The sequence below is a fragment of the Mustela erminea genome, chromosome 4 (genome assembly GCF_009829155.1).
Source record: "Mustela erminea isolate mMusErm1 chromosome 4, mMusErm1.Pri, whole genome shotgun sequence".
Classification (NCBI taxonomy): Eukaryota; Metazoa; Chordata; class Mammalia; order Carnivora; family Mustelidae; genus Mustela; species Mustela erminea.
In genome coordinates, this window is record NC_045617.1 from 53623217 (window position 1) to 53911574 (window position 288358).

At 40.6% G+C, this 288358-nt stretch overlaps 5 protein-coding genes, 1 long non-coding RNA gene and 2 pseudogenes across 13 annotated transcripts; 4 read left to right on the top strand and 4 right to left on the bottom strand.

The window, feature by feature from the left end:
• The first annotated feature begins 5121 nt into the window (after window positions 1-5121).
• Window positions 5122-42530, top strand: KATNA1 (katanin catalytic subunit A1). 2 transcript variants are annotated; one of them, XM_032339266.1, is made up of 11 exons: window positions 5122-5444; window positions 13413-13587; window positions 17235-17392; window positions 22918-23098; window positions 33558-33679; window positions 35087-35192; window positions 36289-36447; window positions 39428-39554; window positions 40052-40186; window positions 40723-40849; window positions 42168-42530. In XM_032339266.1, exons 2-11 carry the CDS (start codon window positions 13426-13428, stop codon window positions 42364-42366), a joined length of 1476 nt encoding a protein of 491 aa, XP_032195157.1. In that variant the 5' UTR covers window positions 5122-5444; window positions 13413-13425; the 3' UTR covers window positions 42367-42530. The 2 variants fall into 2 exon arrangements, with proteins under 2 accessions (XP_032195157.1, XP_032195158.1); XM_032339267.1 differs by lacking the exon at window positions 5122-5444 and adding an exon at window positions 11817-11840.
• Window positions 42531-43991: 1461 nt separating this feature from the next.
• GINM1 (glycoprotein integral membrane 1) lies at window positions 43992-66205 on the bottom strand. 2 transcript variants are annotated; one of them, XM_032339273.1, is made up of 8 exons: window positions 66005-66205; window positions 61011-61070; window positions 60747-60843; window positions 52439-52590; window positions 51744-51900; window positions 51047-51177; window positions 49512-49675; window positions 43992-44696 (listed from the first exon to the last, which is right to left on the bottom strand). In XM_032339273.1, the coding sequence occupies exons 1-8, from the start codon at window positions 66122-66124 to the stop codon at window positions 44582-44584; spliced, it is 996 nt and encodes a 331-aa protein (XP_032195164.1). In that variant the 5' UTR covers window positions 66125-66205; the 3' UTR covers window positions 43992-44581. The 2 variants fall into 2 exon arrangements, with proteins under 2 accessions (XP_032195164.1, XP_032195163.1); XM_032339272.1 differs by having other exon boundaries at window positions 51047-51180.
• A 6586-nt stretch (window positions 66206-72791) lies between these two features.
• On the top strand, window positions 72792-110332 carry PPIL4 (peptidylprolyl isomerase like 4). The gene is made up of 13 exons (XM_032339277.1): window positions 72792-72926; window positions 79526-79593; window positions 79681-79745; window positions 80003-80120; window positions 81938-82080; window positions 82496-82592; window positions 83344-83460; window positions 88223-88347; window positions 89802-89868; window positions 93374-93485; window positions 94790-94886; window positions 98930-99077; window positions 106630-110332. The coding sequence occupies exons 1-13, from the start codon at window positions 72857-72859 to the stop codon at window positions 106879-106881; spliced, it is 1479 nt and encodes a 492-aa protein (XP_032195168.1). The 5' UTR covers window positions 72792-72856; the 3' UTR covers window positions 106882-110332.
• Window positions 110333-111627: 1295 nt separating this feature from the next.
• On the bottom strand, window positions 111628-111726 carry LOC116589604 (annotated as a pseudogene).
• A 10052-nt stretch (window positions 111727-121778) lies between these two features.
• LOC116588349 lies at window positions 121779-125280 on the top strand. Its single transcript, XR_004284899.1, has 3 exons — window positions 121779-122031; window positions 122213-122416; window positions 124546-125280. It is a non-coding gene; the product is annotated as an uncharacterized LOC116588349 (long non-coding RNA).
• A 3526-nt stretch (window positions 125281-128806) lies between these two features.
• ZC3H12D (zinc finger CCCH-type containing 12D) lies at window positions 128807-149745 on the top strand. Its single transcript, XM_032339278.1, is given in 7 exon segments — window positions 128807-129774; window positions 138835-138869; window positions 138872-138916; window positions 138919-138972; window positions 143125-143359; window positions 145841-145947; window positions 146969-149745. Coding segments are annotated over 7 exon segments (1587 nt in total). The 5' UTR covers window positions 128807-129469; the 3' UTR covers window positions 147775-149745.
• A 15098-nt stretch (window positions 149746-164843) lies between these two features.
• LOC116588350 lies at window positions 164844-165784 on the bottom strand (annotated as a pseudogene).
• A 14848-nt stretch (window positions 165785-180632) lies between these two features.
• Window positions 180633-271660, bottom strand: TAB2 (TGF-beta activated kinase 1 (MAP3K7) binding protein 2). 6 transcript variants are annotated; one of them, XM_032339280.1, is made up of 9 exons: window positions 253938-254659; window positions 252944-253048; window positions 246493-246641; window positions 227785-227975; window positions 215674-217189; window positions 194380-194540; window positions 194082-194175; window positions 192638-192718; window positions 180633-182584 (listed from the first exon to the last, which is right to left on the bottom strand). In XM_032339280.1, exons 4-9 carry the CDS (start codon window positions 227884-227886, stop codon window positions 182442-182444), a joined length of 2097 nt encoding a protein of 698 aa, XP_032195171.1. In that variant the 5' UTR covers window positions 227887-227975; window positions 246493-246641; window positions 252944-253048; window positions 253938-254659; the 3' UTR covers window positions 180633-182441. The 6 variants fall into 6 exon arrangements, with proteins under 6 accessions (XP_032195171.1, XP_032195170.1, XP_032195175.1 ...); XM_032339279.1 differs by lacking the exons at window positions 252944-253048; window positions 253938-254659 and adding an exon at window positions 271558-271640; XM_032339284.1 differs by having other exon boundaries at window positions 215689-217189; window positions 252944-254658.
• Window positions 271661-288358: the final 16698 nt, after the last annotated feature.

Sequence of the window (288358 nt, forward strand, 5' to 3'; positions counted from 1 at the left end):
AAGGAAAACAAGCAAAACTGTGTGTGTGTACAAATCCCCATTTCTTACTGTTGTTGAACTTGTACCCTAATTAGTATAGAATTTATATTACTGTTTAATCTGATTTGCAAAACAGAGGAGGTCATTTTGTATTTTGATCATCTCCCAGGTAACCAATCATGAAACTCAGTTACTTTACCTTGTACATTTTTCTTCAGTTCATCATCTTCAGCCCTACTGTTACTACTATGGTTGAGGCCCTCATCAGCTCTTGCCTGAATTACTGCAGTAACTTTCGTTTTAAATTTTATTTATTTATTTGAGAGAAAAAGAGAGAGCATGAGAGGAGAGAGGTCAGCGGGAGAAGCAGACTTCCTGCTGAGCAGGGAGTCCAATGTGGAACTCATCCCAGGACTCCAGGATCAGGACCTGAGCTGAAGGCAGTCACTCAACCAACTGAGCCACCCAAGCGCCCACTGCAATAACTTTCTATTTGATTTAATTCTGGTCCTTCAAGTTCATTAGCTAAACTAGCATCCAAATGACCTACTTGAAAGATAACTGGATTCTGTTTCTACTATGACCAAGTAAGCTCCTAAACGACTGACTTTACCCCCATAGAACTATTATAAATTCTGGGGAAAATACAAAAACAGCCACTTCTAAAGATAACTGAGTAGAACCAAGAACAGGCAGATCTGGATGGAAGTCAACACATGAAAGAGAGGAATGGCACTGGATGAGTATCTAATTTTCATGGTATCTTGCCTGAGAAAGCCCCAAATCTCTAGCTGAATCATTTGCCACATATCTGTGGGGAAGAATCCAAGCATCATAAGAACAAAAGAATTAAACTGGCATTTGAGGTGCTGCTCAACAGAAAGCAAATCAAATCAAGTTAATTGTCTTTTTTTTTTAAGATTTTATTTATTTACTTGACAGAGAGAGATTACAGGCAGGCAGAGAGAGAGAGAGAGGAGGAAGCAGGCTCCCTGCCGAGCAGAGAGCCCGATGCCAGACTCGATCCCAGGACCCTGAGATAATGACCTGAGCCAAAGGCAGCGGCTTAACCCACTGAGCCACCCAGGCGACCAAGTTAATTGTCTGTTTAACAACAAAACCAGCACCTCCAGAGATACATCACAGATTTAAACCAAAGTATCTATAACATAACATATCCAATATCAAGGATACACTTCAAAATTACCTGTCACACAGAAATACAAAAATATGACCTAGTGTCAAAAGAATATAACAGTGGGGGAAAAAAAAGTGGAGACCAACTGCAAGAGCCTATTCCAACATAAGGAATTGCCAAAGATAGTACAATGGCTCTTAAACTGCAAAGTGATGGGACACATGGGTGGCTCCTGTTAAGTGTCTGCCTTCAGCTCAGGTCATGATCTCAGGATCCTGGAATCAAGCCCCACACTGGCTCTCAGCTCAGCGGGGAGTCTGCTTATCCTCTGACTCTCCTCCTGCATCTACCCCTAAATAAATAAATAAATAAATAAATATCTTTTTAAAAAAATTAACAAAGGTGGAGGGAGAGGATGGAGATTGAGACTGGAGTAAAGAAAAATATTCTCATAGCAAATGTTAAGATAGGAAGTCCCAGTAAGAAAATAGAAGCTGTAAGAACCAAAAAGGAATGTCCTTTGATTGAAGACAAACTGGCAGAATATGAGAAAACCCATGAAAGAACCAATTGGATTATTTAATTGCATGTATAATATCTCTGGAAGGTAATTAATGAATTTGATGTCATTGATTATCTCTGATGATGGGAACTGGATTTCTAGGGTGGCAAGAAAGTAGATTTTCACTATATAACTTTTTGTATCATTTGAATTTTGAACCATATGAATACATAAAGTGGAAATAAAAGCAAAAATCTTTAGGTTCGAGTGGAAGACTTGGGTGTAAACAAAGGAAGCTATGCTTTCGTTGAAGTGGGAGGCAAAAACCAAAGGGGTGGGCCACCTGGGTGGCTCAGTCATTGGGCATCAGCCTTTGACTTGGGTCATGATCCCAGTCTCCGGGGATCGAGCCCCATACGGCTCCCTGCTCAGCGAGGAGCCTGCTTCTCCCTCTCCAGCTCCCCGTGCTGTGTTCCCTATCTTCCTGTCTCTCTCTGTCATAAATAAAATCTTTAAAAAAAAATAATAAAGGACAAGTGTGAAGTAGAGATATGTAAGTTGGAGGGTAAAAGTATTGTGATTAGATTTAGCTGCATATAAAACCCAAAACAGTCACTGCTTAGACATACAATATCTGGAGTTGGCAGTCCACAGCAGGTATGAACGGCAGCTGCTCATAGTCAGCCAGCACCTCGTCTGTTCAATTCTGCTACTTTGATCATACGGCTTATATCCTAAGGGTTACTTATATCAGTTGTCGGCTGCTTATACTCCACCCATCTTTTCCCTGTTCTCACCTGGTAGAAAGAGGGGATGGTGAGAAGGGGTAAGGGAGAGTTTCAGGACCTCTCCTTTAAAGTATCTTCCTGAAAGTTCTATGTAACACTTCCACTGGCCAGAAGTTAGATCCATGGCCACACCTAGGTGCCTGAGAGTCTGGAAATGTAGTCCTTATTCCAGATGGCCCAATTTCATCAAGCTTGGTTCTGTTACTAAGAAAATGAGTATTTGGTGGCCAGATGGCAGTCTCTGCCACAAGGAGCAAGTTGAGGGAATTTCAATCTGATAGCTTCCATTTTCTCTTAGGGTGGAGACGTCATGATTTGCTGAAAGGGCAGAAATGGGTAGCGGCTTGAGGAAAGTGGTTAAAGTCTGAAATAACTAATGTGAAGAGAGTGGGAGAGAGAACTGAGGTGGAACATGTAGAAAAATATATTTCAGGTGGGTTGGAAGTTACACAATTGTCCTGCATTAATCTTCATGGTGGTGTGATTTTTGCCCTCCTCCCCCTAGCATTCAGCAGTCTGGGAGTAGCAGGACAGTGATGGAAGCTATTATTTAGGAAGAATGTATACAATAAGCTTAATGAATAACACTGGGGATCTGCCCCAGTTTGTTACTGTAAATATTGTGACATAATCTAAAAACTCAGCAATTCTTACTCATGGTTAAAATTTTCTTGTTTTATATATGCTCTGTACTCAAGAGATGGCTCAAATTTGTGAAGTATATAGACAAGGACTGCCTGATACAATCGACCAGGTGAGTAAAATTAATAAATTGGTCTTGAAAGTCCTTTTAGATTTCTCTGATGAGACGTAAATTCTTAAAATTTAAATTTAATAGATAAAACAGTAAACTTGGGAGTTCTTTTTTGGTATAAGGGGGTTTATATTCCCATTAAAAAAAAATCTTGTTTGAAACCTAGAGGTAGGAGCTACTACAGGTTAGTGTAGTTTCCCTAACTGGTACTACTAAGGAAGAAACGAACTAGTGAATGTAAACCATTCTTTGGAGAGGTTTTTTGTTTTGTTTTGTTTTGTTGTTTTAAGAAGCTCTAGTTCCTTTTTTTTTTTAAGATTTTATTTATTTATTTGACAGAGATCACAAGTACGCAGAGAGGCAGGCAGAGAGAGAGAAGGAAGCAGGCTCCCTGCTGAGCAGAGAGCCTGATGCGGGGCTCCATTCCAGGACCCCTGGATCATGACCTGAGCCGAAGGCAGAGGCTTTAACCCACTGAGCCACCCAGGCGCCCCTGGAGGTTTTTTTACTTTAAAATTCAACTTGATCATCGAGGTATGACTTATGCACAATAAAATGCATCCATTTTATGTTTTCTATTTGAAGAGTTTTAATAAATATATACATTTGTATAACCACTACCATAATTGAGGTATGTAACATTTCCATCACCTCAAAACCTTTCCTCATGCCTCTGAGAAGTCTAATCATTTTCCTCCCTCCTCCCGCCCTTAATTCAGCCTCAAGCAAACACTGATCTGCTTTTTGTTGCTATAAATTATTTTTGCCTGTTCTAGAATTTCATATACATGGAATTATATAATATGCATTCATTTTGTTTTGAGAAGTTTTTGGTTTTTTTAGGATATATTTTAGAGAGTGAGTGTGAGGAGTGAGGAGGGGCAAAGGGAGAGAGAGAATCCTATTCCACTCGGGGACCCTGAAGTCATGACCTGAGCTGAAACCAAGAGAGTCTGCTGCTTAGCCACCGGGCCACTCAGGCACCTCTGTTTTGAGAAGTTTTAAAAGTACAAATGGGCTTTATAATTCATCATACCTTTGTACACATACAAAAGGTGAAGTTTGATTCAGCCTAAGTAGGATAATTAATCTGTACGTCCCAGAATTTTTTATATTTCTCATTTATTTATTTAGCTGTACTAATTACAATTTTATATGCTCCATTACAATGGAGCTCCTGTCCACCATAGCAAAACTATTATTTTCTACTTAGGCGAGGATTTTACAAGACTTTAAGCAACATGAGACTTTTTTTTTTTTTTTGATCGCTATATACTCAATGTCTACAACAGTGTCGACAGCATAGTACTTGCTCAATAAATATTTGTGGACTAAATGGATTTATTTCCCTGGACTTGCCTTTATGTAAGTCTGTGTTAAATTGCTGCGATGATTTAAGATTAGAATTTTAATAACCATGCACTCATAAAGGAAAACGTGTCTAGTGCCTCATTCCACTTTAGGTGGAGGGAGAGGATGGAGATTGAGACTGGAGGAAGCATGGCCAGTTGTACTGAAGAGTACGTATCTAAATCCTGAAACAGCATAGTATTGTGTATTTTCTGGTTGTGCTAAGAGAAAGATCAAAAAAGTAAATCAAGAAAATATAGCTCCACTAGAAGCACGTCCGATTATCTTTGTTTACCCATTCCCTATTTTATTCATCCTATGTCGTGACAAGAGCCTCAGTCGAATTCTGCGTATATGGATTTGTCATAAACAAATTATTTGACCCTTGACACTCACCTGTAAAATAGACACTCTGACTTCCTATCCTTTGAGGAGTGTGGTGAAAATCAAATAGGAGGAAATGTGAGGGAGATCTTTGAAAAAGATACTAAAATATGATCCTGGATACTAATTTAAAACCTCACCAGCCTCACTGCCCAGACCGCAGCCAGGAGGCGGTGCGGACTGCGCAGGCGCGCTCCGCTAGCCCCGCCCAGCTGCGTTCACTCCCCCACGCCCAGTGCGTGGCGCCCGGCGCGCGCACGCCGCCCGGCGTCCTCGCTCCCGGGGCGTCGCCCCGCGTGCGGTGGAGTCACCGAGTCCGCCCCCAGCACCGGAAGTGACCCTGGCGGGTTTGCCTTCAAATTCTCGGCGAGCTGAAGAAGCACTGGGGGCTGGTGACGGTTGGACACCGTCGTGCTGGGGTCGTGAGCACGGAGCAGAGTGTTTGGGGCTGGGTAGGGCCGGCCCTGCATTCTAGCAGCCCTGAGCCACGCACGGCCCTTCCCCTCCGCTTGGCGGTGGGTGGTTTCCCAGGGAGCCTGGCAGCCACAGGTGAGTGTCTACTCTCCCCGTGCTCCGGGGATCCCCGACCCCAGTGGCCAGCTGGGCGAGGGACTCGCGGCCAGCAGTGAGAGCTCTCTGCCCATCCTGCCGTGAGACTACCCTTACTTGCGCCGAGGCCTCAGGTCCTCAGATTGTCGCTGACACCTGTGGCTCTGGTGACGGGTCCTCTTCCTGAGGATCCTCTCCAGCCTGGGACTTTTGGGGGTTCCTGGCGATCCTTTTCTAGACTTGTGTCATTAGAGAAGTCTCTGGTCGGAAAAACATGTATATCTTTATTTCTTCCCTTTTTTGAGAGGTTTTCTCCCGAATTCGTCCACGACCCCGCCCCATACCCTCACCCCTGAAAAACCTCGAAAGCCTTGAAATGGGATCTCTTCTTACATTTTGTTAGGTAGGTGTGATATTGTTGAGGATGTTCTGGCGCCGGGCATCCTCTGGGAGGCTTTTGGCCCTTTTGCTTTAGAGTTCGTACCTTTTAAAAATATGTATTCCCTCCAGACCTTTGTTTCATATCGTGTAGTATACGGAGACGAAGCTAGAGATAAACGTGGATCCCTAAGTGCCTTACAGTGGATAGTCTCAGCCCTTATTTAATCAAAAATAAATTTCTCTTTTAATTGCGAAGTGCCATTTTATATGTTACTAAATTCTAACAGCACAATTTTGCATCATTCTCTCTTGAAAGCATCGATTTATGTAATCCTCTTTGAAATCAGACCTTTATTCCTGCTGAAAACATTCCTAGTGTTTTAGAATCTTTGCCACAATGATAGAACACCACGGTATCAATAAAGATTCTTGTAAAGTTCACAGGACTAAGTGTCTCAATGTGCAGCCCTATTGTCTTTTCCAAATGAGATAATTTTTTGTAATCAGTGAGTTCTCACACAGGAATAGCAGCAGAACTCTTGTATTTTGTATTATTGTTAATATTACTGTATCATGCCTTTAAAAAAAAAAAAAAGGCAGTGCTAATTTCCAACATTCCTAGATTGTGGAAAGCTATGTAAATCTTCTCTGTGGCATTGGTTATTCAAGAAGCTTTTTCGTTTTACATGTTCTGTACTTGGTATATTATACAACGATTCTGCATCTTATTGAAACTGGAGTGATTCTTCTGACAAGTACAAGAATTAGGAAATCTTGTGAAATGTACTGTACTAACAACATTGTTGAACTTCTGTTTACAACAAGGTTTAGGTTTTTCTTTTTAGCTACATGATTGGTTAAAAAGATAGTGTTTCAAATCAATGTGGTCAGTGTTGACAATATGCTAAATAGATTTTGCTTGTAGTGTTTATTGATATGGCTTGAAAATGGCTTTTAAATTACATTTTATTGTTACATTCACTGATTTATTTTGTTTATATAAATATAAACAGAGAAAGTTTACTAAATACATATATATATATATCCTTTTTTTCCTGAGCAGGCACTCTTTTGATAACTTTCTCATGCTTCTTGAATATTTATTATACAGTGATTATAAAAGTAAGAAGAATGTATGCCATGCTGTAATTGATCATTGGTCACTCATTTACTGTATGTATTTATAATCATTAGCTACTGACTGTAACTTAGTATTATGATTGTTTTCATATTCCAGAGATGAACATTCTGAACATTGCTTAATACTGTATTGTCACATTTAAAGTTACACTCGATTTACAGAAATGCCTTCAAGAAAATGTATGATTGAGGTTCATGTGTTTCTGTTTTAGGACATCAGCTTTACAGATAAATTTTTTTTTTTTAAGATTTTATTTATTTATGTGATAGAGATAGTCAGCGAGAGAGGGAACACAAGCATGGGGAGTGGGAGAGGGAGAAGCTTCCCACTGTGCAGGGAGCCTGGATGCCAAGGCTTGATCCCAGCATGACTTGAGCTGAAGGCAGAGGCTGAATGACCGAGCCACTCAGGTGCCTCACAGATAAATATTTTTAACATAGATGTTGATTTTTTAGCCTGTGCTTAATACTATGCTGTGCTTGTTTCCTCCTCCTAAATAAAGAAAAGACACATAGGATAGATCAAATGATGTCCCCTCTACTAAACTTCAAGGATTTAAAGGTTTAATTCTTATTTTTGTCTTCAGTACAATTCCTTGCAACTGATTAGGTGCTCTGTAAATACTTCTTGAATGAGTGACCTATGCACATTACAGTAAAACTGCAGTATTAGTGGAACCCAGTCTAAAGCCTTAAAAAATTAAGTGGATATGGTATCCTTTTTAGGTGTGAAATAAGGAAGGCCCCATATTTATTATTTCGGAAGAGAGTAGGAATCCTAGAACCTCAGATGTTTGGATCTATTGCCTGTTCTTTTTGTGTCTCTTTAATCACTTATTTTCCCTAATCCTGAAGGAGAAAAAGACACCCTAAGTCTCTTTGTGGAGATTCCACACACACCACAGCAACTATTAAGTTTGCTAGAAATTTCATTACAATATTTTTTATTGTCTAAAAATTTTTACTCTTTTACTTGAATTAAAATTTCATGTTGTACCCTACTTAATTTAAATTGATTTAATCATTAGCAAAAGTGAATACATAAGCCATGTAAGCAAAAGGTTGGTTCTGATAGGATAATGTAAAGGAAAAGCTTGCTGCGAGATAAAATAGGCATTACCTAAGGTTATTGGTCTCTTTAATAATCTCTCTAATCAAGAATCTGAGTTTTTGAACAATCTCATTTTTATAAGTGTTTTATTAATTGAACCAGTAGTTACTCTTCACTGTTCATGGTGGTTAAAATTTGACTGTAGGCTTTTTTCCAAATATACTCATTTCTTCAGAAATTGCCAGGTATTGTACCAGGTAGACTTCATTTCTGTACTACAGTGTAATTTTAACAATGATAAGAATATATTCTTCAGGGGCGCCTGGGTGGCTCAGTGGGTTAAAGCCTCTGCCTTCGGCTCGGGTCGTGATCCCAGGGTGGTGGGATCGAGCCCCGCATCGGGCTCTCTGCTCGGTGGGGAGCCTGCTTCCTCCTCTCTCTCTGCCTGCCTCGCTGCCTACTTGAGATCTCTGTCTGTCAAATAAATAAATAAAATATTTAAAAAAAAAAAAAAGAATATATTCTTCAAAATTGGAGTCTCATAAATTTGCAGTGTTGCTGTTTATTTGAAAAGAAAGCTGTCTTAGAGACTTCTAGAAGAATAGGAAAATTTATTTTTGTCTCACATTTAATCAGCTAAGGGTATTTTGATACTATTTTCAGTAAACACATTGTTTCTTTGATAATCAAAACTTTTTCAGGTGACCTTGGATTGACTTTGTATTTCTTTTTGTTAGAAAATGTCAGTTCATTGGATGCTAAAGAATTTTTTTCTGACTAGAAAGAAGTATTCATAACACAGAACCTTCAAGGAAGGACTGGAGTGAACTCTATGAGTTGTGGGACATTGAATCATGATATTAAAAAAAAAAAAGTAGATGAAATCTGTGTATCAGTAACAACTTGATTTAGTTTTGGTTTTGTTTTTTATTTTTATTTTTATTTTTTTTTTTAAGTAGGGGGGATAGAAAGAAAGATCTGGATCCATCCAGATCTTTCAATTAAGGGAAAGAGAGAGAAGAAGACATCAGAGTCTTATCCAGGTTCATCAGGATACACTGTATACTGCCAGCACCTGGCCCCAGCTATACTCTTCTAACATTGTTTCCCAGATGAGGTGTCAGTATAGGGCATCTAGAGCCTTAGGGCAGAAGCAGTCACAGTTCTGGTAAGGATGAGTTGAGGGTGAAGGAATGCGAGAGTGCTGAGGTTCAGGAACTGGACAAAGATAAGAAGTCTTGGTAGTTCAAACAAAAGCCTGTCATCATTCATTCATTCAGAGATTGACTGAATATTGACTGTGTGCCAAACAAGGTTCTAGGTGCTAGAGGTATATCTAAGTAACAGAGAGCCATATACCCTGGCCATGGAGCTTTTATTAAGATGGAATATTATGAGTGGTCATGACTCCATGGAATCACTATGTAGGTCATGAGTCTTTTTTCTTTTGGCCCTCCAGTGCTCAATCTTGAGTTACTTACAAACGTCAGTTCATAGCTGTATTGCTTCATAACCAATTATTCCAAAGCGTAGTGGCTCGAAACCATGAACTTTTATCTCACAGTTTCTTTGGTTGGGCTGTGGGCATATGGTAGCTGGGTGCTCCTGATTCAGGGTCTTTCACAGGCTGTAATCAAGGTATCAGGGCTGCATCATCTGAGAACTCAACTGAGGAAGGATCAGCTTCCAGGCTCCCTCACCTGGTTATGGCAGGATTCGGCTCCTCTAGACTATTGAACGGAAGGCCTCAGTTCCTCACTGGCTGTTGGCCTGGAGCCTCCCTCAGTTCTTTGTCATGTGAGCCTCTGCACAGGGCAGCTTAGAGTGGGCCAACAAGAGGCAGTGAAAGAGATGGAAGTCACAGTCTAATCTCAGAAATGACATTTCGTTATTTTGATTATTCTGTTTGTTTCAAGCTCACATTCAAATGAAGGTGATTTCACAAGGCTATGGAAACAAGGGGGCAGAGGGTACGGAGACCCATTCTGGAAGCCGTCTCTCATTGTATATTGATAGAAGACCATTATTTTGTAATATTTATTTTTTCTTCCTTACCCTTCATCTTCTTTCTTCACTCATATTTCTGTATCTTTATCCTCCAAAGGCACTCTAAGATACTTAATATGTGTTTTTGGATTTGTATTTATCTCTGGCAAAAGAGTGTTTTGTATAGCATATGTATTTTGAGTTTATAAAATGGTATTGTGGTCTAGATCTTGTTCTGTATCTAAGGTTTTTTCGTTTTGTTTTTTGTTTTTTATTTTCACCCAACCCCGTATTTCAGTGATCTGGGCATGTTGCTATTTGTAAATTTTGTTAATTGCTTCCATCTTCTACATAGTATTCCAGAGAATGCATCCAGTACATTTTCTTTTCTTTGTTTCTTTCTTTTTTTTTTTTTTTTAAGATTTTATTTATTTATTTGATGGGGGAGAGAGAGCATGCACAAGCAGGGGGCAACAGCAGAGGGAGAGGGAGAAGCAGACTCCCCGTTGAGCAAGAAGCCCTATGCAGGGCTTGATCCCAGGACCCTAGGATCATGACTTGAGCTGAAGGCAAAAGCTCAATCAACTAAGCCACCTGAGCGCCCCTCCAGCACATTTCCTTACCCATTTCTCTAGCAGGGAAGAGGTTGATTGTCTTTAGCTCCTTGATTTCTCCAACAGTTCTTTCATTAACATCCCAAAACAAGTCTCTGTGAATCTGTGTGAGACTTTCTCTGGAATATTTACAGAAGAGTGGGATTGCTGGATCATAGGATATATGTATATGCAGCTTCTCTAAGGACTGCCAGGTTGCTCTTCAAAATGACTATACCAGTTTTTTTTGTTTTTGTTTTGTTTTGTTTTGTTTTTTTAAAGATTTTATTTATTTATTTGACAGAGAGAGATCACAAGTAGGCAGAGAGGCAGGCAGAGAGAGAAGAAGGGAAACAGGCTCCTCACTGCGCAGAGAGCCCGACGTGGGGCTAGATCTCAGGACCCTGGGATCATGACCTGAGCCGAAGGCAGGGGCTTTAACCCACTGAGCCACCCAGGTGCCTCGACTATACCAGTTTTTAATCAACAAGTTATATGTGAGGGTTTCCTTTTTCCCAAATCCTTACCAATACTTAGTGTTATTGGAGTTACTAACTTGCTTTTAATCTAGTGAATGTATAAGAGGGACTTTGATTGCTTTCCACTTGCATTCATCTGTTAATAGTATCTGTACTTGGGGCGCCTGGGTGGCTCAGTGGGTTAAAGCCTCTGCCTTCGGCTCAGGTCATGATCCCAGGGTCCTGGGATCTAGCCCCACATCGGGCTCTCTGCTCAGCAGGGAGCCTGCTTCCTCCTCTCTCTGCCTGCTTCTCTGCCTACTTGTGATCTCTGTCTGTCAAATAAATAAATAAAATCTTTTAAAAAAATAATAAAAAATTAAAAAAAAATAGTATCTGTACTTTTAGCCATTTGGGTTTTCTCTTATTTGAATTGTCCTTTGTGCTGTTTACTTGTTTCTTTTTGTCCATTTTGTCCATTGAAGTCTTTTGTCCGTCAGTATGAGGAATTATAAGGATGGATTTTCTAATCTTAAATTATCCTTGCATTCCTGTGTAATTTTTTTTTTTTTTTAAAAGAGCTATTCATTTATCCTAGAGAGGACAGGGGAGGGGCACATGGAGAGAGAGGACCCCAAGCAGACTCCCTGCTGAGCGTGGAGCCCTACACTGGGCTTGACCCTATGACCCTCAGATCACGACCTGAGCTGAAACCAAGAGGTGGACGCTCAATCTGCTGAGCCACGCAGGCGCCCCTCTGTGGAGAATCTTCATGATCAGAGAGAGAGTGAGTGTGCTTTGAAACATTGTTAGCTCTTAATGGATTTCCACATCTATAGTCCTAAGCAGAACGGGTTCATACTCAGTTTTGAAATTGAGGTGAGCCCAGCCTCCTAAAAAGAGTTGGTCAGTTTTTCCCTTGTTTTCTCAATCAACTTTTATGTGATTAGAATTACTTTCTGCTTAGAGGGTAGGTAAAACCCACCTAGAAAAAGATCCTCTGGACCTGAAGCCTTTTAAAGGTAGAGTTCTTCCATTAAAATTCCATTTTCTAGGAAATAAGGGAAGAACAACTTTTTAAAGGAGAAGAAATTTTGGGTGCCTGGGTGGCTCATTTGGTTAAGCGTCTGCCTTCAGCTCAGGTCATGATCTCAGAGTTTCAGGATCGAGCCCCACCTCAGGCTCCCTGCTCATCAGGGAGTCTTCTTGTCCCTCTGAGCCTCTCCCATCTTGTGCTCTCTCTCTCTCTCATATAAATAAATAAAATCTTAAAAAAAAAAAACAGTGATTCTTGGAACACTGAAAAAATAAAACAAAAATTTTTTTAAATTTCTTTTATTTATTTATTTTTAATTAAAAAAAAAAATATATATATATATATATTTTTTTTTGCCAGAAACAGAGAGAGACCAAGTGAGTACACACAAGCAGGCAGAGAGGCAGGCAGAGGCAGAGAGAGAAGCAGGCTCCCCGCTGAGCAAGGAGCCCGATGCGGGACTTGATCCCAGGACCTTTTGGATCATGACCTAAGCCGAAGGCAGCGGCCCAACCCACCGAGCCACCCAGGGGTCCCTAAAATTTCTTAAAATATCTTATTTATTTGACAGAGAGCATAAGCAGGGGGAACAATAGGCAGAAGGAAAAGGAGCAGGGCTTGATCCTGGGACCCTAGAGTCAAGACCTAAGCCGAAGGCAGTCACTTAACTAACTGAGCCACCCCATTGCCTCCAAAATTTCATTTACTTTTAACTCAGATCCATCTAGTTATTTTCTCTTTTTCATTTTGTGTTTCATTTATTTGAATGTTCTTTTTTCTTTTCCTTTATCAGTTTCACCAAGATTTGTTTCTTAATTTTTAAATGACCCATAGTTTGATTTTTTAAAGTATTTTCCAATGTTTTGGGGTTTTCTTTTCTTTTTTCTTTTTGTAAGATTTTGTTTGTGAATAATCTCCACACCCAACATGGGACTTGAACTCACATCCCTGAGATCAAGAGTCGAATGCTACACCAACTGAGCCAGCCAGGTGCCCCTTCGATTTTATTTAAATTTGGCCTGGTCTGGGTAAAGCATCAGCGGGCTTTAGAAGGGGAAGAGTTTATTTTAGACTGAGAAGTTTAGAGGGTAGCTGGACTTTGAAGCTTTGGTGGGGTTTGTGTGTGGGAATCAAGAACTTTCTTTGAAGAAGGAGAAATGGCTTGAGCAAATAACAGATGGAAAGTGCAGTGTGTGTGATTGTGAGCTTCTTGAAGGAGCCCCAACTTGTATATAGTCAGAGAAACTAGAGTGTATACTTTAGAGAAACTTTGTATACTTATTTTTAGGAGACATTTAATGTGAAAATCTTTCTTTTTTTTAGCTTACAAGTGAGCATGAGTCTTCTTATGATTAGCGAGAATGTAAAATTGGCCCGTGAGTATGCGCTGCTGGGCAACTATGACTCTGCGATGGTGTATTATCAGGGAGTTCTTGACCAGATGAACAAGTATCTGTATTCAGTCAAAGATACCTATCTCCAGCAGAAGTGGCAACAGGTGAGTATCATGGCTGCTGTGTGTCTTCATGGTTTAAGCACTCAGAAGAGAAGACTTGAAGAGATTGTCAGTGCCTTTTGCAGTTATACGTGAAGAGTGTATGGTTTGTTACATGGATTTATATATGCTGTTACTTGAAATTTGATTTATTATATTAATAAATCCATATTCACTGTCATCAGTATTGTGAGTTCTACTCAGTTATAGTTTTTGGAATGTAATAGATTTTAAAAAATAATGGTTTTGATGGTTTTTTTCTACATCACATTTTTTTACCTGGTAAAATTAGAATTTATTAAGCCGTTGTTGAAACTGCAGATAACAGCTGAATGTCATGGCTACGGATTCTCTGTAGAATATTCTTTTTTTTTTTTTTTTTTTAAGATTTTATTTATTTGTCAGAGAAAGAGAGGGAGAGCGAGCGAGCAAGCACAGGCAGGCAGAGTGGCAGGCAGAGGCAGAGGGAGAAGCAGGCTCCCTGCCAAGCAAGGAGCCCGATGTGGGACTCGATCCCAGGTCGCTGGGATCATGACCTGAGCTGAAGGCAGCCGCTTAACCAACTGAGCAACCTAGGTGTCCCTCTGTAGAATATTCTAAAGCAGACCCTATTTGAATCCCGTATGAGGAAAGTGTGGAAGTTATAAGTCCACCTGAAGATGGCATTTCTAGCAAGGTTAGGTACATCACAGAGGAAAGAAATGTTAACAGAATTTAATAGTCCTTTTGAGCTGGTCTTCTTGGTACAGTGTTATCCCTCAGATTCCACTAAACTGCTTTTATGGATAGTATTCCATTTTTGTACTTAATTTTGGTTCCTTTTTTTTTTTTTGTAAGATTTTTAAAATTATTTATTTGAGAGAAGGAGAGTGAGCATATGCAGGCGGAACAGCAGGCAGAGGGAGAGGGTGAAGCAGGCTTCCTGCCAAGCAAGGAGCCCAATGTGGGACTTGATCCCAGGACTCTGGGATCATGACCCAAACTAAAGGCAGAGCATTTACCCAACTGAGACACCCAGGCACCCTATACTTAATTTCTTTAAAAGAGGGAAATATCCTACCTCTTTGAACTTAAACCTTTTCCCCTATATCTGCCTCTGCATATCCCTTACATTACCAGAAGAGGGAAAGTTTTTTATTTCATAAAGAGTTTTAAATTTGTCACTGAAAGACTTATGTTTGTTGGCTGGAGACTTTTTTTTTTTTTTTTTTAAGAATTTATTTATTTGATAGAGATAACAAGCAGGCAGAGAGAGAGGAGGAAGCAGGCTCCCTGCTGAGCAGAGAGCCCGATGGGCACGATCCCAGGACCCTGGAATCATGACCTGAGTTGAAGGGAGAGGCTTTAACCCACTGAGCCACCCAGGCGCCCCGTCTGGAGACTTTTTTTTTGTTTTTTTTTTTTTTTAAAGATTTTATTTATTTTATTTGACAGAGATCACAAGTAGGCAGAGAGGCAGACAGAGAGAGAGGGAGGAGGAAGCAGGCTCCCTTCTGAGCAGAGAGCCCGATGCAGGGCTCAATCCCAGGACCCTGGGATCATGACCTGAGCCGAAGGCAGAGGCTTTCACCCACTGAGCCACCCAGGCACCCCTGGAGACTTTTTTAAAGTAGACTCCACACCCAGTGTGGAGCCCAAGGTGGGACTGGAACTTACAACCTGAGATCAAAACTGAACTGAGATCAAGAGTTAGACACTTAACTGGGCCAATCAGGTGCCCCTTTAGCCCGGAGACTTTTATTTTAAAAGTTTTAAGCTTTTTTTTTTTTTTTTCTATGAGATTTATGTATTTATTTGGGGTGGGAGTGAGGCAGGAGGGAGAAGGGCAGAAGGAGAGAGAGAATCACAGGCAGACTCCCTGCTGACCGCCTGGGTGGCTAATTGGAGCCAGGCGTGAGGCTAGCTATCATAGGCCTGAGATCATGGTCTGAGGCAAAATCAAGAACCTGACTCTCAACTAACTAAGCCACTCAAGCACCCCTATATTTATTTTTTAGAGAATAGAGTGTGCAGGCGAGTGGAGGGGGAAGCAGACTCCCTGCTGAGCACAGAGCTTAACACAGGGCTCAATCCCACAACCACGAGATCATGACCTGAGCCAAAACCAAGAGTGAGACACTTAACTGACTGAGCCACCCAGGTGCCCCAAAAGTCTACGCTTTTTTGGTAAAGACACTTGAATCATTTAGTTTTAAAATCAAACATTATCAAAAAAAAAAAAAAAAACCAAACCCAGAAAACAAAAAAAAACAAACATTACCAACTTTATTTCAGTATTTTGTATATATTGTTTATAAGTTAAGTCAAGAATGCTTAAAAGAAATCTTGGTTTTATGTGAATTGTGCTATTTGTCATCTGAAGCCATTTTTTTCAAACTATAGGTTTCAGTCCATTAATGGGCTATGAAATTAGTGCATTCTCATCACCATTTTAAAAGTCCAATATCATGGGGCACTTGGGTGGCTCAGTGGGTTAAAGCCTCTGCCTTCGGCTCGGGTCATAATCCCAGCATCCTGGGATAGAGCCCTGCATTGGGCTCTCTGCTCACTGGGGAGCCTGCTTCCTGCTCTCTCTCTGCCTGCCTCTCTGCCTACTTGTGATCTCTCTATGTCAAATAAATAAATAAAATCTTTTTTTTTTTTTTTTTTTATTAAAAGATTTTATTTATTTATTTGACAGAGAGAGAGGCAGGCAGAGAGAGAGAGAGAGAGGGAAGCAGGCTCCCTGCTGAGCAGAGAGCCCGATATGGGACTCGATCCCAGGACCCTGAGATCATGACCTGAGCCGAAGGCAGCGGCTTAACCCGCTGAGCCACCCAGGCGCCCCTAAATAAATAAAATCTTAAAAAAAAAAAAAAAAGGTCCAGTAACAGAATAAAAACCATCAAAGAAGCAATTTACAAAAGGATTATTTTTACTAGAATTTCCAAAAAGAAAGTTATAGCTAACTTCAGTATGTTATGCAGTTTGAGTACAAACCATATGTTAGTAATATGATTTAATTGGTCAGAATATTTAGTTCATTTTTTTCTTACAGTTGCAAATAAAAACGTAATGAACCATTCTTTTTGGGGGTGTTAAAATTTTATTTGTTTATTTATTTATTTGACAAAGAGACAGAGCACAAGTAGGCAGAGTGGCAGGCAGAGGGAGAAGCAGGCTCTCCACTGAGCAAGGAGCCCAATGTAGGGCTCGATCCCAGGACTCTGGGTTCATGACCCGAGCCAAGGGCAGATGCTTAAAACAACTGAGGCACCCAGGCACTCCTTAATGAACCATCCTTAAAAAATTTTTTTTTTTTTTTTTAAAGATTTTATTTATTTATTTGACAGAGAGAGATCACAGGTAGGCAGAGAAGCAGGCAGAGAGAGAGAGGAGGAAGCAGGCTCCCCGCTGAGCAGAGAGCCCGATATGGGACTCGATCCCAGGACCCTGAGATCATGACCTGAGCCGAAGGCAGCGGCTTAACCCACTGAGCCACCCAGGCGCCCCATCCTTAAAATTTTGACAGAATATTTTGGCATGGTTTATGGGATTGCTGATGTCAAAATGGAGGTTTCCAACATCTCTAATAAATGGCCCTGATTTAGTCTTGGCAGTGATTTATTGGTTATAGATATTTAAAGAGCCATATTCTCCTTTGACACCAGGTTTGGCAAGAAATAAATGTGGAAGCTAAACATGTTAAGGATATTATGAAAACCCTGGAGAGTTTTAAGCTAGACAACACTCCACTGAAAGCTGCACAGCATGAGCTCCCAGCCTCTGAGGGGGAAGTCTGGTCCTTACCTGTGCCTGTTGAACGAAGGTGAGTGGAGACCTTTCAAGAAACATATTGGCTCAGAAAACGAATAGCGTTGGCTATATCTAGGAGAGCTGGGTGGTCAGGACACAGAACAGGAGAAGGTTTTTTACTGAATGCCTTTTGGAACTCTTACATTGTGTATCATGTAACTATGACCCGTGTGGATAAATTAAACTTAGGTGGAAATAATCCAAAATGCGCTTTTGTGAGTAGGGTTGTAGAAGTAGTGGAAACAACATTATCTTCTGGAAGGAGCTGGGAATTGAAATATCTGGGCTCTCATTCTCTCTTTGCCACTATCCGTAGCTTTGGAAAAAATATGTAATCTTTCTAGCCTTCAGATTTTTCTTAGGTAAAGTGAGGGAGTTAGATTAAAACAGTAGTTCTCAAACATGCTATCGTAGAATAATGCTGTTCATCAAAATTGTTAAAATGAAAAATGTGCTCTTTTTTTTTTTTTAAATATTTTATTTATTTATTTGACAGAGAGAGATCACAAGTAGGCAGAGAGGCAGGCAGAGAGAGAGGAGGAAGGAGGGTCCCCAGTGAGCAGAGAGCCCGATGCAGGTCTCGATCCCAGGACCCCAGGAACATGACCTGAGCCAAAGGCAGACACTTAACCAATTGAGCCACCCAGGTGCCCTGAAAAATGGGCTTTTTAATTCACAGAAAGAAAAGGATAAAATGTTCTCTATTTTAGGGGTTTTTCTGGCCATTTTCCCCTTGGCTTCCTATTATCTGGAGCTGGCAAATGAACAGTGAAAGTGATACTTACTGAAATGTTCTACACAGCCAGTCATGCTTGGTTTCCCTCCATATTTTTTCCTGACAAGTGTCAGATGGTTGTCACTTGTCTATTCCACTCACATAATAGATTTCCTAGTTTATATTGTGGACCTAAACGTGGGAGTGTGTAAGAGCATTTTAAAAAAAAACACTGATTTGCAGGTCCTTTGTCCCCTAAGCAGTTTGAGAACCTTGCACTAATAAGGAAGACGTTGCTCAGTGTTTTTCAGCTTCACATTGTCATTTGTAACTCTCTGCTTGATTGTAATTTATGATAAGTACTAGATGTTGAGTGCTCATGTGTCCTAAGCACTGTTAGAACTATACATGTTATTTCATTTATTCACAGTTAGCTTTTCAAATAAGTCCTGTTTTCCTTATATTGCAGATAAGATAGTTTGGTGTACAGTGACTTTTCCCCATTATCACAAAGCTAATAATTGGTGGAGCTAGAATTTGAACACAGATATATTTGATTATAAAGCTGACATTATCTGCCGTACCAGTTATTCTCAAACTCTAGAATACCTAAAGATCTCTTGGGGCACTTATTAAAATGTGGATTCTGGGTTTTTACTCTCTAAGAGTCTGAAATAATACAGGTTTACCTAGGAGATATTTCAGGTTTGGGTGCTTTTAAAGGGTTATATATAACCTACATAGTTAATCGTGTTCTTACTAGTTGTTTTCCACTTTTTGTTATTATAAAGTGAATATTTGTAAGTGAATCTTTTTCTACATTTATGATTTCTTTTTTCTTCATTTCAGGAGAACTAATAATGAGTCAAGTTGTGTTTTCATTTTTTCTTGCCTATAAATATGTTTTATTCCTATTTATTTTCTTTTTCTTTCCTCTTTCTGGAGAATCATCATTTGGCCCCTGTGCTAATAATCTGTTCCTGCTGCTATAACAAAATACACCACACTGGTGGCTCACACAACAGAAATTTGTCTTTATTTCTCACAGTTCTGGAGACCAGAAGTCCAAGATCAAGGTGCTCGCTAGTTTGGTTCCTGAGGACTCTTCTGGGCAGACAGCTGCCTTGTCTCTGTCTTTGGGAACAATCAGGCTCTCCGGTGTCTCTCACAAGGACAGGGTCCTCAGATCAACGCCTTATTTAACTTTATTTAATTAATTAATTAATTTTTTTTTTTTAAAGATTTTATTTATTTATTTGACAGAGAGAAATCACAAGTACACTGAGAGGCAGGCAGAGAGAGAGAGAGAAGGAAGCAGGCTCCCTGCTGAGCAGAGAGCCTGATGCGGGACTCGATCCCAGGACCCTGAGATCATGACCTGAGCCGAAGGCAGCGGCTTAACCCACTGAGCCACCCAGGCGCCCCTAATTAATTTATTTTTAAGTAGCTCCATGCCCAACATGGAGCTTGAACTCACAACCTGAGATCAAGAGTCACATGCTTTACTGACTGAGCCAGCCCGGTTCCCTTAACTTTAATTAGTCCCTTACTCTAACTGGTCTCATTGGGGATGAGAGATTTAATGATGCTGAATTTTGGGGGGACACATTCAGTCCATAACAGCCCTGTAACTTCTTTCCGACTTTATTGGTAAAAACTTTCTGATGAATACATGTGCCCAGTGAAAATTTAGTTCCTTTCAAATTTAATGAATTATTTGGTCACCTCAATCTAACAAGCATAGGCAGGAGGAGTCTCCTTGGGAGTAATAGAACGTTGAATTAGAGGAGTCTCTTCATCTAAGAAATTCTATGATGATAAGTTCTAGTTTCCTTTCTGATTGCTTTTTGCTTTCTTCAGTACCTTTTTCTGTCCCTCATCTTAAGTGCCTTGGATGGATCACTCTTAACTATAAAGTTCTCCTCTTTGACTTGATTTGCTGTTTCTTTGCTCCTTCCTGTAGTTTATTTTACTCCATCAACTAGATAGCCCTCGAAGCTTTATATTTTTTGTTAGTCTTCATTTGTACTCATGCTTACGAGAGCTTACTCATTCTTGAACTCTGTTGGTGATTCTGACCTTGTCATCAGCTGGATTTTAGTCCCATTTAAAGAAAAGATTGAGCTGATCCAGTATTCTCTTTTATTTATTTATTTATTTATTTTTTAAAAAGATTTTACTTATTTATTTGATAGATCACAAGTAAGCAGAAAGGCAGGCAGAGAGAACGGGGAAGTAGGCTCCCCACTCGATCCCAGGACCCCGAGATCATGACTTGAGCCGAAGGCAGAGGCTTAAACCACTGAGCCACCCAGGGGCCCCCACTGTTCTCTTCTATGATCATGCACAGAAACATTTGTACGAGGTGGTTCACTGAGCCTTTTAGAGCAAAGATTAGAAATAGCTTCAAAGCTATTAAATGTGAATCTTTTAAAATGTCTTTTAAAAGCCAGCATCCCTCGGGTGTCTCCTTATCTCGCAATAAAACCCAAAGTTTCACCATCTTCTTCCAGCAGCACATGTGGTCCCATTCCGTACTAACTCTAGAACCTGAGTTCTTACAACTCTTCATCCTCGAGCAGGTCAAACACACAGATGCCTCACTTCTTTGCACATGCCTTTCCTTCAGCTCAGACATTTCATGACTTGTTCTCTCATTTCCTTTAGGTCTCACCTTGTTGAGATGTTACCTGAGAAAGTCCTTCTCCAACCACCCTACCTGAAATGCCCCCCGCTCCCAGTGAGAGCCCCTACCCTCCTTTATTTTTCTAGACTGCATGTAGCATCATCTGATGTCTTCATTGACGCGCCCTCTCCATGCACATACATACATACACAGATATAAGTCTGTAAGAGTAAAGGTTTTATTAAACTTCATTTGAAATTTTTTTGTTCCAAGTGCATAATCAACAGTGATAGTTCAATAAATTAGTTTTTGGAGGACTGAATAGCTAGCAGTAAGAAGTGGATAGAAAGTGGCATATTTTACATGTAACTGCCATCTAGTTATTAAAAGCCATTTATGAGGTGATGATACAGGAAATGCCTTATATGATTAGAGAAAAATATGAGTGGTTGTATATATGACAGTTCCAGTTCTGTTTAAATGAAAGGTAGTTATAAGAAAATAGACTAATATGTTAGTGGTTAACTCTGGGTAATGGGGTTACAGGTGACTTTTATTCTTTACACTTGATTATATTTCTGTGTCTGTTGTTTTTTTTTTTTTAAAGATTTTATTTATTTATTTGTCAGAGAGAGAGAGAGCAAGAGCGAGCACAGGCAGAGTGGCAGGCAGAGTCAGAGGGAGAAGCAGGCTCCTTGCGGAACAAGGAGCCCGATGTGGGACTCGATCCCAGGACGCTGGGATCATGACCTGAGCCGAAGGCAGCTGCTTAACCAACTGAGCCACCCAGGCGTCTCTCTGTGTCTGTTTTATATTATTTTTCTAGTAGAAGGAAAATAAATACATCTTTTAAAGAAATAGCTCCACTTGGCTATCCAGGTGCCTAAATCCAAAAATTAAACCCCCATTGTTCCTTTTTGTCTTTATCATCCCGCCAAATCCTCATTCTCAACTTTCCATGGCTAGGAGTATCTTTTTTAATAGTGTATCTCTCAGACTTATATTGCTTACTGGCTTAAGCCGGGCCCTCATCTCATGCCTCCGTAACATTTGTAACCTGCCGATAACCCTGCTTTCTGTTCCCTTTATCGGTGTATCTTTCTCAGCCCTGGACTCATCTTTCTTAAACCTTTGAGCAGCAGTTAGCTAAAACCTAAGCCTCTTAAGCTTGTATTCAGATTTTCTATTCACTGAACCACCTTCTCTCCAGTATCCTTCCTGAAGGCTCACCATTGTCTATAGTTAGTGTCTTTATAATTCTTTACATAGGTGAAGATCACTTTGATTTCTCTGCTTTTCTACACTGATTTTCTTTTCTTTTCTTTACTTATTTATTTGAGAGATCACAAGTAGGCAGAGAGGCAGGCAGAGAGAGAGGGGGAAGCAGGCTCCCCACTGAGCAGGGAGCCCAATGGGGGGCTCGATCCTGGGACCCTGAGATCATGACCTGAGCCGAAGGCAGAGGCTTAACCCACTGAGCCACCCAGGTGCCCCTGAAAATGACTTAATTTTATTAATTAAAATATAAGCACTGTGATATACTCTAAATAAAATAATGTCAGCTTATACATGTACCAGTGGATACATGTGAATCCTGTACCTGTGCTGTGTTCTGGTTCTTTTTTTTTTTTTTTTTAATATTTTATTTATGTATTTGAGAGAGAGACAGTGAGAGAGAGCATGAGCGAGGAGAAGGTCAGAGAGCTAAGCAGACTCCCCATGGAGCTGGGAGCCCGATGTGGGACTCGATCCCGGGACTCCGGGATCATGACCTGAGCCGAAGGCAGTCGTCCAACCGAACCACCCAGGCGTCCCTGTGTTCTGGTTCTTTTGATAAAACTCTCTCTGATAATTGCTGTGTTTTTAGTTTTTAAGAATCAGATGAAGTTTTCATTCATCGTTGATGGACACCAGTGACTGCCTCTCAAAGGAGAGGTGATGATCACTTGCCTTCTATTATTTCTACCATATAACCATACTGCAGTCCATTCTTCTTGTTAGTTAAATCACCACAGACCACTGTGTGTCATAGAAATATCAGATCTTAGATTTGTGACTTCATTCATTCAGTCCTATCTTGGTTCCATTATTGCCTTGGCTTCTTTAGGTCATAGACTCTAACTTGCACGAGATTTGTGTTCATCTGTATTTGGACCACCTCCAGTTCATTATGATTTTCATGATCTTGTCTAATTAGACCCTCGCCAGGACCTAGAAAACGCCAGTCTCCTCAGTACAGTGACCCTAAGCCACATGGTAACCGTCCAGGCACAACTGTCAGAGTTCACCGTTCATCTGCCCACAATCTTCACAATGACAGAGGGAAAGCTGTTCGTTGTCGGGAAAAGAAAGAACAGAGTAAAGGAAGAGAGGAAAAGGTAAATGTTACTGGTTTTCACAAATGAAATATTTATTAACCTTAAAAATGAAGACTGTATAAATGTTAATAATTTTTAGTCATTGAAACCACCAGACCATAATAAAACCTTAGTCATATTCCACTTACACTGGAATTTTTCCCATTCACAATATTAAGCAAACGTTTTGGAGTATTTTTTTTATCTTTATATTTTGAAATAATTTCAGACTTGCAAACAAGTTGGTATAAATGGTATAAATTTATCCAGTTTTACCAATTATTAATATTTTACCCGTTTTGCTTTATCATCTCTCTATATACAATTTTTTTTCTGTAACATTGAGAGTAAATTGTAGGTATCCTGCATGCCCTTTTACCCTTAAATACTTTAGAGTGTATTTCCTAGGTACTTGGACATTGTTCCTCATAAACACAGTACAGTTGTCAAAACCCATACATTTTACATTGATATAGTACTGTATCAGTCCACAGACCCTCCTAAAATTTAGCCCCGTTATCCCAGTAATGACATTTGTAGTTCATTTTATCCCCATGCAAGGACATAGTAGGGAAGTGTACACTACATTTTGTTGTCATGTTTCTGTAGTCTCTTTGATAAAGTCTTTCTCAGCTTTTCTCTTTTTTTTTTTTTGGCTGGTGTTTTTGAAGAGGACAGCCCAGAAGTTTTGTAGAATGTGTCTCAGTTTGGACTGTTTCCAATGTTTCTTCGTGATTAGATGAGGGGTGTGCATTTTTGACAGGAATACCATTGAAGAAAAGTTTTGTTCTTTACAGTGTATAATAAGGAGACATAGGATGTTTATTTGTTCTGTTACTTGTGATAAATTAGAGTGCTTCGTTAGGGCGGGGTCTGCCTAGGCTCTCCACTATAAAGTTACTCTTTTTTCCCTTTACAGTAATTTGGGGGGAGATACCTTGAGACTATGTAAATATCGTATTTCTCATCAAAATTTCATCTACTTGTTTTAGCATCCAGTGATGCCTGCCTAAATATTATTCCTGTAATTATTGAAAAATCATGATTTTCTAATGCTGTTATTTCTTCTACATTTATTGGTATCCTGGGGCGCCTAGGTGGTGAAGTAGGTGAAGCCTCTGCCTTTGGCTTGGGTCGTGGTCCCGGGGTCCTTTGATTGAGCCCCGTGTCCTCCTGCCCCCCCCTCTCTGCCTGCCTCTCTGCCTACTTGTGATCTCTCTCTGTCAAATAAATTAAAAAAAAAAAAAAGAAAGAAAGAAACATTAATTGGTATCCTACCGTAAGGAAAAATTTCATCTCTTTCTCTTTATTCAATTTTATCAGTATGCAGTCATGGATTATTTGGTTCAGTGAATTATCATCTGTTGCTATCTTTTTGATGCTTAAATTGTCCAGGATATGAGGAGTGTGACCTTGGAAGCTAGATCCTGTCTCTTTTTTACATGTACTCATCGTTCTCTGAGTACCTCCTCATTTTCTGGCACAATAATTTTCAACAAATCAGTTATCCAAGAGAGATTAAATTAATATGATCTTGCTGGGAAGGCACGAAAACATAAAGCTTTTCAAAAATACAGCATGGTGATTAAGAGCATGGGCTTTAGATACAGGTAGACCTGTGTTGAAGCACCAACTCTGCTCTTTCTAGCTGTGTTACTATAAGCTATTTAGTCTTTCTAAGTTTTATTTCCTCTTACATAGAATTATTTTAACACCTGTCTCCTAGAGTTTTCGTAGGGTAAGTGTGTAGCTTTTTCTGGCTCCCAGCACATACTTCTTGAGTGTCAGCTTTTACTATTTCCCACACATTCCAGGTAACTGAGATTTTCCTGTATTTGCTGTTGGTTTAGACAGTTTTGCCATTGCATTTTTTCAAAAATTAAATGAGATGTTTCAGATGTTGGTGACTATATTTAAAATGGTCCTTAATGGATATAAAAGCAAAGGTAGAAATTGTGGGTTAAAAGCAAGACAAAAATAAATCCCCTAAAAGGAAACTCACTTAAGAAAAAAGTTCTTGTTTATCAGTGAAAGTAGTCTAACCGTCAGTTTTTAAACGTATAGTGTTTCCACCACTCTTTGGTTCTCTGCTATTTCAACCAAGAGTAGGAAAAGAAAGTATACTAAATAAACGTAAGATTAGCTGCAGTAAGAGGCGGTCTTATCTGTATTTCTGCTGAGTGTAGGCTTCACTTAACTGCTAAAATCCTCAGGACTTTGAGCACGGGGTATGGGACAGCAGAGAACAAATGTATAAAATAGGTTTTCTCCCTGGGGTGCCTGGGTGTCTCAGTGGGGTAAGCAAGCGTCTGCCTTCGGCTCAGGTCATGATCCCAAGGTCCTGGGATCGAGCCCCTCATCGGGCTCCCTGCCAAGGAGAGAATCTGCTTCTCCCTCTTCCTTTGCCTGGTGTTTTCTCTCTGACAAATAAATAAAATCTTTTAAAAAACAAAATGGGTTTTCCCTCCAAGTCTGCTGGTGTGTCTTGAGTATATGTACCCATTGTTGAGCAACTATACTTGGGGAGACCAGATTAATATATTTCAAGTAATTATAGCATAATTAGTTGCTTAACAGTGGTAGTAACTAATGACTAAAAAGAACAGAATTCTCAGAAGTTGGTAGTAGTCAGAAAACTTTATGGAATAAAATAAAACCATTGAGCCATAGAAGGTGAATAGATTTTTATCCTATTTAAAATCTTTTATAACATATTCATTTTAGAAAATCAAAAATAGAATTGAGTAAAAAAACCCTCAAACTCACATTCCTGTCCCTCCTGAGATCTGTTTATCCCATGGTATATCCTTTTCCATATGCATGATTTTTGGGGGGGGGCACAAGTGGAATCATAATCTGTTCTTTTCAGTAATAAGTACATTCTAACAATCTTTCTGTATGGAGTTGGTCTGCTCTTCTAAATAGTAGCCATCCAGGGGACAGAGGAAAGGAAAACAGCACAGAGTGCTGCTCTTCAGTGCCCTCCCTTAAAGTCTGTTGTCCATTGTCAGAATGAGTTGTCCATTCTTTTATTGGGGTTTGAGAGTTCTTTATATATTCTAGGTACTAGCCCTTTGTTTATATGTGTTTTGAAAACATTTTCTTTCAGTGTGCAACTTGTCTTTTTTAAATCCTTTTTACTGGATCTTTTATAAGGCAAAAGGTTTTAATTTTGATGAAGTCCAGTGTTCCATTTATAAATAATTGTACCATATGATGTCAAGTTTTTAACACTTTGCCTAGCCCTAGATCCTGAAAATTTTCTATTTTTTTCTAAAAGTTTTATAATTTTATGTTTTACATTAAAGCCCATGGTCTGTTGTGAGTTGATTTTTGTGTAAGTTGTGGACTTAGGTTGAGGATCACTTTTTGCCTGTTGTACCTGTGCAATTTCTCCAGCATCATTTGTTGAAAAGGCTGTATTTTATTGAATTGCTTTCATACCTTTTTCAAAAAGGATGAATTGAGAATTGTTCCTTCTGTTTTCTGAAAGAGACTGTATCAGATTAGTCATTCTTGTTTAGATGTTTGAGAAAATTATCCAGTGAAACATCTAGGTTTGGATGTTTCTTTTTTGGTTTTAAAATTATGAATTCAATTTCCTCAGTAGTTGTAAGGCTGTTCAAATAATCTTTTCATATTTGAGTTGCGAGTTGTGGTAGTTGGTTTTTCAAGATATAATCCCTCTGTCTAAATTAACAGATTTATGTATGTACAGTTTTTTGTAAGATTCCATTTTATTATTTTGGTATCTGCAAGTCTAGGTCATTTTTGACATTGATAATTGGTGTTTTCTGTTTTTTTCATTTTCAGTGCTGCTAGAAATTTGTCAGTTTCATTCACCTTTTCAAAGAACTAGTTTTTGTTTGTTTGTTTGTTTGTTTGTTTTTAAGATTTTATTTATTTGACTGAGACACAGTGAGAGAGGGAACACAGGCAGGGGGAGTGGGTGAGGGAGAAGAAGGCTTCTCCTTGAGCAGGGAGCCTGATGTGGGGCTCAATCCTAGGACCCTGAGATCATGACCTGAGCCAAAGGCAAATGCTTAATGACTGAGCCACCCAGGTGCCCCAGTTCTTTGTTTTATTGATTTTTCCCTGTGTTTCTTTGTTTTTCATTTCATTGACCTTTGCTCTTAGTACTGCTACTTCCTTTTTTCTCCTTGCTTTTGAGTTTATTTTTGTAATTTGGTTTTCTGATGTTCTACTGTACATTTTTAGATGGGAGTTTAGATTATTAAGACTTATTCCCTAATCTATGCACTTAGTGCTGTAAGTTTCCCTCTCAGTACTCAGCTTTTAATTCAATGTACTTAAAAATTTTTTTGAGACTTTATCTTTGACCCCGCAATTTAAAAGTGTGTTACGTAGTTTCTGATAGTCCAGAGATTGTGTTACTTCTCTGTTATCAATAACAGTTTCTAGTTTGAATCCTTTGTGCTTAGAGAATATATTCTGTATTATGTCAATTATTTTAAAGTTGTTGAAGTTTGTTGTATGGCCCTGAATATGGTCTGTCTTGGTATATGTTCTGTGAATACTTGAAATATGTTCTATGACTACTTGAAAATAATGTGTATTTTGCCCTTGTTGGGTGGAACTTTCTGTTAATATCAGTTAGATTCTGCTGGATGATGGTGCAGTTCAGTTTTTCTGTATCCTTGCTGATCTTCTTTCTGGTTGTTCTGTCAGTTGTTGAGAGATGAGTTGTTGACATCTCCAGCTATATGTAAAGGTTTGCCAATTTGTTCACTTCTCTGGGCTTTTGCTTCATATATTGTGGCTTTGTTATTCGGTGCGTTTACATTTAGGATTGCTTTGTTTTCTAGGTGGAGTCACTTGTTGATCATTATGTAATATACCTCTCTGTCTCTGGAAGGGGTTGTGTTTTGGTTTTTGGCTTTGGTTTTTTCTTTGAAATTGACTTTGTCTGATATTAATATAGCCGTGCCTATTTTTCTTTGATTAATGTTTGCACGTTAAACCTTTTTCCATTCTTTTACATTCACCCTACCTGTATCTTTGTATTTGGACAAGTTTCTTGATGATTGCAGATACTTGAGTCATGTTTTTAATTTATTCCACTTATTTCTTTTAGTTGGCGTGTATAGGCCATTTATGATTAATGTATTTTGTTATGTTGGATTTCAAGTCTGCTGTTTTATTTTTGGTTTTCTGATGTGGTTTTTGTTTTGTTTTTTATTCTGTGTTCTTTTTCTGGCCTTTTCATGGGGGTTACTTGAATATTTTTTAGAATTACATTTTGATATTCCATAATGGTTTTGAGTATATCCCTTTGTGTTAGCTTTGTCAGTGGTTAATCTAGATATCACGTGTACAAAACTTGTACTGGCTGATTGATACTGTCATTTTACCACTTTGAATAAAGTATAGAAATCTTATTTCTCTTTATATCCCTTAAACTCTCCCAATTATAATTGTTTTTAAATATTTCCTCTCCCTCATTTAGATCTAGCCTCGTCACACAGTGTTAAAGTTTTGCTTCAACTGTTAAATAAATTAGAAAACTCAAAAGGAGAAAGAAGGCCTGTTGTACTTACCCCTATATTTACTTACTGTGTCCTTTCATCCTTCCAAGGGTCTTTTTTACATTGTTTCTTTTCTGTTTAGAGAACAACTTTTAACTGTTTGTTTGTTTGTTTTTTAGGGTTGGTCTTTTGGCAACAAATTCTCTTATTTTTCCTTCATCTAAGAATGTTTTGATTACCCTTCCATTCCCTGAAGGCTGGGTAGAGGATTCTGTATTAACAGTTCTTTCTCTTGAACAGTTTTGTGCCAACTCCTTCTGGCCTCCTTTTCTGAGGAGAAATTTCTCTCATTTGAATAATTTTTCCCTATAGGCAAGGTGTTGTTTTGCTTATTACTCTCAGTGGATTAATTTGGGGTCTTCTATTTCTTTCTGAAGTTTTCTGTTTTGTTGGTTTGTTTCAGATTTGCTCATAATTGCTCATTTGAAGCATTTTAAATTCATGGTGGTTTTCAAATCTGTCAGGAAATTCTATCTTGGCATGTGTTAATTGTCTTTTCGTTAAGTTTGAGATCTTTTGCAGTTCTTGGTATAACAAGTGATTTTAGATTGCAACCTGGACATTTTCATATTATGTTATGAGATTGTAGGTGTTATTTACACCTACTGTTTTACCTGACTTTTTCTGACACTGCTGTATCAGGGAAATGGGGGGAGGGGTCACAATCAGATGAAAGTAGAAGTCCCACCCAGTCTCTGTTAACACCTGAATGGGAGAAAGGGTCTTCCATTACCACTGAGCCGTGACGGAAGTTGTCCCTGTGAACTCCAGTAACATTGTGGTGGGAGTGACCTTGTCTTAAGTCTGCAGGTCTTCCTCTGACATCACCCCAGTGCCCCGTTACTTCCGGGTGGGTCACACACTTCCTCTGTAATCTCTGCTTACTGAGTGGGAGTCCTGTCATTGATTGGCAGGGATGAAAATTCCAGCTCCCTAATTGGCCTCTGTTATACCCTAATGGAGGTGTAGAGTACCTCATTCCAGCTTCCCAAGGGTGGAAGCCTAGGCTCTCTACCTGGCTTTTGCTTGCCTGGCTAGGTCTGGGATCCGGCCTTTTTTGAGGTGCTTTTGACTAGAGTGTTGTCTGGAAGTTCCGTCTTGCTAGCCTCCTTCTTTCTTGGTCCTCTGGCTAGAGAGAGCAAGCTTTTGTTGGGTTTTTGTGTGCCCATGGCGTTTCTGGGTTTTTGGCTTCTTTGACCTTGAGTCCGGATTTATGAAAGAGAAAGAAAACCTAGAAGGTGCACCACCTTGTATAGGTTCCCTGGTTGGCCTTCCTTTCTCTATACTTTTCAAAGTCCTGTCTTTGTTAAATATCTAACGCCAGGATTTTTAGTTCTCCATAGCACTCTGTTTTCCTGTGAGTGAAAGTCTAGCTGTCACTTTAAATTATTTTAATTGAGATAGTGGATTTGGATTTTGTGTGTATAATGTTGCCAGCTTTTATAATAACTGGTTTTTGGGGCGCCTGGGTGGCTCAGTGGGTTAAGCCGCTGCCTTCGGCTCAGGTCATGATCTCGGGGTCCTGGGATCGAGTCCTGCATCGGGCTCTCTGCTCAGCGGGGAGCCTGCTTCTCTCTCTCTCTCTTTCTCTCTCTGCCTGCCTCTCCATCTACTTGTGATCTCTCTCTGTCAAATAAATAAAAATCTTAAAAAAAAAAAAATAACTGGTTTTTTTTTTTTTTTAAAGATTTTTTATTTATTTGTCAGAGAGAGAGTACACACAAGCAGACAGAGTGGCAGGCAGAGGCAGCTAGAGAAGCAGGCTCCCTGCCTAGCAAGGAGCCCAATGTGGGACTCGATCCCAGGACCCTGGGAACATGACCTGAGCTGAAGGCAGCAGCTTAACCAAATAAAACTGAGCCACCCAGGCGTCCCATAATAACTGGTTTTAAACCTGGGTATTTAAATCCTGGGTAACTGGTTCATCTTCCGTTTTATTTTAAGCATCAGAAAGGACACTGTGTTCTTTTTAGCCCCTCTCCTGCTCCCTTTCACCTGCTAGTAATTTGTAGCATTTTTACTCAGAGCAAGTTATTAAATCAATAATGTGCTTAAAGGAAACTGTACTATTTCAGCTAATTAAATAAAATCCTATCAAAAACATCAGCACTTCAAATTCCATATCTCCCTTTGGTGACCTATTATTTGTTTCTCCTTTCTGCCTAGCTTAAATTCATTTTTGCTTTGTCTGCAGACATCCCACCAGCACTGTGTTCTGTGGGAGGAAAGAAAACAACTAGAAAGTGCTTTTCTATCTGTGTCTTCCTAGGCTCACAGTGTGAGTTCCCAGTAATCAACGACAGTGTCTTCTTTCTGTCCCCCACAGCCGCTAGCACAGAATGAGTTCTTGGTAAATATTTGTGAATGAACAGCAACTGCATAAATCCTAAAAGATCACCATTTTCTCTTTTCTTTATTTTGTAATTTTTTATTTTATTTTATGTTTTTTAAAAATTTATTTATTTGAGAGAGAGAGAACAAGTAGGCAAAAGTGGCAGGCAGAGGGGAAGGGGGAAGCAGGCTCCTCGCCGAGCAGTGAGCCCCTGGGATCATGACCTGAGCCGAAGGCAGATGCTTAACCAACTGAGCCACCCAGGTGCCCCTTATTTATTTGTTTTTTAAAGTTTATTTTATTTTATTGTTTTAGTGATGTCTGCACCCAACGTGGGGCTTGAACTCACAACCGTGAGATCAAGAGTCTCATGCTTTTCTGTCTGAGCCAGCCAGGAGCCCCAGCCTTCTAAAGACTGCACAATACCTTCCTTGAATTTTGTATGTTTGTATTGGATAGTGAATATGTGTATTGTAAGACACTTTTTTGACCATCTAGTGTTAAGACCTTTGAATATATAAATATTGGTTAAGCTTAGATGTTAATACTGACTTTAAATAGCCCTGCTGACAGAGAAAGCACATATGGGCAAAACAGTGTTAATGAGACAGGGTAAGAATTCTTGTACAAGACCAAGTAAATGTTCACAGTAAGGCAGCGTGTCATAAATTTTCTTGTCTTAAAAAATTCATGAGTATCTCTGATGTTTTCACAGCCCCTCAAGGACAAAAAGAATACCCATACACCGGTGCAGAAGTTCAGTTCAGATAACTTTGGGCGCTGCTCAGTTTCTCAGACTTCAGAGGCAGAGTGGATATTTCACTCTAATTCCTCTTTCACCTTGATTTTCTCCCGCTATTTCTCTTATCACAGAAACTGCCAGAAACCCAGCCTGACAAAAATATGGCATCACTGAAAGGACTGTAGCAGTTTTAATCTAGAGACAGAGAGGGAGCTGGTATTTCACGCAGAGTTCAACAGAAAATGCTGGGTTTCACTAAAAAATGTAAAATATCTTGCAGCACTCTGTGAGCTTGCCATTGTGCCCTGGAGTACTTCAGTACATGGCCTAGGAGCTGGGGCCCTGTGGGCTGCAGTCGTGGAGGGTGGGCAGGAATCGCTCCTGGGGATGGTGTCTGTCTTGGAGCAGGGTGGGAACAGAGGAAAGCAAAGTTGTAGGAGCATTGATGAGGCCCAAGCAGGTGGTTAAGAGTGAGCCATCGATGGGGCACCTGTGTGGCTCAGTCTGTCTAGCATCCAACTTTTGGTTTTGGCTCTAGTCATGACCTCAGGATTGTGAGATGGAGACTTGCATGGGGCTTCGCACTCAGCATGGAGTTTGCTTGAGATTTTTTGCCTTTCCCTCTGCTTCCAGCCCAGCTCACATGCACAAGCTCACTCTCGCTCTCAAATAAATAACTTACATCTTAAAAAAAAAAAAAAAGCTATGGGCGCCTGGGTGGCTCGGTGGGTTAAAGCCTCTGCCTTCGACTCAGGTCATGATCTCAGGGTCCTGGAATTGATCCCCGCATTGGGCTCTCTGCTCGGTAGGGAGCCTGCTTCCCCCTCTCTCTCTGCCTGCCTCTCTGCCTACTTGTGATCTGTCTCTGCCAAAGAAATAAATAAAATCTTTAAAAAAAAAAAAAAAAGCGAGCTGTAATCTTAACTACATAAGCCATCTGTCTTTAACAGTTCATCTTAGTGTTGACTTTTTTGATTTTCACCAATTCATATGCATATTATTTTTGTTTTTCTTGAACACTTTCATCATACTTTTTTTTTTTTTAAAGATTTTATTTATTTGACAGAGAGAGATCACAAGTAGGCAGAGAGGCAAGCAGAGAGAGAGAGAGAAGGAGGGAGGAGGAAGCAGGCTCCCTGCCTAGCAGAGAGCCCGATGCAGGACTCGATCCCAGGACCCTGAGATCATGACCTTAGGTGAAAGCAGAGACTTAACCCACTGAGCCACCCAGGCAGCCCCATACTTTTTTTTTTTTTTTAAGATTTTATTTATTTAGGGGCGCCTGGGTGGCTCGGTGTGTTGAGTCGCTGCCTTCGGCTCAGGTCATGATCGCAGGGTCCTGGGATCGAGCCCCGCGTCGGGCTCTCTGCTCGGCCGGGAGCCTGCTTCCTTCTCTCTCTCTCTGCCTGCCTCTCTGCCTGCTTGTGATCTCTCTCTGTCAAATAAATAAATAAAATCTTTAAAAAAAAAAAAGATTTTATTTATTTATTTGCCAGAGAGAGAGAGAGAGAGAGAGCACAGGCAGGCAGAGTGGCGGCAGAGGGAGAAGCAGGCTCCCCGCCGAGCAAGGAGCCCGATGTAGGACTTGATCCCAGGATGCTGGGATCATGACCTGAGCCAAAGGCAGCCGCTTAACCAACTGAGCCATCCAGGCATCCCCTTTCATCATACTTTTAATGTAAAAGTAAAAATTGAGTATGAAACTGATGTTGGTGTAGAGGATGACTTAATAGTCTTGGATTCTCTTGTTACTTGTACTATTATATTAGCTCTTTTAAAAATATCACTGGAGTCCTGTCTTTGTTTCTGAGTATCATTTTTGAGTCAATCAGAAGTTCTTATGTTCTTCTCCCAATGTAGAACAAATCACCTGCTGCAGTTACTGAACCAGAGACAAGTAAATTTGATAGTACCGGATATGATAAGGACTTAGTGGAAGCTTTGGAAAGAGATATAATTTCTCAGAATCCCAATGTTCGATGGTAAGTTATAGCACAACAAGATAACTGGTGCTGATAATGCTTTTCGGAAAAGTAAAGAGAACCATTACTTTCATTACATGCACTGAAGATCATCAGCCCTTGAGGCTGGAGTGAGAGTGCCTGCAATGTAAGCCCAGTGGTTCCGGCTATACCAGATTTTTGTCTGAGATCTTTAATAAAATAACAAATGATAAATAAGTTTCTATTAAATAAAAAAATCTCATAATTTATATCACAGACATCTCTTCTTTTTGGGACATCCTCTGATGCTGAAATGGCATGGATTCTTAGGCATGTGTGTTGTTTCCTTTTGTTTTTTTGTTCCTATGTAAGCTCTGTGCCCAAGTGGGACTTAAACTCAGCCCCTACGCAGATCAGGAGTTGCAGTGTTCTAGCGACTGAGCCAACCAGATGCCCCACTGTTGCAGCGTTATCTGTAGGTTTATCCCATGCATGTTGCTTTTATTTTCTGTGACTTTGAGCAGTGGTTCTCAGATAAATGTAATTATCACACAGTTCTAAAAGCTCCCTTTCAAAAAAAAATTAAATTAAAAAAAATAAAAAGCCCTCTTTCCCACAAAATTAGGTACATTCTGCTATGTATTTTTCATTAAAATCTTAATGATTTTTAGGTTTGACTTTGGGGACATTTAAAAAATATTTTTTGATATTTGGTATTTATATAGTAAACATGTATTTTCATGAAAATGCCACATGTACCAGTAATAGTAGTAGCAGTAAGAGTTTTCTGGTGGTTGGTGGTAACTTCATAGTAGTCTCTGTGATACTCTTTATCCTTGGTGTCTACATTTTAATAGGGTTGGGGGCAAAGCAGCAATATTGGAGCCTTGTCTCTGCTTTACACCCTTTTTATTCTTACTTTTTAAAAAAGATTTTACTTATTTATTTGACAGAGACACAGCGAGAGAGGGATCACAAGCAGGGGGAGTGGGAGAGGGAGAAGCAGGCTTCCCGCTGAGCTGAGAGCCCGATGTGGGGCTCGATCCCAGGACCCTGAGCTAAAGGCAGACGGTTAACTGTCTGAGCACCCCCCCCCTTTTTTTAATGGGCTCATTGTTTCTAAATCATGGAGTTTATGAAAATGAGCATCACAGGGCAGGAATTTAAAATGAGATGGCATAATAAATATTTAAGAGTGGGCCTGTAGACCAGTGGTGTCATTCACCAAGTTGGAAATCATTACTGCCAGGAATTGAAGATTCAGGTTGTGCTGCACGTGTCCTGGCTGGTGTGGCAGGCCTCCTCCCTGTGTGTGAGTTCACTTGTGCCAGGCGCGGGGCTTCGCAGTCTAGCAGCTGTGGAAAACGGTGCTTCTGTGTTTTTCAAGAGTACCTACAGCTAAATATGTGATCTAAGAGGGTGTTGATAAAATATATCCTCTTTCAGGGATGATATCGCTGATTTAGTAGAAGCTAAAAAGTTGCTGAAGGAAGCTGTGGTGTTACCAATGTGGATGCCAGAATTCTTTAAGGGCATTAGGAGACCATGGAAAGTAAGTTTATTACTGTTAATAGTGTTGTCAAAGTGAACGGCAAGTACTTTGCTGTAGAAAACCAGTATTTATCTTATTCAGGGAAGTGAGGGGAAAGAATAAGTAAGGCAAATTTTATTTTATTTATTTATTTTTTAAGGAAAATTTTGAAGTAAATGATATGTAACTCCATATTTTGTTTAGATCAAAAGCTATTGCAAGGTTCCTAGAGTAAGAAATAGGTACAGTGTGACCTTTGGAAAGTTGATTTAGAATGAGCTCATATTTGCAAATATGGACAAGTTGCCTAATGCAGAACTACTCCATTGGGTGTATCTGCTACAGAACTTGTATCCTCTACTTCTTGCTGTTGTCCTTAAGAAATTGAGACCTATCTGTCTGTATTGAATGGATACTTTTTAAAAAAGTCATGAGTTGACCTGAAAAGAGACTGAAAAAAACTTTATTGGACATAGAAAATGTGGTCATGGCTAACTCTGTACTTATTAAAAATTCTTGAAATATTAAATGATAAGCGAGCTACAAAATTCTGGACATTCTTTGAGTACAACTATGTAACAACAACAACAAAAAAAACCCAGTTTGTTTGATCTAAAGACTAGCAGGAAATGTATCCAAATACTATTGGTACCTGTGTTAGGGTGTAATTATTACAATGTCAGTATTATAACATTGTATTTTTCTCATTTGAGTTCCACATTTTTAATAATGTAGTTACCTTTTTTTTTTTTTTTTTAAAGATTTTATTCATTTATTTGACAGAGAGAGATCACAAGTAGGCAGAGAGGCAGGCAGAGAGAGAGGAAGGGAAGCAGGCTCCCTGCTGAGCAGAGAGCCCAATGCGGGACTCGATCCCAGGACCCTGAGATCATGACCTGAGCCGAAGGCAGTGGCTTAACACACTGAGCCACCCAGGCGCCCCTGTAGTTACCTTTTGTAATGAGAAAAATAACTTGGTGATAAAGTATCCTTTTGCTTATTTTTATTTTTCTTAATATTTTATGTTAGTTGAAAATTAATTCTTAGTGATGGAATTCTTGTGAATTAGAACAGTGGCAGGTAAATCTTTCAGTTACTTTATTATTTTCCCTGACAGGGAGTGTTGATGGTTGGCCCACCTGGCACAGGAAAGACCCTCCTTGCTAAGGCAGTAGCTACGGAATGCAAGACAACGTTCTTCAATGTGTCTTCGTCAACTCTGACTTCCAAATACAGAGGGGAGTCTGAGAAGCTTGTTCGTCTTCTCTTCGAAATGGTGAATATTTGAGACTGCTCTAATGATTCTTTACCTCTAAAAGGGATGGACGTGAGTCGTAACTATCTCCAGTGTGTAGAATAGCTGGGCTGGATGATACTGTGCCCAGAGTGTGATTTCCCCTGCCCTCAAAGCTAGAACCCACAAATCACATGGGTAACTGGAGTTTTTCTGTGTCTCCTTTACTCCAGAGGAAGAGCCATCTCTGTTGGCTTATGGACATGCTCACATTATGGGATCTGCCTTCCTAATCTATTCTAGGCGTTTGAAATTATTGTTTTTTAAATCAGTAGGCTTATTTATAATATGATAAGTGCAGTGTTGTAACAGTAACATGAGATGGTGAAAATCAAGTCGTTATGGAAGTTAGATCTCTGCAGTCTATTAACTATGCTAAATACCTTAAGTTTAATGATCCAGACTTTGGATTGTTCCTCCTTTTCTTATTACTTTGAGTTTCTTTTTTTCCCTTCTTCAGCTCCCACTAATCTGAGTATCAGTAGAAGGAATTATAATTTAACAAGTTCATAGTAGAGTGGATTAAATTCAACAGCTTTTTAGACTTCTGACTCTGTTAAGCTTCACTGATTATTTCAGTCTTGCCTCATGTTAATATGACACTAGATCTTACTTCCTAGACTCAGAATAAAACAAAACAAGTAAATGAAAACGCTTAAGATTTAAGGTTATCCATTTTCTTTTTTTTTTTTTTTTTTTTTAAGATTTTATTAATTTATTTGACAGAGAGAAATCACAAGTAGTCGGAGAGTCAGGCAGAGAGAGAGAGAGGGAAGCAGGCTCCCTGCTGAGCAGAGAGCCCGATGCGGGACTCGATCCCAGGACCCTGAGATCATGACCTGAGCCGAAGGCAGCGGCTTAACCCACTGAGCCACCCAGGCGCCCCAGGTTATCCATTTTCTGTAAAGGTTTCTCCCTGTTTGAATTCCCATATTCTCCTTCAAGTTTGATAATTCATATGGCAGGATGCAAATTCCAACAGGTTCTTAATAGTTTATCAGAAATTTATACTGTAGTAGGGGAATCTGTAGCTTATACTGTAGTAGTGGAGAGCCTCTTAGATGAGTTTGAAAAATTAGTTTGTCCTTTGCTTCAGGGGAAGGAGAATTACATCGCCAGGATTCCAGAATACTCAGCCTTTAAAAAAAATTCTAAAACGTAAATAGAATGAACAGCTAAGTTTGGAGTCTGTAGGGTACAGTGGCCCGGCTTCAGATCCCACCTGTGTCATCTCTTTCCTAGCTGGCTAACTGGGCAAATTCCTTTGCTGCTCCTCAGTTTATCTGTAAGAGGATGACTGTAACACAGGAGCTGCCTCTGTAATGTTCGGATGGCGCAATGAGCTAATGCCTGTGAATTGCTTACTGTAGAGCCTGAATCATAGGGGCTAATCAGTAGTAGCTGTTCTGTTTCAGGATTATTTGATATATTTTCTAATGGAGAGTTTATATTAAAAAAAAAAAGCCATTTTTTTTCTGTGCCGGGAAGCCTCTTAAAAAATCCCAATTTACATTATTTTTTATAGTGAGGGTTATGAAGGCTTATCAAACAGCTTGTTTTTTACTGGCTTCCCTGATGTTAACCATTTTTAAGTAAGTGCCTGCTTCTCTGGAATCTGCTACTTTGAGTTGCCTGCTGCTGAGTAGTGGGGCTGAGTCACTGGCCAGTTTGGAGCTTCTGCCTTTGGGACTTCTGATTAGGGCTCATATTTAAAACTCAAATTAAAACTGGTTTAATTTTTTCCCCCCTGTTCATCATATGGACTCTTTCCTGGAGTGAAGAGTACTGCCTCTCATATCTTGTTTTGTCTGCTCTGTAGATGACTTGCCTCTCCCACAGGACCCAGCCCCACTGCCCTGAATCTCTCAAAGCAAACATATTTCAAGTGTTTTTTTTTTGTTCTTTTCTTTTTTCTTTTTCAAGGCCTGTATTTTTAAAAATGCCACTTAAATACAAATCTTTCCAGGATTTTTCTCATGACATGGTAGCAAACACATAACCAAAATTTAATGGTGTAATTTTTGTTGATTGTCAAGAACTTTCATTTTCAAGTACCAGAAACCTAATCAAATGAGTTTAAACCAAAAGAATAATATATTGGATCATGCAGTTAGGAATTTTCAGAATCTATTTTAGCTTTTTAGGCCTAGCAGGATCTAACAATTTAGATGTTTTGGGGGATGTCTCTTTGACCTTTGCCTGTTTACCTCTGGGTTGGCTTTGATTTTGTGTGGTGGCTCCGATAGCCATCAGTGCCTTAAGCCTTGTTTTTATTATCTTTATGGTAATCTCTGAGAAATTAGCCCTCATTGGATATTTCATTTAAAAATAATAACTATGGAGGCACTTGGGTGGTTCATTCAGTTAGGCATCAACTCTCGATTTTGGCTCAGGTCATGAACTCAAGAGTTGTGAGATGGAGCCCCACGCTGGGCTCCAGGCTCAGAGGAAGTCTGTTCTCTCCCTCGCTGTCCTCCTTTCGCCCTCTGTCCCTCCCCTCACTTGTGCTCTCTCACTGTAAAATAAATCTTTAAAAATGATTATGAACTTTAGTTACTATAATAAATGTATTGTCAAAAGAAAAATGGCAATTTAATTAGGATTTCTTAGAAGGAATCTATGATTTTATTTAAGGTACTGATTCTTGGTAACCAACTTTTTTCTAGAACTGTAGAACACTTACCACTATCTGTAAATGTTTTCCCACCACTGTTGACTTGTAGCAAATAAGGTAATTCTGTATTTATATCACTTATGAATATTAAAGTACTGCCATATCATATTGAAGTCTAGGATGAGTTTCCATTCGAAGCTGTCTTTTAGCTGCTCCAGTTTATCTTCTCCCAGTGCTGGGACGAGAGAGAGATGTGTGGTGTGGTAGGCTCCTGGGCTCTTTTCTAATTGTTGCTGATTATTTTTTAAATGATTTAAAGACCTGATGTTACATGGTTTCTTTATTTAGGCTCGATTTTACTCTCCAGCCACCATATTTATCGATGAGATTGATTCTATTTGTAGTCGCAGAGGGACTTCTGAAGAGCACGAAGCAAGCAGACGGGTGAAAGCCGAGCTGCTGGTTCAGATGGATGGTATGTGTATGTCTGTGCGTTGACCAAGCTCTACTCCTAGGGCTAAGCCACACAGCTCCTGCCGACCAGAGAGGGCTGGCAAGGAGGTCCTGGAGATCGACTGTACTGTGGGGACATGCCAGAAATAATGGCTGTTCACAGAGCACTCATGGGCATATGCTCGGATTTCTTATTTTCAGCATGAAATTGAAATAAATGTAAGTAAATTTGCCTGAGGGATATGTATGTTTTTGAAAACTTTCAAGAAATTGGTATGTAGTTAAACTGGGCAGGTCTTTTGATTAAATATTTTGCGTCCTACTTTTTGCATATTAAAACATTTTTCTTGGGCCACAAATTCATATATGTACCATTTAGCTTTAGAAGTCTTAGGGAGGCTTAACAGTTACACTACCTTGCAATTTAGTGCTAAATATGTGATGATCTTTAAATAGTTGAGCTTTATTTTCTATACTCTGACTTCCTGTCTTTTTACATTATCTTCTCCCTTTTTTTAGGTGTTGGAGGTGCTTCTGAAAATGATGACCCTTCCAAAATGGTTATGGTTCTGGCAGCTACTAATTTTCCCTGGGATATTGATGAGGCATTAAGACGACGTCTTGAAAAAAGAATCTATATTCCATTACCATCAGGTTATCTGTATTTGAATCTTGTCTGAACGCTCATGTTAACTCTTAGGTTGTTTTGCTTAGAGATTTTAAAATTTGGTAGTAATTAATTTAATTTAATTTCCTTTAAAGAGACAAATGTAGATTGTCTTTCCTTATATTAACTGGTACCAGAAAATTTTTTTTCTGAAAGCCTTGGTACCAGAAAATTTAAAAAAAAAAAAAAAAAAATTTGAGACAAAGAGAGCAAGCGAGTGCACAAGCCAGGGGAGAGGCAGAGGGAGAAGCAGATTCCCTGCCAAGCAGGGAGTCCAGTGTGGGGCTCAGTCCCAGGACCCCAAGACTGTGATCTGAGCTGAAGGCAGACACTCAGCTGACTGAGCCACCTGCTACCAGAAAATTTTAAATTTTAAATTTAAATTTTAAATTTAAATCTTAAATTTTTAAGCAAATGAGCTCTAAGAATTGGAAAACAACTTCTCATACAAAGTAGATTTGAGAAAAAATAACAATATGTTTATGTTGAAGGCTTACATTTTTAAATTTGTTTCCATCATTAGCAAAAGGCAGGGAGGAGCTGTTACGAATAAGTCTACGTGAACTGGAATTGGCCGATGATGTTGACCTTGCAAGCATAGCAGAAAATATGGAAGGTTATTCAGGTGCAGACATTACCAATGTGTGCAGGTATGAATTATTTTGAAAGCATAGGGTATGTGGGTATCCCATAACTTTTGTTATGAAGTTTTTATGCTGAATTAATAAAATGGGTGAAGAATAAAAACCCACATTAGAATTTCTAGGGAGAGACAAGAGTTTGCGATTAAGTTTGTGGTAAGGTGCTGGTAAGAATTTGGGTATCTTGCATGTCATTGAATAGTCTGCAGTGCTTTTGAAAGCTACAAGTTCAGGAAGCTAATGTTAGAACAATTGGTATAATACAGAAAATGAGTAATTTTCTTGGATTAAAAAAATGTTGGTGTACTTCTTCAGTATTTTTCCTAAGAAGTGTGAAATGGATTGGGCATACCCCAGCGGAGTAAAATCCCATTTTTTCAGTGCAGGTGTCTTAAATATGACAGGAACAGGAGTAAAAAAGAAAAAAGACAGTCTCTAATCCAGTTGATTGAAGTAGGTTTTGTCTTATTAGTTCATATGTTTATCAGCAAGGTACTCACTGTAAAGTATACCACACGGGCTTGTTGTTGAGCATCGGTGAGAACGTGTGGATGGAAGGCAGCTGTAGGGTGCTGTCCCTTTGCATAAATGGTGGCTGTTATTAAAGCTGAAACTTGATGAAAGGAGAGGTCCTTGAGTCTAAAGGTTCTTCTTTAAAAACAAAAAAACGCCAAAAAACAAGACAAAACTAATAAAGAAGGGAAAACTGAAACACGCTAACTTGACCATTTAGTTTTTTCAACCCGTATAGAAAATAGTTTTTCAGCCATCTGGTTCTCTCCTGTCTCTCTGATGTTTATTCTTTCTTTTATTGGATACATATAATGAAATTCAATTGCTAGCTTTTTTTTTTTTAAAGACTTTATTTATTTATTTGACAGATCACATGTAGGCAGAGAGAGAGGGGGAAAGCTAGCTCCCTGCTGAGCAGAGAGCCCAATGCGGGGCTCAGTCCCAGGATCCTGAGATCATGACCTGAGCTGAAGGCAGAGGCTTAACCCACTGAGCCACCCAGGCGCCCCAATTGCTAGCTTCTTTATTACACCCTTTTACTTTTTCTTGGCTTCCTACTCAGTTTCAGTTATTTAAATTTATTAATATCCTTAATTCATCATGGAATATTTAACAGCTAAAAAATATCTCAGAACAGGTCTTATATTCTGATAAGTCTATGCAGTACTAAGTGTGTATAGTGGGTAATTACAAAATACCACTTACTGAAAAGATTTTCTGTTCAAAAGAAAAAAAGATTTTCTTTTCACAGAAAAAAGATTTTGTTTGATTTTATTCAATCAAAATAACACTTCGTTTTAAATTTAAAACCTAGGGATGCATCTTTGATGGCAATGAGAAGGCGCATTGAAGGTTTGACGCCAGAAGAGATCAGAAATCTTTCAAGAGAGGAAATGCACATGCCTACAACTATGGAGGACTTTGAAATGGCTTTAAAAAAGGTCTCTAAGTCCGTTTCTGCTGCAGACATTGAAAGATATGAGAAGTGGATATTTGAGTTTGGATCATGCTAAATTCTCACATGTAAACTGTGAGAAACCTGCCTTAAGTGTTTGATTAATAATTAAATGTAGTATTTCATTGCACTGAGTGCTATATTTTTTTAAACTTTGATAATGGTAAGACTTAAAAAAAAAAAAGTATGATTGTGAATAAAGGCAATTTTTTAAAGCTGCAAGCACATGTGTTTTACTTTAGCATTACCCGATTTTCTCTTTCACGGACCACGTTGTGTTGCAGCACAGGGGCGATTACTTAGCTTGGAAAAGTGTCTTTACGTGCACTTCCAAATACAGCATCTTCTCTTCCATTGTCCAGCTGCTATTCCTTCTAGGGAGTAAGACTGGCTCTAGCACCTTGGATGCCAGTAGATAACTGAAAATTCCTGAACGTTTTTACAGAAGCAGCCAGTTGATGCACAAACCACGGCTCTGGTGTGCCTGCCTGCTTGGGGTTACAGTAGCTTCCCTCCCCTTCCTGGGAGAGCTTTAAAGACCTTTCATTTTATAATGCACTTAGAAAAATAAATATATATATATGCACATACACGCGCGCACACTCTTGCTTGACTTTATTCTGCTCACATTCGAGGATGCACTGTAGGCAAGCGGATGCTTGTCAGCCCGTGCTGCTCACTGTGTTCTAATGAATGAAACTCATGAACCCATTCACTCATGGATACAAAGCATAATTAAAATAGTTAATGGTGCAGTTGTAGGTTAATAAATGGAATTAATGGTATAAAATCTTATAGGTAAGATACCCATTTAGGATTACTTTTTAAAAAATAACTATCATCCCAAACATAGAAAAGAGCATCATGCCATGATCCTGGGTCTTACCGGTAGGGAGGGAAGGCAGACAGGACTCTGCTTGCTGCAAATCCCACATCACACTCTCCAGTGGGCCACAGAGACTCCTGCATGGTTCTCCTCACTTGAGTCCCTATATGCTTAATGGATACAGTAGGACCCTGTCATTATTTGCAGTTAGAACTAGAATCTCTAGCATCTCAAGGTGAGGAAGGACATAAAGCAGGTGTTAACTAGCTGGGTGACTTTAGGATCAAACCAAATCGCATGCTATTATTTATTCTTCTATAATATGAGAAAGCATATTTCACAGGGCTGTTATTCCTTATTAAAAAAAGCTAGGCAAAATGAAATCTCACTCCTTCATTTCCCTACCGGTTATCCTTCCCCATACATACATATCTATTTAGCCTAACTCTAAAGGGGTTTTATTCCCCCCCACCCATTTAAGGTGGTTTTAAAAACCAGTCACTACACTCTTGAATGGTATGTTTAAAATGATGGGTTGCAATAAATAATTAATTAAACAATAGGAAATACCATTTGGAGTTTAATTAAACAATAGGAAATACCATTTGGAGTAAAGTATTATATGTATGAGATTGCATAAAATAGATGTCAGTGTGAATGATGGTTAAAAAAAAGACCAAAACACCGCTGAAGGGTAAATAGCACTAAGAACCACAAGAGCAAGGGCATGGTTTAATTCCAGGATGTTGACGGACTCCTTAACTGATTTGAGCCCTGGTTTCAGCCAGTGTATTGTGAAAGGAGCTCTTCCTTAGAAGCAGTTCTTGCCTAGGAAATGTTTTTATACCAAAACTCTATACTGTTTTCCTCAAAAAAAGTTTATTTTAGAGTGAGAACATGTCACTACTATTTTTAAATCCTGGTGCATTCAGGTAAGTAGTCTTGGTACAGGATATAATCAAATCATGATACACTTAAGTGATTTTATATTGAGTCACATACTTAATATAAAGGCACATTAAACTGAATAAAAAAATAAGTGTTAAATTCTTGAGCTTTTAAATTAGAATTTCATAAAGTGCTTTTCATAAAGTCTCATATATTATAGTAATTAAGTGGATAGAATTTCCTTTACAAAGGCACCTTGAAAAGTATTGGCACATGGCATTTTGTCCTGCTTTTTTTTTTTGGTAAGTTTGAAGTTTCTTCATGTCTTCTCTTCCACTTCATTTAAATTTCTTTAATTCATCATCTGAATAGCCAGACCTGTTACAGAATAAGGTGACTTTTAACTTGTCACTTTAAAGGTCAAGTTTTAGGCAGTTTTAGGAGTTTAGCAACTTCCCTAGTATATAAACAGATTCTTAGCGATTTAAAGAAAATTCTATTCAAGTGGCAAATTTAGAGCCAAAAGACTAATTCAGAGTCCATGATTTGCGATGGTGCTTTAAACACATGCTTTATCTTCAAGGTTTTCTGCTCTTTTTTTCTCAGGAATATTTGGAAATAAGTTGATAGCTGTGACAGGTATAACATTTGCTTTATCCAACTGAAGAGTTCCTCTGAAATAAAAAAACAGAAATTAAATATTTCCTGTCTACAGTTTCATAGTAAGACAAGGCTACCTCAAGGATCTTTACACAGTATTCTCCCTTTTGTTACTTAAGTATCTGTCCAAGGAAGAGTTCTCTGGATTGGATCCAAGACCTGTTTTGCAAGTTCAGTATCATCCCAATCAAGATGTCAACAGAGAAGGTAGTTGTTTATGGAACTGATCAAGCTGATTCTGAAAGTTCACAAGGGAGTACAGCAAAAATAGCTGTAACATTTTTAAAAAAGAACAATGGAGAGCAGAGACAGTTGCCTGGTTTTATTAAAGCAATACAGTAATTAAAACCATGCTAGTGGCACAGCACGAGACAAAGCAGCGAAGAAGAGAGTCCAGAAATAAGATGAATGTATGTGGGAACTGCATTCATAATAAGGTAGCATTCTGATTCACTGGGCAAATTACAACTGGAACAATGGCCTCTGTTTTGAAAGCAAAAACTAAATCATAACTAGCTTAACCTATACACAAGTGATGGTAAAAACCCAAGTTTTAAGAACAGTAATTTTAGGACAGGAAAGGCATACTTAAGAAAAATTTAAAATCCTAAAAGACACAAAGGAAACCCATGAATTGCTCTGAGCCTAAATTTAAAACTTTTGTATGATACCAGAAACAAGAGCAAAAGACAAATCGTAATCTGGGATTAAAAAAAAACTGTAATAAGACAAACCACAGGAGACTCTCAATCTCACAAAACAAACTGAGGGTTGCTGGAGGGAGAGAGTGGTTGGGTTATGGACATTGGGGAAGATATGTGCTATGGTGAATGCTGGGAAGTGTAAACCTGGCGATTCACAGACCTGTACCCCTGGGGCTAATAATACATTATATGTTAATTAAAAATTTTTTAAAAATTGTAATAGATATTATGTGTGTAAAACAGATAAAGGAGCTCCCACATACCAATGATGATAGAAAACAAAAGAAAAACAGGTAAAAGTTATAAACAGGCATGTCACAGGAGAAATACACAGCCAATTATCACAAAGATGCTAGACTCCACTAGACCTGGGCTAGTGAGGACACAAGGAAAAAGAAAAGGCAAGTTAAAATGAGACTATATTTTTGTCCACAGTAGCAAAAACAAAAAGACTGCTGTCAGCTGTTGATAAGATACACATACTCTTTGACCCAGTAATTTCACTTTTAGGAATCTATCTCTGTAAATACACATGTGCCAAGAGATATGTGTACATTTAACAGGTACACGAGAGCATTATTGAAAAGAACATGAAACTGGAAGATACCTGAATGTCTAGTGGAGGAGGGGTTACATGATGGCTTAGCTATGCTGGAAAACACTATGCAGCCAGGAGGACCAATAAGCAAATACGCATGCTGAGAGGAAAAGGTCTTAAGGGCGAGGTTCCCATATGCACCAAGACCCCTGGGGTGGCGCTGCAGACTCATGGGCCCTACAGACTGTTTTAGATTTTCAAGATTTCATTTGGAGGGTAGCTCACAGTTTCAACATCAGGTTGTACTACACATTCCTTTCAATGAGGTCAGTTCTTTGCAAAGCTGGACTTTGGCCGCTGTGATCAACAGCAACACTGTATAAAAGCTAGTGGTGGACAGGAAGTGAGGGTGGCAGTGTCCCATCTGATTCCAAGATAAGAGTTTTCTATAGGGCCGTAGAGGGGCGCACACAGCCCATTTGCAAATATACGTAAGAATGATATACATCTAGGGGCGCCTGGGTGGCTCAGTGGGTTAAAGCCTCTGCCTTCGGCTCAGGTCATGATCCCAGGGTCCTGGGATCGAGCCCCACATCGGGCTCTCTGCTCTGCAGGAAGCCTGCTTCCTCCTCTCTCTCTCTGCCTGCCTCTCTGCCTACTTGTGATCTCTGTCTGTCAAATAAATAAATAAAATCTTAAAAAAAAAAAAAAAGAATGATATACATCTCTATGTAAATTAAGAAATAAAGGGGCGCCTGGCTGGCTCAGTTGGTGAAGCATGTGACTCTCAATCCCAGGGTCATGAGTTCAAGCCCCACATTGAGTGTAGAGACTATTTAAAATAAAAATAAAGCATTAAAAAGAAATAAAAATTTTTCTTTTAATTTTCATCTGGCCTTGATAAGGGGACCAAGGAAAAAATTACTGGCACACTGAGATAGCTATGTACCTGTCGTTAAGTGAATAGGGCAATGTGAGGGACAGTTAAGAATCTAGCTGATAAACAACCTTATTATTATAAACATAATACTTTTGTTTTACCCAAGTGGGATCATACTGTTTACTCTATCATACATTTTTATCAATACACAGAATTTGGATAAAAGATGCACACCCTAAAAGTTAACCACGATCACCTCTAGTTACAACAATTAAAAAACAGAGAAATGAAGAGGGATTTTAATTTATGCTCTCTGTATTTCTATATTGATGAAATATTTTACTACCAGAAAGTAACCTTAGTACAACTGCCATTGATGCAAGTATACTGCAAATCTGGTTTTTAATTTTACACTGTATCTCTTCCCACAGAAATGTCCATAACAAAACATTTGGTAAAAGAACAATTAAAAAAAAAAAGTGCAACATAGTTTTCTAGGCAGGTTTGCCTAAAAAGTTCAAAAAAGGTCCCAAGCTTCCTGGCAGTCAAAGGAAAAAGGAAGAAACTATTAAGTTCCAGAATTTTCATTTTCAGAAAGAAATGGGAAATATGAATTCTTCAGGGGAAACCAAACTAAAAGTTGGGAGAGATACTAGTATTTCTTTATTCCACAGGCTCTTTGCTTGCATCATGGCCTTCTAACAAAGCCTCTAAGGTTTTAGTTCAATATTACACATAAAGCAATGGGAGTTTCAAAGACCTTACGACAAGCAAGTAGAAAAGCAAATGTCTGAATTGAATCTTTTTTTCTTTCCTATAAATCCTAGGATTTTTCTAACATGGTACAATATAACTTAAGCCAAAAACTGTGGTCATTTCTATCTACTGAAAATTATTTCTATTAAGACAACTAAAATGACTATTTAACTTATTAAATTTCTTTTCTTTTTTTCCTAAGTAAACTCCACTTCCAACATGGTGCTCCAACTTGCGACCCCAGGGATCAAGAGTTGCATGTTCCTGCAACTGAGCCAGCCAGCTGCCCACTGCCTGTTCAAACTGTAAAAATGCTAACAATAAATTCACTTTTACATGTATAAAATAATTTCTTATGGTTAAAAAAAAGCCATACAGGGGCATCTGGGTGGTTCAGTTGTTAAACGTCTGCCTTTGGCACAGGTCATGATCCCAGGGATACTGGGATCGAGCCTGGTGTTGGGCTCCCTGCTCAGTGGGAAGCCTGCTTCTCCCTCTCCCACTCCCCCTGCTTGTGTTCCCTCTCTTGGTGTCTCTCTCTCTGTCAAATAAATAAATAAAAAATCTTAAAAAAAAAAAAAAAGAAAAAAAGAAAGCCATCCAGAAAGGGAAACAAAGTATCTCTACCTCTACCTCTGTTCTCATTCCCACTCATTAGAAGTAACTTATTTTGTCATTTCAGAAATTTTTTGTGCATTTATATACACATATACATAATACTTTTGTTTTTACCCAAATGGGATCATATGCTACGCAGTGTTTTCCCCCACCTAATAGATTTTGGATTCTTTGCTTCTCGGCTGCACAGAATCCCACTGCACATGTGAACTGCTTGCTAGTCAGTTAAACCACCATTGATAAACAGTTCAGAGGTTTCCTCTTTTGCTTTTGCTTTGTTACAAGCAATGCTGCACTAGTCTTCTAAAATCCACTTCATTTAAAATTGATACTTTGAGGTAGAAGGGCGCCTGGATGGCTCAGTGGGTTAAGCCTCTGCCTTCAGCTCAGGTCATGATCTCAGGGTCCTGGGATTGAGCCCCACATGGGGCTCTCTGCTCAGCAGGAAGCCTGCTTCCCACCCCCCCCCCCCGCCCCCCGCCAGCCTCTCTGCCTACTTGTGATCTCTCTCTTGTCAAAAAAACAAATAAAATCTTTGAAAAAACAGATAGATGGAGGTAGAAAATTATACATGGTGAAGCCCTTGTTTCACTTGTTAGTCTAACATTGCATTTTTCACTAAAATGCAATGTTTCCTTTCTCTCTCTCTAATAGGCTAAGATGTTAGAGGGTAGAGTTTGTCTTATTCACATCTGAATCCCCAAGACAAGTGTCTTGTTCATGACAGATATCCAATAAATGTTTTAGTTTTGTTAAAGTTGGAAGACAAGCTAGGAAAAAAGCAGACATCATTTTCCTTCCATCTCGTCTTATAGCCTTCCTAATATTTATATTTTGTACTCTAAAATACAGTAAATACAACTCGCTTTTTAATCATTAAAAATACTAATGCTGGGGCGCCTGGGTGGCTCAGTGGGTTAAGCCGCTGCCTTCAGCTCAGGTCATGATCTCAGGGTCCTGGGATCGAGTCCCGCATCGGGCTCTCTGCTCAGCAGGGAGCCTGCTTCCCTCCCTCTCTCTCTCTATCTGCCTCTCCATCTACTTGTGATTCCTCTCTGTCAAATAAATAAATAAAACCTTTAAAAAAAAAAAAATACTAATGCTGTTTAAAAATAATAACTACTGGGGTACCTGGGTGGCTCAGTCAGCTAAGCAGCTGCCTTCCACTCAGGTCATCATCCCCGGGCTCTGGGATCGAGCCCCATGTCAGGCTCTCTGCTCAGTGGGAGCCTGCTTCTCTACCTCCCTCTGCCTGCTATTCTGCCTGCTTGTGCTCTTTCTCTCTCTCAAAAAAATAAGTAAATAAATAAAATCTTAAAAAAAAAATACTTACTTGTATTCACAAACTGGGAAGAGCACCTTTAAGATGGTTATTACCACAAGTGCTCCTATAATTCCAACCACCATGACGTTCAGAAACATAAAGAATACTGGAAAAACACTGCTCCAGAACCTACATAGATCTTTTCTGAATTTTTCCATCCATTGACACATCACCTAAAAGAAGAGTTTTGATTAGACAAGCCAAGTACCATCTGATCTCTAAGAGACTTTAAAAATTATGTTATAGTTTTAAGCGATGATAAAATTCTGCATCTTGACTATGATGCTGGTTACAAAGGTGCCTACATTTATCAAAACTTACCTAACTGTACATTTTAAATGGGCGCTAGTTTATTTTAAAATATACCTTGATAAAATTATTTACAATTTTAAAAATTATGTTCTAGTAATACAGGCATAGGAATGTTATTTTGTTATCCTTTACAATTATTTATACTATTGTGTATAAATTAAGTGAAAGTTGTTGCTAAATGGTAAGAGGTTTGGCTAGTCTACGCCAAACAGACCAAAGGCAACCATGGGTTTCTAATAGTTGAACAATGGCAGGAGAGAAAGACAAACATGTTAGTGGCTCTTGGCCCAGATGGGAGGTTCACTGAGCACAGAACACGTCAGAACAGACACTAAGGTGCACAGACAGGGAGGGAGGCATGTAGGCAGACTAAGGTGCTGGCGTTCAGGCAGCAAAAAGTGACCAGAGTTTCTACAACAACCCCAAGTAGGCAATCCCAACTGTCGGTGGGAACCTAAAAAAAAGTCTTTGGAATCCTTTGGACCACAGTTCTTGCTCACTTAAGCAGAAATTATTTCAAGTAAGAGGCTGAGCTAATACATACAGAAGTATCAAGATACTCAGTGTGAACCCCGTATATATTTCCAGGCAGCCGTACCATGCCCTTAGTAATACAGGAGTACTTAATAGGTGGAAATACATCCTTACATTTGTATCCGGTGTATTTAATCCTGGTAACAACTGCATGATTTTACAGATTAAAGTGGGTGCCCCATTGCACAGATAAAGAAAATGAGGTTAGAGAGCCTAAGAACTTGTTCAAGATCACATAACTAGTATGTGGCAGGACCAGGATTCAAACCCATGTGGTCCAACTCCAGAAAGTACACCCTTCACCATGTGCGCTCGGTCACTGTGAAGATCCTGAGGGCCCCAGGCCTCTGTGTCTGTGTGTGTGTGTCTGTGTGTGTGTGTCTGTGTGTGTGCGCGAGCACATGCACATATGCTCGAGATGGCAGTCACAGAATCAATAAAGAGAAATATGGGAATGACTCTGGAGCTGAAATTCCCCCCAGAATGATATCCAGGGACTTGATAATTATTATCTAACTGTATTATTAAATGGAACTTGAAAAGAAAATGGGAAAACCTGAAAGCCTCCCACTGCAACAGTGAGGAGCCCACTATTAACATTTCACACTCCTAGTCCTCGTGGTTTCCACCTCATCTGAGATGCTGTTTTGTTCTACAGATGTCTGTAATAGAAAGATAATCCCGAATACCGGATGTACCTTGTAAGAAGATGGAGGCTCTGCTCTGAGAGGAGTCTCAGGTAGCTTGCCAGGGAAAGCGTCTTCATCTACGGTGGTTTCCACATTCCTGAGGAGATACTGGCTGGTGGTCTGCAGTGAGCTGACACCTTCTACTGAGAAGGAAGAGCCACGTCACCAAAACGCTAGGTACACGCTAGTGTCTCTCTTCCTAGTTCTACTGTTACTATGCCAAACACATATAGGATACTAAGAATATACTTTCCCATCCATAGGAGGAAAAAAATAACATTTCACTGTTCATGTTTAAATGCCAGAAAGGAGCCATAGACTCAGACACTAAGAGGGAGCTACACCAGTTATGATTCTACCACACAGAACACAGAAGTCCAAATTTCAGAAAGTTGCGTGTTTCGGTGGAAAAAATGAATTCTTCTTTCTCTCAATATACCTAAATGATATTCTGATGGTGTATTTTGTGACGACTGCCCAGAGTAAGGGTACCTATTTACCACAAAATGTCACCAAACAGTCACCACTGATCACTTTTTGTTTTGATCACTTTCTATTAAGACTCAAGATAGGTTCCTGGAAGTTCTTAAATGTTATAAAGCATTTCTGAAAGAAGGCTACTTCCAAACATATTAACTATGATTAGAAAGCTATCCACTAAAGAAATAATTTCCTTAATACTTTAAGTAACAGCCTTTCAAAGTACCTTTTTTGGAGAGGTTGGGAAGGGTAAATAAAATGTCGCTGTCTCGGGAAATAGAATACAGCATGCTTTCCTCCAAAGGTAGGGTGTAGTTTGAATGTCTGAGTATCGCCTGGTTCTTAACTAAAATATCAATTTCAGTAACGTCCTTTTGTTGAGCCTAAGAAAGAAAAAAGAAACAATTACCCTTTATTTTAAATAATGGCACAACCCCATAAGAATCTAAAACTAACTTTTCCTCCTTTGTTGTATTTAACTAAAAAACTTACCCAGTTCACAATTACTCTGCATTCCCTGCACTTTGAGGCATTTAATTACCAACTTTAATCTGAGTGTTTTAGCATTCAGTATTGGAAGCTTGCTCTCTGTCCCATTTCATCTACTAAGCCAGGGGAAAATGTGGCAGAGCTATAAACCAAATTCAATTCCTTCAATCGCTTTATTTACTAATGTTTTTAATATTTTAAAGTGATATAAACATGTATGAATATAGTCATTTTTTAAAACAATTAAAGACTTCAAATGCTAAACAAATGTTAAAACAAGTAAAAAATTCTAAATGCTTGCAGACAGGCAACATTGGGGTAACATTCTTCCTTATCAAGTCAGAAATAAATAATACAATAATGTAACACATGCATAATACCCAGCATAAATCTTTAGGGTTTAATTCTCAATTAATAATCATATTATCGTACCTGTTTTCCATCGATCTCTACTACCTCTTCTTGAATGACAATTAGTTGCAAACTGGAACCAGATGTCATAGGCCACTCATGAACTAAAATCCTTACACTGACAATTCCAAGATATTCTTTTTCCTCCACATTTTCCAGATTTCCATTCTTCACTATAAGAAAAAAAAGTAGTGACAGCTTTGAACAAAACAAATGCCACCAAATCTATTGCTGTGTTTGATTATTTTGATGACATCTACATGGAACAAGACAGTTGCAGAACAATTTCTTTGGCTTTCTCAATCTCTGACTTCACTGATGTTACAGAATTTATGAAAATAAAGACAACTCGACAAATCCTCACCATGCCTACAGTTGTTGAAAAGGGATAAATGCTCGATGGTCTTTAGACTACCACACTAGCAACATCATTCCTATTCCTTTACATAGTTTGTCAAGGAGGAACGAACAAGGCATAACTACTTACAAAGCAATCAGAAGACAGAGCTAATCCCATGTAATAGTAAAGTAAGTACATTCATCCATCCATTCACTCATTCACAAACTCCAGGGATCTAGGGGCCCCAAAGCAGTGAGGACACTAAGTTGTTTTCTCAATTCTTTCTCCAATAAGTGACCTGTTGCTGTTGGAGGGCAGGGATGAGGGAGAGGCTGGGACCGCCCTGTAATTCCTCCCCACTAAGGGACAACGGGGCAGGATCAGCTCCTCTCTGGTGGAGAGCCTCCGAAACCACAGCAGTGGAGGTGGGGCGTGACAGCTGCAGCTGGTCTACAGAGCCAGCGGTGACCTTCCGGAGGCAGAAAACACTACAGAAAAAGATAAATCAATATACATCAGTGAAACCAGTGGAAAAGGAGCATTTAGCTTCTCAAACGTTAGTCTCTCAAATGTTATCGTCTGAGGACGGTCAGCCAAAACCAAACCCAGATGGATAGTCTGCATACAGATCCAGCTGTTTAAATTGATTCTATGCGGGGCGCCTGGGTGGCTCAGTGGGTTAAGCTGCTGCCTTCGGCTCGGGTCATGATCGCAGGGTCCTGGGATCAAACCCCACATAGGGCTCTCTGCTCAGCAGGGAGCCTGCTTCCTTCTCTCTCTCTCTCTGCCTGCCTCTCTGCCTGCTTGTGATCTCTCTCTGTCAAATAAATAAATAAAATCTTTAAATAAATAAATAAATAAATAAATGAATAAATAGATTCTATGCTCTTCCCTAAGATCCTTAGGGCTCTTCCCTCTATCTGGAATGTTCTCTACTACTCCCTCGCTTCTCATCCATTTTTAATAAACTCCTACTTAAGTAGTTCTAGCTATTATATCCCTGTATCTCTGAGTTCGTGCCTTTTTTTAAGCACTAACTTTCTTGCAGTGTAGCTCTTGGTTTATAAGCCTGTCTCCTTACTAGGTGGCCTTACCCTGACAGTACGTGTCAGGTTCGATGTTCTGTGGCTTTTATTCAGCAGTGATTCCATTTAGAATCAGACATACATAATTTAAAATAAATATGCCATCATCAGTTACCAATACTATTCAAAACCAGTCTAGTGGTTCTAAATCCCAGTCTAGGGGCTCTAAATCCTGTCTATGCATCAGAATCCACTGAGGAATAGTACAGATGCCCAAGCCTCATCCCAATCAATAAATCAAAATCTCTGGGGGATACAGACTACCATTTCTAACTTTTGAAACAGGTACAGATATTTCCATTAAGATCCAAGTGACCTAAACTTTTAGTTCAACCTAAATCTTCACAAAACTGTTCCTCCTTGACTTCCCTGTTTCTGTAAATAAATCCACCCTCCTCCACACTCGCAAGGACAGAAGTTAGGAGGTTACATTTGACTTCTGCACCCTCATTCTCTGTATCCAGTTAGTTGCTTCCTTCAGGCCACCCCAGGTCTAGTCTCTCTTATATTTCTCCCTTCCACCGGGGGTGGGGTTGGGGTAGGGAGTGGAATATGTGGTTCAGTAACTCTCAACCAACATAATGGTTACCTAACTATTCCTTTCTTCAATCCCCCTCCCTTCAAAGCATTCACACAGAGGAGCCCGATTAATCTTCTGTAACGAGTTCTGACTACACAGCTGCCTTGCTCAGACACCTCCAGCAGCATCCCTCTGACTTGTTTGGTAGTTCTCTGAATGGTCCTTCTTCAGGCTCCTTCTGGGGGCACTTGCTGCTCTCTCATTCTGGTCTGCCTAACCTCCCTCCCTCCCCTCCTCTAAGGCTTCTAGCTGTAAAACTTCCCTTCTCTTCCCCTGTGGTCCATCTCTGTGTTTTCCCTAGTTGCCCATTGGTCCTGCTCATAGAACAGCATGCTTCTTGTCAGTGTATCTGTCTGCCCAAAGGCTGTGCACAAGGGCACAAGAGATTCAATAGAGGGGAAAATGCAGTCATATAAAGACATCAAGGTGGTGACTCTTCAGCCCCCAGATGTGGCACCCCTGCTGGAGAATAAAATAAAATTAAAAAGCACAAAAGCCCTTGATATTCTGATTTTCCTGACTATGGTAGGCAGCTTTCAAAAATGGCTCTCTACAACCCTTGAGTCTGACAATTCATGTCCTTGCATTATTCCCTTCCACCAAGTATGGTCTGGACCCAGTCACTTGTTTCTAACAAATAGAATAAAGTATATGTGACGGGAAGTCACTTCTGTGATTAGATTGTAAAGGTTGCAGGTTCTGTCTTGTGAGGGTTCACTCTTGCTGGCGGCCTCCCTCGTCCTCCAGCCAGTATAGCGAGCCGCCATCTCGTGAGATGCCCAACAGAGAGGTCCATGCGGCAAGGGAGGGAGGGAGGCCTCTGGCCAACCTCCTGCAAGGAGGAATGGAGGCCTCAGTCCCACAGTTCTAAATCCTGTCAACAGCCGTGAGCGAGCTACGAAGCAGATCCTCCCCAGCAAAGCCTTGAGAGGACTGCAACCTTACAGGACAGCCAGATGTCCCAGGTAGGCCAAGCTCAGATTCTTGACCTACAGGAACCAAGAGACTGTTGTCACCTACTAAGTTGAGAACTAAACTGTTACAGAGGGCAGCTGGGTCACACCCAGTGGCAAATTCCTAATGAATATGCCATCAATGGAATTATTACTTAAACCAACAACAACACTTCTTTTCCTAGCTAGGAAGAATTAGCTTGTTGTATACTAACCTGCTCACTGAGAGCCACCAGAAAAGATGTAAAAAAAGAAACACTCATATACACTCAAAACCCACATCTGTCTAGAGGCAGCAGAGAGCTAAAAAGTCAGCCAGCGCCCCCACAAGGCATTTACTGATTCTCAAGCTTGACAGCTAGAGAAGCTGCAAAGCTCAATAGAAAGTAAGGACTCAGAGGCAGAGAAGCTAAACAGAGCTGAATGGGCAGATTTGGGCAGTCCCACGCAGAGGGGTATAAAATAAAGATTATGGCTACAAGATCCTAGAGAGAAGGAAAGAACAGAAGTAAGTGAACATTCTATGCAGTCTTCTCCTGCAGAAACATGTGCTGATTAGTAAGTCGGGTGAGCCGAGAAACGAAGCCTCTATCTAAGACACTAAGAAGCTAAGCAGAACCCCGGCAGGCTTATGACAGTGAAGTGTGAGGCCCACACAACAGAGGCCCTCATAATCACCTCCGGTTTTCACTCAGGACCTACGATGAGCTTCATCTGGGGAAAAGCAGTTAATAAGAAATAGACTAAGCCTCACAGAGATAAGAACCCAGCCTTCAGTCAGCCCAATCCTCGACTTAAAAATTACGGTATTCTGCCCCTTATTATCATGACTGCCAGGGGTTAAAGTCAATCCTCTCTGGAGTAAGATAATAATATCTGGAGACTTTATAACTTTTTGAACACAATATCAAAAATACATATTTTGAAGGAGAAGGATCAAAAGAAAACACAGATCCCGAGGGGCTCAAAAAATTAGACTGGGCAGATTTTAATTTTAAAGTTAGGGCGCCTGGGTGGCTCAGTGGGTTAAGCCGCTGCCTTCGGCTCGGGTCATGATCTCAGGGTCCTGGGATCGAGTCCCGCATCGGGCTCTCTGCTCAGCAGGGAGCCTGCTTCCTTCTCTCTCTCTCTCTGCCTGCCTCTCAGTGTACTTGTAATTTCTCTCTGTCAAATAAATAAATAAAAAATCTTTAAAGTTAGGGATGGCTGGGTGCCTCAGTTGGTTAAGCGTCTGCCTTCAGCTCAGGTCATGATGATCCCAGGGTCCTAGGATCAAGTCCTGGATCAGGACTCAGCAGGGAGCCTACCTCTCCCTCTGCCTGTGGCTCTCTCTCTCTCTGACAAATAAAAAAATAAAATCTTTAAAAAAAAGAAAGTAAATCTTACTTTAAAAAATAAATAAAGTTACTGAAAGTAATAGGTTCAATAAAATAGATGATAGGGGTGCCTGGGTGGCTGACTCAATGAAGCATCTGCCTTAGACTCAGGTCATGATCTCAGGATCTCCCTCCCTGCTAAGTAGGGAGTCTGCTTCTCCTTCTGCCCCTCCCCCTGCTCGTGCTCTCTCTCAAATAAATCAAATCTAAAAAAAAAAAAAAGAAAGGAAAGAAGGAAAAGAAATTATGGGTGCCTGGGTGGTGCAGTCTGTTGGGCACCCAACTCTTGGTTTCAGCTCAGGTGGTGATCTCGTGGTCGTGGGATCCAGCCCCCAGTGTTGGGCTCCCGTACAGTGCAGTCTGCTTGAGACTCTCTCCCTCATCCCTCTGCCCCTCAGACCAGGAACGCCCCCCACCCCGCCTGCTGTCCCACTGCTCATGCACACTCTAAAATAAAGAAATAATCTTTAAATAAAAGACAATAGGTGGTAAAATGAATAATTTCACCAGGTAAGTGCAAGCTACTAAAATCAAAATTAAAAATATAAAATTAGGGTGCCTGGGTGGCTCAGTGGGTTAAGCCGCTGCCTTTGGCTCAGGTCATGATATCAGGGTCCTGGGATCGAGTCCCGCATCGGGCTCTCTGCTCAGCGGGGAGCCTACTCCCCACCCCCTGCCTGCCTCTCTGCCTACTTGTGATTTCTGACAAGTGAATAAATTAAAAAATCTAGAAAAAAAAATATATATATATAAAATTTTTTTAAAAATCGGGGTGAGAGGGGGGAAGAGTTGGGCCAGTATCCAGGGCCTGAGCAGGAGATGGAAAAGAAAAGAAAAATGAAAAAAAAATTTTTGAAAGAATAAAATGGACATAGATGTAAAGTCCAGTAAATGAAGATAACTCAATTAGGCAGAGCTAATGAATTAGTGTGTGGGGAGAATGAAAAGAAAAGAAGGATAGAAAAAAACAGAAAATAGTATAAAATTTATATGGAACTTTATGAAAGAGTCAAACATACATGTATGAAAAGCAAGAAGGGAATAAGGAGGAGGACTTATAGTACTTTTTGAAAAGATAATGCTCAAAAATTTTCCCAAAAAGACAGGAAGTCACAGATTAAAGAACCCTACACCTGGGCACATCACAGTAAAACTACTGAAAACCAAAGACTAAGAAAAAAATATTAAAGGCAACCAGGAAAACAAAACAAAACCTTATTATCCATCCTGGAGCAATGAGCCTGACATTCTCAACAGAAACTCCAGAAGTGAGAAGACCATGAAACTGTTCTTTAAAATGCTAACCTATGAAGTACTATCCTCTGTTTCCCCATCCAGTAAAAAGATCCTCCTAAAATGCAGGCAAAGTAAAGATGTTTTCAAATAAAAGCTCACATAGTTCATGGCTAACAAATCTGCACTAAGGGGATTTCTTGATCCCCTACTAAGGGGAATTTTTTAGGCAGGGAAAAAATGAGCCCTGAGGGGAACATGAAACATATATACACTAAGTGAGTGTGGGGTTTTTTGGTGTTTTTTTTTTTTTAAGATTTTATTTATTTATTTGACAGACAGAGATCACAAGTAGGCAGAGAGGCTGGCTGGAGGCGGGGGGAGAAGCAGGCTCCCCGCTGAGCAGGGAGCCCGATGTGGGACTCGATCCCAGGACCCTGAGATCATGACCCGAGCTGAAGGCAGCAGCCTAACCCACTGAGACACCCAGGCACCCTGAGTGTGGGTTTTGAGTGTATATGTGTGTGTTTCTTGTTCCCCTTCATCATTTCTTCATTCAGGAAGGAATGAAGAGAGATGGAAAGGGCAACCACTGAGGTAAAATAAGTCATTACTGGACTACACAAAATAGTAAGAACAATTATGTTGCATAATCATGGGCATGATGCATAATATTAAGATTTAAGAACACAAAGAGGTAAAATGTATGACAGTAACAGCAAAAATGCAGAAAGGGAATAAATGGAGTTTCCATGTTCTGAGGTTCTTGCTTTGTTTGAGAAGTGATAAAAATACTAGTTTATTGATCTCAGAGGTAACCATTAAAAAACAGGAAAATAATATAAAACCAACAAGATAGAGGGAAATGATGAAAGAAAAAATAAAAAACCCAGAAAAGGGCCAAAAGGAGAAGAAAAAGGGACATGGAATAGGTGGGACACAAACAGGAAACAAATGATTCAGATTAAAGATTTAAATTAAAAAAAGATTTAAATCCAAATATATTAGTTATAACATTAATAAAAATAAATCAAAATCCCAAATAAAAGATGGATTGACAGACTGATTTAAAATAAGATCAGTATATGCTGCTTACTAGAGATTCACTTGAATTGTAAGGACCCAGAAAGACTGAAAAAAAAAAATAGAAAGCACACAATCCATCTTCCTCCCACCTGCCAGGCCAAAAAGCAATTGCTGTTAAAATAATATAGATAGGGAGGTGAACCATGAGACTATGGACTCTGAAAAACAATCTGAGGGTTCTGAAGGGGGGGGTGGGAGGTTGGGGTACCAGGTGGTGGGTATTATGGAGGGCACGGATTGCATGGAGCCCTGGGTGTGGTGCAAAAATAATGAATACTGTTATGCTGAAAATAAATAAAAAATAAAAAATATATATATAGATAAAGTTGACTTAAAGGCAAAAGTATCACTAGAGATAAAGACATTTTATAATGATAAAAAAGTCAACCTACAAGGAAGACATACCACTTCAAATCTGTATGCATTTGGTAATATTGTGTCAAAAGACAGAAAGGAAAAATTGACACAGCTGGGAGAACAGACAAATCTACATAGTGGAGATTTAACATACATTCTCAGTAACTGACAGAGCAAACAAATGAACAAAAATCAGTACTTCCCTAACAGACTGAACAATACAATTAACAAAAAATTTCACCCAACATATGTAGAACACCATATCCAAGTAATCATATGATGTACTTTCTTTTCAAGAACACCTGGACATCACCATTTCCTAAAACTGACTATCTGCCAAGCCACAAAGCAAGTCTCTGATTTCAGAGGTTAAAATTATACACCGTGCACCTCTGATGACAGAGGTGGAAACAGTAAAAAGTTCCAAAATGTTTAGGAATTAAGCACTGTAACTTCTAAATGACCCACAGGACAAGGGACTCTCACTACAAAAAACTGGAAAACACTGTAAGCCAAATGACTATGAAAGTACATAACAAATTAAGTACAAAATACAATTATTTAGAGAAAAATTTACTGCCTTAAATGCATATATTAAAACAGGTAGTAAGACTACTGTAGATATTTCTCATATTCCTTATTTCCTTCAAATACTGTGGTACAACATATCTGCTTGTCTTTAAACAACCCAAGATTTTAAAAGATTAAAAAAATATTATCTGAGGGGCACCTGGGTGGCTCAGTGGGTTAAGCCACTGCCTTCGGCTCAGGTCATGATCTCAGGGTCCTGGGATTGAGTCCCGCATCAGGCTCTCTGCTCAGCAGGGAGCCTGCTTCTCTCTCTGTCTCTCTCTGCCTGCCTCTCCATCTACTTGTGATCTCTCTCTGTCAAATAAATAAATAAAATCTTAAAAAAAAAAAAATTGTCTGGACATAAGGGTAGAAGCTACCAGAGAATTAGAGCAACAATTCATTTTTCTCTTTATTTTCTCCACACTGTGATAAGCACTCCTTCAAGATTTTGCCTCTTACTTGTAAATCTCCACTTATTACCCCTCTTTATATTCTTACATTAGTATCAACCAACCAGAAATGCAGCTCTGGACAACAACAATCTCATGAGAAAGAAATGTGAATATACCAGGAATAACCAAAATAAAGTAGGATTTGAATTTTAAACACATTAGTGTTATTATACGCTCCAGTAATGATGTATATTATTAATTTAAAATGAAAATACATCACAAAAAAAACCGTGTTTCACAAATTTAGTATTACTAAAAACAGAACAATTATGGAAATAATTTAGTAGTACTCACCTATCAAAGTCTGACAGCTTATTCGGGTTACACCACTATTTACAGGGAAGTCATTTACATATACCTGTCCACTCTCATAGGTTATGTTAAGAACAACCTTAAAATAAAGCAGCATATACATTAATTCCAATGGTTTATAAATGATGACAAATTCTTCATGTAAAAAATACATTATCTAACTAAATTAGACGTGCAGGGAAAAATAACAGAGGCTGCCTACGACTTAGCTCAGTGATACTAAAACATAATCGAAAGGAGACAAACCTGTTCTTTGGATACCTCCCCATCATCTTTCAGGGTAGTTACGTTAATTCTGATGTTGTCCTGCAAAACATACATGAAGTGAATAGATATGCATTTCACCAAGTAAGAATAGCTCAATTCTTTTTTCTTTTTTTTTAAAGATTTTATTTATTTATTTGACAGACAGATTACAAGTAGGCAGAGAGAGGAAGGGAAGCAGGCTCCCTGCTGAGCAGAGAGCTCGATGCAGGGCTCCATCCCAGGACTCTGGGATCATGACCGAGCCGAAGGCAGACGCTTTAACCCACTGAGCCGCCCAGTCGCCCCTCAATTCTTTCTTTTCCCTTCAACTATATTTAGTATAATCACTCAAAACATCAAAAGAACATTTTTTAAAGCCCAGCATTTTTATTTTTACAGCCTTTATTATGCCCTTATTCACAATTCCACCTTCTCCTAATCTGTATTTTTTCCACTTCATTATGAAATGTCACATTTATGAGCATACAATATGCAAATGGAGAGTTCAAGAGAAAAACTTAACACTCATGTACCTACTACTGAGGTTAAAAACCAGAGTATCGTCTACACCTTTTAAGTCTCCTGCGTGCCCTTCTCTGTCCTGTTCCCCCATTTTCATCATTTCTTGCGTTTCTTTATGGTTTTATTGTGCTTGTCTCTCTCCAAACAATATGTTGTTTAGTTCTATCTGTTTCTAGGCTTTATGTAAGTGGAACAATTTTGTACGGATTCTTCTGGAACTTCTTTTATTTAAAATTTCGATGCATGCAGCTGAAGACATTTATTTCCAGTGCTGTGTAAAAGCCCATCATATGATTACCAATTTACTTATTTGTTCCACTATCCATGGACATTTGAGTCATTTCCAACGTTCTCATTTTCATAAACCAAACTGCTCTAAACCTTCTTCTTCTTTTTAAGATTTCATTTTAATTTATTTATTCGACAGAGAAAGAGAGACAGCAAGAGAGGGAACACAAGCAGGGGCGTGGGAGAGGGAGAAGCAGGTTCCCACTGAGCAGGGAGCCGGATGCGATGTGGGGTTCAATCCCAGCACTTGCGATCAAGACCTGAGCTGAAGACAGACACTTGCCATCGAAGCCACTCAGACGCCCCCTTCTTTTTTTTTTTTCCTTTATTTTTTTCCTAGTAATCTCTACACTCAACGTGAGGCTCAAACTTAAAGGCCACGTGTTTCTACTACAGCCAGCCAGGCACCCCTGTTTTAACCCCTCTGAAATAGGACCCCTTGTGCCCGTGGACAAGTATGTACTGTTCACAATCCTTGAGAGGCACTAAATGCTCAAAAGCAGTTACTCAAATATTTAAGTTTATTAATGACATGCTTTCTAAAGAGAAGAAAGCACTATTTTAATAAGTATTCACTAATACTCACAGGGTTCACAATTTGTCATTTGAAAAACAAATCCTTCCCTAAGTTGACTCACAGTTAGGTACTGTTATCTAGAATAAAAAATATATTTTTCCAGGGGGTATTCTTTGAAAATAGGAAAATTATTCATAATCAAAATAATATACAAGAGTATCTCTTGGCATCATGACTATCTCTAATACTTTATACACTTCCAACAAATGAGAGAATGAGACTGAAGCACCTGTGTGAGGTTGATGTGATTATACTCAAGGAACAGAACTCTAGCATGGAAAGTCCATACCATACATTTGGTACACTTGCCAACCTACATGGGGGCCTACGAAGCTTCAGAACCAGCCTGGCTTTCTCCGGGTCCATCCTAATCTAGAACTAAGCATGGGCCAGAACCAATACACCCATCTCTAGAACAAACCAACACTCAGTAAGTCATCAAACTGGTGGTTATAGTTTTTGTGTTCTAATTCCAGCCAAAAATTCCTCTTTTCAAACTAGAGGATCCGTCAACTATACACTCTATTGTTCTTCTAATAGCCCTGGGAGAACCCTCCAATGATAGCATTCTAAGAAACCTTTTCATAGCTTCTGCCTTTCAGTAGTGAACATACACTATTTTGTTAGTAATTTACTGCACTTACATAGATCACTTGCCTAGTAAAATCTGGGGTTTGTAAAAGACAATTAACAGACACTATCCTGCTGTATTTTGCAAGAACCAAATTCAATTAAATTTTTTAGTCTTCTGAATGATTTCATTTCAGAGGTGACCCGGGTCCCTTACTGCCTTCTGAGCCCAAGTTCAGAGATAGGTCCTATTTCTTGCTCTGAGAACCTCTGACTGAACTGGAAGTTCAAGCTTGTGAGCCAGGATGGCAGAGACTTAAAGAGTGGGTGGCAGAACTGAAGTTTCTACCCACCCATTTTCAATTCTTCTTCTAATTCCTTCACTCACAAGATGCCCAGCTGGTACATATAGCTTCCTAAGGACAAAGGTAATAGATACCTCATTTAAAATAAATGAATTAAGTCTCAGGGAAATATATGAAATAAATATTTACACATATAAGAAAGTATGTGTCTTCTGGATGCCTCTCCTTGGTGACAAAATTATTTTAATATTAGAAGCATGTACTATAAAAATTTGCATTATTTTACAATCTGTGTAACCTCAACTTCTAACAATTGCACATGTAAACAAAACAGAAAAATGCTTATAATCCAGTAGCTCTGCATACTAAGGGGATATAGAGAGAATATTCCTAACTTTCAGTTTTCTTATATTCACATCAGGTTAGACACAAAAATGAACAGATGAGCAGATACATGATAAAGCATAAAGTATAATAAAATGTTAACATTGGCCTAAGTTTGTGCTATTCAATATAGTATGTACCCAATAATCACATGTGGCTATTTACATTTAATTAAAATTAAAATTTAGGGCGCCTGGGTGGCTCAGTGGGTTAAGCCGCTGCCTTCGGCTCAGGTCATGATCCCAGGGTCCTGGGATCGAGTCCCGCATCAGGCTCTCTGCTCAGCGGGGAGCCTGCTTCCTCCTCTCTCTCTCTCTGCCTGCCTCTCTGCCTATATTTATTATAAATAAATAAAATCTTTAAAAAAAATTAAAATTTAAAAACTTAGTTACTCAATTGCCCTGGTCAGCCACATTTCAAGCACTCACTAACCACAGTAGTCTAGTGGCAACTATAATGGACAGAGCAAACACCGTCATTATACCGAAGTCTACTGGACAGACCTCATCTAATCTGGTGGCCACCACAACATTCTTTCAAATGTTCTGTATATTTGAAATAGGGTTGCTTGGGTGGCTCAGTCGGTTAAGGGTCAAACTCTTGGGTCTCAGCTAAGGTCTTGATCTCAGGGTCTTGAGTTCAAGTCCTCCTGCACTAGGGCTTAAACATTAAAAAAGGAAAAAGAAAGTAAAAGAAAGGAAGGAAAATTAAAAAAATAAAACATTGAACAATTTAGAACCAGAGGCTTCAGTTTCCCATATAAACGTTTCCAAGGAATGTGATTCTCCCTCTCCCTGCTCAGCATTCTTTCATCTATGAAATTCTGAGTTTAGATCTGGACTTTTCAAAAGTGGAAGGATGGCATAAAAAGGGAGAACTAAAATGATGAGCTCACTAAGCTCACAGTGCAATGAACTTTCAGCTTGCAGTCAAAATGCATTTTTCTCAGACTATATGGGGACAGACTTAAGTATCCTTGGATTCACAAGGGACTATGATGAAGCTTTAAAATTTGGAAAACAGGGGGGCCTGGGTGGCTCAGTGGGTTAAAGCCTCTGCCTTTGGCTCGGGTCAGGGTCTCAGGGTCCTGGGATCCAGTCCCCCACCGGGCTCTCCGCTCAGCCAAGAGCTTACTTCCCCCTCACTCTCTGCCTACTTGTGATCTCTGTCAAATGAGTAAATAAAATCTTTTTTAAAAATGGGGGGAAAAATTTGGAAAACAGTGGAATTCCAGGACTTTAAGAATCATTTCATTTTTATTTGGTGTCTTGGTGCTCAGCGATCACATTCATATTTTTGACCAGTTGCACTGTGATCCATATACAATTTCATATACAAGTGGTTCTTAGGGCTTGCATTGTTGTGCCTTCCCGAAATGCCCCAACAGAACTGAAACTGAGATATGCTTCTTATTTTTCTTCTCAGAGAGAAAATAATGTCATTCAAAGTAAAAAAAAAAAATTTTTTTTGAAGTGATATTTATGCTGTAAGTCACCCCTGAATTTAGAGTATTCAAGTCTTGAGCTGTAAGAAAAAGTATACCTATATTGTTTCTTCTCATTCTGAGAAAACTCCCATTTTAAAATCTTCAAACTTTTCCCAACCATACATTCAATCGATGAACGGCAAATACTGGTTTATTTCAACATGACTGCCCCGCGAAAGCGAGGAAAACCAACCACCCTCCAGTACCAGGGCGCAGTGGTTATCCAATTTCAGCTGCTTCACAATCAGCCTGGGGGGCTTACCGACAATGATTCCTGGGCCCTACCCGAAATACATGGGATCAGTGAGTCTCCAGCCTGCTCCGAGTGGACGCTGGTGCGGCTGGGACCCGGAGTAGGCGCATCCCGGAGCCCTGCACGCCGCGGAGGAAGGCAGTGCTTCCCGCCGCCGTGGGAGCAGACAGGTGGCCTGGAATCGCTCTAGTCCTCTCTCCCAGCCACTTCGACGTTTCCCGAACACTGCGCGGCCCCAGTGCCGGCTCTACCCCGGGAAGGCGCCATTACAAAAGGCTGGGAGCCCTTGTGATCGCGTACTTTCGACGGCAAAATCCCCTCCGGCGGGCAACGGCTGGGACTGCCCTAACAATCCCCAAGTTTCGCGGCACTGGGCTTAACCACACATTAAGTAACCCTTCTGGCTCTCTCGCTGCCGTTTCCCAGGCTGCCCCCATTTCCTTGGATGCTTCTCCCCACTCCTCTCTTGGACGCCCGGACCCCTTCCCCTGGCCCGCCGGCCGGTGGCAAGAAGAGTCGATGCAGACACCGACGTCCTACGGCTCCGGCCCGGGCCTCCCCGGAGGGTCCGTGCGAAGGAGCGGCCGAGCCGCGCCCGCCCTGCCCTACCTGCGGGGCTTGGGGCGGCAGTGGCAGCTCCTGGGTAGCTGTCCTCAGCCACCCGGCGGCCGGCAACACCGAGAGCAGGAGCAGCCGGAGAGCAAACGACGCCGGCGGAGAGCCCTCCATTTTGGACAGGCCAGCGGCGGCGGACGCCCGGGACCTGAGGGCCCAGCCAGCCCGAGGAGCGGGGCGGGGGCGGGGCGAGAGCGGGGCGGGGGCGGGGCGAGGCTACCGCGGGGCGGGACCCTGGGAGGCGGGACCCTGGGAGGCGGGACGGAGCGGGGGCGAGAAGAGCCCGGGAACTTGCCGGTGGCGGCGGACCGCCCGGGCTCCGGGGAAAGCAGACTGCGCATGCGCACCTCCGCGAAAAGTCGGGAGGGTGGGTGGAGTCAACCGGGGGGAGGTCCTAGTGGGTCTTCCGACTGGCGGGCGGAATTAGAAGGAACTGCTGATCCGAAGGAGTGAAAATGTTTTCATTGACATGATTTTAAAATTAGTATATACTAACGAGACTAGTATATATACGTATGGAAATAGCTATAGCTCTGCGTGTGCATATTTCACATATGTATAAACTGAAGTAATGATAATGTCGCAGAATTGTCATGAGGGGGAATATGTCACGAGGGGGAATTTTATTAAATCGGTAGTTCTCACCCATGACTGCACATGGGAATTGCCTAGGCAGTTTTTAAAAATTACTGATTGTGGGGTCTTACGGGGCACTGGAGTTTCTGATTTAGTTAGTCTGGGCTGCTGTTCCGGCATCCGTAGTCCCCCAAGTGATTTATTGTTATGTGTTATTGTTATGTGTTAGGGTGGAGGATCAACCACGCATCAAAGGGTCAACATTCAGCGGATCCCTGCAGACGCCGTGGTAACAGCACTCTCCACCTGAGCTCTCGGGGCTTTTCTATTCAGTTCTTTAATCTCCTTTATCTACAAAATGAAGATGATAGACTCCCCCCCACTTTCATATTGTTAAAAAATATTTTATGAAACTCTCTAAAGCAGAAAATGCCAAGGAAGATATTTCAGATTAATAGGATTGAATATTGATTGAGAACTTGGAGACATTGCCATTCAAGGCAGAATAAGAAACATTCAGCCTTTTTTTAACTTTTGACATGGAAACAACACAAATCTATGTATCCCTCTTAGCCCTTCTTCTTTATCAACCCTTCTCCCCATGTCTGCTCTAGCTAGGGTAATTATAAAATCTTTGTAGGGTATACTGCAAAAATCAACTAGCTCCTTGCCTACTGTGAGATTCGCAATAACGTTATTAACCTGCAAGTGGTTTCTGCAGTGAAGTTCCACCCACTCTTGGGTTCCAACTACAACCACCTGGTTTTCACTCTATTTCAGACTTCTGGAATTAAAAACAAATCTGGAGATCAGAACACATGACATGTGGATCTGCATAATTTGAATCAGTAATATGTATAAGATTCTAAAGTACATTTATATGAAAAAGTAGACAGGGAAAGTGAAGTAGCTTGTTTCTCAATAGATTCTGCCCCATGGTCTAATGATCCATTATCTTTCCATTTGTCTCCATGGCTAGCTCTGAGCCCCAGGAAGGCTGTGGACAAAAAACAGTAAAAAAGCCTGCTAGAGTTGGAGTTTGTTGGAGGTTTTGGCACATACCAGTGGCAGTTCTTGTCCACACCAACTAAGTGTCCTACAATTTAATTCAATTCTGATATTATCTACCTAGAGATTGCATCAGATCCCACAGGATCGGGGCTCCCCTGAGACAGCCCCAACCTACTCTCACCCACACACACTTCAGATGCCAGTTGCAAGCCCAGGTTATTACCTGTACTTCTGACCAATCAGCTACAGAGCAGAGGTTCCAATGACCCCCTCCAAGGACTGGATTAATTTGCTAGAGCAACTCACAGATCTCAGGGAAACACTTAGGTTTCCCCATTTGTTAAAGGATATAATAGAAGATACAGATGAACGGTTGGAAAGACACGCATAGGTAAGGTATGTGGGAGAGGGCAGAGCTTCCATGCCCTCTCCGGGCATACCATACTCCTAGCACCTCCCCCTATTCACCAGCCTTGAAGCTCTCTGTACCCTGTACTTAGGAGATTTTAATGGAGGCATCATCAATCATTAACTCCATTTTCAGCTCTTGTGTCATGTCAAGAGAATGAGGGACAGGTCTGAAAATTCTAAGCCACATCCTGGTCTTTCTGGTGACCAGTCCTCATCCAGGAGCCAGCCAGAAACCCACCCAGAATTAGCTCAGTAGAACAAAAGACACTCTTATTACCCATAAGATCACAAGAGCTTCTGAAACAAAATTGAAGACCAATATTAGGGGTGCCTGACTGTTGAGTTGGTAGAGAATATGACTCTCAATCTTGGGGTTATGAGTTGAAGCCCCACATTGGGACTAGGACTTACTTTAAAAAAAGAGAGTCCAATCTTTTTCTCATATATTTTTAAAAGATTTTATTTATTTATTTCACAGACAGAGAACACAAGTAGGCAGAGAGGCAGGCTCCCTGCTGAACAGAGAGCCCAATGCGGGGCTCCATCCCAGGACCTGGGGACTATGACCTGAACCGAAGACAGAGGCTTTAACCCACTGAGCCACCCAGGTGCCCCAGAGAGAAAACAATCAATTTTTTTTCTCTCCAGAGAGAAAGCAATCTCAAAACAAGAGATGCTCCTAGTGTTTGTATCATTAAGGAAATTAACAGGGTTTCAGGATCTCCATGGTAGGAACTGGGGGCAAAGACCAATATATATTTTCTATTAATTCACAGCATGCCTTTTATATGCAAAACAATCAATCCAGAGCCTACATTTTGAATCTCTTCTTCTTCTATCAGGCTTTTACAGTCAAGGAGGCAATATTCCTCTGTCCTAATCATCCCAGGACCAGGTACAAGACAACTACAGATAGCCTATATACCCCAGAGCCCACCGAAATTGTTCACACTAGCCAATTCTAAACCTGTTTATCCTACTTTGTCTCACTTTCCCCATAGAAACCAGAAAAAGGACTCCTGCCTATAGTTTTCTCTTGGCTCCTTCAACATCCTGACCAACCCTTGTACTTTTTCTATTTGGTCCTGCATGGCATGGTGTGTGCCCCCAAACCCATTGTGAATAACAAACTATCTTTTCAATGGCAGTCATCTCCTGACCTGTTGGCTTTACTGTACATGCATAATAATAAAGCCCACATTTTAAAACACCATACTAATACCTATGGAAAACGTCAATGCTAAAATAATCACAACAAAGAAAAAGTGGTTGAAGTCCTTGACAAGGACAGGCAGATGAAGAAGCAGCTAAAGATTGCTTCCAACAAGGGCAAAATGTCCTGCTTTCCAGCCAGCCAGAAATGGTCTCTAGCCCTTGGACTGCCACTGTCCCAGACATCTTACTGTAAATGTAATGACAACAGTGACTAGGATGAATCTTAGTTCACCAATCTGAGATTCCTCAGGGTGTGAGGTGTGAGGGGAAACGGCATGAAAAGAAACAGAAGTTGAGTAAAGAAAACCATGCTGGACTTGTCAAACACATGAATGCTTCTGCACAAAATAATATTATATATGATCATAAATACGTGTTTTTGTTGTTCATACATTTAGTCATTTAAAATCAGGATTTTACCTTTGGCAATTTTAGTAAAGCTACAGACATTTGAATGTGGTTGTTCAGATTAATATATGAAATGATGTTAACAGAGAAATTGGTTGTAATGGTTGATGATGGTGATATTCGGAAGGCAATACACATTTACTAATCTTTTCTCTAGACTGAATCTACTTTAGTAGTTACATTTGGTAGAATTGTGAAGGATGTATCTCATTTCTTTTCACCTATGTATCTATTGTATAAACCACGTAAGTATTTATACCATTAGAATTTAAAATGTAATAAGATGCTGATAAGCATGAACTATATAACATCATGAAATATTTTCCCCATGAAGGTAGAATATTTGATATTTAGTGATATATTGTTGTGTCTATGTATGTATATATATTCAGTATAACATAATTTGAAGATATAGCAAATTGCACATTGAAAAATAAATAAGGTATTCTATCTTAGGCTTAAGATATCACACCTAGGCCTGGAGTTTGCAAAAGAGTCTGGTCATATCATTTATAGTGATTAGTGAATCACTTTATATGTGAAATCATTCCTCATATTTATTATGTCAATTTCTCATTCTCTTTGAATAGTCCAAATTTGACTTTAAAAAATATTTAATTTTTCCAAATCTTCTCTTTCTCTTGATCTATGTCTTATGACCATACACAGAATTTTTAAAAATTTAGATTCAATTAATTGTGCGTGGGTGGCTCAGTTGGTTAAGCTTCTGTCTTGGGCTCAGGTCATGATCCCAGGGTTCTGGGATCAAACCCTGCATCATCGGGCTCCCAGCTCAGCTGGAGCAGCCAGAGAGGCTGCTTCTCTCTCTTCCTCTGCCTCCCCCTCTGCTTGTGCTCCCTTCCTCTCTCTCTTTCAAATAAATAAATAAATTATTATAAATAAATAAATTCAATTACATATAGTGTATTGTTAGTTTCAGAGGTAGAGTTCAGTGATTCATCAGTCGTATATAATTCCCAGTGCTCATTACATCACATGCCCTCCTGAATGTGAATCACCCAGTTCCCCCATCCCCTCACCTTCTCCTCTCCAGCAACTCTCAGTCTGTTTTCTATGATTTAGAGCCTCTTATGATTTGCCTCCCTCTCTGATTTCATCTTGTTTTATTTTTCTTTTCTTTCCCCTATGATCCTGTTTTGTTTCTTAAATTCCCCAAATCAGTGAGATCGTATGATAACTGTCTTTCTCTGTTGACTTATTTCGCTTAGCACAATATCCTCCAGTTCTACCCACGTCATTGCAAATGGCAAGATTTCAATTTTTTGGGCGCCTGGGTGGCTCAGTGGGTTAAGCCGCTGCCTTCGGCTCAGGTCATGATCTCAGGGTCCTGGGATCGAGTCCCGCATCGGGCTCTCTGCTCAGCAGGGAGCCTGCTTCCTTCTCTCTCTCTCTCTGCCTGCCTCTCAGTATACTTGTAATTTCTCTCTGTCAAATAAATAAATAAAATCTTTAAAAAAAAAAAAGATTTCAATTTTTTGATGGCTGCATATTCCCCCTATACCACATCTTCTCTATCCATACATCTGTCAATGGACATTTAGGCTCTTTCCATAGTTTGGCTATTGTGGACATTGCTGCTATAAACGATGGGGTACCTGTGCCCCTTCGGATCACTATATTTGTGTCTTTGGGGTAAATCCCCAGTAGTGCAATTGCTGGGTCCTAGGGTAGCTCTATTTTAAACTTTTTGAGAAGCCTTCATACTTTTTTCCAGAGTGGCTGCACCAGCTTGCATTTCCACCAACAGTGTAGGAGGGTCCTCCGTTCTCCACATCCTCACCAACATCTGTCCTTTCCTAACTTGTTAATTTCAGCCATTCTGACTGGAGTTCTATGCACTGTCCAAAATAGCTCTACCATTTTATATTCCCATAAACAATCTCATTGTTATTTTAATATGCATTTCTTTAATTAATTGCTAATATTTATTAATTCACTCAACTAAAATTTACTCAACCATTATGTGGCAGGCTGTCATAGACACTAGGGATACAGCAATAAATAAAACTTGCAAAATTGGCTCTAGCCTTCTAGTGCTTACATTTCAGTAATATAAAAATATATTCATATTTACCATAAACAAATTCATAAATAGCATGTTAGCTAATAAAGAGCCATGTGGAAAAGGCTTTATGCAGAAAAACAAATGTGGATGTATGTGGGCTTAATTTTAATTATGGTAGTCAGGCAAGGCTTCACTGAGAGGTGACAAGTGAGCAAAAGACCAAAAGGAGCTGAAGGAGAGCCATGAAAATATCTAGAGGAAGAGGGTTGTAACCAGAGTGGGCAGCCAGCCCAAAGGCCCAGAGGTGGAAGTGAGGCCAACAGTGCTCAAAGAACAGCAAAAATGTAGTGTGGCTTCAAAGTAAGAGAGAAGACATGTAGATAGGCAGCGAGAGTATCATGTAAGGCCTTGCAGACCATTATAAAAACGTTGGGTTTTAGTCAGATGTTAAGTAATTGGAAGCTGTAATTGCACAAAATGGTACAAAAGTGATGTTTTGTCAGAAATGGTGGTGGTGGGGGGGGATAAACTTCGCGTGGAAATCCTCAACAGAGGCCAAAAATCGTTTTATTAAGTCTTCAAAGTTAAAGATTACTGATAAAACCAGTAATGATTTGGGGCTGAAGCCTACTGTTTTTTAGCTTGTCGCTCTAAGGACCAGTCGCTGTTACTGTGAGCAGAGCTTCTATCCTGGGCACGACCAGCCACGGAATTCCCTGTTAGTCACCTTTCTGGGTAACAAACTGTACATTCAAGGCCTAAAGGTTTTGATTCAGGACGACGAAAATCCCTGATTACGAAATCCAGAGTAGTCGTCCCAATAATAACGTGGGAGAAGCAGGCGCCGCGGTCGCTCTCAATGCTCCCCAAGGAGCAGAGAGAAAAAAGGGCCGCTCGAAGGTGCCCCCGTTCTTGAAGTGGACACAAAACCCTTTACAAAAGTCCTTTTGAGCTACAGGCTTCTGCGCCAGTTGCCCTGGAAGAATCAGGATTTTCAAACGGGCCGCGTCGGAGGCGGGACACACGGTCACCACTCAAGCCCAGTGAGGGCCAGGCGCTGACCAGGCCGACCGCCACCGGAGGGTCGTCGCCGGAGGGATGACGTAAAAGGCGTCGCGCCGTGAGTGACGTGAGGCGTAGATCCACGACGGGCTGCGCCTGTCACACCCGCGGGTCGTTGCGGAGGAAGAGCGGGCGCCATGGCGGTTTTGCTGGAGACAACTTTGGGCGACGTCGTCATCGATCTGTACACTGAGGAGCGGCCGCGCGGTGAGACCCGGGCCCTGGTCCCGTCTGGCCCTGGCCCCGATCTCCTTTCCTCACTGTTTCTTCGCTGCCGGGTCCCCTTGACTGGGTTCGAGCTTCTGGGCTACTGGTGCCCACGACAGGGCTATTTTATTAGCGGGCCGTGGTTCGAAGAAAAGTTTTTTTGAGGAGCAGCCTCTCTCCTGTATCTGGGGCGAGCCGATCGGGTGGCGGGTGCTTGTGGCATTAAATGCCTGTGATGTGTGCTTGTGTGTGCGGGGAGGGGGGTGGAAATGCCGGCTGCATATACTATGCGCATAGCTTTTGTGGCTATTTATTGAACTTTACTCGTGAGAGAACACAACCTGTATTCCTTGGTGTGTAATCAGTAAGTCCTGATGGAAGCGGGAAGGATGGTGTTTGGAGCAGTGAGTGTGAGCATCCCTCCTGGGTGGAGGAAGGGCTGTCCGGAGATGTGCACCGAGCCCTAGCAAACACTCCTCGTCTGCTGTGCGAGACTGTGCCAAGCTCTGGGATAGGCATCTTGTCCTTGACGGTCTAATTTTCTACTGGGAGAAAGAGACCTGGGAGCCCCTTTAAGTGTTGTATGTCCATTGTAAGTGTTGTAGTTGAAGAATGTAAGTTGCTATGGAAACCAGTGGAGGGAGTAATTCTTCCCCGCTGGAGGCGGGGAGAAGCAAAGCAAGCCAAGAAAGTAGAACACTTGAACTAGCTCTTTCAAAGATGAGTGGGAATGAGGGTGTTTTTTTTTTGTTTGTTTGTTTGTTCGGGTTTTTTTGTTTGTTTTTTTGTTTTTTTAATTTTCTTGGAATTTTCTGGAAACAGCAAGTATTTTGGTATGGCTTGAAAGAATGATACATGAGGTGGAATGGCAAAGTATGAGTCTGGTTGTCTAAGTTATGTTGGTTAGGTCGGATGTGAATAGTCTTGTGTGCCCTACTGATGGCTAGCATCTTTGAAGGTTTTAAAAGCAGGATTGAGGCATGGCACATATGTTCTAGAAAGATGACAGGCAACAGTGTGGAGATAGTGTCAGAGCTGGGAGAAACTAGAGGCCACAGAGATTAGTTACAATCAGGATCCTGTCCCCCTGGCATATAGTCTGTCAAAGAGGATGAAACAGAACATACAGTGTTCTTCTGCCATATTACACTCTGTCCTACACTGAGTTGTACCCCCCACCCCCAGCACTACATGCTTAATTATACTTCCATGCCTTTCTCTTACTGTTGCTTCTACTTCCACGTTTCTTTCTACTGTTGTCCTTTTGGCAAACTTCCTGCTTATCAAGCATGATTTCTTCTGTGAAGCTCTCCTTTGTCCCTGGGCAGAATTAGGTCGGTTTCTTCTGCTCTGAGATCTTTTAAAACAGCATGTAACACATTTTGTTGTATAATTTACCTGTTATCCTGGAATCGTTTGCAAATCTTGTCTCCCCTCAAGAATGTAAACTCCAAGAGGGCAGGGACTATGCCTTCCTTCCTTGTCTTTCTATGCTAAGCGCCTGGTACAGTGCCTGCCACTTTGCACACACTAAAGGCTCATTACTTGATTGACTAATGTATATAAATGTGTTCATTAGTTAGGATTCTCAGTGCAGATGATAGAAACTCAAACTGGCTTAAACAAAGAAAATAATTGAGTGCCTCCTGTTACTGAGGTAAGCTTGGCTTTAAGAATGGTGGGATCCAGGAATTCAAAGGATATTATAGGCAATTGTATTTTTCATCTCTTGGTTTTCCTTTCCTTTGAATTTGTTTGATATTCTTTATGTGGGACAGCATCTGATAAATGAATGGGCCTCTTTCCCCAGGGTTGTGAGGAACTGAAGGGGAGGTAGGGTTATCCTACCTAGTTAACACAGACAGAATAGACAAATAGCGATTCTTCAAAGGTAGTTTGGAAGACTAAAAACATAAGCCCACCCCATTTGTATGTATTTGTAAGCCTGTGACTGGATATTTACTTACATGTATAACTACTTACACTTTATAGTAAATATATCCAGATTTAATTTTCTTCCTCTCTCCCTTCCATTTCTTTCCTTTTTTTTTTTTTTTTTACTTTTTATTATAGAAAACTTATATAAAGAAGGAGAAAGAGTAATGAAAATGAGCCCTCCTGTGCCAATGACCAGTTAATGAACTTGTCAGCACATAACCAATATTGTTTCATTTATACTGGATTCCTTGGTAATAAATCCATTACATGGGACTTATTTAATCTGTGGTTACTTCAGTTTGTATTTCTAAAAAGTGATCAAAAAAATAACCACAAGTGGCTCAGTTAGTTAAGCGACTGCCTTCGGCTCTTGGAATCAAGTCCTGCATCAGGCTCCCTGCCCAGCAGGGAGTCTGCTTCTCCCTCTGACCCTCCACCTTCTCATGCTCTCTCTCTCTCTTATTCTCTCTTTCTCTCAAATAAATAAATAAAATCTTTAAAAAAAATAACCACAAATCATTATCACATCTGAAAAAATTGGCAATAATTTTTTGGTATCATTCATATTTCCCTTTTGTCTCATAAGTGTTTAAAAAATACTTGGTAATTTAAGGACCCAAACAAGGTTCATTTATTATATTGGCTGATACAGCTCTTAAATATCTTTTGATCTATAGAACTCCCCCTTGCCTTTTTTTTTTTTTTTTTAAACCTGTTTGAGTTTAGTTGGCACATAATGTTACATTAGTTTCGTGTGTAAGACAGTAATTCAGTTTCTCTAATCGTTATGCTCCGGTTACCACCCCTTTTGCCTATTTTAAAAAACTTTATTTTTTAGAGCAATTTAAGGTTCATAGCAAAACCGAGGGGAAGATACGTAGAGAGATTTTCCGTATACCCCCTATTGCCACGTATGTGAAGCCTCCCCCATTTTCAATATCCCCCACCAGAGTGTACCTTTGTTGTACATTTGTATTATTTGTACTATGTAACACTGTACACACATTATGTAGTACATTTGATGAACCTATGCTGACATGTCATAACCCATAGTTTACACTGAGGTACAATCCAAGTGTTGTACATTCTATGGGTTTGGACAAATATATATACATATATCCACCATTACAGTATCACACAGAAAAATCATGCTCTCCCTATTTATTTGCACATCTCTCTGCATCTCCTGGCAACCAGTGATCTTTTACCATATCCATAGATTTGGTTTTTTCCAGAATGTTACATGAATGGAATCATACGGTATGTAGTCTTTACAGATTGGTTTCTTTCAATTTGTAGTGTACATTTAAGGTTCTTTCATGTCTTTCCATGGCTTGATAGCTCATTTCTCTTTTGTAGCAAATAATAATATTCCATTGTCTGGTTGTACCACATATTATTTATTCAGTCACCTGCTGAAGGACATCTTGGTTGTTTCCATATTTTGGCAATTGTGAACAAATCCGCTATAAACATGTGTGCAGGTTTTTGTGTGAAAATACATTTTCATCTTCTTTGAGTAAATACCAAGAGGTATATTTGCTAGATTGCTAAATTGTATGGTAAGAATGTGTTCAGTTTTGTAAGAAACTGCCAGTATCTACGAATGGATAAGGAAGATGTGGTGCATATACACTATGGAGTATTATGCCTCCATCAGAAAGGATGAATACCCAACTTTTGTAGCAACATGGACGGGACTGGAAGAGATTATGCTGAGTGAAATAAGTCAAGCAGAGAGAGTCAAGTATCATGTGGTTTCACTTATTTGTGGAGCATAACGAATAACACGGAGGCCATGGGGAGATGGAGAGGAGAAGGGAGTTGAGGGAAATTGGAAGGGGAGGTGAACCATGAGAGACTATGGACTCTGAAAAACAACCTGAGGGTTTTGAAGGGGCAGGGAGTGGGAGGTTGGGGAGCCTGGTGGTGGGTATTATGGAGGGCAGGTATTGCATGGAGCACTGGGTGTGGTGTAAAAACAATGAATTCTGTTACGCTGAAAAGAAAAAAAAAAAAAGAAGAAGAAGAAACTGCCAAGATCTAGATCTATATGTTATATTGCTTGATATCTTTTAATCTGTAGATTCTTCTTCACCCCACCCCCATTTTTCCCTTAACAACTTCACTTTTTTAAAAGTTTATTTATTTATTTGAGAGAGAAAGAAAGAGAGAATGAGCAGGAGAGGAGCAGAGGGAGAAGGACAAGCAGACTCTGAGTGGAGCCATCACAGGGCTCGATCCCAGGACCCTGAGATCATGACCTGAGCTGAAATAGAGTCAGAGGCTTAACTGACTGAGCCACCCAAGCACCTCTACCTTATTAATTTTTTGAGAAGGAATCCGAGTGATTTGTTTTATAGAATTTCCCTCATTTTGGATTTGACTGATTTTATTCTTGTTGTATATTTAAATGTATTTTTATCTATTCTGTTTCTCATAATTGCCACTTAAGTCTAGTCTTGATAAAGTACAGGTTTAATGTTTTTGGCAAGAATATTTTCATATAAGTCTTTTGCACTTAAGCTGCATCACATTCAGGAAGCACATTATGTCTGGTTGGTTCTTCCTGTGAAGTTAAAATTGGTTGGTGAGTTCAGGCTTGTCTACCTATTGTGTCTGTTGCAGTGTCCCCATTAGCTTTTCATCTAAAAATTTAGGCAGCCATTGATGATCACTGCCTAGATCCATTATTTTTGTTTTTTAGTTAAAGAACTACTTTTTTGTATTTTTTTTTAAAGATTTTATTTATTTATTTGACAGACAGAGATCACAAGCAGGCAGAGAGGCAGGCAGAGAGAGAGAGAGAGAGAGAGGGAAGCAGGCTCCCTGCGGAGCAGAGAGCCCGATGCGGGGCTCGATCCCAGGACCCTGAGATCACGACCCGAGCCGAAGGCAGCAGCCCAACCCACTGAGCCACCCAGGCGCCCCACTACTTTTTTGTATTAAACAGTAATCCCAGAAATGTATTTTTCTAGGCAAACAATAAAAATCCTGATACTCAAGCACTTTCAATACCATGGGCCCGTCTTGCCCTGCTGGTCTATTTACCCTCTATCACTTTGTATTATCAGAGTGTTACAGAGCTTAGACTGGTATTTTGGACCCTTCAAAATGCATTTATATTTGCATATCCAGACTTATTCCTACTGTCTTCCCAACTTGAAATGCTCACTCTCACTCTTGGCTTGTGTAGTTCTTTTAATGCCCACCTTAAGCCTCTTTTTTAAGATTTTATATATTTATTTGACAGACAGAGATCACAAGTAGGCAGAGAAGTAGGCAAGGGGAGGGTGAACAGACTCCCCACTGAGCAGAGAGCCCCATATGGGGCTCGATCCCAGGACCCTGAGATCATGACCTGAGCTGAAGGCAGAGGCTTAACCCACTGAGCCATCCAGGCGCCCCTTAAGCCTCTTCTTATTAATTGTGGGGTGTTTTTTTTTTTAAGTTTTAATTAATTAATTAATTAATTAATTTGACAGAGATAGATCACAAGTAAGCAGGCCGGGGGGTGGAGGGCGGATCTGCTGAGCAGGGAGCCGGATACGGGGCTTGATCCCAGGACCGTGAGATCATGACCTGAGCCCAAGGCAGAGGCTCAACCCACTGAGCCTCTCAGGTGGCGCTTCTTATTAATTGTTATTAATTAAGGTCTTCTAATTTCCCTGGCCAGAAACAATCTCTTTTGAACTCTTGTGGCTTTTTAAAAACCATTTTTTACCATTTTATTATATAAATGGCACAGATGGTATTAGATATATCTGGTATTGTAACTATTTTTTCTTGGATGTAAGGACTCTGGATAGCCTCATAGGTCTTTCTGTCTGATTTCCAGCTTAGTGTTTGGAGAATTTGTTAGTGTACAACTAGACTATGAATTTCTTGAGGGGAGGGACTATGGTTTAATGGCATTTGTGATAGCAGTGCCAAGCACATAGAAGAGACTCTGTAAATATTTATTGAGTAATGAGTACATTTATATGAGAAAGCTGCTACATGATAAGTATATGGATTTTTGTGAGGAACTATTTAGTCATTTAAGAAATTGGTCTCAGATACTTGATTTTCTCTAGTTTATATAATTTGTACCCCTTTTCAGATACTCAGATTCTTTTCCATCATAGTATCCTCTTTGGGTTTTTTTTTCTCTTGCAGAACTAATCCATTAATAAATGGTTGCCTATCCCAAATACTTGTCAGTTTCCTGTATTAGTTCAGATGCCCAAGAAGTCCTAAGAAAAAGAGAATACAAAGATAAATATATTGAAATATAAAATTTATTGCCTTTTTTTTTTTTTTTTAAAGATTTTATTTATTTATTTGACAGAGAGAAATCCCAAGTAGATGGAGAGGCAGGCAGAGAGAGAGAGAGGGAAGCAGGCTCCCTGCTGAGCAGAGAGCCCGATGCGGGCCTCGATCCCAGGACCCTGAGATCATGACCTGAGCCGAAGGCAGCGGCTTAACCCACTGAGCCACCCAGGCGCCCAAAATTTATTGCCTTTTTGTACACTTACACCTTTTTTATGATTTAGGATATTTGACCATTGGGGGTATTTGTTTGATAATTTAGAAATTAAATTATGCCAGCTGTGCATTTACTTGGTTTAAAATGTTTTTGTGAACAACTATGATAAATTTACTATTTACTTCTCTTTCAGCCTGCTTGAATTTCCTGAAGTTGTGCAAAATAAAGTATTATAATTATTGTCTTATTCATAATGTACAGGTGAGTTGGTGGATATTAGTCATGTCCTATATTATTGGAACCATTTAGCAAACTCTGTGAATTAACTAAATATCCTATTTATTATAGAGGGATTTTATCATACAAACTGGTGATCCTACAGGGACTGGTCGTGGAGGAGAATCTGTTTTTGGGTGAGTTCTTTTATTTTTTAAATGAGAAAAAATAGAATTGTCTCAACAGTGTTACCTAACATATTTCAATCTGCATTTTAAAATACAGTTCAAATATAGATTATTTTTTCAATCTCCCTAAATGTCTATAGCAAAAAAAAAGTATTTTAATCATAGTGGCGTTTCTAAAAAGAAATGATAATCCTACTTGTTACTAGTACTTTGCATTTCATGTTGAGAGTACTTATATTTTATAACTTTATTATATGTATTTTCAGTCAGCTGTATGGTGATCAAGCAAGCTTTTTTGAGGCTGAAAAAGTGCCAAGAATTAAGCACAAGAAGAAAGGCACTGTGTCCATGGTGAACAATGGCAGTGATCAACATGGATCTCAGGTTAGGAAATGAATAAGAAGATGAATTTTTAATATTCTTCTTATTATTTTTTTATGTAGAGAATATTTTTTTAAAGATTTTATTTATTTGAGCGAGAGAGAGCATGAGCAAGGGGAGGGGCAAGGGACAGCAGACTCCCTGCTGAGCAGGGAGCCCAATGCAGGGCTCAGTCCCAGGACCCTGGGACCATGACCTGAGCTGAAGGCAGAGACTTAATTGACCAAGCCACCCAGGCACCCCAAGATGAGTTTTGTTTTAAAATGAAGGACTGGGGGCGCCTGGGTGGCTCAGTGGGTTAAAGCCTCTGCCTTCAGCTCAGGTTATGATCTCAGGGTCCTGGGATCGAGTCCCTCATCGGGCTCTCTGCTCGGCAGGGAGCCTGCTTCCTCCTCTCTCTGCCTTCCTCTCTGCCTACTTCTGATCTGTCTCTGTCAAAGGAATAAATAAAATTAAAAAAAAAAATGAAGGACTGGAAAGAGCCACAAGGTATCTTTTTAAACTATCCAATAAGAAGAGAATTTTAGGGGCGCCTGGGTGGCTCAGTTGGTTAAAGCCTCCGCGTTCGGCTTAGGTCATGATCTCAGGGACTTGGGATCGAGCCCCACATCAGGCTCTCTGCTCAGCGGGAAGACTGCTTCCCCCTCTCTCTCTCTGCCTGCCTCTCTGCCTGCTTGTGATCTCTGTCTGTCAAATAAATAAAATCTTTAAAAAAAAAAAAAGAGAGAGAATTTCAAAGATAGTATATTTTTCTATATAAAGAAGTTATTTTGCTGGGTGCCTAGCTGGCTCAGTCCGTAAAATGTGTGACTCCTCGGGGGTGAGTTTGAGCCCCATGCTGGGTGTAAAGATTACTTACAAATAAAATCTTTTAAAGAAATTACTTTGTTCTTTTTAAAAAATTTATTTAGTTAGTTATATTTTTTTTATTAGAGAAGGAGGGTAAGAGGGAGAGAGAGAATCCATGCAGGCTCCATGCCCAGCACAGAGCCTGACTCAGGGCTCGATCTCACAACATTGAGATCATGGCCTGAGCTGAAATCAAGGGTCAGATGCTTAACCAATTGAGCCACCCAGTCACCCAAACTTTGTTCTTTTAAATGTAAGTCATGTCCAGTGTCAGGAGTTCAGAAAATAGAGAAAAGTACATGGGAGAAAAATAACATTATCCACAATCCTACTATCCATGGATCATCAATGTCCACATTGTGGTCTGTTTTCTTTTGGTATTTATTACTTCAAAACAGATCATATTGAGAATCTTCCATTCATTGTCTAATCCTGACAACAACCCATTTTTTTCCCCTCACAGTTCACATGTGAAGAAACTGAGCTTTGGTTTGCCCAAGTACTGTATTTTATTTTATTTTATTGTAGAGAAGGAAACTTTTTTTTTTTTAAAGATTTTATTTATTTACTTATTTATTTGAGAGACAGAGATCACAAGTACGCAGAGAGGCAGGGAGAGAGAGAGGGAAGCAGGCTCCCCGCTGAGCAGAGAGCCAGACGCAAGGCTCAATCCCAGGACCCTGGGATCATGACCTGAGCTGAAGGCAGAGGCTTAACCCACTGAGCCATCCAGGTGCCCCTTGCCCAAGTATTTTTAAGAATCAGGGAAGCATCTATGTGTGTATTGATATTTTACATATAAGCTTGTACTTTTTAATTAGTACTAGTAACAAGTGGGTAAGAATCCATGCAGTGAAAGTAGAGTATTGCTTTTGTGTATTTTTGTCAGTCTGTAACTGATTTCAGTTTGAATTACAGATTATATATATATATATATATATGTGTATATTTTTCTATGTTTTTCTATTCAGTTTCTTATTACCACAGGAGATAATCTAGATTACCTTGATGGTGTTCATACAGTGTTTGGTGAGGTGACAGAAGGCATGGACATAATTAAGAAAATTAATGAGACCTTTGTTGACAAGGACTTTGTACCATATCAAGATATCAGGTGTGGTTGCTATCCTGGTGTACTATTCATAAAGTAAAAAAGACCTTTTGTATTTTTATACTTTTACTAATTATTTATAATTGCTTATGTTGGGAGTATTATTAATCCTTAATTTAGTTTTTAAAAATGTGTATTATTGAAAAATATGGCAGAAATACCTAGAGTTAGATATATTGATATTAGAATCATTTTTAGAGTAATGCAGAGTAGTAAATCTAATATCGAACAATGAGAAACAGTAACACTAATTGTGAAAGTATACTCTAGTAACACATACTTGTGCATTAAAATTTAAATGCCTATGATTTTTGGGCATTAGAAATACTTAAGACATTTGTTATAATCTTTATAAAAAATAAAACATGGATTCTGAAATAATGCAAATGTAACCTTTGACCTGGTTTTATTTTGTAAGGATAAATCATACAGTGATTTTAGACGATCCATTTGATGACCCTCCTGATTTATTAATTCCTGATCGATCACCAGAACCTACAAGGGAGCAGCTAGATGTAAGTAGAGTCCTCTTGTGATTGAATGTACATGCATATTAATGCTTTGCATAGATTTTGCTTTTAGTCTGTTAAAACTTCTTCAGAATGACTGTCTTTCTTGATCAGTTCTACTAGGACAAGTTTAGCATTCTTTTTCCCTTCCATAGAGATACTCATTTTTCTAGCTATCTTTTCATATCCCTAATTTCCTTTTTTCAATTTCTGTTCCACTAGAAGAGCCTTAGCTCTGAAAGCTTATGTAAATACCTTGCAAAAATGTTTTTTCTTGTCTTTTAACTCTAGGAGTGTAGCTTTAAGGCTAAGGTAGACTATTATCTTGTAAGGGAGCTTTTCAGCTGGGAATACTCTGGAGCCATGCTAGAACCCAGAAATTTTTGTGGAATAATGCAGACTTTCCCTTCAGATTTTTTAAGGTATAAGTTTCTGTTTATGAAGCTTTCTCAAAGCTGAATTGATCTTCATAGTTGGGATGTGGTGCTTAATTTTTAAGATTATTTATTTTCTGCATTCAGCACTGAGTTGGATACCAGATAGTTTCTTTATAATGCTTATCTTGATTTAACAATAAATTAGAAGCTTCGTCTGGCTCATATTATCAAATTAATTTCAATCAATTTTCGGAGGCTTGTAAGTTTCAGTTTCTGTTCTAACACATTAGATGGAACTAAGGATAAAGCATCACATCTCCCATGTTTGTCAGATTTTTCCATTTTTTCACTATATGTTTAAGTAACTTCTGCCTTTACAGAGTGGTCGAATAGGAGCAGATGAAGAAATTGATGATTTCAAAGGAAGATCAGCTGAAGAAGTGGAAGAAATAAAGGCAGAAAAAGAGGCCAAAACTCAAGCTATTCTATTAGAAATGGTAAGATGATTATCTTTGTTCAGATAGTTGTTCTGCAGTTTATTTCATATATAACTCATTATGAGTTTACTTTTGGCTCTTTTTTTTTTCTTTTTTTTTTTTTAAGATAGGGAGAGGGCAGGACTTTGGGGGAAAAGAATCTCAAGCAGGTTTCACACACAGCATAGAGCCCAATGTGGGGCTTGATCCCCAACCCTGACATAATGACTCAAGCTGAAATTAAGAGTTGGATGCTCATTCAGCTGAGCCACCCAGGCATCCCTATTTTTGGCTCTTTGATAGAGTAATAAAAATTTAAGATTTTTTTTCTGGATTAAATTTTATATGACATAATACGTGATAGTAAACAAATTTGGTTCCAAAATCAATATAGTGCCAAGTGCCTTTTTAAAAGGTGAGTAGTGGATGTACAATTTACAAATATTCATTAAATTTCAGTTGTTTATATTCATCTCATTTTTGAAGAGTGTTTATTAGACCAAATATTATTTAAAGAATAATTCTTTTGGGGCACCCAAAAGAATTGGGTAGCTCAGTGGGTTAAAGCTCTGCCTTTGGCTCGGGTCATGGTCCCAGGTTCCTCAGATGGAGCCCCACATGGGGCTCTCTGCTCCATAGGGAGCCTGCTTCCTCCTTTTTCTCTCTGCCTGCCTCTCTGCCTACTTGTGATCTCTGTTAAATAAATAAATAAAACTTTATTTTTTTTTAGAGCTATTTTAGGTTTATTTATTTATGTATTTAAAATATTTTATTTATTTATTTGAGAGAGAGAGAACAGGAGCAGGGGGAGGGACAGAGGGAGAGGAAAAAGCAGACTCCATGCTGAGCAGGGAGCCAGATATGGGGCTCAATTGTGGGACTCTGGGATCATGACCTGAGCTGAAAACAGATGCTTAACCTACTAAGCTACCTAGGTGCCCCACTGTTTTAGGTTTATAAAAAAAAATTGAACAGAAAGTACAGAGAATTCCTGGGTACCTCTCTACCCCTCCCCAACAGTTTTCTTATTAACATCTTGCATTAGTGTGGTACAGTTGGTAAGCCAATATCGATATATTATTAAGTAAAGTCCATAATTTACATTAAGTTTTATTCTTTGTATATATTCTGTGGGTTTTGAGAAATGTATAATGATATATATCTACCATTATAGTATCATAGAGCATAGTTTCACTGCCCTACAAATCCCTGTATATTCATCTCTCCCTGCCCCGAACCCCTGGCAACCACTGATCTTTTGTTTTGTATTGTTTTATTTTTGTTTATTTAAAGATTTTACGTATTCATTTGGGGTGGGGTGGAGTGGGGACAGGATTATCAGGGAGAGACAGAGGCAGAGGACAGAAGCAGGCTCCCTGCTGAGCAAGGAGCCTGATGCAGTACTTGATCCCAGGACTCGGGATTGTGACCTGAGCTGAAGGCAGATGCTTAACTGACTGAGCCCCCTGGAACCTCCACTGATCTTTTTATTGTCTGCATACTTGTGTGTTTTCCAGAATGTCATACTGTTGGAATCATACAGTATATAGCCTTTTAAGATTGACTTCTTCCACTTAGCCATATGCACTTAACTTTCCTCCATGTCTTTTGTGGCTTGATAGCTAATTTCTTTTGATCACAAAATTGTATTCCATTGTTTGGATGTACCACAGTTTGTTTATCCATTTACCTATTAAAAAATGTCTTGATTGCTTCCAAGTTTTGGCAAGTATGACTAAAGCTGCAATAAACTTTTGTATGCAGGCTTTTGTATAGATAGATGTTTTAACTCATTTGGATAAATATCTAAAGGTGCAATTACTGGAATTTATGGTAAGATTGTTTAACTTTTTAAGAAACTGCCAAGCTTGTCTTCCAAACTGGCTGTCCATTTTGTATTCCCACTAGTAATGATTGAGAGTTCCAGGGATGCCTAGGTGGCTCAGTTCGCTAAGCATCTGTCTTAGGTTCAGGTCATGATCCCAAGGTCCTGGGATTAAGTCCCCCATCTGGCTTCTTGTACAGCAGGGAGCCTGCTTCTCTTCCTGCCTCCCACTCCCATTGCTTGTGTGCATGTGCTCTCTCGCTCTCTGAAAAATAATTAAAATCTTTAAAAAAAAATTGAGAGTTCCTGTTGATCAACATCCTTGTCAGCATTTGGTGTTGTCAGTGTTTTGGATTTTTAGCCATTCTAATAGGTGATCCTGTGTTGTTTTGATTCTCAGTATTAATAGGTTTCATCTTTTTTTTTTCTTTTAAGTTTTGTTTATATAAGTAATCTTGGGGCTTGAACTCATTACTGTAAGATCAAGAGTCATATATTCCTCCGACTAAACCAGCTGGGTACTGCCATTTTCTTTTTTGAAGTAAGTTCTGTGCCCAGCCATGAGACTTGAACTCACGACCGTGAGATTGAGAGTCATATGTCTACCACCTGAGTCAGACAGGTGCCCCTCTAATCTTCTGTTTTTATTTTTAAATTTTTATTATCATTATTATATTTTTAATGTGGAGCTTGAACTCATGACCCTGAGATCAAGACCTGAGCTTAGATCAAAAGTCGGACGCTTAACTGACTGAGCCATGCAGGCATCCCTAAGGTTTTATTTTTAAGTAATCTCTATACCCAGTGTGTGGCTCAAACTTAGAACTCCAATATCAGGAGTTACATGTCCCACTGACTGAGCCAGCCAGGTGCCCCCCTTATTTTAAAGTTACTTTTGACTAAGTAGTGTAGCTAGTTCTTTTTTAACTCAATAACCTTTTTTGTTTTTCCTTTTGTGCTTCCTTTAGATGTAGTATTATAGGTGCTTTTCAGAATTTTTACTGATTTGCTCTTTCCCTTACATACTGGGGTATTGCTTATTGGACATAGATTATTATCTTTTTTAAAAAAAGGTTTTTTTAAAGTAAGCTTTACGCCCAACATGGGACTTGAACTCATGACCCCGAGACCAAGGGTTGTATGCTCTACTGATTGAGTCAGCCAGATTATCGTCTTGGCTTCAGAAACACTGAGCAGATCATACTGGCTCTGTTGCTTATTACTGTTTCTGATTAAAAAAAATTTTTTTTTAGGGCGCCTGGGTGGATCAGGCAGTTAAGCGGCTGCCTCAGGCTCAGGTCATTATGCTATGGTCCTGAGATTGAGTCCCACATCCGGCTCCCTGCTCAGTGGAGAGGCTGCTTCTTCTCCCTCTGCCTGCTGCTCTATATACTTGTGCTCTCTTATCTCTCTGTCAAATAAATAAATAAAATCTTAAAAAAAATTTTTTCTAAAGTGTGTTTTAAAGAGGAGACATTTTACATGATAATGTTATCAGAAATTATCTCTGAGAGTTTTTGAATATATGTATAAAACAATATTGTTTTCTTATCTAAAGATCCATGGGAAATACAGTTTTCCCACGATGAAACCAATTCCATCATCATGGTTTTCTCCCACAGTCACCCTCAGTGGTTCTTCCGTAGGCAGTGGAATTCCCTGTGCAGTGCAGTAGTTGTCTGTGAAGTTGACTTCAGTTTGGCTGAAGTAGAAGATGATAATGAGGATAAGAGTAAAAAGCTAGAAACACTGTCCAGGAATTGTTACTGTTTCATATCGAACAACAGTATGAAAGAATGGGACATTACTACTGCAGAAGTCTAGAGTCACGATAATAATATTTTTCGAAAGTTTAAAAACAAAACTAAAACTGTATTGCTGGGGATACATACTTATGTGGGAAAACTGAAGATCCAGGGGAATGTCCAAAAAAGAAAACCAAAAAGTAGGACATTCGGTATTCTGGGGAGAAAGGCAGAGTCAGTGGGATCAGGGGTCATTTTGGTTCTTAAGCTAGTTGTTGGCATCATGGGTGTTTTTTATTTTCATGCTTCTTAACTTAGATATACTTTATATAAATTCTTTTTTTAATAGAAGAAATATTTCAAAAAAGTAAAATAGGAGATAAAATTGGGACTTTGAAGCCAGATAGATCTGGATTCAAATCCCAACTCTTTTGCATACTGCTATGTGGCCTTAAGTTATTTAATGTTTTTGAATTTAACTTTATTCGTTTTTAAAATGGAAACCACGGGTTGTTTTAAGAATTGGTTGGTAGTGTATATGAAGTGCCAAACATGTTGTTCATACAAAGTCAGAGGTGGATAAGTGTTAGCTATTAATATTACTACCAGGAACATTGTAATTTCAATTTAAAAAAAATTTTTTTTTAATTTTATTTATTTATTTGACAGAGATCACAAGTAGGCAGAGAGGCAGGCAGAGAGAGAGAGAGAGGAGGAGGCAGGCTTCCTGCTGAGCAGAGAGCCCGATGTGGGGCTCGATCCCAGGACCCTGAGATGACCTGAGCCGAAGGCAGAGGCTCAACCCACTGAGCCACCCAGGTGCCCCTAAAAGATTTTATTTATTTATTTGACAGAGATCACAAGTAGGCAGAGAGGCAGGCAGAGAGAGAGGGGGAAGCAGGCTCACTGCTGAGCAGAGAGCTCAGGACCCTGGGATCATGACCTGAGCCAAAGGCAGAGGCTTTAACCCACTGAGCCACCCAGGTGCCCCTGTAATTTCAAATTTTGAAACCATACTTAGATTTCTTTTACTAAGCCCGTAATATATATATATTTTTTTTAATTTTTAAAATTAAAAAAATTTTTTTTTTCTCTAGTAGATTTCTAATATAAATTTAGCTGTTTAGAGAAATCAGCATTTTGGGCTAGATAGGGTATTTAGAAAAGAAACAACAAAGAAATTGATTTAAATTTTTGTTTACTTATAATTTAGGTGGGAGACCTACCTGATGCAGATATTAAACCTCCAGAAAATGTGCTGTTTGTGTGTAAACTGAATCCGGTGACCACTGATGAAGATCTGGAGATAATATTCTCAAGATTTGGACCAATAAGAAGGTAATCTCTAGAGTTAGAGATTTTAGAAAAGCTAGGTATTGGTGACTTTCTAAGAATATTTTTTGATGAATCTGTGAACTCTAGAATTTTGTAGTGATGGATTTTACAGATAAATCTTTTTACAGTGGGGCAGAAAAATATGTATGTATATGTGTGTATGTGTGTACATACAAATATATATACATAAGTACATATATACACACACATAATTGACTGATTGTCCCACTTCCAACACACACATTTTTGCTTTAAAACAAGAAGTGACTGGAACAGTTCTCCTCATTTCATGTTTTTAAAATGAGACTTATGGGGCGCCTGGGTGGCTCAGTTGGTTAAATGTCTGCCTTCGGCTCAGGTCTTGCAAGGTTCTCGGATCGAGCCCCACATCCGGCTCTCTGCTCAGCAGGAGCCTGCTTCTTCCTTTCCCTGTTGCTTCCCCTGCTTGTACTTTCCATCTCTTTGTCAAATAAATAAATAAAATCTTAAAAAAATAAAATAAAACGAGACTTACGTTATGTGAGGAAATGGACAAGCTGCATGGTTTTCAACTCCCATCTCATTGGCTCTTTTACTTGATTGAAGTCTAATAGCTATACTTAAGGGCTGAATTTAAGCTTGATTTATATTAAAATTCAAAAACTACAAAGCATAAACTTATTAAACATGTATATATGTATGAATGTGCCTACATTATTTTGTAGTAACATTAGGTATTCTATAATTCATCTACATTTGGACCAGAAGTGAATTATGACTTGAAGGGTTTTTTAGCAGGGGTTTACTTTTGGCACAGGGAAGTAAATAATTTTATCTTATACATTCTTCAGTGCGTTAGAAATTGAGGACTGTAGGCCAAGATTGGGCATTTAGAGGAGAATTGAGATAATTTTGTTACTATACCAGTGAACTATTTTTTTTAATTGTTATTGAAGAAATTTGGAGGAATATAGTTCCATGGTTTGACTTTTTTTAAATGAGGTTTTGTGTTTTTTTTTTTTTTTTTTAAAAGATTTTATTTATTTATTTGTCAGGGAGAGAGAATGAGCAGGGGGAACACCCGGCAGAGGGAGAAGCAGGCTCCCTGCTGAGCTAGGAGCCGGATACAGGACTTGATCCCAGGACCCTGGGATCATGACCTGAGCCTAACACAGTCACTTAACCAACTGAGCCACCCAGGTGCCCCCATGAAAGGTTATTTTTTGAGGATATATTTTTTAAAGGATTATTTGTTGATTGATTTATTTGTGTGAGATAAAGAGAGGCAGAAGGAGAAGCAGACACCCCACTGAGCAGGACCCTGGGATCATGACCTGAGCCAAGGGCAGATGCTTGACTGAGCCACTCAGGCACCCCCTAACTTTGACTTTTAATTACTGGCTTATTTTGTTCTTCACTTTTGAAGAGTAAAAGTGAATGATTTTTCTTTAAAAGTCCCTTTTTCCAAACTTTTTCAGTTGTGAAGTTATTCGGGATTGGAAGACAGGAGAATCCCTCTGTTATGCTTTTATTGAATTTGAAAAGGTAGGTCATAATATACATACTTTAAGTTTATATTTATTTTGTTCTTATAGTGTTAAAATGTGAAAAATTATAGAACTCCGTTGTCTCTGAAATTAGAAAATTAGTTTAACCTTTCTCTAGGCACCCAAGAAAGATAATTTTATATATTCAAATAGAGGGTAAATTCAACATCTTTTGGTGTTAATATGTACATCTTTACATGAGGATCAGGTGCAGTCTGAGTTTATGTGTCTTTGAAACTTTAAAGTTTTAGGTGAAGTCCTTCACATTGTATAAGTGATTTTTCAGCATTGTTTATGTAGATCCATAATTGAGTAATAGAGAACTGGGCTGAGTATAAAGTTCTAGATATTAACCCAAGCTCTGTCACTGACCACCTATTTTATGGTGTTTGTCAGTTTGTTTAGAACTCTTATTTCTAGGCATTACCCTCCTTATAAATTCAACTTGAATATTGGATTAAATAGTATCTATAATAATAATGATAACTTATGTCACTCAGATAACTTTCTTTAAGTCAGGCATTACACTTTTTGACCTGCATTTAACCCTCACAACTCTATGAGATAGGTACTTTCCTTCTTTTCCAAATAAGTAAACTGAGACATATAGTAGTCATGTGACTTGATTAAAATCATGCCACTAGTGAATGTCATAGCTGGGATTTGAATTTAGAAAAGTCTGACTCTGTTCCTATTGCTTTTAGCCACTATCAGAGGCTGTGTCATTTCTTTAAGCAGCATTGGACTGATGTGTATCTAGTTGTAGTTCCTTCTAACTGATAGTTATTCCAGAACATTTATCAAATACCTTCTGTATATCAGGCACTGCGATTAGAAGAAAAAAACTTAGCAGAATTCCAGAGGCCCTCCATATCACTGCTATTTCTAACATCATAGATCTGTTTTGCCTAATTTTAAACTTGATATAAATGTAAACACAGTATGTGTTTTTTGTCTCCAGCATCTTTAGCTTAAGTGTTATATTTGTAATATTTATATATTGTTACATGTAGCTTTTTCTTTTTAAAGATTTTATTTATTTATTTGACAGACAGAGATCACAAGTAGGCAGAGAGGCAGGCAGAGAGAGAGGAGGGGAAGCAGGCTCCCCTCCGAGCAGAGAGCCCGATTCAGGGCTCGATCCCAGGACTCTGGGATTATAACCTGTGCCGAAGGCAGAGGCTTTAACTCACTGAGCCAGCCGTGCGCCCCTGGATGTCCTTTTTCTTTTTTTCTTTTTAATCTTTTTTTTTTTTTTTAAAGATTTTATTTATTTATTTGACAGACAGAGATCACAAGTAGGCAGAGAGGCAGGCAGAGAGAGGAGAAAGCAGGCGCCCCACTTTTTGATTGGCTGCCTTTTTCTTGATTTATAAGGATTGTTTACATTTTCTGGATATAAGCTTATTTTTTAGTTGTATGTGTTACAAGTATCTTCTCTATAGATTTGCCTTTTCACCATTTCTAATGGCAGCTTTGGATAAGCAGAAATTTCTGATTTTTAGTTCAGTTTGTCAATATTTTTCTTACGGCTAGTGTTTTTTTTTTTTTTTTTTGAAAAAAATTTTTTTGATTTATTTGACACACGGAGAGAGCACAAGTAGGCAGAGAGGCAGGCAGAGAGGCAGGCAGAGAGAGAGAGGGGGAAGCAGGCTCCCCGCTGAGCAGAGAGCCCGATGCGGGACTCGATCCTAGGACCCTGAGATCATGACCTGAGCCGAAGGCAGTGGCCTTACCCACTAAGCCACCCAGCCACCCCTCTTACGGCTAGTTTTTAAAAGCTTTGCCTACCCCACAGACATGAGAATATTCTCCAGTGTTACCTTTAGAAGGTTTGCTGTGAAATTATCTTTCCCATTTAGATCTGTAAGTTGATTTTTCAGTGTTATGTGTATCATATTAAATTTCATTTTTTCTTACATTGGATAACAAGGCGACTCATAGTTTATTAAAAAGGTTTTCCTATCCACACAGCTTAGCAGTGCCATCTTTGTCATAAATCAGGTGCCTACATAAGTGTGAAGTATCTGAGAACTTTCTCTTTAGGGAAATGGTGCAGTGATGCAGTTATGCCTGTCCAAGTATATAGATTCGTCGAGCATGCATTGATTGTTGGGACGTCTGGCTGGCTTGGTCAGTAGAGCATGCGACTCTTGGGTCATGAGTTTGAGCCCCATGTTGGGTGTAAAGGTTACTTAAAAAAAGAAATATGCTGATTGCTTATCATGTGCCAGATGATGTTCTTAATGATGTAGTACAGAGATAAATAAAGCTTTGTTTGTATCTTTATGCAGTTTATAATCCATTTAACTCTTGACATACATGGTAAATAAATAAATTATAACTAGTTATTATTATTATTTTTTAATCTTCTTCTCTGAACTGTCTCCAGTAAGTTGTGAGCACACCACCAAAGAATATGTTTCCAGAGTGCCTGGGTGGCTCAGTGGGTTAAGCCTCTGCCTTCAGCTCAGATCATGATCTCAGGGACTTGGGATCAAGGCCCACATTGGGCTCTCTGCTCAGCGGGAAGCCTGCTTCTCCCTCTCTCTCTGCCTGCCTCTCTGCCTACTTGTGATCTCTCTCTTGTCAAATAAATAAAAATCTTAAAAAAAAAAAAAAAGAGAGAATATGTTTCCAGGAATATAGGAGATACTTGTTCAGTGTTGGGTTAAAATGCATGAAATGGAGATACGGGGTTTGTGAAGTTGTTGATAGGAAGAATCTTTATGTAACACAGACCTTGGTACCTTGGTATCTCTGGCCCGCAGTCCATTATCCACACCCTTGGGAGTAGCTAAGTTTCTGATTTCAGGTTTTTTCAGAACTTAGAAAGGTGAACTGTGTATATGTGTGTGTGTACACACACGTCTATGGACTATATAATACTCTTCTGGGTCAGCACTCTGTAATCATTCAGAGAATTTCTGCACTGAAACTAATGCATATTGACACTAAGTGGAATAAATCAAGGCCATGGTCTTCTGTTGGGTCCAATTTTGTTGTCAAATGGATTTTTTTTTAATTTTTTATTTTTTTATAAACATGTATTTTTATCCCCAGGGGTTGTCAAATGGATTTTAACACCAAGTTTATAACAATAGCTTTCAACTTTCAGAGTATTTTCGGGTTTTGAATGAAAGGGTTTGCGAAGGGACGTGGACAGCACAGTTTGTAAATGTATGTATGTCCACTACAGTCACACTGCCTCAGCTCAAATCGTGGCTTTCCCCTTTGCCAGCTGACCTTTGGCGACTTCCGTACCTTTCTAAACCTATGTGTTCTCTTCGAGAAAATGGCAATAATGGTAGGTAGTACTTCATATGCTTGTTACCAGAGTTAACTGAGCCCATAGATGCAGAACTTGCAGCAGCATCTGGGGTGTGACAGACACTCAAAATTAGTGTTCATAACAACAGACGTGTGGTATTTTCAGTATTTGTTCTCGCTGCAGAAATCTTTCCCATAAAGATTTATGCTTGAGTTTTTATAATTACTATCAGGAAGAAGATTGTGAGAAAGCGTTCTTCAAAATGGACAATGTACTTATAGATGACAGAAGAATACATGTGGATTTTAGCCAGTCTGTTGCAAAGGTTAAATGGAAAGGAAAAGGTATGTTGTTCAGCTTCCTTTGTTTCTGTTCACTGTGGATGTATGTGCATGCGTGTGTGTGTGTGCTGTACCTCCTTTGCCTTAGTGCTGTTTATTAGGAGAAATGTTCATTGATGGAACTTCTGCCATTTATGGTTTCACGTAGCTGATAACCAGAATCTAGGGTACCAGGGGAGTGTGTGTGAGTGTGTATTTGTGTATTTAAGCTGATGGTGAATATATTCACTATCTTTGTGTTATAAATTATAATTAGCCATTGCAAACGCGGCATATTTGCAAAGTAATGATTTTGGTGGTTGTGGTGGCTTGGTTCTCCTAGGAGCAAAACTCTTTTAAGTTTTTTTCGAAGTTTGTTTTAGTTGTCAGATGGTACAAAATTGAAAAGGTGGTATAAAAAACTCTCCCTTCCACTCCTGCCCCTCATCTTTCCAATTTCCCTTCCCAGAGGTAACCACTCTTACCTGTTCTTGTATTATTTCCCACATATATTCTTTGAACATACATACAAATATATTTACTTTATGTTAGAATTTCCTCTTATTTCATATTTTTATTGCCATGTAGGTTTTATGTATATTTATAGCTTTTTCTTTTAAAAAAGGAAGTATGTATATTTTATACATATATTTTTCAACTTGGGAGTAGAGGGGCTGCATAGGATGCTTTTTCCTGGCCCTGCCTGTGAAGGCCAGTCAAGACGTAACAGTAGGTCCTGTTTTTCTGAAGGGATTGTTGATTTCATTTTTGGCACTTGGGAGGGACACTCCCTTTTCACACCCTTTAGTGAACATCTATGTACATTCCTGATGTCGTGCTATCTGCTTGGTGCTCTGTTGAGATTTTGGTCCATGTCTCTTTTAACAGATCAGAGAAGTTTAAAGCCTCACTTATTCCAAACTTCTAAGCCTCTCAGATCTCAGACTCCAGTCTCAAGCCCTCAGTTTCCTTTGGACCTAAATTTCTCATGGAGTTAATGGCTCTACTTAAATACTGCGTTATTTCCCAGTGAATGTATTCACTTTGTAATTGAGGATTTTCAAGTTTGATGTTGTAATACTCACACACATCGTTAGGTGGCAATGTACAGCTACTTAGCAAAATGGGTATCTGATTTCATTTTAAAATAGTAATGGAAAATGAATTACTATTCTTTTGTTTTCTTCTCAGCCTTTTTCTGTCTGCCAATATATATGCCACTTATAAAATAGCTGATATATTGTATGTCTTACAAATTAGTTTTTGTTATTCAATAAATTAGTTGAGTTTTCTTACTAAGTCTTTTTTCTTTTTTCTTTAATAAATAGGTGGGAAATATACCAAGAGTGATTTCAAGGAGTATGAAAAAGAACAGGATAAACCGTCTAATTTAGTTTTGAAAGATAAAGTAAAGCCCAAGCAGGAGTATCCTTTACAAGAACTAATTAGCTGCTGTGGATAGAATATCTACTCTGTACATCTATACAGTAGAGTACTGTGTAATATGTTAAAAAAGTCACAGTCTGTAGAAGACAAGGTTCTAAATCTGGTGGTTTGTGAAGACATCATTTAGATTATTGTAGTCCTTTTTCACCATCTTACATATACTTTTCTTTCTTTGGTATATTCTCTAATGTATGCAGAAGGTTAGGGTTGAAAAAAATCTCTGCCCTAATTCTTTTCCCTCGTTACTCTTAGGTTAAGATTAACACTTACTCTGAAATCTTAGGTAAGATTCGTATTTTGTATATAATTGTAATGTTTTAAATTTCTCATACTCAGAAATTTTCTTCATATAGTTACGCTAAATTCTTGGTGTTAACCTTTTGCACAATATTTAACTTCTTTGGAGATGGTGAATATGTAGATTAATAAAATCCTGTTGTTCTCTTACATGATTAGGTTGCTTCTTTCTGCTTAGTACATTGTCAGTCCAGCAACAAATATTTATTGGGCTCATATTTGTATGCAAGAGTTGGTTTTTGTAGGATTAAAAAAATCCATTGACTTGACCATTTAATTTAGGTGCTTCCAAGTTTTAGGTTGAGACAGGTAAAAATCAATGAGACATACTATTTACATTCTGTCATTTTAATTTGTTCATTGATATTCTCATTATAAATCTATCACTCTACACATTGCGAAAGTGATGATTTTGTGATTCTTTCTGGTAAATGGTTTCTTTGTTTCCTAATTTCTGTTGATGTTTTAGGGATTCTCTTTTCCCACACTGTCTTAGACATTTCTTTTCCAAGTATTCATCAAGGAAAGATGAATATCAGGTTGACTTATTATATACTCATTTTAAAAAATATGTTGACTGTCTATAATGCATAAAGGATTGTAAGGCATAAGAGGCATAAGAGGTGGGTAAAGTCTGAATTGTACTGACCTGAGGAGGAAGCTTTCACATGTAAGCACACCAAACAGTGAACAAAGATTTAGTCTAAAAAGATGAACAGTAGGGTGGATGTGATTGAAATATTAAAATTATAAAAGGTCTGGATAGAATACACTTGAGATTTATTTAACAAATCTTTGAAATTAAATTTAGGCTAGCCACTGGGGTGCTTGGGTGGCTTAGTCGTTAAGCTGCTGCTTTCGGCTCAGGTCATGATCCCAGGGTCCTGGGATGGAGCCCTGTATCTGGGTCTCTGCTCAGCGAGAAGCCTGCTCCTTCCTCTCTCACCATTCCGCCTGCTTGTGTTCTCTCTCAGTGTCTCTCTCTCTCTCTCTGTGTCAAATAAATAAATAAAATCTGTAAAAAAAAATAAATAAATTTAAGCTAACCATTAATAGCTGCAGCTGGCAGATGTGTAGGGCAAATAAAAGGAACACAAGGCGATGTCTTTTGTCTTTTCTCTCATAGAAGTAAGTAGTCCAGGTTGAAAAGAATGAATATGTAGTCATAAAATGTTTTAAATTCAAGGTGATAGATTACTGAAAGTTAAAGAAACCAGGCATGTTGGAGAATAAATCTGTAGCCCAGTACTATCCACTAGAACGTTATACAGTGGTGGAAAATATGTCCACCCTCCAGTGTAGCTACTAGCCCCATGTGGTTTTGAGCATGTGAAAAGGACTGAGCAACTGGATTTTTTTTTTTTTTTAAGATTTTATTTAAAATTTGGGTGGCTCAGTGGATGGAAGCCTCTGCCTTAGGCTTAGGTCATGATCTCAGGTCCTGGGATTAAGCCGCACATCGGTCTCTCTGCTCGGCAGGGAGACTGCTTCCTCCTCTCTCTCTGCTTGCCTCTCTGCCTACTTGTGATCATTGTCTGTCAAATAAATAAATAAAATCTTTAAAGAAAAAGATTTTATTTATTTGACAGGCAGAGATCACAAGTAGGCAGAGAGGCAGGCAGAGAGAGAAGGAAGCAGGTTATAGCCATTCACATGCACACATAATTGAAACAGAAATGCTGTGGTATTTTTATTAGGTGCCATGTACTCTGTTTTCTATTCTACCTTATTACAAAATGCTGGCTGTGATGCACTAAATGGATTTTGGACAGAAGGAGATGCATGTGGACAGAAGGAGCTGCATGTGTACAGCAGCACGGGAAGTGAGATCCTGGGCGAGGGCTCTTGGATCCGTACCTGAAAAGGAGAGGCTCCAGAAGCTACTCTGGAAGCAGTGTGATGTAATATAAAGGAGAAAAGAAGTTAGAGATAATGAAGTAGGAATAGGATATGGTGCAGGCTGACTGGCTGTCTTTAGTCATCTTGTGAAAAGCCAAGCCTGTTCCACGTTACATAGAAGTGAGACGTCCCAGAGGAAGGCATAGGGCTTCGGCGTTGTGAAAACAGACCCAACAACACTAGTCCTGAGGGAAGCGTGTCCGCCATTCCTCTAGTTGCACATGCCTCTAAAACAGCTCGCATGTTGGGCTTCCTTCAAAGCTGTTTTTTTTTTGAAAACTGCTATTCCAGCCCTTGTCAGCCTTCCTCAAATACTATTTTAGAATTTGAGATTATTTTCAACAGGTTTTTTTTTTTTTTTTTTAAAGATTTTATTTATTTATTTGACAGAGAGAAATCACAAGTAGATGGAGAGGCAGGCAGAGAGAGAGAGAGAGGGAAGCAGGCTCCCTGCCGAGCAGAGAGCCTGACGTGGGACTCGATCCCAGGACCCTGAGATCATGACCTGAGCCGAAGGCAGCGGCTTAACCCACTGAGCCACCCAGGCGCCCCGAGAGTGCAACAGTTTTATATTTTCTCTTATTCCAAAACATAATAGTATATTAGAGAAAATGCCTCTGAATTAAAACATATTACCATAACTTTTATAACACATTTATGTGTGGGCTTCTGGGTGGCTGAGTGGGTTAAGCCTCTGCCTTCAGCTTAGGTCATGATCGCAGGGTCCTGGGATCGAGCCCCGCATCGGGCTCTCTGCTCAGTGGGGAGCCTGCTTCCCCCTCTTCTCCGCCTGCCTCTCTTCCTACTTGTGATCTCTGTCTGTCAAATAAAAAATTAAAAAATCCTTTAAAAATAACACATTTATATGAAGTTAAGACAGGATTCACTCACGTCTATAAATGTGGAGTCACTGTGTTGTATACCTGAAACTAACACACTATTGTATGTCAGCTACACTTCAACTAAGAAAAAAAAATCCACTCACAGTTTACCTAGACAAATGATAGTTTTCTCATTGTTTCTTTCAAATCTTGATCTTTTATGTTTTGTAAAGTTACGATTACCATATGGTATAGACAATTTTTATTTCAAGCTTTTTCCACTTTTTAATTTTTCATAGTCACTTTTCTGGGTGTTTTTGTAACATTCATTTATCATTGCTAGTAACTTCTTTGTAATAATATATCTTGTTGAAGTATATTTAAGAATGTCTTTATTACTAGGCTTTTGTTACTCTCAGTTTCTGTTTTAAAAAGTAATTGTTATGTATACCTTTATTTAACTTATTTTAACCTTTTATAAATTCTTTCTTCAATTTAAATATGGCTGTTGTGAGGCCTTGCTAAATATTCTCCTATAGAATTGAACTAATTAGTACTTGAAAAGAGGGGTCACATGAATGTCTTTTATCTCCTATAGCTCCTCTGTCATTGGGGTTTGTAATATCTTAACTTTTTCCAGTGAAACATGTACTTCATTTTCTGAGTTTAAGTTTTTTTCATTATTGACAAATAGGTTTCCTTATTTTTTATGGCTGCTTAAATTTTCATTTATGAATATAGGTTTCTTTGCCCCCTGTTTTTTTTTTTTTTTTGCCCACTCACTTGCCAGTTGTTAATTGTTTACTTCAGGACAGGGTCCTTCCCATTTTTCCCGAAAGAAAATATGAAGTAGTTTTGTTTCAGAAATAAGTTCTATGCTTGTGAGGTGTTCTTTGCTTTAAAAAATTACCTTTAGCCTCATGGCCTCCTTCGTTTACCAGATTCTTACGTTTTGTTATATTATCAGTGTCAGTTCTCATGTCTGTCCTTAACTAGTTGCTGCAGTGCAAAATATGATCTTGTGCTAGATGAGCAAGCAGAAGATTCAAAATCAAGTCATTCACACACAAGTAAAAAACACAAGAAGAAAACTCGTCACTGCTCTGAAGAAAAAGAAGATGAGGACTACATGCCAATCAGAAATACCAACCAGGTACTTGTAATGTCCAGCCTTAGCTGGAGAGAGAGAAATATTTCATCCCTCTGTAACTTATTTCTTAGTGGCATAATATAGGGGGTGCGGATATAGTTCTGAACAGGGTGGTTATGTTCCTAACTCTAGTACATAGAATGGTTTCTCTGGGGTAAGGGACTTGAGTGTTCAAGAATATAGATCACAAATGGTAAAAGATTGTCTTCAGAGTAACTTAATATATATCATTCAGTTCCATATTGTGAAACAAGTGATTTCTGAACCTGTGGATACTTACTTACTCCCATCAGAAGCAAGTGTGGTTGTGCTGAAAAAGTGCTCATTTGTCATTTAAACTTATCACCTAGTGTTATGGATAGTGCTTATAGCTCTTGAAGGTTTTTTTTCCTTTATTTTTTATTATTTTTATTTTTTAAAAGATACTTATTTTCATTTATTTATTTATTTATTAGATTTTTTAAAAAGGTTTTATTTATTTATTTGGCAGACAGAGATCACAAGTAGGCCAAGAGGCAGGCAGAGAGAGAGGAAGGGAAGCAGGCTCCCTGCTGAGCAGAGAGTCTGATGCAGGACTCGATCCCAGGATTCTGGGATCATGACTTGAGCTGAAGGCAGAGGCTTTAACCCACTGAGCCACCCAGGTGTCCCCATTTATTTATTTTTTAAAGATTTTACTTATTTATTAGAGAGAGAGAGTGCACAAGCAGGGGGAGTGTCAGGCAGAAGGAAAGGGAGAAGCAGGCTCCCTGCAGAGCAGGGGAGCCCAATACAGGTCTTGATCCCAGGACCCTGAGATCATGACCTGAGCCAAAGGCAGTTGGTTAACCAAGTGAACCACCCAGGCGCCCCAAGATTTTTATTTATTTATTTGAAAAAGAGAAGGTGAGAGCATGAGCAGAGGCAGGGGGAGAAGCAGACACCACTGCTGAGCAGGGAGCCTGATGCGGGGCTCGATCCCAGAACCTTGGGATCATGACCTGAGCCAAAGGCAGACACTTAACTGACTCAGCTCCTTAGGAGCTCTGCTCTTGAAGTTTTAAGACCTGTGAAACATTTATGCCCTTCCGTATTGTGTATCTGAAATAAAAAGAGCACTCATAATTAACTTGATCATCCCAAATGTATTCTTGAACAATACTTGTTTTTTTTTTTTTTAAAGATTTTATTTATTTATTTAACACAGAGAGAGATCACAAGTAGGCAGAGAGGCAGGCAGAAGAGAGGAGGAAGCAGGTTCCCCGCTGAGCAGAGAGCTCGATACCAGGACCCTGAGATCATTACCCAAGCCAAAGGCAGAGGCTTAACCCACTGAGCCACCCAGGCGCCCCACATGTTTTATTTTTAAAGATTTACTTATTTGTGTGTGTGTGTGTGTGTGTTTGTGTGTGAGAGAGAGAGAGAGAGGACCATCACAAACAGGGGGAGGGAAAAGAGACAAGCAGACTCCCCACTGAGCTCAGAGCCTGACAGGGGGCTTAATCCCAGGACCCTGACATAGGACTTGAGCAGAAGTTGAAGTCAGACGGTTGACTGATTTAGCCACCCAGGTGCCCTAACAATACATTTTTGGAAACCATGATACTAATAATTCCTCAAAGAAAACTGACTTTCTCTTAGGGAGAAGTCATTTCTAGCCTGTGTTTTGGCTCTCCATTAAATGAAAAGCAAATTACGTGATAACTCCTTGTTTTTGTGTTACCACGGGAGGACTTTTGAGCTAGGTGTGGTGGGTAAAGAGATTTTAGTAGGCAGAGGTGAGAGGGAGAAAATTCAAGATGGGGGAATGGCCCATCAAGCAAAGACCCAGAGAAGGAGAGATGTAGTGTGGTTGGCAAAGTGCAGGATTGGGGGGCACCTGGGTGGCTCAGTGGGTTAAAGCCTCTGCCTTCAGCTCAGGTCATGATCCCAGGGTCCTGGGATCGAGCCCCACGTCGGGATCTCTGCTCCGCGGGGAACCTGCTTTCTGCCTGCCTCTCTGCCTACTTGTGATTTCTCTCTCTGTGTCAAATAAATAAAATCTTTAAAAAAAAAAAAATGCAGGATTGGCTCTGGAGAAGTGAGGTGTAAAGTTTCTGCACCACTAGCCATTGATGTGGCCTTGACAAGCTAACTAGCTTTCTGAGCCACAGCTGCCGATTTCAGTCTTATGTGAAATTGAGATTATACTTACCTCACAGGTATGTTGTTAAGATTAAGTGAAGAAGTATGTGTGTGCACACATTTTCTACACTGGCTATTATTTTACTGTTACAAATTACTGGTTTTAAGTCAGAATAGTTTCTGTGGTAAGGCCATTCCCTGGACTCATTTCAATTAATTTGTTTCTTTTCAATATTTAGGGATTGCTTTAAATAATTTTTTGTGTGTTTTGTAGTTTTAAAAATTTGTTGTATGCTTCCAAAGTACAATCTACGAAGTGGTATGTGCAGAGAACCAAGATTCTGTCCCCGCCCTGCCCCCTTTCTTCTGCCCCCCCAATGTAACTGTCCTGTGTGCTTCATGGATTGTTCTTCACTTTTAAAAAATTTCAGCTGATTTGTATTTTATATATATTCTTAGTTTCCTCTATTCTAGATAGTATGTATTCCTACTCCTTGGGTTAGCCTGTGGACTTTTTTCCACAGCCTTTTTGCTATTTATTTTTTTTATTATTATTATTTTTAAAGATTTTATTTATTTATTTGACAGAGCTCACAAGTAGGCAGAGAGGCAGGCAGAGAGAGAGGGGGAAGCAGGCTCCCTGCTGAGCAGAGAGCCGCATGCGGGGCTCGATCCAAGGACCCTGGGTTCGATCCCAGGACCCTGGGTTCATGACCTGGGCCGAAGGCAGAGGCTTAACCCACTGAGCCACCCAGGCGCCCCGCCTTTTTGCTATTTAAAGAATCCCATCTTTAATGCACCGCCATAAGCGTGTAAGTCACACCTTTCCTCTGTTACTCAGTTCTCCCAACTAAGACGCACATGCCTCAGTGACAGCTAGTGGCATCTGTGTGCTTGACAATGTGAAGTGGATACGATTTTCCCCATTTTACAACAGGGTGAAAACTGGAGTTTAAGTGACTTTCCTCGGTTTTTCAGAGCTGATGAGTAGCAGAGCCACAGTGTAAATCCAGACTTGCACTCCTAGCCACTCTGCTGCTGCTCTGACCTGGAGTACATTCTGGTATAAATTCTGTTGCTATCCTACTAAAATTTGTCTCCTAGTGTAATATTCCAGTGTGATCTAACTGGCATGTCTCCCTCTTAATTTTTGTACTGTATTAGTTTAGGCTAAGACCACCCCAGTCTTTTGAAATGGTGGCTACGTCACATTTCTATGAATATTTAGCACGTTTTCCACTAGAATTCCTTATCTCACCCCCTGCATCACCCCCGACCACCGTGCCGCGTGTTGCTTTTAGCTACGGCTTCTCATCCTGTACTTGTACATAGAATTTTCAGTGAATTTAGGTGTGAGATACATATTGGTGTATTTGAAATAACCAGAGGTCTAAAAAATCCAAAATCTGGCTGCATTTTAAGTGTGTGTTTCCCCCTTCTTTTTGTACATCTTTTTTATCCTGCTGTTTGATTACTTAAAACTTTACAATAGAAAATATTTTTCTTTTTTGGCATGGAGTAAAAGCCATTAAGTAGTCTTTGGGGGGAATGTTAGAATTAAAAAAAATAAAATTAAATTATTTGGCAGTTATAAAATTGTTAAGTTCCAAATAATAATCTCTTAACTTATTTCTCCCCTCAAAGCAAATTTTTTTTGTCTTATATTTTGATTTAACAATACAAGTACACTAATTTTCTTTTTCTTCCCAATGAAATAGCATCTGTATTTAAGATTTTAGTGGGCCCAATTTTTTGTCTTATTATTCTGATTTTTATCCTTTTGATTTCAGTCTCAAAAATATAATTCTTTAAAGGGAATTTTCAGTACTAGTTCATCCTCAAGTGTAGCTCAGGTTTTCCTGTTTGTTGGTATTTTGCTTGGTGAGCCTAGTTTCCTAAGAATGTTTTAACTTATTTCTTCAAGTTCTTTGTTTTTTATTGAGTGACAGCCTCACTGTTCAATTTAAAACTTCTCTGTTTAATTTTTCCACCTCATATCTTAATTCAGAGATGGTTACTATGTTGAGGTTTGGGTTTTACTGGAGTTTCGGGAAGTGAGTTTTGGGCTGTGGGTTGCCTGGCGGAGAGGATGCATCCTGGTTGTCAGTTCTCCTCTGTGGCTTTCATAGATGGTTATTTTCTTATAACTGGGGACTCTGTTTTTGCTGTCATTTTAATCAGTTAATGTTATTTTAGTGATTTAGATTTAACTAAGTCTTTGATTTAGTCCTAGAGACCTGAGCAAGGATAGCTTTTAGTTTAGATTTTTTTGGACTGCTTTACATGAAATCATTGGATAGGTTAAGGTGATTGCTTTAAATTGGCCACTTAAAAAAATAAATAAATTGGCTATTTTGTGGTGTTTCTTTCTTTCCTTTTAAGCCACATACTAGTTTTGTCATTTTGTCTTACGACTAAAGGGTATAAAATGATAGAATTTTTTAAAGTCTGCGCTGGAGAGGGCTGACAGCTCATCTAATTCATTGCCTTTCCCTTAGATGTAAAGATTTTGACCCCACAGGCCTGTGGCCTTTTATAGTTTAACGAGAGAGCTAGGATTTTAACATTATATTGATTCAGTCAGGTATGGGGTTTTTCATTGTTCTTTACCATCCCCTTTCAATTTTGTATGTCAGGTGACTGATCAGTTAAATTTTCTCCACCCTGTATAGATCTCTTGAGTTTCACTTTCCTTATTTTCTAGAATGAGGGTAATATTGTATTCCAGAAATACTTAGCACTGTGCTAGCACACACTTAAATGTCCAATCTAATATGGCTTCATCCAGCCTCCTGACCTTTTCCCCTTCGTGCACATGGTGCTGATTTTTCCTTTTCAGTTTTCACTTCCACTCCATGCATTAGCCTTCTTGCAGCCAATCCACAGCCAAACCCACTCATTCTTTGAGGTTAATCTCAAGTCCCAACTTCTCTATGAAACCTTCCCTGGTAAATCTAATCTCAAGATTATTTCTTGTTTGACACGTCTCTTAAATAACAAAGACCATTTTGAACCTAGAACTGCCAAACTTTAAAGTGTGTAGCTTCGAAAAATATTCCAAGTAGGAAAGGCTTTTTTTTTAAAGATTTTATTTATTTGACAGGGAGAGGGAACACAAGCAGAGGGAGTAGGATAAAGAGGAGCAGGCTTTCTGCTGAGCAGGGAGCCCAGTGTGGGACTCGATCCCAGGGTGCTGGAATGATGACCTAAGCAGAAGGCAGACGCATAACAACTGAGCCACCCAGGCACCCCCAGTAGGAGAGGTTTTAAGCTTTCAGTGCATTTCAGATTTTCAGTTTCATCAAGTTTTTCAGAGAATTAAGTACTTTATAATCTTTTATCTCTTTCTGTTGTATTTTAAATACTCAAAGCACTTAAGTGCCATTTGTATAATTACTGAAGATTTTAATAGTTCTGTATCAGTCGTCTCTCCATTTTAGAAGTTTGTTACCTCATCTAATACAGGACTTAAGTAGACAGAATAGTACATAGATATTTACACTTTGTGTATGTTACAGGAAGCACAAAAAATTCTTTTATCTAGGGCTGTCATATATTGCTCGAAAGTAGTTGTTAAAGAGTTAAACCATTCCTCTGGGACTTTATAGAGTGAAAAGAACTATTGGGATTGTGCAGGAAGTCATGAAATGGTTTACAAAGTTGTATTCCACAAACACTGATTACAACAATCCTGTTAGATCTATTTTCACATGCTGCAGTCTCCATGCCAGGTGTAAGGTACAGTATCTAGACAGTATATGGAATAATTATGAATAGTTACGAATCCTTAAAACCCAGTCATTAACCATGGGTATTCATCACTCTAGATTTGAAACCTTGACATTTACATCTACTGTAATAATGTCTGTGGTAGATAGAGTTGGGACCCTTGGGAACTCAATCCTTAGGATTTTGCTTTCCTCTGAGAGTAATCTTTTAAGGAAGTTGAATTTTATGAACTGTCTCTTTAAAGAGCAGTGGCTCTGGTCTCTTTTTAGATTTCAGCCACTTGCTGAGATTCTCATTGTATTTTATTTATTTTTTTAAAGTGGGCTCCATGCCCAGGGTGGAGTCCAAGGTGGGGCTTGAACTGACGACCCTGAGATCAAGACTTGAGCTGAGATCAATAGTCAGATGCTCAACAGACTGAGCCACACAGGCTCCCCTGAGATACTCATTTTAATTAGGGATAGAATACAAAGAGAAATAGAATTGTTGTAACTAGCTCTCTTCATATAGGAAAATTATTACTGTTACTTAATGAGTAACAGTAACAGGCTCGCCTGCTTAAGATTCTCTCCCTCTACCCCTCTCCTCTCTCTGTCTCTGTCTTTCTCACCCCCTCTAAAAAAGAAAAAAAAAAAAAGAATTTAATGTATCTACTCTGTTGGCCCATTGTTTCTTAACTCATTTTTAAGAAATATGTAAATAGAGGATTATATTTGTTTATTTATTTTAAGACTTATTTATTAGAGAGAGAGTACATGCATGTGAGCGGGGAGGGGCAGCGGGAGAGACTCTCAAGAAGACTCCCCTCTGAGGGTGGAGCCTGACCCCAGTCTCCGTCTCCTGACCCATGACATTGGGACTTGAGTCAAAATCAAGAGTCTGATGCTTAACCGACTGGGCCACCCAGGCATCCCAAGAAATGATTTTAGTAAAACACACATATCAGCCCAATGTAAACAAGGAAAATATATTGAAGATTTGGAGAGAAGCTATTAAAAAATAAACACTTTAAAAATAATCACTCAGGCACCTGGGTGGCTCAGTGGGTTAAGCCTCTGCCTTTGGCCCAGGTCATGAACCCAGGGTCCTGGGATGGAGCCCCGCATGCGGCTCTCTGCTCAGCAGGGAGCCTGCTTCCCCCTCTCTCTCTGCCTACCTCTCTGCCAACTTGTGATCTCTCTGTGTCAAATAAATAAATAAAATCTTTAAAAAAAATAAAAATAATCACTCAGACCAAAGTATTCAGTGTTTTCTTTTTAGACTGATTGACTTGTCTAAAGCCTCTTCTGGCTATGTTATTTAAATGTCTTCTTTTTAGGGTTTTTATGGGAATTTTAGTAATTCCATTGCTGATCAGTTGGGAGAGTAGAGAAGGGGGAGGTAGAAAGGTGACTAGCCACAGCCAGAATTGTTGGTATTGTGATTTTCTCTAAACACTTGTTCTGATTTCAGTTGGGTGATTTCAGTTCTTTGTTTTGGGATCTGATTCTTCAGTTCAGCTGAAGTAGTAGATAGAAAGCAATGAGATTGATAAGAAAAATGATTAAGTCTCTCTGAGTTTTTTTGCTAATTTAGAAGATTCTCAGCATTAGTGGTAGTGTTCAAATTTGAGCTGTTACAGCTGCTTGGTATGGTAGACTTTCTGAGTTTTATTAATTGACAGTACCTACAAAATGATTATTTTATGGATTCACTTGTAACTCTCTCTCCATTCCTTTGACAGGATATCTACAGGGAGATGGGGTTTGGTCACTATGAAGAAGAGGAAAGCTGTTGGGAGAAACAAAAGAGTGAAAAGAGAGACCGACCTCAAAACCGAAGTCGTAGCCGATCTCGAGAAAGGGACGGCCACTACAGTAATAGTCACAAATCCAAATACCAGACCGACCCCTATGAAAGAGAACGGAGTAAAAAGAGAGACCGAAGTAGGAGTCCCAAGAAATCCAAAGATAAAGAAAAATCTAAGTACAGATGAAAAATGAAGAATCAGACCTGAGTGGCTAATGTATTTACTGTTGTCTAATGTAGAACCTCAGATATTCAAATTTTGTGTCAAAGCCCTTAAAGACTCTGCTCATTTTTTTTTTTCATCCTAGGGTTATGGCCCTTTTCAATTGATTCTGATTGTATAGGGCACAGAAAGACTATAAAGAACTGAACATTTTTTGGGGTATACTTTTTTACACTAATTTTATTGTTATACATAAATAGTAGTCTTCATTTTAAAGTCTTTCACATTTCCCACTCTTCTTTTTTTTAAATGAAATATTTCATACTTAAAAATTCACAGACATGTATATATAAGGTATAAAGAATAGTAAATATTTGTGTGCCCATGAGCCAGCTTAAGAAATAGAAGATCACCTGCATTTTAGAAACCCTCTTTGTGCTTTCTCCTCAAGTGATGATTATTCTGAATTTTGTATTTGTCATTCTTTTGCTTGTTACAGTTTTACAACAGTGTATGTATTAAAAAATAAAATGTTAAATTTTGTATGTTTTTGAATTTTATATGTGGCATAATGTATGTTTACTTCTGTGACTTGCTTTTTCAACTTAGTATTTCTTTAGAGAGTCATTCATTTTTATTGCTTTATTGCATCGTATGAATAGACCACAACTCTCCCATTCTTCTGTTAATGAACATTTGGAGTTGTTGGTTTGTTTTTGGTTTTGCTGTTGCAAACAGTGCTGCTGTGAACATTCTGTGTCCAGGAGTGATATTGCTCGCTCGTATGATGTGGATATCTTCATCTTTACAAGATAATGCCAAATATATTCTGCAGTAGCTGAACCAGTTTATGCCCAGACCAGCGCTATGTGAGTTACCTTTGTTTTACACCATCTTGAATACTTCTTAGTTTCAATCTGAAATTTCACCAGTGTAGTGGATGCTTACTGGTACCTTCTTGTGGTTTCCAGCAAGGAGATTACTATTATTCTTATATTTGTTCATCTATATGTAACTCGTTATTTTTCTCTGGCTGCTTTTTTCCACACTCCCCCCACCGCTGCCAGCTGCTTTTAACATTTTCTCTTTATCACTGCTATTGTGCAATTTGATTATGATGTGCTTGGTATAGTTTTTTCATGTTTCTTCTGCTGGGGCTGTTTCCCTACGGGTTTATGGTTTTCACCAAATTTGGAAAAGCTGTGGGTATTATTTATTTAGTTACTTTTTTCTGTCCCTCCCCTCCTCTCACTCCTTTCCCAGGACTCCACCGACTTGTATGTTAGGCCATCTGAGGTTGTCACACATTATACTGATGCTCCATTTGGGCGAAGTCTTTTTCTCCTATTTCATAAATTGAATAGTTTCCATGGCTGTGTCCTCAAGTTCATTCATCTTTTCTCCTGAAGTATCTGATCTGTTAATCCCATCCAGTGTATTTTTCACCTTAGATACAATATTTTAATTTTAGAAGTTCCATTTGGGTCTTTTTTATATCCTCCGTGCTTTTTCTTAACAGGCTCATGCTTTCCTCCATTTTTTTTTTTTTTTTTTTAACACCTGGAGTACATTAGTAATAGCTGTTCTAATGTACTTGACCATTCTGTCATCTGTATCACTTCTGGTCTGTCTCTGTTGGTTGATTTTTTTTTTCCCCCACCCATTATTAAGTTGTGATTTACTTTGCATGCCTGGTAATTTTTAGATTTTATATTGCTGGATACTAGAGTTTTTGTGTTCGTTTAAATATATTGAGCTTTCTCCGGGACATGATTAAGTGACTTGGAAACAGTCTGATCCTTTTATAGCTTGCTTTTAAGTGTAATGAGGTAGGACCAGAAGAGCTTTTCAGGCTAATGTGGCCCACTACTGAGGTAATACCCTTCTGAATAATCTCCCTTTCACTTAGTCTCTTCAGAGATTTCTCCTCTCTGGCTATTGGGAACGAGAACTATTGTGAGTCCTATATGAACTGGATCCCAGGTTGTGCTGCCTACTCTCTCCTGGTGGGTCTTTCCCACCTTTGGGTGGATTCCGCATGTGTATACACCAATGAATATTCAGCTGAAGACTGGGGCAAACCCTCTGCAGATCTGGAACTCTTCCTTCTGTATTTCCCTCCTTTTTCTAGTACTCTGCCCTACAAACTTCATCTTAGCTCCACCAACTCTCCCCCTCCCAGAGACTCCCAGGCTCTTTTGAATCACATCCCTGTCATAGTCCTACAGTGTGGAAACTGCACATCAGCTCAGGCAATTGTCGCTTTCTTGTTTTCCTTCTCTCAAGAATCACTGCCCTGCACTGGCTGCTGTCCAGTGTCTGAAAAACTATGTAGTATATACTTTGTACAAGTTTTTAGTTGTTTAAAACGGGAAAAGTAAATCCTGGTCCTGTCACTTTCTTTTTGGCCCAAGTGGAAATCTCAGTATTTAAATTTGCATTTCCTAAATGCTAACAAGATTGAGCATTTTTTTCATATGTGTTTTATTAATTCCTGATGGCTCCCTCTGAAAAGTTTTACATGTCTTTTGCCCATTTTATGTGAAGTTACTGTCTTCTTACAGAATTTTATGGACTGTGGATACTAATCCATTATTAGAGATGTTATGAACATATTCTCTCAGTTTGTGGCTAATTTCTTCACCTTCCTATTGATGCCCTTGGAAGAGCACAAGTTATGAATTTCCCCTCAACTTTGTAATATGAAAAGCTTCATACATATAGAGAAACACAAAAACAGTGAACATCCATATACCTTCCATCCAGATTTAAGAGTCAATAACTCTTTGTTGTTGAACAGTTTGTAAGTAAATTGAAAATATCATGACCTTTCACTTTTCAGTATTTCACCATGCATTTCCTAAAATGCAAGCAAGCATCCTGTTTAATCACAATATTATTATCGCATTTGAGACAATTAATAATAAGGGCGCCTGGCTGGCTCCGTTGGTACAGCATGCAGGTCCATATCAGGCAGCCTGACACTGGGCATAGAGATCACTTAAAAAAGTAACAATAATCCCGTAATATATAACACATAGTCAATATTGGAATTTCCCTGATTGTCTCAGGAATGTCATTTTTAGGTGTTGATTTGTTTTTAAACCCAAACTCAAGGTCCAGGCCTTGCATGTTGCTCTTGTCATTTTGTTTTCTTAATCTAGAAGAATTTCTTACCCATCCATCCCACCTCTTTTTTTTTTTTAAATGAAATTGACTTTTTGAAGAGTTCAGGCCAGAATATTTCACAGAATGTTTCAGATTTGGGGAATTATTTGCTGGTAACTTCATGGTGTCTTCTAACTCTTCTATTTCCTATGAACTGGAAGTTAGGTCTAAATGTTTGATTAGAATTAGGATATATATTTAGGCAGAAACTTTTAAGTTGAATGTCAAATTTATTAGCCTTTCTCTGTGTGTTTTGTGATTTTTGTATTTTAAGATATCCTTAATAAAGATATTCTACATTCTAAAAGTTGTAAGTAAAGCTTTTTTTAAAAAAATTTATTTGGAAATGAAAGAATGGTTTGGCATGAATAAATCTATCATTGTAATTCAATGCATTAAAAGAATAAAGTGAAAGTGATTATTTTATACATTTAGAAAAGATATTTGATAAAATTCAATACTCATTCATGATTTTTAAGATACAATAGTAAGGCTTTGTTTTTCAATTTAACTCTTTATCTACATTGTATGTGTGTATGTAGATGGTTTGATATAATGAAAAAAAATCACTTTAAAAAAAAAACATGGATACAACCAGTTGTCCAAAATCCATTAGTGAATGGTTCATCTATTCCCTGTTGATCTACCCTTCCACTTCTGTCATATATGTTTCCATATATGTGTGGATTTTGTTTCATGGGCTCTCTAGTCCATTGGTTTATTGTTTATCCCACTACCAGTATCAAACATCTACATTTCTGTGACTATAGAAAGTCTTTTTTTTTCCTTACAGATTTTATTATTATTATTATTATTATTATTACTGTTATTTTATTTATTTATTTATTTTTTGACAGAGCAAGAGCGGGCATACAAGCAGGGAGTGGGAGAAGGAGAAGCAGGCTTCCTGCCTAGCCTGATCAATCCCAGGACCTCAGGATCATGACCTGAGCTGAAGGCATACTTTTGAAGGCTGAACGACCCAGATGCCCCTAGAAAGTATTTATTTAAGCAAGTTCCCCCACCTGCTTTATTAGTAATGCCTTTGCCTTTTTTTGTTGTTGTTTGTTTGTGTGCGATTTTGAAATCAACTTCCCTGGTTTCCCCAAGAATTCTGTTGGGATTTTAATTGCATTTGCATTAAAACAATAGGAACTTTCATGGAAAAAACCAACATCATAATATTGAATCTTCTTTTCATAAAAATAGCATAGCTCTAGTTTGTTCTTGAACCTTTTAGAATTTTCCTTACGGAATTTTTGCTCTTTTGTTGAATTTACTCCTGGTTTCTATACCTTTTATGAATAAGATTCTATTCTATTATAAATAGTATCTTTTTTTGTTTTTAAGACTTTACTTATTTATTTATTTGACAGAGCACAAGTGGGAGCAGCAGGCTCCCCGCCAAGCAGGGAGCTGGATCCCAGGACCCTGAGATCATGACCTGAACCAAAAGCAGACACTGACCTGACCAAGCCACCCAGATGCCCCTAAATAGTATCTTTTAAACGTATGATTTTGTTTCCTGACCTATGAGGTCACACTTATCTTTCAACTTTTTATTTTGAGATGATTTGAGATTTACAGAAACATTGCAAAAATGAAAATACAGAACACTCTGCTAATTCTCATGTCATTTTTGTGCAGGGTCCATGCTAATCTCTGGTCCAATTCCAGTATATGTGCTACTGAAGTGAGTACACAAGTTAATGTTTTTGATCACTGCTCTTATATCCAGCCATTTTACCAAACTCTTATATTTAGAATTGGTCTCTAGGGTTTTTAGGGTCTTCTATGGGGACAATAATGTTATTTGCAAATACATTGTTTTTTTTTTTTTTTCTTTTCTTTCCCCATTCAGAAGGTCTGAGATGCAACAGCCAAGTCTGTTGGTGGCTAAACCCTTTGTTTTTATCAAAAGTGCTTTTAATTCCCCCTTGCTCTTTAAAGTCCATTTTTTAATATACCCAGTTCTAAGGAGACAGTAGTTTTTTTTCCCAGTGCTCTAAGATCCTAATGTTTTTTAAAAAGATTTTATTTATTTGACAGAGAGAGAAATCACAAGTAGGCAGAGAGGCAGGCAGAGAGAGAGGGGTAAGCAGGCTTCCTGCTGAGCAGAGAGCCCGATGTGGGGCTCGATCCCAGGACCCTGGGACCATGACGTGAGCAGAAGGTAGAGGCTTTAACCCACTGAGCCACCCAGGCAACCCCTGTTTGCAAATGTTTTCACCCAGTGTGCAGCTTGTCTTTTCATCCTCTTACAGGGTCTTTGCAGAGGAAAATATTTTAATATTTTTTAAGTTTAGTGTATCAGTTTTTTCTTTTACACACTGTGCTTTTGGTGTCAAGAATAAGAACTGTTTTGTCTAGCCCTAGATCCTGAGGTTTTCCTCCTACTTTTTTTTTCTAAAAGTTTCAGAGTTTTATATTTAAGTTTGTGATCCAGTTTGAGTTAATCCACTTGCTGGAGCACCATTTGTTGAAAAGTCTCTGGCTGCTATTTTAAGGGTTTTCTTTGTCTTTGGTGTGCCAGAGTTTCACATGATATGTCTAGATACTGATTTATTTAAGTTAGCTTTCTTGGTATATCATTTGTCTCATGATTACAGTGCCTTATTGTATATTACGCCTGATGGCTTCAGATTTTTCATTATTCTGGAAGCTTCTCTGCCATTTTCTCTTCAAATATTGTCTCTCCCCTGTTCATTCTGTTCTTCCCTTCATAATTCCAGTCATTTTTTTTTTAATGTCTCCTTCTTCTGTTCTTTGTATCTTCACTTTCATGCTTTCCATATGGCTCATTCTGAATAATTTCTTCATGTCTGTTTTCCAGGACACCCATTATTTCTTCATATAAGCCAGATATGCTATTTAACCCATCCACTGAATTTTTTTCCTTTTTTTTCCATTCACTGAATTTTTAATTTCAGTGATTCATTTTTAGAAGTCTGTTTGCTTCTTTTTCAAGTTCTCATGGTTATTTTTTATTTCCTTTTTTCTTTAATCATTTATTTCCATTCATGGTTACTTTATATTGTGTTTTTGACAATTCCAATATCCTATGTCTCTTGAGAATTTAAATCCTTAGTTGTTTTTTTTTTTCCTGTTAGCTCTTGTACATAGAGATTTCTTGTGTGTTTTCATTTTTTTAAAAAAATTGGGAATACGTAATTTGGGACTCCTAAGTTACCTAAATTGAGAATGCTTTTCTCCAAAGAGGATTTATATTTACCTTTTAGGCAAATCACATAACCTGGAGCCACACCACTTTGATTTCTTGGCTTATAGTTTCCATGGGCATGCATAGTGTAGACCATGGTGAGAGTTAACAAAATATCAGGGAAAACAGTCTGTTTTAAGGTCTATTCCTGTCTCCATCATTGCAGGGCTGGGAAGATGCCTGCACATGTTCTTTTCTAGCCTAGACTTTTCCCAGCAGTGATCCCTTCTAGTCCCTGGCTTTAGGTTCCCAACTCCCTTAGGGCCCATATCCTGGTATTCATCGACATATCTCGTCCCTGTGGTCTGAGACCAAGCTCTGCATGAATGCTGGTGGTTCACTTACCATTTTGTTAATATATTTTTGGGTCTTGAGGAAATCCCTGTCTTCCAATCTCATTGGTGTATTTAAAGTATGACTGGTATGATTGATCTGGCATGAGGGTGTTTTACAGGGGGATGTTACGGTGGGGGTTGGGGGGAGGTGACCGTATTTCCTGTTTATTCTGTTTTACTTCTGGACATTTTCTCTGAACTCAGAACCAGGCTCCAGTAACACGTCTTAGTTGCTTTTGCTAAAACTGGGGAAAAAAGAACAAGATAGAGTAATCAAACTGTTTTTTATTAACAACAACAAAAAAGGTTATTTTTTTTAAAGGTTATTTTAAGGCTAAAATTGCCCACTCATTATAACTTTGCTGTGAAGTTTCAGGTCAATCTGTCTTACCTGTTGAATTTTCAAAGGTTTTGATCAGAACTAGCAAAAGCTAAAAGTAGAGAAGCCCTAAGGAGTCACAGCAAAAGAAAGAAAAGTAAATAAGCTGCTACTTTCACAAGTGTCTTTAAATAACTTGGTTGTTTTTTAATTACCGAAAGATAGTTTTCCTATCTATGTTTTCCATGCATCATAAAAAATGTTTAATCTCAAGTTTGACATTTCTTCCCCACCTCACTGAGTCACAAAGAATGCATAATAGACAGTAAAATCGAAATCACAGAAGTCTTACCTTTCAGTGGCTGTTGCTATGAAACTGTTTTGATGGGAAATTTTAGAGAAGCTTGTGCTTCCTGTTGTTAAGTGATAGAATACGGAGATCCCCTTAATTTTCAAAATTGTCTATTTTTTAAAGCAAGTAATCTGTTATTGTGACTGGAACAATCTTCATTTTTACCCCATGTTACCCCACGCAGGGACTGCCCATTAGGTTTAATTTTGCGTTTGCTTTCTCTCTATGCCTTGTGCATTGAATGGGCAGATGGAGCAGGGCTTTTGAGAGATGTCTCCTGTGCAGGTAAAAGGCTATATGACTGGGACATCTGGGTGGCTCAGTCGTTAAGCGTCTGCCTTCAGCTGGGGTCATGATCTCAGGGTCCTGGGATCGAGTCCTGAGTCGGCCTCCCTGCTCAGCGGGAGGCCTGCTTCTCCCCCTCCCATTCCCCCTGCTTGTGTTCTCTCTCTCTCTTCTCTGTCAAATAAATAAATTAAATCTTAAAAAAAAAAAGGCTGTATGACTATTATTTATTTTGCCTTGGGCACTAGGAAGCTCGAGACAGGGGACTGCAGATAGGGTAACCTACTTTGTATAAGTAAACTGTAGACGAAAAGAGAATTTAGAAAGGTGCTGCTTTGTTGTCGTGAATCTAGAACCAGACCACAGTGACCACTGGCTTCTGAAAAAGAGGAAAGTTTGGTTTTGATTCCTCCAAAAGCAGTTTGGTCTGGCAGAGAGAACTTTGGGTTCTGGGCTTGAGAGCAGAGGCACGCCATGGAGGGGAGAGCAATGTGACGTTGTGGCTGAGGCAGAGGATGGTGGAGGTTCCCGGACATGGAAAGGGAGGAGGAAACCAGGATGGGAGTGTGCTGAGTGCAAGACTGAGAAACTAGGCTTTGATTTTCCAGGCAGTGGAAAATTAGAACTTGTTCCCGAGAAGGGAAGTGGTGTGTTGGGATCATTGGGGAGCTGTGGATAGGATCATCGTTGGGGTTTGGCACCAAATCCCTTAGATGGCATTGTGTATGGTTCCTTCAACAATAGTCCCCAACCCAGATTCACATCAAAGCAGGCTTCCCGGAGGAGGTGATGTAGAAGCCAGAATGTGGAACGGGCATCACAGTGAAAATGTGTAAAAGTCATACTGTCCTGGCTACATAACCACTCATTTGGCCTTATAGGAAATAACTGGAATATTCTTGGAATGGTCACGGATAGACCAGCAGAGGTTAGCCACAGGCCCCTGGCCTGACTGGTCTGTTCACATCTGGCCCGCAGGAGACTGCCTCACACCAAGTGGAAAACCAGTCTTGCAAATTCTGCCACCTCAGCAGGTGGAAGTAAATGTATTTTTAACTTTATCATAAATGTTGTTTCATAATTATGTTGATAACTATCTACTATTCATTCTCTGAAAACAAACTAAAGACACACATCCGTGGCCTTTTCTCCCGGCATGTGCTTATGGGAAATAATGTGCTGGGCCTCCCGGTAGAGTGCCCTGATCTTCAGGTCTGTCCTAGGTGTGCGGGCCCAGGTGACCCTGTGTCATGGGAGGACAGCGGCTCTTTGGCCCACCAGCCAACCCTCAGGCCCATGGACTCACCCGCCTGAGAGCTCGTCTGCCCGTCCTCCCATTCTGGAGAAGCAGGCTTAGCTGGGGAAATGGTGGCCAGGCTAAGATCTCGGAGAGGAAGGCGGTTTGGGGATTGAGGACTGTGTTCACTTCCTAGAGCTGCCATTACAAATGACCACAAACTGGGCGGCTTAACAAAACAGAAATTTGTTCTCTCAGTTCTACAGGTTGGAAGTCTCACTGTGTTGGCAAGGCCAGAAGGCCACACTCCCTCGCCGCTTCCTGGCTCCCAGTGGTGGTCCTTGGCTCACGGCTGTGACACTCCAATCTCCTCGTCCTCTGGCCTTCCCTGTGGCTCCTCTGTGTCTCTGCATCCAACCCTTCCTCTCCTTTCTCTGACCAACACTGGGTTTAGGGCCCAGCCTAACCCAGAGTAACAACCTTCCTTGATTACATCCGCGCAGGCCCCATTTCCAGATAAATCACACTCACAGATATTGGAGTTTAGGACTTGAGTGTATCTTTGTGGGGGCACAATTCAGCCCACTGTAAGCGGTGAGGTATTTGCAACGTCCAAGAAAAGCCTCTGCAGCCCTTTGGCCAGAGGCCAGTGAAGATGCTGTGGAAAGAAAACCAGGTTGAGCCCTAGAGCCCAGGTTTCTAGATACGGGATGTCACAAGGGCTCAGATGTGACCACTTACCACCACAAGCATTAGCCCAGGAGAAGCTGCCTTAGTTAACCACGTGTATGGCCACTCATTCTTGGTCTTTAGCCTGGGTTCCTCTACCTGGTTTTCATAAACCTCACGCCTTTTGATTCATAGTCTTTCTTGTCATGGGGAGAGGGGGAGACCATCTCATATCTCCCTCAGGGCTTTTGTGAGAGAACCACAGAGTCCAGAAGAGGCAGGCTCTCCGAAGTCCCTGGTCATCCATAGAAGCTATGTGTCAAACAGCAGTTTTAGGAAGATTTTCCAGAATGCCAGCTTATTTAGGTTATAGAGATACAATCTTGTTCTCTAAGCAGAGAATGTCTCCAGGACCAAACACAGACGCATCTGAGCCCAGGTTAGCAAACCAGGCAGTAAACAGCAGGGCAGTGAAGTCAGCAGCCTGGGATGGAGAAGGAATAAAGGAAGTTTGCGAGGGCCCAGGCAGACATTATATTGGTGGTGGTGTTTTTGAGACCATCTGAGACCATCCGTTTTCCCAACCTGGTGGCTTCATTATGGCCAAGAAATGAAAATTATTTTGCTTAAAAAAATAAATAAATAAACAAGTGGGGCGCCTGGGTGGCTCAGTGGATTAAGCTGCTACCTTCGGCTCGGGTCGTGATCTCGGGGTCTTGGGATCGAGCCCCACTTTGGGCTCTCTGCTCAGCAGGAAGCCTGCCTCCCTCTCTCTCTCTGCCTGCCTCTCTGCCTACTTGTGATCTCTGCCTGTCAAATAAATAAATAAAATCTTAAAAAAAAAAAACAAAAACAAGAGAAAAGCCTGGGTGAAAGAACATATTTATTAATAATTCAGTTAATATAATTTAATTATATTTTATTGTTTAAAGATTTTATTTATTTGAGAGAGGGAACGAGAGCACGAGCAGGGGGGAACAGCAAAGAGAGAGAGGGAGAAGCAGACTTCCCACTGAGCAAGGAGCCCGATGTGGGGCCTGATGTGGGGCTCGATCCCAGGACCCTGAGAACATGACCTGAGCTGAAGGCAGATGATTAACTGACTAAGCCACCCAGGTACCCCATTTAATTCTACTTTTTAAAATTAAAAGCCTTCTTGAAAAGTTTTTGAAGTTTTTCCTGAGCTGAGCTCTTCACTTCAAGGCTGAGTACCAGCCCTCTGGATCTTGCCAAGCTTCCCCGTGCCTCTAAGCCTATGCCTAGACTTTCCTGCCACCTGGAATGTCCCAGAGAACTCAGACTAGTCTGTTGTCTCAAATCAGCTGAGCCTTTTTTTCCTCCAGGAAGCCTCCTGTGCCTCTTCACAGAGTGGGGGTTCCCTCTTTGACGGACCTCCTAGTCCAGTGGCTCTCAGTCAGGAGCCCTTTTGCTCTCATGGGGACACTTCAATGTTGGGAACATCTGTGGTTGTCACAATGTGAGGATGGGTTGTGCTCCTGGGTGCTGGTGAGTCTGGAGACCAGAGAACGGGCCAAACATCCCCCAGGGGCCAGGATGGTCCCTGTACCCCAAAGAATTTTCCAGCCCCAAATGTCAGTAGCACCAAGGTTGAGAAACCCTGCCCTAGGCTACGTTTACCATGTTACCATAACGTGACCATAGCCCTTCGCTTCCAGTCTTGCCTCCACCCGCGCAGAGGCAGAAATGTTCCTTTGGTGCTGGTGCTCTCAGCCCCGTGCAGAGTGTGAAATGAAACTGGAATGTTCTTAACAGTCTTTGTTGCCTTGATCCCTGTAGCTAAGATCACATCTCAGGTGGAACTCAGAGGAGTGATGCATAGATATTATTTAATAAACTACAATTGTCTCAAGTGCACAATTGTTTTAAATTAGATTTAAAAAGCTGACCCCAGGGGCGCCTGGGTGGCTCAGTGGGTTAAAGCCTCTCTTCAGCTCAGGTCATGGTCTCAGGATCCTGGGATCGAGCCCCGCGCCGGGTTCTCTCCTTGACAGGGAGCCTGTCCCCTCCGCCCTCTCTGCCTGCCTCTCTGCCTACTTGTGATCTCTCTCTCTGTCTGTCAAATAAATAAAATCTTAAAAAAAAAAAAAAAGCTGACCCCACACATCAATGATAACTGCTTCTCCGCTTTGCTTCGTTGTCTGCTGTGGGCGTACCCATTCCTGTTGAGGACCGAGAGTGTTGTTTCCCTCGTCTCTGTAGCTCCCTGACACTGTTTCAGTTTCTCCTGGATGCTAGACTTGGCCGTCATCACTTCCATGAATCCTATCCTCATTAAAGTTTGTGCTCAAAATAGTAACGGCCGTCCACTGAGCAATTTGTAGGTGCCAAAGGCTGCTCTAAGCACTATTCATGCATGGGTTAATTGAATTCTCCTCATACCCCATGACATAGATGTGATTACTATCTCCTTTACCCAGATGAGGGAACTGAGGCACAGAGAGAATAAACCATTCGTTTAGGTTTCCACAGCTGGTAAGTGGCGGGCGGTCTGACTCCGAGTTTATGATCTGAACTATGATAATAAGCTTAGATCCTTTCTCATAGCATCCAGCAGAACACATTCCAGATCATGATTCGAGACCTGATTGTAAAACACAAAACGTTACCACTTTAGAGGAAATACAGGAAAACATATTTACAATTTCAGGATAGGGAGGACTTCTTAAACAACATTCAAAGGGCACAAATGTTGATGGAAAAGCCCACAGTTTTGACCACACAAAAGCTAAAATGTTTGCAGAACACCATAAACAAAGCTAAAGGACAAGAGCTGGGCTAGGCCCAGACAGCTGCGGCATACAGGCGAGATAAGGGCTTGCTTGGCAGGAGACTCTGCGGAGGTGACCAGCCACAGTAAGAAGAAGCCCCCAGGGGAGCCGCATGGGCCGCGGAGGGAAGAAGAGGAAAATTGTCTGGCCAGTAAACACAAAGTGATCCTCACGTTCCCTCGCAATCCGGGAAATGAAAGTCAAAATAACCACAAGAAGGGCTATAGCATTTCTTACCCATCGGATGGGCAGAAAGCAGAATGTGTCACCCTCCCAACTCCTGGGGAGGAGTCCGATGGCGGAGGGTGGCTGTGAGCTGTCCAGCCAGCCCATCTCCTCTGCAGGCCCCAGGTCGCTGCTGTGAATTCCTCCAGGCCATGTTAGCTTCTGGAGAAAACCCGATACAGAGCAAGACTGTTCTCGGCGCTCCCCGAAGCTGTGGAGAGAGGGGAGGCCACTAGGCCCCTGGGCCCGGCCCCTGGGCCCTGCCCTCGGTCCATTGCCTGGGCCTCCCCAGGCCACTGGGTCATCTCTCCGCACGCTTGAGTGCCCCTCCCGGAGAAGGGTTTGTCCCCACACTTAGGATTCCCTGGCTCAACACCTGTGGGCCCTTCCTGAAAGCACAGACCTCCTCCTTCTGCCGGGAGGGCCAGAGCAGGGCAGGTGCAAGGCCAGGGTAAGCAAAGGAGAGGAGTGGAGGGTGCCAGGCCTGCCCTCCCGCCCTTGTCACCCTTGTGAGGGTGCTCCTGGCTTCTGAGAGCTGTCGCCACCTGCCCTGTCCCCTCTGCTGTCTCATTTCCGTCTGTCATGAGCACAGGCTAGTTTTGGGTCAGTGACATCCTCATGAAGATCCTTACCTCGGGTAGACCCTATTTCTCATTCACTTGGGAATAAGCAGCCTGAACCATGGCTTCAACCTTTTAGTGCCTCGAGTCGGGCAACTAAGTCATTTTAGCCTGTAAGGACTCAGCCCAGGTTCCTCCGGATCCAATACCATCACAGGCCCATACGGTTGGGGGTCCTTTTCTTAGACAGAGGAATCACAATTTTTCTCGTCTACATAATGTCTCCAAGATTTCAGACACAGAATTCTGGGGCCTGTGCCTGATTGGTCGAGCAGGTTCAAATGTCTTTCTTTCTGTGGGGGCGCCTCCGGTCCCTCTCCCCGGCACAGGCACTACTCTCCTGGGGTTGAACACAAATAGGGATCCTTGTTTCATTGCCCAGGCTGAGCTGGTGGTCCGTGCACAGCAGGGTGGGCCCTCGGCCCGATTCTCAGAGAATTCCCTCCTGGGTTGGCCTCCCCGCCATGACCTCTGAGCTTCTATAGGACTTGAATAGAAAATACCGTCTCATATGTTACTCAGCATAAGGATTTTTAGGTTTTTCCTAAAATGTAATACCAGGAAAATGTTTCTTTCATGGGGAAAGCGTGCATGCTTTATTTAGGATCTGACAGCAGAGAGGCCCCTGGTGACAGTATAGAGAGAGTTCTTGGGGAGCTCTGCGGTCCTGGATTTCAGTCCTGACCCAACCCCTTACTGAGTGAACTTGGGCAGTTGAGTTACCCTTTCTCACCCCAATGATCCTGTCTCAAAGCGGGAATAATGACCACGAGGCCATCAGTGGTTGTGGCGCTAGGACGCGGCGATGGAAGGCTCCCAGTGCAGTACTAACCCAGCCGTGGTTGTCCTTAGGAAGCCCGTTGTGCCAGGAAACTCCAAGCTGGAGCTAGTGCCCAGAGGAAGTGACTCTTTAAACTTAGGTTCTGATACCAGTTCGATTTTGTTCTAATCATTCTAAGTCATCTCTACCCTCAGCGTGGGGCGGGAACCTGCAGTCCCGAGATCAAGGGTCATGGGATCTACTGACTGAGCCAGCCAGGCACCCCCTGTTCTAATAATTTCTGATTGTACTTTGGTGGCAATTATCCCATTCCATCCATGTTTTAATGTTCTAAACTGCCTCACATCTTTTGTGGGACACAGGGGCACCTGGGTGGCTCAGTGAGTTAAGCATCTGCCTTCAGCTCAGGTCAGATCCTGCGGTCCTAGGATCGAGCCCCACATCAGGGTCCCTGCTTGGCGGGGTGTCTGTTTGTCCCTCTCCCTCAGTCCCTCCCCCTACTTGCTCTGTCTCTGTCTCTCAGATAAATAAATAAAATCTTTTAAAAAAGAAAAAGAAGAGCAGCAAATTCCAGTCAACTTGTGCCATTCCTGAGCTCTCAGATTCTAAACCCAACTTGACCAACTTGTCCACTGGGTGTCCTCAGGCAAGTCACTTTAGAGACCTGTCACTGTTGGGAGGTGGAGGTGGGTCACTTGTGATGCCTGTTTTCTGCTCTTACTTTGACCCCATCGGGCCTCCCCCAATGTAGGAAACAGATGCCAAGTTCAGAGTGTGCTGCCCCTGGCCGCTTGGCAGATGCCCTTGTCAGGTGGGCCCCCAGTCAGGCTCCCTACTCCGTGGCTGGAGAAGCTGGCGCCACCCCATCCAGAGCCACATCATGGACACTCCCCATCCTGATGCAGACGGAAGCCCATGCCCTGAGCCCGAAGGCTTCTGTGACTCATCTGGGACTCTGACATTAGGGCCAGGGTCCTTCTCTGCACCCGGGTGCCTGGGCACCCCGAGCTGGTAGGCATTCCTGTTCTCTCCTGGACGCTTGTCATTCCTGCAAGCTCGTCACTCCTGCACGCTTTTGTTCTGTGAAGTCAGGAGCACTGACCCTCCTCGGGAGCAGCTCGGAGCAGATGCTCTTCTCTGCTGAAGGCCCGAGTGGAAACGTGGAGCGGAAACTGTGAGCGCGTTTGTTCTCTGAGTCTCTCCTGGCTTTCCTGTGCAGCCTGCCCATGCCCTCAGAGAGATTGTTTTGCATGTGGTTGTTAAACTTTGATTCGGTGACTCATGCTGGGGCGAAGGCTTCACATCTGCCTCCCTCATTTGATTACTTTCTTCTTTTCCTTTTTTTTTTTTTAAAGCTCAAAGCAAAACTACCTTGGCAGCTGAACGTGACTCTGGCGTCCAGGAAGGGGAACTTTGGCGTGAAGTGTCTCCTGATGGCGGTGTGGCCCAGCCGGGCTGTGCTCCCCCAGCTCCAGTGACGCCTAGCTAACTGGGAGGACCGCCGGGGCGCAGAGGGGAACTGGAGCCCACCGTGGGGGCTGGAGATACGCGTTCTGCCGGTGAGTGCCTGCCCCAGCCATCCGTCATTGTGACAGGCCCCTTGCAGACTCCGGTCCATACAGTACTGGGGACGGGGGGCAGGTTGGAGGGCTGTTCTTGGATTAGCATTATTTTGAGCGATTTGATTTCCTTGTCTTACATGATGTTAAGCATGCAGAGAAAAAAAAATTAGATGAAATCCTTGCTCATTTTAGCACAATTATATTTACTTTCAAAAGGGCTTTCATAGGAGAAAGATTAATTGGAGGAACTCTTCAGTTTAAGGAAAAACTCCCGCTGGGATCTTCTAATTTTTTTTTTAATTTTTATTAAGATTTTATTTGTTTATTTGACAAAGAGAGAGAGAGATCATGAGTCGGCAGAGAGGCAGGCAGAGAGAGAGGAGGAAGCAGGCTCCCCTCTGAGCAGAGAGCCCGATGTGGGGCTTGTTCCCAGGACCCCGAGATCATGACCTGAGCCAAAGGCAGAGGCTTAACCCACTGAGCCACCCAGCTGCCCATCCTGCTGGGATCTTTGAAGATATTTTAATTTTATGAAATCAGAGGGTCTAGAACTCTCAGGCACATTTTCAACCTGTCTCAAGGCTCTTGAAAGCATGTCTTAGACTAGATACTGATTTGTGGGTGTCTAGTTTCCTGGCTGATCAGAAAGATCTGGGAGAAGCCCCAAGCCCCATCTCCCCCTAAAGGATGGCTCTGTAGTCTTCGAGAAGGCCCATGAGGATATGGAAATAAATCGTAATGGCAGGCACTGAAGACAATTTTAGCTAATTCTCTGTGGCTATGAGAAACCTTAGCCATGCCTCTGGGATTATGAAGTGCCCTCCAAGTCCAGGTGATGCCAGCCCAGGAGCTCAGACACCTGACACGTGAATAGGGTGCATGTGGAAGATAGTAGAGGGTGGTTTTTGGAAAAACTTTGGTTCAGAGCTGCCCTGGGTTATGGATCAGGGCCTGTGTGTCTACCCAAAGTAACCTGTAGCGGTACAGAAGGGCAAGGGACAAGTTCAAGGAGAAAACAAAAGGCCAGCCCACCCAGGCTCACAGCAGCGCTACTCACAATGGCCAAAAGGTGGCAGCACCCCAAGTGTCCATCCACAGGTGAATGGAGAAACACAAAGTGGTCTCTATACATGATGGAAAATTATTCAGCCTTAAAAAGGAAGAAAATTCTGACATATGCTTACAACAGAGAGAACCTGGAAAACATTATGCTGAATGAAATAAACCAGTTAGAAAAGGACTAATACTGTATGATTACACTTCTAGAAGGTACCCAGAGTAGTCAGAGTCATAGAGATGGAGTAGCTGTGGTTCCCAGAGGCAGGTGGGGGAGAAAGGGTGGGGTGTTAGTGTCTAATGGGGACAGGGTTTCAGTCTTACGAGATGAGAAAGTTCTAGAAATGGATGGTGGGTGATGGTTGCTTCATGCCACTGAACTGCACTCTTAGAAATAGTTCCTATGGTAAATTTTATGTTATGTATAATTTACCACAATTTTTTTTTTTAAATTATAATGCCCTTTAAAAATCCCCCAAAATCCAGGCCCAGAACACAAATCTTGTGGGCTGAAGTTTTCGCCTTTCTGTGACTTCCCCAAAATCTAACTGACGACTCCACTGACCTTAGCTGAACTAGAACACTGCACAGACTGTGTTTACAAGAGCTTTGTCCTCACCATGGGGGTGACTTCTGGTGGTTGTAATGTGCTGGACTGGTCTGGGGCTCACAGAGGTGAACGGAAATGCATTTGAGGGTCAAGGGCAATGTGATGAACGCACACACCCTGGGCCCATGCGTGGGCTTGCCTTGTTCTGTGGCCCCCTGAGCAGCCCCGGGCAGCACCCTCTGGGCCAGGCTGTAATAGGAATCACTACCCTTGAGAGTCTAGTCCCTTCCATTTATTAGTTGCAGGACCCTGGGTAAGCTGGCAAGACCTCTCTTTTCTTTAGTTTTCTTACTTGCAGCATGATCATGAGGTAGCCCGTTTCCGTCTCCCACGGAGGTCAAGATCTCCAAAGTTAACATGTAAGAAAGCACCTTTCACTATAAAACACTGGGTACCTGGGAGCTGCAGGCTCTCTTTGCGTCTGATCTCTCTAACGCCCCCTCCTTCTCTCCTTCTTCAGTTCCTTGTGCATCCTCCTCCTCACGGGCTCTTCCAGTCAGAGGTTAAGGACCTCAGCCTGGGCTGGCTGACTCTGGGAGGAACAGGTCTGCTCTGATTCCCATCCTCAGAAAGTTCTCCCACTCCTCCTTCCCTCTTCCTTCCTTCCTTTCCTGCTCTTTTGTGAGTCCACCAACGCTGGATTCAACGCGAACCCATCTCCATGGCTGCCTTGACCATGAACCGCAGGGAAGTGCTGGGTGCACCGTAAGAGTCCCCGTGGAGACTGAAGATTTTCACACTGTTACTGATTAATCATCAGTGCTGTTTGTGACTTCCAGTCAAGCTTGAGGAAGAAAACTGAAATGAAATTGTTCATACTTTCAGGACTTAAAAATAGAAAGGGGTAAGAAGCTGCTGACAGTGTTGTAGCTCAAAGACTGGAGCATCTCAAGGGGAGGGTGGTGGCCTGAGGGCCAGGGGAGGCTCCTGAGGACAGACGCCACCACCCGCCTTCGCCCCCACCTCAGGTTTCTTATTTAGAAATTTTAAAAGGAAATGAAGTTGGTTTTAAAATCTCAAGGGGGCAAAGAAAGCCTCTGAAGTAGGTGGATTCTTTCAGTTAATTTTGTGTGAAAACAGCTGCCTGTCCCATGCATAACCTTTTAAAAGTCTCCTTGGAAAAGGAGCTCTTTTGGGGCACCTGGCTAGTTCAGTGGCTTGAGCGTGCAACTCTTGATCTCAGGGCTGTGGGTTCGAGCCCTATGCTGGGTGTGGAGATTACTTCCAAAAAATAAAATCTTAAAAAAAAGTAAAAAGAAAATGAACTCTTTTGGAACCTATGGGTGCTGTGGAGAGCTGCTGAGGACGGGGCCTCAATACGGCCGCTCTCATTCCCCCAGCCCAGGTTAAAAGCCCCACGTCTCTTCCTTTTGAAAATGTTCTGATGCTGTCATACCAGACCACAGAGTTCTAAAACAAGCATGGACTCTCCTTGCAGCTGTTACTTCGTGACTAAAGAGAAGTCACCCAGCTCAGCTATATTTTGGTTTTTCCATTTCTGTAGTAGTAAGATACTACCTCCATCGTGACCTGAGCCAAAGGCAGAGGCTTAACCCATCGAGCCACCTGAGGCGCCCCCTCATCTGAGTTTTGAAAGCACATTTTTTTTTTTTTCCTATTTGAAAGTATTGTGCTTACCATCATGATTTATGGCTTGTTATTTACATTTTTGGTCTGTTTTCCTGAATAGGTCAAGAACAAATTGAAATTGGACTGTATATTAGTTTTTATGGAACTGGGTCCCAGCACAGTGCCTAGTGCCTAGGAGGTGTTCAGGAAGTGTTTATTACATGAATGAATGCATGATGGATGGATGAATGAATGGATGGACTAGGGTGCTGTGATGTAAGGCAGAGGCGGTGCTTGTGAAAAACGTGCAGGAAGTAGAAATTGTCCAGTTGGGTGTAGAAGGGAGGGAAAGGGAAGAGTGAGAGGTGACCTTGAGATTCCTTCTTGGGGTCTGCGGAATGCCATTCAATGAGATGGGGACCCAAGAAAAAATATTTGAGGAGGGAAGATTATTTTCAGCTTTGGGAATTAACTGAAGAAAACTCTGTTGAACTCTCCAATATACTAGCACTGCCAGGTGCCGGTGATTCTGAGGCACATAGGTGGGAATGTAGTTCACAGTTCCTTGAGATACAGATAAATGACACATCAGTGCGTTCTAATAGAGGTGTGAGCAAAGTGTCTGGTAGACAGATGACCAAGCCACTCATTCTGTTTGCGAACTCAGCGCTGATGAGCTGAATCTTGAGGTTTGCCAAACCAACAAGAGCATTCCAGGTAGAGAGGAAGGCATATGCAGAAGCACAGTGATGAGAACCTTCTGGAATGCTTGGGGAGCGGGGAGGGATTCAGCAGAGCTCAAAACAAAGGGCCAGGTGGGCCAGTGGTGGGTGGCAGGTGGACCAGGGTCAGCACTGCGAGGGGACAGTTCGCAGGCTGCTCAGGAATTTGGTTTCTTTCTTGTTGTCAGCATGGGGTCTGAGGATGTTTCTAAGGAAGGGCATGATCAGACTTGTTCTAGAAATATACTGCAGGCTACAGATGGTGGCTGGGTCAGATGGGGTTGTGGAGGGGGCCGTGGGAGTCTGGCAGTGAGTTAGGTATGGGATGGAAAAGAGAGGAGTGGGAGGGGGCGCGGGGGCGGGGGGGGGGGGGAGGATGGAAGGGAGGAGGGGGGGAGGGGAGGTGGGCAGATGGGGGTGAGAGTGGCCAGGCTGAAGGAGGGAAAGACCCTGTGCCTCTGTCCCGGGGCCTTGGGTGACATGTCTATGTGTCGCCTCCATGGAATCATCTTCTTGGAAATACCTACTGGAAAGCTCTGGATTTAAGAAGAAACTTTTGGTTTCAGAACTCCTTTTCACTTTTAATAACTATTGGGGATGCCAAAGAGCTTTCGTTCTTGTGGGGTTCTAGCCATTCATTGATAGGCAGCCTATGAGAAACTAAAATTAAGAAATTAAACAATATTCCTTTACCTAAAATAACCATAAATCATTACATTAATATAAATGATGCATTTTTATGAAAAATAACTCTATTTTCCCAAACGAGAAAATGTGTAAGGAGACTGGCCCTGATTTACGCTGTGCAAATCTCTGAGATGTGGCTTAAAAGAAAGGGGCTGGGTTTGCCTCTCACCTTCTGCGTTCACTCTGCTGCAACATCACACCACACCTGCTCTCAGGAACACTTACTTCATGGTGTACTGGTAAGGATGAGGGTGGGGGGGGAGCAAATAACCTTAGTGTTACTATGAAAACAGTTTTTACTTTGAAGTCTCCATGAAAGGGTCTTGGGCCCTCCCTGAATTTCCACGGACCACACTTAGACAAGCACGGAAGTAGATTCAGCAAATGTTGGGCGAGTGATTCTGAGCTCCGCGGACACTTCATTCAAATATTCAAATAGCACGCATGCCGTTTGCCTCACAGATTTATGACGCGGAGCAGGGGTGGGGGAGGTGCCTGGTGCTTAGCGGGGTCTCAGTCCGAAGTGCAGCCCTGGACAGCCCTCCCCCCACCCAGGCCCGCTCAGGATCCGGAGGCGTGTGTGAGTGTGTGTATGTGTGTGTGTGTGTGTGTGTGTGTGTGCGCGCGCGCGCGCGCGCGCGTTTGTGTGTGTGTGTGAGCGTAAGGGCAATGTAAGGGCAAGTAGGGAGCATGACCAGGAGAGCAGACTGCCTGGGCAGGACCTCATCGTCAAACACATGAACAGAGACCAAAGAAAGAGCTGGACAGACTAGAAGACTCAGGCCAAGTCATAGGGTGTCAGGGAGAAGAGTTTCAGGAAGAAGTGGTCCAAAATGTTTTCCAAATGTTTTGATTTAAAATGACATGCAAGGGTGTGGTCCCGAGCCGCTGAGAGCAGCGGAGAGTTTGCCTAAGGCCCTGGAAGCTGTTGTTGGATTCAGCTGCAGAAGCCCTATTCCTGCCAGAGCCGGTGGGGGGCCCTTGAGTTGGGGCTCCAGCCTCGGGGGAGTGGCCCTACAGAGGACGGGGAGCCCCGCTGAGAACCTGGTAGGAAGGCGTGGATGCTGCCGAGGGTGCCGGCAGGAGGCTACGGAGGGTGCCGGCAGGAGGCTACGGAGGGTGCCGGCAGGAGGCTACGGAGGGGAGGTAGGGCACCTGTGCTGCTGGGAAGAGGGCAGGTGAAAGGTTGGGTGTGTTGAGCCTGATCTGTAACAGGGGCAAAAGGAAGGCAAGCTCTGCTTCCATCATCTAGCGGACGGTTACTCGCCACGTTCACTGGGCAAATCTGCGTGGAGAGTCCGCTGGGTCAGGTGCTGTCCTCGATGCAGGGGATACAGCAAATCCCGGAACAGATATACCCGCACAGAAAGGGTTCCCAGATGCATTTGTAATAAGAAAAGCAAGTGGCTGAATACTCATCTATTTATGGGAAAAGAACCCCGCTAAGACAGGGTGTGTGTGGATCTATTGGATCCGCCAGCCAGGACATCGGGAAAGCACGGGAAGGATACAAAGAGCAGGAGAGGCACGTGGATTTGGAGTTTGTACGAAGAGGCATTGTATCTTTTTATTCTTTTTGCTTGAGCATTGTTTCATTTTTCTTCACAGGAAGTATAATTTTATGACTCTTTCTTTTTTAAGATCTACTTATTTTAGAGAGAGAGCGTGCACACAGTGGCAGGGGAGGGGCAGTGGGAAGAGGAGCGACAGACTCCCCACTGAGCGCAGAGCTGGCCTCCATCTCAAGACCCTGAGCTCATGACCTGAGCAGAAACCAAGAGTCCAAGGCTTAGCCGACTGAGTCACCTAGCCGTCCCTAACTTTCCTCTTCTTATAAGGACACTAGTCATATTGGATCAGGGATCACCCTAATGACCTCATTTTAACTTAATCAACTCTTATTTTAACTTAATCAACAGAGTCACAATCTGAGGGACTGGGAGATAGGGCTTCAGCGTATGAATCTGGGGGGTGGGGCTGCTGTTCAGCGCAGGACGGAGGGACGGAGCCTCAGGAGCATTCCTCCGGCCTGCCCCTGCACAAATGTTCCCAGCGCTGGGTGGTCCGCTCAGCTGCCCTCGGTGTCTCTGACCAGAGGGTCCTGGGTGTGTGGGGGGGGGGGGGTCCTGGTGGTGGGTGTCTGAAGGCCTCAGAAGGTGCTCTAGTAAAAGCAGCACGATTGCATCTGCAGCTCCCTAACCACACTGAGCAACCGAAAATCCCCAAGGGGACCAGGCAACATGATTTCCTGACAGATAAGGCAGGGAGGGAGTGTGCAGAATTTGCCCTCAGTAACCCGACAGTCTCCAAGCCAGGCGGCTCGCAAAACACCTGATGGAGGCTTTTCTCTTTAGCTCATGACCGGGTGGCCCTGCCGGAAGGAACTGGGGGCCCAGCTGCCGCAGCATGGAGCGCTCAAGCAAGATGGAGTTCTTCCAGAAGCTGGGCTACAGCCGGGAGGATGTGGTCAGGGTGCTGGGCAAACTGGGGGAGGGCGCCCTCGTCAACGACGTGCTGCGGGAGCTGATCCAGACTGGCAGTCGCCCGGGAGCGGGTGAGGGCAGCGGGGCGCCCCTGCTCGTTCCCAGGGGCTCCTGCGCGTCCCTGGACTCTGTCCAGCGCAGGCCGGTGGCGGAGCTGGAAGAGGACTGCAGAGGCCCCGCTGGTTCCTTGCGACCCATAGTGATCGACGGCAGCAACGTGGCAATGAGGTACTTCCCTTCATCCTCAGGGTTGGGAGGACGGTCTCTCTATCCAGTGGTTTGGTCCAAAGAGTTTTGGGGCTAACAGATGGGCTTTTGAATCCCCGTTCCATACCCTTGGTAGCTGTGCGGCCTTTAGTTAAGTTACTTAATCTCTCTGAGCCTCACTTTTTCCATCTGTACTGTGGGTATTAAACCTCCCTAGAAGGTAGTTGTAAGACCTGGAGCCGCACCCAGTGCCTAGGACAGTGCCTGACAAAGAGTAAGCGTTCAGCAGGTAGTTCCTGCTTTCATATCAACCCAGGGCAGGGAAAGACTCTCTCCTGAGGAGGGCTGTGGGTAACCAGGGAGGAGCCTGGCGTTGGGGGGTGGCAGACTGTGGCTTCTCAGCTGGAGTCTCCCTGAGAAGCTGTGGGGCTGGGAAAGCCACAGCACCTCAAGTGTCTTCTGGGACACAGGCGAATAGATAGATAACTGAGCAGCCTCTCTCAGGATAACTAGAACCAGATGGGAAAAGGTGCTTGAGTGGGAAGCCGTCTCCTGGGGGCTGCTCCCTACAGGTGGCTGGTGGTGCTATGGTTCCCCAGCTGGTCTGAGACATGCACCTGTGGCCTGTGAGCTGCAGACACAGTGGTCTGGGCATCTTTGTGTGTTTCTGCAATGAGCACCTGACCCCTGCATGGCTACATTCAGCTTAGAGACAATCTCACAGTCTCAGCCACACTCCACGTGGGGCAAGGAGGAGGCTGTATTCACACAAGGGCAGTTTTGTGCTACGGGCCTGAGTTACAGGCAGGCAAACAGCAGATCTGTAGGAAATCGGTCCCTTGTAGCTGTAAACAGAGGACTTCTCCCTTCGAATGCTGAGCCACTGGCTGGAATTGACAAAAGCTGTGTGATCCACAGTGCTGAATGAGTCAGGAGGGTGTCCGTCCTTTGGCTGGCAGATCCAGTAGATTTCCCCGGGGGGCTGGGGCTCACTTGGAACTTGGCCCTGCAAGACAAAAGTTTGGAATGGTTCCACCCAGAATGGCCCAGCTCTGGGTACTGTCCCTAGGGGTCCCGCTCCATGTGTCCTGAGAGTATTGGGTCAAGACTGAGCCAGCCTGGTCACCCTGGGCTGCTCCTGGGCTCTCTGGGACATCAGCACACATGCTCCTGTGTAGGGACCTGACAGGTCAGCCTATGAAATCCTGCTTAATTTGAGATATCAGGGAGAGTTGGAAGGACTTTTAAGATTTTTTAAGGTTCTGAGTGTCCTGGGAAGTCTGAGGATTGTGAGGGGGACCTGGCCTCCAAGCAGGATGGGTCCCCTTTCCTTCTGGAGATCTGTACAAAGGAAGCTTTAAAGGTAAAAGGGTATTTTTTTTTTTTTTAAGATTGTATTTATTTATTTGACAAAAGGAGATCACAAGTAGGCAGAGAAGCAGGCAGAGAGAGAGGAGGAAGCAGGCTCTCCACTGAGCAGAGAGCCCAATGTGGGGCTTGGTCCCAGGACCCTGGGATCATGACCTGAGCCAAAAGCAGAGGCTTTAACCCAGTGAGCCACCCAGGCACCCCTAAAAGGGTATTTCTTAAAGTGAGGACCTTTCCAGCCCTAAGATTGTACCAGCTCTGTGATCCCAGATCAGAAGAACGGCTTGTGGGCTAGAAGGACTATGTCAGGTGCTACAGGAAAGTGTGGGCAGGCTCTCGTGGGGAGCAGACAGTTTTTAGAAATTGTTTCGATAGGGTGGTGTTGGAGGATTTTCTACTGATGAAAAGCTCTGTTGTTGCTTGGAATTCAAACTTGAATGGCATCTTCTCCTTGTGAGTGACCATGATGCATTAGAGATAAACGCATTTATTCCTACTCCCGCCTCCCACTGTTGTCATCCATCTAACCCCTTCACGCTCCATCTGTGTGGGTGACAAATGAAAGCCATCACTCAAGCTTGTTATAAAGAGTGTGTCAGAGCTCTAATGCTTTCACACACTTGCTGCCTAAACAGCATCTCAGTCAATGAGCACATGTGTGTCTGTGTGAGGTCTCAGCGTGTGGACATATCTGTGCATGTGTGTGTCTGTACGCACATAAATATCCCATCCCTTTCCCCAGCCTCCTGCATCCTTAGTTAGGAAAAAAGATACATTGCACAACCACCAGCTGGTGGGTGGGACTTGGTTTGCTCAGGGGCCAGTCTAGAAGATGCTGGGGTTTGAGGTCCTACCCCATCCCCTGCTCCTTTTCCGACGGCAGTGTCCTCCTACTGTGTCCTCCAGCCAGCTCCCACATGACCCATGACCTTCAGGCTACACCCAGTCCCAGTTGCAAAGGACAGATTTCAGTGTGGGGCTCACCCTTTAGAGGCAATGGGTAGTTTGAAACCCAACATAGTGTCTAGTTATGATCTGCTGAACTCAAAACTCAGTTAACCTCAGAAACGTGGTTTCTGAAAATTCTCCTTTCCTGAGGTTTTGTACCATCACAGATTTGCCCATTCTCTGATTTTTTAAAAAAAGATTTTATTTATTTATTTGACAAACAGAGATCACAAGTAGGCAGAGAAGCAGGCAGAAAGAGAGTGGAGGAAGCAGGCTCCCTGCTGAGCAGAGAGCCCAACTCGAGGCTCGATCCCAGGACGCTGGGATCATGACCCAAGCGGAAGGCAGAGGCTTTAACCCACTGAGCCACCCAGGCACCCCATTCTCTGCTTTTGAAGAGGCTACAGCTTCATCGGCTGTCTGGCCCTGGAAGAAGTGAGGAAGGACTTAAATGGCAGTTTGGAGCACATGTCCTTCCTGCCCCCAGGAGCCAACGAGAGTCTGAAGCTCTCAGTCCTGAACTCTAGCTGAGACCTGCCCAACAAAACTCCCTTTGAGGATGGAAAGCTCTATACCTGCACTGTCCATTACGATGGCCACTGGACACATGGGGCTACTAACACTTGGAATGTGGCTATTGTGACCAAGGACCTGAATTTAAATTTGAGTTAATTTGAATTTAAATGTAAATAGCCAACTGTGGTTAATGCCTATGTGTTGGACAGTACAGGTCTAGATTTTCAGCTGTATGACCTTGGAGTGGGTCACCTTACTTTTTGAGCCCTGTTTATACAATTAAGAGGTTGGATGAAATCATCATCATTATCAACATCATCTTCAGTGGCTTTCCACCAGTAACATTCTAGGATTCAAGGTGATTATTTTATGCATTAAATGCCTTTTTCTTATGAAGGAATTTCTCTTCTTCTGCAGAGGTTCAGAGAGGATAGGTTACTTGCCCAAGGTCACAGAGCTGTTAAGTGCCAGGCTCTGCTTCCAGAGCTCTTCCCAAAGTCCTGCACTTTCTCTAGCACTGTGCAGCTTTGGCTTTCCAGCCTTCGAAAGCGTCTCAGAATGGGAGACTGACCCCATGGACTTCTATTCTGGTGCCAGAGGCTGCCTGCGTGGACCAGAGCCCTTCCCGGGCAGGATGAGCCCTGACTTGCCTGCTGCAGACAGGTTCTGCTGGGTACCATCACTCCCACACCAGGGGGCAGGTGGTCTTTGCAGGACCGGTGCCCAGGACGCCTCTCCTGCTGCCGCCAGCATGTTGGGAACTTGAGCAGAGGGCCGCGCATGTGCACTGACCCGTGGCTCTGGCAGAGCTGAGCAAAGACTGATTTGCCTGCACAGTCCCCTCACCTTCGAGGGGCGTGGGTGGGCCTGTGCACATGCGCACACATCTCCATATCGTAGAGAGGAGGGTGTGGGCTCAGTGTACTCAAGGGCGTCACACTTGACCCTGAGGACAGGGTCCAGCAGGCTTGAAGTGGCTTTCGTGGACTGTGTGTTAGGAGCTGCGCGGCTTCTCAGGGGCTCACTGCCACCTCCTGGGTGGTGCATACTGGAAAAGAGAGATTGGAAGGACTTCAGCTTGGGCGAAAAACCACCTGATAATTTCACATCCTCTTGCTGCCCCCAGACGAGGGTTTCATGTAAATGTGCCCTCATTTTGGGGTGCACAGGGCTTTTTGTACATTTTTAAACTCTTGGAAACCTCAACAGACCCTGACTTTTTCTGGAGTCACGAATCTTCAGTGATCAGACCTCAGGCCTGCAAGGGGATGGGGGGTTCCTCAGCCTCCTCCCCCACCCCTGTGGGTTACTAGTGGAGGCTGCCTTAGGGGGCCACACCTGCTATGGAGCTCTTGAGTTGCCTCTGACCTATGCTGGCTAGGTCTGCACCTGTTTCTCCTTCTCTGAGATGATGGTGACCCCTCTTCCAGAGGCCACCCTCTCTCTTCCCCCTGACGTGAGCTGGGGAAAGATCTTTTGGGGCAAAGGCTATAAACTCCAGGTTCCAGGTGTTTGCAGTTTAACTCCAAATAAGAAACGGAATGGAAAGAGTGGCGTGCCTTCACAGCTCATGCTCTGAAGGGATCACCACTTCTCTTTTCCTTTCCTCCCACCTGCCACCACTACCGCACGCTCGGACGGACGGTTCTGTGAGCTGCTGACTTCTGCAGAACCTCCTGGGCAAGAAACTGCGACAGCGATGAGTTGCCAGGTGGCTCCTCCCTGTAAAGGGCTGCAGAACCCTGGCTGCCCCGGGCGGGATTGTTCTGCAGACAGAGCCGGCCTCAGGCAGACACCCACTTCCCCTTACCACTCTCCCTTTATTCAGAACCTCCCTCCTCTGTCTCCTTTTCCCAGGGCCTGGCTCTCAGCTGCCTGGGGAGCTGGTTGCAGTGACTGTTAATAAGAGCTAAGGTCCTGGGGCACCTGGGTGGCTCAGTGGGTTAAGCCTCTGCCTTTGGCTCAGGCCATGATCTCAGAGTCCTGGGATCAAGCCCTACCTTGCGCTCTCTGCTCGGTGGGGAGCTTGCTTCCTCCTCTCTCTCTGCCTGCGTACTTGTGATCTATCTCTCTCTGTCAAATAAATAAAATCTTAAAAAAAAAAAAAAGAGCTAAGGTCCTTCCCCCCAACTGCAGCCTTATAACAGCAGGTGACTTAAGCTCCAAAAGAATTACTGTCTTGCTTCCACGGGCAGGGAGGGGAGGGGCAGGAACACTCGGGATAAGAGATGGAGGTGGAGGAGTTTGCAACCCCACAGGTCAGGCTCTGAGACCTGTCATTAGATCAGGGAATTGGGCACATTTCTTTGCTTTAGTTTCCTCAAGGATACAGTGGAAGGACGGTCACTTCCTCAGGGGCTCCTTGTAATGATTGGAGCGCTGAGTGCCATGTGGCCCGGTACATACGACTCCACAAATATTAAACATGAGCCAGGAAGCAGGAGTGAGGGCTGTCCTGTTCACTGTCTCTGAGGACTCAGCACAGAGCCTTGCTCACAAATCAATGTTGAGTGAGTGGAGGGCTGCCCAAAGGAGCAGGTGTTTTTGACTTCTGCATTTTCATGTGTGCCGAGTGGTGTGGTCCTAGGGCAACCGTGGGGCTTTCTTGCCTGACTGGGAACTCTGCCAGCTCCTAGAGAGAGGAACCCCCCCCCCCAAACTCAGTGAGAAGGTGGTCTCTGCTTGTGGCTTCAATCCTGCCATGGCCTGGGGCTTTCTGTGGTCAAAAATAGGGCAGCCATAATGGGGTTTTGAGGTTGGTTAAAAAATATATATATAGGGCAAGGATTGAACAATAATAGTCTCCACATCTCAAAAGAGACCAGAAGGCTCAGAGGGGAGGTTGGGGTGGGGTGCGTGGGAATCCAGTCCTGCAGAACCATGGACTTGAATAAAAACCCTCTATTCCAGAGACAACAGCTTAAGTGACTCTAGGGTTTAGTCCCTGACTTCCCTTACCTGGAGTCAAAGCTGGAAGGGAGAACACTTCTTAGGGCTATGAGCTGATGTGTGGATGTTCCATCTTCTCTTGGACTTCACGGTATTTGTTGCCCTTTTGAAACTCTTGGCTAAGGGTCCGCCATCTTGGAGTCTTGTGTGAAAGAGGCCATGGGACCCGTTTTTGCTGCACGAAGCGGATGGTAGCACCATTCATCAGTTTTTCTCTTCCTGAACTCCTAAACTACCACTCCTTCCCCCCCACGTGCCCCCAGGAGGGCCCCTGTAGGCTGCGGTCCTGCCCGTTACCAGAACCCATTGCCCTGCTCACGTTTGCCTCTTCAGAGGGACTGGGCTCAGCCTCATCACTGAATGTGGCCCCTCCAGCCACCTACCCACAAAGGTGTGCAGTCACAGAAACAGACGGGAAGTCACAGAAAAGAGAGAGCTTGAGAAAACATTTTAAAAGAATTGTGGCAGTGATATGTGTACTAGGGAACTGGTGGAGGGGAGACATCGTTGCCACCGACAGAGGCATGTTTGGGGATGGAGTGTCTTTAGTTGCTCACATTCCTGCTTTAATGTGCCCAGAAAATAGACCTTTTGGGATGCCATCCTGGCTTACAGTCCTGCTCCCCTCCAGGGGCCTGTTTGTCCATCCCCAGGCCTCAGATAATCCACCAGGCCTGCGGGCACGCAAGGGATCCAGAAATGTTGCTTCCAGCTCACCTGTCTGCCCCTTTCCTCCCAGGCCCCTTCGGCTAAAACCAGGATTTCTCCAAAAAGCCTTCGGCCGCCTCTTCGCACCCATCCTGAGGTTTCTACCCTGACCCCTCTGCTTCTGGCTCAGGGGGTAGAGCAGTTGAGGAATGCAGGGGTGAGGGCCCTGGGAAGGACCCCTTCTTTCTCCCCCCTTCGCCTTTCTTTTTTCAGCTTCCGCTGGGGCAGAGGGACGCGCTGTCCACTTCGTCTTCCTTTCACCACAGACGTTGACATTTTTTCTCCCTACTGTTTGCATCAGCCTCCCAGCGGGGCCTCCGTGGCCAGAGGGATATTTTTTCTAAACCGGAAGACACTACCGATGTAGGACGCAAGGCCTGGTTCCTGATCGTCACTGGAACACAAGCAGTTCCAAGTTCTCCTTCAGTCTCTCCACAAAGCCTGACTTGCGCTACTATGGATTGTGTTTCCAGAGACTCCCATTTTTCTCTTGCAAACCGACCTCTCCTGGCCCCTCGGAGGAAACAGCAGGAGGGGCTGTGCCCAAGACAAACTGCAGCATGAAAATCGGGAGCGTTGTCCTTGTCTGGATGTAGGCAGACTGCTGGAGACCAGGCTTCTCAGCAGACGGGGGTCCAGGTGGCCCTCGGCTCTTTGAGAACCCATACAACTCTCCCCTTTGCCCCCTCTCCATGCTTCCAGTCACTCTGTTCTCTCTTTGGTCCCTAGGCATGCCGAGCCTTCCCTGTGTTGAAGTCTTTCTAGCCAACTCTGCCCCTGGGGCTGTTCCTCCTCTAGCTGCTCAAAGGACCTGTGTCTTCTTAGCCACTCATGTACTCAACACATTTTTACTGACCTGTTGCCCATCATTGGGCACCATGGCAGGTGCTGGGAATTCAGTGGGCAGCAAAACGAGCTTGTGACATAGGAGAGGGGGAGACCTGTTCCTCCTAGGGTGGGTGTCATCCTTCAACTGGTATTAGTCCCCTGAGGACTCAGAATAAGGGTCTGGGGATGCTTTCCTGAGGAAGTAGAGATGAAGGTGAGATCTGAAGGAGAAGGAGGCATGGACCAGGCCAAGAGGATAAGAAATATCCGGTTCAAAGGTCCTTCTCAAAGGTCCTGTGGTAGGTGTGGAGAAGGTGCCTGCCAGGAGACAGGGCTGAGGCTGTGCAGGTGGCTGGGCAGGAAGCAGAGCAGAGAGTGACTTCACCTTGAGGCCAGGCTGAATGGCACCCGGGGCTAAGTCTGATTCTGCAGTCTCGTTATCTCAGGTCTATCTACTTGTCTCCCTCGCCAGCAAAACATCACTGACCTGCACAGACTCAGTCTGAGGGATGTTTTCAGGCTTCGTGGGTCCCTCTGAGAAGCACCTGGCTGCTTCTTTCCTGTGGCTTGCACAATGCCGGCCTCCTCTGGTTAACTTCCTTGTGACCTGGTAGACCCTTTCTGTCTCTTCCGTGAGATTGCCCCACTCTCCCCGTAACCAGCTGCTGAGTCCCAGAGTGCCCCCAGACCCATCTTCCAGGCCTCTGGCTCTCCCTCCAGGAGCCAGGCCATTCTCTCCATGCCATGGCTCCAGCCGCTGTGTGAGCGCATCGCCCAGAAACTCTCTTCTCGACCCCAGCTGTATCCTTAGCCTTTCCACCCAGACCTCGCGGAGGCTTCTCCCCCTTGCTGTGTGTCCATGACAGAACTCTTTCCCTCCACACCCTGTCCTCCTCCAGAACTCCCTGGGTCAACCAGGAGCCCACAGATGAACAAGCCAGAGGTCCGGAGGCCTCCTCAGAGCCTTCTTCTCTGTCATCCTTTATCCCGTCAGTCACCACATTCTAGAGACTTTTCTCTTCTAAATGTCTCTCAGGTTCACCTCCCCTTCTCCCTTCTCTGACAACCACCCATGCGGCCCACGTCATTACCTAGTTTGGCTGTGATGACTGTGAAAAACTTCCTACCTCGGACCTCACCCCCACTTTGCCTCCTTTCCAATTCAGTGTCCGCTGTGCTACAGCTCTGGGAAACATACCCAGGATTGGATCACGTCGCATCACGCCGAACCCCCCGGTCTTCAAATCCTTCTATGGGCTTCTCCTTGGTCTGAGGGGAAGAAAGCCTTCAGGAAGGCACGCAAAGCCCTGACTGGTCTTAGGCCTCCTCTCACGCTGCTCTCTCTTTCCTGCCTCCATCGACACTTCACGGGCATTTGGGGGGGCACATTGGCTTCCTTACTTGGACTTGAGGAGCCCCATAACACACTGGCACCCCTCGCTTAGGACAAGAGCATTCTGCAGACGGCCACTCTCCTCCATCCCGTCTTGATCCTTATCGGCTTCAGGCAAAAAGAGGGTTCTTGTCTATTCCTCCTCGGAACACATGTCCCTTGGAGCCCAGTGCCCTCTCCACATACGTACCATCACACGCTGCACGGTGCCAGTTAAGGGATACACTTTTTTCAAGGAACGAACTATTTTTAAAATGCAGATTTCCTGATTCCCTTGATTAGGAGACTGTGATTCAGGATACTATCAGGGGAAATCACTCTCTGGGAACCCTTCCTGTGACTCTACAGATTTCTTTGTTTTCCCTTTGTAGCCATGGAAATAAAGAAGCCTTCTCTTGCCGGGGAATCAGCTGGCTGTGGACTGGTTCAGGGACAGAGGACACACCTACATCAAAGTTTTGTCCCATCCTGGAGGAAAGATCCACCGAGATCTGACACCCCTATCAGAGGTAGGTGTAGCAGGGATATGCTCATCAAGGACTGTCCGCCTTTTCTTGGAAAGTACTCGGGACAGTTACAGTCAATTACCTCCTTAGCTATTGGTGTGATAATGTCTGTCTTCTCCACTGGACTGTAAGCTCCCGGAAGCACTGACTGTGGATACTCACTGCCCATAGCGCTAGCACCTAGCACAGTACTGCAGTAGGTGCTCAGTGATAGTTGTTGAGTAGATGAATAAACAGAATTTTTTGTCTTTTAGTGCGAAGGATTCAGTCCCCCAAATTAATTGTGTGCGGAGGGAGAGGAGAAGCAGACTCCCCGCTGATCAGGGAGCCCGGCGTGGGGCTTGATCCCAGGACTCTGGGATCATGACCTGAGCTGAAGGCAGATGCTTAACTGACTGAGCCCCCCCCGACACCCTCTTTCAGCCTTTTAACCAAAAGCTTTTGGTGTTGTGTTTAATTCTGTCCATGGTCACCAATTACCGATTCTTCTCTTTCAGGTTCTCGCCTTTCTTCTTAAATGAAATGACCCTCCTGTCTTAGGGATGAAGTCTCCGTAGACTATGTCTGGTTGTAATATAGACTCTAAAAAGTTCTCTTCAGTTCTGTGAATGCTGTTTATTTTTGGGAGGCCACTTCTCTTTGTTCACCGCCTCCCCCTCCCCCACCTCTCTCTCTCTCTCCCTTTATGTGCGTGTGCTCTTACATCTTCTCAAAAGTCTGGTGGGTTTTTTGGTGGCCAGTTTTTAATCTGTGGATAAAGAGCCAGTTTGGTTAGAGCTTAGATCCGTATCTATGTGATTTCCTTGTGTATTCTCCCCTGGTGTGTGGCTCTTTCCCGCAGTGGCCGGGCGGGCCGTCCGTGTCGACCGGCAGATCTCGTTGGGGCAGACCCAGCAGGCAGGAGTCTGGGCAGCCCAGCCCCTGTTTACTGCAATGCCACAACCACGATGGCTTTACTCGAGGTCAAAGGCCACATGGCAGAACTCCGCCTTCCTAGTGACACCTCAGTTTCTTTATAGTGGTAAAGGTAGGGAAAAGGTGGATGCAGCAATCCCAGGAGTAGCTCTCACCCCGACTTCTGCCCTCACCCCACTCCGTCTCCCCCGGCCTGAATGCTCTGGCCTTTGCAGGGAGAATGGCGCCCAATCCACTTCAGCCTTCTTTTTAATAGTTTCTTTTCTTAAAAATTATTTTTATTTTTTAAGGATTGTATTATTTATTAGAGAGAGAGAGAACAGAGATAGTAACAGAGATAATGAGACAGTGCAAGAGCAGGGAGGAGTGGGAGAAGCAGGCTCCCCGCTGAGCAGGCTGCCCGCTGAGCAGTGCAGCGCTCCATCCCAGGAACCTGGGACCGTGACCTGAGCCTAAGGCAGACGCTTAACCGACGGAGCCACCCAGGCATCCCCTTCAGCCTTCTACACACATTCTGGACTGTGGCTCCCAATGTGCTACGGGGTCAATTTTAGTATATGTGCTGCTGAAGCTAGCATTGTGCTGCGGGGTCAATATGGTTTCCTGGATTTGCTGCTCTCTTGGTTTCTTTGCTGTTATCCTGGGTTTGCTGCTATTCCTTGGCCCATTTTTATGTGATTACGGACCCCCGCCCCGTTGTGTACTTCTTCATTACCGCTTCAGTGGAACCATGAGAAGGAGGTGGGGATAAATTACTTGTGTTCAGTTCTCCACCAGGAGCCACTTACCCCAATCATTCTTTAGTGTCTGAACATGGGAATGGCGGTTCTCAACAGTTGTGTAATATTTAAATGAAGTATGGGTAAAGGGTAGGGAAATCACTTTGGGGTAGGGAAGGAATTTTTAAACAAGTCATGACAAGTGCAACTCTTCAGGGGAAAGATTCATAAATTTGCCTGGATTAAAATAAAAGCTTCTGTTTATTAGTGGATACCACAAAAAAAACCCCAAAAAATGAAAAGACAAGCCTTGAGCTGGGAGAGGCCATCCGTCACACATTCCTGATGAAGGATTACTGTCCAGATCTATAGAGAGCTTCTCCAAATTAATAAGTCACAGACAAAGGACCAACAGAAAGATGAACTAAAGCATGAATAGGCCTTTCACCCAAGAGAAAACATAAATGGCCAATAAACATATGAAAAGATGCTCAATCCATTAGTATCCAAAAAAAATGCAAAATAAAACCACAATAAGAGGCCACTGTACACCCACCAGATTGGCAAGCATTCAGAAACCTGAAAATGCCAAGCATTGACAAAGTTTACTAAAATGCTGTGTTAGGTTGTAACTTGATATACCCACTTTGGAAAACAACTCGGCATTGTCTTGTCCAAAGTGCCTTTCCCTGCGACTCAGCAACATCGCTCTTAGAGGTACGCGCTAGAGAAATCCTTGTACCTCTGTCCCCCGGGAGACTTACATGCAGAACTGAGTGCAGTGAACCTGTGGACACGGCTCAACCTCCCGGACACGACGTTAAAGGAAGAAAGCAAGTACAGAAGAATATGTACGCGTGATGCCATTGTGTAAAGTCTAGAGGGTCCTGATCACCTTGAACATAGTCGTTTTGGGGAATGGAAACCTACACATTTTTGAAAATGAAAGGAAGGGAATTATAAACACAAAGTTCTACACTTTGGGCTATGTTGAGGGGAGCAGCAAAGTGGGGAGGTGTTCATGGGGTGGGTGACTTCTCCGAGGGAGTGCTGTGCAGGTGGCTTTTTAAAAGTACCCTTTGTACCCTCTACACATTATGTACTTTTTTAAAGTCTGGAAACCATGTCATGTAGGAAAGGATGTCGACTTGAGGGAAGAAACAATTTGTGAAGGAGATGCTGATGTTCTTCCAAGTTCGGAGTAACTGTTACTGTAGAAGGGGTTTTCTTTGGCATGCCCTCAAAGGCACAACTAAGGTCAAAGAGCAAACTTTCCAGGAATGTGGATTTTAGCTCCCATAAGAGACCCTGTGCTACGTGATATGCATTCACTTCCTCACCTGTCTACCTGGGAACTGGATGAGCTCATCCAGTCTGCTCACAGACACCGAGGATGTGGAGGAGGACTCACTATGCTCATTTTATGGGAAATGCAAAATCCGGTGTTCAGAGAGGGACGAGGTGCCTGGGAGTGGGAGTGGAGACAAGAATCCAGGCTATAGGATTTTTTTTTTTTTTTTAAAGATTTTGCTTATTTGACAGAGAGAGAGAGGTCGCGAGTAGGCAGAGAGGCAGGCAGAGGTGGGGGGGGGGGGGGGAAGCAGGCTCTCCGCTGAACAGAGAGCCTGATCTGGGGCTCGATCATGGGACCCTTAGATCATGACCTGAGACAAAGGCAGAGGCTTGGCCCACTGAGCCACCCAGGAGTCCCCAGGTTATAGATTCTTTTTTGTTTGTTTGTTTTTAAAGATTATTTGTTTGTTTATTTATTTGACAGGGAGAGAGGGAACAGAAGCAGGAGGAGTGGGAGTGGGAGAAGCAGGCTCCCTGCCAAGCAAGGAGCCCCGACGTGGGGACTTGAGCCCAGGACCCGTCCTGGGATCACGACCCAAGCCAAAGGCAGATGCTCAATGACTGAGCCACCCAGGCTGCCCCCCGGGTTATAGATTTTTAATCCCAGATGCCTCCTATTACATTCTTGGGTCCCTCAGAGCCGTGGTATGGGAGGCTCTATCCCGAAGGTGTCCCAAGCAGACCCCTGTACCATGGGGAAGATGGACAGTGGCTCCAAGCTGTGGGCCCAGGCAGAAGCCTTTCAGGGGGATTGCAAGTCTTCTAGTAACTGGCATTGCCAGGATTCCAGTTAAAATTCCAACGTCTTTCTCCAGGAGGACTCTGGTGTCTAGTGTGGTAGGGCCTTATGTCATGTAACCATCCGAAGGACAAGAGCTATGGCTTCACTGTGCCTTCTGAAGTGACTCTGCCTTGTTGAGTACCGTTCTTGGGAATTCTGTCATGACTCGTGTCCCCTTGACCCCAGGCTGCTGGCACATGCCTCTCAGGACCCCCCAGCTCCTCACTGAGCTGCCAGGCTGGGCCATGGGTGGGGGAGGAGGCAGCTGGCTCAGAAAGGCTCCCTGAGCCGCTGAGCATGCTGGGGGATGTGAAGATGGATTTGGGGGTGGGAGCCCTGCCCCGGAAGCTGCCACATTCTATCTCCTGCCCGCCCTGTGGCCCCCAGAGCAGCACGTGCTGGAGGCGCTGGAGAGGCAGGCGGTGCTTGTGTACACCCCGTCCCGCAAGGTGAACGGCAAGCGGGTGGTCTGCTATGATGACCGCTACATTGTGAAGGTGGCCTACGAGCTGGATGGGGTCATCGTCTCCAACGACAATTACCGCGACCTTCAGAGCGAGAACCCCGAGTGGAAGTGGTTCATTGAGCAGAGGCTGCTCATGTTCTCCTTCGTCAATGACCGGTATGTGGCGGCACAGGGGGTCCTGGGCCCCGGGGTGGGGGGCTGGGGTGACCAACACAAACCACTCCAACCAGCCTAAGCCCAGGGTGGGGGTGGGGCTTGCAGTCACAGGCACATCACGTCAAAGGAGAGGGCACCTAGCCCTGGAGACCGAGTCCCCCCGGAAGTCACCCACTCTTCCTCCCGCGCCGCCTCATCTCTCCCTGTCCCTCTGGGTCTCCTCTCTTTCATGACCGCCTTTCCCCAACAGGGCTATTTTGTCCCAACTGTCCATGACCTTTCTGTTCCCATGCCCTCACACAGCTTACCTGGCACCGAGTTGCCCACAGGTGGGCGAAGCACGAGCTGGGGCACCATCAACATGTTGCTTTTATTTTTAAAACATTTACGATTGCAAGCAAGAGCGCCGAAACAGGCATCTTGGGGGAGAGCTGAACTTCGTCGCGCTTCCATTCACTTATTTTATGTTTCTGTCTTGTTTTGTTTTTAATTTTCGAATTACATGTGGGACTCGTCTCCCTGGGGTTGTGAAGGTCTTGGAATTAAGTCTGTCTCATTACCTGTTGGTTGAAATTTTCAAAAGAATCTAGTCGGTTCTTCCGTCCCCGAGATTGGTTCCACTGGGTCAGGTCCGCCCTGAACCAACCAGCTCTAGCTGGGGGGAGGGCGATGGTGGGAACACAAGGCGAGAGCCTGTTAGCACATGCCGGGCAGGGGCCCCCAGATGGAGCTGAGGTGAGGAGAAAGCAAGGCAGATGTCCTCAGGTGTGCTAAAGGCAAAGACCAGGAGCCCGGCAAGGTGGGCATGGGTCTGTGGCTAGCCCAGGGTGGGGAGGGCACAGCAAGCTGGGACATTGCTCCCACTTCAGCAAAGAGCTAGGGCTTTGGAGGCAGCAGGTGTGGTTTCCAACAGAGGCTCTGCCATTTCTGGGCATGCCTGTCCCTACTCTCACCCTCTTAAGCCCCAGGGCAGACGTTTGCCCCAGTAGCCCCCATGGTCGTGTCCACGTACTCAGGGCGAGCAGTTCCCTCCATCCAGTTCAGGCCCAGAGAAATCTGGCAAGTCTGATAACAGTGGGTTCCAGAAAATCCTGAGGTCTGACAGATCATGGCTGCCCTTGGCCTGGTGACAGCTCAGGGCCCCAGCCAAGTCCTTTTGACGCACTGGGCCCTGGAAAGGGCCTGCCAGAAGGTTCCCCGGACTGCCAGGAGGCAGAGCCTGCCTGTAGGAGAGGACGCCCGCCCCCATTGCCCCAGGCACGTCCATAGGGCCCTCTTGGCGCAGCTGGCCGTGGCCAAGGCCTGGCAGAGAGCAGGAGGTGAAGCCTTTGGGAACCTCTAATAACCGCAGCGGGCGGCTCCCTAAGATTCTTGGTCAGCGCCCAACTCGGAGAAGCTGGCTGTGTAGCTGGGAAGCTGGGATCTGAGCCACAGAGGCTGCCTGGGCCTGGGGATTGCCCCATTCTGTGCGGGCCTAGTGTACATGGTCTGCACGGTGGGACTCAGTATGACACTTGACTCTCAAAGGGACACCAACGTATTAAAAACAGGACCCTCTTCGCCCTGCCATGTAGGGTCCACAAGTCCTCTGGTGGAAACTTGTATGACCTGGAAGTGCGGCCTGGAAACAGAACTGTTCATATAAAAAGTGGATGACACTAAAGGAGGGGAATTTTCCTTCCGAGGACCCTTCCTCTCTGAGCCGCGGGCCCACTGAGGATGCAATCCCTTCGTTGGGAAGCTACATGCCAGGAAGACAGGAAGGGGCAGAGAGGGGGCAGACTGGTATCATCCCAGAACAGGGCTGGGGTCCGGGAGCTGCACAAGCTGAGACCAACCCCAGAGCTCCCTGGGTTTGCCGAGAAGGGGTTGGGCCTGTCACCGAGGCTCTGTGCCACCCCCCCCCCCCCAGATCTGCTTCCTCCCTGGCTCCCTGCTAACATTTCAAACTCTATTAATATTTACTCCCCCAGAGCTGTGGGGCAACACAGGAGAAGTGGGATCTGAGCCAGGGCTCACAGGCCCAGGGCTGTCTGCTGCCCCGTGGAGGTCTCGGCACTTCTGTTGAGGTCAGTGGGAAAGCAGTTTAGAGTTGCTTTCAGACTGAGGCCTAGGGGAGCCCTAGAGCAATGAGGCTTCCATTTCAGTGGGTCAGAATCACCTGGAAAGTTATTACAATGCAGACTCCGGAACCAGTCGAGAGTCCCACTAAGTAGGACTTGTGTGAAGCCAGGAGACTTCGGTGATTCTGCGAGCTGGGCTAGGCCCCTCCTAGGGTCCATGAGACTCAAGGGTGATTCTGCTCCAAATGCTACACACCCTCTGGGGGTTCTCTAGAAGGGGCCCTGAATGGGGATCCCAGGCCGGCGCCATGCCTGGTGCTGCCATTTTTGTACGGGCTGGCTGGGGCCCGCTCCCCATACAGGTGCCAGAGGTGAGTGTTTGGGGGTCCAGTAGTTGCCCCCCTGTGCTTGTTTACAGGTTCATGCCCCCTGATGACCCCCTGGGCCGCCGGGGACCCACTCTGAGCAACTTCCTGAGCCGGAAGCCAAAGCCCCCGGAGCCATCCTGGCAGCACTGCCCCTATGGTGAGTAGCTCCCCATGCCCCATGCTCCTGGGTCAGGTCCCATATCAAGGCAGTACAGGGCAGTCAGCAGCCTGGGTTCTAGTCCGGGGTCCACTCCTACCTAGCTGTGTGACACTGCAGAGCTAATTTAACCTGTCTGGCCTGCGCACGCTGGCTGGGTTATTACAAGGATGGACAGACATCATGGGGGTTGGTGGCACTGGAGGATTTGCGAGGGCCAGAGGCTGGGGTCATACACAGGGCTAAGCCGCACCTAGGAAGCAAGGAAGCTATGTGTACCCCCAAACACCTTCTCCTCAGTCCCTTCCCCTGGCAACCTGCCCCACCCCTTCACAGACTTTGGTCAATGCTGTCCATTAAGAATTAAGGACTTTATCCCACAGCGCTTCTAGCCAGCTTTCACTATCTTGCTTTGGCAAGATTGTTGGGTTTTGTTTGTTTGTTTAACATCCCAGGTCTTGCTTCTTATGTCCATAGAAATTTTAAAAACCTTAGGTGATACTCAAAGTCACTTCTTGTTAGAATGAAGGCAACCGCACATACATTCAGGTTGGCTCTTCTTGATCCTGCCCTCAGCAGGGTCCAGGTTTGGGCGATACATTACAGGATCACCTCTGTTAGAACAGCCTGTAGGGAGAGGGCAATGTTTCGCAGAAGGAATGAGACCAATGGTGGAAACCGAGGCAGAACTGGAGGTGCAGTCTTATCTCTCGAGCACCTGCTCCCCACCCTATCCCAAAGGCTGGCCCCATCCACAGGGTCCCTGGGGAAGTGGAGGTCGAAGGTCATTGGATCTAGAGGTTTGGTCTCAGTTGCTGGCCAAAGGGAGTTTCCACACCGCCAATCTCCCTGCCCAACACTGAGATTACTGGGTCCAGCGCCCTACACCACTGGGGGTGGGGAGAGTGGGGGAGCGTACCACACCCTCATCCTTCTAACCCGGCCCCAGGGCACTTCTCCCCACGTCGTCCTCCCGCCCGAGGTCTCACCCCGCCCTCTACCACTGCCCCGCCCCTTCCAGGCAAGAAATGCACCTATGGCGTCAAGTGCAAGTTCTACCACCCCGAGAGGCCGCACCTGGCGCAGCTGGCGGTGGCTGACGAGCTGCGAGCGCAGACGCGGGCTTGGCGAGGCGCGGAGGCGGAGCGGCTGAGGTGCGCGCGGGCGGCGGCTGCCGGGGCGGAGCAGGGGGGGCCCCGAGGCGCTTCCGCCGCGGCCTGGCCGGGGGCCCCAGAGCCCGGCGCGCGCAGCCTGCCCTCGGCGCGGCCAGAGGCCGACGTGGCGGCGCTCGAAGGCGGCTTCTCGCGGCTCGCCTTCAGCGACGACCCGGGGCTCCTCGGGACGCCTCCTCGGGACGTCGGGCTCACGCTCCAGCCGCGCCATCCGGAATGGGTGGCGCGGGGTCCCTCTCCGACCCCGGCAGCCACGCCCGACCTCCCGAGCCCCCGGGGCCCGTCCGGCCAGCCGACCCGGCCGCGCGGGGGTCACATCCCCGGGGCCGCGCCCAGTGAGCTGCTCCCCCAGCGCAGATGGCCCGCCGACGCGCGCGCCCTTCCCCCGGCGGCCGGCCAGTTCCCGGGCCGCTCGGCTTGGGCGGAACGCGGCTGGGGCTACGGCGCCTTCGGGGGACCGTCGGGGTCGCCGCCTCCCTCCGCTCCCAGCGAGGCGGACGCGCGCGCCCGGGCGCGCATTGCGCTCTGCAGCATCTTCCCGCCGCACCAGGTGGACAGCGTCATGGCCCGGTTCCCCGCGCTCTCCGACGTCACCAGGCTCATCCTTCTCATCCAGAAATTCCAAAGGTCTGGTGCGCCTGTGGGAAAATCCTAAGGAACTCGCCAATGCCACCGCAAGTGATGTCCCAGCCTTGCCCTACCACTTGGGCAAGATGGGTTGTCAGCCTGCTCCTGGGGCGAGCCTCTGTAAAGCCCCCTTTTCTTCAAAGATGGTCAGGGAAGCCAGCTTCCTCACCCTCAGCCGGGCTCCTGGTGGCACTCGATGACCCTCCCTGACACTGCAGGGCTTGCTGCTGGAGGTCAATAAGGTTGGCCCCTTCCGGGAGGGAGTGACGTCTTATGTGTGGAAGTGTACAGGTCCGCTGACGGCTCCAAGAGTTTGTCTAGAAACACTCCATGCCTGTTTTGACAAGCTGCACCTGGGATCCACAAGTGGGTCACAAAGGCAATTTTATGGTTCACACCAGAAAGAGGAAATCTCAGAGTGCACTGCAAGTAATCAAGCTAGGTATGAAACTCCTGTTCGTTAGCTTCAGGTGGGTGCACCTGTATCCCCTTGGTACCCATGTAAACCTGAGGTGTGTCCTGGAAAAAGCTTGAAAAATCCTGGTACATGGCCTTGAATTTTATTGTATCAAATCGCATTTGACATATGTAGTCGGTTGGTTGATGGAGATTTCAGCATCTGGAGGTTTTCAGATGAGCCGTTTCTTACCTCATGAGGGGAACCTAGAATTCTAGCCTTGCTGTGTGGGCTCTACTTGTCACTCTGAGATTGCGATTGCTGGTCTGTGGGGGCGGGGCAGGGCCATGGTGTCCTGAGGGTCTGCTCCTGGGGCCTTCACACCACACACACACACACACACACACACACACACACACACCCTTCTTGACTCAGGGACTTCCTCAGGGTATTTTCCAGCAAGCTCCTCTACTGGCTGAGTTTTCTAATCTGCCCCTCAAACGTGAGCCTAGGCCCAGTGAGTCAGGACTTGCGCCCAGGAACGTTGAGATGGGTCAGTGAAGAGCTGAGCTGTCCTCAGTCATGGAGGCTTATTGGCCCCTTCCACCATTGCTGTTTCTTTTCCAGCCAGTTACTGCTTTGAGTTTTGGGACAAAGGGACCCACCCATTTGCAATGGGCAAGAAATGAGACTGGGCTTCCCCAGTGTGGACCCTGCGTCTTCAGGGGGCCCTGACATCTCTAGGGGGCGTCTGCCATTCACTCTGGATTACAAGTCCAGTGGGGCAGGTCTTGGCTCATTTGCTCATGAGGGCCCTTGGTGGCTGGCTATCCGGAAGAGTGTGAGGCACCTCCCAGTGGAAAATCAGCTCCCAACCCCCCAAAGTTTCCTGCAGACTGGGAGTGCAAGGGGAAACCCTTCTCAGTGCACCACTCAGCTGTGGGCATTGTTGGCACACACCAGGGTGTACCCCTGGGAGTCAGCCCAGGAAAGTCTGCATCCAGCCTTCTGACGGTCAATGCTGCCAGTGGTGATAGAGTGACGTTGTGTCTCCCTGTGACCCCCTTCGTCTTTTTCAACCAGCCTCTTAGCGTGCTTCAGCCAGATCTGCCCTTTACTCCTTTTTCCCCAAAGAGGACACTGCACCCAGAGTTGTGTCTTATTATCTGGGGACCTCAGTCCTGAAGAAGGTCAACTCTTTCTGGAAAAATTGGATTTCCCTCCCGGAGTTATTGTTTTTGTTCTCTTTTGGCAAGACAAGCTTTATGTTAGAGCTGCTTTTGTCTCTCTGATCTGTCTCCTGAGGTGGCATTGTTGCAAGGCTGACTTACAGTTGGAAATGTTTAAACTGCTTCCTTTGAGGACAAGTTTGAGTTTTAGTAAGCTGTAAAGCTATTTTATTTGGTTCACTATGATTAAGACAAGCACAAAAACAAGTGAAGAGACAGCACATTTCAGTGTAATCCCCTTTGGAATCTTTTCCGAAGTCTTGGTATGTCTTTATGACACAAAACATGGATGGACGGGTGAGTGAAAAGTTCCTGGTCGCATAACTGTTACCATGATTCAAAAATAAATCACTCTTATCCATATCTGGACTGTTACCAAATTGTATATCATTTTCTCCTGTGTCTGCTTCTCCCCTCAGGTCAGGTTTTCACATTCACAATATTGTGGTTATGAAGACTGATGTAATGGCTGCTTCATGTGGTGTTATTCCACTGTTGGGGGTCAGAGGCTGGAATCTACCTTTTCCAGGGGAAACATCAAGGCCCAAGGCGAGGACAGGCCTTTGCTGGATGCTCAGTGGGCTATTTCCAGGTACACGGGCTGCTTGCCTGTTTGCCAGACTGTTAAAATCCTCCTTACAGAACCACAAAGCAATCTCACAAACACCACTTCTTCTTGTATCAACTTGCAGCAGAACCCTCGATTGCTCAAATCTGAGCAGCTGGGTGCCGGACCGTGTTTTTGCTCATGCAGCTTTTCCGGAAGCCTCTGGAAGGCATTTTGAGGCAGAACTGCAGAATATCAGGGGCTAAAGGGGTAGAAGCAACAGAAGCCACTCAGGTCCTCATTGTTCCAAATAAAACAAACCCAGCCCTCCGGATTTTACCTAGAACTCATGTCAGGGAGCAAAGAGCCAACTGCTAGTTGGTGCAGGGACAGCTCCCCATGTCTGGGAGAAGAGTCGCTAGGGGGAGAAGAGCATGGTCATGGTCAGGGGGAGGGGAAGAGACATGAAGGGATGGGGGATGGGAGAGGGGACTCAAGGAGCTGGAGTAACTACTTGAAATCACAAATCCCACCATGAGGGAATGCCCAGAACCAGGACCAGCTACATAACTTGTGGGGCCCTGTGTAAAATTAAAATGCAGGGCCCCTTGTTCAAAAGTGATTAAGAATTTCAAGATAGTTGATAGCACAGAATTCAACCAAGTTTGGGGTCCTTCTAAGTGGAGATGTCCTGTGGGATTTTCTCCTGCCTATGAAGCTGTTTTGCTTGTTGAGAAACAAGCCAGAGAACATTCTCCATAACCAGAGGGTCAGAGGCCAAGAGACGACGTGCATGCTTCATAGTTGGGGAAGGCCACATGTGTCTGAGGCAGGTGCCTCAGAGTCCCTCAGGGACTGTCTCCTGCACCCTCCTGAGGGCTGAGTGGGCCTTCCTTGGCTTTCTCTGCCCACCTCTGCTGCAAGGGGCTCAAGAGGAGAAGTGGAGGGTCTTGAGCAAACCACATACGGGATGAGCTGTGTCCAAAAGAGGTCAGAAGGGGTAAATCTAACAGGGTAGCAAGTATATTGGTTCGCATGAGGCGAGCTCATGACTCACAAGCATGGCTCACAAATCAGGAGCCAGGAGACTGGGGTGGGGGGTGGGCGCAAAGCAGCTTTGAGGTTGGTTGGAATTAGGGTCTTGAACCCTGTCTGTCAGGATTCTCTCTTTGGTTTTCTTCTGCATGTGGGATTATTCGCTCCTTCTCAGGTTTTCCCTACACAGTGAGAGCCACTCTGTTAACAGACCTAGGTACATATCCTTTCAGCTAAAGGACTTTCAGCCTCAGAAGAATCTTGGGAAGAATCAATTGGCCTGGCATGGGTCATGTGCCCGCCCCTGGACTAATCACCATGAGGCACTACAATGGGGGGCAGCTGGGACTCATGCCCTGCTCCGGCTCTGATGAGGACACGTCCTGGGATTGTCAGCTTCTGCAGGGACTCACATGGTTGGTGGGGTGTCAGAAGGTTTAAGGGAATGCAGAAGGTTTAAGTTTCCCTCAGAACGAAGAAGGGAGACAGTGTCTGGGCGACAAAAAGAATACCCATGGCATTGTTCAAGTTTGGGCCTTAGGACAGGGCTTAGGATGGCCCCACCCATCCCCTCCTCCAGCTCTAGTCCTGCCTGAGAAAGGAGCTGCTGTGTTTATTCTCTTTCTCGCTTTGTCAGGAAAAACCATGCATCTGCCCATCCATAGACAACACAGCTTTGTGTGGTTGGGAGTTGGAGGGCCTGCTGTTACAGGGCCTGAGCTATCATTGTGTTAATCTTGCCAGTCCCGGAACGAGGCCAGATGAGCACTTTGGTGGGAGACTGCCAAAAACCCCTGCAGGGGAGGAAGTGGCTCTTCAGAGTCAAAAGGTGACCTTGTTCCCTCCGCCTCACTTCTGGACTGATGCCCACTAGAACTCGGGAAGCTCTCGGAATCGGAGCACTCAGCCCAACTGCTGGCAGCCAGGCTGAAAATAAGGGGCTGAGGGCTTGACCCAGCTTGTAATTACTGTGATCTGAGTTCCTGGGGAAACAATGTCACCTCTCTGTTCTTATGGAGGAATGACACACCTATCGTAATGCCCAGGAAGATGCTGGATAAATAAGCAGAAAGGCATGTGGGCATAACTCAGAGACCAGTTGAATGCTGTTCATATTAACTCGTTGGCTGGTAGACTGACAGACACTGACTGGCTTACTGACTGACTGACACTGGTGACGGACTGACTGTGACTGGCTGGCTGACTGCAAGCAGTAACGGAACCTGACTGACATTGACCGGCAGACACTGGTTGGCTGACTCATTGACACTGAATGACTGACGCTGATACTGACTGGTTGACTGACTCACTGACACTAATACTGTCACTGACTGACACGCTTCCTGAGTGACTCACTGACACTGACTGGCTGACTCACTGACATTGTCACTAACTGACACGTTGACTGACTCATTGACACTGACACTGTCTGACTGACAGACACAGGGGGACAGAGGCAGGCTGTCTGACGGGCAGTCATTAACTGGTACTGACTGAGACACTGACTGGCTGACACTGACTGCACGGCTGACAAAGTTAAAAGTGTGGTTGACACCGGTAGCTGTTGGAAGTCATTACTTAAATAGGGTTAACAAACCACAATAGTTTGGGTTTTATCTGAAGTCAAACTGATTCTTGAAAATAGTGTCTGCATGATTAAAACAAGTCATATTAAGCCTCCAAAAGTCAGTTTCACTGTTGCCATTCTTCTTGAGGTAGTTTATAGAGGCATTTCTCCCTCAAAGGAAGGATGGACAGCACAGGATGAAGATGAGGTCCCTCTCTCTGCACCAGTGATGTTTTTTTTTTTTTTCCCCAGTCTGGCCTCTTTTCCTTTCTCTGAGAACTTCCCGAGCTCTCATTTTCTCAAAGCCCCTTCTTCACCCAAAAGTCACCTACTGAGGGGTCCTTTGTGTTCCATCTTTCACTTGATTGTATGTAGCTCCTTTGCTCTCTTATCCTCTTGGATCTCCCGCCCCCACCATTGTTCTCCAATCTCCCTCCGCTTCAAGGCTTCAAAGCTCTTCTCTTCCCCCTTCCTTGGCAAAGTCAGCCCAGGCCATTCTAGCACTTGTGAACCACCCTTCTCGGATTCTTCACTGCTGTCTTTTCCGGGGCTGAACATTTCCAGCTGCTCTAAGGCACCCTTTGGAATGATTTTGTTTTGAATGGTTATTTGTTGCTCTTTATCAAATTCTTTCCTTGTATTTAGGTTTCCACTTAAGACTATGCAAATTGGAAGGTTGGGACAGTGTCTTTAACCTTGTCTTTCCATCAGCCTTGAGGCTAGTCAGTCAGGACCGGTGAGGTTATGTCACCGAAACAAAACAGTCCTGAATCCCAACAGCTAGGATTACAGAGTTGTGTAACATCATTCTCCATGTCCAGGACAGGTTAGCTGGGGCTGTGCACGCAGAGACCCAGGCTGAGGGAGGATCTGTCCCTCAGCTTCCAAGTGGCCCGAAGAAGAGAACATGCTCAACTGTGCAGATTCTTAAAGCTTGCAAGCAGACATGGCATGGCAGCACCTAATTACACAGGGCAAGAAAGTGCAATCCTCCTGCACGTCTACATGTGGTGGGCATCTTTGGAGAATGGCACCGTGATCCTTTGCCTGTGGAAGGCAACAGAGAAATATTTATTAATTGAAAATCTTGAAGGAAAGAAAGAGTTACATGAAGCATGGTACATCCATTTAATGAAATATTATAAGCCATTAAAATGATAGATCAGAGGATGTTAAGGACAGAAAATGTTGAGCATCTTGTCATCAGGGAAACTTGTCACCAGGGAAACACAAATCAAAATTTGATGAGATACCACCTCATACCTGTCAGAATGGCTAAGATTAACAACACAGGAAACAATAGATGTTGGCGAGGATGTGGAGAAAGGGGGACCCTCCTACACTGTTGGTGGGAATGCAAACTGGTGTAGCCAGTCTGGAAAACAGCATGGAGGGTCCTCAAAAAGGTAAAAATAGAGCTACCCTATGATCCATTAATCACACAACTAGGTATTTACCCAAAGGTTGCAAAAATACTGATTCAAAGGGGCACATGCATTCTGATGTTTACAGCAGCGTTCTCAACAATAGCCCAGTTATGGAGAGAGCCCAAGTGTCCATCGACTGATGAATGGATAAAGAAGTTGTGGTGTATATGAAGTATAAAAGTAGATCATAAAAAGGAATGCACCACGTTTCTCTTTTGTTAAAAATGCATGTTATATTTCTAGAAAAGAAATTCTCTAAAATGGTCGATAGAGTATATCCGAATGGTGGGATTATGACTCCAGCTGACACTTTCCTCTTTTGGTCTTTACATATTTTTTTCTGAATCTTCCATAGTTAATGGTTTTTATAACAAGACAAAAATTCCTTGCTACACACCACTGCCTTTTAAAAAATGCTAAACTAGGGGCACTTGGGTGGCTCAGTGGGTTTTTTTTTTTTTAAAGGTCATTCTTCTTATTATTTCAAGGAGGTTATACATATAGCCCAATTCCGCCAAAGCAATGGGGAATTAGAAGCAGCAAAGGGCGGAGTTTTTGAGAGGGGCCTCATGCTGCATCTCTGAGCGCCGGCCGGCCCGCAGTCCACGACTGCTTACGAAGGCCAGGTCAGCCACGCGGAGTTTGCTGGGACTGCAGCAGTGGACAGATGGCCCAGCTCGACACCTCACTGACTGAGAGCCGCAGAGGCCTGGACAGGCTGAGCACATGGGGCGGCCCCCTGCCCCGCCTCAGCCAGGGTTCCTCGGCTCTGGCCTTGGTAGCAGCCAGCCCATGGAGCACTTCATTTTATGTCTGGGGGCCCAGAGTGGGCAGGACGTGAATATATCCTGAGTCAAATTAAGGTGAAAGACTTAATAGCATTAATACTTGGGATGAGAGAAGACAACACCATCTCTGAGGAGGCCGGGCTGCCTTCGGCTTGGGTCATGGTCCTGGGGTGCTGGGATTGAGCCCTGCATGGGGCTGTCTGCTTGGCAGGGAGTCTGCTTCCCCCTCTCTCTCTGCCTGCCTCTCTGCCTACTTGTGATCTCTGTCAGGTAAGTAAATATAATCTTTAAAAAAAAATTTAAAAAATGCTAAACTACACACTCGTTATAAAAGATTCAGAAAAGTCAGGCACTTTGAATTGACATGTGATAACATGGAAGCGTAGATCCTTCCAGACTTCTTTCCATACGTGCATGCATATTTAATTGAAAGAGTCCTCATGGGCTACAGCCTGGACAGCATGGGACTGATATCAGTGACATGACAGCCCAGGTGAGCATCAGGCTAGTTCTACGGCCAGAAAATCCTGTGCAGACTCTGGTTCCTGGGAGCGCTGAAGGACCCTGGGAACTATCCCTCCAATCCCCACCCCACCCCAAAGCTCTATGTCTGTCAGTTGCTGGGGGTGCTCTGTGGAAGACCTGTCACCCTGTGGCAGCCTAGGTCACACACACACACACACACACACACACACACACTGGGGATCCTCATACTGCAGGAAGGGAGGCTGCCCTCACTGTGGGGAGCTTGGCCCTGGAGTGTCCAGCTCTCATTGCTGGGGAGAGGAGGAAGATGGATGTTTCCCCATTCTGTTTGTGTTCTTGAAGTTGATTCAGCGCCAGGGAATTTTTTTTGGCCAAATCAAGTTCAAAATAACTCTTCACAATCTGTTGGGTGCAAATGCGGTTGATTTATGGCTTTGCTGACCTTTGATTCATCGGCAAAGCACTGCCTGGGGCCCTGGGAGGTTTGCCTTTGCTTGTTTACCCAGGGTGATTTAGGGGGTCCAGCGCCAAGAAGGTTTTCCTATTTCTTCCACCCCAGGACTTGACCGAGTGGCCCCTGCCCTCAGGGCTCACACTCTAGTGGGGCTCCGCCTCCGGTTTTCTACAGTGTGACAGTCATCTTTTGGATGCCCTAGACCACAGTCTCTGTCTCTGGCTTTGAAAACCTTTGAAGACACCCGCAGAGAAACTGCCCCAAGCGGCTTCTCACGCTGCCCAAGGGCAGCTGAGCCCAGCTTCTCCCTCATCTTCTCTGGGCTTCCACTCCTCTGCTGAGGGGCTGCTGGGAAGCCAAATGAATTATCACAATTGATGTGGATGGGGTAGCCTCCTTCCAGACTGTGAGCACAGCCAGGCCCGCAGCCCCTGCCATTAACTACTGGCAGATGTCACTCGAACAACTCTCAAAATAATTACGCCCGAGGAAGCCAGTTAGAGGACAAGATACTGTGTGATTCCATTGATATAAAACTCTAGAAAACCTAAATTAATCTTGAGTGCCAGAGAGCAGATGAAAGGTTACCCAGAGATATGGGAGTGGGGGAGGGGGTGGGGGAGGGATTGCCGAGGGACTGATGAATACGTCATCCTCTTTATGGAAGGGATGGTTTCGTGGGTGTGTGCAGATGTCAAAACCCATCAATTGTGCATTTTAAATCCATGCAGTTTATAGTATGTTAATTATACCTTAGTAAAGCTCTGTATGTATTATTATTTTTTGAGAGAGAGTGAAAGAGTGAGAGAGAGCATGTGTGCAGGGGTAGGGAGGGGCAGAGGGAGAAAGAGAGAGAGAGAATCCTAAGCAGGCTCCATGCTCAGCCCAGAGCCTGACGTGGGGCTCAATCCCAGGACCCTGAGATTGTGACCTGAACCAAAATCAAGAGTCGGAGCCACCGAGGCACCCCAGTGAAGCTCTTTAAAAGAAAAAGAAACCTGCTGTGTTCCCAGAATGAATTCTGGAGGGTTTGATGATGCTGCCTCAGGCTTCCATCCTGAGTTGGTCCCAGCTTCTCCTCGTCACTCTTCTGTCCTTTGCCAAGCCCAGCAGGAGGTGCCCCACCCTGTGTGAGCCCATCGAGTGTGCTGTCCTAATGGGCTCACCTTAGCTGGGTGGGGGGAGGTCTTTGCAGAGACCCTAGGGCTGCTGGGCTTCCCCCCTGCACTACTCAGGTAACAGCTTTCTTTCTTCCCATCCCTTCCTTCTTTCCTTCCTTCCCTTCAAGGATTTTTATTTATTTATCTGAGAGAGAGAGAGAGAGAGAGAGAGAGAATGAGTATGGGAAGAGCAGAGGGAGAGAGGGAGAGGAAGACTCCTCACCAAGCAGGGAGCCCAATGTAGGACTCCATCCCAGGACCCGGAGATCGTGACCTGAGCTGATGGCAGAGGCTTAACCAACTGAGCCACCCTGTCGCCCCTCAGCTAACAACTTTCAAATGAAGATGTCGCTTTGGGGTAGTTTTGAAAGACTCAGGCTGGTGATGATTTCCAATGTCAAAGTGAGGAAGCAGTTTTGTTAGTGGCTTGCTATTGTGCCGATTTAGTGAATTTATGAATGGCTGTGGAGAGGAAGGTCTGCTCCTCTCCTAGTGTCGCCTGCTTGGGGAACGGGTACTCAGTACTCCTCCTGTGTGGAGTGTCAGAAATACAGGCATTTGCTGGGTCAATTTTGTTCTCAGTCACATGTATGTTCTTGGACTTCAAGACATCCCAATGCCTGTGGAGCTGGTAACATAAACTCCAAGGTCTTGCGTGGTCCGGACATGCTATGATCTTTCGACACTAGCCCTATCTAACACTAACATCTATGCAGCTCACCAGCTTGCTTTGAAATGGGAAAGACCACTGCGTTCCGACCCCTTGCCGTCTTTCCTACCCAGCTACAGAAATACTTTTTGCCTGAAATCTCAATTCAAATGTGGGCCCGAGACACTACTTTTAAAAGACCTCAGACACTATCTTGGTGTTGCCCAGGATGCTGGGAGCAAACTTCTTCAGGATGCAAAGCTCAGCCCCCTTAACTCCAGGAAGAGGAGGAAAAGCACCATCTCTGAACTAGTCTAGGTGTTTGGGGGGGGGCAGTTGGTGTTCACCGACTTCGGTCAGCTGAGCAGGGAGCTCACCAAATATAAAAATTCTCCAGACTGGGGGCGCCTGAGTGGCTCAGTAGGTTAAAGCCTCTGCCTTGGGCTCGGGTCATGATCCCAGGGTCCTGGAATAGAGCCCATATCGGGCTCTCTGCTCAGCGGGAATCCTGCTTCCCTTCCTCTCTCTCTGCCTGCCTCTCTGCCTACTTGTGATCTCTGTCTGCCAAATATATAAATAAAATCCTAAAAAAAAAAAAAATTCTCCAGACTGAATCCTTCGTTCTCTTTCTTGTAAGGGCCTCTAGAAGAAAAGCTACCAAACCCAACGGAGTATTCGTCCAAGAGCGCACGCAAGTACCGACACTAACCATTAGGTGTCACTGTTGCACACAACATGTACTGACCTGGGCTCCAGACGATTGACAGCGCTCCAACATGATCCGCCTCCGGCTTTCTGCATCATCCCGGGTTCCCAAAAGTCTAGCAGAGTCCATCCTGAGGCCAGTAATCAGTCAACCATTGACGATGATTATAAAATATAGGGAAAATTTACCAATGCTTTACACCTTGGCAGTTACAACTCTTTAAAATGTAAAAGAGCCAGTATTTGGAGCAACTGGAAGAGCAAATAAAATACACTTTTATGTTGTATTTTTTTAAAAAAAGATTTTATTTATTTATTTGACACAGAGAGATCACAAGTAGGCAGAGAGGCAGGCAGCGGGGGTGGGGTGTGGGGGGAGATACCCTGCTGAGCAGAGAGCCTGATGTGGGGCTCGATCCCAGGACTCTGGGATCATTACCTGAGCCGAAGGCAGGTCATAATAAACGCTGTCAATGTGCAGGGAAATGACAGAGAATATTATAACAAACACTTGAATTGCCATTTTTGCTTCAGTGTTTTCCTTTGTTTAAGAAATGAAACATTGCAGGTACAGTTGTATCCCCATTCCTTGCTCTCCAGCGACAATCATTACCTTGAATTTGGTGTGTCCTTTCTGTGCCAATTCAAATGCCATAGCTGTATTTATATGTATTCATAAACATTATGTGGCATGGTTCTATATGTTTTCAAATCTTATGTAAATATTTCCATTTACATTGTATCACCTGGCAAGTTGCTCTTACCCCCTCGGCCATTACTTTTCACTGTGGAGGTTTATTCCTGTCCCTGTAGGTAGCTCTGATTTATTTATTTAAACAACTGTTTTGTATTCCATTGAATATCTACAACAATCAATTTATAAAAATATTGGCTGTTTTCAATTTTATTATCATTGTGATAAAGCTGGAATGACAATTCAAAAACAACTTTATGTAGGTATCACTCACATACCATATAGTTTATTTCCTTTAAGGTATATAATTCAATGATTTTCTTTTTTCTTTTTTTTTTTTAAGATTTTATTTATTTATTTGACACAAAGAGAGAGAGATCACAAGTAGGCAGAGAGGCAGGCAGAGAGAGAGGAGGAAACAGGCTCCCCACTGAGCAGAGAACCCTATGCGGGGCTCGATCCCAGGACCCTGAGATCATGACCTAAGCTGAAGGCTTTAACCCACTGAGCCACCCAGGCGCCCCTCAATGATTTTCTTAAGTAAATTTACAAAGTTGTGCAACCATTGCCATAGTCAAGTTGCAAATATTTCTATGACTCCCTTAAGACCCTGGTGCCCATTTATAGTTAATTCCCAGCCCAGCCTAGGCAACTACTAATCCACTTTCTGTGCAATGACTGTTCTTACACATGTCCCTGTGTTCATGGCAAGACTCTCTCTGTCCACCAAAGAGGGCAGTTGCAAAGGCCATGGGAATACGTGTTTAAATTCTCAAATTCTGCCTCATTGTGTGCTGTGTGGTTGAGTCAATTACCACTCTTAACCAGTGGGGTGTGGACTTCTTCTTTGGCAACATTATTAATATATTTCTTTTGTCCATTTCTTTAGTTTTGCTCTTTTCCTTGTCAATCTGATTTTAACCAGATCATTGATTCGATTTGCATTTTCCTCATTTCTGTCTTTTAGTGTTGGGTTTTTGAGTTTCCTTTTCTGGGAATGCCTATTCCTACTTTTTTCATTTTCTACTGTATTACCTTTTTTCCTATTGCTTTTCCTATTGCTACTGTATGTAGCAGTCTCTTACATACACTGGGTAACTTTTTTATTGAGAAATTTCCTGAGAAAAAAATATTTTCTCCCCTTCTGTGGTTTATTTAAGCTCTAGGGACTTCTCTTGAACAGAAGTTGTCAATTTTTATGTAGTCAAATAATTAACAATTTCTTAGTGGATTGTGCTTTTCATGTCTCATAAAAGGTATTTACCTTTTCTCGTGTGTATCGAGAACATGTTTTCTCCATGAGGACTATCTATCAAACCCCACCCCGTGTCAAGCTTTGGTTTCTGGTCTCCCTATGCTGTTCGTCCATGCCTGTCCTAACACCACAGCTTCTCTATTATTACAGCTTTAGAGCAAGACTTGATATTTGAATGTGACCAAGCACTATGAGGGCAGGAATTGCTGGCTATTTTGTTAACTAGGTTCCCAGCTATTAAGTTAGAGTATAGAATGGATGCTCTGTATTTGTCAAATGATTACATGAATGGACGAATCATAAGGATGGTCTCTCTTTTTCTCATTCACAATTTTTTTTTTTTTGTCTTTAGGAATGTCTTAGCTCTATTTGGTCCCTAATTGTTCTGGATAATGTCAGGGTCAGTTGGTCAAGTTCTGTGAAACACCTTACTGGAAATTTTATTATAATTTTTTTTTGTTTGTGGACTATCTTGTGCAGGACTGACATCTTGGTGATACCGAATCTTCCCATCTAGAACGTGACATAGCTCTAGATTTATTTACATTGCCTTTATCTTCTGTATTGGTGATGTCATCTTCTCCACAAGGGTATGTGTGCATGTGTGACTGAAATTATTCCTGGGTACCACGTAGTTTTATTGTTATTATGAGTTGGTTCTTTTGTCTTTAATGTTGGTATTATTTATGTTTGTACAAACATAAATTTCCTGAGTGCTTTGTCTACATCTATTAAGATGATTACATTATCCCCTTTAATCTGTTAATGTGCATTTCTAATGATTTATTATTTTTTTAATAATTTCTAATTTTTTAATGTTAAGCCATCTTTGCATATGGGAAAAGCCAGTTACTTTTCTCCTTTAAGTGCTGACCAATAGAGGTTTCTGTGATGATGGCCGTGTTCCGCTCTGTCCGAGAGCGTAGTCATTACACATATGTGGCTTTTGAGCATTGGAAATGCGGCTACGGTGAGTGAGGAATCGAACTTTACATTTTACTTAATTTAATTATGAGTCTAAGCAGCCACACGTGGCTCAATGCAGCTGTGTGTGCAGTGCTGGCCTGGAATATAGCTTTGGCTTTATCTTCCCTGTTCTCCTCACTAGAATGGGCCTTCAGGAAATGTGACGGAACGAGGCAGGACTATCATTTTCGTAGAGAAATCTAAAAAAGCAACTGAAGCTGGACGTAAATCACGGTACAGTGAAAAAGCCACGTGCGGGCTGGGCCAGCCCCACCCCAGACATCGCCTGCTCGGTGCTCCTTCTCAGAACCAAGCGATTGGGTCCCATCTCACCAGAGCTGCACCACACGTACACCCTAACATTGATTTTTGATTTCTCTCTCCCTTTTTTCCTTCGTTTGTCTGTTTCTTAAATTCCACATGAGTGAAATGATACAGTATTTGTTTTTTTTTCGACTGGCTTATTTCAATTAGCATAATACTCTTAGCTCCGATCATGTTATTTCAAATGGCAAGATTTCATTCTTTTTATGGCTGAATAACATCCCACTGTCTATATACACCACTTCTTTTTCCATTCATCTATCATTGAACGCTTAAGCTGCTTTCATGATTTGGCTATTGTAGACAAGGCTGCTGTTAACACTGGGGGGCACATATCTTTTTGAATTAGTGTTTTTGTATTCTTTGGGTAAAAAACCAGTAGTGTAATTATTGGATCTAAGGGTAGCTCTGTTTTTAACTTCTTGAGAAACCTGTATACTGTTTTCCACAGTGGCTGCACCAGTTTGCATTCCCACCAACAGTGCATGAGGACTCCTTTTTCTCCTTGTCCTTCCCAACACTTGTTTCTTGCATTTTTTATTTTAGCCATTTTGACTGGTATGAGGTGGTATCTCACTGTGGTTTTGATTCGCTTTTCCCTGATGTCGAGTAACGTTGAGCATTTTTTCATGTGTCTGTTGGCCATCTGGATGTCTTCTCTGCAGAAATGTCTGTTCATGTCTTCTGTCTATTTCTTGATTGGATTATTTATTCTTTGGGTGTTGAGTTTGGTAAGTTCTTTATAGGTTTTGGATACTAACCCTTTATCTGATATGTCCTTTGCAAATATCTTCTCCCATTCTGTCAGTTGTCTTTTGGTTTTGTTGACTGTTAACTTTGCTGTGCAAAAGCTTTTGATCTTGATGAAGTCCCAATAGTTCATTTTTGCCCTTGCTTCCCTTGCCTTTGGCAATGTTTCTAGGAAGAAGCTGCTGTGGCTGAGGTTGAAGAGTTGCTGCCTGTGTTCTCTTCAAAGATTTTGATGGATTCCTGTCTCACATTTAGGTCTTTCATTCATTTTGAGTCTATTTTTGTGTGTGGTGTGTGTGTGTGTGTGTGTGTGTGTGTGTGTGTGTTTTGAGGGTGCAGAGGCAGTGTGACTTCCACCAAAGAACGGCTTCTAAATGCACTCTGAAAACCATGCACTGGACTCTGTTTAAGGGACATGGAGGCAGAGCTGAGACTCAGCAAACAGGAAGCTGGTGGTGGGTCCCAAAAGGAAAAGGAATCCATGTTCCCTAAGCCTCAAAAAGAAGCAAAGCTGGAGGTAGCTCCAGGAATAGTGAGTGGTACCAGCCATGTGGCCATGGGGGGCTGGGGGGACAATTCTAGAATGGACCAGAGAGCAACCCTTAACAGCTGAGGCAGCTTTAGTCAGCAGCAAGAGAGTGACAGCCCATGGGAGCCTGTGGCAGGGAGTCTCCAGGAGAGCTGGGGAGGTGTTCACGCCCTGCCAGGGCCCCTCCTGGGCGCCCAGCTCCCACTCCCAGCACCTACAGGGTTGGAGAGAACAGCAGCCCTGATATTTCAGACCCCTGAAAGAGAATTCTGTCTCAGACAGATGGCATGGGCGAAGAGAGGACAGAAGGGGACAGGGAGGGATGTCACGGACAGGTAAGGGCTGGGACAGGATGGACTGTAGAAGGAAACAGAGGATACCGTGGACGCAGGAGAGGAAGGACCATGAAATGGTCCAGTTTTCTTCTGCATGTGGCCGCCCAATTTTCCCAGCACCATTGGTTTGTCTTTTTCCCATTGCATATTCTTCCTTCCTTTGTCTACTTTTGTGCCAGTACCATACTGTCTCGAGGACTAGAGCTTTATAATACAACTTCAAGTCTGGAATTGTGATGCCTCCAGAGTTTTGTTTTTCTTTTTCAAGGTTGTTTTGATTATTTGAGGTCTTCTGTGGTTTCATACAAATTGTAGGATTGTTTGTTTTAGTTTTGTGATAAATGCTATTGGGATTTTGATGGGGATTGCATTAAATCTATAGATTGCTCTAAGTAGTACAGACATTTTCACAATATTCATTCTTCCAGTCCATGAATGTGGAATATTTTTCCATTTCTTATGTCATCTTTGATGTCTTTCGTCAAGGTTTTATAGTTTCAGAGCGTAGGTCTTTTACCTTTTTAGTTAAGTTTATTCCTAGATATTTTGTTATATTTGGTGCCATTGTAAATGGGGTTGTTTTCTTAATTTCTCTTTCTGTTGCTTCATTATTAGTGTATAGAAATGAAACAGATTTCTGTATATTGATTTTTTGTGTGTGTGTACACATTTAGTTTTATTGTAACAAAGCAACTTGTACACTTTTAACGTTTAAAACAGCATCATCTTTCCTTTCCAGTGAAACAAAAAGAAAATTTTAAAAATCGGGGCGCCTGGGTGGCTCAGTGGGTTAAGCCTCTGCCTTCGGCTCGGGTCATGATCTCAGGGTCCTGGGATCGAGTCCCGCATCGGGCTCTCTGCTCAGCAGGGAGCCTGCTTCCTCCTCTCTCTCTCTGCCTGCCTCTCTGCCTACTTGTGATCTCTCTCTGTCAAATAAATAAATAAAATCTTAAAAAAAAAAAATAAAAATAAAAATAAACAGGAACAAAATTACAATAGAGGATGTCAATTCCGTCCACGGCCATACCACCCTGAACGCGCCCGATCTCGTCTGATCTCGGAAGCTAAGCAGGGTCGGGCCTGGTTAGTACTTGGATGGGAGAATGTCAATTCCAAATAAGATCCTACAAGTTCTGCTGATTCTCCCATCGAGTGGCAGGGCTCAGGTCATCATTAGGAGAGAGTTTTATTTTAAAAGTGTCATCTTAAACTGCAAGCATGTCCGTTAAACATCACAATTAAACATGCCAAAGGAGAAGCCATGTTGTCAAAATGCCCACTTAACCCACCCAAACATCTCAAACCCACCCTTTGCTGACCTTCTATAACCCCATTTTTTAAAGTTTTTTTTTTCTTTCTTTTAAACAAGAGAAAGTAGACAGGTCCATGTTGGTAAGTGCTACCTGTCCATATTCACATAGAGACACAGTGTAATCTCTGAGATCAATATACAGAGAAAGGAGGAAAAAAGCTAGAATTCTATGCACTACTACACAGGGGCCTGGCACCCTCCAGCTTCAGCAGAGCTAAGGGAGCAGAAGGTGTTTCTTTTTTCCCACAGAGCACGGTGGTGTTGATTCCATAAAGTTTTTGTTTTTTGTTGAGACAGGAAGGGACAAAAATGAATTTGGAACAAAAAGGGGTAGAGATTCTTTTCCCACTGTATTCTGCTCAAGGTATTTCCCCCCAAAATAAGCTGAGAACCATGGTATAAAGGGAGAGAAAAAGGAGACTTCGAAAAACAGGGCGAATGAGCACGAGAGGAGAAAAGAAAAAGAAAAAGGAAAAAAAAAAAGACGGCAACTTGCTCCCAGGGACTGAAGAAAATTAAAAAAGGAAGGTTGGAATCCATCAGTGCTCCATTAGTCATCTTCCCCTTCATCCTCCGCTCCTTCCTCCCCCTCATCATCTTCATCTTCTTCACCTTCATCCTCATCTCCTTCTTCATCAATGTCTTCCAATCCCTCTTCTTCTTCATCATCATCATCATCCTCTTCTCCTTCCCCTTCTTCGTCACCCATATCGGGAACCAAGTAGTACTGTAATGGATTTGGCCAAATATCATCTTTGATGACTTCTCCTAACCCATCTGCACCTGCATCAGAATGGTCAGTCAACCAGGTGAAGAAGCTCTCTGGTTCCTCATGCTGCCTCTTCCTGCTGGCTTTATTCTGTGTTTGACTTGAACGTTTCGTCAAATCCTTTCCAGATTTCCATTTGATTTCAGTGGACTTTGAAGATGGATCACCACTCTCATTCAGATGAAATTCTTTGGCGAGAACTTTATTTTCGAAGTAAGGGTTTTCATCAAAATAAAAATCTATTCTGTAACCTCATTTAATATCTTTAAATTCTGTCACTTCAACTCTTGTCAAATAATGCAGCGCCTCTTCATCCTCCTCCCCAAGCAGTGCAGACACTTGTGGATGGTTGACAAATGTTGTTACCCCAAAATTGGGGATTTTGGCGATCAATTCCGACCTCTTCTGAAAAAATGGTTGGCGGAGTTTGTTATATTTCTGTTCTACTTTCAAAATCTCCTCACTGGCTTGTTCATTAAGTCTGTCTATTTCATTTTGTACTTCATCAATATGTTCAATTGCTTCTTGCTGTTCTTTTTCTCCTTTATGCAAGTGCTGGGATGTTGACGTCTGCCCTGGCTTGGGGGCAGGAGGCTGTCTCCGTTTCTTCATTTGAGGCGGGAGCGAAGACTGGCGTTTGGGGGCCATGCTGCGAGGAAACTCCAGGAGACCGGGAGAGAGGCACGTCTGGAAGCTCTGATTCCTGTATATTGATTTTACATCCTGCAATTTTACTGAATTCATTTATCAGTTCTAGAAGTATTTTGGTGGAGTCCCTAGAGTTTTCTACATATTGTATCATGTCATTTACAAATAGTGGAAGTTTTACTTCTTCCTTACCAATTTATATGCCTTTTATTTCTGTTCATTGTCTGATTGTTGACTAGGACTTCCAGGACCATGTTAAAAAAAAGTGGAGAGAGTGGACATCCTTGTCTTGTTTCTTGTTACTGACTTTAGGGGAAAAGCTTTCAGTTTTCCCCCAGTGGGTATGAGTTAACTGTGGGTTTTTCGCACAAGACATTTATTATGTTGAGGTATGCTCCCTCTAAATGAACTTTGTTGAGGGTTTTTTTTTTTTTTATCATGAATGGATGTTGTACTTTGTCAAATGCTTTTTCTGCATCTGTTGAAGTGATCATATGGTTCCTATCCTTTCTCTTCTTGATATCACCATGGTTCTAATTTGCAGTTTCCTGTTTACAGCAAAGCTTAGCTCTTCTCCCTTGAGCCTTGGTTGTTGTGTTTTCCATGTCTGAAAATTGCTTCTTTGTGACCTTTGCCCAAAAAGAGCCTCTTATCCCTCTAACCCATTCTTTACACTTGCTGCCAGGACAACCTTCTAGAAAAGGTGGTTCTGACCAGACACCCACCCTGTTTAGCACCTCTTGCTGTGACCTTCGTGAGGGGTCACCCTTCCTTCTTCTCTCTGAACTCCAGGCTGCCTGGACTTCTGTCAGTTCCTCAGATATGCCAGGTTTTCTCCTGCCATAGGGCCCATGTGGCACCTTTCTGTGCTCATGCCCCACCTCCCCTCCAAACTCCTGAAATTCTCCAGGCTCAGAACAGCATGGAGCCTCAGGGTCCCTTCACTGGTCCCTGCCCTCCTGGCAGCTTCCCTCCTCCCGGGTCCTCCCACTCAACCCCACAAATCTGAACCCTGGGAGTCTGCTTGTCTTGTTTAGGGCAGGACAAGGCCCTGGACACACAGGTGCTAGATTTCTCCGCGCCTTGTTTCCCTCACTAAACTGGTGCCACAGCTGCCCCATTACCTCAAGCCCTTGTTGGACACAAGTGGGTCAGGGTTGGGAAGAAAAGATACTGCTTCTAAATATATCAAGGCTGTAAGCTGTGACGAGATTTAAAAATACACATAATGACAAATATTTGCACCAAAGCTTTCTGAGGTACCAGACTGCTTGCCACTCTCTTTCATGGCTGATGAAGACTACATCTTCAGAATGTCATTAAAATCTCATCTACACTGTGTTTCACAACAGAAAAAACTAAATCATGGTGCTGTGTGATTAATACTAGACCAAGAAAGCCTGAAAAAATGTGACTTGGCTGACTGGCTCAATGTAACCGCCCCCCCCCACCCCCGCAAGCTTTACTGAGACATTAGAATGTTGTGTGAGTTTAAGCCACACAGTGTGATGATCCCATTCCCATATAGGGTGTGAAATGATAACCACAGTAGGGCTGGTTCCCATCTCTGCTCCTCACATATTCACCCTTTGCTGTTGTGTGTGGTGAAACCATGAAGGATTTACTCTTCGAACAACTGTCAAGCATGCCACACAGTCCTGTAAACTAGAATCACCACCCTGTGCGTGAGATCCCAGAACTTCGTTCACCTCATAGCTGGAAGTCCGTGTCCTTTGACCAGTGCTTCCGCAGGTCTCTCAGCCCCCTCCCTGGCTCCGTTTCCCAGCTTGGCTTTTTTAGATTCCACATGTAAGTCAGACTCTCTGCTGACTTACCCCACTTAGACTGGCTCCTTGTTGAATCACTTTGCTCCCCACTGGAAAGCAACACTACAAGAAAGGCACTGAATGACCAAGGAGACAAAATGACTTAGCTGGTTGACATTGGTCAGATGTGGTTATGGATCCCCTGGAACTGGCACGAGGGGAACACGAATGAGTGACCATGGCGACAATGATGGAGGTTATACATATGTCCAGAAGAGAAACTGTCACCAAGGCCAATGGAGTTACTGACTGCCTCTGACTTTCTAACCTGTCAGCACTGGAGGCCAAAGTCAAGCCCCTGATGTGGTCTTGCTACCATCTCCTTGGTAGCAAGTCAGCTACATCTGGCCCATTCCGTCACGGAGGGGCCAGTGGTCATTCTTCATAGAGATAGATATGCATTCTTGGTGTGGGTTGGCCGTTCCTTCCTGCCCACAGAGCTTCAGCCCCCATCACTGCTGGGGGACTTCCTTAATGCCTTACCCCTGAGCACAGAATCCCGCACAGCCAACGTAAGACAAGGGGATCCTTTTCCCAGAGAAAGGGATGTAGGAGCGGTCCGGGAGCGTGAGCTCCGCAGGGAGGTCACAGGCCACACTACTCAGAAGCAGGGGCCTTGGGGGAGGCCTGGGGAAGGACTCCTGCCTTCTCTGCAGACACACCGGCTGAACAGTAACATTCGGAAGGGACAGGGGCCACCTTCGGGAAGCAGTTCAGGCATTAAGTCAGAAACCTGATAGGGCAGTGTCCCCAGCAAGAGCACCTGGGGCTAGGAAACCGTGGGGGGACACAAGCGACTCCACTCACCATGATCTCCCATGACCATCCCCCCCCCCCCGCCCCTCCCCGAACTTCGGGCCCTTCGGGGTTGCCGGTCCTAGCGAGTCCCACTGACCTGTAAGATACTGCGGTGGCAGGGCACTTTGACCCTGGTGTCCGGCGGCCAGCAGGTGAGGGGGCACCCTCCTGATCAGCGGGGGGATGGGGTGTAGGGATGGGGAGAGGGGACCAGGGAGGTCGTGTGTGTGGAGACCGGATGATCCCCGCGGCCGCCCCCCGGGCCCTCTCCTGCCGCGCCGCGCTGGTGCGCCCATGTCTGCCGGCCGCGCGCAGGGCCGCCAGGGAGAGGAGTCCCCCCGACCCCCGCCCCAGCCAAGACCTGCTGGACTGCGAGGAGGGAGGCGGCAGCCCTGGGTGGAGGTGGGCAGGGGCGCACGGGAGCGAGGGGACGGCGGTCTGCGGCGCGCGCGGCCGGCGGGTGACGGCGACCGGCGCCCCGGCCCCTCTGCGTCCGCGCCGGGCTGCCTGGTCCGCAGGGGCGCTTCCCGCTGCCGCCCTCGGGCCCCGGCGCCGGCCCCCGGCTCCACAGGTGCGACCCCCGGGGGCGCGGTGCTCTTCAGACGCTCCTTTAGTGGCTGCTGTTGGCCTTCCCGCTGCCCCGCCGGGACCATGGGCAGGGCCCCTCCCAGCCCGGCCAGAGCCACGGCCCCCCGCCCCCCCCTCCCCGGCCCTGACCCCGGCCCGGCCTCCCGCAGCCCCGCCTGGCCTCCCCGCGCCCAGGAGGGTCACTCAGCGCTGGGAAAGTGCTCCCCTTTTCGGCCGCTTGTCAAGGGGCTGGTGGTCTGTAAAGAGGTTTATGGGTGTTAGAGCAAAAAGCACGCTTTGAATCGAAATCGGTTTTGCTTTATGCAAATTCAGCACCCTGTTCTCGCTTTCCTTCTGTGCTCTGGATCGCTGAGACTGGGTGATGGATGGGTGGGGCGAGCTCGGAGCTTGGCATCTGGGAGCCACAGGCAGAAAGGTCAACCCGCTGCGCTGTCCAGATGGCGAGGCTTACTTTATTGCAGTTGTTATTGTTAGCGAGGATGGCGGAGAGGGGTCTGAGTCAAGTTGAAGGCTAACATGGGTGGTGGGTGGATGCCCCGCCAGAAGGCCTGTACTCGCACGCCCTGGAGGTGATGGTTTCGGGGGCAGTTTTCCAGCAGTCCCTCCTGGGATGCAGTTGAGAGGGGCTGCTTTGGGGGAGGATGCTGACGGCTCCCCTGGGGCCCAGGACCCCCTCCGCTGAACCCGTGGCCTCCTCCGCTTGGCATTCGTGGCTTGTGACCAGCATCGAGTGCTTCGCAGCCCGCCAGCCCACGTTTGGGGGCGTCTCTCGGTATTAATCAAAGATCTTAATCCTCTGCTCTACTAGTTTCTTTTGAACTGTGGCAGTATCAGCCCTGTAAGAGAATCGTTCAGAAGGGAAAACTGCAAACAGCTTAAACTGCTCTCTGTAAAGTTTTTTCCGGGTGAGCGATGTTTTTGACTTAAAAATGTTCCCTTGTAATTATGCCTCTGTGTGTATTCGTGCTTTTCTTCTGCTTGACTTCCTTTCTGTTTATTCAGCAGTTAGGAACCGTGCCACATGGGGCTCAGCTGAAGGAAGACGCCCTTGCGGTGTCCTTAGAAAGCAAGAACGGGGAGCCCAAGTAAGAAACCGCACGTGTGGTGTCCCCCATGTGGCATTAGCTGGGGAGGAATCTACTTTTTGAGATGCCTTCCACACTCCCTTCCTTATTAAAGAGTATATTGTTTGAAAGACAAGAAAGAAAGAAAGAAAGAAAGAGAGAGAACACCCTGATGTCAGATTTAGGAATCCATCCAACTTAAAGAAAAGAACATCAGATGCTGCTCAGCATACCACAAATGCAAGAGACAAAGAATGCAGCATTTTCGAGCAGAATGTACCAGCTTTAGCAAGCTGTAAGGGCAATGCTGCTAACTTGCCTATTCCCCTTTCCCTCCTGCCCAGCCAACATCACCCCTAAAACCAGTTCTGAAGTGATTAAAAGCTAATTTCCAAGCATTTAGTAACATCCCTGGACTGATGAGTTTCTCTGCTATATCCCAAAGCAGAAGCCAGAAAGTATTACGGTGTGTGGTTTTCACTAAAGGTAATGTTGGCTCACTTGCAGAAATGTATTCTTCTGAAAATGAGAGTATGCTATTTAAGAGGGAAGCTGAAAACAAAATATAACAGGACCACTCTCAGAACAAGTGGGTAACGACTAGAGAGGGGACATAATGAGGAAGAAGCCACCATAGTCCAGAGCCTTGGGAGATTCCCAAGAATAATGAGAAATTAAATTTCAAATCAATGTTTAACCTGAGAAAGCAGGACCATCTCATAGTTGTTTCGGATTTGTCAGTTTAAGATGCTGCACAGTGAGTCTAAGCAGAGACATTGACTTCACCTATATGAGAATTACTAGAATTAAAGATGTTTTTCAATGAGAACACACTTCAGACCGGGAGAACTGAAGGTGGGTAGCTCCCTGGAGAATTTTTTTTTTTTTTTAAGATTTATTTTTTTGACAGAGAGAGAGACAGCGAGAGAGGGAACACAAGCAGGGGGAGTGGGAGAGGGAGAAGCAGGCTCCCTGAGGAGCAGGTAGCCGGATGTGGGACTCGATCCCAGGACCCTGGGATCATGACCTGAGCCGAAGGCAGATGCTTAACGACTGAGCCACCCAGGTGTCCTCCCTGGAGAATTCTACTTGGATTGCAGAATTCAAGCTATAAGAAGGCCAGAGGCCATGCCTCAAGCGTGTCCATTCCTGATGCTGGTGAGTTTCATGGACCTTCAGATGGTGGCCGTAAGTGGCTGCATGGCGCCGACCTTGGTGTGCAGACGGCACAGTTCACTTGACCTCTTCACAGCGTACATTTCACACTGAGCTCCTGAGGAGACCAAGATGACAACACAATGCTCCTCAACACAGACTGACCTCGTGCACTTGTCTTAATTCCACAGTGTAACAGTTTGAGAAGAAAGCCGACCAAATATATTTGCCACCAGATATATAGTGGTGATAGAGAGGACTTGGTATATACATTACTAATAGGAAGTTGTAAGTCAAATATGAGTTAGCAAGAGTGTGGATAATGGAAATTCCCCAGTAGGATGACATCTGGGAGTCTTTAGCTTTAGCTATGACAAGGTTTTACCTTATACCAGAAAATTACTAAGGAAGCATCTAGTTGGTCATTTGTTTTGTGTTTCTTCTTTTCCACTTACCTGCCTTTCTCATGGTGTTCGTTCATCAGAGTGGCGGAAAGGTATTGGAATATATATCAGATGATTCCCCTTCTAAAGCTTCTTTTAAAACAAATTTATTATTTTAATTTATATACTATAAAATACACTCATAAATTTTATGGTTTTTATGTAACAAATGCATCCATTTTTTTAAAATCTAAATTTTGTTAGTTAAAATATAGTGCAAAATTGGTTTCTGGAGTAGAATTCAGGGATTCATCACTTACATGCAACACCCAGTGCTCATGACATCAAGTGCCCTCCGTAATCCCCGTCCCCCATCTAGTCCATCCCCCAACCACTTCCCTCTATCGACCCTCAGTGTGTTCTCTATCGTTAAGAGTCACTTACAGCTTGTTTCACTCTTTCCTTTTTTTCTTTTCTCCCTTTCTATATGTTCATCTCCTTTCTTTCTTCCTTTCCTTTTTTAAAAAAGATTTATCCATTCATTTCTGAGAGAGCGAGTACACAAGTAGGGGGAGGGGCAGAGGGAGAGGGGAGGCAGACCCCCCACTGAGTGTGGAACCCCATGCAGGCTCGACTGGAGAATCCAGAGATCATGACCTGAGCCCAAACCAAGAGTCGGATGCTTAACTGACTGAGGCACCCAGGAACCCCATGTTTTCTTTCTTAAATTCCACATACAAGTGAGATCAGATGGTATTTGTCTTTCCCTGACTGTCTTATTTCACTTAGCCTAATACCCACTAGCTCCACCCATGTCATTGCAAACGGCAAGATGTCATTCTTTTTGATGGCTGAGTAATATTCCAGTACACACACACACACACACACACACACCCCACGTCTTCTTTATACATTCGTCAGTCTATGGACCTCTGGGCTCTTTCCATAGTTCAGCTATTGTTGACAATGCTGCTATAAACATCGGGGTGCATGTACCCCTTTGAATCTGTATTTTTATGTCCTTTGGGTAAATACCCAGTAGTGCAATTGCTGGACCATAGGGTAGCTCTATTGAACCTCCAGGCTGTGCTCGAGAGTGGCAAAATGCATCCACTTTTAAAAATTAATTAATTAATTAATTTTTAGGGAAATTTTTAGGGACAGCGAGAGCACATGAGAGTGGGGGGGGGGCAGGGGGGGTAGGAGGAGAGAGAGGAAAATCCCAAGAAGGTTTCACACTCAGTGCAGAGCCTGACACAGGGTTCGATCTCACGACCCTGAGATCATGATCTGAGCTGAAATCAAGAGCGGGATGCTTAACTGACTGAGCCACCCAGGCACCCTCAAAATCACCCATTTTTAAATGCTCTGACAAACGCATACACCCATGGAGGCTTGCCGTCGTCAGGATGTGGAATGTATGTATCACCCCAAGGAAGTTGCTTTGTGCCCCTTTTCAGGGGAATCCTGGCCCACTGCTTCTGCTGGCCCTATAGCTTCACTCTGTCTATAATGTTATATAAATGAAATCATGCAGATGTACTCCTGTGTCTGGCTTCTTTCACTCAGCATAAGGCATTGAGATTCACTGATATCATCGCACAGTACTTGTTGCTTTTTAATGCTGAGTATTTCCAACAGAGAGGCCGTAATCTGCTCGTCCCTTCACTTGTTCATGGATATGTGGGTTGTCTCCACCATTTGGCTGCTGTGAATACAGCCGCTATCAACATTCATGGATTTACATTTTCATTTCTCTTGGGCCTGTTACCCAGATTATTTTCATGGCTCTTTTTACCTATCAGTCAAGTACAGTCTCGACCTTGTTTCACGGACTGGTTCAATAACCTTCCGCTCCTGTGCTCCCCTCTCAGCCAAGTGAGGCACCTGCGGATCTCCTTGGAACCCCTGTGGTTTCTGGCTCTGCCTGGTCTCACTCTGTTTTCTGCACTGTGGAACATCTTCCCCTGCTCTCGATTCTCCCCTATCATTTGAGACCCCTCTCAGATGCCTCCCTTTCATAAATTGTCCGGGACTCCACCATTAGAAGTCATCTCTCACTCCACGGAGTTTGGACCCTCTGTGTTTATCCCTGGCCTTAATGTTCTGTAAGTCCCATGAAGTCCTCTAAAGTCATCACAGTGAAAAATGCCCAGATGCATAGAGAAGGATTAATTTAGGATGGATTGTTAACACTGAGAGGGAAATTAATGCTTAATCTCAAACATGAGAAAAAATGGTTCTAGAAAAAACCAAATTACCAAGTTCTAAGCCATTGCTCCTTGGGCAAAGACAGGGTGAGGTTCCCACAGCCTCTGGTCATGTTTCCATCAACAGATCCATACATGACCTTGCTTTATATGTGTTTCTGTTTAATACATATTATTGGTTCACCAACACTGAACTCACTGGCCACAGCACTAGGATTTTACCTGAGCAAAGGGCGTTTTCCAACAAAAAGCGCTCCAGTGTGAAAAACGTGGCTCTGACCAGACCGTCAATATGCACCATTGTTTACAGCAGGAAAAGCTGAAGCAAGAAGGCAGAGCGTTGGCACTTGGTCTGACCTTGGCCAGGAGTGTGAGTGGCGGGGGATTCGGATGTTGCACTGCTTGGCACGCGTCCAGTCAGGGCTGTAGTGAGCAGGCAAATTCCCAAGCACCAGACTCTAAGAATAGTGAGGATTGACCATGCATGCACACCTGTGGCCCCTTTGTAAGCCCCAAGGTGGCCAGTTTCCCTCCCGGGTTAGGTAACGTGTGGCCGGCCGACGGCCGGAATGCACTACCGAGAAGCATTTGAGGGAAATAACAGAAAGATACAGTTACACTGGGTTACCGAACTTACAAGGCGAACTCGAAACTTACTGCGTGTCTGCCACATGCCATGTGCCACGTCCACGTTGGGGGCAGGGTGCACGATGAGGAACACGGAACGAGACCTTGGCCTCACACATCAGGAAGAGATTAGGAAGACTGGCAAATGAGGGAGAAATGTAAAGTGTTTCTTGAAATAGGAAGATGATTCTGGAGCCTGAGAGCTGATCGCTCACTGTAGCCACCTTGGAATAAGTAGGAATAAACATCAGTTTGGTTAAAAGCAAGACTGGAGTGAGAGTGCCTGATGTGGAATTCTGGTCCCGAATTCTTACCCGCTGTGTGACCCTGGGCAAGCCGCTTACTCTCTCTGTGCTTCAGGTCCTCGTTTGTGAAACGGGGACACCAGAACATCTACCATCTGGGCTCTTCGGAGGGTCACCCTTGGGAGTGTGTCCCCTGTAGTAAGTGCGTGTTGGTAGTATCTAAAAAGATGCATGGCATCTGATTTATTTGCTGAAGAAGTAGATCCTGTCAGATCAACTTGATTATGTTTGTGAGAGAAGCGGAGAAGTGGAACGTGAGGTAGTTACTGCTATGTGGCTAGGAAAGCGCAGTTTGACCACTCAAGGATGTGCCGAGAAGAGATGTTCTGACCCCACAAGACTGAACCGTGGTTGGTCCTGAGGCTGAGAATCAGCATGGCCATCCTGCTCAGCCCCTGCTGAGTGGCATACGAACCTACTGGAAAAAAATTGTTCAGAAATGAAGAGAAGAGTTGGTTTAGGATGGATTGTTACTGCTGAAAGAGTAATTAAAGTTAATAAAAGTTTAAGTTTATTTAGGTTTTTATAGAACTATTAGAAAAAATGGTTCTATAAAAACAACATAAAGTCAACAGTCAGGGGATATAAGCACTGAATGGTTGGAAATGGACAAGAGCAGAGAGCAGGGGGAATGACTGGAGAGGACCCTCCCAAGGTCAGCGAGGTTCCACGGAATCAGTCTGAAACGCGCAGGCAGGGTGCTGTGCTGAGTACCACAGTGGGAAACTTCCCACATGCCCCCCCAACACATACAGGAAAGCGCACGACATACAAGTGCCGGGAGACAAGCATGAAGCCCATTCTGTATGTGAATCAGGATGCCAAGGGGCCCACGTCCACCCTAATTCTTAAAACATGGTTAGAGGAAGGTCGCCCCTACCTGGACATGTCTGAGGAAAGGCGGGAGGTAGTTACTCTGTCTAGAGAAGACAAAGCCGAAATGCTACTAAATTGCACTTTCTGGCAATGAGGGGAAGAGTTTCTTTCTTGGTATCATGCCTGTAGAAAACTGAGAAGCTGGAATCAGGGAGAGTCATTACAGTAACAAAATCCATTTCCTTGTGGATGGATGAGTCTGTCAAAATGCTATGAAAATGAGAGCCTTGTACAATTCCAAGGGGGTCTCAAGATCTCTGCACTGCGGCAAATGTACATTCCACAGCACAGATGCTCAGAGGGGAAAAAAAATGACAGTTGGTCTAAAGTTTTCAGTGATTCCTGCTTATTCTTTATTTCACTTGCCTTAGAATGTGGGGGCCATTTGTTTCATGTAATGTGAACCCATTGCATTTAACTGTAGGTTATTGATGGTTATGAATGGTAGGAGAGAGGTTGTGGTGGAGGGAGAAATAAAAGTGGCAAAGTTCAGAAACTTTGCTATATGTTCCTGCCATTTGATATTCAATATACTTTGGGATGCTTCACAATCTTAACAGAAAACACCTATTATCATTCACTGCAATGAGGTTGCACGTCTTGCTTCTAAGTAGCCTTCTAAGATGTGTAGACTGTTCTATGATAAGGAGCTGGTTCTTCAGCGTATGGGTTTGTGAAATAATTCTATTAAAAGCTGAAAAGGTAGTCATCAGTAAGCCCCAAGCCAATTTGTGTAAAATGTGCGCTAGTCTCATGGTGTGCATGATACAGGCAGTCTTGGTGCCACATACCCAATTCACAAACACACTCTCTGCTAGTATTCCTTTAGTCAGAACGCTGCCTTCTCCCCTTTCTTGGGAAAGGGGAGAAGGTTATAGGTTATTACATCGTGTTCATTCAATTGTCTTTATTCCTTTTCTTCTTGACCAGTTTTCTAAGGAAAAAATACTCTTCCATGTCCCTCTGCTTCAGCTGTGATATTAAAAAAAATTTCAGAGGTGCCTGGGTGGCTCAGTCAGTTAAGCGTCTGCCTTCAGCTCAGGTCATGATCCCAAGGTCCTGGGATCAAGCCCTGCAAAGGGTTTCCTGCTCAGCGGGGAGTGTGCTTCTCCCTCAGCCCCTCTCTCTCACTCATGCTCTCTCTCTCTCAAATAAATAAGGTCTTTTTTTTTTTTTTTGATCTTTATGTCTAAAAACATGAAGCCACTCACAGATCTGGATCCAAGAAAAGAAAAAATTTAAGCTTTGAAGTAAAATTGGATATACTGGAACCAGGAGCCTCCATTTCAAATGTCAATTCTGTATTTCCCAGAATATCTACAACCGTCTCTACTTCTCCACACTCTTGCAGAGCCACGCTGTGCAAGATAATTGAAACATCCTATTCATTAGTTACATGTACACATCCCAGTAGTATTGTGCTATATCCCGGCATTTCAAATGCAAAGCATTCCTGTTAGTTACTGGGCTGGGCGGGGAATCTTCAAATTATGATGTTGTTCCAATGGGAAAATACGTAAAAAGTTCAAGAGGGCCATGGCCATCCATTAACTTGGGAGTTCAATGTTAGAAATGGCCCTCAAGAATCATCATCACCATCAACAATGACTGACTTCTTACTCTGCATAGGGTTATCTACTGTGGAGACACAGAGGGGTGAGTCTTAACACCTTCCCTGTCAGTGTATGAATGGACGGTCAGAGCAGCAGTAGATGCCACGTGGGCACAAAGTCTAGCAAGTGCTGCAGGAAGGCACAGTTTGGGAATGCCTCCTAACCTGGACCCGTGTCCTGGTCCTTGAATGTTTAAACTTAAGCAGAGGAAATGGGATGGACAAAGGTACACAGTGGTGGGGATGTGCAGGTTTAAGGGAAGAGACTAGGCTGATTTAGTTGGAAGAGTGTTCTGTTGGAAAGCAACAAACCATCCTGAAGACCTAGGCGACACGGGCTACAGAATCTTACAAGTAAGGCCTGGTCAGCAAAGGGGAGATGATGGATCTCTCAACAGGAGAGCATGGGCATGGGGTTCTCTCTAATCCCGGCTGCCCCATGCCAGGACAGGGAAGAAACCGAGGCAGGAAAACCAATTAGAACAGTGTGAGAAAGGCGCTAAGCACCAAGAAATGATGGGTGGACACACAGGTGGGCGTGAAAGTCCGTTTTTCCCATTAGAAGTCTCTGGAAAGCATTTCCATGGTGAAAACACTGCAGTATTTGTTCACTGTGCTATGAGGATCAATAAACTTTTGTCGCATGTAGTTGGGGGTCAGAGGAAGGATGTATTCCTGCCCTAAGGGGGTAAAAGGGAAGTTAAAAGAAAGGGATTGGTAGAGAGGCTCGAATGAAGTTCACCTTGAGCCAATTTTAGTCTTAAAACAAATATGCAAATGTGCAAACACTGGAGTAAGTCCTTTGAAGAAATTATTTTCCTGGAGAAATAATTTGTTGTACTCCATCATAAAACATACATTCTTTAGATAGCTAGACATACAACAGAAAGATAAACACGTCTGATCTTCAGGCCAGCCCCTGGATAACTTTATAATCTTCGCCAAGCAACGTACCTTTTGACATTAAAAGGCAAGAATTTAATCGTAGTGACGGAAATACCAAATTCTGGTCCATCGAGATGTCCCTAGACCAAGTTAGAGAAATAACAGCAAATTTACCATTTCATTCACTGATACTGTTGAGAAAAATGCATCAAATCCCATTCATTCAAAAACATGGCTCGGTTTGAGGACAATGAACTTGCCAGTGAGAAGGGGTTGGCTCAGCTAGTTTCACATTCAGCGCCCCAGTGAGGCGGGTTGAACATAATTCTTATAGTTATCTTCATTTAACAGGGCTGAGAAATAAAAGCAAAGAACTATCTTAGGGTTACAGGGCCTATTTAGGGAGATGCCCAAATTGTCCTGATTCTTAAGAGTTGAGTGGTCTCTCTAGGGAACCAGGTGCCACGGTGTTAGAAAGGCAAACACACTGAATATAGAACTGATGAATCACTGTATTATACATCTGAAACTCATGGAACACCGTATGTTAATGCCACCGGAATTTAAAAAATTAACAAAAGAATGCAAGTGCTTTCATAAACTTTCTAAATAACTAGGCAAGTTGGTGAACTATTACAATGTAACATGGCAGTTCTATTTTTGAACGTGTAATATAGGAAAAAATTTATAGTTGCAAAGACAACGCATTTCCAAGCATTTTTGCATGATTACACTCCCTTAAAAACCAAAACCACCAAAACATACTGGGGTGGGGGTGGGGGTAGAAATCCCACTTTAACAAACATAAAGCTACAAAATTCTGTTTTCTTTAAAAGTTTTTTCTTTCAAGTTGCCTTATTTTCAGATGGAAGTAATAAAAAAACTGCAGCCCTAAACCATTTCATCTTCAAATAATATGGCTATAATAATTGTGGTTTCTAAAAACTGGAGCCAAAAATATGTTCATTTGTCACAGAGAAATATAAGTATTTTGTAACATTATGAGGGAAACTATGCTAACACCCAGCATGAAGATATTAAATCTGGGATGGCCCTTGGTGCCAGTACAGATCGAACAGTAATTTCTAAGGCAATACAGCCAACTTCAATTCCTCATTACTGGACATTATTATACCTTACACCATTTGCTTCTTAAACCCATCACTGCTCACTGAACTGCCCATCACCATTCAGCTGGGATAGAGGTAACTGATGAAATGTTGGTGAAGTCTTTTTATAATGCTTTGACTGAAATATGCTTGAAGTTAACAGCCTATAGTTTCAACTGTCCATGGATTTGATTTTCTGCACAACTTCAGTTCTCCAATATAAGGTCAATTAATATTAGGCTGCAGATTGACCTAGATCAGTCATTTAAAAAAGTAACTGGAAATTAAGGGGTGCCTGGATGGCTCAGTGGGTTAAAGCCTCTGCCTTCAGCTCAGGTCATGGTCCCAGGGTCCTGGGATCCGGCCTCGAGTCGGGCTCTCAGCTCAGCAGGGAGCCTGCTTCCTTCTCTCTCTGCCTACGTGTGATCTGTCAAATAAATAAAATCTTGAAAAAAAAAAGTAACTGGAAATTTTAACAGAAAAATTAAATTTCGTTATTTCCCACCAAAATCTGCAATTCAACATGCATCTTTGCGTGACATGTCAGCTGTGATAGCACATACTGGCCCCTGTTCGGTTAATATAAGTTTCCTGAGACGTCCAGGTTACATGAACTAATTTCCCATCTCTTTAAATACAGCAAATATCCGCACCCAAGGATTTTTAGTGATAAGAAACAGAAGTCCATCCTTCGATCAGAGGTTCTTGGACCCTGAAATTCTATTTTAGTGCAATGATTCCAGAAGGTGGTTTCCAGACCACCAGCCTCAAACTCCTTGGCAAATAATATTTCTGTTCCACCAAATTTAGAAGACCAATGGAGGCAAAGGAGGGCTTTCTACAGTTGAGACAGAGAGAGGTCAGTGAATGCTACTTGGCCTTTTTCAAGCTCAGAAAAGCCAAGTGATGTTTTTGAAAACTCTTAATGTAAAGGTTCTCTCCGAGAGGAGCACCACTGGGATCCACAGCACCTACACATTATGGAATAAATCAGATCTTAACTGAATGACTCCTCAGGCCAAATGGCCCAAGGTGTCCTGGTTTCAAATAAGATAAACTTAAAAAATTCAAACAGAAACTAAAGGAAAAGCAATAACTATGAAAAAGCAATATTCGTTGTTTTTTGGCTCAGTTGAAACGTGGTCACTCTCTTTCATTAGTTAAAAGGCTTGGGGGAACTGAGAACAACAATCCAAGAAATGCAGCTGAATGCTAGGATGTCACAAGAAGACTCTAGAGGATGAGTTTTCTCTGATTTCAATAGCTATCAAGTGTTCTGCTGGGGTATAACTTGTCTTCTAGCCCACAAACTTTTAAAAACAAGTCACAAAATCCACATTAGAATATAAGTTTTTTTAATTTTTATAAATAACTTATCTGTTACAAAGATAGTTTACCCAGCTAAATCACAAAACCATCAACTCAAGATATCCAAATTACGTTTTATTAATAAAACAAGTAAAAACTGATTTATCAATCTTCACATAGAACTGCAGATGAAGCTGAAAAACAAGGCCTAGTTTTAAAACAAAATGCATCAAATGTAAGGGCTTTGGGTCTATGGTCTAATTAACTAGGATTGTCGTATTTCTTCCCATATACAAGATGCAAAGCCTGGAAGTCAAGGCTCTGTATAAATCACCTGTAATAATCCTGCTTATTGAAAAAAATATCCATTTGCAGACATTTACAATGGGTGACAGTCAACATTATCTCCTCCCTTTTGCTACGTTTCAGCACTTCCCTTAGCCCCATTCTAAGCACTGACATATAATTTCATAATTCTGTTTTTAAAAGGCATACTGTTCTCTCTTTTTCTCGATTTCATTTAGTTATATACATTCCCGATCATCTGAATATTTATTTTCCTTATAAAAATATATCATCAAAATAAAGAGATGCTTGAGGTTGCTTCAGTGTTCAAGTTTGCTTGTTTTTCTTTTTTCCAGCTTTCCTTCAGTTGTCCTAAATATGACTAGCCTCATTTCATAAATACACATGATACTGCCACCAAGTCAGTTTTAGAGACAGACTGCCCCGACGGGAAAGCGCTTCAACTTCTCCCGGCATCAGGGCGGTAGGTACCGCGGCTGTTGCTGGTTTTTGAGAACCGTACTTTCCCCATAGTGATCTCTTGCGGAGGCTCTGTGGGACACCAGGCAGACGAAGCAAGCTTAACCTCGGTGCTCTGTCAGTGGGTTAAAAATGCCTTTTGTTTCAAGCTTCCCTGTGGAAGGTCAGTGTGCTGCGCCCCCCACTGCTGAAGTCGGCAACGGAGCGGGACGGAGAGACCTACGGCCCGTAGCACTTCCTGCCGGTCAGCGTGCAGCGTCTGCACGTCTTCACAGAACATGGGCACTCAGGAGGGCAAAGTACAGAGTGAGCGGAGGAGAGTTATTTTGGGCACAGTTTCATTAATGCTTTTTTATTTTAAGGCACTGCTTCTCTCAGGTAAGGCTTAAAAAGGGACATGATCGTGCTTAATCACTAACAGGAGAAAAGAAAATTAGTTAACAAAAGACTATTACGCTATACATATAGAAATATAAGAAAATAATAAGAAAAGAAATCACTTAAAGCAGACTCGAGAGATCTGTACAGTAGGAAAAGCTTTGGGACATTTCACTGCATGTTTGTACAGACAACGCATGCTGCTTTCCTTTTCATCTTTAGACCCCAGATGCTGGCTTCACAGAGTGGAGACGTTTTCAGGGAAGACAAGGACGAGGCCAAGAGTACCACAGATCAACGAAGTTCTTCCCCTATCCGTTGGCACCGTGCGGCAGCAAACAGTTTTTAAATAGTTAAACCTTGTTCCTTTTCTTCATGTTTGTAGTGTTTCACCGAAAGCTTTAAAAAAAAAAGCCATCGTTCTATTCCTTCCTCCTGTCAAAATTCAGTAGTGACATGAGGGGGAAAGGTACTGGGCACACCTGGGCATGAATATACTGAGAATCATCCTCAATGGGCTACTGGTAACACTGTACATGGTTAGGCAGCGGGCAACCGAGTCTCTCAGCAGATCCCCTTTCATGTGATGAATTTCAACTGCCCATGACATTAGACTGAGGTATTATTAGCTCTGTGGGTTGACATTTAACATTAGCACAACACCATCTCGTCACACCTTCAATTTGACAAAAATCCTACGTAGCAGTGAAACTTTTCCCCTGATGACAGACTAGTTTCTGGAACTTCTGATGTGGTTTTAGAGCTAAAGGGCCTTTTGGCTCAGAAATGCCTTGGCATCTCACACTGTTCACAGCGGATTAAGGCTGGATGGTTTAAAAAAGTACAGGCAGTACAATTCCACTGAGCCCCCTCATCATCTTCTGTGTCTTGAGTCTTTGGTGTTTTGATGGTGGACCTTTGATCTGTACGGAGGCAAAAGAACTGTCTTAGAAGCAAACAATTGCAAAGTTGTAAATTACTGGCAACTTGAAGCACCATTTGGACTGCACAGCACTAAGCAGCCTGTTGACCAATGAGCGTCTAGTCGGTCACTGACACCCACACCTGATCCGCACCCGCCCCCAGCAAGCTGGTGCTTCTCTGCTGGGGAACACAGACCAGACACGATGGGGTCACCTAACTGCCTCCTTCGGGGGGAAAAGAGCATCATTTTCTCCAGTTGGTAGCAGGAGAAAAGGGAAATCAACTCATGGGAACCAACAGCAAAGATTCCCATAATGTTACCTTAGGACTGTGAAAAGGTGTCCTACCACCATACTGACAGTAAGTCTGTGTCTCATTAAAGTTAGATTTTCGTTCCCCACTGATGAAGAACATATTATTTCTGCTTTCTACCAGGAGTGGACATTTTTGTTAAATATTCTCTATTTGCTAAAAATGTAAGCTGTGAACAACACAAATAAAAATAGAAAGATGAGCTAATTTCTGAAATTTTAACTCTATCTCAACAATAGATTTGGAGAAGTTTATCAGTGTAAAAATTCTACCTTTGTTTCTCATTTTATTTTAAAATCATATTCATTACAGAACAGTTAGAAAGAACCCTAGATTGAGGTTTGTGAGAATGGAGTTCTGCTCCTGACTCTGCTACTCACTTTCACACTTTTCTCTTCTGTGATCTTAGATAAACCACACACCCTTCAGGTCTAATTATTTCCCAGGAAGTAAAGCTACTGCAGCTTTAAGACGCTGAAGTTCCAGAGTGTTTGAAAGGATTAATGTATCTTAAAATTTTTTTTTTAATATTTTATCTATTTATTTGACAGAGAGATCACAAGCAGGCAGAAAGGCAGGCAGAGAGAGGGAAGCAGGCTTTCTGCTGAGCAGAGAGCCTGATGTGGGGCTCGATCTCAGGACCCTGAAATCATGACCTGAGCTGAAGGCAGAGGCTTAACCCACTGAGCCACCCAGGTGCCCCAATGTATCTTAAATTTAAGGAATGATTACATTCCTCCAAGGTTGTATCTAAAATGAAATTACATTTATGAAACTACTTTTTTGGAGGGAGGATCCCATTAGAAATTCAGGATATTATTCCTACAAATTAGTTTGGGGAGGTTTAAAGTAAAAGGAACATGCACTGTTGGAGCTCTCAAGGCTTACAAGTAAAGACTCAAACTATGTTAAGACACTGTATACTAATTTGCAAATTCCACTTACTCTACTGAGTTGGTAACTAAATTATATCTTTTCTGATAATTTAAAAGAAACTCACTGTATCTAGCAGGCAAAATAGAGGAAGTCAAGCTTTTATAACAAATGTAAAATAATTAAGAGATGTTTGGTATTCTGTCCCATTATTTTTAAAAAAAACGTATATTTTAAAATTATTGGAAAGCGAGAGAAGGTAGACTCCCTGCTGAGTAGGAAGCCCAACGTAGGGCTCAATCCCAGGACCTAATCCCAGGACCTAGAAATCAATGACCTGAAATGAAGGCGGATGCTTAACTGACTGAGCCACCCAGGCACCCTTCTGTCCCCCTTTAGCAGCATCTTATTTACTGATTAGTCTTAAGGAACACTTCATTGCAAAACTTTCAACTTTAGGCACTGTTCACAATTTTTAGGGATCATGACACTTTTTGCCACATTCAAGAGCAACTTGAGAATGCTATTTATAAAATAATTATTTTTTGAGTAATATAATTGAGTAATAAGAAAATATCTAAGGCATATCTAAGTAAAAATATTGGAAAAATCGAGACTCTGACAATACTAGTTTTCTAATTTCTTAAACCATATTAAAATAGTTAAAATTTTGTTTTGACTTTTTACCATATAAAATGATTTTACATTTCATACCTGGGAAACATTTTATGGACTGACTGTTTTAATTTGGGGCTCCATCCTACTTCCTAGAATTTTGGTCTCACTTAAGTGTTAGAAAATATTCCTACCTGGCACATTTAAAAAACTGTCTACCTTTTCTACTCAACTACAAAGGTTTTTAGGAAGGTGGACTATTTCTATTAATACTTTAATCTATTATTAAATATCAGCACCTTCTTCATTATTGAAGTAATATCCAGGGCAATCAATAGGGAACATATACTTTTTTTTTTTTTTTTTTAAATGAGAAATCTCCAATGGTTTTCTTATACCTGCACAATCTCATTTGCTGGTTAAACTTACAAATCTTTTTATTAGAGGTATCCGGAAACCAGAATATAAGAGGAAGTTAGACTGCAAAGGTTGGCTTGTGATTTCTGCAGTAATTTTAGCTATTTTAAAAATACAAAACACTGCAGTGTAAAGCAGAAATGCACAATCAGTTCTAATTAAATAAATCTCTATAAATGAAACTAGTAATTCTTTATTTTAGTTGAAGGCAAAATGTTTGATTCTATATTTCTCCAAAATAGCATAAATAGATAGAAGCACACAAAAGCTTCTATCTTTTGTGGAAAAGCTTTTAATATATTTTTTTCTTGTTTTCCTTTTTTGGGTAATAATTACTATATTTCAAATTTGACATGTTATAAACTTCTTAAGTATAGTTGACATACAATGTTATATTAGTTTCAGGGGTACAGCAGAGTGATCCAACAATTTTATACACTATAGGATGCTCACCATGATGTAGTTACCATCTGTCACTGTACAGAGTTATTACAATTTTATTGACTATATTCTTTCTCTATGCTGTACTTTTTAATCCCTGTGACTTAATCTATTTTATAACTGGAAGTGTGTACTATTTAATCCCTTTCACCTACTTTGCTCATCCCTCCCCACCCCAGTGACCATTAGATTGTTCTCTGTATTTATGAGTCTGAATCTAAAACAGATGTTGTTGTGTTGTTGCTGTTGATTTTCTGGATTCCACATATAAGTGAACTTATATGGTATATTATCTCTGTCTTATTTCACTTAGCATAATACTGTCTAGGTTCATTCATGCTGTTGTGAATGGGAAGATTTCATTCTTCTTTATGGCTGAATAATATTCCACTGTGCACACGTGTGCACACGTGAGCACACACACACACACACCATCTTCTTTATTCATTCATCTATCAATGGACACTTAGGTTCCTTCTGTATTTTGGTTATTATAAATAATGCTGCAAAAAACACAGGCATGCATGTATCTTTTCAAGCTACTGTTTTCATTTTCTTTGGGTAAATATCCAGCAATGGAATTACTGCACTGCATGGGATTTCTAATTTTTGAGGAACTTCCATACTGTTTTCCACAGTAGCTACACAAATTTAAGTTCCCAGCAACACTGCACAAGGGCTCCCTTTTCTCTACATCCTCATCAGTACTTTGTTATTTCTTGTCTTTTTTTTAAATTGTTTTAAATTTTTTTTGTCTTTTTGATGTTAGCTGCTCCTGACTGATGTGAGGTGTTATCTCAGTGTACTTTTGATTGGCATTTCCCTTTATGATGGGTGATACGAGCATCTTTTCATGTGTCTGTTGGCCATCTGCATGTCTTTGTTGGAAAAATGTCTATTTAAGTCCTCTGCCCATTTTAAAATTGGATTATTTGGGGGGTTTTTTGGTGTTGAGTTGTAGTAGTTCTTTATATATTTTAAATATTACTCTCTTATCAGATATATCATTTGTGAATATCTTCTCCCATTTAGTAGTTGCCTGTTTGTTTTGCGGGTGATTTTCTAGCTATGCAAAACCTTTTTAGTTTGACAACTGCTTTTGTTTTCCTTGCCTGAGGAGACATATCTAGAAAAATGTTGCTAAGGCCAATATTCAAGATATTACTGCCTATGTTTTAAGAGTTTATGATTTCAGGTCTTACCTATAGGTCTTTAATCCATTTTGAGCTTATTTTTATATATGATATATGTGGTCCAGTTTCATTCTTTTGCACAAAGCAGTCTAATAATCTCAATTAATTGAAGAGATTGTCCCCCTCCCCCCCGACTTACTTTGTTGTAGATTAACTGGTGATTTAAGTGTGGGTTTACTCCTGGGCACTCTATTCTGTTTCATTGGTCTATGTGTCTATTTTTGTGCTAGCACCGTATCTTGAAATCTGGGATTGTGATACTTCCAGCTTTGTTCTTTCTCCAGGTTGCTTTGGCTATTTGGGGTCTTTTGGGTTCCATACAAATTTTAGGCTTATTTGCTCTAGCTCTGTGAAAAATATCATTGGTATTTTGGTAGAGACTACACTGACTCTCGGTGTAGACTGCTTTGGTAGAAAAGACATTTAACAGGGTCAGTTCTTCCAATTCATGAGCATGGTATATCTTTCCATTTGTTTGTGTTGTCTTCAATTTCTGTCATCAATGTCTTACAGTTTTCGGAGTACAGGTATTTTTTCCTCATTGGTTAAATTTATTTATAGGTATTATAGTTTTCTTTGATGCAACTATGAATGGGATTGTTCTCTTAATTTCTCTTCTGCTACATTGTTGTTAGTGTATAGAAATGCAACAGATTTCTGCATATTAATTTTTATGTCCTGCAACTTTACTAAATTCATTTATTAGTTCTAATAGTTTTTTTGGTGGCGTCTTCAGGGTCTTCTATATATAGTACCATGTCATCTGCAAATAGTGACAATTTTACTCCTTCCTTATCAACTTGGATACTTTACTTTTTCTTTTCTGATTGCTGCAGCTAGGAACTTACAGTTGAATAAATGTTGAATAAAAATGGCAAAAGTGGGGATCCTTGTCTGCTTCCTGATTTTAGAGGAAAAGCTTTCAGTTTTTCACCAGTGATTCTCATGTTAGCTACAGGTTTACCATATATGGCCTTTATTTTGTTGAGGTATGTTCCCTACAAACCCACTTTGTTGAGTTTTTATCATGAAGTAATGTTGAGTTTTGTGAAATACTTTTTCTTCATCACTTTGTTAATGTGGTGGTGTATCATGCTGATTGCAGTCAAATGCTCTACCCCTGAGCTATACCCCCTGTATCATGCTGACTGATTTGGATATATTAAACCATCCTCACGTCCCTGAAATGAGTCCCACTTGATTGTGGCAGATGATCCTTTCCCTATTTTGTTGAAATGCATTTGGCAATATTTTGTTGAAGATTTTTTGCATCTATGTCCATCTGGGATTCTGGCCTATAATTCTCTTTTTTTGGTAGTATCTTTGTCGGTTTTGTTTATCAGGACAATGCTGGCCTCGCAGAATAAATATGGAAGTCTTCCTTCCTCTTTTATTTTTTGTAATAGCTTGAGAAGGATAGATACTAACTCTTCTTTAAATGTTGGCAGAATTCACCTGTGGAGCCATCTGGACTTTTGTTTGATTTTTTTTGATTCTGGATTCAATTTAGTTACTAGTAATCAGTCTGTTCAGATTTTCTTTTTTTTCCTGATTTGGTCCTGGAACAGTGTTTATTTCTAGGAATTTATCCATTTCTTCTAGGTTGTTAAAATCTTGGCATAAAACTTTTTATAGTTACCCCTTATAATCCTTTGTATTTCTGTAGTATTGGTTATTATTTCTCCTGTTTCATCTTTTTTTAATTTATTTGAGCCCTCTCTTTTTTCCTGATGTGTCTGGTTAAAGGTTTATCAATTCTGTTTATGTTTCTGTTTTATGTTTATGTTTATGGTTTCATTGCTCTTTTCTATTCTTCTTAGCTCTATTTTTGTTTATTTCTACTCTGATCTTTATTATTTCCTTTCTTCTACTAACTTTGGGCTTTGCTTGTTCTTTTTCTAGTTCCTGTAGCTATAAAGTTAGATTGGTCTGAGATTTTCCTTGTTTCTTGAGGTATGCCTCTATCACCATAAACCTCCCTCTTAGAACTGGTTTTGCTACATTCCAAAGAATGTGAACCTGTGCTTCCATTTTCATTTGTCTCCAGGTATTTTTTGATATCCTCTGTGATTTCTTCACTGATGTACTGATTGTTAAATATGTTGTTCAGCCTCCACATATTTCCCCCCCCCCCAATTGTTCCCTTGTAATTGACTTCTAGTTTTATAGCACTGTGATTGGAAAGATGCTTGACATGATTTCAGTTTTCTTAAGTTCATCAAGACCTGTTTTGTGGCCTAACATGTGAACTCTCCTGGAGAATGTTCCATGTGTACTTGACATTATATATTCTGTTGTTTTTGGATGAAATGCTCTTTATCTATCTGTTAAGTCCATGTGTTCTAATGGGTTGTTCATAAGACACTGTTTCCTTATTTTCTGTTTGGAAAACCTCTTCATTCATCAATGAGTGTACAGTTCAAGTTCCCTACTATTATTATATCACTATCAATTTTTCTCTTTATGTCTGTTAATATTTGCTTCATATATGTAGGTGCTCCTTTGCTGGGTGCATAGAGATTTACAATTGTCATATCCTTTTGTTGATTTCCTTCCTTATCATTACATAATGCCCTCTTTTGTTTCATTACAGTCTTTGTTTTAAAGTCTACTTTGTCTGATGTAAGTGCTGCTACCCCAGTTTGTTTGCTTCAATCTGCATGGAGTATCTTTTTCCATCCCTTTCTTTTCAGTATCTTTAGGTCTGAATTGAGTCTTTTGTAGGGAGCATATAGATAAGCCTTGTTATTTTACCATCCAGTCACCCCATCTCTTTGACTGGAGGATTCAGACCATTTATATTTAAAGTAATTACTGATAGGTATGTCCTTATTGCCATTTTGTTGTTTTCTGGTTGTTTCTGTAGTTCTTCTATGTTCCTTTCTTGTGTTGATGGCTTTCTTTAACGTTATGCTTGGATTCCTTTCTATTTATTTTTTGTGTATCTATTGTAGGCTTTTGGTTGGTGGTCACCATGAAGTTTGTATGTAACATCCAAAGTATACAGCAGTCCCTATGAAGCAGATGATCACTGCAGTTCAAACACACTTTAAAAGTACTACATTTTTACTTTCTCCTCTGTGTTTTATGTAAATGTCCTATTTCTGTCTTTTTATTTTGTGAGTCCCTTAATTTTTTTTAAGATATAGTTGAGTTTACCACTTTTGTCTTCATACTAAGCTTTATAAGCAATTGATCAACTATCTTTACTATATGTTTGGTCTCACCTGGAAAATTTTTTCATTTCATTATTTTCTTATTTCTAGTTATGGCCTTTTCTTGTCCCTTTAACATTTCTTATGAGGCTGGATTAGTGGTGATGGACTCTAACTTTTGTTTATCTGGGAAACTCTAGCTTTCTAATTCTAAATGATAATCTTGCTGAATAGTATCTTGGTTGTAGGTTTTTTTCCTTTCAGAACTTTGAGTATATCATGCCACCCCCTCTGGCTGCAGCTTCTGTTGCAAAATCAGCTGATAGTCTTGTGGGGTTTTTCTTTATATAAAACTAGTTCCTGTTCTCTTCGACATTTTAAGTCTGTGTCTTGGTGTGAACTTCTTTGGGCTCATCTTTTTTGAGACTCTCTGTGCTTACTGAACCTGGATTTATGTTTCCTTCCCCAGGTTAGGGAAGTTTTCAACTATCATCTCTTAAAATAGCTTTTCTGCCCCTTCCTCTCTCTCTCTCTCCTCCTTCTGGGACCTCAGTAATGTGAATATTATTCTTGATGCCCCAGAGTCTCTTAACCTGTCCTCGTTTGTTGACATTCTTTTTTCTTTTTGCTGTTCAGCTTGGGTGCTTTCTATTACCCTGGCTCTAGATAATTGATCGGTTCCTCTGCATCCTCTAATCTGCAGCTGATTCCCTCCAGTGTATTTTTTATTTCACTACTTGTATTCTTCAAATCTGATTCTTTTTATATTTTTTTATCTCTTTGTTGAAGTTCTCAGTGAACTCAACCACTCTTCTCTCAAGTTTGATGAGCATCTTTATAATCATTACTTTTAAATTCTTTATCAAGTAGATTTGTTTCATTTAGCTCCTTTTCTGAATTTGTTTGTAGGACATTCCTCTGTCTCATTTTGTTTGACTTTTCTGTGTTTGTTTCTATGAATGAGGCAACGGAGCTACCTCTCCCAGTCAGGAAGGAGAGGCTCTGTGTAGGAAGGTCCCTGTATAGACTGCATGTGCCTGGCAGTTTTGGCTGGCTGGTGGTAGCTGTAGGAAGTGTGAGCTGAGTCTGATGGTACTCTGTGAAGGGATGCCCTGGTAGAATGGCTGGAGCTGCACTGGGTACAGGCTGGGGAAGAGGCATAAGTCCTGCTGAGAGGGTAGGCTGGCTACAGTGACTAGACTCTGCTCCCATTTATGTGATCAAGGAGGTGGGAGAAGGCAAACATGGTGCTTGCTTGCACTTCTGACTCCAGAGTAAGTTCCAGCAGTTCTCCACCATTTGGTAGAAGCTCTAGAGTTGGTATATGGGTTTTCTTCACTAATACGTCTCCCTTTATTTTATTTTTTTAAAAATATATTTATTTATTTATTTATTTGAGAGAAAGAGCACAAGTGGAGGTGGGGCAGAGGGAGAGGGAGAAGACTCCCCACTGAGCAGGGAGCCTGATGTGGGATCCTAAGACCCCAGGACCATGACTGAACTAAAGGCAGACACTTAACCGACTGTGCCACCCAGGTGTCCCTCTAGTTGCCCTTTAAATCACAGCTTTTTTGTTGGGGGGGGGGCAAGGTGGGCAGATCTGTGCATGGGTCCCTCAGTGCTCTCTCTCTGTCTGCAGTTCACAGTGTAGGGGTTGGGGTTCCCATGGTTACTGTGATTCCATCTCTTCTTCCAATGGCTATGTGGTCCTTCCACCCTTTATTATGCAGAAGCTGTTTAATCAGCCTTAGTTCTTCAGGAGGAACTGTTCTATATGGAGGTGTAGATATGGTATGTCCATGGGAAGAGGTGGGTTTAGGTTCTTCATATGACACCATCTTGGATCCTTTCCCTTGACATATTATAAATTTAAGGAAAGGCTTCCATCTGTGCTTTCTACTGTTCTAGCTTTCCTTACTTTTTATCACCATGAAAAGCTTCACACTTATAAATAAATAGAGCATAGTGAAATAAACCCTCATGTTCTTATCCTGCTTCAATTGTCAAGACCAATCTTATTTCATCTATTTTCCACCGCAACCTCCATATACTTTTTCCTACACTCAACACGTAAGTAGTGGATTATGCTGAAGCAAAACAGGAAATCTTTTCATAAGAAAAAATCTAGTTAATTTTTGAGAGAGTGAAAAGATCATATTAAAGTAACTCTCATTCAGAGTCTGGAAATACCCACTTTGCCTATTTTAAGGAGCTAGGTTATGCCACTGTTCTCTTTATCCTTTTATTCAATTAAAGTCCAACTGGCATTTAGTATTTTAACCACTGCTTACTGTGACAAAATAATCTTACTTTCGCTCTTCTGTAATAATAGTTCATTGCATTCCACCTATCTATGTTTAGAAATACTAAACAAACAAACACACCATGAAGATAACGACTAATCCTAATCGAATTATATTTAAACAAAAATGAGGGAGTGGAGAGAACAGGATATTGAATGAGACTGCGAAAAGTCTTGTAACAAACCAAAGAGTTAGTAACATGCCTATTCTTTCTCATTTCTCTATTTTAATTCCTAGAGTAAAAAAATCCACACACATATTTTGACATCCCTTCATTACATGTGTATACAAATCTGATTACCAATGATGTAAAATGATAGTAGGTGATAATTTTCAATAATCATTCATTTGAAATTCAGAGTATTGTGATTATACAGAATTATGCATAAACATAATACTCATGAAAAAAAAACTTCCCTAAAGTATTGTTCTCATCAGTTATCTAAAATTTTAAAGAGTACAAATTTTACTGTTTTTTTTTTCCCCAAGACTTGCTATTTTAGGAGTATATAATGAATCCTAAGGACATGAATATTACTTTTAAAGAGCTAAGTACATTACACTTCTGCATGCTCCCCCAACCCCAACATGTAAGTGAAAATAAGCAACTATCTTCCTAATGAATTCATCCACGAATGCCAAAGTTTGAAGCACTTATAGAATGGAAGGCTGCTAAGAACAAAATTTTCTAAAATCTTGGTTTTCAAAATGTAATGGTTTTCACACATAATGAATACACTAACCTTTGGGTTTTGGTGGCACAGGACCTACAAATCCAATATTGTCATAAAAGTTATGAATAGCGCTGGGATTAAAATGTGGTCCTGAAATATATAAAAAGTAAATGTATCAATGTTTATAGCTCAAAAATATTTTATTTTTTAAAAAGCAAATATTTTCTTTCTAAAAAATGTCACAGTATAAATAGAAGAAATGCTTTCATTTATTTTGTACCTCTAATCTCAAATTACATGTAAGGATGTCAAAACAGCCAAGGAAGGTATAATACAGTGCTCACAACAGATGTTTAAGTGGTAAACGGGGGAAAAAGTCCAACTTAACTGTTAGTTAGACAGTAACAGAATTACAACTAGACCACTGTTCTATGTGCCAAGTTAAAATAACTGACAATTTAACAATTTAAAATATAATTTCAAATGATCAAACATGATCTTAAGCAACTAAATAAATAGCTTGGCCCCAAATAAGTATTAAAAACCTTGCACTAATTAAATATAATGGTTCAGATGACAAAAGGAGTAAGTTAAGAACTATGGTTGCTAGATCAGCACTAAATTCCTTTTTCTCGCTTTTTAAACTACGGCATCTTCAGAGAGTATTTCAAGATACATGAGTTATGGAGGTTTTAAAAGAAAATACAACATTATCATCTTTCAACTTGATGGATTTTCAGCACACATTTAAAAAGAGTAATTAAGAACTTCTTTTTTGTTGGTTTCCTTCTCTTATCCTGTCTTTTCCATTTCATATATTTCTATTATTTCCCTAACTTCAGCATTAGGTTTTAGTTATAAAATTTCCTGTTAGTTATCTAAGGAACTGACTTAAATTGTCAAGATTTTTTGCTACAATAACCAACTATTGCTTATCAGGAATAGCTCAAGTTTTCATAATAAGCTTTCATAATAAGCTATCCTTGTTCTAAAAATGTGTAAGCCACATTTTTATTCCCTTCTCTGTTTTATCAATTAAGAAAGTGCCATTAGGGTGGGGATGCCTTTTTAACTATGTTCTTAAAAGCATGATTATAAAAAAAAAAAAAAAAAAAAAAGCATGATAAAGCATGATTCTCAAAAGATAAAAGGAAATAGGAAAAAGACATGAGTACCTATATTTTAACCTTATTAAATATTATAAAAATATTATAAATATTATACATTCTACTAATATTTAACAGCAATACTTTTGACAACATAGCCATAATCACTGTCTTCCCTTAACATGAGAATAGAGCAGGTTTGAATAATACAAATCTTATCAAATTATTCATAAGCCAAATACATAATTTCTTCTGGAAGAGAAACACAATAGTTTTTAGTACTATCTGGCTCCCAAGTCAAACCTGAGACAATTGAAGATTATAACTGCTAAGTTTGTATTCAGCCACAGGAAAAGAGCTGGCAAATTAATACAATGAATTTCAGTTGAAGATGCACTGAACTTTACCTCGGGCTTGAAAAAGATCAATTTCTTTGGTTAAGCAGTCAATGTCAATCTGGAGTTGTCTATTACAACTTCTCAACTGCTGCATTTCTTCGAGCTGAAAAATAATTCCGTGTGAGAAGGATCTGCATTGAATTCTCTTGTCATTAGTTAAGAGTGGAGTTTGGCAGGGGAGGGCGAGGGCAAAGAAACAAGTATGAATTGCGAGCACTTCTAAAAAAACCAGATCAGCTTTTTACACCTACGACAGATTGCTGATTCTCATGTTCAAGCACAGAGGTCACAAGAGTTACAGACTTACTGAAGGTATTTGGGATATGGAATTTGATCTTTTCAGGCGCCTTCTAGTTAGATTATTTTCCATTTCATTGACCTCAGATTTTAGTTTATCCAGCTTTTTCTTTTGAATCTCAAGTTCTCTTTGAAGTCGTTCCATTCTGGCCTTCTGGTGTACCAACAGAGCTGCAACACATATTAGTAAACATGAGGACCCACCCACTTTAGTCAGTTAACCTTTAAGCTGCCTTGGGAAAACAAAACAAGTAAATATTTCTGCAACAAACAAGAGTATGCCAAGATACCTTAAAAAAAACTATTCTGAGTTTAAATGTTTAAAATTTCAAAATTTTTAACTCGCAAATTATTTTAATTATTTAAGCAGACAAACATAATTACTTGTTTAAAATTTTTTTAAAAAAGTGTTTGGATAAACCCCCTTTCTGGCTAAGGACAGTACTTTTAGTAGCTATTACTTCTCTAAATGCTCCAGTCTAGTCAACTACTCTAGTAACTACTATTTAATTAACATCTGACCCCCTGAAAGGTTAAGACCTTCAACTCTAAGAAGCCTGATGTGTTGGACCCTGCTAAGGTATTCTAATATGAACACTTTGCAGACATTTTCAAAGGGAATGTGGGTTAAGCTAAATCCATTTTGATGTATGCAATAAATAAAACAAAGCAATTTCAATACATATAAATGTTATCATTAAATTTTTTTTTTTTTTTTTTAAGAGAGAGTGCAACCATGTGAGCAGGGGTGGGGGACAGGGGACAAAGGGAGAGAGATCATCTTAAGTAGGTTCCACATTCAGTGCAGAGCCTGATACGGTACTCAATCTCAAGACCCTAAGACCATGACCCTAGCTGAAATCAAGAGTTGGACACTTAACCAACTAAGCTACCTACGCAGCTCCAAACTGAGAAACATTAGTATTAAATTATTCAAGTCACAAAGTAAAAATGATACCACATAGAGAAATCACTCATATTTTGTGAAAATATTTTCCTAAGGTTTTTTTTTTTTTTTTTTTTGAGAGAGAGTGTGCGTGCAGGCACAGGTTAGGGAAGGGGTAGAGGGGGAGAGAGAATCTTAAGCAGGCTCCATGCTCTACACAGAGCACGACAAGGGGCTCGATCTCATGACCCTGAGGATCATGATCCAAGCTGAAATCAAGACTTGGATACTTAACTGACACCCACGTTCCTTTATTTTCCTAAGATTTTTAAAGAAAGAAATTATGTAAATCAGACTTGTAGCATGAATGATAAACTGCATGGGAAACTTTCTTAAGTCATAAAAATCAGTGTATGTTCTTATGATTAATCCTTGGACAACGTAAGCCTCCTTTTTAGGGTACTGGACTGGAAGTGAAGATAACCTGTGGCCACTTTTGTAAAAAGTCAGCTTGGGATGATTCTATCATGAGAAAACAGGTGGATTTAGAAAAGTACAGTTAACAACCTTTAAAAAGGAAAACTATTAAAATGAAAAACTCAAGTAGATTAAACAGAAGATTAGATTAATGCTGAATAGTCATCTTCAATTAATCTCAAATTTTATGAATCTAAAAAATAAGAAAAAGACTATGGCACATTTGGGCTATTCAACCTAGCAGTGTATTCTAGAACCAGAATTGGGTATGGAAGGGAGGAGGCTATTAGGCTTAAGTACTTCAAAATTAACCTTAAATGGTAGGTAATCCTGCCCCCCCCACCTCCGCCAAAATCTGACACTGTTCTAATCCATAGACGCTTTGTCTGTAATTCTCCTTTCTTATTTATTGGAAGAAATAAATACTTGGGCATAATGTTTCAAGTTTTAAAACCATGGCTGATTCTTTTTTGATAAACACTAAAACACTGTTAACCTTCCTCCCATTTTAATACATATTTTGTGACTTCAGGGAGGTGTTTTTGGAGATAAACATGTTCTTGGTTGAAAACTTGCTGTGTCTTTGTTACTTTCCTATCAAGCTTGTTTTGTCAGACTTTTATTCAAATTGGCTTATTTATGTGGCTTATTTATCAAGAGTTTTATCTATCTATATCCAAAATATAATTCTAAATAAGGGTTTGTTCATTCTCCTAAAAGAAGACGGGGGTGTAGGCTGTTATTTTTTGACTGGGACACAAAGAGAAGAAAAGCTGGAAGCAGGACTATAGTGAGAATGAATGACAAGGCAAAGGAAGATGAGGAATAATATACTTTCCTTCATTTCTCAACTCCAACCATCTACTGACGATGTGTCTCAAGTGGCATTATTTAGAAATTTGTTCAAATCTGTCATTACTTATAAGTAGCATTTCTTAAAATTAATACTCAAAAATTTCTCCCTAATGACTAAATCCTTCAATATTCTCTAATGACTAAATGATGGTTTATATTTACGCTGAAATTATAAAACAAGATATACATTTGTCGTACTCTTCAATATTATATTATGAAGCAGGGATGAGAACAGATTTCCTAAGAAACTGAAACCCAACTTATAACACATTTGAGTGATCAAAATTTATACTGTAAGGGCAGAGAGTGAACCACAGGGTGAGAAATTATTATGACAATTATCCCCAGGCTAGTGATTTCTTTGGAGTGTCTGTCAGAAGCAAATGCAAACTGACTGTCAGCAATCCACTTCTACTACCAGTGAGCTATTACTAAGGGATCCATACGGAAAAACTGAAGAGAAGCTCTCAATAGAAAAGTATGACCAAACAAGAAAATGATCTACCATGAGAATCAATGGCCCAGAAAGAGCCCCCACACTCAAATTAAAAGACAGGTTAAAGAATAGGAAAAGATATTTACAAATGATGTATCTGATAAAGGGTTAGCATCCAAAAACTACAAAGAACTTATAAAACTCACCATCCCAAAACCAAATAATCTATCCAGTTAAGAAATGGGCAGAATACACGAATAGACATTCTTCCAAAGAAGACATCCAGATGGCTAATAGATACACGAAAAGATGCTCAACGTCACTCACCATCAGGGAAATACAAATCAAAACTACAATGATATATCACCCCACACATGTCAGAATGGCTAAAGTTAACAAGGGAAACAGATGTTGGGGAGGATGCAAAGAAAGGGGAACCCTTTGCATTTCTGGTGGAAATGCAAACTGGTGTAGCCACTCTGGAAAACAGTGTGTTAGTTCCTCAAAAGGGGAGATTGCACTACTAGGTATTTACCCAAAGGATACAAAAATACAGATTCAAAGGGGGTATGTGCACCCTGATGTTTAAAGCAGCCTTATCAAGAATAGCCAAACTATGGAAAGAGCCCAAGTGTCCATCAACTAATGAATGGATAAAGAAGCTGTGGTACACACATACACACACATACACACACACACCCCACACACAATGGAATATTACCCAGCCATAAAAAAGAATGAAATCTTGCTTTTACAACAATTTGGATAGAGCTAGGGTACATATGCTAAATAAAATAAGTCAGTCAGAGAAAGACCAGTATCTTATTTTACTTAAATGTGAGATATAGGAAACAAATAGATGAACATATGAGAGAAAGAAGTGGATAGCAAAAAAAGAGAAAGAGGGTGGCAAACCATAAGAGACCCTTAAACAGAGGGTCAGGGACACTTAAACAGAGAACAAACAGGCTTAATGGAGGGAGGTAGGTGGGGGATGGGCTAAGTGGGTGATGGGCATTAAGGAGGGCACTTGGGATGAGCACTGGGTGTTCTATGTAAGTGAGGAACCACTAAATTCTACTCCTGAAACCAATATTACACTATGTGTTAAACTAACAGAATTTAAATAAAAATCTGGAAAGAAAAAAAAAAAGGAAAAGTACCATAAACAACTCTAGAAATGAGAAATATAGTCAGTGAAATGAAAAAAATCAAACAAATGAAACAGCAGATTAGACAAAGTAAAAGACAGTTAGTGACCTGGAAGATAAATCTAAGATCATTACCCAGACACAGAGATAAAGCGACAGCAAACATTAAAGGGGTTAAAAAATCTCATATAAGTCTAAAAAGGAGTTCCAGAAGAGGATAACAGAAAGAATGGAGGAGAGGCAAAATTTGAAGAGATGCTTGCTGAAAATGTTCCAAAACTAAATAACAGAATCTAGAAGATAATGCAATAATTTGATCCTCTAGATTATCAGAGCATGGATGAATAAATACATTTTTAGATAAAGTTTAGGGGAATTTACCAACCACAGATTGCGGCTGAAAGAACTACTAATGTTTTTTGATAAGACGGAAATTAATACAAAAGGAAGAACAGATGAATAAATTCAAATAAAGTTCTAACTCTAAAACAGTGGAGAAGGACCACGGCAGTGGGTGGGGTAGCATAAATTGCTTAGAAAAAAATAAAACCAGAACATTAGAAAATAACAAGAAATTGGAAATGTGAAGACCAGACAAGCATTCTAAGGTCTTAAAAGTATTTAGGAATACTCTCAAATGTTGCTAAACCAAATACACATGTTGGGGCACCTGGTTGGCTCAGTAAGTAGAGCGTGTGATTCTTGATCTTGGGGTCATTGACCATAAGCCCCATATTGGGCGTGAAGCCTACTTAAAAAAAAATACACACACATGTTAACTATTTAGGGATCACTACTAGAGAAAGCTAAATAGAATGCAGTTTCTAAATTAAAAGACCAAATAAAAGGAGAAATAATAATACCAATAGATGGCAGGAAAGAAGGAAAAAAGACCAAAAAAAAGAAAATAAAAAAATCATGACAAGAATAATTCCAAATATATCAGTAATCACAACTGTAATTTAATAAAATATATTTGTTTAGATACAAGAGACCTGCACATTAGATTCTTTAAAATTTGGGTATACGCTGTTCATAAGAACACATTTAAAACAATTCATTCACACATTTTTTTAATATATTGAGTCTACTTATGAAATCAATGAACAGGAAAAATTCCTGCCCTTGTGGAGCTTACACTATAGAGGTAGGAGAGGTGTGTATGTGTGTGTGTGTGGTGTGTGTGTGTGCAAGAACAAGGCCCTAAAGAAGTGGTCAACAAACTGGACCACTGGACAAAAACAGCCCACTGCCTGTTCTGCGGAAAAAAAGTTTTACCAGAGTACAGCCAAGCTTACTTGTTTACTTACTGTCTGTAGCTGTTTTTGTGTTACAACAGCAGAAGTGATGAGCTATGACAGAAATTGCACGGCTTGCAAAATCATACAGTTTATTTACTATTTGGCCCTTTATCAGATCATGTGGAGACTTGATCATATTAGGAAGTTTGAGTAGAAGGGGACTCATCATAGCACAAAAAGGTCAGGAGTAAAAGGACTAAAGTAAAATAAATATTTTGTGCTTTGGGTACCACTCGAAGAGACACAAAATAAAAGGAGTCAATTGCTGGGGATATTCAAAGTCTGTGTTACGCTAAAGGCAACATCAACTCCCGAACCCAGCTCTGCACCTCACTGAACTGACTCAGCCCTTTAATAACCCACAGAAAAGAGAGGTGTTCTTGTTTCTGGGTGTAAATACTACTTATCTTGTCTCTTCTTTTTTTTTTTTTTTTTTTTTTTTTTTACACACAACATTTGGCATTTAACAAGAAATTATGAGACACACAGAAAGCAAGAGAAAAACCCAACATCACCAAGAGATAAGGCAATCAACAGAACCACACTAAAAGATGACCCAGATGCTAGAACTACCTGATGGAATTTAAAAATAACTGTGATTAATATGTTAAAGGATCTAGTTAAAAAGGTGGACAACAGGCAGGAATGAAGAGATAATCTAAGAAATGTAAATTATAAAAGAAGGGCAAATGCTGGAAATTAAATATGGCATCAGAGAAAACGGATTCTTAACAGGGGCACCTGGGTGGCTCAATCATTAAGCATCTGTGTTAGGCTCCAGTCATGATCCCAAGGTTCTGGGACCAAGCCCCGCCTCGGGCTCCTTCCTCAGTGGGAAGCCTGCTCTCCCCTCTCCTGCTGTCTCTCCCCTTTGTTGGGTTCCCCCTCCAGCTCTCTGTCAAATAAATAAAATCTTTAAAAAAAAGATTCCTTCAACAGACTTACCAGCATATTGGACATGGAAGAATCAGTGAACTTGAGAGACAGAAATTACCCAAACACAAAGAAAAAATTGAAAAAAAAGAACAAAGCATCCAAGAGATGCAGGAAATATCAAACAGTCTAATAATACACATGTAATCAGTGAAAAACAAGTCTGAAGAAATATTTGAAGAGATAATGGGAAAATATCTTCTAAACTTAAGGAAAGACAACAAATCACAGATTAAAGAAGCCCAGAGATCTCCAAGCAGTATTAAAACAAAACAAACCAGACATACCATAGTCAAACTACTGAAAACCAAAGATACAGAGAAAATCTTGGCCAGTAGAGAAGTGTTTTTTTTTTTCTTCCCCTTAAGAGATTTATTTATTTACTTCGGAAAGACAGGGCATGTATGGGAGTGGAGGTTGGGGGAGCAGCAGAGGGAGACAGAATTCTCGAGCAGACTCCCTGCTGAGCACAAAGCCTGACAGGGAGCTTGATCCCCGGGCACCAAGATCCAAGATCATGAAGGGTGCCAAGATCCAAGATCATGAAGTAGGCCAAAATCGAAAGCTAGTTGCCCTTGGTTGGGCAGGTGCCCCCACTAGAGAAGTTTTGAAAGTGACCAGATGAGTATAAAATCAAAATAAACCAAGTGTAGTAATACCCACTTCAGAAAAAAAAAAGTTTTGAAAGTGACCAGATGAGTATAAAATCAAAATAAACCAAGTGTAGTAATACCCACTTCAGAAAAAAAAAAAAAAATTGACTTTAGGGCAAAGTATGTTATGAGATAAAGAGGCTTCTTAATGATAAAATTCGGGGAGGGGGGTAGCTAGCATCCAACTTTGTTTCGAAAACTTATAGAAGAACATTCAAATTTATTTTCCAACCAGTGTATCTCAGAACATACATTCCAGGACAGGGGCTGAACACTCTTCCAGTCAGAGAGAGCTCCATTAGTAATCCCCAATATGATAGTTTTTGTTTCTATCAAAATACGAAAGTAAACCACAGAGTTGAGAGCTAGACAGAAGACCAATGTTAGCAGGAGATACCCTTTAACAACAGCCAGAAATCTGATTCAAAAAAGATTTAGAAAAATGAAGGAGCCAGAGCTGCTGAAGGTTGTGGGGGTATTTTGAAGTTAAAGAGTAAATTCTTCAGAATGTTTCTGAAATAGAAAAAAATATTACATTCATAAAGAGAGACGTTTTTACAATGGCTAATGACATGGCTTGCCTTTGGGGAAAATGGCAAGATATATCCTATGATTAGCCTGAAGCCCTAAAGTAAAATATTGTGAATCCATAGTCTGAGAATTTATGAGAGATTTCTTTTCAGTGAAAACAAAAACTTAGAGCAGAGTTATAATGACTATATTACTTAGAAGTGACAAATGTAGTTTATAGACTATTCGGGATTTCTTAAGTATGTCTGTCAATTATAAACAAAATAAAAAGTGCTCTGAAGATAGCAGGAGAGATATATGACTCTCTCTTTCTTAGCAATTCTTTCTTCTAAGGGCCTGGATTTTTATGTGTCTAGTTTACTTTCATTTGAGGCTTGGGATTTTTAGATAGAAATCTGGGAAAGATGAATGACAAAGAAAAGAGGGGTGTGAAGGTAAATCATGAAAATTCAGCTAAAGCCAATGAACTCTTGTTCTCTAGTTGTGGTCTGTCTCCTAATTTTAACTTCTACCATATAAACCATTATACAGTACATACACATAAGAACCGTTATCAGACTCGTAGTGAAGAAAATTAATTACAGTCATTAAAAAAAAATTATTTGAAAGACTGAGTGAGAGAAACCATGAGTTGGGGAGCAGGGGAGCCAGGTTGGGCAGAGGGAGAGGGAGAGGGATAAGCAGACCAGGGAGCTTGATATGGGGCTGGATCCCAGGACCTTGAGACAGTCACCTGGGCGCCCCAATTACAGTATTTTTATAAATAAGACCCTTTTGGTCTGAATCAGGCTCTACCTAAGGAAGTTAGCTTTCACAGTCCTTCATTCTTATATATAAACCAACAGCCATGGATCACCACATATTTCAGTAACATTTGACATGTAAAAGACCTAGATAAAGAGAAAGATTAAACCCAGATTAAGCAGAGATAATTCAGGAGCTAGACAAAAACTTAAATCCTAATTAGCATCATTAAGTGATCTGTGATATTCACATACCCATAAAACAATCTGCTGTGAGAAAAGAATTAGATAACTAGCTCTTAGAAATGAAAAACAGCATTTGCCGAAATGAAAATGTCCTATCTGGGTTGGAACAAAAATTAAGGAAGTATACTCAATTACAGAACAGGAAAGATAAGGAGGTAGAATATTTGAGGATTAACGATGAGAAAGAGAAGGCTAGTCTAGGAAGTCAAATAGTTGTATAAGAAAAGTTCTAGAAAGAAACAGTGGAAACAGGAATCAGGAGGGGATTTTCAGAACTGAAAGAAAACACTAGCCTTCAAACTGAAGGAGTTCACTGAATGTGGAACAAGGATAATTTAAAGATAAACCTAAACCCAGATACATAATTGTGTCTCTATATATTAGATACATATTTATATTTTATAACTATATTTATAAGATACTATAGTATACTATAGGTATACAGATACTATAACTATACTATATTTATAAGATACTATAAAATATATATAAATGTATATAAGCATGCATACCTTGGTAAAATAATATCCAGTCATACATGAGTAGTTACTACAATAAGGCATTGGTAAAGACTGTGCTTTAGTTTTATCTGTGATGTTTGCATTGTAACAGTATTTCATTCAGCCAAAAACACATTAATTACATTTTTACTATTCTGGAATCTGAGATTTTCTGGATTGGATGTGGAGCCCAGTGCAGGGCTTGAATTTATAACCCTGAGCTGAAGACCTGGACTGAAGAGTCAGATGCTTAACCAACCGAGCCACCCAGGCACCCCCAAGATAATTTTAATAGTTAAGGAATTTAAGTCAATTTCTATACTCCCTGTTCAAAGGACATTACCATGAGTAAAATGTCAAGGAAGGAAACAAAGTTGAACTATTTCAAGAGCTTACATATTATTACTTTGTATTTATAAATCAATATCCCACTATAGGAGAAACTTTCTTTTTTTGTTAGTTCATTTCATTTTACACTTGGAAAAATGCAGCATTTTTGAGTTTTCATTATTAAGTACATGTCTCAAGTAAACCTCAAGCTCCTTGAGAGTAAACACTGAATTCAGTTTTGTACCACGGGGTATCTATATTAAACCTTGACAACTGTAGGCATTTGATAAATATCTGTTAACTGTAAAATAATGACAATTTGACTTTCAATGAATGGCAGAGTAAAATACTAATTTTTGGTCTAAGAGATAGAAATATTAATAAAATAAAAACATGAAATTTATTTTAGAGTTTCCTTGAATGTTTACCTTTAGTATTTATCACAGTGCAACTGAATACATTTTGAAATATGGCAAGACTTCTAGGTTGCTCACAATGCGGAAAGGTAGCTTTTTTTATATGCTAGTTCTACCAAGAAAATAAAATAACTTATGTATTTAACATCTTGATCACACATTGACTTTGTTTTCTAAACCTATAATCTGATATATATATATAGTTATATATAGTTATATATATATAACTATTTGAAACACAAAAAAAGGGTAAGATAAGTAACAGAGAAAAAAAATTCAGTACCTTTTGAAATCCTCTTTCAGTCAAAATTACATTTTAGTAGATAAAGGTAATTTAAGCATGCAACTCCCTCTTGTGGTTGTTAAAATAACTATTAGTTAATTCAAATACTAGGGCCCGTAAGCCACCCCTCTAGGCATCTCTTTTAAGCAGCAGTTTTAGAAAGCTTAGTCTTTACCCAGCTTTTGTCAACTTCCAGGGAGCGATGGAAACAATTTCTTACTCAACTTTATTTGTAATTAGAAAAACACACCTCAAGTTTCAGATGATGTTAGCTTTACTAATTTTAGGTATTTAATATTGTAAATAACATAATTTCTCCAAAAGTAAAAAAAAAGGGGGGGTATGCAGTGCACATATTAAAAGAATACCTTTGCCACTGGAAAATATAACAGGTATTTATGGATACAAAAATCTTGGGCTTATTATAAAAGAGAGAGAGAGAGGAGAGAGAGAAATTTGCCATTGGAAACACAATAGATATTTACAATAGATACTTATTCCTAATGTCTTTTATATTTTTGTCTGTCATAATGATTTTATATGCCTAAATCAGGTACATGCATAAGTGACTGTACTAAGCAAGGTACAATGTCAGCTTCTAAAATAAATCAAGACTTTTCTAGACTCTAACTGTTGACAGCAGGGGTATTTGTTTTATATGCTAATGTGTAATTATTATCACTTGTTTAGTGATGGAGTCACAAAGGACTCAAAGATGGCAATTACTCATTAAAATAAACATCTTGATGTTTTCATCTACTTTCCCATTTTTAAGGAGACTCTGAAATCAGATCTTTCAACAGTGCTGCAACTAGGCCTGTAATCTGGGTAAGAGAAATAACAAAACTATGAGGAATGATGCTTAACTCCTGTAATTATTTTTAAGAATCTTAAATTACTTATACTTCATATTAATAATAGAGGAGTATGAGATTTCTGCTAGATAACACTTTTTTGGCCTAATTTGTACATAAGTAAGATTCTAATGCAATCTTACAGCATTAAGATACAGATACTATCTAAAATTTTTGTTTTAGAGAAAAATAAAACCAGGCCTTAGAGAAGCCAAAAGAGCCTCCAAGAAATACAAATGGATGAACCATTAAAGAAACTGGGGACATTTACAGTTTAAAAAGGCTTACCCTTTTAAAGGGGGAATATGAAATATGAAAATAACTATTTTCAAGTTTTTGAAGGGTTGCCACAGGTAAGAGAAATGAGGCCAATTCTATATAGTTTCAAAGACTATCACTATAATTTATGAGAAGGTATGTGCAAGATTTCTGATCTTTTGAAATACTGGAATGTTGTGAAGGGCTAGTTTCTTTCTTTCTTTTTTTTTTTTTCAAGATTTTATTTATTTATTTGACAGAGATCACAAGTAGGCAGAGAGGGAGGCAGGCAGAGAGAGAGAGGGAGGAAGCCGACTCCCTGCTGAGCAGAGAGCCCCATGGCCCGATCCCAGGACCCTGAGACCATGACCTGAGCTGAAGGCAGAGGCTTTAACCCACTGAGCCGCCCAGGTGCCCCGAAGGGCTAGTTTCTAAATAAGACATAAACCCCAGAAACCAGAAAGGAAAAAAGGATTGGCAAATTTGAACATACAAAATTAAAGAAAATTATAAAACAAAAAAATTTATTGATCAAGTAAAAAGTAATCATGTATTAGAAAAAAACAGATCAGGTATCCAACAAAAACAGGCAAGTTCACAAAATAAAAATGGCTTAAAAATTAATACAGAAAAAGATGCTCAAACTCACTCATATTTAAAACATGCAATTTTTAAAAATCCCAAACAATACATTTTAGCTTGCTAGATTGACAAAGATATATACATATTTTTCAATCACCTACATAGTGATGGGTAGGGGAGGGAAGAAAGGAACATCCTTATAAATGTTGCCAAAAGGGGCACCTGGGTGGCTCAGTGGGTTAAAGGCTCTGCCTTCGGCTCAGGTCATGATCCCAGGGTCCTGGGATTGAGCCCCGCATCAGGCTCTCTGCTCAGCAGGGAGCCTGCTTCCTTCTCTCTCTCTCTGCCTGCCTCTCTGCCTTCTTGTGATCTGTCAAATAAATAAATAAAAATTAAAAAAAAAAGTTGCCAAAAAAAAATTGTTGCCATAATTACAAATATGAGAGTATAAATTGGTAGATAAGAGTCTTGAAATTGGCAACATGTTCTGTGGTAGTCACTGGTGTCCTTCACCAAGTATTTCTGGCTCTCTGCCTTCTGGGTATGTATAGTAGAATTATGCCTCTCCATTCTCTAGCAATCAGATGTGGTTAGATGTGGCTCAGTAACTTGCTTTACTAAAGAGTAATATGTCTGGGTAGAAGCTTAAGGAATCAGTACCGATTTGTTGTATTCCTTTTGTCTTGCCTGACCACTCATGGAGGCATGGAATGGAGCTTCCCTCAACCTGGGTCCTTACGTGAGGATGATACAGAACAGAGCCTACCAGCTAATCTATGGTGGCAAGTGAGCTAGAGATAAACCTTGGTTGTTAAAGCCAGTTTGTTACTGAAGCATAACCAAGGCTAAATGATATATCTATCAAAATTAAAAATACACATATCCTTTGACACAGCAGTTCCACTCCTGGTAATCTAATCTCTTCTGCCAACATACTTGGACACGGGCATAAATATGTATGTACAGGATTTTTACTGCAGCAGTTTGTAAAAACAAGACCTTAAGGTCTATCTATCAAGAAAGGCCTGGTTATGGATTATGGGACAAAATACTACGCAGCCGTTTTTTAAGAAAAGAGATCTGCACCTGCTGACATGGAATAATTTCAAAGAGACAGAGACAAAAAAATGACAAAGACAAAAAGCAACATGCTGTATTTGTACAAAAAGAGGTGTAAATATGTGTGTATATATGTATATAAATATGTTTATATACATATATATGCTTGGTAGACAGTTTCAATTTTTAGAAAAATACAAAATGAAATATTTGTGAATAGCTATTGGTTGTCTCTGGTGAGGGGAACTTTTCAGTACATACCCTTTTATTTTGATTGTATTTATTTTTAAATCAAGTATATGTAGAAAAATATTTCAGTGCAATTCCTATAAGAATCCCAGCTGACTTATCTGTAGAAATTGACAAGTTGATTCTAAAATTTATATGGAACAAGAGGCCACAAATAACCAAAATAATCCAGAAAAAGAACAATGCAGAATTTACATGTCTCAATTTCAAAACTTACCACAAAGTAACAATAATTAATCAGTATAGTACTGACATAAAGATAGACAGATAGATCAATGAAAAATAATTAAGAGTCTAGAAATAAACCCATGTGCTTAAGGTCAACTGATTTTCTATGAGGGTGCCAAGACCATTCAGTGAGGAAAGAAAAGTCTTTTCAACAGATGGGTGCAGGGATATCTGGATAAGCCACATGTGAAAGAATGAAGTTAGGCCCTTACCTCATACTAGTATATAGAAATTAACTCAAAATAAATTAAAGATCAAAATATGAGCATTAAAACTATAAAACTGTTGGGAGAAAACATAGGAGTAATTCTCATGACCTCTGATTTGGCAACTGATTCTTAGATATGACACCAAAAACATGTGCAATGAAAGGAGAAACAGCAAAATAAATAAGTTGGACTGTAGCTAAATTAAAAACTTCTGTGCTGCAGAGAGCACTATTAAGAAAAATAGAAAGATGGGATGCCTGGCTGGCTTAGTTGGTAGAGCATGCAATTCTTTCTTTTTTTTTTTTTTTAAAGATTTTATTTATTTGACAGATAGAGATCACAAGTAGGCAGAGAGACAGAGGGAAGCAGGCTCCCCACTGAGCAAAGAGCCCAATATGGGGCTCGATCCCAGAACTCTGGGAGTCATGACCTGAGCAGAAGGCAGAGGCTTTAACACACTGAGCCACCCAGGTGCCCCAGAGCATGCAACTCTTGATTGCGGGGGTCATAAGTTCAAGCCCCATGTTGGGCGTAGAGCTTACTTAAAAAAAAGGAAAAAAGAAAATTCACAGAATAGGAAAAAATAATTACAAATCATGTAAGAGACTTACATTTAGAAAGCACAAAGAATTCACATAACTCAGTAGAAAAAGACAAATTACCCAATTTAAATGGGGACACAGGATATAAACAGGCATTTCTCCAAAGAAAATAGACAAATGGCCAATAAACACCTGCAGTAACCTTCAATGTCATTAGCCATCAGAGAAGTGCAACTCAAAACCACAAGGAGATACGACTTTACAGTTATTGGGATGGCAAGCTTCAAAGTCAAACAATGGCAAATATTGTTGACGATGTAGAGAAATCAAAATCTTCTTAATCAGCTGGTGGAATCTGCCAAATGGTGCAGTCACTTTGGAAAGCAGTCTGGCAGTTCCTCAGTGGCTAAACAGAGAATTACCATGTGGATGAGGAATTCCACTCCCAGTATATGTCCAAGAGATATAAAAACAAATGTCCACAAAAAAGTGTACATGAATGTTTACAGTAGCATTATTTGTAATAGCTGAAAGATGGAAACAACCAAATGTCCATCAACTGATGAACGAACAAACAAAAGTGTAGTGTATCTCTCTACACTAGTGCATTATTTGGCTATAAAAAGGAATGAAGTACTAACACATGCTACAGCATGGATGAACTTCTAAAACATTATGCTAGGTGAAAAAAGCCAGTCACAGAAAACTATGTATTATATAATTTCATTTATATGAAGTATCCAGAAGATGTAAATCTAAAAGTAGATGACTGGTTGCTTAGGACTAGGGCTGGAGGTAATGGGACAGGCGGGTGATGGCTAAAGGGTGTGGAGTTTCTTCCAGAGGGGAGAAGAATGTTTAACATTGGTTGTTGTTTCTGGTGGCATATAAGTGACTATACCAAAAATCATTGATTTGTACACTGTAAGTAAGTGAACTTCATGGGATTAACTCTATTTTAATAAAGCTATTAAAATAATAACTAAACCTTTTAACTGACTGAGCTGCCGAGGTGCCCCAGGACTGATTTTAAGGAAGAATGAGATAGATTTGTACATGCCAAAATGCAATGATCTTAAGGTGTTAAGCAAAAACCGTGTTGTCTCTCTCTACAATGTTTGTTATATATACCATAGGGTATGTACAGATGATAAAATCCTGCATATGTGTATTCATGTATACACACCCCATATGGATAGTGTATCCCCATTACAGATGGGGTGTGTGTGCGCCTGTGATTATGAAGCCAAGGAGGATAAAGATGGCTAACGGAGGTTACCTCTGAGAGTTAAGTGCTGGGAGGGCTGGTGGAAGGATTAAGGCAGGGGCTGAAAGAAGACCCATTTTTATTCTACCTTTCTTTTTTGGGGGGTTGAAATTTCTTTTATCATATGTGTACGTTGCATGATACTTTTTAAAAAGATCAGTTTAATATAGGAAATAACTTGCTAGAAGAGTGCAGTGTTCTTTAGCTATGCAAGCATGTACAGAATGGATTCATACTTACTGGGGACTTTGTAGGATTAAGGTGTTGGAGAAGCAAATGGATTAGATAACCTTTGAAGAATGTGAGATGAATTTTAAAGTCTCTTCCAACCCTGAGATTTATTTCAAATTTAAAAAGGTAGTTAGTCTCAATATTGGGAAGAAACTATGAAAATTCTGTACAGGTTGATGTCAATTAAGCTTCACTTTGATTTAATTACCTAACATAATCTCAAGGTCAACATAGTAAGTCAAAAAAGGCATTTCTTATTGGTAGGCGCATAAAATAAAGGCAAAAGGCAAGATAAAAAAATCTGAACTAATTGAAGTTATATCTCCTCTTGGAAAGAATACTTAGCTCTCTCAATTTTTGTCATGATTAAGCATTTTTATTAAATCTTATTAAACAGAAAGGTGTTGTGATTTGGAGAGAAGCACTGGTAAAAAAGAAAATGACAAGGAATAAGAAATACAAAGTCCAAGAAGCTCATTTTCATGTTGTAAGTTTTCTTATTTGTTTTTCTATTTTAGGTTCAAAGTCAAGGCTACTGCTTAACAATATGACAGGACTATAAATATAACTGGAAGGAAAGTACTGAAGTATCATTAAAAATGTTTATGACCTTATATATGTAACTTTTAACACCGCACAGATGGATTTCTGTAGAAATAACAGAGAAGAAATTATTTTTTGGCAGCAGTGGTAGTTTGTAAGAGCTTCTAGCATAGAAAGCAGCCCTTTTTCCCCTGGCCATGAAAACTGGCTTGAATGAGTGAAGCATTTGTTCTCCACATCATAGCAGTTGCCAGTGTTACTAAGAGCATACTTCTGTAAAGAGAAAACACGAGAAAGCCTCAGAATACAGTGAATAATCAGGTATTTCTGGTACTTTCAGAAGTCAGGTAGAGTCAGGTAGTATAACTGAAGGGGGGTAAATGTAACCATTTGGCCACACAGTAATCTTACTGCTGCTGAGCAATTTTCGCTGCAATCTTTGTTCTTCTTAGCAGGTAAAATAAGAGTCTTCTTCACATCCATAGACTATGAAATGGAACTTCTCTCAAACCTGAATTTGTCTTTACTATTGGGCAGTCATTTGTGTCCCTGGTTCCTGTGGTAGTTTAAAGACTCAAGTAAATTTATTTCCTTTAGCAGTAGCAGTGGGAGATTTGGTGGAGAAATAAGTAGGATTGTGATAGAAGTTTCATTAATTTACAGCTTTTTCTTCTGCTCATTCTATAGCAGAGGGCATATCCAACAAAGTATCTTTTTAAAACATAAATTCTCTTTTTTGAAATGTTTTATTGTAGATTTAAAACGTTATATGAAATACAAATGAAAAAAATAATGCATTTTGTTTACCAAATATATTTATGTGTATATTCCCTCCTCAGTCTGAGAAAAATATTTTCCTATGACTCTAGTACCTGGCTCAGCTTCTTTTCCTACTTGGAAACAGTCATGTTCCAGGAACTATAGAAAGATCAATTTCACTGCAGGAGGGAGAGAGATTGCTTTTCTCTGTATTGCCAACCCCACAGAAATCAGAGTTGAGGAAAGATGCTTGCTTAAGATCAGTATTATCTGGTAGTATGGTAGTGAGCGCTGCAGGAACGGCAGAGCATCATGCACATGTAAGGTACCATCATAAAAGATGCATTTTTGGGGCACCTGGGTGGCTAAGTGGCTGAAGCCTCTGCCTTCGGCTCGGGTCGTGATCTCAGGGTCCTGGGATTGAGCCCCATATTGGGCTCTCTGCTCAGTGGGGAGCCTGGTTCCCCCCCCCCCCACCAGCCGTCTGCCTCTGTCTACTTGTGATCTCTCTTGTTATCAAATAAATAAAATCTTTAAAAAAAAAAAAGATGTATTTTCAGAAAAGAACAATCCTTTGATACTAATAGAACAGAGTCAGAAAAAAAACACTCAATCAAAACTTTGTCAGTGGATATGCATAAATCTGGGTCAACAACAGCAGTTCCATATGAAACAGAAGGAAATGAGATGGAAGGCTGCAGAACAGTATCTCCCCAATACGGTGTGCACGCACAGAGAAAATACAAGGGTGCGTGGCCACACAGATGTTATGAAATTCAGAATTTCACACGTAGATATGTTTAAAGAAAGTGAGCATGGTTGTTTAAATGTTCTGAAGGCTGTTAGTGAAGAGAAGTAATCTGAGTGGCAGAGTCTAAGGAACCCTGCTATTTGCTATTTGGGTAGATTTTGAGCTCTCAGACCAGAGCCTGCACTCATCAGCAATTTTTTAAATCTTTTTTTTTTTAAACCTTTAGGTGCCTTTAGAAGGTGTTCCTTATACAACTCCAGGGTATTTATTTTTCAAATTGTTTTCCTAATTACAACTGTATGTTGTGATTTCTTTCCCTACAGCTGCCTGTTTTTGTTTTACTTCTCATTGAGTGATCTTTTAGCTTCACACTTCTTAAACCGGGGCACATGTGGTCCCCACAATGACGTACCAGGGGTTACGTGATGCTACAAGACAAACTTGAAGCATCTTTCCAAAGGGTTTATTTTGAAAATGTGGAAAGATATTACAATGCCATTGATTCTGTTACTTGTCCTTTGGCAAGGTTCTCACTTACCCAGTATGTTCATAAATTAAATAAATAAGAGAGAAGATAATTCAGAGCGGGCTCCATGTTCAGTATGGAGGCCAATGTGGGGCTCGATCTTGTGACCCTGAGATCATGACCTGAGTCAAAATCAAAATCTGGACGCTTAACTGACTGAGTCATGCAGGTGGCCCCTGTTCCTAAGTGTTTTAATCTGAAAATAGGAATAGTACTAGTGTCTACTTTATACTTGGTTGTGAGAAATGAATGGGCATTCAGAAAACTGCCTAGCACATAGAAAACTTTCAGCAGGTATTAGCTATTGTGTCTTAATATTCTTCATTCACCCCGCCCCCCCCAAGTAAATATAAGCAAGGAAGGAGACAGGAAATGCTGGGTGGAGATTAAGATAGGAAGATCAAAGATAATCTCATGGAAAGGGTGAAGGTGACATCTGAGTAAAGATCTGAAGGGAGATAAGCATGGATTCTGGGAGAAGAGAATCTGAGACAGAGAAAACAGACAAATATGAAGAGCCTAAGGCATGCCTACCATGCTTAAGGAATGCCAACAGGGCTGGAACAGTGAGTGAAGTGGTAAGCAGAAGGAAAAGAGATGAGGGATGGGTAGTGGGTCATGTGAGGCTTCATAGCTTTTACTCTGAATGAAACAGCCATCATCTGCAGGAGTGAGATAATCTCATTCATGTTTTTAAACAGTCTCTCTGGCTGCTGAGCTGAAAAAAGACCACAAGGAAGCAAGAGTGAAAGCAGGTAGGCTACTGCAATAATCCACTTGAGAGATGATGGTAACTCAGATCATAATGGTGACATGGGGTAGTAAGAAGAGAGAAAACTTCTGATACACTTTAAAGGTTAGAGTTGACATATTTTACTGTCAAATTAAATGTGAAATACGAAAGAAAGAAGGAGTCAAGGGTGTTTTTGAAGTATCTGGCCTAAGCACTAAAAAATTTAAGTTGCCACTAACTGAGATGGGAGGACTGATCACAGGAAGAGTACGCTGGGGAAATGTCAGAAGGTATTGCAGATACAGAAATTTTGAGATGCCTAGTAAACATTCAAATGGAGACATTAAATAACTAGTTCAATCAACTGGCTTGAAATTCGGGGAATAAGTTCAGGTTAGAGTTACAAATTTGGGAATCACTAGCACATGATATTTATTTATTATTTTAAAAAGATTTTATTTATCTGGAGAGAGAGGGAGTGTGTGCACATGCCAACAGGGGAGGGATAGAGGAAGAAAAGAGAATCCTAGGTAGACTGCGCTGAGCACGGAGTCCAACGTGGGGTTTGACCCCATGACCTTGAGATCACAACCCGAGCAGAAATCAAGAGTGGGACGCTTAACTGAGCCACCCGGGCGCTCCAGCATTAGCACATAATATTTAGAATCATGATACTGAATGAGATCACCTAGGGAATGGTACAGACAGAAAAGAGAAAGGCCTAAGGATTAAGCTTTGAGGTTTTGATCTCGTTTCTTTGAGAAGTGGAAGGAGAGATAAGAGATGAGGGAGGGAGAATCCGCGAAGAATAAAAAGAGCGGAGGAAATTCTAGAGTAGTATCCTGGAAGCTGAATGAACAAAATGTTTCACAGTGAAGAGGGTGCTTGACTGGTAAATGCTGCTGATACATACATCAAGGAAGTTGAGGGCTCAAAGGAGACCATGGGTTTTGTAACAATGCTGTCACTCATGACCTTGACAGCATTCTGGGTGACTATAGTGTGTAAAATCCTGCCTGGAGTAGATTTAAAAGACAATGAGAGAAACTGGAGGTAACAAGTTTAAGCAACACTTTATATTCACACTCTAGTTAAATGTGATTATGTCCATTTCAGTGGAAAATTCCTTTTATCAAGTTATCTTCACACAACAATTTATTCTCCATTTAAGAAACAGCAAGTATCTAAATACAGGAAAGCTGCTATTTTGATGGAAGGAGAGAAAGAGAAGAGTACTGTGGGAGAACAGGAATTAAATATCAGGAAAATTAATAATGGTGTATTAAAATTCATGTACTGACTGAAGCTAAACAAAAATGCGTCCAGTTTTAGCACAATTTCTAGTGCAATCAGAATCACCCATGGAGGGGCACCTAGGTGGCTCAGTGGAAGCCTCTGCCTTCAGCTCAGGTCATGATCCCAGGGTCCTGGGATCGAGCCCCACATCGGGCTCTCTGCTAGGCAGGGAGCCTATTTCCCTTCCTCTCTCTGCCTACTTGTTATCTCTCTCTCTGTCAAATAAATAAATTCTTTAAAAAAAAAAAAAAAAAGAAGAATCACCCATGGACCTTTAAAACACGCCTGCACACCTAGACTTCATTTTTCAGAGATTCTAACTGAGCAAGTCTGGGATGAGCCTTGGGCATCCTTATTGAAAAGCTCCACAGGTGTTTATGAAATCTGAAAGCATCACAGCCCAGCTTGAGTTGAGAATCACAAGAATATAGTAGTTTAAAACACAAAATAAGGCCAAACAATTAGGCTCCTCTGAGAAGCTCAGCAGTAAAACCACTATTTTCAAAAGATTTTAAAAGGACAAGTGATACTAGTGGTTGTATGGGGCTGCATGTTGCAAAGGGGTGATAACCTAGTATTTTCCAACCTACAATACCTTTTCTTATATTTTGGGATCCAAAAATGACCACGATATGTTGTTGCTCTAAAGGACTCCCAGCTAATCTACAAAACTGCATCAATAGTCAAGAAAACACACAATGAACCACCACTTTCTTATCTGAAGGAGTTTAATGGTTTCCTACTGAAGATGAAGTAACTTAGAGTCATATAAAATATATGACAAAAATTGTCTCTACTTGAATTAAGTGATAAAATTTAGTATTATGCCAATATCAACTAGCTTATTTCAGAAAAGGATTATCAAGTGAGATAGACTAACCAATGTTTTTATCCATGGTTCCAAATAAAAAGAAAGGCTGCTTTAGTTGATGTTTAAGGGAGGCTGAAAGAAACACATACTGCAAACAGAATTCAAAATCTCTCTTAAAGGTAAATTATTCTAGGACTTGCAAGAAGTTAGATTTTGATATAAAATAAGACTAACAATGTTATATTAGAAAAATGAAAATACTGGAATAACAGAGAAATTGCCTGGTCAAAGCAGGCAGATTTACTGACTATCCAAGGCCCCTAAATCTCTTACTAAAATGTGTTTTTATGTATTTTTATCTGTAGAAATTTTCAAGACAAGTCAACAACACCACAGAGAAGAGAATTCACTGAAAAGCAAGTCTTAAGATATTAAGAAAGTAAGCAAACCAGGGTGGATTATGCTGAAGATGTGACAACCTTATCCTTCAAACTTTAAGTTATATGGCAGTAAAAATGAAATTCACAATTGGTCTGAATACTTTCAGAGGTTTTATAAGTAGTATGATTTGACACTTACAAAAGATCAACTAATAACACTGATAGTCATTTCTACATGTGAAATCAAACGGATACCAAAAAGCCCAGCATGGAACGTGACCCCACCTTCAGTGTCATTACCTTGAGTGTAGGCAGCATCATCAGATCCCATACTCAACTTCCGTGCTTCACTTATTCTATCCACATGTGCTAATGCAGGGTCCGTGAGGTGCTGCATATTCTCTGTTTCTACATAATGATCAGGATGGTTTAGAAGATTTGTAAGTTCAAAGGTAGGGGACACCACCCCCGGTGAAACTGCAGGGGGTTTATTAGGAGAAACTGTAATTTTGAAAGTATATTTTGTATTGGGTTGAGTGACCACGACTCGAGGAGAAGTTGCAGAGTTACTGCCTATTGCTCGACTTTTGGGAGGGTGGTGATGAATAAAGGCAGGACCCATGCTCACTTGCCCAGACATATTCCTGGAGGCAGCAGATGCTCCAGAGTTTGTGGATATGAAGAGAGTGGGCTGATTCCGCATGATCTGTTCATCTCCTGGGGCAGCATTAGCTGAAATATAGACCTTGGGTTGACTACGGGACATCAACTCATCAGTATTTGGGGGACTGGCAGCTATGTAAACAGTGGGCTGATTTCTATTTAAGGTCTGGCTGTTGACTGAAGACGAACTGCTGGAGGTTCGAGGTCCAGAAGAACGCAATTTTGAAGAGCTGTTTCTTTGTGGGGGTTCAAGTTTGATTTCAATCTGGTTTTTTCGAGGTCCTGTTGAAATATTCTGAATGTTATATTGGCTATGGGCAGAAGACTGGGAGCTACCAGATGAATGAATTGTTGGTGGCTGTGGAGTAGTAGGTGAGCTGATAGGCATGTAGACATGAGAGGTCTGGTGGCCTTGCTGGTTTGGCTGCTGGGCTGAGGTATGTGACATAGGATTCGATGCAGGGTAAGTAGTCCAGGGACCAGGTTGTGAAGGCTGATAGGCTTGTTGAGGGTTCAGAGGATTAAACTGAGATACCCAGCCAGAATGCTGTTGCGTCTGTCGAGTTGTACCACTAGGAGTTGTAATATAAGGCCTAATATAGATAGAATTTCCCTGTGGACTGTTAAGTACAGGTGGAGGTACACCATGTATGTGCAAAGATGTGGGAGTGTTACGACCAGTCTGGATATTTGGGGCTAAAGTTACCATTATGGGATTAAATCTGGGAGTTTGTTGAGAAAGGTTAGATGTTCCTTTGCTGCCTAACTGAAATCCAAGATGTGGTGCTGAATTTGAAGCACCAGATGTACTAGACATTCCAAAAACATTAAAGCCTTGAGGAACTTGAGCTGGTGCTGTCTGTGGCTCCTGTTGAAAGAGTTCATTATTGGACTGACCACCTTGAAGTTGTCCATCACTAATGCTGTGCGTTAGAGTCCTGCTTCCATTCATTCTAGTTCCTTCTCTTCCATGGTGGTAAACATTCTGTGACTGTAAGTCCAAGTTGAGAGAAGTCATGTGATTTCGTAGGCCAGAAATTCCAGAGTCATCCGAGAAATTCAAGTCTCCTTCACCATAAAGATACCTTGTACTCTCCTGAGAGAGAACGGCACAGCAAGCATCCAGGTTATTATTATTCTATAAAACAAAATAAAAAGTTTTATGTTAAGAACCAGAAGGTAATGCCTACACGCTCACCACTACTAAAATATTACGTGATTAACAAGTGATTAGTTAATACAATTCTAACAGACCTTTGAACCTTTTTATTTGAGAACTATTTTTCTGTGTAAATGCTTGAATTACAAATCCTCACTACTAACATGATGGAAAAGCTCTAACTAGCAATAGCTGACAGCAAACCAAGTCACTGTTCCTAATGTTTTAGGAGCTTTTTTACAGTAAAATGGATTCATGCAAATACAGTAAAATTATAACATAATTAAAAACACGATTTGAATGCTGAACAAAATAAAACCATTCAAGTATCATATTCATTAGGCATATAATACTGTATAATTAAATGTTTTGCACATTCAAGTGCTATATGAGTTGTTCTAAACTAATGACTGTCTAAAAAATTATACATGGAGGGGGTGCCTGGGTGGCTCAGTCAGTTAAGCCTCTGACTCTTGATTTCAGCTCAGGTCATAATCTCAGGATCGTGAGATCAGGCCCTGTGTCAGGCTCCATGCTCAGCACAGCATCTGCTTAGGATTCTCTCTCCCTCTCCTGCTCTTCCACCTGTTTGCAAACGCTCTCTCCAAATGAATAAATAAGCTCTTTCAAAAATTATATTATGCAGTATTTCAATAGAAAAAGTCCTAAAATAACACAACAAAGTCATCTCAATTCCTTATACGCTTCCTTTTAACTTGTGTAAAAATATCTCCCACACCTATGAAATAGAAACTCAAGGTAGCACCTAGAGCAACTGAGCTCTAGAGAGCACTATACAAATCTACTCCACAGAAATGAAAACAAAACCAAAAAAGCAACCAGATTATTTCTAAAGAATCCTCAAGAGACTGACCAATCACTACTCATAACTCATCCATAAAAATATTTACTGAACACCTAAAATACACACAGTACTCCGAGACTGTAGAAAACTCAATAATGACATACAAAACCAAAATTTTCCCTAGAAGAAGCCTGCAACTCAATTAGAGAGACAAACCATGGATTTATGAAAAAGTAACATTATTAAAACAAGACAATGTGCCAACAGTAAGTGGTTTTTAAGTTCAACAGAGAGTTGTTATTGTAGACAACTGTACAGAGAAATGTGTTAGTAACGGACGCTTAGTCTGATGGGCTTCATATGTAGTATATGCAGGACTTGCATAGGAAAAAACGAATTCCTGGGGAAGGAAAAGGCATGAGTGAAGACAGACATTAGTGTGATAATAACTAAAAGCATATTCTAAACAAGGTTAACTACAAGAGACTTAGAGTTAAAGATTTGTACTGGAGATTTGGTGGAACAAATATTAAGAAAAACAGATTGGGATTAAATACAGGCATACCTCCTTTTATTGTGCTTTGCAGATACTGTTGTTTTTTACAAATTTAAAATCTGTGACAACCCTGTATTGAGCGAATTTATCGGCACCATTTTTTCAAAAGCATTTGCTAACTTCATGTCTCTGCCACATTTTGGTAACTGTTAGAATATTTCAAACTATCATTACTATTATATTTGTTAGGGCAATCCCTGATCCACTGATTTTTTTTTTTTTTTAAAGATTTACTTGTTTATATTAGAGAGAGAGAGAGAGAGTGCATGTGGGAGCATGTGGAGTTGGGGGAGGGGCAGAGGGTGAGAAAGAGAATCTCAAGCAGGCTCTGTGCTGAGCGCAGAGCTCCACCCAGGACTTGATCCCACGACTCCTGAGATCATAATCTGAGCTGAAACCGAAAAGCTGGATGCTCAACAGACTGAGGCATCTAGGCGTTGAATCCAGTGATTTTTGATGTTACTACTCTAATTGTTTTGGGGTGCTATGAATCATACCCATGTGACATGGTGAAGTTCACTGATAAATGTGTGTGTGTTCTGACTATTCCACTGACTGTTTCCCTCTTTCCCTCTCCTTGGATTTCCCTATTCTCTGTGACACAACAATACTGAAATTACCCTAATTAATAGTAATAATAACCCTACAATGGCTTCTAAGTGTTCAAGTGAAAAGGAAGAGCTGCATATATCTCAATTTTCAATCAAACGCTAGGACTAAGCTTAGTAAGCATGCCAAACAGCAAAGTTGTAAATGCAAAGGATTTTAAGTTCTTGAAAGAAATTAAAAGTGCTACTCCAGTGAGCACATTAATGATAAGAAACCAAAACTGTCTTATCACTGATATGAGAAAGTTTTAGTGGTCTGGATAGGACAGCAAAATAGTTTCCCCATTCCCTTGAGCCAGAACCTAATCCAGAGAAAGGCTCTAACCTCTCTTCAATGCTGTGAAGGCTGAGACAGGTGAGGGAGCTGCAGAAGAGAAGGCTAAAGCTAGCAGAGGTTGGTTCATGAGGTTTAAAGAGAGAAGCTGTCTCCATAACATCAAGTGCAGGGTGAAGCAGCAGGGGCTGATATGGAAGCAGCAGCAAGTTCTCCATGAGATCCAGCTAAGAGAATTAATGACAGGGGCTACACTAAACAACAAATCTTCAATGTAGATGAAACAGCCTTGTACTGGAAGAAGATTCCATCTATGACTTTCTTAACTATAGAGGAGAAGTCGATGCCTGGCTTCAAAGGACAGGCTCACTCTCTTGCTAGAAGGTAATGCAGCTGGAGACTAAGTTGAAGCCAATGCTCATTTACTATTCCAAAGACCATAGGGCCCTTAACGATAATGCTGAATCCACTGTTTTTGCTCTATAAAGGGAACAACAAAGGCTGGATGACAGCACATCTGTTTGCAACATGATCCACTGAATATTTTAAGCCCACTGTTAAGAACTACTACTCAGAAAAAAGATTCCTTTCAAAATATTATTGCTTACTGACAATGCACCCGGTCACCCAAGGAGCTCTGATGGAGATGTACTATGAGATTTATGTCATTTTTACGCCTGCTAACACAATTTCCATTCTACAGTCCATGGATCAAGGGGTAATTAGACTTTCAGGCTTTATTATTTAAGAACTATACCTTTGTAAGATTATAGCTGCCATAGACAGTGATTCCTGTGATAGATCCAAGCAAAGTAAACTGAAAACCTTGAAAGCATTTGATTCGTGGGAAGAGGTCAAAGTAGCAACATTAACAGAAGTGAGGAAGAAGCTGATCCCAACCCTCATGGATCACTTTGAGGGGTTCAAGACTTTAGTGCAGGAAGTAACTGCAGATGTGGTGGAAAGAGCATGAGAATTAGAAGTGGAGCCTTAAGACAGGACTGAGTTGTATAATCTTATGATAAAAGTTCAACGAGTGAGGAGTTACTTCTAATGAATGAAAAAAAGTGGTCCTTTGGAAATGGAATCTACTTCTGAAGATGCTGTGAAGATTGTTGGCATGACAACAAAGGATTCAGAATATTACATCAACTTAGTTGAGAAAGAAGTGGCAGGATTTGACTGATTCCCATCTAGAAAGAAGTTCTTTCTCCTATGGGTAAAATGCCATCAAACAGCACAGCAAGCTATAGAGAACTGTTTGTGAAAGAGGCAATTGATTTAGCAAATTTCATTGTTGTCTTATTTTAAGAAACTGCCACAGCCACCCCGACAGCAACTATCACCCTCATCAGTCAGCAGCCATCAACAAGGAGGCAAGACCCTCCACCAGCAAGAAAGAGTGCTACTCACTGAAAGCTCCATGATGGTTAGCATTTTTTAACAATAAAGTCTGTTTTAATTAAGGTATGTTCACTGTCTTTTTAGACATAATGCTACTGCACAGTAAACAGACTATAGTATTAGTGTAAACATAATTTTTGTATGTATCGGGAAACCAACAAAAAATTTGCTTGACTTGCTTTGTTATGACATTTGCTTTGTTGTGGTGGTCTGGAACCAAACCCACAATATTTTCAAGGTATGCGATAATTAAGAATTTTGAAAAATGAGTCTAAAGACACTAAAGTCTGGACTCTGATATAGGTAATGGGGAGAGCCACTGAATATGAATGAATGGAGAAGTAAAGACACAAGAGTAGTTTGGGTAGGTAGTCTGTTGATAATCGACATGAATAGGAGAGGGAAAATTTCTCGACAAGACCACTACTGAAAGATGTGAAATAATGACTGTTTGACAGTGGACACAAATTATGAAAGACTACAAATAAGCAGTTAATAACAATTTGGCTATAAGAGAGAAAATGACTTCAAAGAGGACTGGAAGATTAGAAGCCTGACAGAAAGAGGTCAGTTTTAGACAAAAAAAAGATGAATAACCAAGTTAAAATGTCTATAGGTGGTTTGATAGAAGATAAAATCTAATTAAAGGAAACTGAACTACAAAAGGCATCCTGAGGTACTGTTAAGAAAGGATGGCCCACAGTTTGAATGGGTAATGCCAAAACAAAGTTAGTGAGCAAGGTTTGACTTTTTTTCCTCCCAATTTAACAGTTCAAATCTCTCATTCTACAAAAATTCTTTTACCCTATTCCTAACTCTGAGTAGATAGACATTAGTTTTTCAAATAAAATTTAAAACTTCATCTTTATCAACCAATTACTGTCATTATAGTTAGATCGCATTTTTTGCCAAACCTAATTGGTGCTTTTTGCTTCAAGCTAACTTTATTGCTATTCCTGTAAATTCTCCCCACTAAACCAAAGCTTACAAAGACCCCATCTTCTCAGCCTACATCCCCAAAGTAAAATGAGTATTGTCTACTTAATCCAATCCCACACTTCCTTTTTGAAAGTGGATACTCATTATTTACAAAGTCTTCCTCCTTAATTCTCGAGTTCTCAAAAATCCCTTCAATCCTTTATTAAATCTGATTATTCAACATGTTCTAGTCCCAGTAATATGCCAGTAACTCAGACACCCTTAGGTTTCTTAAGAAAGACATCACTTTCTTATTAGCATAATACTGGTAAGTAGTATACGTACAGGGATTTTATAAAGCCACAATAGGATAAAAGAAAATGTACTTTTAACTCAATTCATTTTAAAAATTTAAAACATATTAAAAAATAAAGGGTAAATATGATAAACTCATCTATATTCATCCAGCTTTAACAATATCAACATAGGGCAAATATTTTTTCATCTAATAGATGTGCTCCAGCTTCTCCCCCGACCAAGCTAGATCAAGTCTCTGACATTATTTCACTTTTATCTGTAAATACTTCAGTATCTTTTTTTTTTTTTTTTAAGATTTTATTTATTTGACAGAGAGAGAGAGAAAGAGAGAGAGAGACAGCGAGAAGGAACACAAGCAGGGCAGTGGGAGAGGGAGAAGCAACCTTCCTGCTGAGCAGGGAGCCCAATGCAGGTCTCGATCCCAGACCCCGGGGATCATGACCTGAGATGAAGGCAGACGCTTAACGACTGAGCCACCCAGGCGTCCCCAGTATGTATCTTTTAAAAATAGGGACCTATAAAAACAAAACCACAATGACAATATCATAAAATATTCAATACTTAATATCACTTAAAAAACTTAATATCTAAATAGTGTCAAAATCCCAATTTGTGTCATAAACGTCTTTTTAGTTAGTCTGAATGAGGATCTAAGGGAGATCCACATATTTAATTTGGCTGATATGCTTCCTAAATTTCTAATAATTAATTTTCTCCTCTTCTAAAAACTTTCTAGTCATTTGTTTGTTGAAAAACTTGATCATTTCTGCAGGAGAATTTTCCATCTAGACTGGATGGGTGCACTCTATGGTGTCAAAACCTATATTTCATTGTGAACTAGTAGTTGTAACTCTATGTATAAGCAGGTGCATGCGCAAATTTTTGGCAAGACTCTTTATTGGGTCTGTTTCTTACTGCATCACACAGGGAGATAAAATAATGTCCATCTGTCCTTTTGTGATCTTAAAGCTGCCTGGCAGATACGGATTTTATTAGCCTAATCCAGCTAATGATTTCTAGCAGTTACTGACAATCCCTGTTTAGAATCTTTATCTCATTCAGGGTTGCAAAATGGTGATACTGGTATATGCCAATTATAAGATTGTTCTTTATGTATTAGCTGCAGTTCTTCCTCAGAGAACTTGTTCTCTTCAACTATTTAGTACTCTTTGCACAGAAGAAACAGGATAAGTAAATTCTCTGTCTACTGGTTTTTAGAATAATGAATTGATACCCTCAGCAACGTCTGAAGGTTACTAAGATTTATTTTCAGTATTGTCAAAAACTTCAGTATGTTTTTAAAAAAAACAAAAAAACTTCAGTATGTTTAATGTTCTGATGTGCATCAATTTTTTTTACGATTTTATTTATTTGAGGGAGTGAGTGAGAGAGAGCACACACAAGTAGGGAGAGGGGCAGAAGGAGAAGCAGATTGCCCACTGAGCAAGGAGCCTGATGTGCGGCTCGGTGAACTGAGCCACAGGCAGATACTTAACCGAGTGAGACATCCAGGTGCTCCGATGTATATCAACCGATTGCGGTCATTGTATCCTACCTTTAGGCTAGTGGGAATGATATCATGTTGGCTCATGTGTATACGGCATGAACCTAGTAGTCTTTCATAGCTTCTTTCTGATATGACAAGAAGTCCAAAATCATCTTGTATACACCCCAGTTACTTTCAGTGAGACTTCCTTTAAGCATAACAAAAGGCGTGGGATGAGTTTCCAAAGGTTGAAAATCATTGCTCTTTTGTATATATGCAAACCTGCATTTATTTTCTTCAAAGCTATAAAAGGTCTGACTTATTATTTCCAGTTCCTCTTTCATTTTCCCTAAGCTTCTTGAACAGAGACGAAGATTACAGATAGTATCAAGATATCTATGAACGTCCTTCTCTAACTCTGATTCATTCACTCCTTCAACCAATTTACCTAACTTCCATTAGGCGAGTAGAAAGGAATACGACGACTGCGGAGGATCTCATGGTCTAGTAGAGGATATTAATGTGTTCACAAATAAATATAATATAGAATGACAAGTATTTTAATAAGAATTTGGATAAGGACTATGGGTGGAGGTCATCTGAAAAGTCTTCAACTAAGGATATGGTACTTAAATACTAAGTATTACAAATACTAAATGAACACAACTATTGCATTGCTTTGAAGAGAAACAGCATATTTTAAACTTATAAATTCAACTGTCACTTTAAAAGAATTGAAAAATTCAGTTAAAAAAAGGAAAAAAATCAGTGTCAACTATGCCATATTTTTACACTACTCTAAGATTTAATTATCAAATAGAAACAACATTTAAAGATATGAGTAACACCTGCTAATATTATTGCCATCTTAGGGAATCCACAGCACAAGGAAATGCTATAAGTAGCTCCAAACAGACGGATCTGAGCAGTAAATAAAGTCAAGAAGAGAAAAGAGGATAGACACTTCTGTTCTCTTAAGAAGCAAGTATTTAAGCGCAAATATACAAAGTGGCAGCATAGCATGATCCTTTGATGACTAATTTCTTATATCTTCTTCACCATGTTTTTTTCATCTAGTTAAGTTCTGAACCAGTATTTATAGGGTGGCTCTCCCAAGAGAAAGGACAGAAGCCCACCCAATTGAGAAAGGGATAGCAGCTCCCAAAAGAAAAGGCTGTCACCAAATAAGAGATGTTTAGAAATACATTTACAGGTACCTAAATGTACCTTTACTTTAAAAATATCTCCCCAAATTTGGAAAGGTGGATGTCCTAGCCATATTGCCAGAGGAGCCTTCCCCATTCCTTTCTTTAACATTTCTTGTTATATCAGCTGAAACCCACATTACTTGGATGCCCAGAATGATTACCAACTCAATTTAAAAGAATGTGGTCTCACAGGTAATTTGCAAGCAAAACAGATTTCATTTTGGTTATCATTAGATACTGGGAAGCATGCCCTAAGGAAGTTTGTCCTTGTAAAACCAGCTAAACACAGTAAAAGTGTTATTACCGGGTGACCAAAAGAAATAAAAAATCATTTCTTTTCTTTTTTTGGTAAAATTGAATACATGCTTACTTATTACACTTAAAAAAACAGGTAATTCATGTATACAGATCAAAACAATAGAGAGAGATATATGTTGAGATGTCTCACTTCTACTTCCATCCCCATCTGGCCTGTTCCCTCTTGCTCACTATGGGTGACTATCTTTTATTAATTCTGTTTTTAATCCTTCCAGTATTTCTTTATGGAAACAAGGGCAAATATATGTGTGTCTATATATTCCCCTATTCTCATTTATTTTTATTTTTAAAAGATTTTACTTCAAAGAGAGAGAGAGAGCCTGTGTGCGTGTGCACACGCAAGGGGCTGTGCAGAGGGAGAGGGAGAAGCAGACTCCTCACTGAGCAGGGAGCCCCTTGTGAGTCCTGATCCCAGGACCCTGGGATCGGGACCTGAGGCGAACGTAGACCCTTAACTGACTGAGTCACCCAGGCACACCCCATCCTCCTTTATACATACTATCCTGCATTCTGTTTTAATACACCCTGAAAACCATACCGTAGCATTCTCTATTTTTTTGAAAATATTTTCAATAATTCTACAAAATGCTCCCAGTTAAGGTTCTTCAAAATCTCTACAGCTGTACTACTGGGAAAGTGTTCTGGGCAGTTCTTTCGTATCAAGTCATAACATTTTATTGAAGAACCTATATTATTTTTCTATTTTTCAATGACTCACTGAACTCTCTCGGTATAATGTTATTTTATTATAACATTAAAAGTTAGAAAAGTTAGAAAGAGGTACCTGGGTTCTACGGGGAAACACCTCTTCCCCCAACCCTCCTCCCGCACCATCTCTGCTCCTCTGCGTACTTTAACTTCTGACTCTACTCTTACTACTTTTTTCCCCCAACTTTTCATTTTTTTCTTTTACATACTAACTATATCAACTAATGTGGACTACTGATTCATTCACCAAATATTACTATAGGTCTTCTACTACTATTATTATTACTAGTAATGGCTGCTAACATTTATTGAGCACTCATGAATCAGGTATCCTACCAGTTGTTTTACCTGCCATCATCATATTTAATTCACTGTGGAGTTTTTTTATTCCAACTACACAGGTGAGGAAAATGAGGGTAGAGAGGGTACTTAAATTACTGTTAGTAACTGTTAAAACTTGAACACAAGTCTGCTTATCACCAAAACATACACTATTTACTTACTATTTACTTTTAAATTTTATTTTTACTTATTTATTTCTCCCCAATTTTACTAGGTATGATTGAGAAATAAAAATGGTACATATTTAGGCTGTACATGTGATTTTTTTTTAAAGTAAATATAATATTATGATTTAATATACTTCTACAGTGTGAAATGATCACCACAATCAAGTTACTCAAAGCACCCACCACTTCACAGTCTTCCCCCACCCCCATGTGTTTTTTCAGTGATGGTTAGAATACTTAAGATCCACTTTTTGTGAATTTCAAGGACACAATACAGTATTATTATATATTATCAAAACATATGCTCTTAAACACTATACTATAGAAAAAGCCGCGTGTTCAGAGAATTCCAATCAGTTGAAGACGTCTGCAGCGTGGGGTGTGAAGAGGAAGGATGAGGCAAGACAGCAGGCTGCAGAAAAAGGTAGGATTCCAGATCACAGACCTAGTACGCCCTAGTCACGACATATGAACTTTATTCTGAAAGGTATGGGAAACAATCATGAGGTTTTTAAGCAGGTAAATACATGACAAAACCTGCATTTAGAAAGACACTTTGTCAGAAGTGAGGTGGATGGACTGGAGAGACCAAAACCGGATCTGACTAAAGGCAAGTAATTAAATGTACAGATAAAAGCTGATGAGGGTATGAACAAAATGTAGTCACTTGGCATCAAATACAGATGTTGAGCCTTTAAAAATTTCATGCAACATCAACCTTTAAAAATAATTTGTCAAGTAAATACATCTGAGCCAAAATTATTTTTTATAGCTCTATTTTTAACAAGCTGAAAGATTTCTAGTTTATCAAATAAGAAGACACAACTATCACTAAATATTTAGAATTATGGATTTCTAAAATTGTACATACAAGAAAAATGTAAAAATTTATTACATGGTTAGTGATATTAATTAGAAAGCCTACAGTTCAAATTAAAAATATATAAAAACTTGTTTTGTTTTTATATATTTTTGACCTGAGGCATTGTTGAAGTCCAATTCCTTTGCTTTACAGACAAGCAAACTAGAGGATAAAGAAGGCATATTACTTACAAGATTGGCTTGGGGTGCTCATCTGGGATTAGAACCCATGTTTCCTGACTCTTTATTTAATGACTTTCTCACTTTTATATGGAGATGTGGAATTAAAAACATTTTGCCAAAACAGGTGGGGTGTTGGGGGCAGGGGGAGAGTGAAGCAAGCTCACAGTAAGTACGGACCACATACCAATGCTTTCTACGGGGCTCCAGTTTAGTCCTCACGCCTACTTTACAAGGTAGGTATCATCTGTATGCCAGAGTTGAAACACCTAATAAAGACCACCTGACGATCAGATACCAAAGTTTGTTTCTTTTCATCACAGCACACTAATGCCAACAAGAGGTAAGAGCTTTCTTCCAATGTTAAAAAAACAACCACCCAGGTTTGTATGAATGAGTTCAGAAATCAATGCACACTGACCTGTAACATGCACCTGGATACAACAACTTCAGGTACTTCAGGGAATTTTTGTCGCAGGTCATTTAAAACCTGAAAATCAATTTGGTGGCTTCCTTGGGCCATTCGTATATTGCCTGATCAGGACTATTTGTACAGTAGGCAATTCTAGGCCTTAGTGGAAATAGTACTCATCTCTTCTGTCCAAGCATTTTCTGTGAAAGAAAGAAAAAAAATTTTAATGACAACTGATTAGAGAATGAATATTGTTGTGGATTTAAAATTTCGATACATAGGGTACGTGCTTTAGTACCGAACATTTAATATAAGTTATCAAAATATTATTCAGTCCTATAATGCTTTCCATATAGTTGTATTGTCTTTTCAATTTGTAACTCTTGCTGGCAAACTTTTAGACTAATTCCTATCTATTTGTATGCTTTATGATGGCTGTTCCAAAAGCTTTTAAGAAACTATTGTCAAGGATGTCTTCCCTCATTCTTCTAAAAGGGGAAAATGAGTAACTTCCCTAACATTTTTCTTAATAATCTGAGAACAGCCTAAGGTGCATAATCTTATTTACTCTACCTATTATTTTTAAAGTTTGGATCCTGATAAAGTCTGATTCTACAAACGACTTTGCAAGCTTTGTCTAAAAATGATCTATAATCCAGTATGTTTGATATCTTAATTTTCAGATATATTTAATCCTTAAATGTGCAATGAGTTAGTAGCATTTTACTCCATTTCTAATAAAATTAGTATTTAAAAAATACTAATGCTTGAGCCTCAACCCCAAAGGTCCTGATTTAACTGGTGGGGAGTAGCCTGGGCATAGGGATTTTTAAAACTTCCCCAAGTAATTCTCATGTGTGGCCAAAGCCAAGACCTACCTACCTTGTTTTTATTCTTAATGCAAACCATGCTTAATCTTGAAAAACTCTTTGGGATATAAATAGTATGTAAGTATATTTAACCTAAATAACATATTAAAATATTTAAATATCATGCTATTTTCTTAATCATTTCAGTTTATGATAAACTTAACAAACAAGACCATCTCTCTAAAACAGATTTCTTATCTGTAGTATTTCTCTTTTAACATAAGCTTAAAAAAAATACAGACCCTTAAGCCCCACGAATATAGGAATCAGGTCTCTTTTGTCCCTTTTTGTGTAGCTAGCACTGTGTAGGTGTTCAGCGTTCAGTGGAACAGTAGATATTAAAGTATTTTTTATTAAATTTAGTTATGGAAGAACTCCTGAGTCCTCAATAGAATATAAGCTCATTTAGATATACATAGTAAAAAGCCTTTCAGCTTTTTATTATTTAATTAAATTCCTTAATTCTTTTGTCTATGTGACGTTTCATAAGTAAAAGCTATAGTGGGTTACAGAAGAAAAGAGAAATACTGAAAATTAGTAAATGATACTTAAAAGTAAATTAAAGTGTGATTAACAGTATTGCTCAACCTGAAAAGGCCATCCTGGACTTCCCTTCAGCTATCAGCTCATTTCTCTGCCCTTTCCTTCTTCTAGGGGAAAACTACTTGAAAGGAATGTTTATACGTGTATCTTCCTTTCCTCCCTTCTAAGCTCTTTGAAACCTTTGAACCCCAAACAGGCTTTCCCAGTTTTTCGCCACCGAAACTATACTTATCAAAGCTGGGGGAGAACTTCAGCTATCAGACCGAACCAGCAGTCCTCAGTCCTCATCCAGCTTAGGACTCAGTCAACCAATCCCTCTTTAAACAAGGGCTTCACTTGGCTTGTGAGAGTTACACTCTTCTGGTGTTTGTCCTACCCACTGCCAGCTCCTTTTGTCAGATCTTCTTCCTTTTCTGGACATCTAATGTTGGCGGACAATGGAATTCAGATCTAGGGTTTCTTTTCAACGATACTGATATTCCTCTGCAGGGTAATCTCATCCAAATATACTGCTTTACACAGAGGCTTTGCTAATTTATTTCTGATGGAATAAATAAATAAATAAATAATAAATTAAAAAATTTATTTATTTTTGCTCTCCCTTGAGTTCCACACTAATAGAGCCAGTTAGATACCTGCCTCATGTCTCCTACTGGACATCTAAAACTCACTTTAACTGAGTAAGCCCAAAACTAAACTCTTAACTCTCCCCATCCAACCAATCCTTCCAGTCTTTTTCATCCCAGTAAATGGTGCCATCATATATCCAGGTGATCCTTCTTTCATATCCCATATCTAATCTAGTATCAAGTCTTGTTGGTTTTATCTGTAAACAGTATTTCGAATCGGACCACTTTCCCTAACCTGTTACTGCTCTCGTCTGAGCCCCCTATAAGTCACCTAGACCGCCTAGACTGCCACAGCAAAGGTCCCTTAACTGGTTTCCTCCCTGCCTTCACTTTCTGCTCTACCCCTGCCCCTCACTCTATTGAGCGAAGTGATCTTTGTGAAAAGTAAATCAGGGCAAAATCCCTTGCTCGAGATCCTCCAACACAAGGCCCCCAGCTAACTCCCACCACTCAGACTTCACTTCTATCAATCTCCCGGTTCCCTCAATTCTGGTTAGTTCTCAAAAAAGCCATTCTTTCTTCCCTCAGGAATTTTGTACTTGCTGCGCCCTCTACCTGGAACATTTTACCCTCAGACACTAGCACGGTCCCTCTACTACTTCATTACCATCTCTGATCAAATGTCACTTTCTCAGAAACAGTTTCTTTGACCCACCTCTCCAAAATAATGCCACAACTGTCTCCCACCCTGCCCCATCACATCCTCACACCCTGCTTTTCTTCATAGCATTTGTCAATACCTGATATGTATTTATTCATTACCTATCTGTTCCCACAACGTTAACTCCACAGGATTAAGAACTTTCAAGTTCACTGCTACATCCTCAGGATGCAGATCAAATGCAACATTCGTTGGATGAAAGGAAGGTTTTACTGTATAGTTTTTTCATATTATTTTACTTCTTTTAAAACACATTTAAAAGATTAAACACATTTAAAATGATCTAGATTTGGAAATTTTTACACAATTTGAGGAGAGGCAAATAAATTTTTATTCTAATTGAGTTAGACCACCTTTATTAAAAGAGGATGAATCATGAATATAACTTTTGACTGATTCCATTATTAAAATATACATTTCCAAGATTCTTTGAAAAACTCTTAATCAAACCTGCTTTTCTTATAAAAACCATCAAGTGCACAAACAGGAAAATTGTTCAAATGTACAACTGTATTTTAGTGATTCCACTTCCTGTAATGGTTAGTAGCTCCTACTAGATCAACTCTTTCATAAACAACTATAAACACTAAACAAAGTATAAAAACTACTACTTGAAGGCAAAAAGCATCAATAACTATAGAAGGATGGTGGGGAGAAGGAAGTCAGTATTTTGAAGGTAAGAGCATGGGGTGACTTTCCCTTTTTTAAAGGAATTGAGCCAGAGAACCAGTCCCAGCTTGTTTGGGTAGTTGAAACTTAGACAGAAAACCTACAGGCCTACTTGTTTAATGAACCAAAGGATAGACTCTGGCATAACCACAACAGCTGAAAACCTAGTAAGTAAATCACAGAAAGAGAGGAGCACCCAATCCTGTGTATAAATTCTGCACACATCTCTGATCCACAAACTACACACATGTGGGATTCCAAGCAGCCTGGCCAAAGCTAAAATAACCGAGATTTCAGAGTCTCTAGTTGGGAGTTCAGCAAAGTTAATTGCCTACTAATGCAAGCAAGCAAGCAAGCAAACCAACCAAACATCAATACTCACAACTGGACGAACACAATAGAACCTAGCGTCTTTATACGTCATTTTCATAAAAACACGTAAAGAACAGGAAAAACTGACCCATACTTAAGAAAGTAGGCAACCCAGGGAGACCAAGCCCAAAACAACCCAGACACTAGAATTATTAGCGCATAAGGATTCTAAAGCAGCTGCTCTAACTATGCTTAAAGATATGAGGGCAAATATGCTTGGATCTCAGTTAAAGGAAAAAAAAAACACACAAAAAAACACAACCCCCAAATCAGAAACTGTATTTTAAAAAAAAAAAAGAGAGAGAGAGAACCAAACTCAATGTCTGAGATAAAAAATTCACTGGATGGATTTAACTACATACTGGAAATGACAGAATAGTCAGTGAACTTCAAGACAAAGCAAAAGAAATTGTCCCAAACTGAAGGATTGTGGGGGGAAAAAAAAAGGGGCTGGCGGTAGGGTGGGTAGGGGAAGAAGAGAATCTCAGGGACCTATGGGAAAACATCACAAAGTGTAAGGTACATGTAACCGGATATCCAGAAGGATAGGGGAGAGATAATGGGGTAGAAAGAACTATTTGAAGAAATACTGGCTAAAAATTTCCCCAAGTTAGTATAAGATATATACTTACAGATCAGGAAGATCTTAATCACCTCCCCAGACACCCTGGTGGCTGTTTTTGGTTGGGGGGTCATCTCACACATAAGGCAGAAGATGGTGGCTACAAAGACAACAAAAAAAAGTTGCCGGAGTCCATCAATTCTAGGCTCCAGATCAACTCTAGGATCTAACTCCTCATGAAAAGTGGAAAGTGCTTGCAGGGGCAGGAGCAGACTGTAAAGATGATCAGACAAGGCCAAGAAAAACTGGTCACCCTCTCCAACAACTGCCCATCTTTGAGGAAATCTGAAACAGTATTATGCCACACAGGCCAAAAACTACAGTGGAAACAGTACTGTATTGGGGCTAGCATTTGGAAAATTTTGCCAAGTATGGACTGGTTACCACTGATCCAGGGGATTCTGATATCACTAGAAGCATGTTAGAACACACTGGTGAAAAGTAAATCATGCAAAATGTTTTATAAAACCGACCAGAGCCTGTTTGAATCAAAAACAACAACACAAAAACAAACAAAAAGAAGATCCTACTCAAGAATATCAAAGCCTGAACAGGTTAGACTCAAACCTTAAACAGGAAAAGCCCAGGAAAACCCACACAAAGGCATAACTGTCCAACTGCTGAAAATCAAGGAAAAATGTTGAAAGTGGCAAAAGAAATGACAGAGAGGGGAAGAGTAATTCCGGTGATGTTGACTTGTCATCAGAAACTTGGAGGCCAGGAGACAGTCAAATGACGTCATATAAGTGCTGAAAGAAAAAACACCAACCCACATTCTATATCCAGCAAGAGTAAACTTTAAGGACAAGGCAAGATAACGGTCTTTAATGTAGTCTTTGTGGTGAGTAAATAAATTTAAAAACTAAATTCATTACTGAAACAAACAACAGGTGGTATTTAATTTTAAAAGGAAAGTCATGCAATATAACTTAATCTGGAAAATTATTTCTAATAATAAATGGAAATATATTTTCCATGGTTAAGATGCAACATGACTGTCTCTTGAGAAAATAAAGAAACCATACTTTCTAGAAATGTTTCTGGTGCAAAAATTTGGCACCAAACTGTCACCACCTCAAATGATCTAGGACGATTAATTTCTTAAGGATTCTATATTGTAACAGAAAATATACAGTATTACAGAATCTAACAGTAAATATACTGGAAAGCCTTATAAAATGTGCCTTATTCTTTCCTTTCTTAAAGAATATGTGAACAATTTATTTCTGACCCCTCAATTATTATCACGAGCGTTCAGAGAGCCAAGTATGAGAACAGGGCTCACCGACACCTCAAGCCATGATAGTTAGCAAGTCTTCACATTCACCATCACTTGTCACAGTGATTTTTTCCAGGACTCTAAGAGTAGGCAGCATGGCTAACTTTTTAACTGTACCCACAAGAAGAGACCATGGTCCCCAATTAAAAAAACAACAAAGAGAAAAGCAACAGGACTTACAGATCTGATCAAAATTCGGGCATTTATGAGGGAATGAGATACAAAGAGTGTTTAAAACTGGACAATCATTCTCTAATTATCTTAATTACACTTAAGGAGTGCCCAGAACGAAGCAGATACTGTGCTGAAGATACAAGTAGTAGTCTGTGCCCTGGCTCTCCAGGTCAAAGAAATTCCTGGATTAGAGGCACACAGACACAGGTTTATAATTCAGATAGTTATTTGAACTGCTGCACTATTTTACCTTCTATCTGCCTCCTGTTATCAGTCTAGGTTGTTACTACCATATTTGTTCCACCTCTTTCATATTCAAAAAGAGACTGAAAAGGAGCAATGTACATGAGGAAAAACTGCAGAGAGCGGAGAGCAAGAAAAATGTATGGCCCTAGTCCTGATGTGCCTTAGAGGCCATTAAAACTTGGAAGTCTTATTATCTTCAGAGTAATGGGAAGCCACTGAAGATTTAAGCTCAGAGACAGGGAGGGAGACCTGATCAAGAAATCATGTATGTATGAAGAATGGCTATAGAATAGAGAAAAGGGTAAAATATAGAAGCCCCATTGGCAAACCACTGCTGGAGGCTAGCCAGGAAATGCTAATAGCTTGTCCCTGCAGAAACAGCAGTGGAGGCTGAGAAGGAAAAACTGAAGGGATATTTAGGAAATAAAATTAATAGAACTTGTTGATGAGTTAAACATTGGGGTGAAGAAGTTGGTGTCAAGGTCAGTTTCTGATCTATGAGTGATAGAAGAGGACCAAGAAAACAAAGGGTAGATTACAGGTTTGATGTTGAACATGTTAAGTCTCGGGCAACTTAAAATACCCAAAGAGATATAACACAGAACGAGTAGAGATCGATGGGTCTAGGGCTCAGAGAGCAAGTCTGGGCTACAGAGAAACACGAGAGAGGCATCTCCGGTGCTGGCATTAAATTAAAACCTGAGTGCAGATAATCCTAACATATAACTTAAGAACACCTGAAGAAAAAGATTCTTGGTTATATTATGTATAAAACATTATACAATCATTATTAATTTTTCCTTAAAGGCCAACATTCCTTCCAGCATAAAAACCTGAACAGTATATACAAAAAAATGATTTTAAAAAATCTTACTATTTATTTGTCCAGGAAATATTTTAACATGACATATCTTGTATTGAAAATTTTAAATAAAACTGTAAAAACAAAAACATGTACACAGTTTAAGAGCCAAAAGAGTACTACAAAACTTACCAGGGAAACCAGCAACTTCCCTACCTCATGTCTTTCTACTCTTATTCTATCGAGTAACCACTGTCAACACTGGGCTTTTTCTCCACATTCTTACACAAAGTGATTATGGGGTTATTTCTTGATTTTTCCAACTTCACACATTATCTATGGATTTCCTACTGTGGAAAATGAAGATTTAGCATTGTAATTCAGTTCCCGAATATACACATACACCATGCTTCTCAATTCCTATGCCCATCGGCCCAATTACTCATTTCAGAATTTTTGCTTAAACCTGTATTCAGTGCTTATATTTCCTTTTTTTTTTTTTTTTGGTAAATACTGTTAGCCTAGCCACTTGGTCTGTTATGGGGGATGAGATCTATCTCCAAGGTGCTTTCCTATACTAGCATTTGGGGAAGAAAAGTTTGAAAGTTCTTAATTAAAAAACTGTAGACTATTAATCATATCTAATCAAAAGCTAGTTTTCCATCAAGTACAATGAACAAAGCCTTTGCAATTCTCACTCTACAGGACATGAGGAAAAGAGGCATGAAATGCGTGAAGGGCTGTAAAGGGGAGACGCTACCATTCTACCAAGTTACAGATTTAGATGAGACATGTTACTTTCGCAAGCAAACTGCCTAGATAAGATAAAAAACAAAACAAAACAAAAAAACCCTAAAACAATGACTATGGAGATATGTAAAAGTATATCAAAGACTGCTGCTGACCAGAAGGTACCATACAAAGTAAATGAAGGAGCAAACTTTTAATATGAAAGGAAAAAATGGCAAGATCCAACTTTTAAAATAAAAGGAGTAGCTAGTTATGTTCCTTGTATAATTTAAGCTTGACAATCAAAGTATTGGCTTTTACTATTAAAGTCTTACCAAAAAAAGAAATCAGTGAATAAAATAAATGCCTCTCTGAGATAGGCTTAAAATTTTCCCAAAGAACAGAATTTCAAGAAACAGCAATCTACGCTTTAGCCATTTGTTTCTAAAGTTTTCTGGTGAAAGAGCATGTCAATGGTTAAAAGCAGAGATAACACTGCTAAATATTTCAACCTCAATTCTGAATTAGTGGGCATTGTCTCATTTAATGAGATAAATAAATGAGATAATGTATATAAAGTATACAGTATTTGACACATAGTGGTGGCTGCTTAAGTATAAATTCCAGGATTCTATAATTTTTCTCACTTACTTATGAAATTGACTCTGCCTCTTACTTGCAGTATCTTCTTGGGCAAATCATTTAACTTCTCTGTGCCTCAGTCTATAAAATGGTGATGATGGAATAGCTATCTCATATATTATTATGAAATTAAATGAGTAATACATACAAAATAATTAAAAAGAGCACAGAGTAAGTACACAAATAAGGTAGCTTATGTAAGGGCAAGTCACTAAACTACCATTCGTTGTAGAATGGAGAGAAGAGCTCAAGGAATTTCAAGGATTAGTGATAACATAGTAAAAGTGAATTGCATTGCATCTGCCTGCCCTGTAGCAAAACATATACACTGGTAGTAATATTATTTATTCTAAATACCATGAATTCCCACGAAGTACAAAGGAGCAAAACCTTAGCAGAAAACAGGGCTTTAGGCTACCCTAGCTGTAGAATACAGAGACAGCTGACTGAAATTCTGTAGCCTTTGCTTTCCATGTATATGGACAAATAACCCAAGTAACGAGGAAACTCGGGCTCCCTGTGAAAGCAGTCAGTCAGTCCCAGGCCATCCGTGAGGGCCAGATGAGTGGTATAAACTGTGCTGTATGTGTTTAAAGGGCCCTCTGGGCTGAGGGAGAGACTGGGAGGCTCTGAATCATGGGTACTTAGCAAGTTTAAGAATATAAAAAAGAATGAAATCTTGCCATTGGCAACAACATGGACGGATCTGGAGGGTATAATACTAAGTGAAATAAGTCAGTCAGAGAAAGACAAACCAAATGATTTCTCTCGTATGTGTTCATTAAGAAACAAAAGAACAAAGAAAAAAAGGAGAGAAACCAAAAAACAGACTTACCGATACAGAAAAAACTGGTAATTACCAGAAGGGCAGTGGCTGGGGTGGGGTGAAATAGGTGAAGGGAGCGAGTGCACTGTGATGAGCGCTGAGTAATGTACAGAACTGCTCAATCACTACATTGTACACCTGAAACCAATGCAACTGTAATATTAACTAAACTTAAACGCACATTAAAAATAAAGGTTTAAGTATGAGGCAAGACGACCAAATAAGAGGCAGATTCTGGAGACAGTGAATTAGTCATCTGTCTGGCTAGAAAAAAGGAGGGACAGAAGGAAGGAAGGGGATTATGAAGCAGGAGTTTGGGGTGGGGAGTAGTTACAGGAGAAGATGAGAAAGGCCATTATTACAGAAAACCCTCCTTGAGATACAATAACACTATAAAGTTTTAATATTATTATGTAAAACTATATACATATTTTATCTTTGCCCCATTCTTACATGATTTTTATTGGAATAAATGTAATTATTCTAACAAAGGAATATACAGTTCAAGTTGAATATCAAAAAGAAACATATACAACTATAATTCACTTCTCAATTAGCACTAGGTTCTCCTTTAGCTTATGGACCAAAAGGTGAAATCTTCCCATTTTAACATATATACCATCTCAAAATTAAATTAATAAATACATTAATTAATTTCTCAGAGACAGACAGAGAGAGTACAAGCAGGGGGAGCAGCAGGCAGAGGGAGAAGCAGATTCCCCACTGAGCAGAGAGCCCGACATGGGACTTGATCCCAGAACCCTGGGATCATGATCTGAGCTGAAGGCAGACACTTAAGCGAATGAACTATCCTAGTGTCCCGTCATCCCAAAATTTAATTCCGGCTAATAACCTCAAGAGATGATTTTTTTTCCTGTAAACAATGGAATCTTGAGTGGGACAGGATCCTAGGTAATTATCTTGTGAAAGTATATAATTTAAAAGGTTAGAGAAGCCTGTTGCCCAGTATACTCCATTGTTAGACTTCTCTTCCATCTATCTGATTTTATTTCATAAAACCAACCCCTGATGACAAACAAAATTCTTTACGCAAGTCCTCTTAGTCCCAAATGTAAAGACTATTTTGATCACTGCTGTATCCTAAATACTTAAACAGAGTATGCCAAATATTAGACGCTCAGTAAATATGCGCTCCAGTAAACTCCATGCATCAGAAAATGCCTAGATTCTGAAGACTACTATAAAAAGTGGAATCTATCTATCCAAACAAGTGTTTCCCGTACCCTGAGCTGTTAAGTCAGTGCTGCTAGAGTACTTGTTTTGAAACTGTTAAGTTTGTTCTAATGCAACTGACACAACAGGGAACAGTTTGAGTATTAAGTGAATTTTGCTGTGATTTTGCCAGCAGGAAACACTAGCTGAACACAAAACCACACTCAGCTGAAACAAGTTGTGTGAATACACAAAATGTAAATATGAACACACCTCAAACATCTGCTAGCCACCTCAGTTCACCATATCTGCGCATGGTCCCACCTTTCTACATCTTGTGTTACAACTTTCGTTCTGAATTCAGAAAACCCTTCTTTGGACCACTTCATTAACAAGCTGCCGCATCTATGCTCACTTCCACAAGCAAACTTCAGAACTTTTTCAAAGTGCAATATTTGCTTGTATATTGTGTATGAGTACATATTTCTTAATCATTTAACATGTGTAAAACTATACTGTCATTTTTTAAGGTTCCTATCTTTTTTTATTGTTCTGATAAAGTTTTTGAGTGTTTCATCCCAAATTCTGCTTTTTCCATAAGCCCCATGGCTTTTTTTTTTTCATGATTTGCATAGCACGATTTTTTTTGCATGATTTTTAGAAACACTTATGTTAAATTTTAACGGAACTATCTGTGCTGCAAAGCTCCTCTGACGTCAGCAACTGTGAATACTAACTTCCCCAGGGTGACTACTAGGAAGACAGAATGTTTCAACTTATCTCTTTGTTGTCAAAATCATGTTAGTATTTTCTCATAACTAATTACAATTTATGTGTCTTCTGTGAATTGGCTGACATTATCAGACCATGCAGTGAGTTATTCTTAAAGAGTATCCTCATCAGAGAAAGAAGCATTGATATGCAGGAAGAATAGCTGAAAAATGCTATAATTGTTTTTAATTTTATTAACATATAATGTATTATTTGTTTCAGGGGTATAGGTCTGTGAATAATCAGTCTTACACAATTCACAGCACTCACCATAGCACATACCCTCCCCAATGTCCATAACCCACTCACCCTATCCCTTGCCACCCCCAAGCAACCCTGTTTGTTTCCTGAGATTAAGAGGCTCTTACGGTTTGTCTCCCTCTCGACCCCATCTTGTTTAAATTTTTTCCCTCTCTACCCACCAACGACCCCGACCCTGTCTCTCAAATTCTTTGTATCAGAGAGATCAGATAATTGTCTTTCTCTGATTGACTTATTTTGCTTAAGATGCTATAATTTTTAAAATTAAAGCAAACTTTGACACCTTTCAGCCTCAGTATGATTTCAGAATTAAACCTTAAAAAAAAAAAGAAATATATTCCCTGTCTAATTACATACACTGTTTTAAATACCTTTTACTTTACTGATACATTATCTAAGCATCTCATCAAATGCTAATTAGGTAATAGTTGGTGCACTTAACATCTGCTTAACCTCAAAAGAATTTGCAAATGCCACTAACTGAACATGAAAAATTAAAAAAAAATTTAACAGCAAATTATTAGAATTTTAATTCTTGGAACATGATGTTACAACTTTACTAAGGCAAAACAAACCCTACCCCCACCAAATCTACAATATCAAGTTATTTTCCTAAGAGTTAAAATGTGGTAATTATAGCTATGTAATTAGAAAATCTAAAATTCAAATACTATCACCAGTGAAGGCTCAAAACAAGATAATTATAATTCAACTTTAGCATAAATTTTAGCATGAAACAGTTGTAATATTGAATCACTTTACACAACCAGTTATTTACAAAAATAAAGTAACGGAAACATACCAAATCAGTCATCTAAATGTTACTATTTTAAATTAGCTATCATGTTCAAGCTTTTTAAAAGCTTGAAAGGAGCAAAGGATTATGTTAGCAGAAAATCAATTCCTCAACTTTATAACCCTGCAATAATTTACTTTGTAAAGGAAAAAAATAAACATCAAAGGCTGAAGTATGTAATGATCCATACTACCTCCTCCTAAAAAGAAAATGTCCCAATTTTTTCACTTAACACATTGCCTCAAGTCCATGAATACTGGCCATTTCTTATGGTTAAAAGGCTTACCAGTTATAAGCTCTTCTAAAGGAATGTGCAAGTCAGCCACACTTAGCAATTTATGTACTGTGGTTTTGTGGTGAGTGCTACCATTTTCTAAGGATCAAAAAAAGCGCAATAAATCTAAGACAGAATGGTTATAATTCATCAAAACATATTATATAACTAACTACCTTGGGTGTACTTTCCAATTCGTATCTCACTATTTTTTTTCCAATACATTAGGGGTCTAAGATGGGACACACAAAGTTATCTTTCAGTGCCCCCTTTTACTGTACTTTTTGGATAATCCATCCTGTGTATAAATATCCTTAAAAGAAAACATGATATAAATAAATGATATGACAATAAGTTCCTATTATGGATAGGAGGGGAAAAAGAGAGGATAAAAGAAAATGAGAGCACTCGGAAGGACGAGTTAGCATCTTCTATCAACCACAAACATTTGTAATAAACCAATGAACTCAATGGCATGTGAAAATTATAACAATCTGGTTAAAATATTAATCTAAAATGGCATCTTAATATGAAGGCACAGAGAAAGTTAGGAGAAGCTTCATCAACTAATCCCCATGCAGTTCCAAACACTTACTTGGTCCCATGTTTTTATGGTACATCTCACATAACTTTGTCCATATTCCTTCAAATGTCATGGTCCTCAACTGACTTTTCCCCAGAGTGGACTTCTGGCCACATGCTAGATGTAGTGTGTGAGTGTGTGTGTATATGTGTGTTACAGCACTGACTGTGTGTTAATTATGTTCATGAGTTACACATAGTTTAAAGAGGTAGGTGTTATTGCTCTCTTATTAACAAAAAGCTTTAATAACTAACAAAAAATTAAACTGGCAATTTTAAAATTATACACCTATACTTGATTGGTAATACAACTGTGGTGAATGGAGACTGCTATGCCCGCTAATGAAGAAACCATATAAAAAATTATTTGTAAAGAACAGCATTTAAATAAAACATGTCATTACTGTAATAGCACTCAGAACCTTAAAAAGAAATTACAGAGAATTCAAAATGGGGCTCTCTGCTCGGCAGGGAGCCTGCTTCCTCCTCTCTCTCTCTCTGCCTGCCTCTCCAACTACTTGTGATTTCTGTCAAATAAATAAATAAAATCTTTAAAAAAAAAAATGAGCAAAGGTGAAATTTGTAAAACAGTATTAAATTGAATCAAGTCTCTAAAATACAACACAATGCAATAATTTTGTTTAGTATGTGCCCATCTTTCAAATATTATAGTGTGAAACTGTTGTATATAGTTGGCTATTAGTCTTGTTACAGTTATGGTGAATGAATTTTTTTATTAGATGGTCAAGAATAATCTCAGGGGGTGCCTGCAGGGGTCAGTCGGTTAAGCATCTGCATTTGGCTCAGGTCATAGTCTCAGGGTCCTGGGATCAAGTCCTGCATTGGGCCCCCTGCTCAGTGGGGAGCCTGCTTCCCCCTCTCCTCTCCCAGCCCCCCATGCCTCTCTCTCTCAAATAAATAAAATCTTTAAAAAAACAACAACAACAAAAAAATCTCAGAACTGTATGGAAACTTTCAACAGCACATTTATTATATATAAATCTATTCCACAATTCTCCAATTTAAATACTCTTAGAAAATATTCAATATTTTTAATTGTATAATATAATCAAATAAAGAACCAGAAATCTCATCCTACAAATACCCATAAACCTACAGACTTTCCTAACAGGAAATCTGAACTGTAAAAATACATAGAAGTGACTATATCTACCTAACATTTTTATTTATGATAACCCATTTTCTAATTTATTTTTATATTTTTTCACATGTACTCTCTCTATATATTGCTTACTCAAACTTTGTTGAGTGCCTGCTACTACTCTACACTATAGTAGGTGCCAAAAATATTAAAATTAATAAAAGCACATTTGCCTAGGTTCAAGAAATTCACATTTTAGTAGGGGAAGATAAACATTCAACAAATAAATGTAATAACTGAATTGTTACAGATATAAAGTGCAGTAAACAGGGGAGACAAAAGAGGAGCCAGTCAGTTTTGAGGGAAGGGGAGGATTTAAGGAAAGGATTCATTAAACAAGGGGATACCTAAGCCAGGCCTTGGAAGATCAAACGTGTTCACCAGGTAGGTGAGAAGGAAAGAGTATTTCAGGCATGGGTAGTCGCCTAGGGAAAGAGTTAAAGGAGTGAAACAGTGTGGTGAGTTCAGGAAGCCAGAGTCGCTGACTAACACTGAGGTGCAGGGAGAAAGATTCACAGGGAGACCATGTGATGAAAGATGAGGCTGAAGCAGCAGGGCAAGGCACACCACGCAAGATGTGAAGGGTCCTCCTCTGCATCATACGTGCTGCATCCCACAAGTCAGCAAAAACAACAGGCCTCTCATTTTCGTAATACAGAGGATTTCTCTCTGAAGTTCCAGGCCCTGCCATGCCCCAGGGGTGGGCATGCCTTCAGACAGCAGCAAACACTGTGCCATTTACAGGTGTATAAGCTGTAGTGAAGGTTAAGAGGAAAAAGTACCTAAAACGTAGAAACTAAGGAAAAGGCAGGTGAAACGTCACAAAGAATGCTGTGCTTCAGTTTAGTCATTAGGAATAATAAAGGTCTTATGGGATATCCCTGACAACTGTTTGTATTGGGGCAAAGGCCATAAAGGGACATGATAAATTTTAAGAATTATGGCTGAGTGGGGCAGAGAAGTAAGATAAGGTTGAAAAGGTGGCAGTGAAAACTGTATAGATTCCTAATAATGTAGAAAATACATCTAAGAAAATTCTATAGGCCTGAACCACCTTCTGGTCACCTTCCTATGTGGGACCCACTCTACAAATACTGCCCATCATATGCCAGACAATGCGCTCTAACCACTTAAAGGTGAATAAAATACAGCTCCTGCTTTTGCGAAGATTACAATCCAGTAGAATTCAGATTTACACTGGACTTCTACAAGCACATATCCATGACCTCTCTTTATCCTCCCCACTTGTGAAGCAGAGAGGACAACTGCTAATACTGCTCCTCTGAATGGAAGAGAATCATGGACACACAGATCAGTGTTCTGTGCCAGCGGCTCCCAATGGTGGTGTCGCCACCCAGCGCTACTGCCGTCAGCTGTGAGGTGGGCTGAATGCAATCTGTCATGAATAATAAAGCATGAGTGGTCTAGCTCTTTGTCTACATAAATTAAAGCGCCTAATCTAGAGAGAAACACAGGTATTTCAAGAGGAGCATACAGGCACCTTAGTGTGTACTACTAAAAACAACCTCTATCAAGGCATGAATAAGTACATTATATAGTAATATGAGGGAATACCCTGCAGCTGTTTGTTTTTTTTTTTTTTAAAGTGGAATAAGACATCCAAACAATTAAATGGAAAGACCTTTAAGACTTTAATGAATGAAAAAAGAATCCATTATAAGAGTATACTTTGTTGTTAGAAAAAAAGAAGACATAAAAATAGATTTTAAAAATTATTGTTGTATGAATGCATAGGAAAGGTTCTGAAAGAACACACACTACCTGGGGCGCCTGATGGCTCAGTCAGTTCAGCGTCTGCCTTCGGCTCAGGTCATGATGCCAGGGTCCTGGGATTAAGTCCCGAGACCTCAGGCTCCCTGCTCATCAGGGAGCCTGCTTCTCCATCTCCCTCTGCCCCTTCCCCCCACTCATGCTTTCTCTTGCCTTCCCAAATAAATTAACTAATTAAAAAAGAAAAAGAACACATGCTAATGATTTTGGAGAGGGAGCTAGGTAAAGGGACACATGGATGGAAGACGCCCATCAGAATACATTCTGGAACATGGATGGGAGAGTAAGAGTAGAATAATTTCAAAGTACCTGTATTTAGCCAACTATATATACTTCCAAATAACTTAAAGCTAATTTATCTATATTAAAACTGTTACTGCTATAGTTAAGCTGCAACAATTACCACTTTTCCGGATGCTTGACAGTGGAGATCTACAGTCACATTTTGATTTAAATCTTATGTATGGGCTTTATGTTTAGGTGCATGACTATCTCTATGCTCAGTCCTGTTAAAACAAAAAAGCCAGGTCCCCCCCCCCCCGCCTTTTTTTCAACGGAAGGCTAACTCAGTGTGAACTAATGCGCAGCTGTCCAACTGAAGTATTCATTCACTAATGGGATAGTTTAACTTAAAAGGAAGAGGCAAGGGGTATTAGAAAAAGAGGTTTATGTTACTTCTTCAATAAACACAATATTCTTATAGAAAGTTATCACACATAAAGGTGGACAAGAACACTTTTCTCTGAGTTTACAGTATAATCGCCATGATTCAGCATTAATGATTCATCATTACTTTGGGCCAGGTCCTGTGCTAAATGCCTCGTATGTATTATTTCAGTTACCTCTCACATTCCCGTATTGAGGATTAAATGAGAAATTTCAGGTAAAACTCTTCACACATAGCGTGTGGTACATACAACAATAAATGTTGTCTTTAATTAGGTATTACTACCACCTACTCCGACTTCATCAAGTCAACCCTTATTCTACCTCAGTCAGCTTTTCAAAAGACTCACCTACTTAAGTACGCCAATGCTAAGAAATCTCCAATAATTCCCATTACCTACTACTGAAGTCCCAACTCTTTCACGTGACATTTGAAAGCATGCACGACATAGATCCATCTTCTATCTTATCCCATACACTGTTTTCTAGGCACACTGGAATGCTCACAATTTCTAGGACATGTTATATACTTTCATTTCCACAACTTAGAAATATTATTGCCATTCTCTCAAAAGAATTTTATCTGTTCTTCAAGGCGCAGTAGAAATGTTACCTTCCCCACAAAGCTGATTCTTTCTGGTACTCTCCAGTACACAATTCACACCCCTATTACAGTACTTTTTTGGTATTACTTGTCTCTAAGATCACTGAAAGCAAGGTTTATTCATTTCCACATACCTACTGTGCCTATTACAGTGTTTTACACAAAAATTGCATTTTAGGTAATGTAGAAAAATCTCATCATTACCAATAGCCCCAGTGATAACTAGTAAGACTTGAAATTCAAATGCACTTTCTCCCCTCCAATTCCTGTGACAGCAGTAATGATCCTATAGTAACTCTGGCAGCAGATCCCTTTCCAGTCCTAATTTTATAATGTCCTAACATTCCATGAGATACAATCCTTTCAATACCAAACAAATCATGTGGGACATAATCAGTGACCCAATGCTGAATACGCCGGCTGACATTAAATTCATTATACATTAACAATGAAGGAGAGAATTTTTAAAGCACAAGTTAAGGATATTAGAATCATCTTGCAAAATCACAGTTGGGATATAAAATTCCTCTGTTCAATTCCTCTGACTTGAACTTTAAAAACAAAAGATATGGAGGGTCGCCTGGGTGGCTCAGTGGGTTAAGTGTCCAACTCTTGGTTTTGGCTAGGTCATAATCTCAAATGTCATAGGACTGAGCCCCTGTTGGGGTCCACGCATGGTGGGGAGTCTGCTTGGAGATTCTGTCCTTCGGCTCCCCACCTCAAATAAATCTTTAGAAAAAAATAAAGAAATAAAAACAAAAGATATGTATGGTTATCTGCCCATTTAGTAAATAAAGTTACCTTTTATGGATTAATCCTGTTTCTAAATCTATACAAATGGGTGAAAGTAATAAAAGTCCTAAAAAGCTAATTGCCTTCTGCCCTCTAACCAACCATAAGTAGTTTTTACTCCATTAATATCTACGGCAACAGGAAACCTCAGTTTTTGGTTGTGTTGTTATATTCCAGGACAATTCCAACTACTATGACTTTCTTATCTGATTTATTTTGAACAACTAAGTAAAAATATAGCAATATTATATACTTACATTTAAAATTCTTCAGGTTAAAAAGTACTATATAATACATTATCTGGTTCAATTCAGAAATCCTATGATTTCCAATTACTGAAGAATATATTAATTCTATGTGAAGACGTTTGTAGTATAGAATAGTTGTGAGAACTAAGATCACTTATTTAATTCCCTGTGCTACTTATACTATATGTGAACCTCTTAATGGAAGAGTTTTGTTGTCATTAGTGTTTACTTTTCAATGAAGACCAGAGTATCTTTTGTACATGTACAGGGCCTAACTCAATAGCATTTCTAATTTATTTTTAACTGTTTTTGTATTAGTTTGCTACTACTAGCAAACAAGTTAAATTAGAAATATTCAGGCAAAGGGTATGTTAAAGTCAAGAGTAGCTGCATGTTACCTAGATGTTAGGAATGTTACTAAACTTGAAAGCAAGAGGACCACAGATGTTGAAAGTAAAGTTTTGGTTATTATAATTGTCATAGTAAGGCAGTTACGCAAGCTAAGCTTAACTGATGCCATGGACTTTAGCATACCTGGAAATAGAAAAATTCAAATTGTAGCTGTTCTTGATTGGCCCATTGCCATTTTTGTAGCTTACAAATTTTTAATTAAGTAACTGCAGTGAGCTCATCTCTACTGGATACTTCTTTTCCAGGGCAGGTCCAGGAACTGGGTCTGGAGCCTTGAAAGCAGAAGAGAAACTGGAGTAAACTAGAGGTAGGCAGAATAAGAAACGTGACCAGATAACATTATGAGATCTAAAAGCAGTGAGTTAGTCCCCAGTGAGTCTCACATAAAATACTGAGATGGAAAAAGGATCTCTTAAGTTCCAAGTTACCAAAAGATGCTATTTACATTAGTTAAGTCATTGTCTTACTTTACCCAATTCTACTCTACAGACTCCCAGTTCCAGATATTCAAACAGTGGCCTATATGAAATCTATACAGGCTTTTTGCAACAGACTGTCCAATATGGGACCACAGAGTATAGCAGAAAGAGAAAAACAACAAATCTACTTTCAGTGGTAAAATTAAAATTGTAAAGTCCTCATCTTCCAGTCATTTTGCTCTTCTCTCACTATCTCATTTCCAGTCATCTTCTAACTTCTCCCCTAATTTCCTACAATCAATTCTCAGAGGTTTCTTAAGAAATGCATCCAAGCAATGAACTGAATTTCAGGTTCCAATTTTTTAAAAATACTTGGTAATCCTTAAAGTAGGAGGCAAAGAACAGCTCATAAGATGTGGTTCGTAACCACACTGGAAACTCTTTTTTCCATTACCAAAATAGACTGATTTTTTTTTTTTTTTGGGTATAAATTTGTTAGGTCCATAGGGGGGAAAAAAAAACCCTGTAACTACAAAGGTTACAGAAATGTAGGATATTAAAAATGGTAGACTGCTGTATAAGGGCCTGGAAACGATGTCCTTATGCTTGATGAATTGGCACCTGCAGGAGTTTCTCTAAGGAACAAATGTCATAGCAGTCAAAATAAACTGAATGCTCTGCAACTGTCAAATGATGGCAGACTGTGAGAACTGTAACAGGAAAAAAACCAACAACAACAAAACACACTTACATTATACTTACATTTAAAATTCTTCAGGTTAAAAAGTACTATATAATACATTATCTGGTTCAATTCAGAAATCCTATGATTTCCAATTACTGAAGAATATATTAATTCTATGTGAAGACGTTTGTAGTATAGAATAGTTGTGAGAACTAAGATCACTTATTTAATTCCCTGTGCTACTTATACTATATGTGAACCTCTTAATGGAAGAGTTTTGTTGTCATTAGTGTTTACTTTTCAATGAAGACCAGAGTATCTTTTGTACATGTACAGGGCCTAACTCAATAGCATTTCTAATTTATTTTTAACTGTTTTTGTATTAGTTTGCTACTACTAGCAAACAAGTTAAATTAGAAATATTCACACACACACACACACACACAGTGAAGAGGAAGATTCAAAGAACTCCTTGCATTTCTTGTGACCAGCAACACAGCAAAGTGAAACAGAATCAAAGCAGTTTTTAAGAAAATGTAAATTTCCCATCTTTTGTGATGGTATGTTGTTGGTGAAAAAATTCTGTAGAGACAGATCCAGGTTCAAATCTGGTTTCAGGATGGAATCACACTAAAACTCTGAACAAGTTTCTTTTCTATTAAGTGGGATACCAAACCCTACCTCACTGGGCTGTCAAGAGGATTAACTGAAGTGTAGAAGAACCTGGCATACAGTGAGTATTCAATATATTTTTCTGTATTACTACAGAATGAAACAACATTTTTTTATTCTAAACATATGGGTATACTTAAGTTTCATTTTTATATAAGCTAAAGCAACAGCTATATGATAAGCTTTAGGTTTAAATATCTCAACCGCATCACATCGAAAGAGATATAACTGATTTATCAAACTGATTTCAGAACAGCTAGCTATAAAGGGAATGTGTGAGAGCTCAAGTCAGGAGCTAATGATGAATAAAAATAAAACAATTTACTTTTAGGATATAAACAAAATCAGTGGTAAAGAAGGAGACATGAATTCTTTTCCCTACAAATAAAGGAGAAAATACCTTTGTCCACATACTTTTGTTAAAAAGTTATAGATCTGGAAGATGCTATACTTTAAAAAACAAAACTATTTCCATGCAAGATATAACTTGGTCTTTGAGTCAGGAAATGCTTTAAGGGAAAAGAAAAGCCTTACATTTGGGCAATAATTTTCCTCTCACTGATAGAACTGTGGGTTCCATACAAAATTATTATTTACCAAATATGGCTCAAAGATCAGATTACACCTTCCCTAGTATTACCAAGTAACACAGCAAGTATCAAAAGTAACAAGAATTTTAAAAAGATCTTAAAAGTAACTATCCACTGCTACAAATTTATTTCAAAACAGTGTTTAAAAGTTAACACAGAGGGGCATCTGAGTGGCCCAGGCGGTTAAGCATCTGCCTGCAGCTCAGGTCACGATCTCTGGGTCCTGGGATTGAGCCCCACATTGGGCTCCCTGCTCAGTGGGGGAAGTCTGTCTCTCTCTCTCTCCCTCTGTCCCTCCTCCCTGCTTGTTCTGTCTCTGTTTCAAATAAATAAAATCTTAAAAAAAAAAAAGTTTACGTGGAAAGTGTCTCATTCAAAACACACGCAATTTACTTAGAGATGATAATATTAAAGTCAGTCTGTGTATTCCCTAGAAGGCAAAAAAAAAAAAAAAGTATTTAAGAATGAAGATTCCCATTTATTAATCCATATAGATGGACTTTCAAAGATCAAAAGAAATACTTTAAATGATTTTTAAAATTTTATAACTAGCTATAATGAAATCTCATTACTCACAGTAGTGTAAGTAGATTCTTTTCGTCTTTTCCAGACATACAATGTCATCTATAGATAAATTTGCCTTCTCCCTTTCAATAATTTTTTTGTTTTTTAGTCTGATTACATTGGGCAGTATTCCAAAGACAATATTATAGAATAGTTAATGCTGGCCAGACTTTTCTTGATTCATGACTTTTAAAAAGGAATTTAATATTTATTTCTAATAACAAAATGCAGACTTCTGGTCTGACATATGTCAAATCTTAGGTATACTCATTTATTCCTGTTTTATGAAGGAATATTAGAAATAAATGTTGATCTCCTTTTCTTTTACGCTTCAAGATATTCAGAACCCTCTCTCACCTACTAACATATGAATGAATGTATCATTTCTACATTCTACATTGCATTCTACTTCATTACAGTATTATTCTGTTAACATAATGGTAGTTTCCATTTGATAGTTTTATTAAGCATTTTTTGCACCAACTGTTGTGAGATTGGTGTGCAATCTTTTACGCTCATATTTTATTATCATGTTACACTGGCTTTGTAAAAAGAACTGGGGAGTTTACCTTTTTCCTTCTATACTCTGAAATTGTTATCAAGGGCTTGAAGTTTTAAGAATTCAATAGTACAACCTCCTGGATTTGGTGCATTTTGCAGCAAACAGTCTCTTACTAGGAAGACCAGCATTTTCATCCATGGCTCCAGATGCTATCCCCCACCCCCATCTTGAGGAAACCAGCCACCTACCTTTCTTCTCATCTCTCCCTTCAACCTTTGAACATGTTTAAGTCTTAATCATCTTAAACATAATCCATGTCTATACTCATACCAGAAAGTATTTCCTTATCAGTTAAGTCTTGTCCAGCAAGTATTTATTCACAAAACTGTTTATGAAAATAGCTACTTTATTCAAGGCACTAAGCAAAGAGAATGGGCTGTAGTTCCTGCCCTTTGCCTCCTCCTCATCACGTGAGAAACACAAGCATAAAAAAAAAACCTGCCATAGCAATGTAAGGAATGGATATGCTATGCTAGGCCATCTGTCTCTTACCATTCATGCCATGCCAAACTTCTCTATTGAGTAGTAATACTGTGGCTTTGATTTTGTTTTAACCGACCTCGAAATTCCCCCCTTGGTAAGAGTTTTATTCAGATCAAATACAATAACCTTTTCAGGATCCTCATCTACCATATTGCAATAACTAAACTTCTTAGAATATTTTGAGTTTTACTGGTTAATTTTTTTTTTAAGATTTTATTTATTTATTTGACAGAGATCACAAGTAGGCAGAGAGGCAGGCAGAGAGAGAAGAAGGCAGAGAGAGAGGAGGAAGCAGGCTCCCCGAGAAGCAGAGAACCCCATGCGGGGCTCGATCCTAGGACCTTGGGATCATGACCTGAGCTGAAGGCAGAGGCTTTTACTGGCTACTTTCTAATTCATCATATCATTTGATCTTCATGAAAAACCACTGAGAAGGCTTGGTAGTCATTACTCTCATTTTGCAAGATTCAGAAAATTAAGTAATATATTAATTATCAAAAACTTCAATCCGTGGTAGATTGAGGGCCAGAAATGTATTTGTGGCTTTCTAACTCCTGGTTCAGAGTTCCTTCTGGGCGATGCCTCAGACCTTACTGGGGATATTACATAGTATACAATAAAAATACCATGTTTTCTTTCTAAAATTCAAAAACATTTGAATTCCGAAACAGTTGGCCTTGGGTTACAGATAAAGTACTATGAACCTGTACAGTATTATTCCAGGAATCCCAATTAGGGACTATTCTTTTCCCTTACGCCACTCCATGCATTTTAGCTCCCATGTTTACCACCAAGCCCTTTAAGTTCTTAATAGCTCTTAGAATCGCCAATTGTACTCCACCCCTACCGCCACCACACTACCCCAGTCATCCCACATTTCAATGACCAGACCCACAGCTTACCTCCCTGCCACCAAAGTTTTCCTATTTGACCTATGAAGCCCAGTACAGCAGATTAAAAATGCTCCTATATAATCACTTTAATAAATATTTCACTCCTTTGCAGAAGAACTTAATAAACTGGAACAGATACATGAAGAGTATAAGGATAATGAATGTGGGATGACAGACAAGTTTTTGTTACCTTGTAAACTTTATAGCTGTGAAATAAAGAACTCCCTCTTTTTTAAACTTAACGAAATTAAAAATGTTTTCTAAGTTAACTTGCATTTATTCTGTAATTAAAACAAACAAAAAATTTATTAGACTCCTCCTCTACTTATCATTTCAACTAGAACTCTTTGGTATGGCTTTCAAGGCCTTTTCCCACCTGGTTTCACTATATCTGGTGTCACTGACCCCTTCGGCAGTCTGAAGGCTACAGATATCCTCTCATAATATTTTTAAATGCATTAAATACAGTATGTAGGATTACAAAGAGTCAGTTTTACTACAAATATAATTTTAAAAAAAATGGATTTAAATGCATAATGATTACAAAGAAATAAAAAAAAAAATACTGAAAGTTACCAAGTTTCTTTTAAACCTGTATTTGATATGTTAATATATATGCTTCTTTACTAATACTCAATAAAATAAAATCTAGCAGAAGTCTAATAACCATAATTTTGAAGTAGTAATCTGCATAAATTATATTAAGAAATATCAATAATTATAAAGTAATATGGAAATATCTGTGCTTTACCATTAGTAATAAAGTCACAGCCACTGCTAATACTACTGTGCTTTACTGTTTAAAATCCTAATACAGATCTTTCTTGAGTTATGATGGGGTTCCACCCATCATAACCCCATTGTAACCTGAAAACACTAAGTCAAAAATGCATTGGATACACCTAACCTACAGAACATCACAGGTTAGCTTAGCTACCTTAAATGTGCTCAGAACACTTACATAAGGGCAAAATCATCTAAACAAAGCCGATTTTATAATAAAGTGTTAACTATCTCATGTAATTTATTGAACAGTGTACTGAATGTGAAAAACATAATGGCTGTTTGGGAGCAGAAAGGTTCTGTAAGCAAACATTGGTTGTTCACCCTCACAGTTTCATGGCTGACTGGAGGCTGTGGGTTGCTGCGCTGCCCAGCACACAGAAGAATCCGGCAGTACATACTGCTAGCCAAGGAAAAGATGGAAATTCAAAATTTGAAGTATCATTTCTGCTGAACACATATCTCGTTTGCATCATCAGAAAGTTGAAAAATTTTAAGTTGAACCACTGTAAATGGGGACTGTCCATAGAAGGAAATACTGAATTTCATTTATAGGTTCCTGTTAGTGAAAACATAAAGATGTAGGGTTTTTTCCTCATCTAAACACAGGGATTCCTCTAAAGTCTATCCTCAGACCCCTTCCGGTTCATGGAGCTAGAGTAAAACTCACACTAAGTCCACCTACTTTCATTTCACACTAGTCCTTTTACCCATAGGAATCCAGTCAGGCTTGTCTGAACATGTTTAACCCAGCTTTCTTTCCTGAGTACGCTACTGCCCGGACTTAAAATGTCATTTCTCCATCTTGATGCTTATCAAAATCTTAACTACTCCCCAAAACCAATTCAAGATTCATCTCCTTCTTGAATTCTTTTCTTACTGCTTCAGTCCACATGGATCTATTCCCAAAACTCCCATTGTACCTGTGGGTCAATGCTTCAAGATCCAACATTTAATTTTTCTCTTCTAGTTCCACTTCTGTGTCTCTTCATCTAGGTTATAAAATCCTTGAGAACATGGGCTGCATCCTTGTAAATAAGACACTGCTTACATATAATAAAGGCATACAGAATGTACTCACAGTAAGCAAACTACTCTCAATAAATTAGAAGATCATTTTTTGGACAACTTTAAAAACAATAAAACATCAAGAAGGCCAAAAATTCCACAAAGCACCTAAAAGGCAGCATAAATTAAGTTTAACAGTTCACTTCAATTAAAACCTAGATATTCCTATTATATTAAAAATTCAGAAGCTTATTTACTAGGTAGTAATGAAGTCCAAGTAATAAATCAGGAAAGGAGTGGTAAAGTAGGCATAAAACAATGATTTGTTTCAAAAAATATTTGCTAAGCACCTACTACATGCCAGGCACTATACTAGATTCCACAGATTCAATGATTAAAAAAAACCAAAGTATCTCACATAGGAATTTACTGTTAGACCTTGGACTAGAACCTAGGGCTCCTGACGCTCATTCCGAAGCTCTGAAACAAAAAGCTATTTCTATCCTTCAGGACCGGTTAAGTGTGGAGCAAGGGGAATGTTCCCGACTACTTACTACTACTTACTACTACTTACTAGAAGGTAGTAAATCATATAAAACATTATAAAAAAACTATTTGGAGCTATTAAAGGTATATATACACATATACACATTAAGTAAAACCTACATAGTGTTATTATTAAACATCATATAAAAACCTCTATACATAAAATCTATTAAAAAAACCATTTTGGGATAAGTTTCAATTATCTTATGCAGCATTATTTATTACCTAATGAAACCAGATGAATGAGGGGTTACTCTATTCATTGACTGATGTTTTAATCACAAACACTTCATAAAGTTTTTTCTTCAAAGATCTCTATCCAGTTGACTCACTTATTTCAAAAAATACAAAAAACTTACGTACCATATCTCAGAGGTTGGGTGGGTGTGGCATGAGGTGGTAAGAGTGATGGTGGTAAATACCATTCTAAGTAATCTGTCTTTCTTTCTTTTTTTTTTTTCTAAGTAATCTTTCTTGTTGGAGGGAAGGGTAAAAAGATGAGGATAATGGGAATGTGGGTAGGAAACAAGGAATTGCTTTTCACATATTACAATTTCTACTGTTGATCATAACCAAAAAGAAATTAATTCTCCTAAAAGGAAATTCTTAGACCAATAGTAATGGAATACAGTGAGTGAGGGGGAGGCAAGGGCTAGGTGTGGAGGGACAAGTAAAACTAATAGCCTGACAATGCCATGCTAGGGACCCAAAGTTACCCTGTCCAAAACTTATCTCACTACCTCCCACCCAAAAATGTACCTCTATGTCAATTATTAATAGCAGCATGATTCTGAAGCTGGCAATTTCAGGGTCTTCAATTGTTTTCCTTGCTACACACAATCAACAGCAAAGTTCCACTGATTATTCCCCACAAATATTTCTTGCATTCATCCCCCTCTTTATATCCACAATGTCCTTGATCAGGTATCTGATACCTGGACAAACACAGTAACACAAGTCTCTTATCTGATGGTTTATTCTAATCTTAGACCTTCCTAAGCTGTATTTCAGAGTGGTAACAAACCTCTTAGCTCCTTTTTTTTTTTTTTTAAAGATTTTATTTATTTATTTGACAGACAGAGATCACAAGTAGGCAGAGAGGCAGGCAGAGAGAGAGGAGGAAGCAGGCTTCCTGCTGAGCAGAGAGCCCGATGTGGGGCTTGATCCCAGGACTGTGGGATCATGACCTGAGCTGAAGGCAGAGGTTTTAACCCACAGAGCCACCCAGGTGCCCCGAACCTCCTAGCTCTTAAAACGTAACTGGATCACTCACATTCCTCCCCAACAGAGGTTAACAGGTTTTGTAGAATTATACAGTACTGAGTATCAGTAGAAGGTGGTAACACTCATCTAGGGAATTATGGAAAAGGTGCTAAGCAGGAAAAGAGACTTGAAGACCAAGAACTTAGAGCAAAAGAGTCAGAAGAATTAGATAAAATTCAGGAAGGAGTGGGGCCAAGAAAGCCAAATGAAAATAAGCATAACAATAATAATTATAGAGTTTTATTATTTTGGTAATAATTTTATAGCTAATTTAGAATATAATAATTTTCTATAAACATTTTTAAGCTTTTATTACTGCATCAACAATATCAGAGAAAGCTTCTTCCAATAAACTTTATTAATCTGTTATAGAATCACATGACATAAATATGTGTATACAGATATATACATACACACACATATACACATACGTGTACAAACAAACTATATGGATCTGGAAATAAAATACATGGCTGCAAAAATAAATGTTCTCAGGTACTTAAATCTGCACTGGAACAATAAAGGCTCAGGGTATTTTTGTCTTGTAAAGCTCAAAGGAATAAAGGTTTATGAAAATGTTTTTGAAAGTATAATTATTATGAAAGAGAAAGTTGGCCTATAACTCTACCATCTACCTGGATATGGGAAGGACGAGTAAAAGATTTTTAAGATGTGCACGGGAAATTTCTTATGAGACATGCTACATTCTAAGCTCAGCCTACTATTTGCAATGTATGCCCCTTTCACTACAAGAGTCTGGGCTAAAGTTGAGATGATTTTTGCATAAATCCATTACCACAAGGAAAAAAAGAACAAATAACAATAGGCAAAATGTGTGCCTCACTAACTTTGGTTAGTATTGTTGCTATGTGCATTCTGTAGGAGTATAATGTTTGTCTGAAAGCATCAACTCAAAATGTGGTACTCAGAAGAGACATATGGCCATAACCCATACTCTGGAATCTCAAAAATTCATTTACTTTCAAAAGCAAGCAAGGTTACTAGCTTTAAACTTTAGTAGTGTATATATGTGTGTTCACTCATTTACTCACAAATACTTACAGAGAGCTTAAGTGCCAAGGCATAGTCAAATGCTGTGAAAACTTACATTTAATGGGAGAAACTGCAAAGTAAACAGACTATTATAACACAATAAAGTAAATCCTACAACAGAAGAACTAAAACAAAGTGCTAGAAATATAGAAATTATCAATCAGAAAATATTACTAGAGTTAATTAGTTACAACAGAAAAGACTGTGGTATTTAAAAAGTATTTTCTGAAATACCTTTATATGAAGTAAACATATCTTAATGGAACTCAGAAGATCTGTCTTTTTACCAGTTCTGTAAATTGAGGCTCACCCTCTCCCTTTACCAATTTATTTTGGGGTCTAAGTCAGAAATTGAGGTCTCTTCCTTGCTAGATATTTTGCATACGTATTTTCAATTCTTGTTTTTGATCTGTCTCTCTGGCTGTTCTGTTTTTTCCTACAAGAGAAATATTGCCACAGAAAGCCTATAAGGCATTTAAATAATAGTGCCAAACCTTCTTCACAATACACATAGAAGTACTTCCTTTTAATAAAGGTTCAGGAGAAACCTCTGAAAATATAGACACATGTGTCTATACTACTATTATAGTCATCTTCCTGTCAAATTAGCATGGTTAAATACATTATTACAGGAAATACATATTCCCCCAATCACATAATTTCTGGTGCACTTTTAACATCAGATACACAACAGTAGGTTGATAAATAGAACCAATCCAAACTGGAACTTGGTAAAGTTCTTTATGTGGTAGGAAAATATGGCATTTTGCTAATAAACCTTAGATAAGATACAGTAAAAAGAAAAAGGTTACAGGGTATAGTTTTTAATAAATATTGCTAGACTATAAATTTCTCATATATCAACTCAATTGTTAACTCTCAAATTTCCATTTCTAGCCTGGATCTCTTGCTGGAATTCTATTTTGTATACCAAATCACCTACTTGATATTTATAAGTCTAATGGGCCTTTCAAAGTTAACATGTCCAAAAACAAATCTTGACTGCCCAGCCGAAGCCTGCTACTTCAATGTCTCCTCCAATTCAGTAAACAGCGACTCCACAGTTCCAACTGCTTGGGCCAAAAATCTTAGGAGTCATCTACGACTTCTCTTTTATGCCTCAGATCCAATTCATCAGCAATTCCTGCCCACACAAGGTTTGACACATATCCAAAATCTGACCTCTTCTCACCCTTTCCTGTTACTACCCTGGTCCAAGCCACTATCATCTTTCATTTGGACTACTGTAATAATTTCCAATATGATTTCCCTGCTTATAACTTTGCCCCACTCCCACAGTTTATTCCACATAGCAGCCTCAGTGAATCTTAGAAAGAAAAGTTACTGTCAGTTTAACAGTTTAATGAAGAAAAATATGATCCTATTAATTGATGTAGAAAGAGTACTTTATAAAATTTAATACCCAATCATGATAAAAATTCTTGAAATTGAAAGGGAACTTTCTTAATCTGATAAACAACATCTACAAAAAACCTACAGCTAACATATACTTAATGCTGAAAGACTGAATGCTTACTCCTAAGATCAGACACAAGACAAGCTTGTTTGATCTCACCACTCCTATTAAACACAGTACTGGAAGTACTAGCCAGTGCAGTAAGACAAGAAAAACAAATAAAAGGCACACAGATTGGAAAGAAGAAACAAAACTATCTCTATTCACAGACATATTAGAAAACTCACAGGATCTACAAAAAAACTCCTAAAAATTATTTAGCTTACCAAGGTCTAAGGAAACAAGGTCAGTTAACAGAAATCAATCCTAAACTAGCAATGAACAACTAGAAACCAAAATTTAAAACACAGTATCATTTACAAGTGTTTGGTATAAGTCTAACAAAACATGTACAAGGTTTGTATACTGGAAACTAAACAATGCTGATGAAAGAAATCAAAGACCACCTAGATGTAAGAAGAGATACAGTGTTCACAGACTGAAAGACTCAGCAAGGTAAAAATACAGATTTTCTTCAAATTGATCTATAGATTTAATGGAGTTCCTACCAAAATCCATGATTTTTATAAAATTTTATAAATTTTACATGGAAAAGAACTGGAATAGCTAAGAAAAAAATCTGAAAAAAGGCAAATTAAACTGGAGGAATTTTACCATCTGGTTTTAAGACTTAACTATATATAGTGACAATAATCAAGATAGTTACTAATGGAGGGAAAGACACAAAGATCAGTGGAACTTAACAGAGAACCCGGAATCAGACCCTTACAAATACAACCATTTGATCTGTGACACAGGTACAAAAGCACTTCAATGGAGGAAGGATATAATTTTCAACAAATTGTGTTCAAACAATCTAGACATCCACAGACAAAAATGATCCTGAATCTAAACTTTACATCTCAGGGGTGCCTGGAAGGCACAGTTGGTTAAGTGTCTGTCTTTGGCTCAGGTCATGATCCTGGGTCCTGGGATCAAGTACCACAATGGGCTTCCTGCTCAGCAGGAAGTCTGCTTCTCCCTCTGCCCTTACCTCTCCCCCAGCTTGTGTGAGCTCTCTCTAATAAAATCTTTTTTAAAAAATAAAATCTTACAGGCCCCTGGGTGGCTCAGTGGGTTGAGGCCTCTGCCTTTGGCTCAGGTCATGATCCCAGGAGCCTGGGATGGAGTTCCACATCGGGCCCTCTGCATAGCAGGGAGCCCGCTTCCTCCTCTCTCTCTCTCTCTCTCTCTGCCTGCCTCTCTGCCTGCTTGTGATCTCTGTCTGTCAGGTAAATAAATAAAATTTATTTAAAATTTATTTTTTTAAAATCTTAAAAAAAAAAAAAACCACCCAACTTAAAAAAATAAAATAAAATCTTAATGAAACAAACCACATCTTAAATAAAAATTAAGTCAAAAGGATCATATCTCTATATATCCAAAATGTAAAGGTTTCGGAAAACTTACAGAAGAAAATTTGGGATCTAAGGTTATATAGTGAGTTCTTAGACTTGACAACAAAGGCACAATCCACAAAAGGAAAAATGGGTAAGTTCAACTTCATCAAGATTAAATTTTTTTGCTCTGCAAAGGACAATCAAAAAATGAGACAGATAAGCCACAGACCAGGAGAAAATATTTACAAATCACACACTTGACAAAGCATTTGTATCCAGTATATTTAAAGAACTCACTAGACTAAACAAGAAGAAAAAAAAAAAATCCCATTAAAATATGAGCAAAAGACTTAACACACTTTACTATATAGGATATACAGAGAGCAAAGCACATGAAAATATACTCAAAATCATTAACCATTAAGGAGATGCAAATGGATGCTTTGATAAGATGCCACTACAAACCTAGCAGAATTTCTGAAATAAAAAATACTGACAACACCAAAGGCTGGTTAAGGATGTGGAGAAACTGGATCCTTCATATATTGCTGGTGGGAATGTAAAATGGTATAGCCACTGTGGAAAAGTGGTAATTTTTATAAACATGTATTTATCATACAACACAGCAAATGTACTCCTGGGGACTTACTGTAGAAATGAAAATGTATTTTCACAAAACCCTGTAGAGTTTTATTTTTATAGAAGACTAGAAACTCAAAAGTCCTGTCAGTCAATGGTTAAAAAAACTGTGGTAGATCCATACAATGGTATACTTCTTTGACATTAAAATAGAATCAACTACTGATAGAGGCATTAACTTGGATGAAATCAAGAGCATAATGCTAAGTAAAATAAACCAATCTCAAAAAGTAACATAATGGGTGATTCCATTCAGACAATACTCTTGAAGCACAAAATTATAGTGACAGAGAACAGATCTGTGGTTGCCAGGGGTTAAGGTTGGGGAAAAAACACAAAGGAGTTTCTTTGTGGTGATGAAACAGTTCTAGTTCTATATCCTGACTGTGATGGTTACAAGAATCTTATATATGTATGATGAATGATATATAGCCATACATACATAAAGTGAACAAACATGTTCTAAAAAACGAGGGGAAAAAAGGCAAATAGATCATGTCTTAAAACCCTTCAGGGCTTCTTATCACATCCTGAATAAAATCTAAAGTCTTTACTACGATCTAAAGACACTACATGAAATACATACTTGGATCTCATCACCCTTCCCCCCTCTCTCAGCTCCAACTACAGTGGCCTTCTTGCTCTTAGAACATGGCTAGCAGACCCCCACCTAAAGGCCTCTGGACGTGTTATTGCCTCTATTTGGAAAGCTCATTTCCTTTATCACTTCATCAGGTACGTACTCAAATGTCATCTAATCAGAGAAGGCTTCCCAGTATTTCCCCAATAAAGTGGTATCTTCCTACTCTCTCTTTAGGAACCTTGAAATGAACAGAAAGAACTCAAATATATTCCTCACACGTTATTGCCCTGGTATGTTCTTATGCTGGTAAATGGCAGGCATTACACTAGGCACTCTGGTACTCAAGCCAGGACATGTGGACCATAACCTTGTTTTATTTCACACTCAGTATTCTCTTCTCAAATTCATTACGTACTCTTTTCTTTAATCATTGCCTTAATTCATTAATCCAGTTCCTTATCCAAATACATGGCTGTAAGGCCTGCCCATTCCTTCCAACCCTGGCTCTTTTCTAAATATTCTGTACACTACAGCCATAAAGATCTTTTAAGACCTTAATTTATTTATTTGACAGACCAAGATATCATAAGTAGGCAGAGAGGCAAGCAGAGGGGGAAGAGGAAGCAGGCTCTCCGGTGAGCAGAGAGCTTGATGTGGGGTTCCATCCCAGAACACTGAGATCATGACCTGAGCCAAAGGCAGAGGCTTTAACCCACTGAGCCACCCAGGTGCCCCCAGAAATATCTTTTTAGAATGTTAATTTAAGCATGTGCCTTTCATCATTTATAGACTAAGGCAAATCTACCTTACAGAGCATAGAGGTATTTTCATGCTCTGTCTTCTAATTTTCCACCTCATTTCCTACTAACCCCTCACTAGTGCCTATGCATGATGAAACTACAGTTACTTAAGGTGTGTGGACTTTCCTTCTTCCATCCTTCACACATATTGTTTTCTCGGACAGAAATGGCCTCTCTTCTCCCAGCTTGTACTCCTGGTCTGACATACGCTCAGATTAAGCATCATCTATCCTATGAAGATTTGTCGTATCCCTTCATCCCTCACTGAGTCAGATACTCCTTCTATAGAGTCCTTAAGGGTTTTACGTTTTACCACTACCACAGCATTTGTTACAGAATAGCACACCAGTTTTTATACATGTCTGCTGAAGGCAAGACCTAGATCTTATTCATCTTTCCATCTCTGTCACCAGCAAAGTACCTAGCACACAGCAAAAACTCAAAAACAACTCAAAACTATTAGATAAGTGAATTAGGTTGACTAATAAAGAATGTAGAGATAAGACACAGTGGAAGATTGAGTCAGGCAAGATTCCCTGGGTTAGCCAACCATTTCACACAGGTGTGTCACAGAAGGCATCTGAAACAAATTCTGTGGAGTTTCTGTCTACTCTTTTGATCACGTGACAGTCCATGAAAGTTGAAGTACTAATCCTGTAGCTTGGTTTGGCTAAGATCACCAGTTCAATTTTCCCATGAACCAGCTACCTTCCCCCCAAAGTACTTCCTGTTCTACTTGCTGATATATGGGAATGGCTCTGAACAGTAATCCTGTAAATTCATGCCATTGTTCACAAGGGGAAAATCTCCTGAAGAGAATGAAGACGTCTCACTCAGGCTGACCAACTACTTCATCTACAAAAGCCCTGAAAAAGAAAACGAAAAACAAAAAAACGAAACCTCCAAGTAAGGAAGGAAGGAAGGGAGGAAGGGAGGAAGGGAGGAAGGGAGGAAGGAAGGAAGGAAGGAAAAAAAAGGCAGGCTGGCAAGCTCAACCGCACAGGTCAATTCATTTTCCTATGTAAAAAAGCAGAACTGTCCATGTGGAAGTGGAAGTTTATTTTTCCATTTCCTTAGAAAATCAACATAAAGTGGCAAACAGTACTTACTTAAGTACCATTCAGGTAAATGTTAGCTACAAGGTAAATAGCAAGTTGCTCTCAATGCAAATACACAGTACCTGTATCTCCACCAACTTTTGTTTGACAATGATATCTCAGATATCTCTGTTAAGTACTTTTTCTTTTCAATTCCAGCAGCTACTTAACTGTGATGCCTACATACAACCGCTTCAGTCACTAATTGCAACTATACAATCTGTGCTTAATAGATTAAAATGGAACATACATTGTATGTCGAATTCCTTTCAAAAAACCAACGGAGGTTTTTTTGTTTGTTTGTTTGCTTCTGCCTATATTACTGTCTTCGCTAGAACTATTTTCTAGGGATGACTTAGCACCAATAAAAACCTATGATCAGGAAATGCTAGTATAAAAGACAGGACAGCCTACAGAAAGTTAAGAATATGGAAGCAAGTATCTATCTTATTTTTATACCATAGATTTGAATGTAATTAATTTATTTTTTTTAATTTATCTGATACAGAGAAAGAGAGAGAGATCACAAGTAGGCAGAGAGAGAGTGCCTGATGTGGGCTCAATCCCAGGACCCCAGGATCATGACCTGAGCGGAAGGCAGAGGCATTAACCCTCTGAGCCACCCAGGTGCCCCTGAATGTAATTAATTTTTAAAGCAGACTTCCTCAATTTAAATCCTTATGTAACTGATTACTGATCTGTTACATATAAGATGAACTCTGGGCAAAGGCCAAAAAAGCAAAAATTTGCTGACCTAATTATTATTGGCATTAAGTGACCCATCTGAAAAGTTCTGAAAATACGTTAAGTTTTTAAAATAATGGCATTTGAGGAAAACAAAAATTACATAAATAATCCTACAAACTACATACTGACTTTGCTAAAAGAAAAACTATTTAGCTATAGAAACAACACTGAAAAGACCAATGTAGATTTCATAATCCTCTCTGCAATATTATTATTTATCTAATGATTAATGGCTAAACTTCCAATGCCTCATGGCTTTATTTTACAGACTGTACACAAACCGCACGTGTTAAGAGTAAAGTGTATTTATTACCTCTAGGGTTAGAGATTTCATATACACACTACAAAATGTTCTAAACATACTTTTTATTCATTCATTCATTCATTCATTTATACTGTTTAGCAGTAACCACAGTAATTGGATTTATATTTTAGTAATAAATTACTTGTATTACTTATAATGCAGGGAAAGTTCTGAAGTTTACTGAATGATCGATAAACTAATGGTATTTGTTAATATATTAAAATACTATTTATGCAGATAGCACTTATACTAATTAGTGGAGTAAAATATCCTACAACAATCACATTAATTCACTCAATAGATTAAGATTAAAAAACTTAGGAAAGATCAAAGCACAAAATCATAGTTAATCCAGTAATAAACATTGGGAAAATCAGCACTATATTCCTTTTAAATGTGAAATAGACACAGAAGAGTATTACTGAAATAACTTAAAAAATATTAACTAGGAACTTAAAACAGAAACGGTACAAATCATTTTATATAAAGTAGCACAAGTTTTATGGTATTATATTTAACCTCATATTTAAGGTGTTTTCAAATATGATCCGTGGCAATTTTCTAATTAGAAGGAACTTAATTATGAGCATGGACTACTTTCAAATTGAAAATAAAGGCTTCTTCACCGGAAAGGGTAAGGAAAATACAAAGAAGTCACACGTTTATTTTGTTGATTAAAAAATAATGATGATGCTTTGTTTATTTCATCCTTGGTCCAAAGAGTAAGAGTAAATTAGTAGAGAAATTATTTCCTTTTCATTCTATTTTTTGAGGAAAAATAAAGTACCCTGAAGGAAAAACCTAACAAAATTCCAAATGTAAAATTACTTCTAATTATTTAAGCTATATGTCTTATGTAACTACAAGAATCTGCCTTGTTCTATTTGAAAGATTAATACTTTAAAAAATTAAACTTGACTAAATAGAAGGCACTCAATATGAAGGTGACATGAAAAAGTTACAGGGAAGAAAAGATGCCTTGAAAAGCACAAAATTATCATAGGATACATTCTGCATTTTGACTATTTATTGATGCCTATTGGGTTCAAAGTCAGTACAGTACTAAGTAACATAAGAAATACAGATAATGTAGTTAAAACTACCATTCAAGGTAAGTATTAGTATGCATTATTTTTCTGAAGAGAAGTCCTAGGCTCAAAGAGTTTGAGTGGTCAATCTAAGGCCACATACTTAGAGCCAGCAATACAACCCAGGAGTTGAACTTGTGCTCATTGACTTCAACCCAGGTCTTTTTTTATTAAACCTGAGTGAACCCCCCATGATAAACTTAAGATATTTAGTTAAAGGGGTAGAGACTGACAAGTTGACAAGAGAGACCAACTCAAAATCAAAAGTAATATTCTCTTCAGTTGTTGACAGAAGCAAACCTAAGTAAACTCCCCTCATCTCTTATCTCTCCAGTTCATATCAGAATTACTGTTTTTGTTGATTTGTCTAACTAAGCAAAACTTGCCTGGTGTGAGAATCCTCTTCAACAAGGTCAAGTTGCTGATTTCAAGTTTTCGTTTGTATTGGCAAGTATTTTCTCTCATTGATAGGGAATGGAAAATCATTCCACTGAACAGTCATTGGCTCTATATTGATGAAACAAGCCTGCCCAGCTGGCAAGATGACAAGCAGCAAACCTGTGATGTGCTCAGTTTTGCTGACACCAAAACAGTTAACATTAAGATAGGCCCAAAGAAATTTTCCTTAATATAAATGTTAAGAGTAAAACTTCAAACTAAAACTCAAAATAATAGTATTATCTATTAATTCAAATAGAAGTATGGTTAATATACCAGGGAGTAAGTAGATTTTAGTAATTAAAAGGACTCTTTTACACACTTTTGGGGAAGGGGCAATAATTTCCTGTCATTCTCCCAGAACACGTCTTCTGCACCAGCCAAACAGGCAAGTTAAACGGTCAGAATTACCCCCCAGAAATGTTCAAGACTTTGCTGGTAGCACTAATCTCTCTAATATATCTAGGAATGTGGCATTGCTTTGACTTACTGTTTTGGCAAGGTTGGGTGGAGGGATCGGATGCAGGGATCACACAGTTTGATAAATTAATTCTTTTAAATAATTTTTTAGTAACAACCAACATTCATTTATTTCCACCAAAATCTTCGTTAAATTTTACACTACTCTTGTTTCTCTCCTGTCTCTTTGCAGGACCTTCCCAACCTCTATTATTTGACTTCTGTGACTTTTGCTAGGACTGTTTTTGTTTTTCTTAAGTGAAACAAGAATGCCATTTTCTTTAACAATGCAATTAAAATACTACAAATTCTTACCATGCTCTCATCTATGTCCTACCTGTTTGTGGATAAATCAGACTTTCCTTCTGAAGCCAAACTGTGGGAATATTCCTTTTTAGTGGTAGGTTGTTACAGTTCAAAACAAGTCAACAAAAGACCGTAAGAATATCGAAATATTAAATTGTATTCCTATCTCATTTCTAAAACAGTATGGGAATACATCAAATTTGAATATAAAACAATTTGCTCCTATATACCTTTGAAGAACATTTTCTTAAAGCCTAAGAAATATTTTGTATAAACGACTAAATATCTTAGAAGTTGAGGAAATCTTAGGTTTTAAGAAAGCTAAAATTACGGGCGCCTGGGTGGCTCAGTGGGTTAAAGGCTCTGCTTTCGGCTCAAGTCATGATTCCAGGGTCCTGGGATGGAGACCCGCATTGGGCTCTCTGCTCAGCAGGGAGCCTGCTTCCCTTCCTCTCTCTCTGCCTACTTTCTCTCTCTGTCAAATAAATAAAATCTTAAAAAAAAAAAAAAAGAAAGAAAGAAAGCTAAAATTACTATACATTAGGCAGAGGTAACTTGCCACAGAACAGGAAAAAGTTGGCTGATGTTAAGATTTAAAAACAAAAAAAATGGTTACTGTTGAAGTAGGGTGGGGTGGGATGATTTTCTATGAAAACACGAATATTCCCCACATCATAAGCTTGTAACAACGTGACTGAACCCATTTAATTCATAAAGCCAGTATAAATCTATAGTTTCATTGAAAGTTCTTTAAAAAGAAAGATAAACTTATCTTTTAACAGTTAAGAGCATGTAAGTATGTGTGAATTATTTTTTCTATTCTTATAAACACTGCTATTCACTTTTTCACTTGAATGTCAACAACTTCATAGGAATAGGTTAATAAATGCCAATCTAGCTGCAAGTTACTGATTTCTTCCTTTCAATTTCAAATTTTCAGCTAGATTTTTAAAAAATGACTTTCAGGAGACCTTGCCTGACACCTCAGTCTGTGCTTAAACTAGAGATTCAAAGACTTTAGCCCAGTAGTCACTTTTCAAACTCAAAAGTGGCTTACCACCAAAATGAGTTGTGATACACAGAAAAACTAAGAACCATTCAACATTTAACACACAGTATTTCTTGAGCTCTTAAGCAGAGGCCAACCACTGAAGATATGGTGAAGTCAAAACTGAAATGAAAATAAACCATGGTCTGTCCCTGAGAAGCTCAGCTAGTGATCTTCCAGAATAAAAATGAAAAACAAATACTTCAATTTAACTGGCTATTCCACTTTCCCCTCAAAAAAACTCATCAACAATTTGTACCTTTTTATCTCTGTAAAAGTTTTCCTTAATATTTTGTGAATTCTTTGGATTAACCCCTTCACACAATAAAGGAGTAATAAATAATGAAAAGAACAAACATTTATCAAATGCTTTACCATATGCCACGCTATACTAAATGTTTCACAACTATTACATAAATTGGAACCTTAACACACTATTTGTATTTGTCAAAATGCTGAGATCCAGCTCGTCAATCTTAATAAGCTATGTCACAATGTTCTGTCACCAGAAAAACACTGTATACCTGATATCACATTGACTAGGCAACTGTACCAATTTCCCAGACAGTGCTAGTGACTGTAAGTTACAGGTGCATTTTAATTAACCTTTGCTATCAGACAAGAATGCTTTAGTTGCTCAAATGAAATATATATTAAACAATGCCCCACAGTGTTACCAGAGCTTCTTGGAAGGGTCACCAACTTCAACTATATTTGTTTGACAGAACTTTCTAGTAAACAGCAAACAAAAATGTTACAATTTACCTAGCCCCATCTATATAGCAGATAATTGACACAAAATGTATAATTTATAATCACATCAACATTAGTGATATACACTCCTTTTACACAGAAGAGAACAAGTTCAGAGAGGCTACAAAATTGTAATCCTCTCTGAATCACAAAGCTATTCAGTGGTAAAACGAGGATAGTAGACTCTAGATTTTCTATTGAGCAACAAAGCAGTTTTCTGAAGTATGAACAATAAGAAACTGCTATCAATGGAAACTATAAAGTACAGACATAATTGTGTTTCAAAGGTTATAAAATATATTCCTAAAGAAAAAAACTGCAAGTTTTTGTTTTTGAAATCAAGGATAATAATTGAGCATACAGTTCTGAAAACAGCCAATAAACAATGTCCATTCTCAACAAATTTTTCTGTTTTATTTTCTCCACAGGACTTTTTCACCCAAGACATATTAATTTTACTCATTTGTTTTTCACTACCAAAATGTAAACTATGTGAGAACAGAAATTCTATGTCAGTCACTGCTGCTACCTCCAACATAGCAAAGGTTCCTGGCACACAGTAAGTGCTCAATAAATATTTGTGAAGCAAATGAAAGCTTGGCACCCAGTAGGCATTTAGTAAATATTACTGTCTTTTTCTTTCCTTTACTATGAAAGAAACACTATAAAGATATTAAATTTTTAAAGGTCAAAAAAATTTCATGGTTCCCTTGATAACCAAATTTTGAACTGGAACAGATTAGAAATGCAACAGATTTATTAAAATTTAACATTAAAAATATTACAAAGCAAATCAAAAAGACATTCAGCAATTTACCACGCATCAAGAGAGAAGGGGGAGTCTACATAAATTGTATTTTGAAAAAATGCTCTTTTAAGTGCCAAACTTTAATTGATTTTCATAGGTATGTTTTGTGACATTAGTATCTATGATTTTAGTTTGTGGCAATTCTGGCTTGGATCTCCTGAAATATCAACTTGTCACCTGACACTTTTTACTGTGCTTTTAACAGTAGCTCATTCCTCTTCTGAAGATTAAGAAATGAGAAACTAAGCATATTCTATAAAGTGACTATATAGAAATCAGAGTGAAAGGCTAAATGAAATGCTTAACTTTAATGCCAGAAGGTTACTTGGTACTAAACATTGTGTTTTCAGGGATGGAATACTTAGAAAACAAAGAAAAAGCCATTCTTATCTATGACTTTATCAAGATCACAGTCAGGTTTAGTGGTCAACAAAAGAGAATGCTGAAAGTACAATACTAGCTACCCTATAAGAGTACTTCCTCAGGTTTTTTAGCTTTCTGATTAATCAAGTGTCCTTGATTTTATAGGACCAGAATCACAAGAAATGAAATGTCAAACTACTGTGTTTTCAAAATATGAGCCAGAGGTAAGTAATATAAATAAATTCCCATAATTTAAATGTCTCCAAATTCTTACCACTTTGATATAGTTTATTTATTTCATTTTTTATAAAGATTTTATTTATTTATTTGTCAGAGAAGAGTACAAGCAGGGGGAGTGGCAGGCAGAGGGAGAGGCAGGCTACAACCTGAGCAAGGAGTCCAAAGCAGATTTGATCCCAGCACCCTGGGATTGCTACCCGAGCTGAAGGCATAAGCTTAATCGACTGAAGGTTTAAAATAAGATGACATACATATGGTCAAATTCTATCAAAAGATTCAGAGCAAATCTCCTTAGTACAGTTCAGCATGATCATTTTCCTATGCTTGGTAGCCACCACTACCCACATCTACATATTTATAGCTACCCAAAACTGTTCATCTAATAATCCCTTATCTTCTCCTCATTACTATTTTGCCCCAGTCTTCGCATTTCCTTCTGTAATTACCTCATAAGCTTTCTATTACAGACAGTCCCAATTCAGATGGATCAAATAAAGATGGCATAAGTGAAACAAAGGAAAAGTGCTACTACTGTTCTCTGGGTCATAGGAGCCTGGCCAGGTAGAGATATAATGGAATTGAAGCCTTTCTGATTTACAGTTTAATTTACAAACTTTACATGTTGGAAAGATTATCAGACACTTTTTTCTAAACGATCTATAAAAGACAAAAATTCCCACTTCAAGTATGTTGATGATTGTTAAAAAAAAAATGAACTTTTAGTCTTCATCAATTTATGTTTCTTAAAAAATGTTCAGAAAATTCAGACATCCCTCAAGGAATTTGTGGCATGAAATGTATAGTTTCATGTAAATGATCTACATTACACCTATTTTTCAAAATGTGGTGTGTTCACAGATACATGTGTACATTTCATCCTGAACAGTATTGAGAAAAGAATTTTCCTTACAGAGAAAATGACAGAAATAGAATAAACTTTTACTTGTATAATGTTAAGATAATTACCCACGTTACTAATACTAAAGAAGGAATACTCATTAACATAATTGGGGATCTGGGTAGTGTCTACCGAACTGCAGTTTAAAAACCTCATTTCATTAGATATAATAACTGTATGCAAGTCTTAAAACAATCCTTAGTTGAAGCCAAGTACTTCTTCCCACTAAAGAGAGGACCAAATATAGATGTTATTTCAATCAAACAGGACTGGTTTAAGTCAAAATATATTTTTCAGGAAACTGGTATCAGATGAGATGCCCATCATTTACCGAGTTCTTAATGAGTCAGAAGAGCACAGGCTCTACTATTTAATCAGTTCACCAAAGAGGGGTGAATAACTACAGTTCATCAGTGTCCTGTGAGAATACTTTTAAACTCAGAAAGTTATTACCACGTACCCAAGAGAAAAAAATGAAATAATGGAGTATATTCAGTGGATGACTTATCTAATTAACACATTCAACTTTCAGTTGATCCTTTAAAGATTTAAATCGAAAAACTGATTAGATAAAAAGGAGGGAAAAAAAAACCCAAAACAAAAGAAAAAACCAAAAAAACCCCAACAGAAGTTCTGAATCACTGGAATTTTTGTTCTATTTCCTGTTAACACACTGATGGTACCATCACTCAATATATTTGTTCCATATATGTTTTTAAATGATTAAGGATCCCTTTTAAACTAACTTGGCCCTAATTTAATTTGTAGCTCATTTATCTGACAATTCCTTCCATTGTTTCTAATTTAAGTGCTCAGCCAAAACACACAATAAGATGAAAAGCATGCCCTCTTTTATTAGAAAATGCAATGGTTTCAAAACTAAAGTTTCAAACTGCAGGGTTTATTAAAACCAATCACGATTTCACTGTCACGCAAAAAGGGGGCCAATACTTTGCTACTTGTGGCAACCAGTTAAGTGTGGCAACCAGTTAACAGTGTAAAAACTGAAAGCAAAAATTCTATTCCATGCCCACCAAAATTCCCAGCCAACTCTGATATTGCATAATGAGCAAGATTTTCTGAGTGAGCTAAAGCACAGACCAGTTCCTTTTATAAAAAAGTGAATCAACCTGACCCTAAAATTTGACACTTTGAAATCTTACCTAAAACAGACAAAATGGATGCAAAATTATACTGCCTCACTGTTGTCTCCAATACGACCTTAGTGTTCAAGAACTTTCCAGTGAATAAAATGCTCTTGAAAACAGCCTCGAACTGGGGACCTGAATTTCATGAACTACTGAGAAACCCCTGTGAAGCTGCAAACTCCCTCCGCTCTCCTGGAAACCCCTCTTATCAGAAACATTTGAAGAATTTCTCCACAACAATTAAGCGGACTTGAAGAATGGAAACCTAACATCTCAAATATACTATATATGGAATGAAACGTAGCCAAACACATAAATACAAACACACGTTCTCTGAAACCTTGATACACAACTCTGCCGGAGCAATTCGACAGCATCACCAACAGAAAGATACACCTGTCACCTGTTCAGCAATACCCAGGTCCTTTCAGCCTCCCAGCTACAACCACAATCTTAGGGTTGGAGTTCGTATGGACAGAACACTAGAACTACCCAGTGAAATCAGGGGGCCACATATTCACAGCGGGGCTTGCTCCCCACTTCAAGAAGGCTGCAGAAAACCAACACTGCAAAGGGAGCGAAGTTCTCCGCCACCCCCGTCCCCACACATCTCTTTCACTCTCTCCCCCCACCACCCTCGCTAAGTCATCTTTATCCGGACCATGGCTCCCCAAAAAGGAGTTTTCCTTTCCCCCACCCCCATCTCACACATGCCTGAGGGGCGGGCCGGGGGCAGCGGTGCAGGCAGGGGCCCTCCCCACCCCCTGGCACCCTCCCCTACCCGGGGCTCTCCCCGGCTCCCGACTCCAATGAATGCCCCCCTCCCCCTACACACACACTCCCCGGAGCCCAGGCCCGGCCCGAGGCTCCCCACCCCCACTCGGTCGGGAGGACTTTGGGGGGCCTCCCACTCTGCCTCGCCACTGGGGGAGGAAGGAGGCGGAGGGAGGAAGAGTGAGAGGAAGAAGCGGGCGCCCCGCAAGGGCCCAGCGAGTCAGCAGAGCCCCTTCCAAACGAAGGGGGGGTGCGGGGAGTTGAGGGGAGAGCCGGGACTGGGGATCCCGCCGAGGCCCGGCAGTGCTGTCCGTTTACCCTTCGCCGCCGCCGCTTCCCCCTCCTCCTCCTCGGCCGCCGCCGCCGCCTCTCCCACTAGGGCAGCCGTCTCCACCGTCGCCGCTGCCGCCTCCACCACCACGGCTGCCGCCAGCGCCGCCGCCGCCGCCGCCTCCGATTCCACCCGGCAGGGGGGACACCTCAGCCCTCCCTCCCTCCCCGCTCAGCCCCTCCGATCGGCCGCCGCCGCCAACTCCCTCCGGCCGCTGCCGCCGCTGCTCGTGGCTGAGGGGGAGGGGAGGAGAGGGGGTCGGGCTGGGTCGCCCCGCCGGCGGCTGCTGCAGATCAAAAACGCTGGCTGGGTGGCGTCGCCGCTCCCCGCTCCTCGGCTCCGGCTCGCTCGGCCTCCCCACCTCCCTCTGCCCCCACCCCCCTCGCGCTCGCCTGCCCTCCCCCCACCCCCCCAGCTCTCGCTAGCTCTCGCCGCGGCTCCGCCAGCCCAGTGCAAATCAAAATACTGTCACACAATATGGCGGCTGCGCCGCCGGCAAACACCGCGAGATCTGCGGTCGCTGCTGAGGCGGCGGCTGTGACGAGGCCTCCCCCAGCCGGCCGGCGGCGGCGGCGGCTGCAGCGGCGGCGTGGGGATGCTCTTTCTCCGCCCTGCACCCCTCCCCCGACACTCGCAGCCTCCACGCCCGCTTAGCGAAAGCCGGAGCGAGAGCCCGGCTCCGCGACGCGAACTGGCGCTGGCCGCCGCCGGGGCCGTGCCAGAGGGGCAGCCGGCGCAAAGAGCTCGGGGAGGGCCCGGGAGCCTACGTTTTCAAATCCCGACCTCTCATACTTTGGAGGGCTGTGTGTGTGTGTGTGTGTGTGTGTGTGTGTGTGTACGCGCGCGCGCGTGCGCGGGTGTGTGCGGAGAAAGTGCAAGTTCCCCCACCCCACGGGGGCCGGTAGCAGTTCGTGCTGAAATCTGTCCGGAAGCGGGCGGCGGGACCTGCCCCGGATCGACCGAGCCCGCGGGTGGGGGCCTAGTGCTCGGGGCTGGGGGCGGCCCCGCCGCGGGCCGGGGCCGCGGGGGGCAGCAGGTGGGCACGCGGCGGAGGCTGTGTCTGGCAGCGGTGGGGCCGGGACACACCCCCTTGGAGCCCGGAGCTACGGGGCCGAAGCCCGGAGTCTCAAGAATGTATGTGGGAGAAGTCCTGGAAGCCACCACGCTCCCACCGATGAGACTTGAAAAGAGTCGGACTTTGAGTTTTCTAGAGCGCTTGGGAGAAAAAAGAAAAAAAATTAAATGCTTCAAGAGTTTTGTTGTTCCGATTTTATTTTAATTGCACGTTCCTAGAAGTCCTAGAAGCAGAGCCAAAGACACTTTAACTTGGGGGGGGGGGGAGAAGGGGAGACTTGTTTCTATCATCTTAAAGAAATATTTGTTTAATTTCCCCTGGGGGGGGGGGGAATACGAGTTTAACACTCAGACATTTCTCGCAATGTAAAATATTTATTTAAAGATTCTAGTGCTTTTGTGGTGTCCAAAACACTCCGGCATTTTTCTGTCCCCGTCCAAAATGTCCACGTCCCTGCCAGTTTCTTCCTTGAAACCATTCTTATTCCCCAGAAAAATCCTGAAGGACCATTTTTATATTTGTTCCCAGAATGAGCGCTATAGCTATACTGAATTTTTAAAAAAATATCTTTTAAGAATTACAGGTTTCTATACAGTTAAGGGACTTTTCGCAGTTCCTTTTTCCGCACTCATCATTTAAAAATAGCTGTAATCTTGGAATAAAGAACCAACTCAAAACCTTTACCATTTCAAAAGCCAAAAGTACTTGTTATTTACAACATCAGAATTTAAGTATTTTCTCTCCTATTGATATCATTAACAGATATAGACATAAGTTAAAAAATGGAAATGTTATAGTCTTAATTTCTTCACTGGTGAGTAATAAAAAATCAATAAAAAACCTTGATACTTTTAGTAGTTCTGTTTGATGAATTATTTCCATACTTCAAGTAATTGAATAAATGAGTTTAGAGGAATTGGATCTATTATTAAGTAAATTGCAACTGGTCTTTGAAACCACTAAAAAGCACAAAACCAACAATGTCTTGAAATGGTAGAAGTGTCTGTTTTATACAAAAATATTTTTAGAAACTTATTTAATGAAATAAATGTGTATTTTAATAGAAACAGAATCCTTATAAACTTATGAGTATGATAGGTGCGAACATACATTGAAGAGCTTTAACCTGGATCTAATTATGAAGAAGAATCAGACAAATCCAAAAAGAAGAAAAGTTTTATAAAATAACTGACCTGTATTCTTTTTTTTTCTTTTTTTAAAAGATTTTATTTATTTGACAGAGATCACAAGTAGGCAGAGAGGCAGGCAGAGAGAGAGAAAGGGAAGCAGGCTCCCCACTGAGCAGAGAGCCCCGATGTGGGGCTTGATCCCAGAACCCTGAGATCATGGCCTGAGCCTAAGGCAGAGGCTTTCACCCGCCCAGGTGCCCCACTGACCTGTATTCTTAAAACAGTATCATAAAAGACAAAACAAAGTCACAGATTAAATGAAACTAAATAAACATGACAATTAAATGCAAAATGTGACCCTGAACTGAATCTTTTACTGGAGCAGAAAATCGCTATCAAGGACATTATGGGGATAACTGATGCAATTGGAATATGGACTGCTGAGTAGATAAAACTACTGTATCAATGTTAAATTTCCTGAATGGGATATGTCCAAGAATATCCTTATTCATGAGAAAACAACACTGAAATATTAAAGGGTAAGTGGACATTAAGTATGGGATTTTCTCCCAGATGGTTCAGAAAAAATAAATTGCATACACACACAAACATATACATGCACACATACACATCTCTCATGTCTCTCATACACATGTAGACAGTGATTGATAAAATTTAAAAATTGGTGAATCTAAGTTATTATTATTTTTATTAAAGAACCAATTTTATTTCTATTGAGGGTGGAATATGATGAAAAAGGGGTTCCCTTTTAAAATACGGAATTTAAAATTAGCCATAAGGAAGAACTTTTAAAATGCGAGGATTTGAAAATAGAAGAACAGATTGATTTCTGGAAGAATAATTCAGAGGATAAAAGAAAAGATATTTTCTTTTTTGGAGTCTATAATAGAATTATAACTTGTTTTTCAAAGATGGTTTAACTGTTCTGGTGCTGGAAGGTGGTATGCATTTTGTGTGTGTGTGTTAAAAAAAAAGTAACATAAAACTTACCATCTTAATCATTTTTAAGTGTGCAGTTCAATAGTGTTAAGTATATTCACATTATTGTAAAATAGAGTTGTAAACTTTTTTGCCTTGCAACATTGAAACTCTATACCCAGCTCAACACTAATTCCCTCTCCCCTCCCCCATTCCTTGGCAACTACAGTATTATTTTTAAATTCTAAGATATGTTTAAGTATTTTAAAAACCTGATAAACATGGAAATTTCTGTGCCGTTCTTACAATTTCTCAGTAAGTTTGAAATTATTGCAAAATTAGAAGTTTTAAAAAACGAAGAACTTTAAACTGCAGAGTTCTGCTTGACTAAGAGAATATAGTTGTAAGGTAGGCAGGTCAATAGAAATATCCTTTTAATATGGACTAGCGGGCGCCTGGGTGGCTCAGTGGGTTAAGCCGCTGCCTTCGGCTCAGGTCATGATCTCAGGGTCCTGGGATCGAGTCCCACATCGGGCTCTCTGCTCAGCAGGGAGCCTGCTTCCTCCTCTCTCTCTCTGCCTGCCTCTCTGCCTACTTGTGATTTCTCTCTGTCAAATAAATAAATAAAATCTTTAAAAAAAAAAAAAAAATAATATGGACTAGCCATTGTGTCTCAGTAACAGGGGAGTTTTGTCCATTCAGCTTACCCTTCTCCCCCATTTAATCTACTTGAATTTGGAACAAAAATATCTTGGAGCCCTTACTTATATACTGTATTTGGTAAATGTGATTTCCAAATTTAATGATCTAATAAATATTCAGTGTCTATTGGCCACAAGACTCTGTGGAGAAAATAAGAGAGAATAAAACATAACATGCCTTTCCAGTGCTCTTTGTAGTGATTACAGACATAAAAGAGATAAAATCCCTCTGCTACATTCAAGAGCCTTTTAGTCTAGGACTATGCTGTCTGATACAGTGGCCACTACCTACTTGTCGTTATTTATATTCAAATTAATTAATTGAAACAAAATGAAAAATTCAGGCCACCAGTTGCACTAACCACATTTCAAGTGCTCATTAACCATCTTCACAGAAAATTCCATGGCATAGCACTGGTAGTAGAAGAGATCATGCTATATAAATAATATATTTTATTATTATTATTTATTCAAGGTAGTAATAAAGACCAAAGACATTTAGGGGAAGAGTTGACTTGGTAGAAGAGTTTACTTTGCAGGGTGTGGCAGTAGGGAAGGGATAGCTTCAAGAAGAAAATTGTATATGGACAGGAGTAGGTAGAGCAAGAATATTCTTGGGAGAGAAAACCTAAAAAAAATCAGGAAAGGGAGAGGTAGATTTGAGGGATAGCACTTAACTTTGTGTAACTGTTACATGAGGTATGAAAAGCATAAAACCCACAAATGCTGAGTGGCTGAGTCTGAACTATTCTCTAGGCAATAGGAAGTTACCAAAGGTCTTTGGATGAAACCAAAGACATGATCAAATAGTTCATAGGAAGGATAATCCAGCAGCAAGTATATGAAATAGATTAGGTTTGAAGGCATACAGATCACGTAGCCCTGCAATTGCCCAAATGAGAGATCATGAAGAACTGATATAAATATAAAGTAGTCTTTCAGTAAGGATGTTCTCACAGGCATGTAACAAACCACAATTTCAAATAGATTAAGCAAAAATGAAATTTTGATGTCATAAATTTGGATATTGTAAACTACAGTGGACTTTAGATTTATTTTTTTTTAAAGATTTTATTTATTTATTCAACAGAGAGAGAGCACAAGTAGGCAGAGAGGCAGGCAGAGAGAGAGGAGGAAGCAGACTCCCCTCTGTGCAGAGAGCCCGATGTGGGGCTCGATCCCAGGACCCTGAGATCATGACCTGAGCAGAAGGCAGAGGCCTAACCCACTGAGCCACCCAGGCGTCCCCTGGACTTTAGATTTAAAAGATCCTGAAGGCTGATAATATCATCAAGCACCAAGTTCTTTCCTTCTCTGTTCTGATGTCTTAGGTGTAGGCATCATTGTCTGGCTAATGGCAAGATGGTAATGGTGATTCCAATGATTGTATCTCCAAGTCATAATGTCCAGAGGAAGTAGAAGGGTCTTCTTAAAAGAGGGAAAATGTTTCCCACAACCACTTCCCCATCCCAGAACCCAGATCCCATCTTCTAGGCCATAATTGAATTACATGCCCATTCATGAAACAGTTCCTGATTTATATGATGGAACAAGCATTGAGGAGTCAAAGACAGAGGGATGCGAGTCAAAGACGACTCAGGGTTTAAGCCTAAATGACTGCAGTACATAGGTAGGAAGAAGAAAAGTTGTGGAAGGAAAGAGGATGATTGTTGTGATAGTCCTTCTAATTTGAGATGTCAAAGAGATATCTAGATGGAGATGATTAGCATCTGAAAACATGAGACTGGAGTCCAGAAAGAAGATCAAAGTTGGGGATATACACTGGATGTCATCTGCAGAGAGAGAAAAAATGAAACCATGTGATTGTCAAAGGAAAAGAGGAGTGGAGAGGATCTATAACACAACCCTGGAGGATGAAGTAGAAATAGGGAAAGCAAGAGAAGTAGGCAAAGTTGGGCTATATATAGGACAGAAATGAAGGAGAAGGGATGGAGTTTCAAAAAGGCAAACAGTGTTTAGTGCTATGAAGAGATTCAGGATGATGTAGACTTAGAGGCATTGGGTTGCTGACTGGAAGGTCATTGTGACCTTTAATAGAGTTTTTTTGTTTTGTTTTTTGTTTGTTTGTTTGTTTGTTTTTTTAATTTTTTATTTTTTATAAACATATATTTTTATCCCCAGGGGTACAGGTCTGTGAATCACCAGGTTTACACACTTCACAGCACTCACCAAAGCACATACCCTCCCCAATGTCTATAATCCCACACCCTTCTCCCAAACCCCCTCCCCCCAGCAACCCTCAATTTGTTTTGTGAGATTAAGAGTCATTTATGGTTTGTCTCTCTCCCAATCCCATCTTGTTTCATTTATTCTTCTCCTACCCACTTAAGCCCCCATGTTGCATCACCACTTCCTCATATCAGGGAGATCATATGATAGTTGTCTTTCTCTGCTTGACTTATTTCACTAAGCGTGATATGCTCTAGTTCCATCCATGTTGTCGCAAATGGCAAGATTTCATTTCTTCTGATGGCTGCATAGTATTCCATTGTGTATATATACCACATCTTCTTGATCCATTCATCTGTTGATGGACATCTAGGTTCTTTCCATAGTTTGGCTATTGTGGACATTGCTGCTATAAACATTCGGGTGCATGTGCCCCGAATGGATCACTACGTTTGTATCTTTAGGGTAAATACCCAGTAGTGCAATTGCTGGGTCATAGGGCAGTTCTATTTTCAACATTTTGAGGAACCTCCATGCTGTTTTCCAGAGTGGCTGCACCAGCTTGCATTCCCACCAACAGTGTAGGAGGGTTCCCCTTTCTCCGCATCCTCGCCAGCATCCGTCATTTCCTGACTTGTTTATTTTAGCCATTCTGACTGGTGTGAGGTGATATCTCATTGTGGTTTTGATTTGTATTTCCCTGATGCCGAGTGATATGGAGCACTTTTTCATGTGTCTGTTGGCCATCTGGATGTCTTCTTGCAGAAATGTCTGTTCATGTCCTCTGCCCATTTCTTGATTGGATTATTTGTTCTTTGGGTGTTGAGTTTGCTAAGCTCTTTATAGATTCTGGACACTAGTCCTTTATCTGATATGTCGTTTGCAAATATCTTCTCCCATTCTGTCAGTTGTCTTTTGATTTTGTTAACTGTTTCCTTTGCTGTGCAAAAGCTTTTGATCTTGATGAAATCCCAATAGTTCATTTTTGCCCTTGCTTCCCTTGCCTTTGGCGTTGTTCCTAGGAAGATGTTGCTGCGGCTGAGGTCGAAGAGGTTGCTGCCTGTGTTCTCCTCAAGGATTTTGATGGATTCCTTTTGCACATTGAGGTCCTTCATCCATTTTGAGTCTATTTTTGTGTGTGGTGTAAGGAAATGGTCCAATTTCATTTTTCTGCATGTGGCTGTCCAATTTTCCCAGCACCATTTATTGAAGAGGCTGTCTTTTTTCCATTGGACATTCTTTCCTGCTTTGTCGAAGATTAGTTGACTGTAGAGTTGAGGGTCTATTTCTGGGCTCTCTATTCTGTTCCATTGATCTATGTGTCTGTTTTTGTGTCAGTACCATGCTATCTTGATGATGACAGCTTCGTAATAGAGCTTGAAGTCCGGAATTGTGATGCCACCAACGTTGGCTTTCTTTTTCAATATCCTTTTGGCTATTCGAGGTCTTTTCTGGTTCCATATAAATTTTAGAATTATTTGTTCCATTTCTTTGAAAAAGATGGATGGTACTTTGATAGGAATTGCATTAAATGTGTAGATTGCTTTAGGTAGCATAGACATTTTCACAATATTTATTCTTCCAATCCAGGAGCATGGAACATTTTTCCATTTCTTTGTGTCTTCCTCAATTTCTTTCATGAGTACTTTATAGTTTTCTGAGTATAGATTCTGTGTCTCTTTGGTTAGGTTTATTCCTAGGTATCTTATGGTTTTGGGTGTAATTGTAAATGGGATTGACTCCTTAATTTCTCTTTCTTCTGTCTTGCTGTTGGTGTAGAGAAATGCAACTGATTTCTGTGCATTGATTTTATATCCTGACACTTTACTGAATTCCTGTATAAGTTCTAGCAGTTTTGGAGTGGAGTCTTGTGGGTTTTCCACATATAGTATCATATCATCTGCGAAGAGTGATAATTTGACTTCTTCTTTGCCGATTTGGATGCCTTTAATTTCCTTTTGTTGTCTGATTGCTGTGGCTAGGACCTCTAGTACTATGTTGAATAGCAGTGGTGATAATGGACATCCCTGCCGTGTTCCTGACCTTAGCGGAAAAGCTTTCAGTTTTTCTCCATTGAGAATGATATTTGCGGTGGGTTTTTCATAGATGGCTTTGATGATGTTGAGGTATGTGCCCTCTATCCCTACACTTTGAAGAGTTTTGATCAGGAAGGGATGCTGTACTTTGTCAAATGCTTTTTCAGCATCTATTGAGAGTATCATATGGTTCTTGTTCTTTCTTTTATTGATGTGTGGTATCACATTGACTGATTTGCGGATGTTGAACCAACCTTGCAGCCCTGGAATAAATCCCACTTGGTCGTGGTGAATAATCCTTTTAATGTACTGTTGAATCCTATTGGCTAGTATTTTGTTGAGTATTTTCGCATCTGTGTTCATCAAGGATATTGGTCTATAGCTCTCTTTTTTGATGGGATCCTTGTCTGGTTTTGGGATCAAGGTGATGCTGGCCTCATAAAATGAGTTTGGAAGTTTTCCTTCCATTTCTATTTTTTGGAACAGTTTCAGGAGAATAGGAATTAGTTCTTCTTTAAATGTTTGGTAGAATTCACCCGGGAAGCCGTCTGGCCCTGGGCTTTTGTTTGTTTGTTTTTTAATAGTAATGTAGGATCAGGTAAATTTTAGGAGTTAAGGAATGAGCAGATAGGTAGGGTAGGAAGAAGTATGAAATACAAACTATTCTTTCCAAAGGTTTGGTAGTCATGAAAGGGAAAACTACACGAATGAGGATGTTTATAGCAATATTTACTTACATGACTAAAAATTGGAAGGAACAAAGATTCCTGAACATACTGCTATTTTAAGAATTAGGATTTGTGTAATCAGTTGTGTGTGACACAGTTATTTAAAATAATTATTAAGATTATGGAGCAGTATGGAAAAAATTTTTGTAATATTAAGTGGAGGAAGAAGATAGAAAACTTTTAAAAAACACACACAGATTACAACACCAAAAAGTATACAAGCATGTGTATACAAAGATACTATGAAATAACCATAATTGTCTTGGAGTGGCTGAACAATGAGTTTTCCAAATTTTGTGTGATGTTACAACAACTTTATAATTAAAAATGTATACGTATGTATTTAAAAAATAAAAGACAGAGTACAGTAACTGGGGGAAAGGTAAGGCTGAAAAACATTTGTTTTTGCTTGTTTGTTTGCTTTAGCAGGAAATAAGAGACATTTAGCTGTGTTTATCTGCTGAGGGGAACAAGTCAAAGGACAGTAAAAGACGAAAGGTGCAAGAATGAGGTGATGATGCTTGAGCATGCAAGAGAAACCTCGGGGATTAACACTGAAGGCACAAAAGGAGAGTTTGAACTTTTTAGGAGAAGGGATATTTTCTGAGACAAAGATAAATAAGAAAGGAAGAAAATTTCCCCCAAAGTGTGTGTGTATGTGCATGTGCATGTGCATGCAAATTGAGTTGATTCTAATATTTATATAGAAATATAAGGGCCTAGAATAACCAAGATAAATTTCAAGGAGGAACAAAGTTAAAAGACTTATACTACCAAATTTAAAGACTTATTAAAAGACTCAGTAATTAAGACAGTGTGGGATTGGCACCAGGATACATGAATACACCAAAGGAACATAATAGAGAATCCAGAAATAGAACTTGATTTATGACAAAGGCACTGCTGCAATTCAGTGAGGAAAGGGTAATGTTTTCAACAAATGGTGCTGGAGCAACTGGCGACTCAAGTCCTACCTCACACCATATATAAAAATTAATTCAAGATGGATCATAGACCTAAATGGGAAATAAAAACAAACAAACCAAAAGCATCTGTTAATCAAAGAAAACTATCAGGAGTGTGGTAAGGAAGAGAGAATATATTTCAGTTCATATATTGACAATGGATTCACATTTAGACTGTGTAAAAGAAAAACAAAATCTTCTGTAAATCATTAAGAAAAACCAAACAATACTATTTTTTAAAGGAGGAAAATCTCTTGAAGGAGTATACTATAAAAATGACCTCCAAATGGCCAATAGGTTCATAGGGAAGTGTTTTACATAATTTCTTATTGGGGAAATGCAAATTATAAACACAATGACAAATCATTACCTACCTACCAGAATGGCTAGCATTTAAAAGACTGTCAGTGCCCAAATGTTGACCAAGAAAGACAGAGAGCAGCCTGAACTCTCATGTGCTACAGATGAGAGTGTAAATTGGTTTATCCTTGTCAGAAAATTATTTGGAAGGAACTGCTAACACTAAGCATATGCCCACTCTATGACCCAACTCTGTTAATGTACTTTTTGTGTCAACTTGTCTGAGTCAAACATTATTCTGCGTGTTTCTCAGATTGCCCTCCATTATGTGGATGGGCCTCATTCAATCACTAACTCCTGAACAGAATGAAAGACCAACATACTCACCCATGCCAAGTGGGAGAAATCCTCCAGCAGATGGCTTTCTGACTTGAACTGGAACATCCGCTCTTCCTGGTTCTCCAGCCTAATGGCATTTGAACTGAAACTGTGGCATTGGCTCTTCCTGGGTCTTCAGCCTGCCAGCTCATCCTATAGATTTTGAACTTGACAGCCCCCATAATCACTGTTATTTCTTTTGTCACTTATAAAAAAACAGGTAAATTGGGCTTCGTAAAAAACAGAAACTTAAGATTATATTCAAGAGAAATGAAAACTTATGTCCACACAAAAACATGTACATAAATATTTATAGCAGGATTATTTATAATAGCCAAAAAGTGGAAACAACTCTAAAGTCTGTAAATGAATAAAAAAGATGTGGTATTTCCATCAGTGGAATAGCATTTGGCAATGAAAAGGGATGAAGTACTGATACATGCTGCTGTGTGGATTAACCTTGAATGTGTTATGCTAACTGACAGAAGCCATTCACAAAAGATTCTATACCCTACGATCTTGTTTATATGAATAGTCCACTATAGGCAAATACATAGAAAGCAGATTAATGGTTGCCTGGGGCTAGAGAAAGTGGAGGAATCTGGAGTGACTTAACTGGTATAAGATTTCTTTTGGGGATGATAAAGATGTTCTAAAATTATATATTGTGAAGGTCTCATAATTGTGAATATGCCAAAACCCACTGGATTTTGTACTTTGAAAGGGTGAATTTTATGGCATATGAATTATATTTAATAGAGCTGTTACAGAGCTGTAAAAAGAATGAATTACTGATTAACAAAATAGATGAATATCATAGATATTCTGAGAAGAGAAAAGAGCTAGACACAAGAATATACATTGTAGGGGGCGCCTGGGTGGCTCAGTGGGTTAAAGCCTCTGCCTTAGGCTTAGGTCGTGATCCCAGGGTCCTGGGATAGAGCCCCACATCAGGCTCTCTGCTCAGCAGGGAGCCTGCTTCCTCCTCCCTCTCTGCCTGCCTCTCTGCCTACTTGTGATCTCTGTCTGTCAAATAAATAAATAAAATCTTTAAAAAAACTATTTAAAAAAAAAGAGTATACACTGTATGATTCTGTACACGTGAAGTTTAAGAAAAGGCAAAAGTAACTGATGGCAATATAAATCAGAACAGTGGTTACCTCTAGAGAATATTGGGTAAGGAATTTGATTATGGAGAGTCATGAAGAAGCCTATCGGGATATAAGAAATGTTCCACATCTTGATCTAGGTGATGGCTGTTTGGATTCAAAAATATGTAAAAAACTATTGAGCTATACAACTAAAATTAAGTGTGAGTTTGTCACTTTACTGAAAATGTTTTTTACTTCAATTAAAAGATTTACAAAAATGAAGATATATGGATGACAACGTAGAGAACTTAAGCTCAGAGAGAGAGACAGAGGCGCCTGGGTGGTGCAGTTGGTTAAGTGTCCGATTCTTGTTTTCTGCTCAGATCATGCTCGCAGGGGCCTGAGATCAAGCCCTATGTTGGCCTCTATGCTCAGTGCGAAGTTCACTTTGGATTCCTTTTCCCTCTACCCCTCCCATTCACGGTCTCTCTCTTTCTAAAATAAATAAATAAATCTTAAAAAGAGAGAGAGAGAGAGAGAGAGATGGTAGAAAGGTTGTGGGGTCCTCCAACCTTTCAGATATGTGGAAAGCAAGGTCTTTTACTCAGAGTAAGGATGTTGGATAAGGGATTACAAATTCATGGAAAGAAGATAGTGATATGAAGGGAGAGAGTCACTCATCCATTTTTGTCTTGTCTCTTTTAGGATAGGGAAGGTGGCTTACATGCACATGCTCTTAGGTGTAGGAAATGTGGTGTGTATGTGTTGTGTGATGCCATTGTGAGGAGAAGCACCAGACGTTGTTATTATGAATAATTTAAAAACTTCTTTCAGGATAATAATAACAATGAAGTTCATGGGATATCAATAGTCTTCTTCATTTGCTCAGCTACCCTTTGCCTCAGGACTAGACCTGAAAACAGGAGTTAGAACAGCTAATCTCATCTTTATCTCTCCCTGTCACCATATATCATAGACTCTTCAATAGAAATGTGTTTCATTCAGAAAGATTTCTGTAAGCATGATTAGCAATTGTCTACAGTCTGTAACAACGTCACCTGTTTTTAACATGGGCATGGGTGTTCAGTATTTTTAAGGCTCCTCTTTACCTTTAATAAAAAAGTTTTTTTTTTTTTTTAAAGATTTTACCTATTCATTTGACAGACAGAGATGACAAGTAGGCAGAGAGGCAGGCAGAGAGAGAGGAGGAAGCAGATTCCCTGCTGAGCAGAGAGCCCAATGTGGGGCTCGATCCCAAGACCCTGAGATCATGACCTGAGCTGAAGGCAGAGGCTTTAACCCACTGAGCCACCCAGGTGCCCCTAATAAAAAAGTTTTTTAAAAACCTGCTATTTTCTCAACCAACTAATGACAGATTCCATTTCTGAGAATAGATTGTGATGCAAAATCTTGTTTTTTAAAAAAGATTTTATTTATTTATTTGACAGAGAGAGACATAGAGAGAGAGGGAACAGAAGCAGGGAGAGAGGGAGAGGAAGAAGCAGGATTCCTGCTGAGCAGGGAGCCCAATGTGGGGCTCTATCCCAAGGTCTCAGGATTATCACTGAGCTGAAGGCAGACCTTTGATGACTGAGCCACCCAGCAGCCCTGTGATGCAAAATCTTATTAAAAATGATTGCTACTGCCTTATATGGAATATGGCACCTTAATACAATGGTGAATGTGCAAACAAACAGGTAGGAACTCAAGGTGCACTAAATGTATCAATTCTAAGCCAATATTTATTATACAGTGCTTTACAATTCTCGTTTTTTTTTTTCACATATGTTATTATCTTCTTTGTTCTCCACAGCTTCTTTTGTTATACATATTATTACTGTCCTTAACAACTCACTACTAAAGATCTTAAGGTAAGAGGTTAAATGACATACCCAGTCTAAAACAATTAGTAAGTGAGCAGTGGGGCTTTCAACAGATCCTCTGACCACATATCCCAGAATTTTTTTCATCATACCATCATATAAGACATATTCTCTTTACTTAAGCAATTTATAGTGGTGATAATAATAGGGTGAGAGGTTTAAGAGAAACAAAGTTACTCTGGGAGTTCAGAAGAGCTGGAGATCACAGGAAAGTTTTCTTGGAGATGATGTTTCAGATGAGCCTTGAGGAAACCACAGGTTTGCAAAAGGAAACAAACAAATGAACAACAACAACAAAACCAAAAAAAAAAAAAAAAAAAAAAGAAAGAAGGAAAAGGAGAGCATTCCAGACACATATGACATATGATAGAGGAAGAATAAGTAAAGTCAGATAATCATAGAGAATATTTTGGGACTATAACCTAGTTTGGTTTTGCTAAGCTGTAGGAAAAAAGTAAGATAGTGGTAGGAGACAAACTTAGGAGGCAGTGGTGTACTGTTTAAATTTTATGAACAATGTAATATAAATGGGTCTGCCGTCCATCTATCCTCTCTCAGGTGCAGAAGGAAGAGACAGAGGTGGGGAGACCAGAAAACTGACTATTTCTGGGCAAAGGGATGGACAGCCTGAACAAACTTGTGATGAAAAGGCAGAGTCAGAACAAGAGAAATTGCAATAGAAGATTATTAAAAATCACTTTAGGCAAATGAGATAAAGTAGGGAGTGAAGGAAACAACGTTATCAAAGAAGGCAATGTGATTCTGAGCCCGAGTAATGGGGAATTGTTTTCCCCTTTAACAGAATTGTTATCCCCATACTAACAGAAACAAAAGAAAGGTAGAGAAATTGCTCTTGTGGGAATGGTGCATTAAAATTTTAATGTGTTGAACAATGATCTTATTTGTCCTGGAGACCCTCTCAAGCCTTCTCCACCATTCAGATGGATAAGGATGAGAAGTGCAACTTACAGGGACTATAATGATCAATAAATGTATGAAAATGTATTACTTCATTGGTAATAATGTAAACACAAGTTAAAGAAACAAAGGAGACCCTTTTTTCCTAGCCTAGCAGATAAAAATTGAAAAGACCAACTATTCAGAAACAAACGTGAGAAATATATAGGATTTATAAGAAAATTTTAAAATACTGAAGGACACAAAAGAAAGAAAAAACAGAAATAATATATTCTTGAGGGAGAAAACAATATTTTAAAGATGAAAATTGTCCCTAAGCTCATAAATTTAACTCAATCACAATCGAAAGTTGAAAAAGTAGTTTTATTTTACTTTTTTTATTTATCATTTTTAGTAATCTCTATACCCAACACGGGGCTCAAACTCATGACCCCAAGATCAAGAGTTCCATGTTCTTCCGACACAGCCAGTCAGGTGCCTGACAAAGTGATTTTATTTTATTTATTTATTTATTAAAGATTTTATTTACTTACTTGACAAAGATCACAAGTAGGCAGAGAGGTAGGTAGAGAGAGAGGGGGAAGCAGGCTCCCTACTGAGCAGAGAGCCCAATGTGGGGCATGATCCCAGGACCCTGAGATCATGACCTGAGCTGAAGGCAGAGGCTTAACCCACTGAGCCACCCAGGCGCCCTGACAAAATGACTTTAAAGAGCATTTTGACATTTTATTAATGAATTTGAATATTTGAACAAATTAATGAATTTATTAATGTTATTGAATTATTATTAATTTATTTGTTTTATGAATCAAATAACCAGGATGCAGAATGGTGTGTGTATCATGCTACAATTTGTGTAAAGGAAAGGGAAAGTCACACACACACACTGGGAAGGAGAATGAGGGCAGCTGAGGTAAAGGGGAGAGAGTAAGAAATCTCCTTTTGTCCCTCCTCCTTCTTTTGATTTAGAAAATGTGAAAGCATTGCTTGTTAAAATTAATGAGATCAATTGAGAAGAATAGCTAGAATAGTTTTTGCAAGGAGGAGTAATTGGGGGGCAGACTGGGACATACTTTCCTGACAAAAGACTTGTTCTAAGGATTAAATGAATGAGCATATGTAAAATACTTGCAACAGTTGTTGACACATGTAGTGTGTATAATAATGTTTGTTGTTATTTTTATAATCTTCATATGAGAAATATAGGACTCAATGTTTATCTATCATAAGGAATATATCAATAGATTTTTACTATATGAAGCTTAAAGACTTTTGGGTAGAAGAGACATTTTTTAAGAAAATATGACAAGAAACATAAAGTGGGAGAATTTACTTACAACATATACGATGGGCAGGGTCTGTCCTGTGTCAGGGGTCACACTACAGGCTGGCTGTGTGGTCCTGAAGAAGATGGTCTTGGCCCTCTGAACTGAACAGAGTTCAGTTTCTACAGACTAATGTTACTACCTCTAACATATAGAAGGTTATTAAAAATTGTAAGGTTAAAACCCCACAGGAAATGGACAAAGGTCATAAACAGATTACTTTCAGAAGTATTGCTAATAGTCGATAAGTGCAAGAAAATAAATTCATTCTCAAGAGTCAATTTCACTCAAAACCCATGAGATTTATTTCTTTTTTTTTGTGGACTAATCCTAAAGTTTAGAGAAAGAGACACCTCAGCCTTGGCATAGTAGAGACAGAGGAATTCTTATATACTAGGAGTATGAGTAGAATCAGTGTAAGCATTTCCTAACTCTGTTTAACAACGTGTATTGGAATTTTAAATATGCAAACTGTTTGACCTAGCAATTCTGCTCAGAGGAAGAAATAATTGGACATATATTTGAAAGTGTGTGTTCAAAGATATTTACTTCAACCTTCCTTATGATAATAAAAAAATGGAAAACAACCCAAGTACATGTTAATAAGTAAGGAGCTAAATTATGGTGCTTTGATACAATAGAATATAATGGGATGATTAAAAAGGATAATGTAGATGTAGAAAATGTAGAATGTAGAATGTAGAAAATGTAGAATGTAGAAAAAAATCTGGAAAGATAGACTTCAAAAGTAACATTGGGTGGTGATATTAGACATAATCTTCATTTTATTCTTCACATTTTTTGGTGGTATTTTTCTGAATTTTTAACAATGAATATGTTACTTATATACATACAAACAAAATAAAGCTTTTCAATAAAAATAAACAAATTAAACTGTTTCTTAAGTTTTTCTTTCAAAAGTCCTTCAGGAATAATCTTTGTTTAACTAAAGCCGTGACAATTGAAGTTTTTATGATGGGACTCTCAGGGTTTGCACATTCATATTTTTTCCTGTCCTAAGTCAGTAGGGAAATCTTTTGTAAATAATAAAATATTTCAAGAATTTGGAACAAAATGACGATCGCACAGTACTGACCTCATTCCACGATGGTGAAAAAGAATTGAAGAA

Bases quoted from the DNA above. Each gene is read 5' to 3' on its own strand.
- KATNA1 (XM_032339266.1), top strand. From the start codon at position 13,426: ATGAGTCTTCTTATGATTAGCGAGAATGTAAAATTGGCCCGTGAGTAT. The intron at 17,393-22,917 runs GTGAGTGGAGAC...TTGTCTAATTAG, and splicing joins CCTGTGCCTGTTGAACGAAG to ACCCTCGCCAGGACCTAGAA. The intron at 35,193-36,288 runs GTAAGTTTATTA...TTTCCCTGACAG, and splicing joins GCATTAGGAGACCATGGAAA to GGAGTGTTGATGGTTGGCCC.
- GINM1 (XM_032339272.1), bottom strand. From the start codon at position 66,124: ATGGAGGGCTCTCCGCCGGCGTCGTTTGCTCTCCGGCTGCTCCTGCTC. The intron at 60,844-61,010 runs GTTTGTCTCCTT...CTTTATTTTAAG, and splicing joins GGGAGGTATCCAAAGAACAG to GTTGTTCTTAACATAACCTA. The intron at 44,697-49,511 runs GTAAGTATTTTT...TTTTTATTTCAG, and splicing joins TTCCCAGTTTGTGAATACAA to AGGAACTCTTCAGTTGGATA.
- PPIL4 (XM_032339277.1), top strand. From the start codon at position 72,857: ATGGCGGTTTTGCTGGAGACAACTTTGGGCGACGTCGTCATCGATCTG. The intron at 72,927-79,525 runs GTGAGACCCGGG...CTTCTCTTTCAG, and splicing joins CACTGAGGAGCGGCCGCGCG to CCTGCTTGAATTTCCTGAAG. The intron at 82,593-83,343 runs GTAAGTAGAGTC...CTGCCTTTACAG, and splicing joins CTACAAGGGAGCAGCTAGAT to AGTGGTCGAATAGGAGCAGA.
- TAB2 (XM_032339282.1), bottom strand. From the start codon at position 227,886: ATGGCCCAAGGAAGCCACCAAATTGATTTTCAGGTTTTAAATGACCTG. The intron at 194,176-194,379 runs GTAAGTCTGTAA...ATTATTTTTCAG, and splicing joins CCATATCCCAAATACCTTCA to CTCGAAGAAATGCAGCAGTT. The intron at 182,585-192,637 runs GTTAGTGTATTC...GCCTCCGTACAG, and splicing joins TGTGCCACCAAAACCCAAAG to ATCAAAGGTCCACCATCAAA.